The sequence below is a fragment of the Macrobrachium nipponense genome, chromosome 11 (assembly GCF_015104395.2).
Source record: "Macrobrachium nipponense isolate FS-2020 chromosome 11, ASM1510439v2, whole genome shotgun sequence".
Lineage (NCBI taxonomy): Eukaryota > Metazoa > Arthropoda > Malacostraca > Decapoda > Palaemonidae > Macrobrachium > Macrobrachium nipponense.
The window spans coordinates 6,339,807-6,607,306 of record NC_061087.1 but is presented as its reverse complement, the minus strand read 5'-3'; the positions used below and the strand labels follow the sequence as shown (position 1 = coordinate 6,607,306).

General features: G+C 38.5%; 4 protein-coding genes, 1 long non-coding RNA gene and 1 pseudogene across 15 annotated transcripts in view; 2 read left to right on the top strand and 4 right to left on the bottom strand.

Annotated features, from left to right (window-relative positions):
• Positions 1 to 76,658, bottom strand: part of LOC135218363 (zinc finger protein 37 homolog) — a 105,812-nt gene extending 29,154 nt beyond the window's left edge. The window contains exons 1-6 of one of the 7 annotated variants that reach the window (XM_064254655.1): positions 76,372 to 76,658; positions 64,653 to 65,190; positions 64,213 to 64,401; positions 55,181 to 55,358; positions 47,548 to 47,609; positions 1 to 2,046 (exon numbers count right to left, since the gene is read on the bottom strand). The exon at positions 1 to 2,046 is cut by the window's left edge and continues 1,249 nt beyond it. In XM_064254655.1, coding sequence (XP_064110725.1) covers positions 1 to 2,046; positions 47,548 to 47,609; positions 55,181 to 55,358; positions 64,213 to 64,401; positions 64,653 to 65,171 — 2,994 coding nt within the window. In that variant the 5' untranslated portion in view covers positions 65,172 to 65,190; positions 76,372 to 76,658. Of the gene's footprint in view, positions 2,047 to 8,469; positions 10,531 to 25,584; positions 28,428 to 28,489; positions 30,495 to 47,547; positions 47,610 to 55,180; positions 55,359 to 64,212; positions 64,402 to 64,652; positions 65,191 to 76,371 lie in introns of those variants that run through there. The other 6 variants (XM_064255115.1, XM_064254883.1, XM_064255043.1 and 3 more) reach the window with 6 other exon arrangements.
• Positions 76,659 to 92,783: 16,125 nt separating this feature from the next.
• On the top strand, positions 92,784 to 107,562 carry LOC135218288 (glutathione peroxidase-like; annotated as a pseudogene). The gene is made up of 5 exons (XR_010315283.1): positions 92,784 to 92,923; positions 99,333 to 99,510; positions 104,461 to 104,586; positions 106,274 to 106,417; positions 106,844 to 107,562. The product of XR_010315283.1 is annotated as a glutathione peroxidase-like (transcript).
• A 26,592-nt stretch (positions 107,563 to 134,154) lies between these two features.
• LOC135212662 (trichohyalin-like) lies at positions 134,155 to 138,970 on the bottom strand. The gene is made up of 3 exons (XM_064246341.1): positions 138,494 to 138,970; positions 137,857 to 138,292; positions 134,155 to 137,513 (listed from the first exon to the last, which is right to left on the bottom strand). Exons 1-3 carry the CDS (start codon positions 138,968 to 138,970, stop codon positions 136,114 to 136,116), a joined length of 2,313 nt encoding a protein of 770 aa, XP_064102411.1. The 3' UTR covers positions 134,155 to 136,113.
• A 5,996-nt stretch (positions 138,971 to 144,966) lies between these two features.
• LOC135218218 (polyglutamylase complex subunit TTLL1-like) lies at positions 144,967 to 162,604 on the bottom strand. Its single transcript, XM_064254410.1, has 9 exons — positions 162,426 to 162,604; positions 156,974 to 157,039; positions 154,077 to 154,201; positions 153,320 to 153,454; positions 150,084 to 150,237; positions 149,408 to 149,558; positions 148,769 to 148,999; positions 146,596 to 146,705; positions 144,967 to 146,237 (listed from the first exon to the last, which is right to left on the bottom strand). Exons 1-9 carry the CDS (start codon positions 162,536 to 162,538, stop codon positions 146,096 to 146,098), a joined length of 1,227 nt encoding a protein of 408 aa, XP_064110480.1. The 5' UTR covers positions 162,539 to 162,604; the 3' UTR covers positions 144,967 to 146,095.
• Positions 148,282 to 257,822, top strand: LOC135217963 (intraflagellar transport protein 140 homolog). 4 transcript variants are annotated; one of them, XM_064254298.1, is made up of 27 exons: positions 162,995 to 163,200; positions 182,459 to 182,506; positions 191,620 to 191,773; positions 194,402 to 194,629; positions 197,160 to 197,302; positions 199,912 to 200,054; positions 200,355 to 200,530; positions 201,782 to 201,974; positions 211,748 to 211,893; positions 214,277 to 214,375; positions 215,374 to 215,563; positions 215,752 to 215,971; positions 216,678 to 216,962; positions 219,558 to 219,723; positions 223,876 to 224,025; positions 228,881 to 229,035; positions 229,831 to 230,008; positions 241,037 to 241,202; positions 241,366 to 241,486; positions 245,526 to 245,690; positions 247,667 to 247,794; positions 247,960 to 248,258; positions 248,476 to 248,661; positions 249,048 to 249,266; positions 252,364 to 252,521; positions 256,602 to 256,785; positions 256,915 to 257,822. In XM_064254298.1, the coding sequence occupies exons 3-27, from the start codon at positions 191,627 to 191,629 to the stop codon at positions 257,134 to 257,136; spliced, it is 4,467 nt and encodes a 1,488-aa protein (XP_064110368.1). In that variant the 5' UTR covers positions 162,995 to 163,200; positions 182,459 to 182,506; positions 191,620 to 191,626; the 3' UTR covers positions 257,137 to 257,822. The 4 variants fall into 4 exon arrangements, with proteins under 4 accessions (XP_064110180.1, XP_064110368.1, XP_064110305.1 ...); XM_064254110.1 differs by lacking the exons at positions 162,995 to 163,200; positions 182,459 to 182,506 and adding an exon at positions 148,282 to 148,426; XM_064254235.1 differs by lacking the exon at positions 182,459 to 182,506.
• A 3,152-nt stretch (positions 257,823 to 260,974) lies between these two features.
• The window catches only part of LOC135217913 (uncharacterized), a 28,604-nt gene continuing 22,078 nt past the window's right edge, over positions 260,975 to 267,500 (bottom strand). Inside the window, exon 3 of the long non-coding RNA XR_010315239.1 lies at positions 260,975 to 261,079. This is a non-coding gene — a long non-coding RNA (uncharacterized LOC135217913). The remainder of the gene's footprint in view (positions 261,080 to 267,500) is intronic.

The window sequence follows — 267,500 nt, the reverse complement described above, 5'->3', positions numbered from 1 at the left end:
CAAAAGAGACTTTGATAACTCCAATTCTGCATTGCTTGATGATGGGTTACTGCTGCTTAATATTGTACATTCTTTTCCTTCCTCAACCTTCACCAAGTTAGGAACCTTCTGACGTTGCGGTTTGCGATAAACATAAGTATAAGGAAGTCTATGAATGCTTTCCATGTGTGACTTAAGGACAGATGGGCGAAGAAAGCCCTGACCACATTCTTTACACTTAAAGGGTCTTTCCCCTCGATGCCACTTGATATGGTAAGTTAATGCAGACTTGTTTTTGTAACTATTCCCACAAATGTCACAGAACAATCGTTTGTGAAGGTGTTCCCGGTCATAATGGATTCTTAACAATGACTTACTAACAAAACCTTTATCACACACTGAACAAATGTGCTGTGTTTTTGCTTCAAGACTGTGACGCAATTTATAATGACCAAGAAGGCTGGATTTCAAGAAAAACACTTCATCACACTTTCTACAAGGATACTGCACAGCTCGAGTATGTAAATTCATGTGACTGCTTAAATTCAGGTAGTATTTTTGACACACTGAACACTTATACTTAGTGTTTTGACGAATACCATGTTTATTCATTTTATGCTTTCTTAGCAATAATTTGTTTTCTAAAACAGTGTCACACAGATCACATTTAAATTCATCTTTGTCTTCTAACAATGATGCGTGTGATGTACGACAGTGATAAATATATTTGCTATACGATCCTACTTGAATATTACAATATTCACAATCAATGGATTTAATGTCAACATGACTTTTTTGGATGTGCTGATCAACATGTTCGCGATGTCTAAATTTTAATTTACATATAGGGCACCAACATTTACCATTTTCATGTCCATCAATATGCAGTTCCAATGCACGAGCTCCTTTAAAACACAAACTACAAATTTCACATTTTTGTGCATATTTTTCTGGATGCTGAGCATGATTGTGTCGTGATAAAGCTGCAGCACACGAGAAATCCAGATCACAAGCATCACAACTGAATGGTTTTCTTTTACTGCGCCTTTTCCGCCCTCTGTAATATTTTTTACTACATGCATCACTGTTTTTAACCGGTACTGGTTCCTCAGCATCTTGGTGTTCTGCTAAATGTTCATCTGCTTCCTCAGGGGGCATGATTTCTGTACAGTACTGACACACATGAGCTTCAGTTGTGTCTTTCACTGCTTTATGTGGCGACTTTCTATGATCTCTATAAACTCTAAACTGATTGGTAGTAAATTCACAGAACTCACATTTAAGCAGAAAATCACCAGGATGATGTGATTCCATGTGTGTAAGAAATGGGTACTTGGCTCCAAAATGAATGCTACAAATTTTACATGCATAAGAACCCAGGAAGTGTTCTACAATATGATGTTCCAAGTCATGATGATCACTAAATCGTTCATCACAGAGTCTGCATGCATGAGGCAAGGTATCCCAGTGTTTAAGTCTGGTGTGCTTAATTAAGTCTTTTAAAGAAGCATACAAAACACCACAAATTGTACAGTTACTTGTTTTTCTGGGACGTCCCCTTTTGATTGGAGGCTGTGCTGTTGGAGTCTCAGCAATGCCTTTTTCTTTTAAAAGCAATGCATACAGTTTTAGGCAGTTATTAACATGGTCTTTCACGTGGAGAACGTAGTCATTTCTACGCTGAAAAATTAAAGAACAGTACTTGCACAAGAGATCCAAAGACTGTGATTTCCACACATCAGTAGCATCCACTTCTCCTATCTCTTCCATGTCACTGTTACAGTTTCTGACATGGTGAATGAATGTTATGATAGAATTTACCTCATGTTGACACTGATAACACTTCAGGTTACAAATATGATTAACGAAGTCTTTACCATTCAAGAATGTTTTATTACAAACGCATGTAATGATGATTTGGCCCCAATCGTTTTGACAAGATGTGAAGTATCTGCAAAGTTCAGGTACACTGCCTAATAATTTATGGATATCCTCCGAGGTTGCTTCTGGGTCCTCCCTTTTATGAAGCCACTTGAAATCAAGATCCACAAGTTCCAGCTCTCTTTCCTGAGAAAATATGAGAGCACTGAGCAACTTAAGTAGTGTAATGCACCTCCTTAGTTTTAAGAGTAATTTTTTGTACATGCAACACATTGCATTGCATAATCCACATACCTAGATTATTTAAACATTATATCGAGGGAGACAGAAAATGCATATTTTGTTCTTGTGGATACTTTATAAGCAGGTAGAAAGATTTTAAAATTCAGTTTGTAATATAGTTATTTATCTTTAAGATAAGGCAGTCCCGGGTCAATGATGGGGGTTTTGTTCCTGGCCGACGTCGCTAACCAAAAATCTGCGATAACAGCACTAATAACCTGCTTAATGGTACTGTTAACTGGATATCGACGATGCTGTTAAGTGGAGATTGGTACTGCTAACCAGAGATCTATGCCTAAAATTCAGTTAACAGCGTCACTGGACAAGCCCCGTAAAACCGGAGAGCCATTAACCAGGGGCTGCCTGTACTTCCTTATTAACAAATTAAATCCACTTTTAATAAATTATCAACACAGTAATTACTTTTACATATCACTTCTTTTTCCTCTGTCTTAAATATAACTTATTAATTCACTACACAATCATTGTCTGTACGTACAAGATAATAATTCACCATAATGTTGAATTTATCCTACTTTGAGATATGTATAAATTCAAATTCATTTGTTATTTCTCTGATATATAATATGGAATTATATTCTCTTCAGCCCTCATCATCCTCAGTCAGTGCTGTAAATTTAAACAGATAATCTCATGACCACTGAAATTACTCATTTTCATTTGAAGCTACTACATTGTAGTACATACAGGTGTATCATTATTAGTACTTGTGCTATCGATAAGCATTTATGTAATGCAAACATCAGTTTAGCATATCATAAAAAATTAGATATTTGGATCATTAAGCATTTTACAGGGTACATATACGTATATACATTTAAATAAAACACAAGAAAACAAAATGTAAGTAGATGCTATGTTATGTAAGGATGGAAAAATTATTTGATTTCTTAATGTATTGGTTTAGTATGTACGAACACTATAAACTGGCATTAAACAGTGATGGTCATTTGTTTCATGTTGAGCAGAGAGAGAGGAGATGAAGAGAGATAGAGAGAAGAGGAGAGAGAGAGAGAGAGAGAGAGAGAGAGAGAGAGAGAGAGAGAATCAATGTAGTACAGGCAGTCCCTGGTTTACAACGGTTTCGGCTTACGATGTTCCTATGTTACGACGCTTTTCAATTATATTCATCAGAAATTATTTTCAAGTTTATGACACGTTCCAGGGTTATGACGCTTACGACGCCGATCTGCCTAAAGAAATATGACTCCGAAAAGGCAAGAAAAGTGCAATAAAAATGCAGTTTACATAGTTTTTAATACACCCAAAGCATTAAAAGTAAGGTTTTCTTAGGATGTTCTGGCTTACAACGATTTTTGGCTTACGCGTCTCAAGAATGCAACCCCCATTGTAAACCGGGGACTGCCTTACTTTATAATGGATTTCCCTCATTGACTCTATAGCAATGTCAAAACAAATTTGATTTTAGATAAGCACAATCATTAACCAAGTTAAGCTTCAACAGGGAAACATGACAAATTTTAAATCAATTTGTATTTTTCATAGCTAACAAACCTGAGGTCTTAACTATAGGATATTTTTCCAAGCACCAGCTGGTAACCGGTTAAAACAATCTGAGATTGTAAAGCAAGGAATCTGTAAGATCTGGCAACGCCTGCACGTAAGAGGCGAAAGCTGGTCAGAGACCACACATTCAACGGTCAACCTCGTGACGCTCAGTCTATTTCTAACCGCCTTGGGGAGTTGATGCTTACGCTTTGCTCTCCTTCCAAGCCAGTTTTTCTACATTTGGTAATGTTTGAGTAAATAACATTTATTCAATCTAATTTGTTTTTAACTCTCTTATATACATAGGTACTCCATATATTTGGTTTATTCAAAAGGATAATACCTTGGCTCTTAGAAATCTTACAACTTCTTTTAAGAAGGATATATGGTCTGGAAACTTAACGGTGCAAGGACTAAGTTTGGGGTGTGGATGAAACTGTTCTTACTGAACACCAATACTATCATATCGCATCAAATCACTGAAAACACTGATAGTATTTATATGTACCTGCATCCAGCCAGAAGGTGAAAAGAGTTTCATGCATTATGACAGCTCATCAGGGTTTAGTTAAAAGTGCTAAGAAGTAACAACAGTCACAGGACTTCATGGAAAGATAGACAATTGCCAAATACCTTAATTTGAATTTTGTCCGCTTTATATAAACCCTGGCTGATATTTACTGCGTTAGTCTATGTAATTACACTAGATTCTTTTAAATTTGGTTTTACACAACATAATTTACTTGGATTTTATTCAATTAATACCATGATTACTGTTAGTCATACAATATTAATTGGATAAAACCTAAAGAAATCGTGTTTTGTAAAGATGTGGGAAACAATATTTACACAATAGAATCTTCTGTTTAAAAAAAAAGACTGTGATAACTTATTAAACATAATAGCTTGGGTTTATATAAAATGAATGAAATTGTAATGAAGGGTATTTTTAAACAAGTAGGTTATAGTATTTGGTACTGGCATTCTGTGGTAAAAATTATTTTAGTTACACTAAGATTTATAACATTTGTATTTTGTTCCAGAAGGAGGAAAATGGCAATACCCTTATGACAAAGCACCACACCAATCGTATAGTCTCTCTTCTTACACTTAATTGATTACCCATGATAAAAGTGAGCATTGTGGTGGATGGAAATGTATGCAATCAGTTATATACAGTCTGAACAGTGCATCATAATCCTAGTTTTTGCTATCACGTACAGTACATATACAGTGGTCCCCCCGTATTCGCGGGGATGCGTACCAGACCCCCCCGTGAATAGTTAGAATCCGCAAATGTTTGGAACCACTATAAAAATGCTAAAAACAGCCTATTTTGTTAGTTAAAACTCAAGAAAAACCACTAAAAATGTTCACACTTGGTTTTTTTAATAGTTTTATCACAAAAACTGCATTTTATGGTGAAATTGATAAAAAAACCAGGAATTTGAGGATATTTCTCAAAGAAAAATACCGCGAATGCGTAAATTTTCCGCGAATAATGCAGGGAAACGTTCCCGAGAGAAATCCGCGAATGTGTGAGTCCGCGAATCCAGAGAACGCGAATACGGGGGTCCACTGTACTCGTATTTTTCAGTCATCATTTAAGACAGTTATTGAGATTTTATGGTGATAAAGGTGAAGTACTCATGAACATCCTTAACCCACAACTTGGTCTTAAGTCCAGGTTTGACCATTTCATTGTAACTTTAATGGCTTCACCCATTCCCTTGAAGGATGAACCCCTCACCATTTTCTTTAAAGTCCACTTTTCGTTCATCCTTTAACTCATAACTTACATAATTTGCAAGTCTATTTATTAAATATAAAAAAATCTATACTGTATCAAATACTAAAGTAATTTCAGAATTAAAATCTTTACTGGAATATGCCTACCATTATATAATGAAATGCAATAAACTGAATCCAGGGTAAAGTCAATTTGAAAAGAAAATCATAAACATGATTTTCTCATTAAGAATATACTATTTTAAACTTAGAATTCATCACCATCATCACTAGTTTTCATTAGGTTTTCTCATCATGAGCTTAGGTTTATAACAATTTTTCTCATTTCTCTTTATTTTGTCACTTTCTGCTTGAATTTTCATCAGGTCCAGGTCTTCACATAAGCCCTTTTTACAATATCTGGACATCTCCACTCATCATAATATCATTTACCTAACTGCAGTGCATCATTGCTAATTACTTCTTTCTTCTTTGTCATTTATCCAAACCACCAAATTCTTGACATCCTAAAATCACACCTTCCAAAAATTACATCTTTGTCACTTTCTCATTTGTGATATAATCTTCTAGGGATAATCATAATGAACTTTTGTAAACTTTTTCCTTTAAGAGGTTAGACATGAAATAAGTTCTCACCACTCTCCTTCATTCTGTGTTCATCCAGCCTGAAGTCTCATCAGATTTAGGTCTTTTCCTATATGTATATCACATAATTTGGTAGGCCTACTTACAGGTCTTTACCTACGGGTTTTTCCAATTGTTCATCTTTCTCATCGCAAGTCCAAATTGTCTCACTATTTGAGATCTCAAAGTGTCTAGTTTTCAGCCTATGAGCATACCTCTCCATTGCTTCCTTATTTGTAAAATAACCCATTTTCCTTGTTTGTATCCATGATTCTGCCGCAAATTGTAGTAAAGGCCCTATGTGCCAATCATGATCTTTGCTCTCTCTACTGTGGAACATTTTTATTCACCAGTAGTCTATGCTCTCTCTCTACATTTCAGCCATGCTGCAGCTACTCCTTTTCTTACTGCCCTCTCAACTCCTGCTTTTCAGTCCAAATTGTTCCCAAAGTAAAAAAAAAAAATGCTATATACTTCTGTCAAAACATAATCTCCATTTCTTCTCTTCTCCATATGCTAATCTAATGCATTTCGGGAACAAAACATTTAATTCTGTGTATATTTTGTAATCCTAGGCACTTGTGACATAATCTGTTACATTCAGTACACAGTGGTCAGGTTGTCCCTACACCTCTCTCATAACACCCGCAAGGTCAATTTCCTGACTACTTTTTCCTTTGCTTCCTCTCTAGTTACCATAATTTTTGTGATTACATTTACTTTGTCATATCCTCTCTACAGTGGACCTCCCATATTCACGTTCTCCAGATTCACAGACTCACACATTGGCGGATTTCTCTCGGGAACATTTCCCCACATTATTCATGGAAAATTCGCTGTATTTTTCCAAGAAATATCCAGATATTCCTGGTTTTTTTAAATCAATTTCTTCCTTGTTTTTTTATCAATTTCATCATAAAATGAACTTTTTGTGATAAAAACTATTAAAAAAAACAAAGTATAAAAATTTGTAGTAGGTTTTTCTTGAGTTTTACCTAACAAAATAGGCTGTTTTCAGTGCTTTTATAGGGGTTCCAACTATTTGCGGATTCTAACTGTTTGTGTGTGTGTGTGTGTGTGGGGGGGGGGGGGGGGGGGGGGGGGGGGGGGGGGGGTGTCTGATATGCATCCCCCGCAAATACGGGGGGACCACTGTACAGGCAGTCCACGGGTTATGATGGGGGTTCCGTTCTTGAGACGCGTTGTAAGCCGAAAATTGTCGTAAGCCGGAACATCATCAAAAACCCTAAGATAACCTTACTTTTAATGCTTGGGTTGCATTGAAAACTATGTAAACTGCATTCTTATTGCATTTTACATAAAAAAAACCTTCAAATATTGATTATTTTGCATTTTTGGTGTCACATTTCATCTGCCAGATCAGCATTGTAGGCGTCATAACCCTGGAACATGCGTCGTAACCCTGGAAATAATTTCTGATGAATATAATTCAAAAGCGCCTTAACCTCGGAACGTCGTAAGCCGAACCCGTTGTGACCCAGGGACTGCCTGTAATCCACTTTTCCACCGGTTAACAAATTTCCAGGTCATCTGCATATAACATCTTTACAGCCCTCCTCTTCTGTATTTTTTGTAGCTTCCTTCATTAGGGTGGTAAATATCAAAGGGCTCAGCACTGATCCTCGATGGTCACAACTTTTTATCTAAAATTTGTCAGATACACCTATTACAATCTTCCCTTTAAATTTAGCGTTGATACAGTAATAGCACTAGCTCAATGAGTATTTCTAGTACATACTCTATGTCTTTCTGATACCCCAATAATTTGTCTTGGCACTCTTTTGAATAAATATATATTTTTTCTGCATACTCTCGGTATGTTGTTACAACTATAAAACTCTAACACTTTCTTAGAAAGTACTCATGTTTTTCATGTGTTTAGAAGCACATGGATTTTTTGTTTTTTACTATATGGACACTTATTTATCCCTTACATTATATGTACATATTAGTAATTGAAACTACTGAGAGCAAAAATATCAAATTGGCTAGAGCCTGAAAAATATTTTAATGGATTGTACATTTCAGTTCACACAGTTAGAAATCAAGGTTTCTTAAAATTAAAGAGTACTACCAAGAAAGAGGGAGGTAGTTGCCTACTGTAATGGCACAACAAGACTTTACGAGCTTTAAATTCTTTTTTAAGGAAATCACTTCACTTATTATTGCATTAAAATAGATACAAATCAACGTTACAGCAGCCTTTCCAGTCCACTGATAATTTTTCATTAAGAGATTACAGCTGTGCTGATAGTTTGTGAACTAATTTTTAAAAAATTAGTATTATGTATGATGAAAAATTATGAAATTTGATTTTACAATTATATTGCTTTAAATAAGGAAGGATTAAAATAATAAAGTTGTTGATTCAATACAATTTCTTATTATTAAATATTTTCTGTTGTCAGGTTTGTTATAAGTAAGTAAAAATAAAAGTAAATAGAGTTGGGTTGCACTTTGGAGAAGCTCTTCTCCACATGTGGTCATTTATTTCTCATTTTAAAGGTTATTGACAGAACAGTATTAAACTTTAAAAAAAAAATTTCTCATTACAATGACATTTCGCATGTGTAATAATTACAACACTACTAACAGGTGACACTTGTGTTCTTTGTTTAGGAATAAAAATTAAGTACTACCTTGAATAACTGATAAAATATGTCTTAGTGGTCTAGTTCAATTAATTTTCTATAATAATCAATGTCCCCATCCACAATAAGCCATTAGAAATAGCCCCAAGAATTTATGTATTTTGTAAAAAATTCCTATCAAAAACCTTCACTCCATCAGCTCTACATATATAACTTGCATATCCCCAGTAGTTTGTTCACTATTTACATCTTGTGATACTGCATGCACAACCTCCAATGATTCATCTCCTTCAAGAACATGCACTATTTCCTCATCCTCCTTAGACTCGTTTATCAGTTTACTCACTTCCCGTGGTTTGTCACTAACAGTCTGCAGCGTCTGACTCAAGGACGAAATTGGTAAATCGTCAAACTTTACTGTAGTATCAAGACTTTCGTGAGCTGCAGTTCTCTGATACCGACGAGTGAAGTTGTGCACACCATGAGCACGTGCCATATGTGTAGTTAACTCTGAAGGGCGGCTGAAGGCAGCCCCACAAGAGTTACAGGCATGTGGTCTCTCCCCAGTGTGTGAACGTCTGTGATAAGTTAAATCTCCAGCCTTAAAGTAAGCACGGTTACAAAATTCACATTTAAATTTCCTCTCATTCTGATGAGCAGCAACATGACGTTGTAATTCATCACGCGTGATGTATGCCTTACTACAAATCTGACATATGAACCTGGCATACTGACTTCGCATGTGATGACGTTTAATGTGAGCATTGAGATTTACAGACTTGAAAAACACCTGACCACAAAATGTACACAACATTTTACGTTCTTTTGTATGCTTTTCATTTATATGAGAAGAGAGTACATATTTACTCATAGTTTTATTGCAATAAGAGCAACTTACCATTTCCGTATGGTGTGCTAATTTGTGTTGAGTCAACTCACGTCCAGAGTAAAACTTTTCTCCACATTTTGCACAACGCACGTTGCGTTCCAAACCAAGTTTATCGGGATGATGTACAATTACATGAGTAAACAATGCATTGATAGATTTTGCAGCAAGAGCACAGTACTGACACTGAAATACAGTAGCATTAGCATGAACTGTATCACAATGACTTCTAAGATGGTTAAATTTTGCAAATTGCTGACTACATAATGGACACTGGATAACACCTGTACTGTGAGTTTCTGTATGGTCCAGTAATGCTCCAGTTGAATGGAACTTTAAATAACACACTTCACAAGGGAAAGATGGACGTTCACCATGAACATAGAGCATGTGGCGTTTTAAGGCTGCCGGGTTCTTCAGCTTTTTCTTGCAACAAGTACAAAAATTACTCTCTTCATCAACTTCTATGCTTGATGATTCTGTATTTTCCAATTGATTATTCAGTGAAACAGCTGCCTCTTTTTCATGAGTTTTCATGTGGCAGCAATAATCCTGTATATTTTCAAATTCACTTCTGCAAACTACACAAATTAACGAAGCAGATGTTCCCGGATGTCTTTCTTGAACATGTTGCATGAATTCTGCAAAGGCAGAGAAAGTACATGGAGGAGAACATTCTGGACATAAAAAGCAAAGTCCATGAACTCTGAGAACATGGTTACCAAGTTGACGGAAGGTACGAAAACGTTGATCACATAAAGCACAAGGGCGTATTAGTGTCTCTGGATGGTAATCTGACATATGACGTTCCACGTCAGAAAAGGGAATGATTCCACACAGTTCACAAGGTTTATAACTTGCTGGTCGATGATGGCGAAGACGTGGCTTTGGTGGAAATATAGAAACAGCGCCTGAAGCTATGCCAGCATCATTAAGATCTTCTCCAACTGGATTATTTGCTGCCGTGCCAATGACGACCACACCACCCTGTAACATACACACTTCCTCACTGCTATGATATTCCATCTATGGCAATCCTTATCAAACATTTCTTAATCTTCTCACACATGCAAACCAAGATTTTCTAACTGTATTTTGTTTAAAATGCTCAATATCTGAGCTAAAACGCATTCACAAAAAGATCAAACCTCTTTTAATCAAACTGAGCATTACAGTTCACTACATAATTGATAATGCACTGGTAAAATGTGAGATTTGCAGTTATAAAACAAATGATTTAAAACTACTGAATTTTTATAAAGCAAACACTTTCAGTTATGATGTACATTACTTTCTATAAATGCATAAAAAATAATATTACTGTAGAGTTGTACCCTTGTAGCATTTCAAATCATATTTAACTACAGTAGAATTCAGTTTTGATGATGAAAGCAACTGATAATGATCCCACCATAAAATTGCTACCAGTTATCCACACTACTACAAATGCTATAGCAATTTGTTTTCCAGAAATACCCCAAACAATTGATCAATTACTTGTATAAAACACTAAGACCATTTGAGCACAACTACACATGATTAGGTTTTGTTGTAACACTTAGGATATAAAAATCTGAGAAATATAAAGCTAAGAAAACCTTTGCCCATTTCCAAATTATAAAAACAAAGCCTCTCAGCTAATCAAATTCTTTTGAGTCTGGCTTTCTGATAAGCATCAAAATTTGGCAAATATTAAATTCAATTGCACAGCTTATACTTTTAGCATTCAAGATATGCTACACACAATAATAATTCCATACAAGGCGTAAGCTATCCTTGACATTTATTATTGAATTTAAGATATTTATTCGCAACATTAATCCCGTCTAAAAAAAAGCCAGACTATTAAGAAAACCATTATAATGATAGCAAACCTGATAAGAAAGTTATTTTTATAAGCTGAGATCACTGTAACTTTCTGCTCTTATCTACCTATGAGATGTTATATACTGCAATACTCATACATATATGTTACAGGCAGACGGCAAAAATGACATTTTTATAATAAAATAAAAGTTTTATATACATACTTACCAAGTAGTACATAATTACATAGCTATTAGTTTCTACTTATCATGGCAGCTCAAAAATTTGAAATTTGTGGTAGCATTCTTTTGTTATGATGTAGGTAACTAGCCCACCCACTTTTGGGGAAGAATAGGTACAACACTGCTGAAGAGCTCAATTTGTTTGTGGCCTATGTCCATGAGAGGGGAGGAGGGAGGGCTCCGATCACATAATTGCTTGGTAAGTATATACTATAAAAAACTTGATTTTATTATAAACTGTCATTTCTATATAAGCAACTTATCAAGTAATTACATAGCTGAATCTCACATTGACAGGAGGTGGTATACATGGACATATAGTACTACTCAAAAATACTCAGTGATGGTGAGAGAGCTACAGCAGGTAGATAATTCCTTTGGTTAGTGCTCGTTCTCAACCTGTAGTGGTGTGGCAGTATAACTGTGGGTTGCGTCTACTTCAGTGAGAGTTTTGCAATGGAGTACTCCAATGGCTGCCAAAGTTTAACAATCTAAAACAAATGCCCTTGCCCTGGGCACAGTACCACAAAATTGACCAGATCATTTTTACCTACACCCACACAAAAATAACCATTACCAATCCATACCCCAAGCTTCCCAAAAACTCGTCTACCTGTATCAAGGTGAGGAGATGGCGAAATAGAAGGAGTACCTCCTATCCTTCATTGCCCCAACATCATACCAGCCACAGAGAACAGACCTAATGTACTGCATTTTTCATACACTCCACGTCACATACTGTGAAATGAACACTAATCTGCACCTACAATAGGTGGATTGAAGGATTGTGGAGGGAGAAAGATTACGATTAAAAGCCAACAAAGTGGCAAATACCCTTATTTCATGGGCTTTTACTTTAAAAATGGGGAAGACATCCTCTTGAATTCCAGATTCCGACTCAGATATTACATCCCTCAAAAAGAAGGCCAAAGTACTTTTGGACAATGGACGTGAGGAGTTCTTGACCAAGCACCAGAGGTTTTGATAGGGGCCTCTATCCTCTAGTCCTCTCAATATAGTGCTTCAACGCTCTTACTGGATAAAGAGCTCTCTGCTGGTCCAAGGATATCAACTAGGTTCTTGACAGTGAATGAACTGGGCCAGGGATTGGATGGGGTTTTGTTCTTCACCAAGAATCCTAAAGTGAGTGAGCAAGCTGCATCTCCTTGTGAAAAGGCTACTTTTGATCAAGGGCTTGAAGTTCACTAATCCGCTTGGCTGTGGCCAAGACAACTAAGAAGAGGGTCTTTCTCATCAAATCCCTTAGAGAAGAGGAGTCTACTGGCTCGAATGGAGGGCCCAAAAACCATTTGAGCACAACGTCCAAGTCCCAGACGACCAAAGAAGACTTCTTTTGCTTCGAAGTATCCAAGGACTTTATCAGGTCGCTAGTGTCTTCATTTACAGGCAGGTCTAATCCTCTATGTTTAAAAACTTAATTTAACATGGCCCTGTAACCTTTGATGGTGGTTGTAGCTAATCCCCAAGATGACCTCAAAAAGTAAAAAGTCTGCAATTTGGGCTAGAGAAGTTTAAGTAGCTGAGATGTCATACCTTAGACACCAGCTGTGAAAGACTGCCCAATTTGCTTGGTAGACCCAAGTGAAAGACTGACGCCTAAACTTCACAATTACCTCTGCAGCTCTTCTTGAAAAACCCTTCGTTCTGACAATATCTCTGACAGTCTGAAGACTGTCATAGCAAGAGCAGATAATCCTAGGTGGAAACAATGAAATATGACTGTTTAAGAAGACTTAGCTTCAGAGGTAGTAATCTTGGGAAGTCTGCCAATAGCCTGAGAAGGTCCGGAAACCATTCCTTTTGTGGCAAAATGGGGCAATGAGAGTCATCGGCATGTTGCTGTGGGATACAAATTTATTCAAGACTTCCCTCACCATACTGAATGGCAGGAAGGTGTACTTATCTTAAGTTCCACCAGTCCTGGAGCATGGCATCAGTTGCCCATGCCAGCAGGTCCAGGGTGGCCAACAATGCAGTGGGAGGCAATGGTTCCTCGATGTTGCAAACAGGTCTATCAACAGCTTTCTCCACCTTTTCCACAGGTCGGCGCACACCTGCGGATTCAGTGTCCATTCTGTAGTAGAACCTGTTTGCAGCGACTTAGCTCATCCGCAAGGACATTTAACTTGCCCTGAATGAAGCAGGTGATGATCCTGGTGCAATTGCCGTGCCCATAAGAGAAGATCCAGCTATCAAGCTCATTGGCACGGATACTAAGGGAGGCTTCTTCCTGAACGGGATGGAGTAGCCCTCTTTGAGGACTTTCAACCCACAGCTCCACATTCCTGGCTTCCCATTTGCCCCAGAAATGGAGAAGCCTGGCTCCCCCAGGGGCACACAGGACAGGATCCTCACTTGTGAAGGGCAGGTGGTCGTACTGACAGAAAATTCATGTGCGGACGGGGTTGGAAACGTGCTCTGCCACCTTGAAAGGCTGTTCTAGCAGTGGGGAGACTGTCCTAGCAATAAGGGTGGCCTTTTGCACATGACTCGACTCCTTGACGTTTTGCAGACTGTGCTAGCAGGTCTTGGGTAGACTTCTTTGTAGTTCGGCTGTCACTCATTCCACTGTAGTGTGAGGAAACAAACTACCAAGGTCCAAGAGAGCAAAAAGGAGGGATAATCTTTGGGAGGGGGTGACCCCTTTTGTGGTAAAGGAACACCGCAGCTCCCTCTTCTTGAGCACCCCTATTGAGAAAAGAGTAGCCCACTCTTGGGATCCATCCCTAATCACCTTATCCGTGAAAGCAAGTACTCCCAGCCAATCAGCTGAAAAATTCTTCTGAAGGGTGGCAGTCTTCGATCTTCTTGGCCAAAGTTACCATGGTCCAGTCCAGGAAACTAATGACCAAGAAGGCCTTGAATATCTCCCATACAAAATGGTCTAGCACTGAAGATGTGAACAAAATCCTGGTAGAGATGAATGCTGATCAACGTGCAGGGTCAGTGAGACTAGAGATGCCCTCTTCAGAAGAGGCAGAAACTCCCAAGGAAGGAGCTTCCCCAGTGGCATACATGTACCTTCATCATTATCATGCGAGGGGAGTTGCAAAACAGCCTTGCTCAGATCCCTCTTCTTTGCTAACCAACCATCGATACTGGCCATGGCTTTCCTCGAGGAGAAAGAAAGTAACATCTTGGGCAGCCTTGAAGACTCTGTGGGCTGTCTCATCATCAAGGCTGAACCCGGAAACATCAAGGTCACTGGAGAGAAAAAGGTTGGGAAGCAGAGAAGAAAATATTTCAGGAGAACTGCATAATTCGAAGTAGGCTGTTCGTGCTCTAAGTCTTCATCATCCAATGAAATAGAAGTAGTAGCAAGGTCTGGAGGGTCCTGTGTCACCAAAAAAGGTTTTTGAAGGAGACTTAAAATGCTATCAAAATGATGTTCGATCAGTTTCAGAGAAGGATCTGGAACAAAAGTAACCAAATCTGCCAAGCCAGACTGAAGAGGCAAAATCTGGCGCTCAGCCTGTGGCGCCAAACAGACAGAAGAACGTATAGACACAGGAGGATGTGTGGATACAGGTAAAACCTCAGAAACAGGTGTGAACACTCAGACAACGGGTGCTATGGACACCGAATGTTTAGACATTAGGCGCTCATACACTGGGTGCTCGGTGAAAACTGGGCACACAGACATTGGGCGTGAGGACACTGGGCACTTGGACACTGGGCGCGTGGACACTGCGTGCTCAGACAGTCTTTTAAAAGAAGACTGCTTCGGAAAAACATACTGTCGGTCAGCCACCAAAGGCTCATGAGGAACACTACTAGGACTCTCCCAGAAACTGCAAGAGGGGACCAGACTGCCCTCTCGTTCTTTAGCTCGCTTTCAGGGAAGCGGCAAATCACACTCAATCAAAGAACCATGCCTTTGCTGCGGCCTGGATCTATACAAAAAACACCAACTACGCCCTTGTCCACATTGGAGACAGAGTCACTGGATGACAATGTATGCACATCCATATGGACACCTTTCCAGCGGCTGTCCACAGAGTCCTGGGATTTACAAACAACAGGCTTGGTTGAGGGAGCAACTAACCTTGGGCAAACCCCACCGATTCCCTTTGGATTACCAGTTTGCCTCCTCCCAGGTGAATATGGGGAGTTTGGCAGGGACTTTTGTCTACTAGGAGCATCGGTGGAATGAGTAGTCGCCTCCTCCACTGACACTGCACTTGCACAAGCACCACTCATTTTGTCCATCACATAGGCACCAATTTGGGCAGCAGTATTCACTAAAAGATCAAGGTCTACTCTGGTTTCAAGGCCGGTGATGGCATTGGGTTTGGAAGAATGGAAGCCAGGTTATGGAGTAACTGGAAAAGTCATAGGGCTGGTAATGGGGAAAAAGGCAGTCACAGGTGTAGAAGGAACAGGTAAATTAACGACATCCAATTTTGGAGAAGAAACATGATTGGTAGAAGCCCTAGCCTCAGCTCTAGCAGCCGCCTTTCTCTGACTGTTATGCTGATGTTTGTCCAAGTGTGCATAGAAAAATTTCCATTTCCCCTGATCCCAAACTTTACATTCATCATAATAAGATTAAAAGTGCATATCTCCCCTCCACAAGAACAACAAATAATGTAGGGGGTCATATTTATTAGAAGTAAGTCTGGTGTTGCAGCCTTTGCTGAATACCGGATACAAGACAAATTAGAACCTTACATAATAATGTCACAATCAGTAAAGTCTTAATCACTAGCTATGCTAATTGTAATTAGCATGCTACTAAATAGTACAAGGAATACTTCACCAAAGGCGGCAAAAATCACAACCATCCGGTGACAGAAAATCAGAGCTGCCCAAACAACCAATGTTTAATCAATGACTGACAGAAATGAATTGAGCTCTTCAGCTCTGTTATGACTATTCTTCCCAAAAAGTGGGTTGGGTTAGCTACCGACACCAAAACAAAAGAACACTACCATGAACTTCAGATTTTTTAGCTGACATGATGTGTAGAAACTTATAGCTATGTAATTACTTGGTAAGTTACTTACATAAAACCAGGCATTTCATGAACTGCATGAAATTTCAGACAGCTACCAAAATGCACTTGGGGACATTTGATCCCTCAGGGGCTAGTACTAAACATGGCAAAATACATATGACCCCCGGGGCTAGTACGTAATAAACATGGGGAAACAGTATAGTTGAGTTACTGTTTCACTGTGTAGTACTAGCCCCTGGGGGAGATCAAATGTCCCTAAATGCACTTTGCTATCTGCATGAAATCTCAAGGAGTTTGCAAAATGCCTGGTTTCACTATGTGCCTGTAACATAGGTATATATTCTATGGGGCTGGCTGATTTAGGAAGGAAAATCTTTATTTATTGCAATAAAGTTTGCCAAGAGTAAAGGACATCAAATACTAACCTTGGCCTATTAAATCAGTGTTGCAACCCTCACTTTCATTTTTCCTCTTTTGAAAAATATTAAATAAAAGGCCTCCTCCTAAATCTTGGTAAAGATCACTGCATAGTTGGAAAATGATTAAATTTCCTTTCTTGCCGCAAAAATACCAGAACTTGAGGCATTCAAATTTAAATTGACAAGGCTCAAATTTATCAGCCTGGATTAGGCATACTCTTCATGAATTCTGAATAAAATGGGTAGAAAAAAAAAATGAATCAGCAACTGGTGGTTATAGATTATATTTTGAAGCAAGGGTTTCATAAGTTATAACAGATTCATTTGTCAATATTATTATGCCCGACTGACTTTGGACTGATGTATCAGTCCACTATGACCAAGGTCTGAAGCTTGGCAAGTGAGATAGTGAGTTACTGCTTTGGTGCTATCTTCTAGCAATGGTGAGGGAAAAGATGCCATTGGTCAATAGTGATGATACAGTTTCAAACAAGTTCCATATTTGAAATTAACTGCACCAAACAATATACAGTATTGTACTGCACTGACCTTATTAGAATCAAACACTAATTAGAATCAAACACTCCAATTTGTAGCTGATGCAAAATCCCTATTACTACTGTACTATGAAATTCGCAAATTTTGATTTAATACTCCATATCCTATATGCATAGTTAAATGTAAATCTAGAGAAGTGCATGGAAATTTTTTTTTCATTGCTTCCTTTGCCTTTTATTAGCCTGCTCCATATATGTTAGCTACCATTTCTTTTTTTTTTAAAGAGCCTTCCTTGTGTATGTGTATAAACAGAGGTTATGTCTTCAATTATAAAAAGAATGATACCCTTTGCAATGAAATAAAACCAAGACCAAAAAGGAAAAGTTGCAGCCCCCCCAAAAATGGTAAAAATCTGTAACTCAAGTGAGATGTTGACATTGTATAACTGCTTTTAGTTAGGCTATCTGAACTGGAATGCAGATTTCATCCTTAATTTGTAACAAGACATCACATTTATATTCCAGATTACTCTTTAGCTTTGTAATACATATTTGATTAAAGCACATCAACTCTTTAAAATAAAAGGAAGGTCATGGGTTTCTGGAAACAAAAGTATATATAATATTGTATGTTAACCATTCTAGAGATAAGATGTTAATGGAAATAAAATAATTTCACATAAAAAAGTAATAAAAAAATCTTAGGTAAAGACTTTTTTTATTATAAGCCATATACAAATAACAAACACCAAATAAGTATTAATACTGTACGTACATATATGGCCATATAGCAGTTTCCATTTATGTTAAAATTCAACACATAAATTCAAAATTTTTCATTTAAATTATTATCCAGTCTGATTAAAACATGTGATAAAATCATACTAAAATGGAGCTCTGTATTTGCAGGGGATGCATTCCAGACCCCACCCCCACGAATAGCTAAAATCTGTGAATACTTAAGAGCCCCCTTTAAAAATGCTTTCACCTGGCTATTTTATTAGTTCAAACTCAAAAAATACCCACTGAAAATGCTTCTACCTGGTTTTTTTTATTAGCTTCTACCTGGTTTTTTTATTATTAGTGGATATTTCTCAGAGAAAAATACAGCAAATGCGTGAATTTCCCACAAATAATAGGTAGATATGGTCCATAGAGAAATCCGCAAATTCATGAGTCTGCAAATGTCGAAAACGCGAATCCGGGGGTCCACTGTATTGGGAAAATTTTTGCTAGCAATCCATTATTTCAGTTAAAACACCTATACAGGGCTTACATCAAAATGAAATGTACTGTATACGGTAATTTGCCCAACTAATATATTAAAGTAATTATTACTATATTACTGTATCATCAGCTAATATAACTAGTCCTAACCATAAGTTGTTTGTTCTTTGCTTGGGAAAAATTTAAAACATGTGGAAAACCTATATTAAAAAATTTGCAGCTGAACTAGGGAATATAAAGCTCCAACATATCAAGGACCTTCCCCTTCAATTCTTGAATTCTTTTCATAATGTTAATAGTGTACACTAAACTCAAAAAAATTTGTAGACTTAGCTAGGATACAAGTTTACTTTTAACTCAGGACAAAGCATGCTGCAGCTATCTGCTAACTTAAATTAAAAACAAATGCCTAACAAGTAGGCCTATGCCTGTGACCTGAGATAGGTTATCTAACCCAATTTGTGAATCAGCCAATTTGGAACATAAGTAGATTAAACTCCATGACTGGGAGAGATTGGAAACATGAGGGGTGGTAATAAAAACTACCCTATGACAGCAAATCAAGAGGAAAAATACATATTATTTTGAATTTGGTATTTGTTCTGACAGGAATATGAACTTATGCTTTCGCAGATGGAGCCTCACCATTAGTTGGGAGGCTGATCTATCCAGAGTGGAAGGTGGGTGTGCCTTTCCAATGCTGCTCTACCAGTACTTCCAAAGCTAGCCATAGTGCACAGGCAACCCGAGAAAAAACAAACTGTGGTCAACCCCAACTGTGCTCACCACACCTTGGAAGGTGGGATGATGGACAATCCTATTGGCGAAACCTACTCTTGGGGGTTCAGTGTCATTACATCACCTACTGGGCTGCTACTACCGGGCCCAGGTGAATGAGTCCAAGGATTTGTGGGGCAAGTTCCATATGTTGAAAGATGTGAAGGTTGACTGCCTTTTCCACAGTCCTGCCTTTTTGACCTCCTAGATAGAATGGTTCTTCTTTTATGCCACTGAGACGGCCTATACCCCTTATGTCACAGGCTTCATCTCTTGGTAGGGGAAGATCGTTGTCTACCTTGTATGGCCTGACTGTGACTCTCCTCGGCCAGGAGATGGTGATCTTGGAGATCTCCCTTTCACTCCCAGTACTACTTACGAAGACCTCCTACAGACAGGTTTGTGAGGAGCTGTACGCTCTGACTGGGCATAAAACCACCTTGTTCTTATCTCTCCTATGAAGACTTTTAATGAAGGGACAGAGAAAAGTTTGAAATTCAGGTCTGACACAGGGATTTTGGGTCTTGGCCACGAAGTCCAGGATGTATTCCAGAGGTGGAGGACCACCGCACAGCATGAGCTCTCCCACTCTTTTGGCTGATGCGAGGGAGGAGGAATATTGTTTTTAATGTCTGATCCTTAACCAACACTTTCTGGAGAGGTCTGAATGGAGATGTCTTCAGGAAGATGAGAACCTTGATCACATCCCACTCCGGAGACTGAACTCCCTAGGCCTAGGGGGTATCTCTTCTTTTAGTGCTGGATGATGGCAGACAATACCCAGGCACTCAAAAGGGCTATCCCCTTGGCCTGTAGTCATGGGAAAGAGCCTTCTCCATTCACAGATATGCCAGGAAGTCTGCTACCTCCCTCTCAGTGGTCTTCTATGAATTGTAGTCCCTCTCACAGCACTAATTGTAGCAGAATGTCCATTTACCTTGGCACACTCCACCAAATGAGGGCAATTATGCTCCTGAAACAGAGGGTCAGGGGCTTCACGAAGTTTTCTTGGTGCATCTACTAGGAGGTGGAGTAGGTCTGTGTACCACTCCACCTGTGGCCACTTCGTTACCAGCAATGTCATCTTGAGTCCCTAGGAGACTAAGAACCTGTTGATGACCTTCCTTAGCTGACTGACTGGCAGGAAGGCATACATATCCATGTCCCATGAATGTTGGAAGGCATCTTCCATGGTTGGGGACTGAGGAACAGTCCAGGTTGAGCTTGGTGTTTCTTACTGTGGCAAATAAGTTGATCGTTGGTCCTTGCCACAGTTCCAACAAGGAGTCAGCCACTCCTTGGTGTAGGGACCACTTGGCTTCCACTATCTGATCTGCCCTGCTTAGCTAGTTGGCAATGATACCTTTCTTGCAGAGGTTGTACATGGCAGTTAGGTCCAAACTCTGAGACTTTGATCATTCGTATATCTCCACTGCCAGGTTGTTTCAAATCCTGGGTGATATGCCCTCTGGTGCCCTCTTGCTTTAATATGTAGGCAACCAACATGGTGTTGACGCTCATGGTGACCACTAACTTCTCCACTACTTTCTCCTGGAGTGTTGGAGCACCAGCCATTTTGCTGGCTAATGTCCAATGCCTTGTTCTATGGTCTGCTTTGGCTATGATGCCAGAACATGAGCCAGGGGGGGAAGGCTGACACTAGAGGAGGCAGGTCTGTGCCGTAAGGGGATTCTACTTGCTTGCTCATTGAGGAAGGTGTGCTTGTTTCAGGGACAAGGCTTGTGAGAACAGGGAGCCCTGCAAGTCTTCCCTTTTGATGTCTATTGCCTGATGAATTAAGTCCACAGGGAAGCAGAAGGGTGAGTTGAGGAGTGGGCTGCTCGGAGGCTCAGCCAACTCTCCAGACATATGCTCTTCTGTGTGACTGACAAAGAGGCTTCTCTTCTCTTGAGGATAATGGTGGCCCAAAGGTGACAACTTGTCTTACAGTGTATGAGAGGGCTCTCCCTGAAAGTCCTAGGAACTTCATGACCACAGACTGCTTCCCCAGAGGGACAACTCTTTTTCAGCCAGCTTCTTGACATCTGTCCAACCAGGAGATAATGTATTGCAAGGCTGTTGCTAACATCAGTTCAAAATCCCCATCTTGATGCTGCTGAGACAGGTGCTCTGCTATTTGAAGCACTGTAGCGGGGAGTTGACTGCTAGCCTGCATATGTTTGGAATGGTGAAGGAATCCTTAGGAACATGGTACTTACCCTGCCTTGAGAACAGAGGGGTGTTGCTAGTGAGCTCTCCATTCCTGCCACTATAGAGTCCACCTTCCACATGACTAAACTGATCAAGGGAGACCAAGGGAACCACACTGCCTGGTGCATCACTGCTTCCTGTTCCCAAAAGAAAGCTGGCTCAGGTCCCCCAGTTCTGCTGAAGGTGGTTTGGCTAGGCCTATGAGCTATCTGACCAGCTTGACGAATTTGACGAATCCTTTCTCCTCCTCAGGGATTTCCAAATAAGGGATCATAGGCACCACCTCCATCATGGAAGTCCCTTACTGCCTCCACTCTCACATCCCTTCCACAGGAGGTAACCGAGCAGCTGGAAGAAGAGGGTTGGGTACTGTGCTGCTGAACCCTCTAGCAGGATATGCTGTGGAATGGACTGGTCCCACCTGTTGGTGCTCTGTCCTTATGAACAAATGGCACACACTTAGAAGAGCGCCAACCAGAATGGGGAGACCCCCTTGTACTTATTTTCATTGGACACACTACAGTACATCTGCTTGATCTGCTCTGGGACCAAGTAACTTTGCTGGTGGAATAACTAATATAGTTCCCTCTTCTCTGATGCTAAGGGGACCAGCCAACACTGCTTGCCCGTAATCTGCTCTGCCTCCTTGAGTTGTATCGCCTCACTGTCGTGCTGCTGCCATGGGAAGAGGCACTCCTACCGCAGTTCCTTGATTATGATCTGTCTCCAACATAGCAATGAAATTAGATAGGATGTCAACAAAACAAACTACAAAAACACAGTTGCAACTTAAGGGGAATGACAACTAACCCTACTGATGGAAGGCAGTCAAGACTTCTTCAACCCCTGGTACCCGGGGGGCAGGGGAGGACCAGCAGCTTCTGCCCTCAACCTCTTCTTGGACAAGGGTTAATCCATGTTATCAGCTTACTTAAAAAAAGATGGCAGACACAATGTTTGGGATGGGCCTTTGTCCTTGGTCTCCAGGTGATGGAAAAAGAAATTGGAGCCCTCTGAAAATCATCTCATGCTGCCTGTGAACGGTTGAGCTGCCTTTAACCCAGATCCTCCATCTTAGGGCCTTTCTCTAACAAAGGAGCTGAAGGAAGGACTGATGGAGCTGCTGGGGGAGACCTAGGAGAAGGCGGTAACACAGGCGGGCTGGGTGAGGGGCTAAGTTGGTTCTCTCAATGAAGTGCCCTTCTTCCAATGCCTTTTCTCATAGAAACCATTAGGGGGAATGCCAACCAACACACTCCATGACTATGGCCTCTCTCATGCACTCGTCCCAAAGACAAAATACACTGTACAGATCTACTGCTATCTGAGACAGAAATTTCGGCAGGGCTTGACTTTGCCCACAAAACGGTAGAATTTGGGTTTTGTATCAAACTGTAGCCATAGGAAACGCACACGACAAGCACAGAAATGCCTCCCTTCCACATTAAAAAACCAATGCCACATGCACAACACTAAGGCACAGGGCTACTAGAGGAGAAAACAATATCATGAGGGCAAGATGTTGTAGTGAAAGCGAAGAAAGGGGACTAATATGCACCACACACAAAATCCAACAAAATGGGAGAGGTAACCTAGCTCAGGTCACAAGTGACTTATAGGTCTACAAATTAGGCATTTGTTTTAAATTTAAGCCACAAACAGTTGCAATGTACTTTCCACTGGGTACTCCATCAGTGAAAGCATAGGTTTGTAATCCTGTCTGAACAAAATTCAACTTACTTCACACATAGTCATGAAATATACTTCAATCTCTTTGCAACTTTCCATATTTTTTATATTCAATCATCACCATCACATATAACAATGTGTGAAGCAAAGTGCCTTTGTGAAATTCTATCACACATTTTTTCTGTGCTTTACCTTTTACAGATCTCTAGCCTCCCATCTTACAATTCTCATCTAAGTAAGTCTGGATCTTCCAACTCTTCTGGTGCCCACCAGAGCCCAGCTGACATGATCACATACCATTCTTCCAGTGGATTTGTGAAGGACTAGACCAAGTTAACTCCATGTTCCCTTCATCTTTACCTCCATCTGCATAAGGAACTTCATAAATTCTCCTCATGGTATCATTTCTCACTCTGTTCTCCTATCTGATGCTAAATTTCCTTCTCAAAGCTTTATTCTCAAATAAAAAAAATGTAGATAGTTTCTATGTCATACTGAACTAAGATTCATGTCCATATAGCAATACAGATCATACTAGACCAGACATGGGCCTAAGAGTCATGTCCATGTATTTGTTTGTATGGTGTTTTTACGTTGCATGGAACCAGCGGTTATTCAGCGATGGGACCAATGGCTTCACATGAATTCCAAATCACGTCGAGAGTGAACTTCTATCACCAGAAATACACATCTCTAACCCCTCAATGGAATGCCCTGAGGGGTTAGAGATGTGTATTTCTGGTGGTATAAGTTCACTCTCGACGTGGTTCGGAAGTCACATAAAGCCATTGGCCCCGTTGCTGAATAACCACTGGTTCCATGCAACATGAAAACACCATACAAACAAACAAATACATGGACATGACTCTTAGGCCCATGTCTGGTCTAGTACAATCTGTATTGCTATATGGACATGGATCCTAGTTCAGTATGACATAGAAGCAATACCATTATAGTATGTACAAATTTTGTAAGTGACCTCAGGCTGCATGATATATAGTTCCCCTCGGGTGTAAGTTACTGGCGAGGTATAGTGAACTGAATCTGAAACAATTGTGAATATGAGGATGAGATATAATAAAAGAACGATGGAGATGGCTTGGACATAGCCTTCACATCAGGTCAGGGAGACCCAGACCAGAACTATGAGATGGGAGGCTAAAGATGTATGGACATTGGGTGAAGTGAAAGCACAGGAATGACAGAAGTAGTGGAATTCATGGAATTCCACTGAGGCTCTTTGTGTCACACAGCACTGGAACTGAGATGATGCAGATCGTTTAGTACGTACAAGGTGAAATAAAACTAGTAGGTAATAGTACACTTAAGAGATGAAGGCAAAAGGAGTAAAGGAGAAATATTCAGTGCCTTAAAATTTTTGTATGCCTTCACAACATTCACGACTGGTGCTTTAGTTCATGATATATATGTACAGTCCACGAGGAAAGAAGGCACAAATTTTTTGAGCCCCGTATGTTCACAAAAATTGTTTCAACCTCAGAAATGCATTATTGAAGCAGTTAAGTTAGGGCACTATTGTAATGGTATCTGCTAACTCTTACACACCCAGTAAAACATCATTATCCTCCAATACTCCATGGTCAGTGCAGGTAATACGTTCATGCAACTGTGTTATGCTGCCAAGTGACACCTGTTTTCAGGTTCCTGGTCCTCTCAGTTATCTTCTTAGGCCTTCCTGTCTTCAGCTCAGGGGCAGGAAAATGAGTCTCCCTTTCCTCCTTGAAAGAGTGGATGAAGCAATAAACTAACCATGACAAATGCCAGTGATAGGCACTATTTCACTAACTTTTATACCAGCTTTGTGCAGATTTATCACTGCTGATACGTCCTCATGCGATATAGTATGCTGTGATATATTAAAAAAAATGAAAAAAACGCCACCAAAAATGATGAAAACAGGTGCCATACAGTATCATAACACACTTGCAAGAACTTATCACCTGCTGACCTAAAAGTACTGGAGGTCAATGATGCATGTTACTGGGTGCATAAGAGTTAGCAGATACCATTACAGTAGTGCCCCAACTTTTAACTGCTTTAATAACACATTTCTGGGGTTGAAACAATTTTCATGAAAATAAAAGGCATAAAAAATGTGAGCCTTGTTTTTCCTTGTGGATTGTATAAAATGTCCTGAGTAGGATCAAATTAAACAGCATTCCTCTAAGGAAATCTTAGTGACCATTGTTTTATTGAGGAAGTTCCATACACAATGATTTTTGTATATTTATATTACACCTCTTACTCCCACTGTATATTTTCCATGAAACTCCAAAAATTATATAAAAATATTACAGATGCACAATATTAATACTGCAAAGGACCAGGCTGGTCACATTTTTGTAATCTTTTTCAAATTATGTTTTCCATACTGTATTAGCAATTTGGAAACACACCAAATGAACATTTCATACAAGTTTTCAGTTTATACTGTTTCTCATAATGAAAACCAAAAATTTAACCTGTAAAACACAGTATTAACACAACTAAAAACTACCAATAAAACATTTATGTGACGAAAATATTGATTGCAATAGACATTAAATCCCATCTCAACAATAGTTAACACGCTTGAATATCACATCAGTAAATTATAAGGCTCAAAAGGAAATCATTCACTTTATAATTTCAGTATATAATTTTCATGCTTATTACTTTTATCATTTTCATGTCAATGAGGTATGTAATGCTCAAGTGTAATCTCTCATCCAGATTTTAGGAATTAACCCTCTAAACCACGAAGCTCAGTACGATTCTGTGACCATTAAAAATTATGGACATGCTCCTGTTTTGTAAAGCCTTAATACATTTATGAAATCTCTTTAATCACAATATTGAGGTGTACATTTTATATCCTTGAGTAACTCTTGATATAGGAAAAATCTAATTCAAGTAAATAAAGTATAAATAAAAAAATAACTTAGTACAGTACTTAAAACATGTACCCAGACTTTACCACAGGTTATTCATAATCTACACAATCTTTCCAAGAAGACAAAACATGAGATTCTTGGCCTTCTTTAACAACTAATTCTGTCATACCTTGTGCTCCATCCCATTCACTTGACAAAACCATATGCTGTTCCTCACCAGACTCAGGTACAATGATATGGGCACTCTCCCATTCTTCAGTAACAACTACCTGTGGCCCTTCATTCTCACCTGCCATAATAAGTTCCCATTCATCTGAAATCATAACTCTTTCTCGGTCAGAAGACTGTGAATAACCTTCTCCTTCCTCTGATTTCAATACTTCAGATGAGAAGCTGGCACTAGAATGAGGAATTTTGGTCTTGGTAGTATTTCCACTGGGCATTTCAGTGTCTGTTGCATCTACTGTGTGAACCAGTGGATTAGGAAGATCCTCATAAGATACAACATGAACAATGTTGTCACCCTCTCTCCCAGATACACTAACAACTGTTTCCTCAAGACCGACTGACAAAGCTGCAGAATTCAGGCCATCAGAAATCACTCCCTTTGGTAACAAGTTTCGTGAACTGTCATTAGATCTTGTACTTCCTGGAGCTAAAATGTACAGTGAGGGAGTGTCTTTCTCAACAACTGTTTGCATAATACCATGCTCTTTGGTGTATTCCCTTATACTAGTCACTCCATGGACACGCTTCACATGGGCACTCCAACCAACATAGTTCTTGAACCTAGCTTCACAAAGTTGACATACATACATGGTATTGGAATGTTTCTGCATATGATACCTCAGTGTAGATGTGGATAAATAAGACTCACCACAAACCTCACATCTATATGGCCTTTCACCTGTGTGAGTTTTCATATGATAATCCAGTTCTGACTTCTTGAAAAAACTACGATTACACTGTTTACAAACCTTGTCTCTTCCATATCCAAATTCTTCATGTATTCTCCTTATATGGTCTTGTAATGTATATTTTGACACAAATGTCTTATCACAAGCACTGCACTTGAAAGTCCCTCCTGAATGACTTTTGATGTGAGTAGCCAGTGAATACTTGTTGCCCAATACCTTACCACATATGTCACATTCATGGGGCTTAGCATGTTTTTCCCTTTCATGTGCTTTAGAGTGACGAACCAAATTCCCCCGAATGAGGAATTTCATTCCACATTCTGAACAACTGTACCTTGCCTTCTGAGCCTCAATGGATTCAGGATGTTCTTTACGTCTATGACATATCAAATGAATTCTTTCGCTAAATTCTTTTTGACAATATTCACACACCTTGCAAACTTTAATATTATGCACCTTCTCTTCATGGATACTTAGTTGCTGTAAAGATGCAAATTTGAAATTACAGTTTTCACATTCATATTCCCCATACTGATGGGTTAAAATGTGGTCTTGCAAAAGGTGAAGTGATTTATAACTGCTGGGACAATGAGGGCAGTACAGTCTCTTGCTTCTGTGCATCTTTTCATGAGCAATATACAGAGAAGTCTTCTTGAATTTCTTCCTACAGAGTTGGCAAACAAGATTACCTCGGATACCCCAACCCAAACCATCAATTTCCACCTCCCCTCTATGAAACTTCACTACGTGTGTTATGAATTTAGCTCTATGAAAATATATTTTTCCACAAGGACAGTTGTGTTTCTCTTCACTTTTACTGGAATGCTCCAGCTGATTATGATTTAACAATTCAACTGCAGTTGCAAATTGAACACTGCACTCTGTGCATCCATGTGCACCACACTTATGGGACTCACAATGCTTTTCAAAACTTGTAGAATTTATAAATTTAGCACAACAAATTTCACACTCATGCAGCCACTCTGAATGCTGTTCTTGTAAGTGTTTGCATAGTGAAAGTCTTACAAATGAATGTGAACAAAATGGACAAGGATACTGTTGATGTTCATGTGACTCCATGTGACCTATCAGCTGTAAAACAGGCACTTCCTCTTCACAGTAAACACAACTCCTTGTTTTTACTGCTCCAGGTCGGCTAAGACGACTTTCACCAGACAAGTCTTTCTTAGTATCATCCACTTCAGCTAATTGGTCGTCTTCGAGTGTCTGCAATGGAGACAGTTCCATGTAAACTCAGAAGTTAATCCTTGAATGAACACTGTAATATATAAGAAAGCTGAAAACCATCCATTAACATCCTTGACATAAAGTGATTCAACAATAAATTCTGATAATCTCTTATATTTTCTTTATTATATATATACTGAACTTTTATACATCAGAATCCATATTTCTTTAAGAACCAAAGTCCTCTATTTTGATGATGCTCAGTATTTCACCACTATGACTCATTTTAACTTCATTCATTTGAACCTGACTGATATCAACTTGACTCATTTCTATCTGAGACAAGTCAACCTGGTTGATTTCAACCTGATTAATATCTACTTGGCTCATTTCCACTTGATTTATATCTGCTTGATTCACCTCATATACACATGCTATATTGTCATCCACAAGACCAGGAACATCTGTTACATCACAATTAGGACCTTGGAAAACCATCATTTCTACACCATCAGGAATAATAACTTGTAAAGGTGGCTCCAGTTCCTCTTTGACACTATATAAGGTTATGTGTTCAGAGCTGGTACCTGCCTTTAGTTTTGTCGTCTTTTCCGTTATGCTTCCATCATGGAGTTCTTTAGCCTTTTCCTTTCCATAACGAGCACACAATTCCATGAAGTTTCCTGGATTCACTACCTTGTGAACTCTCCGTAAATGATTTTTAGTATCAACATCACGACGAAACATCTGAGCACAAACAGGGCACTCTGAATCCCTTGTGGTTTTGTGAGTTGCTCGATGATAACGCATCCGAGATAAAGTGTAAAATGCATCGCCGCACACATCACATTTATAATTGCGTTCATTTGTGTGAGTTTTGTGGTGCAGAGTTAATTCCCATTCCTGCAAGTAAACTTTTCCACACAAGTCACATTTGTACTGGAAATCACTTCGGTCACTGTGCACCCTTTTGACATGCATTTGCATTAAATGTTTGGCAAAAAATTCTTTACTACAAAAAGGGCAAATAAATGTCTGTTCTTTGGAGTGAATCATATTTATGTGCAACTCCAAAGATGCTTTAGATGCTCTTTTTCCTCCACAATAGGTACATTGATACTCACGATTGTGCACAAGCATATGACGCTTAAGCGAGGCTTTACTTGGATATTTTTCATTACAAACTTCACATACTTCGTTACAGTCCATTAGATCCCTATGAACCATCTCTTTATGAGTTTTGAGTGAATTGGGACTACTAAAAGATTTCTTGCACACTCCACACATCAAGACTTTTTTCTGACCATGAACAAAGTACATGTGATCCACCAAATGGGACTCGTTTGCAAATTTCACACCACATTTAAGGCATTTAAATGTCCCTTCTATATGAGTTTTCAAATGATTTTCAAGAAATGTATCTTTGGAAAACCGTCTCCAGCAAACTTGACATTCAAAGGGAAATAAATGAAGATGTTCCCTGTACTTATGACTTTGGTATGAAACTATGTTTGGACAAACCTTACTACATTCCCTACATACAACACTATTTTTAGGTACCTCTTGTAAAGGAACTTTTGCTCTCCTCATGCCTCGTTTATGTTTCTGCACAAAGTGATTGTGTAGCTGAACTTCATCAACAAACACAGCATTACATCGAACGCAGGTGTTTGCATTATCTGGGTGGGCTTTCTTCAAGTGTTTAATTAAAAGTGCAGTCAGTGGGAATCCAACATTGCATATTTTACAAACGTGATTTATAGGATTATGATTAATCATATGAGAATCAAGGTCATGTCTCTTATCAAACACTAAAGGGCAATGAGGACATCTCATCCCATTCAAAGGCCCATGAGCTTCTGTGCAGTGAATCCTGTAGAGAGGTTCATTATTAAAGAGTTCGCCACAATCGGCGCAACTCAAAGGCTCATCCAAATAAACCTGAGCTTTGCTGTGCTTTATCCGTAACCTGCGTTTAACACGAGTGACATGAAATCCACTTTTAGATGATTCAGACTTTTCAAATTCATTAGTTTCACTGGTTAAAAAACCTCTGCCATCTCCCCTTCCCTCTAGCCCATCAATCTTATAGAGTGCAGTCTCCTCCTGGAAGAAGAAGAAACTGCACTTAGTCTTTACATTTATGACTAACGTTCTTCTAAAGTGCTTCATATCTACACTTAAAATAAATATAAGCGAGTTACTACAAGAATACTATTTCCAAACCTTGAGGACATAACATGATGGGTGAAAAGGAAGAAGTCCAAGAGGTTGAAAGACTGCCATAAACTCTCTTAATATATAATATGATATCATTATGAAATCAGAAAATCCTTGCACAACCATTCTAAATATTACATATTATTCTTATTATCATCATTATTGTTTAAAATGAGCCAATATTTTTATAAAACAAGCCTAAATGGCTACTTGAAAAGCAAGCTTTCACAGAGTATAATGCTCATACATGATGATGATGATTTATTATTATTATTATTATTATTATTATTAAAAGAAAAAAAAGAGCCCATAAAAACACCAAAATATAGAGAGAAAAATACTATATTTCAGAGACTGCTGTCTGAATGAGAAAACTTACAGACAAGGTGGTATTTATACCAAGAGATCCATCCAAAGCTAAGCCAATTTAGGTCACTCCCGCTGATAATCTTCCTTTAATCTTCTTAAGCGTTGGTTGAATGAAAATCTTGTCGATGACATCTGAATCCCATGCTCCTTTTGAGATGTTCATTACCGGCCTCTATTTAATCAAGGCCGATTCCATCATTTTACTCTTGTACCGGTAGTTGCTGCTATAGATTATACATGACAAATTCCAGTTTATTCTATGGTTATGTTCATTTATATGGTTGAAAATAGCTGAGTTCTGTTGTCCATACCTAACTGGCTATTTATGTTGTATTAATCTCTGGGGAAGTGATTTTCCTGTAAATCCGATGTAAGATTGGTCACAGTCCAGACATGGGATTTTGTAAACGCCTGTGTCCTTGGGGGATGTCTATTGTTGGACATTAATCAGGAATTTGGCTAACAAATGACATCCCCCAAGGACACAGGCATTTATGAAATCCCATGCCTGGACTGTGACCACTCTTACATCGGATTTACAGGAAAATCCCTTCCCCAGAGATTAATACAACATTAACGGTCAGTTAGGTATGGACAACAGAACAGCTATTTTCAACCATATAAATGAAAATAACCATAGAATAAACTGGAATTTGTCACGTATAATTTATAGCAGCAGCTGCCGGTACAAGAGTCAAATGATGGAATCAGCCTTAATTAAACAGAGGCAGGTAATGAACATCTCAAAAGGAGCATGGGATTCAGATGTCATCGACAAGATTTTCATTCAACCAACGCTTAAGAAGATTAAAGGAAGATTATCAGCGGGAGTGAACTAAATTGACTTACCTGCGGATGGACCTCTTGGTTTAAATACCACCTTTTCTGTAACTTTTCTCATTCATCTACCTGAAGAGGGAGATAGCAGTCTCTGAAATATAGAATTTTTCTCTCTATATTTTGGTTTTTTATGGGCTCCTTTTATTAGATGGAATTCTGTTGTAACAGAGCATTTTTACCAGTCTATATAATATATATATATAGTATATATATATATATATTCTATATATAGATATATATATATAATATATAGTTATATATAATATATATATATATATATTATTACATGATGGAACAAAAACGTTTTTTGCTGCATTAAGAAAGAAAAAATTATGGAGAGAGCAAATGAATAACAACAGTTTAATAAAAAAAGAAAAATAATTTACACATACATAAACTGCATAAGTTAAAAATCTGGATAAACGTATTTTAAATTAGTATTATAGCCTCTTGTAAAGTTAAAAGCATTATCATGAGTATAATAGTACCAAAATATTTCAGTTTAACCATGAAAGAATACTTTTACTCAGTATTGTGATAACATGGCAAATCAACAGATGGTGGGAGGTGTTGATGCATTTCCAATAATCAGCATGCATTAATCCTTGAGTACAGATAACAATAGTACAAATAGAAGTGCTGCACTGAACTGGTTTATGAAAGACAGTCTAATAGAAAACCTTTTAAGAGATGGTCTGAATCATAATCATCTATCTATGGATAAAGGAAACCACTACTTTAAAGGCGGCCATAAACGTACGCGACTGGCATGGGGTTTGTCCTGTCGGGATTAGCGCGCGCTCCAGTCCGCTTGGGTATTGCCCATACACGCAGAGGACTTGCTCTACGCATATTTTGAGAGGGCAGAGTTAATATGCAGTGCCCGTGTTCCTTTCAGTCCTGTAGTGTCCTGACATAGCGAGTGTTTTTAAATCGTGTCACCAAGTAAAAGGAAGATAAGTGCAATAATGATAATAGCACGCCTGCAAGACGAATACAAGCATGAAATATGCAAGAAAAATCGTAAAGTATGGGTGAAACCATGGCTAATAGAGGTTTTACCATATAACTTAAATGAAAGAATTAAAGGAAAATAACCTGGAAGATGATAGAAATTATTTAAGAACGACTGATGATGACTGGGGTGTTCCTAATTTTGATTGCTGCTTCAGGTACAGTAATCGGGTAATGGAATCCATCATATAGTTTAGGAGGACCTCTGAATATACAATATGCTTTTCAGTTTTTTCATTTTATTTAACCTACCCAAAGGTTTACCTGCATTTCAGAATAAATGTCTCTCTCTCTCTCTCTCTCTCTCTCTCTCTCTCTCTCTCTCTCTCTCTCTCTCTCTCTCTCTCTCTCTCTCTCTCTCTCAAAAGGTGATATGGAATGTATCATTCTTAAACATACTTTACTTCGTATAACAGGAATCTAAGTTGACTCTGGAGATGAATGAATTTGAATATCGATGAAAGGTGTGGTATGGATCTGTATGGACAGATTTCCTCTCAAATGTTTTACTAGTGAAATTCACAGTCATTTAAGAATGTTAATGTTATCGCCACATTTATCCTTTAAAATATTTTATGTTTAAGAATGTTAATGTTTTTATCGCCACGTTTATCCTTTAAAATGTTTTACAAATTAATTGTAAAACTAATTTATATTAGTCAAAAGATACCATGAAAGGATGGCAATTTTGGCTTTCACAAAAGCTGTTTGCATCTTTATCTATTTTTTTACATAATTCCAGTAATTGCTCATAAGCTGCTTGCCTTTTTACTTAATTGGAATAATCCGGACTTCGTATTTTCCACAAGCACGTTAGTGCTCTGTACAGGTGCAAACAAATCACGAATGAAATCATGAGATAAATACTTGACTGACTGCGACATCCTTTCACAACAGCAGTACTGCCCCGACTCCCACGAGGAAATAGAGTATTGTACATGTTGAAACTTTGCCTCAGTCCTTCCCAATATCCGTAGCGCGAGTCGCGACGCGCCAGTCAGTTCAACATGCTGAAAGGACGACGGGACAGGACTGGCATCAATAGCCCCCATACACGATAAAGACTGACCAGTTCATGCCAGTCGCTATGAACAGTACGTATTCAGTCTAGATGAAGTTTGTATCTAGGAAAACACAAGATGAAATATGGCAATCAGATTTACCAAGTACCAGAAGTAGTAGTTGGTTCTAATGAGAAGGTTGTATAAAGAAAGAAATTAACTTAATTTATACATCAACATAGCAAAATACCTACTACTAGTAGTAATTTTCTTGCATTTAGTGAAACTGGAACTGGTGGATATTTTATCTTTTTCCAAACAATGCCACTTATATTTTTGACAATATGCATACTGGCAAGCTTCCATAGGAAACTATCATTAGTGACTGCAAGAATAGCATGTTATGTGCTGTTTGCTTTGCCAAGCATCAACAACCACATTTCATTGAAATGCCACATTCTCATACTACCCAGTACCAAGAATAGTATTTCATTCTTTTCTTATTAAAGGTTTTGTTTGCAAATATAGCTTGCTTTTCTTTTAAGTTTTCTTTGTTTTTTACTAGAAGTGTTCTGTTCAGCAAAAGCCTGTTCTGTGAGCTACTGGCCATTTTTTTTTTTCCCATATTATATTCCCTCATATTGTGAACACAGTAATAATAATGGAGATGAACATGGAACTAAACGGTACATAAACTGCACTCTCATAATGAGTTTCCAAACTTTGATCTTTAAAAAGGAAACATTCTAATTATAGTTATAAAAAGTAAATACAGTGCTCCCCCACTTTTACACGAGAACAGGTTCCAGAACCTGTTGTGCAAATGCAAAAATCCCCTCTAAAATTGCTTAAACCTGGCTTAGAACTGCCAAATACCCAGTGCCCCTTAAACTTAAATGCTTATAACTATCTATTTTAACATTTCACTGCTTAACTTGATAGTTAAAACAAAATATGCCTTAAATTATCATACTTAAATAATTTAATATAATTTCAAATAAAAATACACCCCAAAGTAACCTTACATTACAGTGCTCTCCTACTACTGTTACTAAGTAGGCTATAAAAACCCCTAAAACACCTATGACTGCCTAGTTTAACAGTTCATTGCCAAGCTTGACAAAAATATAACTCAAAATATCCCAGGACACCCTAATATCATTTCAAAGTCATGTTCCAAAATTATGTGCCAGCCAATAACTGTTATCTCAAGTATTGCCACCACTGAGATGCACGTTTTCTTTAGCCTGTGTAAGTTCATCGTTGGACAAGTGGTTTTCGCTCTCGACTGCCAATCCAGTGGTCCGAAGTTCGAATCCCGGCTAGGCCAACACGGAATCAGAGGAATTTATTTGTGGTGATAGAAATTAATTTCTCGAATAAGTGTGGTTTGATCCCACAATAAGCTGTAGGTCCCTTTGCTAGGTGACCAATTGGTTCCTAGCCACGTAAAAATATCTAATCCTTCGGGCCAGCCCTAGGAGAGCTGTTAATCAGCTCAGTGGTCTGGTAAAACTAAGATAAACTTAACTTTTAGCCCGTGTAACTTTGCGCATTGTTCTGTGCCTACATTTTATGTACTATATTGATATTTTCCGGTGTAGTGAGATGATTTTGAAATATTCACTGTGCAGATACGTGTTTTAAGATTGTACTAACAGGCAGTCCCCAGTTATCGCGGACTTGGTTAATGGTGATAAGGTTTTATGGTGCTATAACACCCCAAGTTCCCGTTATCGGCGCGGAACTCTGTGCCATAAGGTGTCGATAATAGTTATGGCACCATAACATACCTAACAGAAGTGCCATTAACCAGATATCAGTGCCATAAACGCCAAGTTTTGGTTAATGGCAATTTTGTTTATCAGCACCCTGGCAATAACCAGGAACTGCCTGTAATATATAGAGCACATCTAAAATATGTCGGTAGTTGAGAACGTAGGGACATGTACGTATCTCCAAACATAAGCTAGGTTTGTTATGTCATGTTAGTATTTTCGTGATTATGCAGTACTTTCAAGATTACATACAAATAAGAAAAAAAAATTATTTACCACAGTAAGTTCTTGATTTACATCGTATTATGCTATTCATTCACGAAATACATAGTTTCTCTCTCTCCCTCCCCTTTCTCCTTCTCTTCCCCCCCCTCTCACTCGTCTCTCCTCTCTCTCTCTCTCTCTCTCTTCTCATCATAAAATAAACAAAACCAGCAAGTTCAAACAGATCATGGAAGATGGTTGCTATATTTTTTGCTTTGTGTGATTTATTGCACTGTATCTCATTACAAGTTTAGTTGACTATGATTATCACACATGTTATAACAGTACATAAGAGAATATTTTATCATTTTATCTCTGTTGATGTTTCTCTGATCACAGTAAAATAAATATTTAAAATCTGAATTTCATATACATGGCAATTGTTAAAATTCTCATCCCAGCCATAGTGTCCTTCAATTCTCCTCCCCAGGTAGTCACTGTGCTTCAATTTTGCTTCAGTTCTCTCTCTCTCTCAAACAGTATATACAGACAGTCCCCGGTTATCGGCGGGGAGTCAGTTCTCGGTGGGGTGCTGTAAGTGAAAACTGCCCTTAACTAGTTATGGCGCCATAACTCTATTATTGGCCTCAATAACCAAAACTCAGCGTGATATGGCGCCTTAAAATGATGTTGTTATGATACAATAAAGTTTTATGCATACTTACCTGGCAGGTATATATATAGCTTATCCTCTTGACGCACTGGCAGAATTTCAAAACTCGCGGCAACCGCTAGTACACTGGTAGTTCAGGTGATGGCCACCCCGTTCCCGTGGCGCTGGTACTTAGAACTATTCCCGTTTTCCTCAGATTTTCTCTGAACCCTGTCTCCTGAGGGGAGGAGGGTGGGAATTTAATTATATATACCTGCCAGGTAAGTATGCATAAAACTTTATTGTATCATAACAACATCATTTTTATGCATGACACTTACCTGGCAGGTATATATATAGCTGATTGACACATTTGGTGGTGGGTCATAGACAGCAACATCGTCATAATTCAAAAATTAACTAATTTTTAAATTACTATTAGGTTCCTTACCTGCTAAGGTAGCTGACTTCGTAGGTCCTGCCTCTTAGCCTGCTAAACCTTAGTAGCTCTCAACTAGGATGTGACCTGTTTGTTGAGAAAGCTAACAACAAGGGTCTGACAACTGGACATGACCAATCTGCTGACAGAGAACCCTAGCCCTCATTTACCACGGGCATTCATGCTAGGAAAGTTAGTCACCTGAACCACACACACATACTATAATAAACACTACACCAAAAAAAAACTGAGCAGGTATTAACCTTCTCAGACAACCATAAAAAACACTATCACCTAATTAAAATCAAAACCTAGCATGTTATTAGGTTATGGGGTGGAAACTCCTTTGCCCAGTACTGTACCTGAGGATACGTACGGGCCTAACGTTTGACAATTATCAAAAGTTGTCTTCACGTCTCTAAGGTAATGAGAGGCAAACACCGAGTTTGTCCTCCAAAATGTCGAATCTATAATGTCCTTGAGGGCTAAATTTTTTCTGAATGCTAAGGACGTAGCTACCGCTCTCACCTCATGAGCTTTAACCTTAATCAAGCCGAAGCATTCTTCCTGACAAAGTAAATGAGCTTCCTTAATGACCTCTCTTACAAAGAAAGCCATCGCATTCTTAGACATAGGTCTAGTAGGATCTTTAACAGAACACCACAGAGAACATGAAGTCCCCCTAATGCTTCTTGTTCTTTCTACGTAAAACCGTAAAGATCTTACTGGGCAAAGAACCCTTTCTTGTTCTTGACCTACTAGATCAGCCAGTCCTTCAATCTCAAATGATCTTGGCCACGGATGCGAAGGATTCTCATTCTTGGCTAAGAACTCCTGTTGAAAAGAACAAACTGCTTTGTTGTGCTTCCAACCTACTTGCTTGTCAATAGCTTGCAGCTCACTAATCCTTTTAGCTGTAGCTAAGGCTACTAAGAAAATAGTCTTCTTCGTTAGTTCTCGCAAAGAAGCACTGTCCATAGGTTCAAACCTATCCGTTTCCAAGAACTTGAGAACGACATCCAAATTCCAAGAAGGAGTTCTGCAATGTTGATCCTTCTTTGTATTAAAAGATCTGAGAAGATCTCTAAGATCTGCGTCGTTGGACAGATCTAAACCTCTGTGCCTAAACACTGCAGACAACATACATTTATAACCTTTAATTGTCTGATTAGCCAAACCCAGTTCCTTCTTCAGATACAGAAGGAAATCTGCAATTTGTGTCACAGAGGTACTGGATGAAGAAATCTTCCGATTCTTACACCATTTGCGGAAGTTCTCCCACTTCGACTGGTACACTTTGATAGTTGAGGGCCTTCGTGCTCTTGCAACTGCCTTCGCTGCTTCTCTAGAAAACCCCCTCGCTCTGACAAGTCTTTCGATAGTCTGAACGCAGTCAGACCCAGAGCGAGGGTGTTCTTGTGAAACCTGTCGAAGTGGGGTTGTTTGAGAAGATCTACTCTCGTGGGTAGACTTCTCGGAGAATCCACTGTCCATTCCAGTACCTCTGTGAACCACGTTTGGGCCGGCCAGTATGGGGCTATCAGAGTCAGCCTTGTTCCTTGACTTTCTCTGAATTTCTTCATTACCCTTCCTAAAATCTTGAACGGGGGAAATGCGTACGCGTCTAGACCCGTCCAATCTAGTAGGAAGGCATCTACTGCGACTGCAAGAGGGTCCGGGATTGGAGAACAATAGTTCGGTAACCTCTTCGTCGCTGCGGTAGCAAAAAGATCCACTACTGGTGTGCCCCAGAGCTTCCACAGTCTCTGGCATACTTGAAGATGCAACATCCACTCCGTGGAAAGCACTTGTCCGTCCCTGCTCAACAGGTCCGCTCTGACGTTCTTCTCTCCTTGAATGAACCTGGTGAGCAGGGTGACGTTTTCTCTCTCCGACCACAGAAGAATCTCCTTCGCCAAGTTGCAAAGGGAAAACGAGTGGGTTCCTCCTTGTTTCCGTATATATGCCAGAGCTGTGGTATTGTCCGCGTTGATCTGCACCACTTTGCCGCTGATCCACGGTCTGAACGCTTTCAGAGCCAAGAAGATCGCCATCAGTTCCTTCCTGTTTATGTGCCAAGCTTTCTCTTCTTCGTTCCAAAGGTCTGACTCCTCCCGAGGGCCCAGCGTCGCTCCCCAGCCTGCGTCTGACGCGTCGGAAAATAATATCCAGTCTGGGTTCCTCTGCTGGAGTGACGTACCCTCTGCTAACCTCCCCGGAACTAGCCACCACTTTAATTCCTCCTTTATCTTTGAAGGAATTGAAAACCGGAAGGAATCTGGTTGCGATCTTCTTGGCCAGACTTCGTTCAGAAAGAACTGTAAGGGCCTCATGTGAAGTCTCCCTAGGGAAATGAACCGCTCTAACGAAGAGAGTGTCCCCAGCAGGCTCATCCACTCTCTCGCCGAGCATTGGTCTTTCAATAGGAATTCTTGCACTTTCCGAAGGCACATGGTCTGCCTTTCGGGTGACGGAAAAGCCCGAAAAGTCACTGAGGATATCAGAATCCCCAAATAAACTAGCTCCTGAGAGGGGATCAACCGTGACTTTTTCAGGTTTACCATCAGACCCAGCTGCTGAGTTAAATCCAATGTGATGTTCGTGTCCTCCAGACATTGCTGTTTTGATTGTGCTCTTATGAGCCAATCGTCGAGGTAGAGAGAGACTCTGACTCCTAACAAATGAAGCCACTTCGCCACGTTCGACATCATTCTTGTAAAAATTTGAGGAGCCGTGCACAGACCGAAGCAAAGGGCTTTGAATTGATAAATCTTGTCCTGGATCACGAATCTCAAATATTTCCTGGACCTTGGATGAATCGGAATATGGAAATACGCATCCTAAAGGTCCAGCGTTACCATCCAGTCCCTTGGTCGTACCGCTGCCAGTACTGAATCGTTCGTCTCCATCGTAAACTTGGTCTTTTCTACGAACAAGTTTAGCTGACTTACGTCCAGTACTGGCCTCCAACCTCCTGATGACTTCGGTACTAGAAAAAGACGGTTGTAAAACCCTGGGGATTCGTGATCCAAAACCGGTTCTATGGCTCCCTTTTCTAACATGCAGACCACTTGATGCCAAAGAGCCTCTCTCTTCTCTAAATCGAGTAATGAGCCCCTAGGGCTCTCGGAGCTGTAGCGAGAGGTGGTTTCTTTAGGAAGGGGATCTTGTATCCTTCCTTCGCTACCCTTACAGACCAAGGATCCGCTCCTTTGCTTTGCCAGACTTCCCAGAAGTCTAAAAGTCTGGCCCCAACACATGTCTGGAGGACTTCTGACTCATTGCTTGGTTGAGGTTTTCGAACCTCTTTTGGCTGGAACTCTTTTCCCTCTAAAGGCTGGTCGGGAAAAAGTCCTACCCCGAAAGGGCTGCTGTGATGTTCTTGTATCCTTCGGAGTCTTCTTCATTACGTTAGAGGGCAAATACTTCCTTACAGAAGACGTCAGTAGATCCTGAGTAGCCTTCTGAGTGAGGGAGAGCGAGATGTCCTTAATGATATCCTGAGGAAAGAGCTGTCCTGAAAGAGGAGAGAACATCAACTCCGACTTTTGCGCGTTCGAGACTCCTTTCGCCGCGAACGACCACAAAAGATGCCTTTTCTTCAAAACGCCTGCTGTAAAAAGTGAAGCCAGTTCATTAGCTCCATCCCTCAAGGCTTTATCCATACATGACATGATACTTCTCGGTAACTCGGATTCTGAAGAATCTTCCATCTCTAAAGTCCGAGCCAGAGCCCCCAACGACCAGTCAAGAAAATTAAAAACCTCAAAAGTCCGATAGATACCTTTGAGTAAATGGTCGAACTCTGATGAAGTCCACCACACTTTGGCTGAATGTAAAGCATGCCTACGGGAGCTGTCCACTATGTTGGAAAAGTCTCCCTGGGAGGAGGCAGGAACTCCCAGGCCAAGACTTTCCCCCGTAGCGTACCAAACACCAGACTTAGAAGCCAACTTGGCCGGAGGAAACGCAAAAGAAGTCTTCCCCGACTCTCTCTTCTCCTTCAACCACTCATTAACACGTTGAAGAGCTTTCTTGGCTGAAATCGACAAAGTCATTTTCAAAAAAGACGATTTCTTGGTTGTCTTCGTCTTCGAAAATTGAGACAACGGAGATGGAGGGCCTGAAGGTTGAAAATCTCCTTCAAACAAGGAAAGGAGGCACTCTGTAAGTCTCTTGTAGTCCGAGGAAGGAGCTTCTACATTCTTGTCCTCTTCCACACTCTCAACAAATTCTTCCTCCTGCGAAGAAATATCTTGAAAACCAAAGATCTTGATGACTCTCCAAAGCGGGATCCTTATGCAGAGCCTGCTTAGAGAGGGAATGCGGAGCTGTCTCCTTGTAAAACTCCTCTCTTCCTTGTCGAGAAAAAGTTCCCACATGCTGCCGCCTGCGTCCTGCGTCCTCCTGAACGTATGAGTCCACCATGCGTCCATCACTCTTCCTCTTGCGTCCTGCGTCCTGCACTGCTGAAGCTTCGTCCTTCTTAAGGGACGCACTGCGTCCTGGCTTGCGCTGCACGTCCTGCGTCCTCTTGGTGGACTTAACCGGGAGATACGAGTCCTTACGTCTAACCGAAGGTTGTTCGGGCTTCTCCCATGATTTGACAATCACTGCTAACCTCTCCTGCATGTCCCGCAGAACTTCCTTCGTCTCCGCTTCCTTACGAGACTCCTGATGAGGAGGAGATCGAGGACGCACTGGGCTAACACGGAGAGGCGAGAGATCCTGAGGTCTACGTAGTGGAGTTCCTCTAATAGGAGAAACCCCTCTCACAGCACCGCTAGTTACTTCCAAAGGACGAGAAATCCTCTTCCTTTTGATAGGGATAGCTTCTTCATCCTCCGATGAAAACATCTCAGGGCTACTCCAACCTTCTTGATCAACAGCCCTTTCATCCTGTGATGAGGACGGAAAGTATGACCTCTTGAGAGGCCGCGATACTTCCGCAAAATGCCTACTCCTTCCTGAAGCCGAACTATCCAATGAATAACGGCACTTCCCAGTATCGCCTTTTCCATGGCGTACTGCTGCAGCCTGGGACGCAACAGGACTGCCTGAAGGGACGACTGATCGAAAGTAAACCCCTCTCGCCTCCCTTCGACTGTCGACATGCCTTCTCCCTTGGGTCTGGGAGCTTGACAGAGGTCTAGGTCTAGGAGCACGAGAGGGACGATCAGGCGCCCCCTCCACAACACTGTCACTAAACACTTCCACTTTGTCCATTAAGCGTTTAATTTTATCTCCCATGGACGCAAGGGCAGCGAACACTTTCACAATTTGTGGATTAGTAGTATCCTCAGATACAGCAACGGGCGCAGGAGAAACCTGAGGGGAAGGTGCTAAATCTACATGTGAATGAGCTGGAGAAGATACATGCAAAGATTCATTCATAGGTTTACTCGAAGACCCCGATCTCTCACTCCTAGAGACAGATCTTCTCACCCGATCTTTTTCTAATCTCTCAACATACTTCATAAGAGCCTTCCACTCTTTCTCATTCAGACACTGACATTCATTGCACCTATTGTCCCACGTACATACAAACTCCCAACACTTCTTACAAATAGTATGTGGATCTACCGAGGATTTCGGCAGTCTCACCTTACACCCATCTTTCACACAAACTCTAAACATACTTCCTGAATCAGACATACTAAATCAAAATCCAAACCAATTGCGATTGCCAAGCTAACTTCGTGAATACGATACCAATATCCAAAAAGTCAGTCAACGAGCAGGAAATTCTATCAGAGAACCAACAACGATGTTGCCGGTTCGGCTGGCAGAGAAAATCTGAGGAAAACGGGAATAGTTCCAAGTACCAGCGCCACGGGAACGGGGTGGCCATCACCTGAACTACCAGTGTACTAGCGGTTGCCGCGAGTTTTGAAATTCTGCCAGTGCGTCAAGAGGATAAGCTATGTATATACCTGCCAGGTAAGTGTCATGCATAAAATTGTAGATTTTATGGTGCTAGACAAGCACCATAAAACTGGATCGCCATTACCCGAGTCCACCGATAACCAGGGACTGCCTGACATACATATTATCTGCATATGACCTCTGAATGAAGTGTATACATATAATTAAAATAGTAAATAGATTAATTCCTGTATGAACAGGTTATAGAAGATAAATTAACAGATTACTCATATAGATGTATGAAAATACCAGTCATACTTATATGACTGGTATTTTCATACATCTCAAGCAACTGTGACTTTAAAGGGAAAATTAGTAGCTAACAGAAGTACAAGTAGTTTGTTAAAAGGATTTACCAATAAATTCTTACAATAGCAAGAATATTGTAATCAAACCTATTTGTATCATGTTCACGAGGTAACAATGTTGTGGTACTTTAAGAAACAGTTAATGTGAAAATACGGGCTGTATTTTAAGGTTTGAAGATGAAAAAGGTTTTTTTCTTATATATAGAAATATTATCAGTACTGTATGGATTTTAATCTTTATTTTGTTTAAAAAAATTTTAGGTACATCTGGGCGGTTTGTTTATGCTATGGTTTTACAGTGTAACTGTTATTCCATACATGTTTCTAATGTCTTCTATTGTGCTGTATACTTTTTCCATTTCGATGGAATCAAAAAATAAGATGCTGCAAAACAAATACAGCCCTGCCAGAATCTTACAATAATGCTCCAGCCGTAGCCTCCACTTGCATGCAATGAGAATACATCTGACAAAACACTGCTGGGGAGTTTATACCATATACGATATGTTCCTATACTCTGTTTTTCTCCATCTGTCCATCCGCCTGTGGTGTTTTTGTATGGTAACACTGCGTCCCGGGCTTTAAATAGTTACGCTATGTGTAAGTTTTAAGTAAATAAAAGGATATCTGGGTGTACATTTGCAAATGAAAAGTGTTTTAATAATTTACTGTATGCGAATTACACTATTAATATTCAAAATAGGATATTATTTAAAGCCCGGGCCGCAGTGTTACCATGCGCGAACACCACAGGCGGATGGACAGATGGAAAAAAAACGAGTAGTGTAGGTAATCTGTTCAAGATTTACAGTTCCTTGGTATATGAAAAAAATGGAATGCAAAACTACTGTACGTAATATTATACATCCAGTACCCACCAAAGCCACAGTGCTTCAATAAACCGAGTCATTCAAATGTTCTCAGCACAACCAACAAAATAGACATCAACATGTGAAAACATTGCAATTTTATTATGAATATTATTTTTCTCCAAAAATTTGCTAGCCAAAAATGGGGAGCATTTTCAAGGAGGAAAATATGATATATAAAATTTCCTTGCATGAGGATATCAAAGTGCAATTTGTACACTATATTGTTCCCATCAGCACATTACGATATCACCTAACCCATGTTAAATGACAGTAGCAGCACCAAATTATAATAATCTTTTTACTTCAGAAGAAAACATTTCTAAACACCAAACTTTTAAAACAGTTTTCAACAAACAAGTTCACACTCTTTCAGTACTGTATGATTATAAAAGGAGCAGTTTTAGCTGTAAAACTGCTAAATTTATTATGAGTGTTATTGAAAATGGAATTTTTATAATAAAATGAAATTTTATTGCATACTTACCGAACAATTATACAGCTGTTGGGATCCTGCAGCTGTATAATTATTCGTTAAGACACTGCAATAAAACAGAAATTTCCTACAGTACATAACCCATACTCATCCATGTAAACCCAAATGAAACAACAATCTATTTTCTTGATGAAATGCATATACGTACAGTATCATGAAGCTATAATGCTGTCTTATTAATCATTACACCAAATTAAGCTAAAAGAGCATTTAATCTAGCCTAATGACTACTGTGTAGGCACATTTATTGAACATCACCCTTGGACTAATAATTGCCCTTTTCCTTCTTTTATCAGAATATTAAATGATAAATTTTCTCAAATTTTACTGCCTATAAATACACAAAACAGACACCAAAATGTAAGCTCATACAGTATACCAAGAATTTTCCATGAGGCATTATATTTTCTCTTGTACTTAATTTAGAAATGAAATGTCAAGTAGTGAAGTAATGAAAAGGCACCTTCATGAAGGTCTACCCATGAATATGAAAATAACATTCTGCAAAAAACTGCCAACTTCATAGATATTCTTCCCAGGTTAATCACGAGAAGAAAAATGTTAAAATATGTAGTATAAACAGATTTACAGAACTTGAAACACTGAATATAAGAGCATTCTTTCTTATTAATAATCTATGTTGCACTTCCTTGACAACCTCTGACAAGTAACTCTTTCTCTTTGCACACTCATTACAATTCACCTCACTCATTTAACGGAAATACAAGGATTATATTATATAAATAGTACCTCCTTACATGTCTTAAAAAATGTTAGGTACATCTATACATAATATACTGTATTCAGAAATACACATCAATTTACCACTGCCAAATTCAAAGTAGTACATAAAAAAACACCCACCCAATATTAAAATGCTTCAACATGTACCGTATATGAAAGTATACATAACTTACAAAACAAAGGGGGCTTCCAGGCTTCCAACCTCTGTTAGATGAAATACTTAAAATAAGTCCTTGCAACCAAAGCATTTGTTTCATCAAATCAGCCTCAACTAAATAAACTATGGGCACAAATTGAAGTTGAATGACAAATGAATGTTTTATACTATATCTTTCCTCCCAAATATTATACTTGCTCTATATAAATCTGATCTATCTGGTGCTGGAAATAACACTACTACTACAACTCACTGCCTGGTAATAGACAGAACTGCAAATTTGTATTTTTCATAGCTAACAAACCTGAGGGGTTACTTGCTAGTACAGTGATGATAAAGTATAAAGGCAGGGGGGATAAAATATAAAGAACTGGGGGGTCTATCTTCTGTCCATAGCAGCTGCTTCAGTTTTCCCTTCATCCTATTAGCAAAGATGTGCCAACAGCATGTGTGTCAGCTAACTACCTCATTAACATCTGGTCTGTCACATAGTTCATGTACCCCCAGTGTTTGCTCTGACAAATTAAATCATAACAATGACTTTAAAGCTACATACATAGTAAAAAGTTTTAGTTCCTTAAATTTTTTATGGGTAATATCTGTTCTAAACTAAATTAGGGAGATCATAAGTATATGTTTGGAGATATGAAAACTTAATGCTTTAGTATAAAATGAGTTTAAATTTAAAAGCTGATCTGCAAAATAATCAAAACAACTATGTAACTAACCTATACTACTACATACTTCCAATAGGTAAGTTACATAGTTGTTTTGATTATTTTGCAGATCAGCTTTTGAATTTAAACTAAACTCATTTTATGCTAAAGCATTAAGTTTTCATATCTCCAAACATATACTCATGATCTCCCTAATTTAGTTTAGAACAGATATTACCCATAAAAAATTTAAGGAACTAAAACTTTTCACTATGTATGTAACTTTAAAGTCATTGTTATGATTGAATTTGTCAGAGCAAACACTGAGGGTTACATGAACTATGTGACAGACCAGATGTTAATGAGGTAGTTAGCCAACATACATGCTGTTGGCACATCTTTGCTAATAGGATGAATGGAAAACCGAAGCAGCTGCTATGGACAGGACTATACTACTACATACTTCCAAAGTTTCTCATTGGTCGAGTGGTTTTCGTGCTCGGCCGCCAATCCGGTGGTCCGAAGTTCGAAACCCAGCTCGGCCAACGCGGAATCAGAGGAATTTATTTGTGGTGATAGAAATTCATTTCTCGATATAGTGTGGCTCGGATCCCACAATAAGCTGTAGGTCCTGTTGCTAGGTGACCAATTGGCTCCTAGCCACGTAAATATATCTAATCCTTCGGGCCAGCCCTAGGAGAGCTGTTAATCGGCTCAGTGGTCTGGTAAAACTAAGATATACTTAACTTAACATACTTCCAAACTACTTGACTTCTGCTACTCTTAGTTTCAATTTAATGTATTGAAAGTACACTGCCACAAGTGTTTTGTTCTTTTTCCATCCTTCTGAATAATTTTATTTGTGCACAATGTAATCCTCTGCATCTCTGATAGAACGAGTAAAACTGATATTAAGGAAATTTTCGCCCTAAAAATAAAAGTGCAAGACAAGGCTGCAGAGCATTTTAGTAAATATACATAGTACATTTAAATGATTGATATTCATTTGAGCACTTGAATTTCTTGTGAATCACCACTGGCCTAAATGTCTACTTATAAAAAAAATTTTCTTAGGCCTAAAGTCTCCCCATTCCATTAATGGAAGTTTAGTCTACACATGAAAATATATGCAGGGAAAGTAAAACACCCAGACAAGAGAAAACTGCTACAAAATTACACAAAAACATTGAATCCCATAAAGACAGAAGCCAATAAAACACACACTATCATATTAGTTTTTTGCCCCTCTTAACTAGTAACAATGAGGATCACTCTATTGTTCCATAATATTGGGCATAATAATCTCTTATCTACACAAAAGTAGCAACATTCACTAACTTTTTAACCTTTCCCAACTTAAGGCATAAAATCTCTAAAGCTTGGGATAAAATATACTGTATTAAAATGTGTGAATAGTTTTAAATAAAATGAATGTATATCATCTAACAGTAACTTGGAAGCCTTAAAACATAAAATTTCAACCTTACCTTTGTCTTCGATGCATCTTTTCGAGGACGTCCTCTCTTTCTCTTTGGTGGTCCACTAGGGTCTGCAATTTGATATAACCTATTTACTTGCCAGCCCATAAACCCCTGATATTTTGACAATTCATCAACAGGTATCCAAAAAATCTTTGATTGCTCAACAGGAAAAACCTAGATAAGACTGTTATTAAGGAGAAACTACTAGCAAAGATTAATATCAGAGAACAGATAATTCAAGATACAAAAACTACTGTAAAGGTATTTTCCAGATCTTTTCAGTTTCAAAGCCAATTACTGGAATTAACTTATAATCCAATCAATTTAACTAATAATGTACAACAAAAGTACTAACATTATGTTACTGCCATGAGCAATTTTAACTATTTAATGAAATTCTTAATGTAATATAAATGATTACAATAATACCATTCTGTAGAGAGTACAAATCAAATAACTATGTGGAGATCTGGTACAACAAAGATTAGGATTCAAGGCTGGAGTGCATTGGGAATGTCATATTATAAACATTAAGCCATTAAAAGTTAACTTCAAACTAATGAATAACCATAATTCTTCTAGTTCCACAAAACACTGGTTGCCAACACTCCAAGAATAAGGTCAGTTATGACTAGCCTTATTCTTTGTCATAAGGAAGTTAAGGATCACAGTAAAACGAAAGCAGAAAAACAAAGTGAAACTGCCTTACTAACTCTCTATGAAGAATATGGGTACGACAGGCTCTCTTTTCGACATAATTTCCTTTAATGGATTAGTTCAGAAGTACAAGTAACAATGAATTTATACGAATAATATAAACTTTCATAATAAAATTTATTAATTGGATACTTTCCTACTGTTAAATTTAGCTATATCTCCCCGCCGATTAGGCGAGTCGGCATTCAAACAAAAAATCGAATGTCTGCCCGGATGACTGTCTAGTTTACCTGTTCTCCATCAGGTGTGTTTTGAATGTTTTAGCTCGTCAGAATTCTCCTTGACAGCCCACTAAGTTGTGGGGAGGCTGGTTGGGTCTACTTTAACAGTAGGTAAGAATCCAAATAAATTTTATTATGAAAATTTATATTATTTGAGATGAACCTTACCTACTGTTAAATTTAACTGATTCCCACATTAAGAGGAGGATGGTGGGTAGTGCAGCTAGACAAAATTCCACTCAGCCATTCGAGCTAAAGGTTTCTTATACGAAACCCAAAACATTCTCACCTGATCTGGAATCCTTGGTGGATTTTACTACCACCAGAAGTTGGATTCCATTCAGGGAGCAAGGCTCTCATACATAAGCAGCAAAGAGCAGCCTTGCGGAGAAAACCGCTTTGATTCAGCTAGCATGACAGGCAAGCGGTATGAGGGACCCCTCTGCCTGGGTCCAAAAGCCCTATCAAATGACAGTCATTTAAAATAAATACCTTTATGGTATAAAGGTACGCTCCTATACAAAATTTGTACCTTCACGCTCCCCAAAATATTAAAACCCGGGATTTAAACAGAAGAACTTAAAGAATTGCTCTTTTTTCGGTTCAGGAAAAGACTACCCACTACTAGTAGCGGATTAAGGGCTTTACTGTTTTCAAACACAATTCTGTATACTTAAGGTAATGATAGGGTAAAAATCGAATTGCACTTCTACTGTGTCACATTAATCCTATTCTGGAGTGACAACCCGACTTAACACTAAATGAAGTTGCAACTGCTGCTCACATTATGAATGTTTACCTTTAATAAAGGTAGAAGATATGGAGCTAGTTCTCATACACTAGCCTATCCAATATGTCACAGAGGACCTTGTGTTCCTTGACGAAGTTTCTAAAAGAAAAAAAAATCACAACACAAAAGGTTAACTTTGCCTCTTCCAGGCTTAACCTTCACAAATACATTCTAGGTTTTCTAAAACCACAAAACAAAAGTTAACTTTGCCTTTGAGTTTAACCCTTGGTGAAGGCATTACAAGTTTCTAAAAATCACAACACAAATGGTTAACTTTGCCTCTTCCACGCTTAACCTTTACAAATACATTCTAGGTTTTCTAAAACTACAAAACAAAAGTTAACTTTGCCTTTGAGTTTAACCCTTGGCAAAGGTGTTACAAGTTTCTAAAAATCACAACACAAAAAGTTAACTTTGCCTCTTCCAGGCTTAACCTTCACAAATACATTCTAGGTTTTCTAAAACCACAAAACAAAAGTTAACTTTGTCTTCAAGCTTAATCATTGGCAAAGACAGCTAGGTTTTCTAAAAGCACAAAACAAAAGGTTGATTTTGCCTCTTCCAGGCTTAACCTTTTACAACAACATCTATGTTTCTTAAAATCACAAAACCAAAGGTTAACTTTGCCTCTTCCAGCATTTACCTTAGACAAAGATGTTCAAGGTTTCTAAAAGGATGATAAAAAAAAGTTCTAGGTTTAACCATTAAATTTAAATGCCTCAACAGGATAGAGAAGTTTCCTCTTCTTCCCCACTAAGGGGTTACATTGGAATTCTTACAGGGCACTGTAAAGTATAGCCTTAACATCACCCTCAGCTCTAAAGCAAAAAGCTAAAATAGCATTCCCTTTACAACAGCTTAAAGAAGGGTGCTGACAATAAATTTACTTATTAACCACTGCTAGTGCTAAATAAACGGTCTTACAGTAAATTCAGATAAAGTTTAGACCCGCATCTAAACTCCAAAGAGACTGATATAGAGATGAAGGGGCTTCAATCTCAACACCTTACAGTGCTGGTCCTCGGCAAGATCTAAAGTACTTGATGCAATACTGAGGAAAAGTACATATGGAACGATAACTTTGGAAGTAGACAGTGAAAAGTCTTATCTCCTCTAAACAGAAAACATTGACGTCTACAAGGATCCAGTGCTGAAAATTCCTCTAGAATGGCACCCTCAGCAATACACAGACCATTGCTTCTGACCACAGGCTATGGTAGTTTTAAATGAAGGACAGATCCTATGATAACTTGAAAATCTTATTATGGGAGGGGACATTCTAACATCTCCAAGCAGTTAAGGAGATGCCTAAGTTAATGGAACTGTATGGAATTGTGGAATGGAATAGGTGATTTTGGCATAAAGCCAAGCACTGGGACCCATGGAGTCATTCAGCGCTCAGTATGGAATTGTGTAGTAGAGTTGATTTCTTCTCAACGGAAGAAAGAGACATCTACCGAGAGCATTGGAAATTTTGAAAATCATTGCCCTGAGGCTACAAGGGCTCTACATTAGACACTGAGCTATTCTTGAACTTGAAATTGCTCAATAGTATTCAGAGTAGATATGAGAGCTCAATAGTATTCAGAGTAGATATGAGAGGTAGGCCTATGAGTCTGAATTAGGCAAAATTTAAGGAAACATCCACTGCTCAACCCTGAGGGCCAACAAAGTAGTAGTAATCATTCGGATGTCCCGGTTCATCTACATACTAAGAAGTCTAAATGAGTGCTCCTTAAATCCACACCAAGTACCAAACTTACGAATGTAAAGGCCCTTGTAGGCCAGTTGTTCTTCCTGAATCCCCAATGGGCTAAAACACTGTCCTTCCACAGAATGAATGATCAAACCAATATGTTGTTTCATTTCACTCAAAGCAGCAAACTTTCCACAAAGACTTTGTTTCTGACCGGGAATAAACCTGTTAAGCATCCTGATGTCTTTCCACTGCCCTGACATCTAAAAAGTTTTGCCAGGTATAAGTGTTGACCATTCTATGAGCATTAAAGTGTAATGACACTAGTTAAACTCTGTGTTGCATGACAGAGGGAAAAGACCAAAACCTGGACTTAGGTTTAAGAATAAAATAGACAATTCTTGGTTACAGAGTCCCTCCTACAGTCCGGGAGCCAAAGTTGGTTCTGGATTACTTAAAAATTTAATTAACTTTATTTGTAAGTCGTAATTCTTACGCTGAAACTGTACATTAATTGAGCATGATTATCTGAAAATATCCCATGAGGGCAGGTTTCCTAATGAGGAAAAGCCCTTACCATATAGGAAGTTTCCTTCAGGCCTAAAATTCTTCAAGCAGCACATGACTATTCATCTTCACCGACAAGCATGCATAATTAAGTATCATTCCACATTACTAGATAAGAATGGGGATATAGAGAATTAACAACATAATGCATAGAAATTGGGCCAGAAGAAGCAACAGGTCCTTGGCCTTTGGAATACTGTTGACAGAGTTGGTCAACTTGAATCACTGATTCAGTAGTAGTGTCTTGCTCCTAAAGTCGACACCATCCATCAATGGGCAACAAGTCCCTGACATAACTTATAAAGGACTGCACACAAACCCAAACAAAGTGGACAGAACAGCAATACCTTTTAGTAAAAACATCTTGAAGGAACTTGCATGACTGTGGATGTATTGGTAAGTGGAATACATTCTGCATGTGTACCACAAGTCTGACTGTTCTTTAGAAAGGCACTAAAACCATGCTAGAAAACCAACAAGAATGTGGGTAGACACTTCCTGTTATTTAGTCTCCAAACGTCCAAGAATATCTCCAATTACCTATGGAGCTTGTCCTAAAAATTACCATTGGACCATCATTCCCTCTATATGAAATCTCCTACTAAAAAAGACTTATGAGAGATTTCTGCTGAAGACAAAGGAAGCTATAAGAGGGAGATTAAACTAGTGAAGGACAACCAAAAAAGAATCACAACTGCCCTTCACCGTCTCCACCAGTAACGTACTAGTCCCAAGTCTCTCCATGCAAGTTAGGAGGTGGCAACTGTCCATATACCAGAACCTGAATCTGCACTTGTCCCCGAAAGGTATATAACAAGACTACCAATAGATAATACCTTATCACCTTAACCCAGCTGCATAATCAGACAGGAAGCGAAAGTGTTCTCACTTCTTCCAAACCATGCGAGTATAAGCATGAGGACATAATCCTCCAGCATCAGAATTTAACGAGTTACTCGTTTTCCTTGCTAAAAAAAACTCCCGCTGGCGACAAAGCCTAAGCTGGCTACACAAACTTGCTGGGTTGGCGTCTCCACTTCCCTAAGCAGTCGCAGAGGCAAGACAACGTAGCTAAAAGGTAATAACTCAAGCTAGACTGAAAATCCATCAGCATGTCTGTCAGTATCAAGTTCATTTCCCCACAGGAAAGAAAAAGAAGCGAACCTCCTACTAAAGACAGTCATAGGACCAATAAGCGTTTGTACAGCAAGAGGCAGCCTTCGGCTCTCCGCAACCTTAAAAGCTACAAGACAACAAGCCAAGGCAGACCCAAAGGGAGATTTGTGCATCCGAGGACGAGAAAAGTTACAAAATGCTCTCTAATTGGAGAACACGTTGGTTCTCTTCTCCAATATTTAGAGGGCGCCGAAATACGCTAAGACAATTAAGACATATTCTTTATGTGGCCTCCTTCCTCAACAAAATGAGGATGAAGCAAGGCGTAGTGTCGCAACAAATGCCGACCAATCCGAAAGACAAAAAGTGACACTTGTTGATAAGAGGTGACAGCAGCTGAGTGTTGTATAGCATCCACCACGAGAGGAAGATGGTTTTAAGCGACTCAGGACTCAGCCAAGTCCGCACGAGTCAACTGAGTTCACACAAGTCAACAACGTCCGCAGTCCACACGAGTCGACTGAGGGAAAGAGAACGAGGCACCTGAAGAGGAAGGCGGTGAGAGAGGAGTTACAACGACTCTCCCGCCTCGTCCGAAAGTGATTGTACATACTTGAAAGTTAGAAATCTCTGAAGCTAGAATCTCTAACTTGGCAAGAACTTTAGAAACTACAGACAGTGTAGACTTGAAAGAGAAACATGAAACGAGGCAGTAGTAAGAGATTTACCGATAGCCGAAGAGGAAGCAAGCAAAGAACGAACACAAGCATTACGAAGAAAAAGGAATATGCTAGCAGACGAGAATTTAGAATAACCCATACATGAGAGAGATAAATAGTCAACTAAGTCGACATATCTAAATGTGTAAAATTCGCTACAGATACATTATCATCTCAATAAAATATCTATACCTATATTATATATTATTAAACCTATGCATGCTAATACCTCAAACTTGGTGTTGAAGACGACAGAATGCGCCTACGGAGCGAGCATTAACACTTACCGAAACGGTCCTTATGCAAACACTTTAACAGTCCTAGGCAATCTCTTTAACGGTCATTTGGCGAACGCTTCAAATGAGATTCAGACCATGAAAAGGGCGAAGTAGATATTGGAGGGCACAGAAACCCATCGTCGTGAGAACAGGACACTACCAACTGTCGCAGGGCAGTCCTAGGCTCGGGCTACGTACAGATGAGGGCACCAACACTTTACTTCTAACAGGGAATGCGAAAAAGAGCGCACATTATGGACGGATTCGGAACGTTCCCGTCACGAACTCAGTTCAACTGGTATTAGAACTAAAAATAGGTTTAATGTTCTAACTTCTCGTTACTCTTGAACCAAATGGGGAGCAGAAGGCGGAGCTACAAAGGAAGTCAATACTAGCCTACTAAAATGCCTAGTCTGAGTAGGGATAGCCTGACAGGTTAAAGTCCTGACCTAACTAATTGACTAATTGCTTTCACAATCTATTAGTTTCCCGTCTTTCCTATATCAGACATATTCAGGCACAAATTTCTCAGAACAATTCCCTACATTCTTCATATCTAGTAGTTCCAAGATCACACTCTGTACCCTTGGAAGTACAAAGGAATGTTGATCAACTTCCAATTTCAACATCCTGGTTACACCAAAAACATTCCTACATAGCCTGATGTAATTGGTTTTGCTTCTGGTGGTAGATATCCTAGGAAAGTGAAATTACAATACCATAAACAGGTGTTAAAAGCCAAACTTCATAGAATACCAACAATCGCTTAGCTGCATTGGTGGTAAGAAGAATTCTGACGAGCTAAAACATTCGAAACAAACCTGGTGGAGAACAGGTAAACTAGACAGTCATCCAGGCAGCCATTCAATTTTTTTTTTTTAATGTCAACTCGCCTAATCGGCAGGAAGACATAGCTAAATTTAACAGTAGGTAAGATTCATCTCAAATAAATGCATTTCTTCACAAAAGTGTCTAATGAATAATTTGTAATTCTAACAACTAGCAGGGAGGAATGAACCTATATTTAGGAAGACAGAAAACTAGACACAATATTCAATAACAGGCATAACTCAAGATGAGTTTAATTGTGCACATGTATCAGCGGATTATGGGACTTCCACTGGATAAGGAATTAACAATGCTATATGCCAACAGGTGCTGCAACACTTATGGGCTTGATTTATCACCTCTTCTTTTTTAAAGTTAAAGTCCTCCTGGACCTCTGCGAGGCTCACAGAGCAGGCGCTGATCTCGTTTCTTTGGATGACAGCCAGTGGTGGATAGGTCCCATTGCCTTAAACACGAGGCCAGTGGGTCGCTAGGCCCACTGTTTAACGCCCCCAGCCAGAGAGCTGGTACCTATTCTCCTACTCACCATCGAGTTTTCAGACCGCTAGGTTGGCAGGCCACCAGGTTTATGCAATGACACCATTCCCAGGCCACCAGCTAGCGGTGGGGCTTGAACCCTGGTCCTCCCGACTGGTTATAATTGATTAAACAGAACACAAAACCACAAAAAGTGGTATATAAATTACCTGCAGTAGATTCTTTTTTGATCCTAGCTCTTTTAACTTCAGGCTCCCACTCTTCATCCAATGAGTCTCTATCTTCACGTCGATCCTGTTCCTCTTCCAAAAGATCATCAACCTGTGGTTGATAGATCTCGTCTCCCTCAATTTCTATACCTTCTTTGTCTTCCTCTTCGGGCTCAATCTGTTGAATAATTTGTTACATAATATTCTGCATTTTAAACAGCACTTTGGGAATGTAAATACATACTCTCAATTTTAAAATCCTTGACCAGAGAATTACACATTTCCATAGTATATACAGGCAGTCCCCGGGTTACGACGGTCTCGGCTTACGACGTATGTTCCAGGGTTACGACACATGTTCCAGGGTTACGATGCCTACAACGCTCATCTGGCAGATGAAATATGACACCAAAAATGCAAAATAATCAATGTTTGAAGGTTTTTTTGATGAAAAATGCCATAAGAATGCAGTTTACATAGTTTTCAATGCACCCAAAGCATTAAAAGTAAGGTTTTCTTAGGATTTTTGACGATGTTCCGCGTTACGAAAATTTTCGGCTTACGACGCGTCTCAAGAACGGAACCCCCGTCGTAACCCGGGGACTGCCAGTAATTATCAAAATTACAGTTTAGCCCTTTAGCTAATAGATTATAAATCTCATTACTCCTAGGTTCCGTTCTTGAGATGCGTTGTAAGCCGAAAATCGTCATCAGCTGGAACATCGTAAAAATCCTAAGAAAACCTTACTTTTAATTATTTGGGTGCATTAAAAACTATGTAAACTGCATTCTTATTGCATTTTTCAAAAAAAAAAACCATCAAATATTGATTATTTTGCATTTTTGGAGTCATATTTCTTCTGCCAGATCAACGTTGTAGGCGTCGTAACTCTGGAACATGCGTCGTAAACCTGAAAATAATGTCTGATAAATATAATTGAAAAGCGTTGTAACCTCTGAACGTCGTAAGCCGGGGACTGCCTGTACATGTAAACTTAATGTTTTCCACTACAATGTCAATGACAGCATTTGGCTGTCAATCATAAATTTTTTCTAAGGCTGTTTACTCCCTCTCCTCACGTGTTGTGTATTTATTTTATTCCAAGTTTTGATACAGTTAATATCATGTAACACACTGTGATTAAGTGCATAGCATATTTAAACAATTACTATCATGAATAATACCTGACTGCCTAAGCTCAAGTAGCTTATGATATGTTTCAGACAGTGTCAGGATTTTGTAAATTTTGGATGTCATCCTAGTATATAAATATCAATATCACTACATCTTTCACCCTATATACAGAAACACATAAACACACACACACAAAGATCTGAATGAAAAGTTTCATTAAATTTTCAATGTGGAGACACCAAAATGCAATTACAATACAGTAGCTACCTGCTCTGTAGATCAGCAAATAATCACTTATAAACTCACATGCACTGCACACTATTTATTTCTTATGATGCCTAAAGGTATTATATTACATTCACAACTATATTCAACAGGTTGCAAGAAGCTCCTAAAATTTAGGTATAGTACTTCAGACATTTTATTCACATGTTCAGTGTTTCCGATCATGAACTCTGTCTATTACAATATTACTGTATGTATATGTTTAGTTATGTCTTTGTAGTGACATGAGGAATCTATTACTTTTCCTACATTTATCGGAATGTTTCTGCCATGCTAGAGATGTACTGATCACAAGAAACTATTTTCCTTTTTATACCTCAAGAAATTACAGCAAGATTTCAAGAAATTACATAGACCTTTTTTCACAATTAGTCAGCAGTTATCAGTTTCATGCCACATGGTGTTGCATGCACTGATGTCAAAGTAACAATAATGGTTGGGGAAATCAAGTTATGCTATTTTGTAAACCAGAGACACAATATAGTTTTGTTACAAATAAATCCCAAAAAATTATGTGGCTACTATCAAGAACATGGAATATACCATCATAACCCTAGGTATGACTTTATTTTAAAATACTGTTCAGTTTTATGTCATTTTACCACAGACTTAAATTCCAAGTTCATTATCAGTTCTCATGGACTGACTGGCAAACTATTATACTGCCTGATGTACTGGAGGTATAAAATGAAATTAAATACCGACACTATCCTTTTAGTTCCCCCAATAGATTCGAGTTTGAAGTCTAATTCCATTCCAATGAATTGGGTAAGGAGTGAAAATTTACCTGAGAGTAGTCTAGTTATGCCAATTCACTGATTGGTTTACTCCATGTGTGCGTGTGTGTGTGTGTTCTTGTCATGTTCTTAGGACTTCTTGATTTTTGTTTAATACTTCTCTTCTTTGCTCTTGTAATGGTTTTTGTGACTGGATTGTATAATTGTATACTGGTACTGTACATGGATAAATTAGTATAACAGGTAAAACTCACTTCTCATTAGTCTGGCATTGGAAATGATATTGTAATGATACAATTAAGTTTGTTCATACTTACCTGGCAGATATATATATAGCTGATAATTTCCGACACCGACAGAATTTAAAACTTACGACACACGTAGTGGGAGTCAGGTGGTTAGTACCCATTCCTGCCGCTGGGAGGCGGGTATCAGGAATCATTCCCATTTTCTATTCATAATTTTTATTTCCACTGTCTCCTGAGGGGAGGTGGGCGGGTAATTAATTATATATATCTGCCAGGTAAGTATGAACAAACTTAATTGTATCATTACAATATCATTTTGTTCATGCAACTTACCTGTCAGATATATATATAGCTGAATCCCACCTTTGGTGGTGGGAGAGACAGAATAGAGGATTTAGGAAACACATATGTGCAGATAATTGATATCTTGGTTCCTTACCTGTTAGCATAGCTGGCTTCGTGATTACTGCCACGTAAGTCTGCTTGTGCTACTAGAGTTGCCAGCAAGGTAGAGACCTATGAAGCTGGTGCACTCCAGATGATCTGTCAACAGGGGCGAGACCACGACGTGACTAGACCATGGACCATACTAATGAGGGCAACGAGACAAAAATACCACCACCTGGCTTAGTTTACCAAAGGTATCCCACTTAACTAAGCTAATGGAAGGGAGACCCGCCCCAGGCGGTCACCCCACAACCATAAACACAAATTAAAAACCCCCCTAATCCCTAAAGGATAGGATGAGTGTTACCTCCTGCCCCCAATGTAGGTCCGAGGGAGAAGCAATTTTCGTATGTCACTTTCACCTCCCGCAGGTAGTGTGAAGCGAACACCGAATTGCTTCTCCAAAATGTGGCATTCAAAATATCTTTGAGCGCCATATTTTTGTGAAAGGCTACCGAAGTAGCAATAGCTCTCACTTCGTGAGCTTTTACTTTCAGAAGCTTTAAATCACCATCACTACACTTATTATGCGCTTCTTGAATCGTATTCCTGATGAAGAACGCCAGTGCGTTTTTCGACATAGGAAGATCAGGTTTCCTCACTGAACACCACAAATTGTCGATGAACCTCTGCAAGCTTTAGTTCTCTGCAGATAGAACTTTAGAGCCCTGACAGGACACAGGAATCTCTCACGTTCGTTTCCAACTATATCTGACAACCCTTTGATTTCAAAGGTCCTCGGCCACGGGTTGGAAGGATTCTCGTCTTTGCTAAGAACATGGGACTTAAAGAACACACCGCACTACTTTCTGAAAAGCCAATCTGCTTGCTAATGGCCTGAATTTCGCTAACCCTCTTCGCCGTCGCCAGAGCGGTTTAGGAAGATCGTTTTCTTCGTCAGATTCCTGATAGAAACTGAATGAAGCGTTCGAAGGTGGCTCGACATCAAATATTTGAGCACCACATCCAAGTTCCACGAGGTACTTTAGGCTGGACTACTTTCCTAGTCTCGAACGATCTAATGAGATCATGAATGTCTTTATTATTAGACAAATCGAGTCCTCTGTGTCTAAAGACTACAGAAAGCACGCTCCTGTAGCCTTTAATAGTTGGAACAGCCAACTTCACTTCCTCTCTCAGATGAAGAAGGAAGTCAGCTATCTGGCTCACAGAGGTTGTGGTGGAGGAAATGCCCTTCTTCCTGCACCAGGATCTGAAGACAGCCCACTTCGATTGGTACATAGCAATTGAGGAGGGCCTCCTTGCGGTGGCAATCGCCTTCGCCACAGGTCTTGAAAAACCCCTCGCTCTGGCCAACTTCTTGATAGTCCTGAACGCAGTCAGACTCAGAGCGGGGAGGTTTTTGTGGTACCTCTCGAAGTGGGGCTGTCTGAGTAGATTCTTTCCTTAAGGGCCAGAGTCCTCGGAAAGTCTACCAGGAAGGACATCACCTCTGTGAACAGTCGGCTGCCGGCCAGAAGGGGGCGATGAGTGTCATCCTCGCTCCTTCCGATGCCGCAAACTTCCTCATCACTTCCCCGAGGATCTTGAGCGGGGGAAAAGGGGAAAAGCGTATATGTCTAGACCCGACCAACTCCAAAGTAGGGCGTCTACTGCGACTGCTCCCGGGTCCAGAACTGGAGAGCAATAGAGTTGAAGTCTTCTCGTCCTGGACGTTGCGAAGACATCCACCTGTGGACAGCCCACAGGTTCCACAGCGACTGGCAAACCTCTTGGTGAAGGGTCCACTCTGTCGGCAACAGCTGTCCTCGACGACTGAGAAGGTCCGCTCGAACATTCTGTACTCCTGACACGAACCTTGTCAGGATCGTGACTTCTTGCGCTTTCGCCCATAAAGGAGTTCCTTTGCGATGGCAAACAGAGAAGGCGAGTGAGTTCCCCCTTGATTTCTTAGGTATGCCAGCGCTGTGGTGTTGTCCGAATTGATCTGAACAACTTTGCCGGATACTTCTTCCTGGAAAAACCTGAGAGCCAGATAAATGGCTGACAGCTCTTTCAGATTGATGTGCCAGGACACCTGTTTTCCCCTCTCCAGGTGCCCGACACTTCTTTCCCTCCTAGTGTTGCTCCCAACCCGTGGACGACGCGTCGGAAAACAACACTAGGTCGGGGTTCCGAAGTTTGAGGGAGAGCCCTTCTGCGAGCTTCCGAGGATCTGACCACCAACTTAGGTGATCCTTCACCTCTCTCGTTAAACACAAGATCGCCTCCAGATCTTGCTTGTTTCTTCCAACTGTTGACTAGGAAGAATTGAAGGGGTCTGAGGTGCAGCCTTCCCAGAGAAACAAACTTCTCCAGTGAGGAAATGGTCCCCAGCAAACTCATCCATTCCCTCACCGAGCATGTTTCCTTCCCCAGAAAGGTCGCCACTTTCTCCAAGCATTGAAGTTGTCGCCCTGGGAACGGAAAAGCCCGAAAAGCCACTGAGTCCATCTGAATCCCCAGATAGACTAAAGATTGAGACGGAGTCAAATGCGACTTTTCGAGGTTTTACCAGAAGCCCCAGGGACTTTGCTAAACGTCATGGTCGTGTGCAGGTCCTCCAGACACCGTTTCCGCGATGAAGCTCTAATAAGCCAGTCGTCTAGGTAGAGATAGATCCGTATTATTCTCCAAATGAAGCAGCCTTGCCACGTTCTTCATTAGAATGGTGAAAACCATCGGCGCTGTGGTCAGACCGAAGCAAAGTGCCCTGAATTGGAATACCTTCCCCTTCAGGACAAATCGCAGGTAGTTTCCTTGATTGGGGATGGATGGGGACGTGAAAATACGCGTCTTGGAGGTCTAGTGAGACCATCCAATCCCCCGGTCTCAAAGCTGACAGCACCGATTGAGTCGTCTCCATCTTGAATTTCTTCTTTATCACGAAGAGATTTAGGCTGCTGACATCGAGGACGGGTCGCCACCCCCCCGAATGTTTCGGCACCAGGAACAGGCGGTTGTAAAACCCTGGCGATTCCAGGTCGAAGACCTGTTCCACCGCTTGCTTCTCGATCATTTGTTCCAGCAGATCGAAAAGCACTTTCTGTTTCTCTCCTCGATAAGAGGGAGACAAATCCTTTGGTGTTGAGGATAGCGGGGGTGACTTCAAGAACGGGATCCTGTACCCTTTCCTCACGACATCCAGCGACCAAGGGTCGGCATCTCTCTCTTCCCAGGCTTTCGCGAACCGAAGAAGCCTGGCTCCTACCGGCGTCTGAAGGACTTCCAAATCACTTCCTACTCTTTGACGGAGCAGGGGTTTTCCCTCTGGAAGAGCCTCTTCCTCGGGAGGCTGCTTTCGAGGAAGGTCCAGCACGAAAGGGCTTCGATTTCTTGGCAAACGAAGCTCCAGAAGATGAAGCAGCTGCTGGCCTTCTAGAAGACTGAGCCAGAAGATCTTGCGTTGCCTTTTCCTGAAGGCTTGAAGCTATGTCCTTAACCATAGCCTGGGGGAAGAGATGGTCTGAGAAAGGAGCGAAAAGCAAGTCCGCCTTTTGCGTTGGAGAGACGGATTTGGCCGTGAAGTTACAAAAGAGCGCTCTCTTCTTGAGAATCCCCGAGCTAAAGTGCGTAGCCAACTCCTCAGAACCATCCCTGACGGCCTTGTCCATACAAGAAAGTACGCTGGACAGCTCCCCCAGACTAATAGTATCAGAACTCCTTGACCTGGCATCTAAAACTCCAAGACACCAGTCGAGAAAGTTGAAGACCTCTAGAGTCCTGAAGAGGCCTTTTAGATGAAAGTCGAACTCATTATGGGTCCAAGTAACTTTTGATGAAGACAGAAGGGCTCTTCTGGAGGCGTCCACGATGCTCCCGAAGTCACCTTGAGCAGAGGCTGGTAGTTTAACGCCTATGTCCTCTCCTGTCTCATACCACATGCCTCCTTTACCGCAGAGTCTGAAGGCGGTAAAGCTAAAGAGGACTTTCCTGACGCTTTCCTCTTCTCCATCCACTCATTGGAAGACTTTCCGGAACGCTTTGCTTCGTGGAGGAAATGCGACTTCTTCATTTTAATGAACCCCGATGCCTTCGTTGCCTTAAAAGAAGAAAATTGCGAAGGAGGAGTACGAGGGGCTTCCGGTTGAAAAGTTTCTCCGAACTCCGACTGTAGAAGACGCATCAAAACTTTATAGTCCGATGAGACAGTAGCTGGTTGCTGTTCTTCCTCTGCTTCTACTAAATCATCGCTAACTCCTTCCTCAGAAACTGGAGAAGTAGGAGGAAACTCTGAAGAAAACTGACGAACAGGAAGGGTTCCTTCATCCACCTGTACTTGCATTGATGAGGAACTGGTGTCTACCAGCGCGCGCTTGGCGTTCCGAATCCACACGTTTGGCGCCGACAGGTGCGCGCTCGACATTCTACTAACACACGCTTGGCGTCCACTGGCGCGCACCGAGCGTCCACCCTAGGTGCACGCTTGGCTTCCACTGGTGCGCGCCGAGCGTCAGTCAGCGAGTGGCTGCCGCTCACTGGTGCACGTTTATCAACAACAGGTGCGCGTTTGGCGGCACCTGAAGCGCGCTCCACTTGCAACAGAAGCGCGCTCAGCATCCACCACTCGCTTGCGAAACATACGAAGACTTGCGAGCGGGAGATATATCATCCTGAGAGCGAGAAGCGAACTTCTCACCTCCTCGAGAGAGCTGCTGGGGAGCAGAACGAACTCTAGAGGGAGACTCGACCGAAGAGAGAGGCGAGCGAGGAGAAAGAGCGGGTCTTGACTTCTTCACAGGAAGCTTCTCATCCTTCCTACGACGCGGAAGAGACTCTCTAGCAGCAAGAGCGTCCTGAAGTTGCTGCTGCAGTGACGGGAATCACCTCTTGTTTGGCGAATCTTCCTGCTCCGGGGAGGGACTGATCCTGAGAGCAGGAGCGGCGAGGGGACGCCTCCTCCCTCCTCCCAGGTACGGCCCTCTTCCCGAGCTCTGGAGCGCTGTATCGCTCGCACGAGCTAACTGAATCCAAGTCCGAAGACTCTCTACGCCTTTTCTGCGGCGGAAAAGCAGCGAACGCACTGTCAGGCGAAGATCGCAAAAGCGGAGAACTATGACGTGAAGCGTCAACATTACGCGCCGTCCTTTTCAGCGGACGGGAAGCACCTTGAGAACTCCACCCTTTACGTGGGGATGAAGCCTCCGATGACGAAAAACACTCCTTGAGGAGACGTGCACGCGCACAGCTCCCGAGGCTAGTCTGGGGGATTTTCTTCCAGTAACTGCCGAAGGCACCGCCAGAATCGGTGGGAGGGGGTTCCTTGTAACCCTCCTTCGGCTTTCGACATGCTCCCTCCCCAGGTCCTGGGAGTCAAGCAGAGGTCCAGGCCTAGAGGCGAAACGAGGCCGATCTGACGCACCCTCCACTACACAAGGGGTATCACTGCACTTTTGCACGTCACTTTTGCTCTCAAGAGCCAACACTTTCGATTCTAGATTACGAATCGACTCCAATATTAATGATAAAGTATTACTCTCTACAGACACTGTTTCAGGGCCCGGAGGCAAAACTACAGGGTTAGGAGCATTAACAGAAGGAGGGTTAACAGGAGAAACATTAATTTCTTGCACGCCTGAAACACTCCTGGAGGAAGACCTCCTTAACCTATCCTTTTCAAGTTTCCTAAGATAGGTATCATACGCCTTCCACTCAGAATCTGTTAATCTTTCGCACTCCTTGCAACGGCTTTCATACACACATTCATGCTCCCTGCAACTCTTACATACCGTATGTGGGTCTACTGAAGCTTTCAGTAGCCTACCTCTACAATCAGTTCTAGAGCAGAACCTAGCGCTAGCTGTACTAGACCCTGACATATTATCCAAGAAAAGTCCAAACCAAAATCAAATCAATCCACTAATAACGTGTGCCTAGCCACCGATCCAATCAATTAATCCAAAAAAGAACCAAAAGGGATACTCAAGTAGCAAAAAGTTTCCAAATCCAGACGGAGGTGCTGTAAACAGATGTTCACAACACCGGCGACAGAAAAATTATGAATAGAAAATGGGAATGATTCCTGATACCCGCCTCCCAGCGGCGGGAATGGGTACTAACCACCTGACTCCCACTACGTGTGTCGTAAGTTTTAAATTCTGTCGGTGTCGGAAATTATCAGCTATATATATATCTGACAGGTAAGTTGCATGAACAAAATATCACAATTATGACACTTACTTTTGGGAAAACGTAGTCTGACTTCTTGGCTGCTGCAGGTTTCTTTCTGCGTGCTCTGCCCCCATAAGCTGCAATGGTTTCCTGATACTTTGTAATAATTTCTTCTTTGGTTTCTTGTATCTCAAACTCAAGTAGGTCTAGCTTATTTAATAACTTAAAACACTTATCACATATTATAGTACTGTGTGTCTGGAAAGAGAAGAAAATTTAAAGTACATATCAGTGTTACAAAACCTACAAAAAAAAAAAAATTTTGTATATCATTGCTAACAGAAAACAATCCAATCATATTCAAAATCAAAACACAATAGATTACTTCATTTAAAGTATTTCAAAACTAGGTAGTGGTGTGGAAATCTCTTAATCTTGGTAATATTCCTCAAAATCAAAGTTTTAAAAGAATCTGCAAAATTCAAACAACAACCAAATCACAAATTTACCTTGCGTGACGTAAGTTTTTGGCCCACAAGATCCCCAAGAAAGATGGATACTTTCCTTTGACTTGTTGTAGTAAAAGACTTAAAAACAGATATGTTGTCTTGTTCTTGTAGTTCTTCATTGCATATCAAACAGTGACAGCCTATATCTTCTTCTATGTCTTCCACATGTTTTTCATCTTTTGTTATTAACTCTATACTTTGCTCAGAAACCTGATCACTATTAATATTTGATATCACAGGTAAATCTACACTTCCAATGTTAGTCTCAGTCACTGTCTGTATAATATTTTTGGCACTAACATTAATAGCATCATCCCCATCAGCAGGGACAACCAAAAGAGAGCTGTCACTCTCTTGCCTGGTATCTTGGGCTTCCACAGATGCCACTAATGCAGAATCAATAGCATTTGTCCCTAAGTCGGTAGGAGCCATGATGTGAATTGTACATGTAATGGCTTGGTGGGTGTCATGAGATGATCCCTCACCCCCACCCTCCATAATCTTGTCATCTGACGACATGATGCCATGAGTGCCATTCCTGAAATAAAAATGCAGTTAATCACATAGTGTTCTCCTTGATAATTAAAACACCTATTGAACTGTACAATACAGTACTTTAAACTACTACTACTATATAAAGCACTTTAAAACCATTACTAATACATACAATGGACCCCTGTATTCACGTGGGATGCGCACCTAATCCCGGCCCCCTGCAAAGTTAAAACCCGCAAATACTTAGAACCCCCTCAAAAACACTTATAACTGCCTATCTTGAAAGTCCAAATACCAAATGTATTACCTTAAATAACATCCTACTTCAAATATACCTTAAATTACTATATATATATATATATATATATATATATATATATATATATATATATATATATATATATATATATATATATATATATATATATATATATATAGAGAGAGAGAGAGAGAGAGAGAGAGAGAGAGAGATATATATATATATATATATATATAGAGAGAGAGAGAGAGAGAGAGAGAGAGAGAGCGGAGAGAGAGAGAGAGAGAGAGAGAGAGAGAGAGAGAGAGAGAGAGAGAGATTTAAGAACAAAATGTGTATATAACAATCAAATAAGCAGTGGAATTTCAGTTGTGAAGGCAATAAGGATAAATTCACCGATTACCAATTTAAATGCATTTCAGTTCAAAACGTGACCCTAGGAATAAGATGTGTTATACTTTCACTAGTTTATGCAACAAAATGTTGTTTTATTGTGCTGATTACAACTACAATCTTGAGTAATATCAATAAATGTTTCTTATAGTATACACACAAATACTGTTCAAATGAGTGCTGGGAAGGACGTGGCCATCATTTGAGTAATGAATTGTTCCTGTCCTAAAGAGACATCCTATATATATTGGATTTAAAAACTGCCTTGAACATATTTTACGAAGACTTCGCATGCTTATTTTAGTTTGTATTGCGGTTTCATATATCTCACTTTGTTAATGAAACTTCAGTCTTTTATATGGTATGCTTAAAGATTTATCTGTATCGTTCTTTCACCAATTAAATATCAAGTGAAAATAGTGGATTTTCTGCAAGTAAACATGTAGCTATCCATTCATTTACCCTACGGTAAATCACCACTGTCCAGCCATTGATCTGACAAAAGGCCACTTTTTTCACTCTATTTTTAATTGGTGAAACAAGAATACAATTCAATATTTAAGCATGCCATTCAAAAGATTGAAGTTTTGTCAACAAAATGAGATACATATATGAAACTGCCATGTGAAATAAAATAAGCATGTGAAGGTTTCATAAAATACCTATGTGCTCAAGGTAGTTTTTAAATCCAATATGGAGTGGTATGGTTGTGAGTACCAGTCGGTTCTACACTCGTGGCCATGTCCTTCCCAGCCTTCCCAGCGCTCATTTGAACAATATTTGCGTATATATGTAACATTTATCGGTATTACTCAAGATTGTCATTGTAATCAGCACAATAAAACATTTTGTTGCTTATACTAATGAAAGTACGAGACGTCTTAGTCCTGGGGTCATGTTTTCAACTGATACATTTTTACCTCGTAATCAGTGGTTTTATCCTTACTGCCATCACAACTGAAACTCCAGTGTTTATTTGTTTGTAATTATACACATTTCGTTCTTAATTCACTCCAAATTCCACTCTAAATACGTGAGTTTGTTTACAGCAAAGCCATGGCAGGAATAATTTTTCAGGCTTGTTGTACATCTGGCAGCCAGAATCCATGTGTGATGGTAATTGCTTCATAGCAAAGAAAGATAAAGGAAAGGAAAATGATATTGTTATGATACAATAAAGTTTCATACATACTTACCTGGCAGATATATACATAGCTATCGACTCCGTCGTCCCTGACAGAAATTCAAATTTCGCGGCACTCGCTACAGGTAGGTCAGGTGATCTACCGCCCTGCTCTGGGTGGCAGGACTAGGAACCATTCCCGTTTTCTAATCAGATTCTCTCTTCCACCTGTCTCCTGCGGGGAGGCTGGGTGGGGTCTTCAATTGTATATATCTGCCAGGTAAGTATGTATGAAACTTTATTGTATCATAACAATATCATTTTCATACATTCAACTTACCTGTCAGATATATACATAGCTGATTGACACCCTTTGGTGGAGGGCAAGAGACAGCTAACTTACTGACTAGACAGGTAAACAACATATGTTGTAGGTATTAATAGACCTTGGTTCCTACCTTATTAGGTGGAAGACTTCGTGGCTACTACCCAGGAGTCTGCTTCACCTCAAGAGCCTTAGCGAGATAGTGATCTGCGGCCAAGAGTTCTTGTGGGTCTGTCGATGGGGTCTCATCCACTTACTCGGCAGAGCCTAACTGGCATTTGTCAATGGGTGCTAATCCGCTTATATGACAACATGCCTTCTTTGAGGAGCACACAACCGATCCCGATCACCCGATCCTAACCCGTGTTAGTCCTAAGATTGCCAAGAGTCATCCCCAAACTCTTAGCAAACAACCAAAAACTCGATAATCACACATACAAAATTCCAAAAAAAAATGTGTACCCCTCTAAAAGTCAGTTGTCACTCGATTTCCTAATGAAGAGAAGTGAAGGCCGCCAGTGCGGCATCTGACACTCCCATGCACAGGAAATACAAGAACACATCCGACAAGAGGGTTACGTACACATATTTAAGGATCGGTGCTCTCTCCTTTACCCAGAACCGTCTGTGCTGACACAAACGGACCTAGAGAAAAACATTTCTCATACGTAACTCGCACATCTTTTAAGTAATGAGATGCAAATACTGAGTGCATCTCCAATAGGTTGCATCCAAAATATTTTTAAGTGACATATTCCTTTGGAATGCAATAGACGTCGCGATTGCCCTTACCTCATGAGCTCTTACTCTTAATAGATTAAAAGAGTCATCTGGGCAGTTCTTATGAGCCTCGGTAACGACACTTCTAACAAAGAAGGCCAAAGCATTTTTAGACATAGGTCTCTTGGGGTCCTTCACCGAGCACCATAGACCATGTTGTGAACCTCCCAACTGCTTCTTTCTGTCCAGATAGAATTTCAGTGCTCTAACTGGACAAAGTGATCTTTCTATTTCTCTGCCCACTAGGCTAGTAAGTCCTTTTACCTCGAAGCTCCTGGGCCAGGGATTCGAAGGGTTTTCATTTTTGGCAAGAAAAAGAGTCTGGAATGAACAAATCGCAGAATCTTCTTTGAAGCCAACTCGTGACTCAAGGGCGTGCAACTCACTGACCCTTTTAGCCGTAGCAAGAGATAGCAGAAATATACACTTTCTAGTGATATCCCGGAATGAAGCCGTATGAGGTGGTTCGAACTTCTCGGAGGACAGAAATTTCAGGACCACATCCAAGTTCCAGCTTGGAACCCTAGGTTCTACTGACTTCAATGTTTCAAAGGAGCGAATGAGATCGTGCAAATCTTTATCATTCGTCAAATCTAATCCCCTGTTTCTGAAGACTGCTGAAAGCATACTTCTGTACCCCTTAATAGTTGGTACAGAGAGATGCGACTTTTCCCTCAGGAAAAGAAGGAAATCCGCAATTTCGGTTACAGAGGTATTGGAAGAGGACAGCTTCTTCGACCTGCACCAGTTTCTGAAAACTTCCCACTTCGATTGGTACACTCGCCTAGTAGATGATCTGCGGGCTCTAGCAATTGTGCTTGCCGCCTTGCGAGAAAACCCTTTCGCTCTGACAAGTCTTTCGATAGTCGAAAGGCAGTCAGAGCAAGAGCGGGTAGATTTTGATGGTACCTCTCGAAGTGGGGTTGTTTGAGCAGATCTATCCTGTTTGGAAGAGATCTGGGGAAGTCCACAGTCCACTCCATTACCTCCATGAACCAAATTCGGGATGGCCAATATGGGGCTATCAGAGTCATTTTGGTTCCCTTCGAGGCCACAAACTTTCTGACTACTTCCCCCAGTATCTTGAATGGGGGAAAAGCATACACATCTAGCCCTGACCAGTCTAGGAGAAGGGCGTCTATTGCATAAGCCCAGGGATCTTCTACTAGGGCGCAAAATGTATCTATCCCTTTGGAGAGAAACGTGGCGAATAGATCTACCTGCGGTTTCCCCCAAAGATACCAAAGGCTCTGACAGACTTCCGAGTGGAGGGTCCATTCTGTAGGAAGGACCTGGAACCTCCTGCTCAGTCTGTCCGCTCTCCCCTTGGACAAATCTTGTTAGGAGAACCATCCTTTGATTCTCCCAAATCAGCAGATCTCTTGCTAGTTCGTATAGGGCGAGAGAGTGAGTTCCTCCTTGTTTTTTGACATAAGCCAGAGCGGTTGTATTGTCGGAGTTTATCTGTATCACTTTGTCTCTGACTATGTGCTCAAAGCTCTTTAGCGCAAAGTGAATTGCAAATTGCTCCTTGCAATTTATGTGCCATGACACCTGCTCTTCCGACCAGGTGCCTGACACTTCTTTGGATCCTAAGGTCGCACCCTAACCTGTCTCAGACGCGTCTGAGAACAATGTCAGGTTTGGGTTTCGTACTTCCAAGGATACTCCTTTGTTTTCTTCTAAGGGGGTCAACCACCACCTTAATTGATCTTTTATTTCCGATGAGATTGGAAACGTGTTCGAGAGCTGTCCTGTCTTCCAACTCCAACTGCTTCTCAGGAAGAACTGAAGTGGACGGAGATGTAGTCTTCCTAGAGGAAAGAACTGTTCGAGCGAGGAAAGGGTCCCCAGAAGGCTCAACCATTCCCTCGCTGAAGTACGCTCTTTCTCTAAGAAGTTCAATACTGTGGAACAGCCTTTCCTTATTCTCTCTTGAGAAGGAAATACTCGAAAACCCCAAGAATCCATCTGAATCCCCAGATAGACTACGTTCTGGCTGGGGACCATCTGAGATTTCTCAAGGTTCACGATTAATCCTAATACCTTCGTCAATTCCAGGATTGTTGACAGATCCTCCAAACACTGCTTTCGAGACCTGGCCCTGATGAGCCAGTCGTCCAGGTATAGGGAGACGTTTATCCCTTTCATGTGTAGGTGTTTTGACACATTTTTCATCAAGTCTGTAAAGACTTGGGGAGCCGTAGATAGGCCGAAACACAGGGCCCTGAACTGATAGATCCTTCCCTCGAACATGAAACGAAGGTACTTCCTCGACGAATGGTGAATCGGGACGTGGAAATATGCGTCTTGAAGATCTAGGGACGCCATCCAATCTCCTTGACGGAGTGCTGCAGGTACTGAGGCAGACGTTTCCATGCTGAACTTCTGTTGTTCTACGAATTTGTTCAGCGAACTTACATCCAGTACTGGTCTCCATCCCCCCCAGGCTTTCGCTACGAGAAACAAGCGATTGTAAAACCCCGGGGAGCTGTGATCCAGTACCAGTTCTATTGCTCTTTTGTCCCACATCTGTTCCACCATTTGACAGAGTATCCATCAGAACAGGGTCCCTGTATCTGGCGGACAGTTCCCTTGGTGATGTTGTCAAGGGGGGCCTGTCCTTGAATGGGATATAATAACCCTTCCTGATTATTGACATCGACCAAGGATCGGATCCTATGTCTTCCCATGCTCCCGCAAAGAACTGTAACCTGGCTCCTACAGGTGTCTGGAGGAAAGATTTCTCATTTTCCCTTCTTAAAGGGACGGAAGGAAGATCTTCCCCTTCTCTCCGTTGTCTTCCTTCTGGCGATGGATCTAGCCTGAGGGCCTCCTCGAAAGGGCTGCTGTTGCTGAGCTGGCCTAGTGGCTTTCTTTTCCTCACTGGCCACTGGTCTATTCTTCCTTGAGGATTGTCTTAGAAGATCTTGAGTGGCCTTCTCAGTTAGTGAATGAGCAATGTCTCCCACCAACTGAGAAGGAAATAAATGTTCTGAGAGAGGCGCAAACAATAAAGCGGATCTCTGCGAAGGAGAGACGGCCTTAGTGAGAAAAGCACTATGAACCGCCCTCTTCTTTAGTATTCCCGCACCAAAGAGGGAGCATACTTCCGCCAATCCATCTTGAACAGCCTTATCAATGCATGTAAGGATGCTATGTAAGGTTTCGGGGTTTAGTTGTTCCTTTTCATGGGACTTCTTAGCAATAACCCCAAGGGACCAATCCAGGAAGTTAAATACTTCTAAAGTGTGGAAAAGTCCCTTGAGGAGATGGTCCATTTCCGAAAGACCCCATGTTGCTTTAGCCAAATTTAAGGCGTGTCCTCCTCGAGGAGTCTACGAGACTCGACGAACGTCTGACTCAGCTGACACGGCAGAGACAATCCCATATTCTCTCCTGTTTCGTACCATATGCCTCTCCTACCCGTTAGTTTAGCGGGAGGCATGCAAAAGACTGTCCTTCCTAACTCCTTCTTAGTCTTGATCCAGGAGTCAAGAGATTGTAGGGACCTTTTCATAGATATGGCCGGCTTCATTTTCAGGAAAGATGATGACTTGTGCGCTTTCGTGCTTGAAAAAAGAGAGCGCGGAGAAGGAGGAGCGGCTGGAGTCAAGGCATCTCCATATTCTTCTAAGAGAAGAGAAGAAAGAACTTTATAATTTGAAAGTCCTTCTTTGTTAGTGATTTCGTCCTCCGAGACGTCTTCTAAATTAATAGGCTCGGAAGGAGAAGGCTCCCTTCTCTCATCTGTCTCCTCCCTTGATCTCTTCCTTTCCGAAGAAGAAGCACTTCTATTAGGAGAGGGACTAAGAGTAACTCTCTCTCTACGTCTATCATTAGGCGAGTCATGCATAACCGTTTTACGCCTGGAAGACTCCTGTCGGATATCAAGCTCTTCATGAGGAGAATGCGCCTGGCGTTTAGCAGGGGTATCTCGCTGAGAATACTCCTGGCGCCTGGTAGGAGTATCGTGTTTGGAATACGCCTGGCAGGCGCAACACGCTTCGAATACTCCTGGCGTCTGGTAGGCGCATCGCACTCCGAATACTCCTGGCGCCTGGTAGGAGTATTAAGTTCAGAATACTCCTGGCGTCTGGTAGGCGCATCGCGCTCCGAATACTCCTGGCGCCTAGTAGGAGTATTAAGTTCAGAGTATTGATGCCGGTTACGAAAGGGACCGGATGCGGAAGACGCCATATTGGATTTAATAACTGCCTTGAAAACATATTTACAAAAAACTCAGATGATTATTTTAGTTCATATGGTGCTTTCATATATCAAATTATGTTGATGAAACTTCAATCTTTTGAATGGTATGCTTGAAGATGTAATTGTATCATTGTTTCACCAATTAAATATCGAGTGAATAAGGGTGATCTGCCTGAGTAAGGTTAAGGCAGACTGAAGGCAGTTGTTTCCCCTATAGCAAAAAATTTTGCTTTATTGCGCAGATTACAACTGCAATATTAAGTAAAAGAAATTAATGTTACATAGATACGCAAATAATTGTTCAAATGAGCGCTTTGAAGGCTGGGAAGGACATGTCCACAAAACAATACCATGCCATATTGGATTGAAAAATTGCCTTGAAAACCTATTTTACAAAGACCTCAATGCTTATTTTAGCTCGTATGGCAGTTTCATATATCTCATTTTGTTGATGAAACTTCAATCTTTTGAATGGTATGCTTAAATATTGAACTGTATTATTGTTTCACTGATTAAATATAGAGTGAATAAGTGGCTCATTAGGGGAAACAACTTCCTTGAATCCATCCCATCGTACTCAGGTGGATCAGCTTTAGTCACTCGATATTTAATTAGTGAAACAAGAATACAACTACAACTTTAAGCATACCATTCAAAAGATTGAAGTTTCGTCAACATAATGTGATATATGAAAGCGCCATACAAACTAAAATAGGCATGTGAAGTCTTCATAAAATATGTTTTCAAGGCAGTTTTGAAATCCAATATGGCGGTACCCGCATGAGGTGCAGTTTGTAAGCGCAACGGAGCCACCATCTTTCCCAGCACTCATTTGAACAATGTTAGCGTATATATGTAACGTTTATTGATCTTACTCATGATTGCAGTTGTAATCACCACAATAAACCAACATTTTGTTGCCTATATTAGTGAAAGTATGAAACTTGTCATTCCCGGGGTCATGGTTTGAACTGAAATTTATTTTTACCTTGTAATCAGTGGTTTTATCCTTACTGCCATCACAATTGAAACTCCACAGTGCTTATTTGATTGTAATTATACATGTTTTGGTCTTAATTCACTCCACATTGCACTTGAACTATGTTGCGGTTCCTGGTTCCTAAGCACTCACTCCACAAACACAGTTGCAGGCAGCACACAACTAGGGTAAATCACCACGGCAGGCCAACCCTCATCACGGTGGATGGGTCTTATTCACTCGATATTTAATTGGTGAAACATGAATACAATTGCAACTCTAAGCATACCATTTAAAAGACTGAAGTTTCGTCAACATAATGTGATATATGAAAGCCCCACACCAACTAAAATAAGCATGTGAGCTCTTCGTAAAATATGTTTTCAAGGCAGTTTTGAAATCCAATATGGCGGCTACGTTTTTCATGGAAGGTTCTGATCAGTGATGGCCATCATCTTTCCCCAGCCTTCCCAGCACTCATTTGAACAATGTTAGCGTATATATGTAACGTTTATTGATCTTACTCAAGATTGCAGTTCTAATCACCACAATAAAACAACATTTTGTTGCCTATATTAGTGAAAATATGAAACTTGTTATTCCCGGGGTTATGGTTTGAACTGAATTCATTCTTACCTTGTAATCGGTGGTTTTTATCCTTACTGCCATCACAACTGAAACTCCACAGTGCTTATTTGATTGTTATTATACACATTTTGGTCTCAGTTCACTCCACATTGCACTTTAAACCCGTTGCTGTTCCTGGTTTCTAAGCGCGCGCGCCATAAACACAGTTATGAACAGCAGACGACGACAGACGACGAAACTGCAAAGTTTTATTCCCTAAACTGTTTACTTTACTCGTTATTTAGTTTAAATTTACTTTGTTATTTAAAAATTTTGATTTAATTCATGTATATTATCCCTTTTTTGCAACCAAATTACCCCGAAAAATTACAGATATTTCTAAAGTAGATACAATCAAATGTTTCTAACGTTTTCGTACATCTGGCTGCCGCCAAAACCATAGAGGAACGAATACGGAAAAGTGCATAGAGGAACGACTACGGAAAAGAAAAATGAATTATACATGTTTTTTTTTTTTGCTTTTTTGTTTTTGCTAGCACTTTTCATTGATTTCAGTCTATATTAGTATTTTGAATTTCTTTAATAATCGTATGCCAGAAATAAATGTAACCTTTAATGTTTGCATGCTTTAATGTTTGCATGCTAAGAATGGCAAAATCATCGTTGCCACATTAGTGGAGGCTTCACACATACGCCGTTCCATTATTATAAACTGTTTCCATGAATTCTAGTTGTCATAGTAATGCAATAATGATAAAATTGCTTTAATATTTATGTATATATACTTCCAATACATAGCCTAATTTCACCAATTTCAACGTTTTGTGTGTAGTCTTATACCCAGTTTGGAGGGTCAACACATACCGAATGGCAACAGAGAGAGAGAGAGAGAGAGAGAGGAGACGAGAGAGAGAGAGAGAGAGAGAGAGAGAAGGAGGAGAAGGAACGAAGAAGAAAAGGGATGGCGGTGGAGGGGGGGGGGGGGGAGAGGGTAGGTGGAGCTTTATACGCATGTTCGTATCCATTTCTGCATAATGGAGTTTTTGTCTCTTGGTACAAGGACAAGTGTCGTTATTCTTTACGATTAGTGATTCACGATACCCTTATAAATTACGGCACTGGGTGTAATGCACTATAGCAAAATCTCGTTCTGATACGAGTGTTCGTTACAGAAATAGGTATTGCCCAAAAACGTGCTTGCACTGTCTCTGAAACCCATAGTAGACATGCTGCTTAGTTATCAATCAAGTTTTTATAACCAAGTATTTTTTACAAGCTAGCTATTGAATAAATTTGTATTTTTCTCAGTCAAAACATATGCCCCTCAATGCTAACTTTCCTCTTAACGACTTTCTGGTCATTGCAAATTCGGCCCCATAATTTCTTATGGTGAGAAAACAGAGGCCCAGCGACCGAAAACGATTGCGTCACACTACGGCGGTAATCCAGCAGTAAAACATCTTCATATATCCAAAAAGTAAATAATAAAAGATATATATGCGCATTACGATTATAACAATTACATGAATAGCTGATAACAATCTGTATGAATAACTGGTAAACTGTTCTGCAAGACAGTTGAGTATAGCAATTATTTACAATAGGTACGAAAGTCAAGATGTCGTGACGTCATAATACAGAACTTAAAAGAACGTTCTAATTCAGAAAAATAATTACTTAAATTTGAGTCAGAGTCGAGTTACTTTTTCAATAACGAATATTTTCAAATTAATCATCATAAATATGTAAAATATTGATGTTTTACTACTTATTTAAAAATTAGCTAAGAGCACGCTTCTCGTCATCTTCTACCAAAACAGCTGTTTACTCCTGGCTTGTTTGTTGGTGAGAAATCGTGTTTCGATTGTTGTGATGAAAGTGCTCCAGCGTCTGTGGGTACAAGTGGTGTGCGGATTTATCACAGGAAATGGAAAGTTTGTTGACACAAGCGACTCCGTAAACATCGAGATGGCGTCAATCTTCGAAACATTTTTACTAGTTGTAGCCTAAGTAAAAATTTCTAAAGCGTTTTGGTGAGATTTCCACTGCCGTGGACGCCATTTTCAGTACCCTCTGTTTAAATCTTAAAATTTGGCCTTAATTTCTAACTTTGGAGAAAATACTTACTTCAAAAGGAGAGTAGAGGTCTTTAGCTCCGTTTCTCACCAACAACAAGTTGCGACTGATGCCCATCTCCGGTGTCAGGACGCTTTATAATGTACTTTTTCGGAGGGTGGCAAGCGTTGATTGTAGGTGGCCTGTTTGGCCTGCTGTGATGTTTTACCCTATATAGAATTACCAAAAAGAGACTCTGCAAAGCACTCCTTGTTAGCCTAATGTAGGCGTAAGAGATGACTTTAAGCAATGAAACATTTGTACAGTGGCTAATCTATTGAAGAACCTGTGACATTTAGTAGCCTGGAATAGTTCAGCCTAGCCTGCAATTAGGTAGGTTGCCTATTGCAACTGGCAGGTTTGCCTAGTCTGAGACATCATTAGCTAGGTACCCCTTTCCCCTGCTAAAGGATTAGTAGTATTGTATGCTAGTTAAAATAAAGTACTCACGTTAAATTGTAATGGAAAAGTTCAATCTGCCGTTTTGCAATTCAATAAAGTAGGTGAAGAGAGCATTGGCGTTCCCATTGGCCATCGGGCAAGATGAAGATGCCCACGTCCTCTGCAACCTCATCTACGACAATAACAACAATGGCAGACCATTCGATTCTGAGTCTGTGTTTACACTCTTTATTAATTTTTTCGTTTTACAATCTGAATTTTTCCTCGGTGAGAACGAATAAATATATATTTAGAAACTGGTTTACCCACTTCATACTTTTAAACACTCTTCGTACATAGTATATATTTTATTCATTCATGTATGTAGCCAAGCGTCTACTATTGCCAAGGAATGCCAACAGTAAAGGCAATAAAGTAAGGTATCCTTTCACTAATTTATTGTCGTTACTGGAAATATTTTCTAAAAATTAAATTTAAATAATAGTTTTATATATTAATCAAGTATATTTAACTCGTTTTATCGGGTTCTTCCTGAAACATAAGCCCTTTATAGTTGGCGTTATGTTGGCAATGATGTGTGATGCAAAATGGCGACTATCAATTGTTTTATACTAGACCGCGAATTTGAAAACTTTATTGTTTTCAAATTTCACAGTACAGCTACTTTATTTGTAATACTGGTGTGTGACGAAGTTTCTACAGTCACGGCGGGAGGCTATTAATGGAGCTTATCACTAGAGCAATATTGACTCAATGGGCATGTTTTCGAGGGAGTAACTGTTCATCACTGCTGTCCAGCATTGATCGCTTGCCACGGATGATTTTTCAGTCTGTTCTAGTTCTAGTAATCTTGTCTGATTTACTGGTGTCTAGTGGAAGGTCTTGCGCTCCTCGTATATCATTTCCTTAGTTTTTATTACGGTCTTTGCCATCGCAAGAGGTGAAAATTTGTTATATGCAATTCACTTCCTAGTTGATTTTTCATCCATTGCAGCTAGAAAGTACCATAGTTATATAAACAGATATGAATGAATGCTTGTTTACAGGATGTATATCACTCTTTTGCATTTGGCCAAAGTTTTTGTTTTTTCTTTCTTTCGTTCTTTCTTTCTTTTGTTGTAAGCACTCTCTATCCACACTTACTCCAGTCTTAATCCAATGGCTAAGTTTCGTCAGGATATAGATATTGGATTCAAAAGCTTATACTTAATTGGCAGTACTTCTTACTTGCATAATTTATGTGCAGGGTATATAGCTGCTTTGGGAGCCTAGAGAGAGAGAGAGAGAGGGAGAAATCACCTTAAATGCAAGCAGCTTGACAACCCTCCTCCAAATAATGCAGCAGATAAACTCATTTTTTTTTTCACTAAATTACTAGTTAATGATACAAGCATGAAATTTGGTACATATCTTCTCCATGGGCCACTTTAAAAATTACAGGGTTCCCACTAAAAATTCCAAAACGCCTGCCGTTTTTCAAGATGGCCACTATTCAAGGTCTTAATATGGGACTCATGTGCCTCTAGTCATGTTTTTGTGGATTTATTTTTTGATACACATGTGAGGTGTGGACAAAGAGGCAGGTAGAAGTGTACTGATCTTTATTACAGGTAAGGGAAATTCAAATATACAGCATGCGGGCGGAAATGTGGTATCCGACACGCGAGAGAGTAAAAGTGGGTCGGCGAGAGCCGGTTTGTGTTTTTTGCGAGACATATAACATAGAATATAAAAGTACATACAATATGATCTCATAAGATATATACATTGGCGGAAAGCCGGGCCAGGGCGGTCCACAACTCCGACAGGAAAACGGGTCCGCGGTCCGTCGTGATCTCATCTGGCACTCCGAATCGACTGATCTAGCTGGCGAGAAGGGCTTCGGCGCACGCTTTGGTGGTTGCCTCCGACATCGGTGTCGCCTCAGGCCATCTGGTGGAGCGATCGATTATCGTCAGGAGGTATCTGGCGCCTTCAGACGGGGGCAGGGGACCCACGACGTCTAAGTGAATGTGGCCGAATCTTCGTTTCGGCTGCGGGAATTCCCCCACGCCCGATTCTGTGTGCCGACTTACTTTACTTGTTTGGCAAGGAACACAGGTCCTGGCCCACTCGAGGGAGTCCTTCCGAATTCCGTGCCAGACAAACTTCTCTGTCTGGAGACACTCGTTGTCCAACCCGAGGGGTGCGAGAGTCCATGTATGACGTCGAATACGGCTCTCCTTCGGGAGGCTGGAATTAGTGGGCGCAGGCGACCCGTGCTGATGTCGCAGAGGAGCGTCGTGCCCGCGGGTCCGAAGGGCACGTCCTCCCACTTGAGGGCAGTGATAGCGGTGCGATATGCGGCAGTCTCCGGGTCGGCGGCCTGTTCTCGGGCGAGGTCTTCATAATCGATCCCGAGGTGCACGGCGTTGATCTCGAGAGGGCGTCCGCCATGGGGTTCTTCTCGCCGGGAACGTAATGGATGGTGCAGCCGAACTCAGCGATGGCTGCCAGGTGCCTCTGTTGTCGTGCTGACCAGGCGTCGCGTGCACCAAGGGGCGGTGGTCTGTCCTGATAGTGAAGGGGGCGCCCTCGAGGAGGTAGCGGAAGTGGTGCACTGCTGTATCTCGTCTCGGCAGGTGACAGTTTTTTACTGTAGAAGGCGAGTGGCTGGGACCCGCCCTGGACCATCTGCTCGAGGACAGCCCCGCAGGCGACGTTGCTGGCGTCAGTGGTGAGGCGTAAGGGCGCAGTAGGGTCCTGGTGGCACAAGGTTGCGGCTCTGGCGAGGGCCATCTTCATGTCGTGGAAGGCCTGCGCTTGTTCTGCTTCCCACGTCAGGTTTTTTTGGTTTCCCCTTCAGGACCTGTGTTAGAGAGGACATGGTGCGGGCGACGTCGGGGATGAACCGGCGGTAGTAGTTTACCATCCCGATGAATTCTTGTAGGGACTTGACCATAGATGGGGTCGGAAACTTCTGCACCGTGTCCACCTTCGAGGCCATGGGGCGCACGCCTGCTGCGGAGATCTCGTGTCCGAGGAAGTCCACCCTCTCGGCGCCGAAGGTGCACTTGTCGAATCGAATGACCAGCCCGTTTTCCTGCAGGCGTTTCAGAACTGCTCGGACATGGTGTAGGTGCTTCTCTGGGGACCTGGAAAAAATTAAAATATCGTTGACATAGCAGATGCAGAACGGCAGGTCCCCCAGGATGCTGTCCATCAGGCGCTGGAAGGTGGCCCCTGCATTTCTCAGGCCGAAGGTGGAGTAATGGAAGACATAGGAGCCGAAGGGCGTGATGATGGCGGTCTTGGGGACATCCTCGGGGTGCATGGGAACCTGAAAATAAGATTTTAAAAGGTCCATTTTCGTGAAGATTTTCGCTCCATGGAGGGCCCCGGTCAAATCCTGCATGTTTGGCAAGGGGTAGTGATTGGGGATCGTAGCGAGGTTGAGTCTCCTGTAGTCTCTGCAGGGCCTCCAGGTGCCGTCAGGCTTCTGTACCATGTGTAGGGGCGAAGCCCAAGGGCTTGACGCTTTCTGGCAGATACCCATTCGTTCCATTTCCGAGAACGCCCTTTTTGCATCTGGAGGGAGTCTTCGGAACTTTGCGTGTGTCGGGGGTCCCGTGGTAGTGATGTGGTGGAATATTCTGTGCTTGGGCGGCGTCCCCGCCACCTGACGAAGTTCCGGTTTGAAAACTTTGGGGAATTCCTGCAGGAGGTTGCTGTACTTGTGGGGGGCGATGGTACAAACTGTGGGGGCGCCTGGGCCCGCTGCAAGCAGTAGGGAACGGCATGTCCCCGTGTCGAGGAGGCGTTTGCGACCCACGTCAACCAGGAGGCTGTTATGCGCCAGGAAATCCGCCCCCAGTAGTGGAATCCTGATGTCTGCGATGGTGAAATTCCAGACATAGTTGCGCCCCAAGATGGATATCTCGAGGGACTTCGTGCCTTAGGAATGGATGGGGGTCCCGTTTGCGGCGACGCGGCTGCGGTCTTTTCCTGACGGCGGGAATATCGAGTGCATCACCCCTGTGTCCACCAGCTTCCTCCAGCTGGAGATTGCGTTGCGGACGTAAAACCCTACGGGGTGTGGCTCCAACGAGGACGCTGCCACGGGCGACTTTGGTTTTGTCTGCAGTCACCGTTTTTTGGCTGCTGGAAGGTGCAGGGGCTTTCGCATCTCCTGGAGTGTCTTCCGAACCTCCGGTGGTGGCACCAGGAGTTTTCGGCCCGCTGCGTGTGGGAGGACTTCCTCTGGGTCACGGCACCGATCTCTTGCGTTGGGTCGTCTTCTTTTTCTTCTCCCTTCTCTGCGGCTAGGCACACGGAGGATCAGGGAGCGGCGAGCCTTGCAGCCTTGCTTGACAGCGTCAGCTTTTTAGCTTTCTCCAATAGTTCGTCGTCGCGGAGGGTGTATGCATCCGTTAGCTGTCCTCGGATGTCTGGCTCGAGTTGCCGCAGGAAAATTTCGCAGCTCAGGCAGATTTCCTTTTTCTTCCCATCGGGACCTTCTTCGGGCAGGCGGAGGAGGCCCATCACCGTGTCCCAGGCATCCTGTGGGTCGGCGCCTCGAATCGGGTTTGTAACTAGGTCAAGGGCGCGGGCGGCTTTCTCAGCGATGGGCGTGGAGTAGGCTGTCACGAGTCTTGTTTTTAATTCGTCGAGCGTGACAAGTTCGGTCTGTGTTCAACCGGTCAGCCAGGGAGTTATTCGGTCGAATACCTCTGCTGGGAGGACTGCCATGACGAGGTCAGCCTGCAGTACCTTGTCCGTGAGTCCCGCGACCCGGAATTGCCCTTCAGCTCGGATGAACCAGGCAGTTGGGTTCGTTGTTGTGAAGAGGGGCAATTTGACAGCTTGAGCGGCAGCTGTGTGCGAGACTGTCGTCGAGGCAGGGGAGGCGTCCATTGTCCTTTCTTACAAAACGGTCGATAGGGGTCATAAATGGCGGGCCAAACTGTTTGAGGAACGCCTGAACACACCTTGGGAAGGTATGCCGTATTTAGTCCGTTAGAGGCGTTGGTTTTCCACGGTAGGAGCTTTCAGAGATCTAAACTGAGGCGCCGCGTGAGTCCGCTAAAGATCTCTGAAGTTGAGCGGCGGTAGTTAGTCCCTTAATGGCTGAGCCAAAACCGCTTGGGTCACCGTCCAAACCAGGAGGTCACCAGTTGTGAGGTGTGGACAAAGAGGCAGGTAGAAGTGTACTGATCATTATTACAGGTAAGGGAATTTCAAATATACAGCATGAAAGGTGGTATCCGACCCGCGAGAGAGTAAAAGTGGGTCGGCGAGAGCCGATTTGTGTTTCTTGCGAGACATATAACATAGAATATAAAAGTACATAAAATATGATCTTATAAGATATATACATTGGCGGAAAGCCCGCTGAACGCTCTCGAGGAGGGAAGTAAGAACAACACGATTGTAGAATTATATAGAGAAAATTGCGATAAGGCGTTGTCCTTACACACATTTTAAGCAGTTACCAAGCAAAAGTAAATTGTATTTCTGTTCAAGATTTCACATAGCATATATAATGAAAGATGGCAGCAAAAAAAAAAAAACGTAAATAATCGTGTTTCAGGATTCAATAGGCATGGAACAATGTCTTCCTGTTCAATATAATAGTTTGAAAGTCCATATATAATTTAGGTGGTGGTTTAAGTTTAAAAGAGTGAATGTCAGGGCACACTGGTGACTTCACTGCTGTGGAACTCAGAATGAGGTTCAGTGTCAGCTGATCTTGCTTTACTTACACTGCACTTAGCATTGCTTTACTGTAGTTTAATGCCCCAAGTGCTGTCTATTAGCCCCATATCAATTAGCAGGTAGAAAGTATATATATAGTTGGTAGATCTGAATTGACAAGAGGTGCCAGTGCGGGAGAGCCGAGCCAAGGGTAAATGAGGCGTATGTGACTTTTTCACGTACTAACCTGAATGGTGTAAAGATCACATGGGACTAAATGACGCTAGAGGATGTTTGGGCTAGGTGTAGGGTGACTGAAGTTGTATCCCATGCATCAATGTTCATATCAGATAGTCAAGCGCTCATTATGGCAAGTGTACATTCAATCACAGGCAAAAGGAGGACTGACTGGAGCAAATGTTGTCTTTGCCAGGAAGACGAGGAAAATGTAGGTCTAACTTCACCCTTGGCCTCTGTACATCATACCCCTGGACATGATGGGTACTTAATGATTTCAACCAATGTGCCATTGTTCCAGGAGACTGGTGAAATGCTGCTTAACTTGACCCAGCAAGGCTGGATGAAGGCAGTAGTATAGAGGCAACACTGCAACAATGGCAAAATACCACAGGAGCTGTAGGTTCATGTTTAATAAAGCAAAACTTGATCATGCAAGAAAGTGCAGATCCACAGTTGAAGGCAGTGAGCCACAGGTAAAGCCTGATAAAGCAGACATTTTTTGTGAAAATGTGGCACCTGTATCAGATCTTCGACAAGTAAAAAGACTACAAGAGTGTGCTCACACACTTAATGATGGTAAATTGTTGGCAAAACTAGGTGCAGGTGATGCAATTGCACGAGAGTTGAAATACCATTTTGTATGTCTCACTGGCCTTTACAATAAGGGAGAAGTCCCATCACAGAAATCTTGAGAAAGAACAATGTAACAGTGATGAACCAAATATATATCCACTGATTCTATTAGAGCTTGTTAATTATATAACTGAAACCAGCTTGAGTTCGGATGGTCTTGCCATATTTCTTCTTGCAGATGTATCCTCACTATACCAGCAGCGCCTGGAACAATTGGCCATTGCCTCACCCACTGTAAATACAACAGGATTAAAGGACAAATTGGTAGAAGAAATCCCCGAATTAGAAGCACACAAGAAAGGAGGAAGCGTGCTACTTTAGCCCTATCTCGGGCATCTGACTACCTAGATACACTTGTCATTTCTAAAACAGCAAAGATGCTGAGGAAGCATATTCTGGGTCATCAGTCCAGGTTTGATGGCACCTTTTGGGGAGGGAAACATCAATGATGCCATACCTCAAAGTCTGCTCCAGTTCACTAGTATGGTCGAAGATGGAGCAGACATACAGTCATAGCTAAGATTTGGCTCATCAAAGCCAGACCTGCTATTGCTCAGCTCCTGCAATACAACTGCTTCTCAGAACAAAAGGAAAGAGCAAGTGTACATTGACACTCAAAAGATAGGGAATCTCCTTTTCCAGTGTTCATGGGGATGGCTATCTGTGCCAAAACCAGGAAGAGAAACCTAGTAAAGTTCTTCATGATCATGGCATGAGCATTTCCTATGACAGGGTGCTGGAGATATCAGCCCGACTGGGAGATGCCACTGTCACACAGTATGTGATAATAGCCCAATAGAAATGCTAGAAACAGGTTCTCTGTCTTCATAATTATAGACATAGATAAAAATTTAATGTCTCTGTCTTTCTTAGTTGCAGAGTTTCCAAGCAAAATGTTTCATGGTGGCCATTTTGTATGCCATTTTTATCACAATGGTAATTAAAGTAGTAGGAACTCTGGTGATATCTTCAATTAACTCTTCTACTCAGGAAGACATTATCTGAATAATGATTAACCCTTAAACGCCGACTGGACGTATTTTACGTCGACATTTTTTGTCTCTCGGGTGCCGACTGGACGTATTTTACGTCGACATACAAAAGTTTTTTAAAAATTCGCGGAAAAATACTTTTAGGCCTACCAGCCAAAAACTCTTGAATCACGCGCCTTGGGGGATGCTGGGAGTTCACGGATCAAGGTGTTGTTTTGTTTACAATCGTTACGCAGGCGCGCAAGCGCGAATTTCTTTCTTGCCGCACTAAAAAGTATCTGTGACACATCTCGGAAATTATTTCGTCACTTTGACATAATTTTTGTACCATTTTAAATTAGCCGTTACATGAAGTATTATATATGAAAATGTGCGCATTTTTATGAAAAATACAACAAAAAAATACTCATGATTGTAGCTTTTATCAGTTTTGAGATATTTTCATATAAATAACGATAAGTGCCAAAATTTCAACCTTTGGTCAACTTTGACTCTATCGAAATGGTCGAAAAACGCAATTGTAAGCTAAAACTCTAATATTTTAGTAATATTCAATCATTTAACTTAATTTTGCAACTAATTGGAAGTCTCTAGCACAATATTTCGATTTATGGTGAATTTATGAAAAAACTTTTTCCTTACGTCCGCGCGGTAACTCTTCCGAAAAAATCATACATGCGATTGTGGTAATGTTTGCACCATTTTAAATTAGCCGTTACATAAAGTTTTATATATGAAAATGTGCGCAATTTCATGCACAATACAACTAAAAACAACCCATGGTTGTAGCTTTTATCAATTTTGAAATATTTTCATATTAAAAATGATAAGTGACAAATTTTCAACCTTCGGTCAACTTTGACTCTACCGAAATGGTCGAAAAACGCAATTGTAAGCTAAACCGCTTATATTCTAGTAATATTCAAGCATTTACCTTCAGTTTGCAACAAATTGGAAGTCTCTAGCACACTATTTCGATTTATGGTGAATTTATGAAAAAATAACATTTTCTTTACGTCCGCGCGGTAACTCTTCCGAAAAAATCATACGTGCGATTGTGGTAATGTTTGCACCATTTTAAATTAGCCGTTACATAAAGTTTTATATATGAAAATGTGCGCAATTTAATGTAGAATTCAATAAAAAATAATTGAAGGTTGTAGCTTTTCTCATTTTTGAAATATTTGCATATAAATCACGATAAATAGAAAAAAAACCACGTTCAGTCAAATTTGACTCTACCGAAATGGTCGAAAAACGCAATTGTAAGCTAAAACTCTTACAGTCTAGTAATATTCAGTCATTTATCTTCATCTTGAAACAAATTCGAAGTCTCTAGCACAATATTTAGATTTATGGTGAATTTTAAAAAAAAATCTTTCCTTCTCTCAGCACGCGGATTCTCAGCCACAAATCTCCGAAATGCGTACGTTCCATTCTCGGAATATTTGCTCCGTTTTCATATTAGGCATTTCATAGAGTTTTATATATGAAAATGTGCGCAATTTCATGTAGAATAAAACGAAAAATATTTGAAGGTTGTAGCTTTTCTTATTTCCGAAATAATTGCATATAAAAAAATATATATATAAAAATTCGACATTCGGTCAACTTTACCTAGTCAGATATGGTCGAAAACTGCATTTGTAAGCTAATATTCTTACAGTATAGTAATATTCAATCATTTGTCTTCATTTTGAAAGAAATTGGAACTCTCTAGGACAATATTTAGATTTATGGTGAATTTTTGAAAAAAATATCTGTTTACGTCCGTGCGTTACGAATTCATGCATTATTTTGTGATAATATTTTCTCTGTGTTGCTTTTATCGTTTTACAATGTGTTATATACCAAAATGATCGCAATTTAGTGTACATTACAACGAAAAAGAAGTAACTCGTTACCTTTAACCGTTTTGCGCACAGCGCGATTTGAATACAATTATATATGAAATTTCGTTTTTGCGCTATCATATATCGCATTATTTATATATGATAATGATATTTTTTTCATTTCTGATGGTTGCATACTAAACTTCAGCCAATGACAAAAAAAGGAGCCAAAAATGAACTCTTAATCTTGAAAACTAAGCGCGCTGTGAATTTTTGAAAAAAATATTTTTTCCGCTTCGGCGCTCACTCTGAAACACCTCCGGCACACGGGAGACATTTTTTTTTTTTTACCGCTTCGGCGTTTAAGGGTTAATGAAATCGAAATAACTAGCGGCCATCTTGAGAAGTGGCGGCCATATTGAAATTTTGCGTTGACACCCAGATTTTTCTAAAGAGCCGGTCAAAATGAGCACTTGCGCCAAATTTCATGCTTGTATCACAAACTGAAGTATTTTTCTACATTTGCTGTACTAAAGTTGACAAAAAAAAAAAAAAAAAATGTGAATTTCTTGTTGGTGTTCAAAGTGGGCGTTTAATGCATCTAAAGATTCATAATCTGGTCACTTTGCCCAAGGTCTAAAAAGCAGTACTATCCTATAGACCTTGATCTTACGATGTCTGACTCAAATGTGACCCAGATTCTTCCCATTAACGCCTAGATGACTTACTAGAATATGAGAAGAAATTTCACACGGTTTCGTTTATCGTTTCATCGTGATAACTGTTCAATATTAAGAACAAAAGTCCTGAAAGTTGATAGAATTAGTATGTATGGTGTAAAAGGCTTCACAGCATGAAAACAGTTATTCATTTATTTCATACACGTTTTTAACAACTATCAGCATTATAAGTGGCATACTTTGCTTTATTCGTTACGCAGGTGATGACATTAGGATATGTAACGACAAAGGGCTACTGGTTCAGGGTCTATATGATATAGTGACCAGGTTATGAATCTTTAAACGCATTAAAAGCCCAGTTAAGGGAATTGACGTTCGCAAGTTAATAGAGAAATATAGAGGTTTTGCGGCGTTAAAACCGTTCTGTGACTCGATTCCCTACACCTGGTCCACATTTAGCACGATTTTAGACTGAAACCTTACGTGGAGACGGTGTTAGTCGCGGCTTAAAAAAAAATCTTTTCAACACCAACTGCCCCACAAGCGAAATGGGTAGGAGATAAAAACCTATGAGCTGCTATATGAGCAAGAGCCCGTGCTGGCATAAGGCCAGCTTAATCTCCAACAACAACAGGAGATAAAAGAATGTTTGTCTTCCTGTTCTCTATCCTTTTAGCCCAGGGAGGTGAAATCACTTGCATAAAGTCAGGTAAGCGGGTCCTTGGTCAGAATCATCTTCTTGGAATTCAAAGGAAGCTTTCTCTCCTTGTACCAGACGAGGAACCCTTCTTAATATATGACAGATTTTAGCTTTAATCGCAATGTTTTTGCATTGTGTTGTAATTCTTGCTTTTATCAGAAATGCTAAGAATCATTGTTATTGAGTAGAATTTCACGAATCCATGGTGCTTTGAGGTAATTATTATTATTATTATTATTATTATTATTATTATTATTATTATTATTATTATTATTATTATTTTTTAATGATCGATATCGTAGCAGATATGGAGGAAAAACGTTAGGATGAATTATTGTGAAAATCCATACAATAACATCTGTAGATCTGAAGTTTATTGCACGTGGAGTGTATCCATCTACTGGATTCTGATGGAAACCTTTAAAAAGAGTTTTCATCTATATTCTAATTTACACAAGCTGGCAGATTATAAATTGTAAACCTGACGTTAGTTTGTCTGGAAAGGACTGTGGCAGCCAGGTTAATTTGGTCACGTGACCCAGTCCCATTTTATTCAAATTTATATGTATGATTCATAACTGAGTCAAAGCGCATCACACACACACATAAATATACGTATATTTATATATGATATACATATATAAATATATATAAATACATAAAGGGCAAATGACAATTGTTAATTTTTTCAAGGTATGATGTGGCGGCCATGTTGAAATGGACGTCTGCCTTGAAGCCCAGAGTCACTGGTTTACCATTATCATGTTTTAAAGCTGCCAGCTTTTAGTTATAAAGTAAATCTGAAGTATAAGTGAGTTATGAATACAAACAAATGTTTTTAGATACCTGGAAAAGCATCAGCGGAGCAGTACACCGCTCAAGGCCGCCAAATAAGTGACGGGTGTTTGTTCCTTTTAACGTACTTTTCCTTTTTGTTTGTTCGCTTCCTCAAAGGTTCTCGCAAATCATCGTCTCCATCTTTTCCACTGCGTAAATGGTTCTTGAATAAAGTTTACTTTCACTTGTTTCTTCATTTTGAAAATTCGGTGAAAGGCGAAGTATATAATACAGTATTTTAAAATTTTGTTTCGTCAGAACGTTCCAGCATTTCTGTAGTTTATTTTGCTTCCAAATTTTTTATGCTTGACTGTTTTATGATCCTTGAAAAATAGAAAATGGTGTGTCATATGATTAATAATAATAATAATAATAATAATAATAATAATAATAATAAATTTTCATTAAAATGGAAATGTGCCATTGTACTTTTTTCCGTCATGAAATAATGAAAAAGTTCATTGTTTACAGGTGAATAAACATGCATGTCAAGGTGCATGCTTGGTGTTGTATTTGTGTACACACACACACACACACACACACACACACACACACACACACATATATATATATATATATATATATATATATATATATAAATATAATATTATATTATGGCTAATGTTGTGGAAGTTGTACAGCACAGGGCGTTCATCCACGATACATCAGTTGATGTACTGATGAGCAGTTATTGTTGTGCTTTGTTTATGGACCCACCCTGTTAAGGGAAACTGTTCAATGTAATATATATATATATATATATATATATATATATATATATATATATATATATATATATATATATATATATATATATATATATATATATATATATATATATATATATATATATATATGTAGTTATGTTTGTGAGATGATGTCATGTCTCGCGACAAAACTGAAATGGTATCAAAATATGCATGTAACTAATTTTATTAATTTGGAATTTATATGGTGCGAAGTTTTGGTGCATAAATTGACCATAAATGTATAGCAGCCATGGTGAAAAGGTCATAGGGATAGCAGCTTTATCTGAACACACAGGCAGAGAACTAGTAAGTAACTCATACTGGCATGCATAAGGTGTTCTTCAGAGAAGTAGATGCAAACAGACGGGTTAATGAAGAAATTAATCTTAGGGTACAAGATGCAAGTGGAGTGTTGCTGTCTGAAGAGAACTCACCTCTGGATCGATGTAACGAATATTTGGATGATTTGTTTCATGTGGAAGATAGATGAGAGGCAGAGCTGAATAATGCAAGGGTGGGAGGTGTTAGTTTAAGCCTCAGAATTCTTGGGAAAGTAATGGAAGGTGACACAAGAAGAGCAATTATGTAAAAGTTTCCACGATGGAAGCAAAGCTTTTGATAGAATATGTAACTGGGCAAGTGACTGGTTTGGTGCAAAAGTGAATCTCAGACAAAGGTGGATTATGCCTTTAGGGCTGCTTAATATCTTACTTCGTAATTGAGGGATTGATGAAAGAAGCTAAACAAGGAAATTAAATATGTTCTAGCTAAGGGCTAGCCAAATGAGTTGTGAAGGTAGTGTGGAATTATTGTTTGGAGATGACAGAGAGTTGATGAAAGACAGAGAAGCTGCAAAAATTAATGAAAGTGTTTGAAAGTACCAACTAGAGGAAGAAGTTGAGAAGTGATGTCATGAGAGAAAACAGAAACCAGGAAGATGGAGGATGAATATTAGTAAGAGTGGTGGAAGAACAGAAGTGATGCATACAGGAATTTGAGTAAATGTATCGGTTAATGACAAGGTAACTCACAGGAGTAAGGGAAGCAAGGGAGGTAGCGAGTTGTATGCAAAAGATTTGGGGTGAGTCTTAGCAATCAATACAGGAATTGGAATTATAAAGTGACATTTCAACCAAATCCGTTTCACTGAAGTGAAGTGCCAGTGTTAATGCAAATGAAAAGGTTGAAGCCATTGAAGTAAAGGTGTAAGAAGGATTAAAAGAATGAGAAATGTTTAGAGCAGAAGTGGTGAAAGGGTTAACATAGGTGAATTGATGGAACTGTACTTTTGAGATGGAATGGTCATGTTGGGAGAATGGAAGATGTTGAGTTGGCAAAAAGAGTGTATAATTAAGTTGTGTCTGAAGGGAGGAGGAGGAGAGGCTTAGAAGCTGGTGGTAATAGTGTGTAAAAGAGGTGCATATTTGAAAGATAGGTCCTAACATCCAGGAATCACCTGAGGTTGTAAGATTTTTCACTACCTTATAAGTTAATTTTCATATGTGGCATTGACTGTAATTCTTGTTCACTTAAGTAGTCAACATTATTGTAAAGTCGCTCCATCTAGTAAAAGAGGTAACAATATTAAAAAAGAAATAATTGATTTAGGAGTCCAGGATTTAAAACAGCATAGATAAACTCTCACTGGTTATCAGGCCAGTGTTGGTAAATATTCCCTGTATACCCTTAAGTCAACCTGCACTAGGAAGGGTGTAGTCAAGCTTGTGTAAGAAGGTCCTGATATGGGTGGAGTAAAGATCCATTGAGTTTACTCTGTGGACGTTGGGTAGACTTTAGGATAGAGTGAAAAAACAAAGATGTGAAAGGGTATTCAATAGTTGTTCATGGTTTTTTGTTTGCCCGCTATTTTTATTTATTTATTCATTTTTTTCATTTTCCTTTTGCATCCAACAGTACAACACTTGGTTGTCAGGTGCTTCAAAATGTCTCATGAAAATGGAGAAATTTCTGAGCTCTCTTTATCTTTCCTTCGATCCAGAACGTTATTTCAACTCTCCCATGGGAGAATAGGACCATCTGAATTTGTCATGAGGCGTTTGTCATAAAGTTGGGTTTTACTGGTTGGTTATTATAGTATAAGGAGAGAAATTCTTTATTCAAATTACTGGCAATGCCTCCGAATGGACGTCAGGACAATTGACATATTAATGCACTGTAATAATAACATTGTAGTTAGTATAGTGCAAATCTCTAAAAATCAGTAGGAAGTGGGTACACTACGCTTCAGTATGTTAATATTATTATTAATGGTTGCAGGTCCACAATTACATAGCAACGGCATTACCTATTCTTTGTTTTTTCCATTTGTCCACCCGCCTGTGGTGTTTGCGTATAGTAACACTGCGTCCAGGCTTTGGATAGTTGCATTCAGCTTACATTAACAATTATAATAATATCCTATTTCGAATATTCACGGTGTAATTCGCATACAGTAAATTACTAAAACACTTTTCAGTTACAAATGTACACCCAGATATCCTTTTATTTACCTAAAACTTACACATAGCGTAACTATTCAAAGCCCGGGACGCAGTGTTACCATGCGCAAACACCACAGGCGGATGGACAGATGGAAAAAAACAGAGTATAGTTGGATTGTTGAACGCTTCCCTCATTTGCGTTCTTCGTTGTGAATTGTCCTGCTCAGAAGTTCTCTTTGGCGAATTTTTAAAGTCCTATTGTTCACTTGACTGAGGATGAAGTTCCTAGCACAAGGTTCGGAAGCTAATGATATTTATTAAAGTCCATCGACCCTCAATTGCTATATTATTGTGGACCTGCAACCATTATCATAATTTTCGACACGGAAAACTGTGTTTATTATTATTATTATTATTATTATTATTATTATTATATTATTATTATTATTATTATATTTTCCTTTAGTGGTAGAGAATGTACTTTATTTTTTTCATGGAAATGTGAAACTAACCTACTTTCGTTTTGGGTCACCAGTGGAACATTTGAATACCCTACAATCTATTGATATCATAGAATTCATCGATAATTTGTTGCTATAGGGCGCACAATGGAGGGGATACGATAAAAAAAAAAGAATTGGGGTTTTCCCACTATTTCACCATAGGCATTTCCTGTTGGGGACCAGAGTTGCAGTCTACTGCTATAATAAGAGGAAGCGTAAAAATGCCTGGGGACAGGTACCTACACGAGAACTCCAGAGGGTCTAGCTACGCTCTGTTTGACGCACTTTCAATACAACCTAAGCAGACTTTAAAATAATGCTGAAAGGAGTTCAATTTAAACTTCAAAATCATGCCTGCTTATGATCCAACACTACGTTTTTTACTTTTTCCAGCAAATCCGATGTAACCAGTATCCTTGCTCACGTAGTATAATGATATATTATTGTAGGTTATTCCCACGCTTTTGCTGCCATCAAACTCCAATTTAACGCTTTTTGCTTGGTTTACGATATCCTGTGGACATGCAAAAAAGTCATCCAGTATGTCGTGTGCGTAATTTTTTTCCTAATATTTATACGACGTGGCGAGCGCTGCTCGCTGAATAATATCCAATGGCAACTGTCTGGGTACCAGATGTATAATGATTGATATGCACGTTGGAAACAACGCAGTTCCGTATATGAATTTCTCTCATTTTTAAAATTAAAAACTTACTTGTACTCAAATTTCATTTCACGTAAACGTCATTACCCTATCGCTTTACTCTGATACATGCTTTTGGATTATATGTTTTAATGACTGGAATGAAATATGGATATATCGACGTCAGCAATGTACAAATTGAGAGACTTTTGTCTTGAATGTGTATCATTTAGATTCGGGTGCCTCAATGCAGTCTCTTGAGATATTTTGTAATCTACTAATTCGGAGTTAGCATACACTAGTTCCACGACATAATCGAGGCGGTTCTGTTTCATATATACGTACGCCCATTTTATTTAAATAGTATCGTAATAGAACATCAAACAACCTGTTAAGTAAACAATTTAAACAGAAAATTTACCTTTTTTGTGAAATTTCATGCTTCAATTTTGAAACGAAAAGCTCTGTTTCCTGAATTGCGTAACTCAGCAGAAGTGAAACAAAGAAAACAACAATATCCCCAGAATGTGTACGATACCTGACTTTGCTTGCGCAACCGGCGGCCCTTCTAAAAGACAACCCGCCGCTCCACACCAATAACAGCATCCCGCATCAAGAATCCTATTCAGTGTACGTCTGACGTACGTGGAGTTTGGATTGTCCTCGAACCCCAACAGGTGAGCTCTCTTGACTTTTGACAGTTGTTAGATACTCCGTTATTTAAGTATGCATGTAGTGTTACCTCTATGTAGAATGTCTAGTAATATATTCTGGATTCTTGTGTGTAGGCTATAAATACTTACCTGCTTTTTAGTCGACTGTTACAGTGGAGAAAAAGTCCATGCTACACATAATATATCTTTTCAAACATTCATGTTCATGTGTTTTAAAATAAGATAGACTGCCAGGTAAGCAAAATGGAAACATCAGTAAATATTAAGACCCATAAATAAAAACAAATCTACAAAATATGTAGACTCACATATGCACATTCACACAGACTTCCACTTAGTCGTATTTCAGTAATACAACTCCTATGCACATGGACCCAGAAAACAGATGAAAATGTTTAACTGAGCCTTCGAAAGAACTACCTTCTTCCTTTTTCTGTTCAGTTAGGATGTAAAAGAAAAGGCAAATAAAATGTTTGTGGGTGTCAATAACTATTACAGATAGGTAAAATATTTATGGTTATTATGTTACTACCCCATGTTTGTATAATAACTCAACCTCAGTGACTTGATTACAATAATCTCTCTCTCTCTCTCTCTCTCTCTCTCCTCTCTCTCTCTCTCTCTCTCTCTCTCTCAGAGGAGAATGTGTCATGTGTTTCATGAACAGAAAGATGATTGAAAGAAAGTAAGATTTTAATATACATGCTTGAGAAAGCCATGTAATGAATTTTAGAGAATTATTTTTCCTTTGGTTAGTTTTTGTTTGTTTCCTTGTTTATTAAAATCTCTGTTACAGACAAACTCGTAAATATTCATCCGAAATCGGGATTAAATAGTAGTCATGACCCTTTCTTTAGATTGGTCTGAATATTGAAGCTTTACAACGCATTTTATATATGAGTTAAGTTTCTCAGAAGCATTTGAATTAGGTAGCACATTGAATTTCATTATTTTTAAAACCAACTTCGAATAATTAACAATTTTAACCAGCCCTAGAAGAGCCGTTGTTAGGCTCAGAGGTCTGGATAAACTAATCTTTTATAATGACAATCAAGAGTGTCGTGTTTTTCTTAGATAGTTTGTGTAGCCTTCCAAACGTAAAAAAAGGCTTTGTCATTACATAGCCTCCGGGTAAGAATTCACTTTCATGCTTCCTCATTTATAGCTTCTTCAAGACAGACTTAAAATGAAAGTGCGCACTTTCCCTTTGCCTGATTATATATATATATATATATATATATATATATATATATATATATATATATATATATATATATATATACAGAGTAAGGTTCTAGCTCTTGTTCAATTAAAAAAAAATATCGCCTAAAACCCTCCGTAAATGGTTATCAATGAAGACGATGCTGTGAATGAAAAAGATGTAGTACTATGTATGAGTCGCAAGAACTCCCTTTAGTTTCTAATCAGATTGGCTGTCACAACTCTCTCTTTTTTTTCTTTCGCTCGTACCGGGAAGTTCCGTTACTTAAACAAGTCACAGCAAAACAAGTTTTCTGGGATTTTATAAGTCCAATACACACCGGAATTTGATATCGTCCATAATTTTTGTTTTATTTTATAAGTCCAAGGCACACAGGAATTTGTTATCATCTACATTTAAGAAAAAAAATGATAAGTCCGAGACGCACAGGAATTTGATATCCACAATTTTTTATTTTATTTTATAAGTCGAAGACGCACAGGAATTTGAGATTGTCCACAATGTTTTTTTATTTTATAAGTGCAAGACGCATCGGAATTTGATGTCGTCCACAATATTTTTTTTTTATTTTATGTCCAAGACGCACCGGAATTTTATATCGTCCACAATTTTATTTTATTTTATTTTATAAGTCCAAGACGCACCGGAATTTGATATCGTCCATAATTTATTTTTTTTTACTTTAAAAGTCCAAGGCACATCGGAATTTGTTATCGTCTACATTTTTATTTTATTTTATAAGCCCAAGAGGCACAGGAATTTGATATCGTCCACGTTTTTTCTATTTTATAAGTGCAAGACGCACCGGAATTTGATATCGTCCACTATTTGTTATTCTTATTTTATAAGTCCAAGACCCACCGATATTTGATACCGTCCACAATTTTTCAGTATATTTCTTTCTCAAAGGCAAATTTTTTTTTATTCTTCGTCTCTACGTTTATTTACATTCCTCGGTTTTTCTTCTTTTTTTTTCTGCAGAAAGGTCGGATCTTTCCTAGATTGTGACCCCCAGGGGTTTTAACCCGGAATGTGTCCACCTTTGCAGCGTATTTGGTACCCGCCCCTTGGGGATGATCGTAAAATCATAAACAAAAGACTGTAAATATCGTGAAAAGATAATGACCTCTAAGAAACATTAGTCCTATATAACGACCCCCGAAAACCAAGATCTAAAAAAGGTCTTTTGTTTTTATAGTTACTCGAAAGTTCTTTTCCATTATCTTCAATCAGACCTGCGGTATATAAGGGCAAGAGTTCCCTGTTCCGTCGGTCTGTGTAATGAGCAACAGCCTTTTCACTCGAGGACAGATTAGCAAAATTCATACCACTGATGTATGTAATAAAATGTTCGAACTCTTCTCTCCTGCCCTGGTGGCAAACCATGCACTATACGTACATGTGCACTCGAACATTTGCGTTTTATATAAGAGCAGTTATACGCAGTTCGTTGTTCATAAAGCATGTATGATTGAACTGAGTTCCGTCATTGTAAGTCATCGATTCCGAGAAAATATTAAACATTGAAAAAATACTTACTCCTGAGGAATTTACCCATTTGAAGGATAAAAATTCTGTAGAAGTCAAGGAAATCGCACATCTTGAAAGCCGAACTTGTATTTCTAAAACTGGAAGCACTGAAACAGCAATGGAACACGGCAATGATTATGTTCAATTTGCAGCGGCTGCTTCTGCCTTATTCTCTTCATTACGATTAGATGCATTTGAGACTTTATTACAGACTGATAAAGGCTGAGTTAATAGTTGAATTTAATACAGAGTTGTTTCTGAATATATATGTATAATATATATATATATATGTGTGTGTGTGTGTGTGAGAGAGAGTTTATACAACTCAAAGAGCTATGGAAAGAATTAGAGACAGAAAAAGAGCAACATGGATACAAACTAAAGTAGAGGCTATTCTATAGCAACAAATAAGAAAAAGAAATGGGCGTGAGCAGGACATATAATGAGATTGTCAGATAATAGATGGACGAAAAGAACAACAGAATGGGTCTCTTGAGATTGCAAACGAAGCCGGGGAAGGAAGAGAAGACAATGGATTGACGAGCTAAGAAAATTTGCGGGTACAGAATAGCATAGAAAGGCCATTAATTAACAGAAGGGAGTGGAAGGACACGTCTGAGGCCTTTGTTCTGCAGTTGACTAGAAACGGCTGATGATATATATATATATATATATATATATATATATATATATACATATATATATATATACTACTATATATACATATATATAGATATATATATATATATATATATATATATACATATATATATATATATATATATATATATATATATATATATATATATATATATATATATATATATATATATATCATCAGCCGTTTCTAGTCAACTGCAGAACAAAGGCCTCAGACGTGTCCTTCCACTTCCTTCTGTTAATTAATGGCCTTTCTATGCTATTCTGTACCCGCAAATTTTCTTAGCTCGTCAATCCATTGTCTTCTCTTCCTTCCCCGGCTTCGTTTGCAATCTCAAGAGACCCATTCTGTTGTTCTTTTCGTCCATCTATTATCTGACAATCATTATATGTCCTGCTCACGCCCATTTCTTTTTCTTATTTGTTGCTATAGAATAGCCTCTACTTTAGTTTGTATCCATGTTGCTCTTTTTCTGTCTCTAATTCTTTCCATAGCTCTTCGAGTTGTATGAACTCTCTCTCACACACACACACACACACACACACACACACACACATATATATATATATATATATATATATATATATATATATACATATATATATATATATATATATTATACATATATATTCAGAAACAACTCTCTATTAAATTCAACTATTAACTCAGCCTTTATCAGTCTGTAATAAAGTCTCAAATGCATCTAACCGTAATGAAGAGAATATATATATATATATATATATATATATATATATATATATATATATATATATATATATATATATACATATCTTCTTAGGCACGAAGATATAGTAATTCAGTTGTATTCCACATAGGAAAATGAAAAAGGTATGTCTCAGAAAATGCCCAACAGTTTCGTCTTCCTATGGACCTCTTCTTGGAGCGTTTATTAATAAACGCTCCAAGAAGAGGTCCATTGGAGGAAGATTCTGTTGGGCATCTTCTGAAAACATACCTTTTTCATTTTCCTATGTGGAATACAACTGAATATATATATATATATATATATATATATATATATATATATATCCTATATATATATATATATATATATAGAGGGCGTTCCAAGCCCTCGAAGCGATGGATGAGTCAGGAGGACCTTACCACATTCGTCACAAGAGGACAGAGAGTGTGGTCAGTCTTACAAAACCTCTTATTAAACGAACACATGTCTATATATGCTTTGTGAGCTTACACACATATAGTTTTTAGGGGTTTAAATATAATAAAAATAATGCTTGAAACGCGAGAGAGATAAATGTATGGCTTGTACGTTTTATATGTTTGCGATATACCTAAATACTCAGGTAAATGTGCATTTGTATGAATTTCCGCTCCGTGAAGATCAAATATACACACACAGTGCAAAGAGAAGAATGCCACATCCTACACTTCAAGGGTCATGACCTCAGAAAACAGGATTGTTACGTATACGTTCGCAGCCGTAACCTGATAAGGAGGAACGTACCTCCTGTATAGGAAGGGTATGGTTGCTTTCAACGAACCAAATGAAACCGCAGAACAAATCTCGACTATTTTCCTAAAGGCTCACACCCTCTTGTTTGGCCTTGGGACCCCAAAGAAGTCGTGAGATAGTTTCGTAACCCCAACGAAAAGAAAGGACGCCCGATGAGGTCATTACTAAATGCGTTGGCGTTGAATTGACTATTTGCGTTCTTGCGCTTGGCTTCAGTTTTTACTCTTCTAGTAAGCTAGGCTCGTTCTTGATTCACACACACACGTATAACACACACACACACACACACACGCACACACACACACACACACACACACACATATATATATATATATATATTAATATATATATAGATATAGATATAGATAGATGATAGATAGATCGATATACACGAGAGCATTATTACATTTGTTATACCTACTCGTACACGCGTACAATTCTGTTGTTACTATTGGTAATCTCTCTCTCTCTCTCTCTCTCTCTCTCTCTCTCTCTCTCTCACACACACACACACACACACACACACACACACAGCCAAAACACATATACCCCTACTTTGATGTGTTATCTTTGGTGAAATACACACCGTTACCCTAGGGCCTAGATACTATTAATGTGGAGTTGTCAGCTTCTGTAATTGTAAATCTAGTTGGACAATTATCTCAAAATAATTTTGTTTTTAAGGAGGTGCCAGAAGTATTTTTGTAATTTAATGACATACCGGTTTGTTAGACGTGATATGGAGTATGTTGAAGAAGATATTTGTCACGTTATAATGGTTAACCGGTTTATCTTGCAAAACCAGCCAGTTGTCATAAAGCAGGTCTGATGAGGCCCTCTCCAGTAAAAGAAGAAAAAGAAGAAAAAAAAATAATCGGGATTTAACCTGATCAAGTTCAAGAGAACCTGTTACCTTATAGCAGGTTACGTGGCATAGCCGGCGATCTGTAGTGTGATTAAAAGAAATCGGCATGAATAAAAGAAAAAAACTGTTTCCCTTCAGATGGGTAAAGCTTAGAACAAGTTGCTTGGGAAAAATGTTTTGCTTAGTTTTATTAGTTTTAGATTATCTATCATTTTACTGGTATTATATAGGAAACAAAATTCCATTCCTGCTTGTTTGTGTGTGTAATCCATATGGTAATGCACTCGTTGTTATGTCGTCTTGACAGAACAGCCCTCTCTCTCTCTCTCTCTCTCTCTCTCTCGTCTCTCTCTCTTCTCTCTCTCTCTCTCTCTCTCTCTCTCTATATATATATAATAATATAATAATATATAATATATATATATATATATATATAATATATATATATATATATATATATATATATATATATATATATATATATATATATATATTCATATCGGTCTAGGGTTAGCTAGCTGTTCCTTGTACGTACCACTCCCACTCATATCTTTGCTTCTTGTATTAATGTTGCGGGAGCGGGATTTTCTTATACTGCCAAAACTGAAGTCATTCCTACGTATTCTTCCTTTCCAGGATGTTGTGGGCGGGGCTGGTATCCCTGGCGGCCATCGGCGTGGGCGTCCGTGCCCAGGACCGCGTCGCATCTCGGGCGTGCTTCCACCATCCCTCCAACGGAGGTACCATTTATGACTTCGAAGAGTCGGACCTCTTCGAGAGTCGCAACATTTCCCTCTCTGAATACAAGGGGAAGGTAAGTCCAATATATCTCAAGTCAGCGTTATGATTATTACTAGTCTTATTTCTGTGTTATCTGTAGTTTGATAGTTGCTTTTTGTATTACGTATATATGTCTTTTTCACGGTCTGAGAATAATAATAATAATAATAATAATTAATTATATTATTATTATTATTATTATTATTATTATTATTATTATTATTATTATGTGCAGAACTGGTGTGCGAAATACTGTTCAGGCAATGAATGCACTTCTGTCAATTGTAATTACCGTAAGGTAAATTGCATTTTTGCGTGATCAAATGAATTTATTTATTTACGTTCGTCTAAACGTATATAAGCGTTTTATTAGAAACGAAAGAAGTATCTGGCAATAAAATGAAAAGACAGCTTTCTTTAAAAAAAAAAAAATACCGGTAATTATTGTTAAAACATTTTGATTTCGCGCCATTTATCCTAAAGCGCGCAAAGAAGATTTCTCTGGTGAATGTTAAATCTTGTCACACGCTTGACCGGCAACTTGGAACTTTACAGTATAGAGTTTTGTTATTATGTCGTAATGGTGTCGTTATTGGAGGTCCAAAAACTGACTGTAAAACGCAGGAATTTCTTGCGGTTACGCAAAGTATTACAAAACTATTGCAAGAACTTACAGTCAAGTTTCTCATCGTTCAGCATATGCTTTTGTCTGTTGCCAGACGGGTATTTTAAACTAACAATCCACTGAAAATATTACTCTTAATGTTTACCATTAGTTTAACTTTTCCTTTTATGTTTATTGATTATTCAACTAATTGAATTACTCTTATTTCTTGATTATTTTGTCATATTCAGATTATTATCATACGAGTTATTATCATGCTCGTTTGAGTTTAACGAAACTACACAGTCACTTTGAAAGATTCAAGTGGCTTCAAAACGAATTGTTCCTCAATATGTGAAAGGTAGAGAAGTTGGACAGCCAAATAGGAAAAGACCAAAAAGATTGGATGAAAGTTGGCGGGAGAAAGCAGTGAAGTTGGCGGCGTCAATGGGGCGCTGCGAAAACCAACTCTGCTGTAATACATTTCCAGTTAGTGGTAACCCCCAGGCGGAGCGCCTTATTAGGAGACTATACGCTTCGCCTATCGATACCTATTAACGTTGAATTTCACGCTTATTCCCTGCATTTTGTCCGGTGGTTACACAATGTAGCTGGAACAACAATAGCCTTGTCACTCTGATTATGGATGAACGAATTGAATTTGCGTTCTGTAAATCTTGAATAGTAGTACTACCACGCAACTCGGGAATGCGGTTTAAACAGCATATGTAATTTGTCTATATAACTCCTGAGTTTGACTCTCTCTCTCTCTCTCTCTCTCTCTCTCTCTCTCTCTCTCTCTCTCTCTATCATGTCAAAGGTGGTCGAAGGAGGTTAACCTTAGAAAGTTGAAAGCCTGGGGCTATGAAAAGTTGCGATAGACCGCTAGGAATCACAGCGCAGCACTTTCACCACTCTCTCTCTCTCTCTCTCTCTCTCTCTCTCTCTCTCTCTCTCTCTCTCTCTCTCTCTTATTCAAGAGCGTAAATAATTAAGTAAATTCAGTTAAAGATTATTATTAACCAAAAGTAATAGTCTTTATGTCTCGACCAACTGCTAGCGTACAATGACGAAAAATAAAGATAAGTGTAGGTTGGTTTATAGACGTATATAGACATCAACAAATTTTAAGTCCAATTTAAGACATCAGCTGATGCATCGCGCCATTTTCTTTTCAATCGTTTCTCTAATACCTAAAAAGATGACATTAACGAATTTGCATCGTGAGGCACCGTCTCAGATGCTAGAATGTTTTACTCAGTTATGTAAGGATGGGTACCATAATAAAACCCCGCTGACATAAACCTCATTATCACGATGAAAAATTACTACGGTCAAATGAAGTCGTAGTAGTAAAACCAGTAAAAAGTAATGACACTGCAAAAGAAACGGCGCATCAAGAAGTGCTTCAGGTGAGACGCGGTGATGGCGTCTTCCATGACGCAACAGAGCAACTCGGGAACCAGAGACCTTCAAAAACGGCCCTACAACATCTCTTGATTTTCAACATTATTGTAAAAACTTTGAAATAAGCGCTCGGGTGCGCTGGTATTTTGATATTGTCCCCCTTTTTTTTTTCTTGAGAGCCTAGCGTAATATGTACTGGATGTAATTTATATTTAATTCTGTTTATAATCGTAAACTATAGGTAAATTCGGAAATTGGGTGTTTTTTGTCGTAAAAGGGTTGGTCTTATGTCCGGTTTTTTCCTATTACAGGGATATGGTCAGCCGGGGTTGGGCACATACAAATGTTACACTACTATGACAACCACTTTCCACACAAAGTCGAGAGTTAGTTTTTTTCACGCAAAGTCAAGAGAGTTGGTTGTACAACCAACGTACATGGTGTTGTGTGCCAAATAGAAACCGGTTATTTAGAAAGACAGTCGACAGACCCTTTGCTTTAGGGCGTTAGAAACCTTGCTCTAAGGCGTCAGTGTTTCCATTCCAACTGCATACAACAAATATGACGTCAGAATTTACATAAAAGGAGCCTCCTGACCAGAGCGTGTGGGGGAGCTTGTAAGAACCAGAATGTGGCTGGGATTAAGCCAGGCCCTTTTGCACCCTTGGCGAAATTCGTTGTCTTCCTGAGCGCGATGTGCTTAAGGCCGCTTGGTTCAAGGACGCCAATTGATCTGCGAGTCAATTGTATTGAAGGATTTTTTATTGCTTATCTTGAGTATTTTTTCTTGTTTATCTTAGTTCGATCTTCAGCGAACGAGTAGGTTCTTAGTACGATCTTCAATGAATGAGCAGGTTGTTAGTACGATCTTCAATGGATGAATAGAAATGCGCACTGAATTGTAACCAGAGTGATTAATATTTAAAGAAAGCCCCAGAGATATCAAACCTTCAAGCACTTTGGACTAGGAACAAACTCATTTTTTTTCCTACGAGAAACCTAATGATTGAACTAATGTATTGTTGCCATGTATGGTATCCCATCCCACTTACCAACCAGCCGCTCCTAGGATGCCTTTCTTACCTAATATGGAGAGTTATGTAGGGGCCATGTAGCCATCTTTATGGCTCAGTTCCTACTTTCAGATAATTTTGTAAGTTGCACTCGCTGTGCATATATATATACACACACACAAACTTCTCAAAGATGCCCGAGATATAAAGACGAAGCCGGTCAGGATTTATACCCTGTGTTTACTTTTTTCTGCAGTATATTAACATTTATAACAGGGTATCATCTTGGTTTGTAGAATATAAGGTGGAAATTTACTAGAGATCATTCTAAGTATTCATAGTTTTATAAAGTAAAATACCTACATGCAACGAATTGACATGATCTTATGAATACCCACACAGCTTGTTTTTTTCATGTAATGGTCAGATCAGGAATGGCCTTGTTGTGTTATTAAAATAATGAATAAATTCATACAAGATCACAAAGATTACACAGCTCTCATTCTGTCCACTTAACAGGGCAAAATTTAATTAACTGAGCATCTTACGCCTAGCCTTGAACATACCCAGTGTGATGCATGAATTAAGCAAGTTAAATCTAGAATGGCTCTCTCTCTCTCTCTCTCTCTCTCTCTCTCTCTCTCTCTCTCTCTCTCTCTCTCTCTCTCATGCAAACATCAAAGGGGAGATATTGAAGGGGTTTACGTATATCCTAGGAAGTAATTTAAATAGGTTCAATAGGCATAAAAGCTTCACCTTTACAACTACAAGCATCTCTGTAGAAAGTAACATCAGTTTTAAGGCTTATTAAATACTTTATTCGCATGCTTTGGTCACCAACTGATCGCGAAACTTTTCTTAGGCCTTTGATCAGCTAGGACAATGTTTTTGTGACTGCATTTGTAAATTCAATAAATAGATTAATAAAGTTCTGCGCTCCCGATAAAAGCGGTCAGCATTTGGATAATTTTACTGTTTTAACTGAAATTTTTGAAGTCATTCTTGAATATCACAATGAGATTCTCTCTCTTTTATTTTGCATCAGATTTTCTTTATCTTGATATATCATATTTTGATTATAATTCTTAAATCTCTCTCTCTCTCTCTCTCTCTCTCTCTCTCTCTCTCTCTCTCTCTCTCTCTCTCTCTCATCGCTGTGAATGCGTGAAGGTCACATAGCCTCGACTAACTGTATGAAAGGACAAGCAAAATATCAAACGACCACGGGGTTTTTGCAGTATAGGCAAGACTAAACCAACTTCACTTGACTTGCTCCATATGAAAACTAATTGTTCATTGTGCGTCTAGCCTTGAACATACCCAGGGCGAGGTTTATAATACCGCAGCTTTTAAAAACTGTTCTTAGTTTCTATGTAATTTAATCTTACAAATATGATGAGCAATGAATGTTGCTTCCTCTCTCTCTCTCTCTCTCTCTCTCTCTCTTAATCAGAATGAGCCGTTTGTATTAGATATACTTATCTTCTAGTCTGACAGCGTTGTGAGACACACATGTGGTTTATGCAGTCTCAACAAACACACTATGCGAACTTCTATGCCAGTTTAACGCGTTTTTTGTAGTTTTTTTACCATTTTTTTCGCGCATGTCTTTTCCTGTTTTTTTTTTTCTGTCTGATAAGATGTTTTCGTACTGCATAATAAATATTAATAACAAAAACATCCGGTAGTGTTGTGTAACGGACTCCAATTTTTGATATGGATGGTGAAACTGATTAAGTGACAGGAAATGAATGCCCAGAAGACAGGATATGAATGCTCAGAAAAGGCGGTGTTCGTACACTGTGTATCTATTTATACGCAAACGTACAGCAGCTAGGAATATAAAAGTGTATTTGTGTACGTGTGTAATATACACCCATACATACACACACACACACATATATAGATGGATATATTACTAACTTAACTTCTAAGTATGTTTTTCTCCACATTTTGACAGGTTATCCTCATCGTGAATGTGGCAACCTACTGAGGTTACACTGCTCAGTACCTCGATATGAATGTGCTTCATGAGTCTTACGACAACTTCGAGGTGTTGGGCTTCCCTTGCAACCAGTTCGGCAAGGTGAGTTTTCGCAGTGAATTTTGGGACTATGGTGCTTTCATGTTTGTTTTCAGCCCACTTATTAAAATTGATAGAGTTTTGTAGTACACTATACTTTGTTAATAGAGCATTTTGTTCATGATTTTATCCATACATACATATATACACAAAATTGTGTGCATATATATATATATATATATATATATATATGCACACACACACACACACACACACACACATATATATATATATATATATATATATATATATATATATATATATATAATTGTGTATACACAGCTGTTTTTTATTCCATTTGCAGTAGTAGATGACATCATTAGATGGCAATACTAAGAAAATCAATACCTTTATTACTCTCTCTCTCTCTCTCTCTCTCTCTCTCTCTCTCTCTCTCTCATATATATATATATATATTTATCGTATACATAGATTGTTGAGCTATTCATAAATACTTTTCTTGACTTATTCATGACTTAATTTTGATTGTATTTCACATCAACACTTTTGCATTGTTAACATAGAATGCGCTTATTTTAATCAGAAGATGATTTAATTAGATTTTTCTCGATACTTTAATGGAGATGACGTCTAATGCTGGTAACCCAAACTATCCTAATTATGGCGCAGATATGACTAGACAGACTCCTGTGTCACAAGAATAGACAATTATCGTTTGCGTTGAAGATCTCATAACTTTCATGTGTTCTCTCATTTTCTTTTAATTGATACAAATGACGATGTCATGTTGCAGTTTAATTATGGCTGGGTTCCTAGTTACTATGAGCGCTGTGTTTGAATGACGCAGTTATCTCTCAAAGAAGCTGTCATTAAGAGCGAGATTCGGGGAGTCACTGTTACCATGAGGCTGTTTATAGTCCAGGAGGTCGTGTTTACAGAACGGCCTTTCATGCGGTTATTTATAGCCAAGGGTTACAGGACTTGATACTGTAACTCTTGTGTCGTGGCGCTGAGGTCGGTTGGGCTCACGGCTAGACCGTGGCTGGGCTATACGCCATGTTTTGGTTATGCGCATCTTGGATGTATCTCGACACTAAACAGACTTGCTTTTGTTTTTTCTTTCATAGTAACTCAGACTTTGAAGGAGACGCGTGAACGTTCCAATTTCATCATAAAGCATAAGCAATTCACGGTAATTATTGCACTTCTCAGAAACTGAAGTAAGGACGATCGAATGTTTTAGGGTCATCTGAACAAAGGTCTAGTGAGTAACATACTCTCTAGAGTCTAGACCTTGATCTGAGCAGCGCAGTTAGTCGGTGTATCCCACTACGGCAACATAAGTATGTCATGTGCCAAAAATTTTACAATAAAAAAAACAAAAACAAAAGTATGTTGTTCTTAAGTTCTTAAATATTTTAGTAAACAACGCAAGACACAAAGATAAATATCCTTTTGTGAAATATGTTTTCAGATTAGAAAAGCCTGCGAGGTGGTTTGTTTTGCTTCAAGCTACCCTTTTTCTGCGATGTATTCTAATTCGTCCATTTCTATTTTAACTTCTAGACTTTCTCTCCTCTCATCCTGTGCTAGATTTTTTACCCCAAGGTTAAATAACCCAAGCTAGACACAAGGCCATTTAAATCTAACAGCAACAGCCTTCCAAGATATTTTGATGTTAGTGAGTTGTTTACCCATGCAAATTATCTCTGGCGTTTTCCCTTAACAGCAAGAGCCAGCTGCAAATGCAACGGAACTGCAGAACGGGATCACATACGTTCGCCCAGGGAATGGCTTCAAGCCTAACTTCACTCTCTTCAAGAAAATAGAGGTTAATGGCGAGAAGGAACACCCTCTATACACTTACTTGAAGGTAGGTTTGTCGCTATTGTCACTTGTTTCTTTCTCTCGGGGTTGAAATGACACGTTGAATGTCGTGTGTTTCTGAGATGAATGGAACTGTCTTAGTTTTCTATAGGAATATGTACGAATTGACTTTGATTAAAAGATGGGAAGAGGTTTATCGTGACTCTGAACGACAGTAATATGGTGAGGATTAACTTTGTAGGTATCGAATAATTTTTTCAATGTTCATATCTTATTTCTTTTTAATCCTTTGGGGGCATTTTGATGTCGATCATTGGTAGATAGCAATTCTCAAAACGCTAACAATACATTGCTGCTTTTTAATTAATATACTTTCTAGCACTTCAAAAGCAGCAGGAATATTTCAAGACTCAAAAAACAATTAACCTAAAATCTCAACGAAATAATGACGAATTTCCTTCCGTTTTCCTAGGCCTACTGTCCCAGTACCCGCATCGCTTTCGCTGATCCAAACGCCCTCTACTACAAGCCCCTGAAGACCAACGACGTCCGTTGGAACTGGGAGAAATTCCTCATCTCAAAATCTGGAAAGCCCTTCATGCGATACGACCCCGGCACCAAGCCCGATGAGATCAGGAACGACATTATGTTCCTCCTCCAGCAAGATGCATAAGCCCGCAGAACTGCAATCCTCGGCGTCTTTTCGTACGACGCCCAAAACTTTCTCAAGGAACATCTAAAGAAAATTAAATATAAGAATAACTGTCTTGAGAAATTGTAATGTTTAATTGATGTTATACTCAAGTTTAACATCCAAGTCAGCGGTAGCATTTCCATAACCTTTAGTCATTGCTACTCCAGATAGTTCTTATAGACATTAGAACTCTCACACCATCCTCTAGTTAGAGTCTTTACACTTTAACGTTCTGGAATATTTTTCCATAGTATTTCCAGTTTCCGTGGCAATATTAGGCCAGTCCAGTGCTCCAGCTGCATGGCGCATATGAAGACCTCGCTAGAAACCCTAAAGGTGGGCATGGTTGGAAGAGGAAGTGGAGCTGTGATGGTCTTCTAAGCACATTCAGCCAGATCGGCTCCCTTCTGATGTCATGTGAGCGTTGTGCTGTACTGGCCACCTTGTTGCCATGGCAACTGGGAATCGATTTTACTCAATAAAACTTCCAAGTGGAACAGTGGTTTTGTGTAGTACCTTTCTTTTAAGCGGTCGACCTTTGTCAATGTGCCGTAGGAAAACTGCTGCGTGTTTCTTTTCATCATATTTCAAATGTATTTGTAAATTAATTCAGTTTTCTTCTTCTAGTAAAGAATTTTGTTTTTACTTTTTTTTTATATAATCACACATCTAAAGTGTTTGTGGGAAGCCGAAAATAGATAGAAAGATAGTTAACTAGATATTTATCTGGATAAAAAGATAGTTTCGAGCTATTTTTGGCAGTTTGGTGGTGAGTTGTCAAGTCTTCTAAAATAGATAGAAAGATAGTTACCTACATAGATAGTTTCGAGGTATTTTTGGCAGTTTGGTATTTTTCGGCATTTTGGATTGGTAGGATGCACACTAAAACAGATAAATTCAAAGGTAGGACACACGTTAAAATGGCACCCAATTTTTATTCCGCACCTGTACTGCATTCGAAACACATTCTTGTCATTGGATGTCGTAGGTATAAGCAAGGAGCTTGCTTCTCCATAAGAACATTGTGGACATAATGTCAATTCTTTGAAAAACATTCATGACCGATGGTCGTCTTCTCCTTCTACTTCTTCTCAGAATAATCCGTAGTCGGGGTCGCTGTTGTTTCAGTGAGCCTCTTCCAGAGGATTCTAACACTCACTGAACTGAACCAAACAAAAACTTCTTTCAGTTTTCTTCCGAGAATTGAAAAAGAACCCCACAAATTTACTGCGTAAAACGTGCTTACTTATAAATATCTACATTTTATTTTACTCAACACTCGAGTACTTTCAGGCCCTATCTGTAGCCCTTTCTCAAGAGATGTGTGGGTTGTCAGCCAGGGTCAAGGCCCAGCAGTCTTTAAAACTCACTTAATTGTTTATTTCTCAAGTTGTTTTGGTATAAGTTTTACGAACTGATGCCCTTCCTAACTCCAACCGTCTCTGTTTACCCTTGTTCGGAAAGAGAAAAAGCATAATAATTGCCAACAACAGCAACGCCAAACTGTAAACAATAAACTAGGGAACGAGTCTAGTCTCAAGGCAAATTTCTCCCGCACACATTCGCCTTTTTATATATAAAATAATTCCGCGAAGTTTCATGGACGAAATGATTTATAATCATCTGAGTTTTCCATGACCCCAAATATCTCTGTCACTTTTTATTCAGAGGTAAAATCAAACGGAATCCTTCAGTAGCCAGGGTTCTCGTTGAAAGCATAATCAACTAAACCCCACTGAAAGTTAATCTGGCAAGTCATTACCATTTGGTTCCTATTAGCAAGGAAGGAGTGGTTATGTCTGCCGCAATCACTTGGGTGTCGAGGCTGACAGACAACAGGGCAGCCCACAATGGCCAAAGATAGGTACGATTTAGAATGGATTAAATTTTTGGTATGTGTGGCAAACAGACTGGGGTAACGACTTTGGCCCACAGTTTTGTTTGCCCAGGGTTGATAAAGAACATGTGCCCCGTGTATGCAAGAATTGGTTTTCTTGTAATTAAAAGGTAATTATGACTATACTCGGTTTTTTCCATCTGTCCTCCCGCCTGTGGTGCTCGTGCATGGTAACACTGCGTCCCGGGCTTTAGATAGTTACGCTATGTGTAAGTTTTAGGTAAATAAAAGGATATCTGGGTGTATATTTTCAACTGAAAAATATTTTAATAATTTACTGTATGCGAATTACACCGTTAATATTCGATTAAACCACTTTTCAGTTGCAAATGTACATCTAGATATCCTTTTATTAACTAAAACTTACACATAGCGTAACTATTTAAAGCCCGGGACACAGAGTTACCATGCGCGAGCACCACAGGCGGGTGGACAGATTAAAAAAAAACGAGTATAGTGTACAAGCTGGATAGTTAGGTCTCATGGTGCATACAAAACAAGAGGTGATTAAGCAAGTGTCTGAATTCTCAGTTATTCCCATAGTTAGATCTATATAACTCGTTTTCAAGACATCGTAAATTTGAAGATTTTTTTTATAAAGATCATGTGCAAATTACGAAGGATCTTTATATATTTAGGTCAGCGTTACTTCCAGTAGAGCATTGAATTTTAGTAAGGAAAACGCTGGGATAAATATAAGTAATCAGGATTATTCATTTGTAATTTCCTTGATCAGTTATCAAATATTACAGAAGCCGAGAAAAGGATTAGTTCTGATTGAAGATTTTTTAGACGTGTCTCTCTTTCAGTACTTATGCATTAGGATGGATTCTTAAACTATGTCCGGTTATATTAGGCTTAGGAGGAGGATACAAATTAACAATTTATAAATTAACTTAAAGCGTTGGTAGATCTAGGAAATAACTCCGCGTCGGGCATTTCATTGAAAATTAGTTTCCTGTAGTATTTGTTTCGGGGGTGGTCGACTGTAATTAACCCCCAGGGGCTAGTACTAAACACGGCGAAATACGTTTGCCCCCCTAATCCCCAAGGTCTAAAGTCCCTAGTGGCTGTCGTACTCGCGGGAACGTTCCTTGCAGCCCTTACGGAGTTATTGCCTAGAATTACCAAAGCGTATGCAATAGCTATATTTATTTTGTTGTCTGTGAGTGCTGTCTTCTATACCAATTCGGGACATCGAAAGGTAAAGTCATTGGAAATTAAATGTCGTGGAGTTCTAATTAGTTAATCAAGAAAAAAATGTATTTGAATGAATCTTCTTGCTTCGAGTCATATTTTAATAGACTCGGTATAATGTTGCCAGAGGAGGATAGTTATTTGATAGGATGATGTAATCTTGTACCATTACGGGCCCTTAGCTAGATGGCTTGTCTTTGAAAATTGTTGACATTATACCAAAAGAATATTGATGAAATAGTGCCGTTGTTGGCTTGTTAAGCATAATTTACTATAATAGGACACCTGTAAAGAGGCATTACGGGAGTTGATGATTACCGTGAAAGCCCACAAATCTTCTTTTTCTTCTTCTTCTTAGATCAGTCCCTAGTCAGGGTCACTGCTTTTAACGAATCTTTCACATGTTTTTAACACTCATTGAGCGGTTCATTTCATAAATTGTTTTGACGGATGTTTTAGGAAAGGATGTCCTTCCTGACTCACACCTTCTTTATTTATCCGAATACAGGAAAGATAGTAAGCATAATCCTTGCTGAGAATAACATTGCGAAATTAAAAACGAGAAACTTGGATAGATTCCATTCCTCGAGGCAAATTTCTCCTGCTCACATTCGCATTCTTATATAATACATAACTAAGCGGGCCTTAACGAACCAAATTCTTCAAAAATCACCTGAGTTTCCCCCGCCCCCAAATTCCTCTCCGTCATATTTTATTGTATTTTATTATTAAAATATTAAATCCACGTTCACTGAAATTGGCAAAAAAAAAAAAAAAAAAAAAAAAAAAACAAAAAAAAAAAAAAAAAAAAAAAAAAAAAAAAAACTTCAAGCGCAAGAAGCCTAATCTTTTAGCTGTATCACCCTGACAACCAAATACGTAGTCTAATACCAGTTATTCGACTATTAAAGTAAGGACTGAAGATAAATTGTATCCTGTTGAAAGTTTCGGCTGAAGGACACACCGAGGTTAAATGGCACTGCAGCTGCCTCAAGTCCTTCTTGGTCTTGTAGAATTGGTAATATTCCTTGGTAGACTACTGCGACACTGTCTTGTGAGGAAGTTTAAATTGCAGCTCCACTACCTTGCAGAAGACGGTGTAAGAAGGGCCTACCCTTTAAAACAAACAGTTGTGGACGCGTAGCACGGACATGAGAAGAATCATAATCTTTCCCAGTAGAAGCTACCTTGAAACCATGCTTTAGATGGTCATGTGTTATCTTGCACCCGAAGCGGTCGGTTCTGTCTCAAGCGAACAGGAAACTACCGGACTCCGTTAAATCTGGTCCAAGCACGCTCCGAAGACTCGAGAGCAATGGCCGTTGACTTAAGGTGCGTCCACACAGTCGAACAATGTCCGACGGACAAACATTGTTACCGTATCGTAGGCGAAGCAGGATGACGTCATAAGCGTTGAAACGATGGAAGTAGATCTGGCAACAAACAGTGGTACCAGATGAGGTTGTATACCACGATTTTACTCTGCTCACAAGGCAAAGACCGGCAGACAATTGTTGATTGGTAACAATGTGTGTCCGTCGGACATTGTTCAACCGTGTGGACGCACCTATAGAAGGGGAAAAAATCAAGCATTTGATTATCCTTAGGTGACCAAGTAGCATGAACGCCATAAGCAGTCATGATCAGTGGAGCAGTTCATAATATTGGCTCAATACATCGCAGTCTCATCCAGGCATGAAATACGAGGTGAGCATAGTTCTGTACGAGATGCTTTTGCAAAGGAAGTCACATCTCATCTGTTCCAAGTACTGGAGGGCTGAATTTTTAAATGGGATCTGGAAAGTATTCGCAGGGAAATCCTGTCGACAATGTCTCGAGCTGCAAATCCTCGGAATTCAGTTCTCTGTTGCCCACTGCCTTTTATTATTATTATTCCCATGGTCGTTTTAAACTGTTCACTACAGGTTAGGAACCTTTTTCTCTCAAGTGTCTTTTATTACTTACAAGTATTTTTAAGTGTTTTACAAATGTACTCTTTAATGCTGTGTGATTATATTTAAGTGTGTCTAATATTTATTTTATTGCTGTGTGAATTTTTAACAACTTTTTGCCTTTCGGATTTTATTGTGAAACTGGCAGGCAGTGGTGGTGATTGGGTATCGTGAAAAGTTGGACCAAACCTATTTATGTATGTATGCATGTATGTATGTATTGTAGATAGATAAGCAGATAGGCAGGCATGCAGCGAGTGAGTGAGCGTTCAAGGAGAATTCTAAGATCCTGAATCGCCGACAGCTATGTATAATTCATCTAAGGAAATCCGTTATGGACATGATTCATGTCTACATCAAGGGGGAGTTTAGTTCCATTAGAACTCGTGTCTCATTGCCTGAGTCAATAACAAAGAATTCCAGTGGATTATTTAGATGTTTTCGATGAATCACACAGAATTTTACACTTTAATTCTGTATTTAAACCAATATGTTTTTATATACTAGTTAAATAAAAATACGTACATACTGAACATCCAGGTAATCATTTTCAAAGCATGATTAAGTGGTTGTTGCCATTCCACGTTGAAATCCCACGTTGGGTGTCGTTTACCATTTGTCAATAGTTTATTCTAACTTTTTTTAAAATATTTATTTAGTTTAGTCTAACTTTATTTTAATATTTATGCTCCTGTCAGTCAGCATGAAGCCAAACATGAAATCTCCAAATGAACACATTTTAGAGTTCTTGTTCTTCATGTTGACACCACAAAAACTATAATTATCTGCCAAATGTAATTTCCTAAATCAGAATCTCTCTCTCTCTCTCTCTCAGTGACTCTCTCAACTCTCTCTCTCCTCTCTCTATCTCTCTCTCTCATCTCTCTCTCTCTCTCTCTCTCTCTCTCTCTCTCTCTCTCTCTCTCTCTCTCTCACTCACTTTCAAGGATGCAGGTGTTCTCTTTCTAGAGATCGTGACATTGCGAATAAAATATCTTTACATTTCGGAATGCAACGTCTGTAAAAGCGAAGAACGAATTCTTGGAAATGAATGAATAGTCGTTTCCCAGACCTTGAAGGGCATCAGGTGAAGATACAGGAGAGAAAATCTCAAAGGTTCAGTTCTGCCTCTTTTATTCCAAAAGGTTCTCCCCCACAACGCTCAGGTACCTGCAGTTACGCCGCCGGCTGACCTTGGGTAAAGGCGAATTGAAAAATAAATGTTGCTTATTTTTAAATCTGATGGCAGGAGTCACGGGCTGTTGTGTTCGTGTGGTTTGATAGCAGCCATATGGCTGCCTTAAACTCGGCGGCAAAAATATTATTTCCCTGCTTGAGCAACACAACATATACCTTCCGCATGCGGAAGGTATATGTATAATTCAGAGGCTTATTCGAATCCTTTACAGTTCCTAGGCAAACGAAGAATAACTCAACATAAGGCAATATTTTCTGAGTTTTTTTTTTTTTTTTTTTTTTTTTTTTTTTTTTTTTTTTTGAGATAACAAACGCTCGCAGGCAGGGAAATATTTACATTCGTATGGCTGCCAATACATATAGCCATTGCTTCATTGCTTCTCATATAATTTCAACTTGTTCAAGTTTCCGAATGCTAGCGTGACTCCAAGTTCCGCATGTCCTCTTCGGCATTATAACTCCAGAAATGACGTAAGCAAGAAATTCCGTGATGGTTTAAATTCAGTCGTTCATTGTTATAAAGTTTCAACAAAAAAGTGCAGGACGCAGAAGACTCAACACTATCAGGACCTTTTGAGAAGACAACGCTATCAGGACCAGAAACCATGGAATTTGATTATAAACATCATTATGTAAGACTAAATTTGTTAATGCAAGATTTTATGCACATCATCAACAATGGAGTTCAGCCATAATTATATTTCTGAAATTTTAAATGCAAAATTGAAATAACAATTCATCATGAATACAGTTGTTATTCTTGTTCCCATAATGACCTGGAACCCGTGGAATCTGAATGTAAACATCGTGTGCATGAACGAATCGGGTTATTGAGACAAGCTTTTACGCACTTTATCTCAATGAAGTTTTAGCATAATTCTTTTACTGAAATTTTACATGCAAAATCAAAACAAAAATCCATTATAAATCACTCTGATTTCCTTGAGACCAATTATTTGAAATATAGCGGTATGCACACGTATTATTTTTCCTTTGGTCATCATGAAGAGTAGTAGCTCAGGTCCGGTCAGAATCAGTGCCAGATGTTGACTGGCCCCGCCATGAGGTATCCAAGTCACATTCATCATCAGCTCAACTCGTGGAAGAAACCTTCCCTGTTTTAAAGCTACAAATTCGCTAAAACCATCTAAATTTTTTTTCACCACTTACACGAGGATAATGGCAAGATACAATCAACTTCAGAGTTGTTTTATTGGTCTTAAAACCTATTTCAGTATGCATATGCTTTATAACACAAAATATTTCAGCTTCGGTGTATGACGGAGTTACGCTGAAAATGAATTAGCTTTTCACTTAAGGAAGTCACGCGTTTTACTTGCACCCTGCACTTTAGGCCAGAGGTCAAGAAATAATGGACGGTTTCCTAATTCCGAAAAACGTGCACCGTCAGCTTTGTTTTTGTCTGATCCTTCCTCGGAATTTTCAGGAAATGAGCAGAATTGTCAGAAATATTATGGGAAAGACGGATTTGATATTCAAGCTGTTGATTGGCAAGTCTTCTTAAAATATTGTCATTGTTTGTAACTCAACCATGTCCAGTTTGTAGGATTGTTAATATTCATGGACATGGTCAATGATTGTGTCACGCATAGTTACCATGTAGAATAATTGAAGGTAGTCCTTAAAAAAACATTTTGGTTGTGAAAGAAAAACAGTCGAGTTTGAAAATAATTGCGCCAGGGCTTTCAGTGCTTGTTTGGATTTGTCGCGGGCAAAATTATTAATTCCTTTTGTCAAAAATAGTAATTTTTGTCACTCTGGGTATAGCAATTTCAATTTGTTTTGATCTTGCTGCTTTGACCTCATCCAAATGAGGATGAGAAAACGTATCAAGTTAGTAATGTTCTTCGTCTAACCGCTTTGTACCAGTTTCAGTTTCGCTCTGCTCACTGTGGCTGGCATTAAACCCTGATTAAACCAACGTTACTTCCGTAGTAACAGGATACTGGGTTCCTTCTGTGTCTGCTGCAAATAACCAAAAGGGTGGAATTTGATTCATGAAGGAATTTTTCCCTTAAAAACGTTATTGTTTGGTGTAAACCTCCAAAGTAGTTTTGAGTGGCTCGTTCCCAAGGAGGAATTAAGAGTAAGAGTTATCCGGGAGAACTTGATGATAGCGAAGGTTTTATGGTTTCCTGGTTCTTCTTTACTCTTTCTCGACAAGAGTAGGTGCAAATCGCTGCGATCTGGAGAAAGTTCTCCTTCATCAGTTACCCTGGTCACGCACATAAACCTCCAATGCCTGTCTTGCGTATTGTGCAACGTCTTTTTTTTTTCATTAACTCCAACACTATGTTATTGCTAATTTTTTTAACCTTAAGGATAAACAAATACTCTGTGGTGTCAACAGGGTTTCTACACGACTCACGTGACCTGTCTTCATTTCTGTTTCTATAGCTGTCGAATCTTGTTTTCATAACAATGAGAGTCTTGCTGTTTCCATGTACAACTATCAGCTTCGTCATCTCTGCTTTTAATTTTTTTTTTATCCTATTTTCATTTCGATTTCAATATTTTTTCCAAAGTTCTGTCCCCTTCTAAATGTTTTGCATTCTATGATTTACTGCCTCGTCTACTTTCATTTCATAGTATATATATATATATATATATATATATATATATATATATATATATATATATATATATATATATATTTATATTTCTCCAAGATTCTTCCAGCACCCCTCGTATAGTTTCCCCAAATTTATATCTTCCGTTATCTCTGCGATTAATCTTGAAATATCTGACGTTGCCATATTATAAAATCATCACCTTTTGTATATACAGGTATTTGATTCTCCTTTGATCAGTTCCTAATATATCGCAGCAACACATACAAACATCCCTCTGATTATCTTGTACTTTATGCTTCCTAATTTTTGCATTTCTTTTTGGTTGAATGCCCTAAGGTTTAATATTTAGAAATATTGTGAATAATACTACTGCGTCATATGTTTTTAGTCATGATAGTAAAAACCAAGGCTCATTTTCGGAAAACATTTCCATTTTTATAATTTACTGTAACACATACTCCACTTTTATTTATTTATTTATTTTTACACACTGCTTATGCTTAAGCTGTGATCTTTTCCGGGTACAATTCCCAGAGTGCTTATGCTCCTTTGCTGCCTCAGTACTTCCTATTTCATTATCTTTTTTTTTTATTTCCTGTTGCTAATATTGTTGACATCTGTGAATGGGTGCCAATAGTAAATTATTTTTTTTATACTATCGGTCTATGATAATTGTTTTTAGCTGCCTCTGCTCTATTTTTACTACTGGGGAATATTAGAGCTATCCACATATATGAAGGCATTTATTCCAATATTCCCTGTCATGTTTTCTCTGTTTATTGTATTTACTTCTTCGGTTACAATTGTGTATGATTTTGGTCCAGAGATTTAGCCAAACTTATAATGTAAGTATGATGCTTGAACTGCTGAGCGATTTTAAGTGGCAATTTCGTATGAAAAATATCTTGAAATTGAAGTTGAAAAGTTATCTTTTGAGAACTCTTGGATCCAATGAGGCAAGAAAATACTGGCCGCTTTCGTTTGATGTGATTGCTGTTTGTCATTCCCAGGATATTGGACTTAACATTCTGCATCCTGTCTATGTAAAAGATGAATCCTTTCCTGTAATGTTATAATGCAAAGCCTCTTTGTCGCTGTATTTTACCACCAGTAACGCTTCAACAGGGAATAAGTGTCACCGACCTTGAGTGCCATGTTGCCATGTGGTACGATGAGGTCGTTTTCATATAGCCACAGCTTGTGCGGTGCAATTTATTTTTTCCGAGGAATTGAGTTACTGCGATGATGCATATCCATGCAGTTTGTTTGCATTTCAGGAGCATTGCCTTCTCATATGAATTAATTCATAATCATCTCAACAGGACAGTAGTCAATGGAATTAAGCTGTGGGTAGTTACCCTGATGAATTTCGGCAGCGCTAAAACATTCTGTAACGGATGCATTTATTGAGGGCAGTGTGAACTTTGAAGAAGTCTCTTACGGCGTCTCATAGTTTCCAATAACAGCTGCAGATCTCTAGCTTTTGCTGATCAGCTTCGTTATGCCTCGTTATTCTTGCAATTGAAGTGATCTGCAGCTGCTAACAAGAAGACTTGAATTGCACTGACCTGCATTTTGTGAATTTAGGACTCGACATTCTTCGCGCTTCATGTTTCAAAATCAACATAAATGCGTTTAAAGCTTCTTCGTTGTATTTATTTTAACCAACAAATACGTCACGTAGCCGAAAGATGATGCTTCTCGTAGGTTGACCAATAAAGCACATGACTTTTCAATAACCTGCCAGTTACATTTTCAGGACTATGAAGTCTCTATTCTTCAATCTTAATTTAAGTCTCATTTTACTTAGTTCTACGTCAAATACAATAACATTTCCACCAGCCCTTGGCAATGTGAATTTTCGGTTACCAAAAACTTCATACACATTACTTTTAGCTACAGAATGCGCTTGTAACACTACTTGTTTCATGCAAATAAGACAATCACCGTTTTTTCCTCTTCTTTGTGGCTGCACAACCTGCTCTAAAATATTTGTCTTGCTGGTTGCATTAACATTCGGCTGTCTCCTAAATCAAATGAATCGAAATGAATGTCTTCTCTTCTGCACCTCAGCCGTTTTTATTTATTTATTTGTTATTATTTCTTTATATGCCCACCCAGTCTTTTGTTATTTTGCACACTACAAAGAGAAGTGAGAATGGTACCATTTGGATTCTACAAAATCCTCACAAGAGTGAAAGTGTGATTGTCAGAGGCCTCAGGATACAAGACCCTTCACTGAGTGCTCCTCTGCATTAGAACACCTAATATTTATATCTCAGACTGCAGTTTTCAGATTATACTGCTTATAACTACGGCCGTAGAAGATATATATATATATATATATATATATATATATATATATATATATATTTTATATATATGTATATATATATATATATATATAGTATATATATATGTATATATATATATATATATATATATATATATATATATATATATATATATATATATATACATATATATATATATATATATATATATATATATATAGTATTTATATATATATATATATATATATATATATATATATATATATATATATATATATATATATATATATATATATATATTATATGCATTAAGCTACAATGTCCTTTAATATCCAATTCGCACTACCTCGGAATTAATATATTTTCATATATATTAACCGAAGGGGAATTTTTTAGTTGATAATAATTTCGTCCTCTCGTGGGTTTTATATAATATATATATATATATATATATATATATATATATATATATATATATATATATATATATATATATATATATATATATATATATATCGTATATAATGTATGTATGTATGTTTGTATATAATATATATATATATATGTATATATGTATAATATGTGTGTATGTATGTATGTATGTATGTGTGTGTGTCCACGGGCTTGTTTAATTGGAAACGAGGCTCTCGGCTTCATACACGAAAAGTCTCGAGGAACGCCTTGACTTGAGTAACTTTTAATATATGCAGCGGGTTAGATTGCAGTGCAGCATGTTTTCAATGCCACTCTCAAGGCTGCCGGGAAGATAACAACGCAGTTACTGTTCGCTAACAATGGGGCTGTTGGGAAGGTGACGCGTAGTTAAGACGGGGCTTTGTGTGGGTGGCTTTCCGTTGAGGAGAACAATGTGGGGTTGGGGGATGGGGTGGGGGTTGAAGGAAGGACGTTGAGGGAATCCCAGGTCATTAAATAGCTCGAAGAAAAAAATAGGAGTTCCGGAGGTGAGCGTAACCCGTGATTTTCTGTGTAAGTACAGGGTGTCCATAAAGCCATAAAGTCCCAGTACCCTTACAAGTATTTATTGCTCAGAATGGTACTGGGACTTTATGGACACCCTGTATTATTAGCTTTTGTTGGTATTTTCAGCATCCATGCAATTTTCGCCAATTTTATTTCCATCGCTGTTGTAGAAAAATATAAAAGCTTAATCCGCCATTTACTTCAGCGAATTCTTTTACGTTTGATTCTTTTTTTCAGATTTGCACTGCGGTTATCATCAATGTCATCACTTTTTTTTGTGATGTTTATCATTATAATTCTTCCTCCATCCGCGAAAAGAACTTTGTTGTCTTCTGTGGAGGTTATGATTTTTTTTTTTAGTTTTTTACTTTTATCTGTATTGCTCTTAACTTCAAATACATATTTATAACGTTGATTGCACTTTTGCAACGCCTCTGTGCTTCTATTTATAAAACTCCATTAACAAAAAATTTATTGTTTACCACTAAGTAGAAGAACCTTAATCTATATGACGCTAACCAATACACAAAGGGTAAATAAATGACAAAATTGGCTGAAATATTTATGACCGCAATAAAAAAATCTCCGTCCATCTATATAGCAAATCAGGGATTTAATAAGTTCGTTGTTGTAATGTAGATATTGATAGCTACTGCACCGTATTTCAAGCGACACATCATATCTTGTTACTTTTAACGAAACCAAAGTCATTTGATCGATTCTCAAGACTTTCTGTAGTGGAAAATGGTTCGTATCCATTAATTCACTTTATGGCAACTTGACAGAGAGCGAGTAAATAAAAGACCATTTCAAACTATTTCGAAGGCGCATCCTTCACAGACCTTCGTCCAGAATTAAACATAACACTTCTCATTACTTACCTTTTATACCTATTGTAAATTACCAGTTATGTCTGTTAAGAAATTTGCCAAGTAAACTGACTTTAATTATAGTGTAATAACTAATTTGACCCTGCACTATAAGCAATAGATAACTATGATGTGTTTATAAACTCAAAAAGGAGAAGGTTAAGTAGGAGGGTGATACCCATACCTCCTTAAAATCAGGAGTGCTGAAGCTTATAACAAATACACTTTAGTGAATAAGCGCAAGCTGAAATGTGTCACAAATTGATAACAGTTGTTTCGACAGCTGTAACTTGCACAGATTTCCTATGACCATTCTGAAAACCTCAGTAAATCTGAAGCACATAACCCTTGTTCAGTCATGGAGAGCTCTTACGGTGCTGCTTTGGCTTTTTAAAAATCCACGCGTCCCCGAGGTGCTAGTACTAAACATGGTATGGTAAATGTCAAGCAGACGGCCGCACTAAGATATATCGTTTATTAATATAATTTGTCGACCACACAATATAGAAATGTGTGTATATAATACTTTAATCTCCGAGGGGCTAGTACTAAACACGGCGTCCCAAGGAGCTTGCGCCATGTTTAGTATTAGCCACGGTCTAGGTACCGTGGTACTAGCAACTCGGGAGTAGGTGATGCGTAGATAACAAGTCAAAGTAAACTGTCACGGAATAAGAAATATTCAGTAACCGATAAATGCACACGATACAAACTAAAAGCAATGGATAACTACGAAATAGCAGACTGAACAGGAGGTAGTTTACGAAACTTGAGATTGACCCATTTGTCCAACAACAATTGGTTGGTTTTTATGGCCAGGGGAATTCCCCCAAACGTAATGGACATTTCGTCACTATAACATTACAGCCATTATGAATTATACATATAATGGGGATAAACGTATCCTTGTGTGGAGGCATACAGCGTCATTGTTAACCAATATATACCTCATATTCATATGAAACTCTACCTCGTGAATATAGATCGCAAGTGAAAAACAAATCGCTTACGTTAATGGTTACAAACCGGCATTTTATCAGTAGGAAATAAGAGACAATCAAAGTTTGTTTCTTTGTTTTGATCAGGTTCGTGGATAGACTGAAAAAGTGTTCTGATTGAGAGAATAATGTTTTGAAAATAATCGAGCAACCAGTCATTAAAGTCTCAGCATGTATGGAAGACAGAAAGGTGACATTCATAACTCCGTTTATCAGTCGATAGATCGAACTAGTAATGATAGTTTTTGGAAGGTATGATCGTTAGACATGTACAGGAAACATTAGAATTTAGAGTTAATTGGTATATTACTGATAAGAATGAAGCTCGTGTTTAAGAAAACCCAATAAAATTACTCTACAAAATTTGTTTCATTATTATCACATTAGTACATTAGCTGTATAATAATTTTTTTTATGAAGAAATCAAATAAAAGTCTTTTGAGAAATCATCATATAACAGGAATGAACTTTATCCATCACAGACTATTGACTCCGTTGATCTATAGCCAGTCTTTCCGTGTTTATTATGTATGTAATTATTCTTGCTTTTGGCGATTTTTTTCTGTACTCTTTCAATAAGATTTTTATCGTGTACGATGAATGTATTGTCCTCTCGTTATGAAGAGGCGTGAGGGTGTTCTTTGTGTATACCCTTTTTTGGGGCGTCTATTAGGATCCTGCCGCGAAAATTAGCACCAGGTAGCCAAGGTGATTTTTTTTTCATACCGTTGCTAATGGATGTTCGCGAGTTGCAATTCCAGGAGCATGAGCAAACAATTACCCAATACTTTTTACTCGCTAAATAACTTTTGCGAGTAAAAGGTATTATTTAACTATTTGCCTTTCCAATTATTTTAATGCCTTACCATTGCACACTTATTGCGTACCGTAGAAACTATAGCGCTCTAGGATTAGACCCTTCGCACAATCTGGCTACAGGATATAAAACGTAAACAGAAAATCCTCGAGTGATTCCCCTTGAAGCAGGTTAGAGAATTTTAGTGTCCTCTAATCGTACTCATTGTTTTGATGTACGCAGCATTGTTTCTTTAAAGCATTGTTAATAGAGGGTAAACATTGCAACCACCGATAGAAATGTGCCTCGCTGTCCAACTTCTCGGTACCAGCGTTGCTTTATTCCCCACACCGTTGGACTGTGGAACTTCCAGCCTCCCTGAGGAAGTTGTGTAACTGGAACTTCAGAAGTTCTATTTAAGATTCAGTGCATTACTTTAGTAGACTCACATCACATACGACGCTCCTGATTGCCTATGTGAACTCTCTCTCGAGAGTTCACATAGGCAGGATGTATGTTCCACCTCTCCTGAGGGATACGTCTTTCAAAAGTATCCCTCAGGAGAGCTGGAACATACATCCTTACCTATGTGAACTCTCGAGAGACTGGTTTATCAACAGCCAATGAGGCGCGTCGTAAGGGACTGGCTTAGACATCAGCTGAATGCACGGTTGATGTGAATCTACTATACCCTAAAATGCATTACTACCCTCATCTTCTAATATTTTACTGACATTTGCATCGATTTATTTATTTATTGGTTAATTCATTTGTTCTTTTTTTAGTAACTTTCTGTACCTCTCTGTTTCCTGTAACCTTCTGTTACTTCTTTTAAATGAACAAATTCTTTGGAAGCTTGAATGTCAAGACAGTGGCCTCTGTGGGTTGTTCCATATGTAGAGGGTTCATCTTCTAAATAATAATAATAAAAATGATAATAATAATAAAAAAACAAAGAGTTGTTATATAAACTCTTTCTTATACAAGCCACCCATCCCAAGCCCTACAGAGAACTTAGCTTGCTCTATCAACACCATTGGTGGGTAAAATTCGAGTGTTCTTTTGTGCCAAGTTCTCTTCACGTTTCATCGTCTTCTTCTTCTTCATAGGGGGGTTTTTTGGGGGGGGGGGGGGTGGTGGGGGGGCTTGGTGGGAGGGGAAAGGATCAGATCAGAAAAGAATCCTCGACGAATCTTGGCAGGTGCAAGTGGAGGGAAAAATCAATCATTTTCGATTTGGCATAATTTTTTTTTTTTTATCTTGCAGAAAGGGACAGGCCTCCTGAAGAAGATAGTTCGTTAGTTTTGATGATTTGTAGCGGGTGTGACCTGAATTTTATTTCATTACAGTGAGGTGAAACTCGTGTTTTTCCCAGGTAACTGAGTCCTTTGCTGATCTGAACTATAATTTGGCAATAAAGCATCAGAATGGTTTACTAATTGTATAATATCATGTCAGCATATACGTTATATATATATATATATATCTATATATATATATATATTAATATATATATAGATATATATATATCTATATATATGATATATATATATATATATATATATATATATCTATATATAGATATATATAATAGATATGTATATATATATATAGATATATAGATATCTATATATATATATATATATATATATATATATATATATATATATATATATATATATATATATATCTATATATATATATATATAATAGATATGTAGAATATATAGCTATATATATATATAAGTATTATATATATATATATATATATATATCTATCATATATGACATCTAATATATATATATATATATACACATTCATATATACACATTCATACATATACTAAATAATTAGAATTAGTGATCACAATACCCTGCCCTCATTCACAGATTAAGAACACAGGAATCATCCAACCACCACCACTCCAAAACCAGCACCCAGGCAACCCCCCCCCCCCCAAGACGTGCTATCATATCAAAGCTATTGAAAAAAAAAAAAGTTTAATTTGAGGAGGGTTTTAACCCAAGTGGCCTGTCCACCAACCCACTGAGAAAATGAACAATCATCTCAAGTGATCTAGGGGTCACGTGAGTTGAATTTTGGGAGCTTGCCAGAGCCTGTCAGGATCACTGAAGGATATGGGCTGTAGGGATTGTAGGATTCTCATCTTAAATCATTGCAGGAGACGTCTGAGGGGAAGTAATATTTCATGGTTTCTCCGGTAAAATTTCATAAGGTGCCAATAAGACTCCAGCCAGCCATTTTTGCATAAAAAACCATTAGTTTCTTCGGAAAAATTCTATAAGTTGCCAATGAGACTCCAGCCATTTTTCCATAAAAAAATCATTAATTTCTTCGGTAAAATGTTTATAAGTTGCCAATGAGACTCCAGCCAGCCATTTTTGCATAAAAAAAAACATTACTTTCTTCGAAAATTTCTTATAAGTTGCCAGACTCCAGCCAGCTATTTTTGCATGAAAAACCATTTAAGGTTTTTCATGCAAAAATGTCTAGGAAATGATAGGGCGCTAAAAGAACCGAAAAAATACCAACAAAACGTAACCTAGGGGCGTTTAGTGGTTACAGTTTTGCCGTTTTACTCTGGAAGAGGGCGGGGCCCAGTATTATCTAACCTTATAAGTCATTTGATTTTTTTTTATATTTATAATTTGCGCAATGGGTTTATGGGTTTCAAAATAACCAAAAGGAAAAGCTCTTTTCAAAAATGCAGGTTACAATTTCATATCGTGTATTGGCAGCTTAGAAAATAATAGTTTCTTTCTTTGGTCTTATTCTCAAATTTCGCCGAGCGGTTTTAGTCTGACTAACTCATGACGCGTAGTATAACAAACATTCATTATTTTTTAATACATCCGTTTAGTTATCTATCCATTTAAAGAGGCATTTTTTCTATTACCCGATTATCTCCATAGAAAATATCCTATATCCTGATTCAATCACGTTTCGTATACTACAATGTTATTAGTTTATGTATCTGTGTAAATATTTAGACATTCAAACATGCAAATTTTATTATTAATGTTTTTCGCTTAACTTTGACTGACTGAATATATAAAAAACATTATATACCAGTAAAAATATTAATTCGTCTAAATACATTTCTTTCATTATTTATGTATCTTTCCACAATCATTGATTATCTAAAGAGAGTTTAGATTATGTATCAGTTTAAGTATTTAGCTTTTTACACATATTCTTATTGCTAATGTGATTTTCCCTAACCTTTTTCCATCTAAATAGAATAAAAATGATACGAGAATGATAGTCTGTGTAAAAATAATTAAAATGTATGACTATTACTATAATCTCGAGATAGCAGCGCCAGAGTAATAAATGGTAGGTTAAAAAAAACTTCATTAGATATTGAGCATGAAGGTAATATGACATTCTGCAAGTTTTGCGCTGAAAAAAAAGATACGAATTTTTCAACCTACTTTCTGTTATTATTTTCATATCATTATATTATTCAGAAGATGAACCTTATAGATTTATAAAACAAGCCTACAGGGGTCAATGACTTAGAATTGAAGCTTCCAAAGTTCTTTTGAAAGAAGTGACAGAATATAATATTTTCTGCTCATCCCATATCGGCATCGGAGCGTGTGTATAATGGCTAGTGTCTAAACTTGACAAAATAGCTACATCACGCTACAGAATTTGGACTAAGGAGAATTTGAAGTTTAGCCTTAAATAAAATAACAACTACTGAGTTAGAGGGCTGAAATTTGGTTTGTTTGATGATTGGAGGGTGAATGATCAACATGCCAATTTGCAGCCTTCTCGCCTCAATAATTTCTACGATCTGAGGACAGACAGAAAAAGTGCGGGCGGACAGGCTAGAGGCTAGAGGCCTTTGATAGAAGGCAGTTGAGGAGAAGGTGCACCAGGCAACCGATCCTTCATGTAGGACTAAGTATAGGAAAACAGAAGTTAGTACTATATATAATATATCTAAGATATATATATATTTTATATTTATATATATATATTAGAAATATATCTATATATCTATATATATTAGATATAGAGATATAAGTATTCTATATATATAATGATATATGATATAGATATCTATATATATATAGATATATAGATATATATAGATATATAGTATATTATATATATACCTATATATAGGCTATATATTCTATATATATAGATTTATATTTATATAGATATCTATCTAGATATATATATATATAGATATATAGATTATCTATATATCTATAGATATATAGATATATCTATATATATATAGATATATATATAGATTTTATATATATATATCTCATATATAAATCTATATATCGATATATAAAAAAAATAAGATATATATATATATATCTATCTATATATATATAGATATGATATATATATTAGGATATATATATATATTATATATATATATCTTATATATATATGTATCATATATATATACATATATATATATATATATATATGGATTTCAATGAGGTTAAGGACAAAATGATCAATAAATAGCTTCAGGAACAACAGCTAATTCAAGGTCTTGTACACAAAAGCTGGAATTAATTCAAGAAGATATTCTTTCCTTTGTTGGCATTCCAGAAAGGAAAGAAATTGCCGCGCTAGAAATTGCCTGTGTGATCTCTTTTATTTACATAATTGTACTCATCTGTTTCACTTGACTGTAAATGAACTAGTTTCGGTTCCTGAAATCGAGTGAAGTTGTGCTTTTGTACCGAGACTTCCTGAACAGTATAGATCTGCTTTATTATTATTATCATTATTATTATTATTGTTGAGAAATTCAAAGTCTCGTGAAGAACAATTTGTTAAAAAATCCACAATTATATATTGAAATATATTTCTATGTAAAAAACAAAGACTTCTGACACCTGAACAGTGTTCCTCATCAATGTCGACGTTAAAATGTGAAGTGAGAAGGCAAGGTAGTTTCCTCCTGAATAGCTTAAAAAAAAAGTGGGCGGGGCGAGAAAATAATCGCTCATCATGGAAGTGCTGGTTCGAGTGTTAAGTAATTCCAAACTCAATAGGCAGTTGCGCCAATTCCTTGATCTCCGAACCTTCGAAGTTGCTCCTGCTTGCACTGCATAGGTGACATAGTCGGAAACATCCACAGGGACGTCGGCTGTCTGGAGAGAGAGAGAGAGAGAGAGAGAGAGAGGGGGGGGGGGGGGGGGGGGGGGGGGGGGGGGGGGGGGGGGGGGGAAGCAGAGCATCAGGGTTCACATGGTCAACGTCAGTTTTGAAATTAAAATCTTTCAAGTACAGTTTGGCAATGACACTGTTGATAAAAGGGTCTTCATTTGTAAACGACTTGTTATCCTCAAAAGATATTCCCATGTTTATAACAGCGCCTTCAACTAATCTTCTCACTTGAGAATAGTTGCTTTAAAAAAGAATTCGTGCACCATCCCAATTAATTCTGCGGTCTAAATTAAAACTATGGGCCACCAAAGTGCTGCCCTTTGCGTGAAGATCATAGGCCCTTCTGTGTTCCCTTAATCTTACCTCTAATCTCAAAAGTAGGTGATTATATAAGTAAATACTAAAAGGATATAGAAATTGTTTATACCTACAAAAACACTTTGGCAAAAGCTTTTACAAAGAACAATAATAGTACCAAGAGAAATAACGGTGTTTACAAGGTTCCATGTCATGTTTGCAATGGTTGTTACTACGGGGAAAGTGGTAGGGGATTAGAGGTAAGATTAAGGGAACACAGAAGGGCCTATGAACTTCATGCACAGTTTTAATTTAGACCACAGAATCAATTGGAATGGTGTACGAATTATTTGTAAAAGCGACGATTCTCGCGTGAGAAGATTAGTTGAAGGCGCTGCTATAAACATGGGAATATCGTTTGAAGATAACAAGTCATTTACAAATGAAGAACCCTTTTATCAACAGTGTCATTGCCAAAAAATACTTAAAAAGACTTTCAAAACCGACGTTGACCATGTGAACCCTGATGCTCTGCCGTCCACTTTCTCTCTCTCTCTCCAGACAGCCGACGTCCCCGTGGATGTTTCCGACTATAGCACCTATGCAGTGCAAGCAGGAGCAACTTCGCAGGTTCGGTGATCAAGGAGGTTGGCGCAACTGCCTGTTGAGTTTGAAATTACTGAACACTCGAAGCAGCACTTCGATGATGGGTTGTTAACTTCTCGCCCCGCCCACCTTTTTAGATGCTCTTCAGGAGGAAACTACCCTGTCCATTCACACTTCAACATTTACACTGATGAGGTTGAAAGTCGTTGTTTTTTACAAACAAATATATCTAAATATATAATTGTGGATTTTTAACAATAATGCTTATTGTAGGCCATTAAGCTTTGGTAAGCTTAGTGGACTATTGCAGGCTCATAAAGCTTAGATGAGCTTTGTAGCCTTTTTAGGTATATAAGTAAATTCAAGTTTGGAGGTTTATTGTAGGTCCATAAGCTTAGATAGGCTTAGTAGCCATTTTATGCCTATAAGCTTTGTTCAGCTTATGAGAGACTTTCATCGTCTTGGAAAATATCTCAGAAATACCTCCTCGAAGTATATCTCATTTGGAATGGTCTTTGTGAGGTAGTCATCAACCAGAAGAGCTACTAAACTTAATAAAGCTTCTTTGCATACAACGGCTACTAATCTGACCTAAGTTTATGGACCTACAATAGGCCACTAACTTTAAATTACTCTATATGCCTACAAATGCTACTAAGCTTAAGTGAGCTCATGGGCCTACAAAATGGGCCACTAAGTTGATATAAGCTCGTTTTCTATTATTTATACGTCACCCTCTCCGCACACTCGCCCCCCCCCCCCCCCCCCCCGCCCCCAACCAACCCAACCACCCTATGCATTATATTTGTGTGGAACGGAGGATACATTTTCCTCTAGTCGTGACTCGGGAGGATCTTCCCAGGGGGAACTGCTGCTGCCTCACTTGGGGAAGTCCTAGCGGGGGGAGGGGGGGGGGGGGAGGGGGGGGACACTCCCTAGGGAAAGAGGACCGCTTTGAGAAACCCTGGTCCTGAATTCTTGCCACAGAATGACCAGAAGGAAGACATCTGTAAGAATAGAGCTAGATATCCGACTATTTGCCCACTTTGACAGAGATCTTCTATTAGAAGAGTCTACATCAAGGGACAGAGCATACTTGACTTTCTGCAGAGCCGGTCTTCTAGATTATTCCAACAGAATAACCAGAAGGAAGACATCTGCAAGAATAGATCTAGATATCCAACTATTTGCCCGCTTTGACAGAGATCTTTTATGAGAAAAGTCTACATCAAGGGACATAGCATACTTGACTTTAATCAGAGCCGGTCTTCTAGATTATTCTAACAGAATAACCAGAAGGAAGAAATCTGCAAGAATAGATCTAGATATCCGACTATTTGCCCGCTTTGACAGAGATCTCTATTAGAAGAGTCTACATCAAGGGACATAGCATACTTGACTTTCTGCAGAGCCGGTCCTTCTAGATTATTCCAACAGAATAACCAGAAGGAAGACTCTGCAAGAATATATCTGATTCCGACTATTTGCCCGCTTTGACAGAGAGCTTCTATTAGAAGAGTCTACATCAAGGACATAGCATACTTGACTTCTGCAGACCGTCTTCTAGATTATCCAACAGATAACCAAAGGAGACATCTGCAGAATATATCTAGATATCCGACTATTTGCCCGATTTTTGACAGAGATCTTGACCTATTAGAAGAGTCGACATCAAGGGACCATAAGCATACTTGACTTTCTGCAGAGCCGGTCTTCTAGATTATATCAACAGAATAACCAGCAAGAAGACATCTGTAAGAATAGATCTTGATATCCAACTATTTGCCCGCTTTGACAAAGGTCTTCTATTAGAAGTCTTCATCAAAGGAGAGAGCATACTTGACTTTCTGCAGAGCCGGTCTTCTAGATTATTCCAACAGAATAACCAGAAGGAAGATATCTGCATGAATAGAATCTAGATATCCGAATTATTTGCCCGCTTTGACAGAGATCTTCTATTTAAGAGTCTTATCAAGGACTTAGCATACTTGACTTTCTGCAGAGCCGGTCTTCTAGATTATTCCAACAGAATAACCAGAACGAAGATATCTGCAAGAATAGATCTTGATATCCGACTATTTGCCCGCTTTGACAAAGGTCTTCTATTAGAAGTCTTCATCAAGGGACATAGCATACTTGACTTTCTGCAGAGCCGGTATTCTAGATTATTCCAACAGAATCATCTTCAGGTATCCCTCTGGTATCCCTCTGGTGGCCTTCTGGCGTCCCTCTGGTGGCCTTCCGGGGACATTCTGGTGGCCCTGTGGTCCTCCAAACAGCTGTTTGCACTCAAACTGAGAGCTGGTCCTCCTTCCTCCAAACAGCTGTTGGTTCTCTCAAGGGACATAGCATACTTAACCTTCTGCTGAGCCGGTTTTCTAGATTATTCCAACAGAATAACCAGAAGGAAGTTATCTGCAAGAATAGATCTAGATATCCGACTCTTTGCCCGCTTTGACAGAGATCTTCTATTAGAAGCGTTTTCATCAAGGGACATAGCATACTAGATTTTCGGCAGAGCCGGTCTTCTAGATTTTTCCAACAGAATAACCAGAAGGAAGACATCTGCAAGAATTGATCTAGATATCCGACTATTTGCCCGCTTTGACAGAGATCTTCTATTAGAAGTCTGCATCAAGGGACACAGCATACTTAACTTTCTGCAGAGCCGGTCTTCTAGATTATTCCAACAGAATAACCAGAAGGAAGATATCTGCAAGAATAGATCTAGATATCCGACTATTTGCCCGCTTTGACAGAGATCTTCTATTAGAAGAGTCTACATCAAGGGACAGAGTATACTTGACTTTCTGCAGAGCCAGTCTTCTAGATTATTCCAACAGAATAAGCAGAAGGAAGACATCTGCAAGAATGGATATAGATATCCGACTATTTGCCCGCTTTGACAGAGATCTTCTATTAGAAGTCTGCATCAAGGGACACAGCATACTTAACTTTCTGCAGAGCCGGTCTTCTAGATTATTCCAACAGAATAACCAGAAGGAAGATATCTGGAAGAATAGATCTAGATATCCAACTGTTTGCCCGCTTTGACAGAGATCTTCTATTAGAAAGAAGAGTCTACATCAAGGGACATAGCATACTTGACTTTCTGCAGAGCCGGTCTTCTAGATTATTCCAACAGAATAACCAGAAGGAAGACATCTGCATGAATAGATCTAGATATCCGACTATTTGCCCGCTTTGACAGAGATCTTCTATTAGAAGAGTCTACATCAAGGGACAGAGTATACTTGACTTTCTGCAGAGCCAGTCTTCTAGATTATTCCAACAGAATAAGCAGAAGGAAGACATCTGCAAGAATGGATGTAGATATCCGACTATTTGCCCGCTTTGACAGAGATCTTCTATTAGAAGAGTCTACATCAAGGGACATAGCATACTTGACTTTCTGCAGAGCCGGTCTTCTAGATTATTCCAACAGAATAACCAGAAGGAAGACATCTGCAAGAATAGATCTAGATATCCGACTATTTGCCCGCTTTGACAGAGATCTTCTGTTAGAAGAGTCTACATCAAGGGACATAGCATACTTGACTTTCTGCAGAGCCGGTCTTCTAGATTATTCCAACAGAATAACCAGAAGGAAGACATCTGCAAGAATAGATCTAGATATCCGACTATTTGCCCGCTTTGACAGAGATCTTCTATTAGAAGTCTTCATCAAGGGACATAGCATACTTGACTTTCTGCAGAGCCGGTCTTCTAGATTATTCCAACAGAATCATCTTCTGGTATCCCTCTGGTATCCCTCTGGTGGCCTTCTGGCGTCCCTCTGGTGGCCTTTCAGGGTCATTCTGGTGGCCCTGTGGTCCTCCAAACAGCTGTTTGCACTCAAACTGAGAGCTGGTCCTCCTTCCTCCAAACAGCTGTTGGTTCTCTCAAGGGACATAGCATACTTAACCTTCTGCTGAGCCGGTTTTCTAGATTATTCCAACAGAATAACCAGAAGGAAGTTATCTGCAAGAATAGATCTAGATATCCGACTCTTTGCCCGCTTTGACAGAGATCTTCTATTAGAAGCGTTTTCATCAAGGGACATAGCATACTTGATTTTCGGCAGCGCCGGTCTTCTAGATTTTTCCAACAGAATAACCAGAAGGAAGACATCTGCAAGAATTGATCTAGATATCCGACTATTTGCCCGCTTTGACAGAGATCTTCTATTAGAAGTCTGCATCAAGGGACACAGCATACTTAACTTTCTGCAGAGCCGGTCTTCTAGATTATTCCAACAGAATAACCAGAAAGAAGACATCTGCAAGAATAGATCTAGATATCCGACTATTTGCCCGCTTTGACAGAGATCTTCTATTAGAAGAGTCTACATCAAGGGACATAGCATACTTGACTTTCTGCAGAGCCGGTCTTCTAGATTATTCCAACAGAATAACCAGAAGGAAGACATCTGCAAGAATAGATCTAGATATCCGACTATTTGCCCGCTTTGATAGAGATCTTCTATTAGAAGGGTCTACATCAAGGGACAGAACATACTTGACTTTCTGCAAAGCCGGTCTTCTAGATTATTCCAACAGAATATCCAGAAGGAAGATATCTGCAAGAATAGAACTAGATATCCGACTATTTGCCCGCTTTGACAGAGATCTTCTATTATAAGAGTCTACATCAAGGGACATAGCATACTTGACTTTCTGCAGAGCCGGTCTTCTAGATCATTCCAACAGAATAACCAGAAGGAAGACATCTCAAGAATAGATCTAATATCCGACTATTTTCCCCGCTTTGACAGATCTTCTATTATAAGAAGTCCTCACAGGGACCATAGCATACCTTGCTTTTTCCTGCAGACCGTCTTCTGATTATTCCAACGAATAACCAGAAGAAGACATCTGCAAGAATAGATCTAGATAAATCCGACTATGCCCGCTTTGACAGAGATCTTCTATTAGAAGAGTCTACATCAAGGGACATAGCATACTTGACTTTCTGCAGAGCCGGTCTTCTAGATTATTCCAACAGAATAACCAGAAAGAAGACATCTGTAAGAATAGATCTAGATATCCGACTATTTGTCCACTTTGACAAAGGTCTTCTATTAGAAGTCTTCATCAAGGGACATAGCATACTTGACTTTCTGCAGAGCCGGTTTTCTAGATTATTCCAACAGAATCATCTTCTGGTATCCCTCTGGTATCCCTCTGGTGGCCTTCTGGCGTCCCTCTGGTGGCCTTCCGGGGTTATTCTGGTGGCCCTGTGGCCCTCCAAACAGCTGTTGGCTCTCAAACTGAGGGCTGGTCCGCCTTCTTCCAAACAGCTGTTGGCTCTCAAACTGAGAGCTGGTCCTCCTTCCTCCAAACAGCTGTTGGCTCTCAAACTGAGAGCTGGTCCTCCTTCCTCCAAACAGCTGTTGGCTCTCAGACTGAGAGCTGGTCCTCCTACCTCCAAAGAGCTGTCGGCTCTCAAACTGAGAGCTGGTCCTCCTTCCTCCAAACAGCTGTTGGCTCTCAAACTGAGAGCTGGTCCTCCTTCCTCCAAAGAGCTGCTGGCTCTCAAACTGAGACCTGGTCCTCCTTCCTCCAAACAGCTGTTGGCTCTCAATCTGAGAGCTGGTCCTCCTTCCTCCAAAGAGCTGCTGGCTCTCATCCTGAGAGTTGGTCGTCCTGTTCCCTATATACCTTAGGAAGAACTGACACTCAAGGGGAATGTTGCAGTCGAGTGTCTGGGGGGAGACACTTACTGGCTAGGGGACTCGGTGTCGGGGGGGGGGGGGGGGGGAGGGTGGACACTTATAGTGCCTGGGGGGAGGCATATGCCTATTATAATTCCCCTCAAGTGGAAGTTATTCCCAAGGTTTCGGGAACTCGATATTGAGCGAAATTTGTAGCTCAATAATGTGTGTGTGTGAATTGTGAGTCACATACACAAGTTACTTTTACTTGTGCAATATATATTAATCAGCCAATACAGTATAACAGCGAATTCCATATATCTTGGGGAGAACTAACACTTAGGGCAATTATAATTATCATCAAGTGCCTGGGGGAAGACACTTTCAAATCATAATTCTCCTTGGGTGAAAGTTTTTCCCAAGGTTTAAGGAACTCGACAGCACACCATATTTGTGGCTTAATATTTCGCAGATCCTATACTCGGCATCTGCAGATAAAGTCACTCACACAAATGAACACAAACACAAATGGGTGGGGATATCACTATCCACCTTTTCTATTTTTCCTTAATCACAACAAATTTTTACACTAATTCACTTAACACTAAATATATTTTTTTCATTTTTCAGTTTTATACATTTTTGGGGATTTTGTGTTTTATATTTTTTTTGGTTGGGATATCACTATCCACCTTTTCTGTTTTTTTCCATAATCACATTACTAAAAACAAAATGATTTTCCTTACAAAACTTAACACTAAAGAACTTAATACTAATTATTTTTTTTATTTTTGTTTTATACTTTTTTTATTTTGGTTTTTATATATTTTTTTTGGTGGGGATATCTCTATCCACTTTTTCTGTTTTTTCTATAATCACAGCACTAAAAAAAACAATTTCCTTAACAAACCTTAACACTAATGAACTTAACACTATTTTTTTCAGTTTTATAATTTTTTTGGATTTTATGTTTTATATTTTTTTTGGTGGGGACATCACTATCCACCTTTTCTATTTTTTCTATATTCACAACATACACACAAAATTTAGCACTATTCCTGTTTCTTACACCAGGGCCAATACGAAGCTCTTCATCAAATCCAACTTTCTTTCTTCCTTCATCTCAAAAGAAATCTCCCAAAGTTGCTCCTCTTCTGGTCCTACCTGGAGCTCCCTGTCCTTTCTTTCTTTTGGTCTGGACGATTTCCTGGACCTCGTAAAAGAAATCGACGACGTCATTCTCATTTCCTCTAACGGTGCAGTCGTTGGAGGTTTCGTCCTTCTTGGGGCCTTGGAAGACGACTTTGTGCTCGTTAACCAGCCTCTTGATGTTCTGTCCTCCTCGGCCGATGACCATGGCTCGTTCCTCGCTGTCTAGGACGATTCCGTAGAGGCGATCTCCTATCCTGGTTAACCCTGGGAGGATTTCCTCCTGAGGGAAATTCCTTCCTCCTTGCTGGCCTGTGTTGCACTTTCCTTTGGGCACAGGGGGCTTCATGGCTTCTCTTATGTCTAGACAGGCGTCCTCGACATAGTTCAACTGGCCTTGTATGGTGATGAAGCCGTCTGTTTTCTTGTGGACAATAATCCTGACATTGTTGATCTTCTCAATTCTCCTCAGGTTATCTCCTTTTGGGCCGACCAGAAGTCCCTTGTTTTGGGCGTCCACTTCCAAACGGTACTGGCCTGCCCCAATTCTGCTTAGTCCTTCAGTTGTGATGTCACAACTTCTTACGCTGAGTTCTTCGAGGAGGAGACGAAGGTGGTCATAGGCCTTTTTAACTTCTTTCAGATCTCCTCCTAAATAGCCAATTTCCCTTCTGTCTTCTTCTTCCGGCAGAATCAGGTTCACTTTGAAGAGGCTCTTGACTTCCTTAGTTCCTTGTCCGTTGAGGGCGAGAAGGAGACGTCTGCCCTCAAGTCCTAAGTCGAACTGGTACCAATCTAAGCCCACAAGTTTCAGGTCATTTTCCGTTGAAAAGTTCAAAATGTCGTCAATCATTTTCGATATGACTCTTCCAGCCTCCTGGGCTTGCTTGAGAGGGCCAAAGATACTGATGTAATGACGCTCATCATCTTCGTCTGGGAGGTAGATGGCCACGTCATGTTCCCTTACAAGTTTTCGAAGGGTTACCTCGCGTGGTCCCAATACGGCCTCCCTGAATTTTTGATCAACTGTCATCACAAAATCTTCTTTTCCCACCGCAAACAAGCCTTTCGAAACTTGAGTCAGGTCGCTGATGTCGAAAACTTTATCCACTCGGAATTTGATTTCCTTGTAGACCTTTTCAACATTTTTCTTCGGTCCTGTGAGCTGGACCACCTTCGAACCATCGTTGCGGACGTTCATGACGACCCCGTGGTCTTTCCTGGCCAACTTGGCAAATTTTCCTCCTTTGCCAATGATTTGTCCTAAGTTCAGGTCTTTCTCACACTGGAAGGAGAAGTTTTTTCCTCCACAGTGTATGAGAGGTCCGCATCTAGTGGGTCTTGTTTTCCCGTTATTTGCAGGCCGTGTTGGTTTAGGGTTGTCTATAGGGCCAGTTATTTTTTTACTGAGTTTGCAACGGGGGCAGTACTTTTCTGTTCAGGAAGAATCTTTGCCATGTTAGCATTCGACATCTTTTCTGGTTCTTCCTGAATCTTTTCCTCCGTTCCTTGTGATCCACACTCCTTTTCTTCTGGAGGAATTTCTTCATTTTCTTCCTGCTGGATATTTCGTTCGTCCTCTTCTTTCAGGGTGAGATCATGTTCTTCTCCTTTTTCCTCTAGAGGAACCTCTAGAGAACCTCTTTCCTCTTCCTTGTTTAGAGTCGGGGCTTGGTCCTCTTCTTGTTCCTCTTGATGATGTGGTTCCTCTTCTTCTTGATGATCTTGTTCCTCTTGATGATCTGGTTCCTCCTCCTTTGCTACAGGAACTCTTTCCTCTTGAGTCTCTTCTTTTCCTTCATTAGGAAGACGGTTTACAAGCCTTGGCACAGATTTACGCAAACGTCTTCTAACGGCTCCCTGGCCATTGTCTTCGGGAACCTCTCGAAGCGATATGCCAACAATGATCTTGTGCCTTTCCTCTTCAAATTCACAATCTTCTTCCTCCTCTAAACTTTCTAAATCACTTTCGAAATCCAAACTTTCGTCTTCGTCTTCGTGCTCGTCTTCCTCTTCCAGCCATTCTTCCATGACGGGGAAAGTTCTGCGCTGCACGATGAAGAAAGTCGGGTTTTTCTCCTTCTTCTCAGGCTGGCGACCCCTCTTGAGGATTTCAGCGAAATTTAATCCCTGTTCAGGCTCTTGTTCCGATTCCTCAGGAGGGGGAGCAAGTACTTCCTTATCGAGGTCTTCTTCATCTTCAACATCGTGTCCTTCCCTCTCGTATTCGTCAAGGATTTCTTGAACGTGTAGGAAGGCCATTTCGACGCGGTTTTCAGCGCCCTCCAAATGACCAACTTCCTTCTTGTCGTCTTCGGGAAGGACGAGGCGGACGTTGTAGAATCTAATGAATTCCTGGACCTCTCCTGATATTTTGCGCAGAATGCGCTTTTCCTTCGTCGACAGCGGGAATTCATACAGGTCTCCGCTGATTAATTTAACTTCTTTCTTTTCCTTCGTGGTTACGTCTTCCAATTCCTCTTGGGGCTCCTCAAGGGGGACCTCGTCGACTGTGTCTTCTTGGCAAAATTCAGGTTCCTCATCCTTTGAAGTGGTTTGGATTGAAAGTTCTAGGTCAGAAATTTCCAAAACGTCTTCGTTCACCTCCTTCTCCTCCATTTCTTCGACCTGTTCTCTTTCGTCCTCTTCTTTCTTTTCGGTCATGTCCTGTTCTTCCTCTTCTCTCGTGTCCGTATCCTCTTCTTCGACGTTTTGACTTGAAACTTCTTGGTCAGGAATTTCCAAAATCTTCTTCTTTATCATCCATTTCCTCGACCGTCTTTCTCCTCGTCTTTCTTTCGGTCATGTCCTGTTCTTCTTCTTTCTCCGTGTCCGTATCCTCTTCTTCGACGACTTCGAAATTCTGGTCAGGAATTTCCAAAACTCTTCTTTCATCCTCCATTTCCTCACCTGTTCTCTTTGTCCTCGTCTTCTTTTCGTCATGTCCTGTTCTTCTTCTTTCTCTCGCCGTATCCTCTTCTTCGACGTTTTGACTTGAACTTCTTGGTCAGGAATTTCCAAAATCTCTTCTTTCATCTCCTCCATTTCCTCGACTGTTCTCTTTCGTCCTCGTCTTTCTTTTCGGTCATGTCCTCTTCTTCTCTCTCGTGTCCGTATCCTCTCTTCGACGTTTTTGACTTGAAACTTCTTGGTCAGGAATTTCCAAAATCTCTTCTTTCATCTCCTCCATTTCCTCGACCTGTTCTCTTTCGTCCTCGTCTTTCTTTTCGGTCATGTCCTGTTCTTCTTCTTCTCTCGTGTCCGTATCCTCATTCTTCGAACGTTTTGACTTGAAATCTTGGTCAGGAATTTCCAAAATCTCTTCTTTCATCTCCTCCATTTCCTCCGACCTGTTCTCTTTCGTCTCGTCTTTCTTTTCGTCATGTCCTGTTCTTCTTCTTCTCTCGTGTCCGTATCCTCTTCTTCGACGTTTTGACTTGAAACTTCTTGGTTCGGTCAGGAATTTCCAAAAATCTCTTCGTTTCATCTCCTCCATTTCCTCGACCTGTTCTCTTTCGTCCTCGTCTTTCTTTTCGGTCATGTCTGTTCTTCTTCTTCTCTCGTGTCCGTATCCCTTTCTTCGGACCGTTTTGCTTGAAAAACTTCTTGGTGGAATTTCCATCTCTTTCTACCTCTCATTTCCTGACCTGTCTCTTTTGTCCTCGCTTTCTTTTCGGTATCCTGTTCTTCTTCTTCTCTCGTGTTCCGTATCCTCTTCTTCGAGTTTTGACTTGAAAATTCTTGGTAGGAATTTCCAAAATCTCTTCTTTCATACTCCCTCCATTTCCTCGACCTGTTCTCTTTCGTCCTCGTCTTTCTTTTCGGTCATGTCCTGTTCTTCTTCTTCTCTCGTGTCCGTATCCTCTTCTTCGACGTTTTGACTTGAAACTTCTTGGTCAGGAATTTCCAAAATCTCTTCTTTCATCTCCTCCATTTCCTCGACCTGTTCTCTTTCGTCCTCGTCTTTCTTTTCGGTCATGTCCTGTTCTTCTTCTTCTCTCGTGTCCGTATCCTCTTCTTCGACGTTTTGACTTGAAACTTCTTGGTCAGGAATTTCCAAATCCTCTTCCTTCATCTTCCTTCCCTTTCCTTTTCGGACCTGTTCTCTGGTTCGTTCTTCGTTCTTCTGGTGAGGGTCATGTTCCTGTTCTTCTTTCTTCTCTTTTCGTGGCCGTATTCCCTCTTCTTCGACGTTTTGACTTGAAAACTTATTGGTCGGAATTTCCAAATCTCTTCTTTCATCTCCTTCCATTTCCCCGCCCTGTTCTCTTTCGGTCCTCGTCTTTCTTTTCGGTCATGTCCTGTTGTTCTTCTTCTCTCGTGTCCGTATCCTCGCTTCACGTTTTGCTTGAAAACCTTCTTGTCAGGAATTTTCCAAAACTTCTTCTTTATCTCTCCTCCATTTTTTCATCCGGTTTTCTTCCATCCTCTTCTTCCTCTTGAGTAATTTCATCTTCTTCAACGTTATTTATCCAGTTCTCTTGAATTTTTCCAACAACTTTCTTCGCCTCTTTGAAGCAAAGAGTCATAATGGCGGCGGTTGTAAGAAACAGGAATATTTTGGGCCAAAAAACAAATTCGTCTACACTTCGGAGAAACTCCTCAGCCGCTGCTATTCCCTGGTCACCTCGGAGGGCGTTGCTCACCAGGGCTCGCAAGGGTCCATCGCAGGCGGTCAGAGTCGGCTCCTCGTATCCAATAAGATTAGAAAGTCCAACAAAGTTCAGAATAAGATGCAGAATGCGGTGCACTCTGTGTTCTCTCCTGAACTCCATCAGATTTTCTCGAGCGACATCACACCAATGGAACTCCGTCTCAAGAGACGTCCTCCAGGTGATGCCACCCGCCAATATGATCCTAATAAGCAGCATGAAAGCAGTGATAAAAGCTCCTGATGCGTTGATAACACACTGGAAAATCATTTTTACTAATGATACAGATACAGACACCTTTCACTATGGTTTGATTTTGTTTATGCCTCCTGGTCTTTCTTGGGGAATCCCCAACCGGATCGTCTCCAAGGATTGGCTTCTCCGAAATCTGAGAACTCAGATCCCTGGAGACTTTGCATTGGGGGCTCATTTGCGTCCTTCAGCACGAAGGATTCGGAGCTGCTTCGTAGCTTCAGTCGGAGAGGCGAAAGTCCGAATTCGAGGACTGTATGACGTCACTCAAGATGCTACGTACTTCGGAGAACTCGGAATTCTCATTTGTTATTCCTCGAAGACATGTTTTTAATGATTGAATTTTACTTTTAAAACTGAAGCATAAAAATACCTCGCTTTTCTTAATGTTTCTCTTTTTTCCTCAAGCCTTGATGAAATAATTTTGATTATATCATCTTTTACAGTATTTAGTTTACTAATCTTTATCCTTTTCTATACCTTCTTATTTTAAAGTAACATCAATGTATTTTTTTTGTATTTATGCACATATCTCTCTAATTGATTATAGTTCTTCACTTTCATTTCAATGAAGCAACTCCTCTCAAAATAAAGGAATTCGCAATGAAGAAATTACTTTTTATTGAACTGAATCTGCTGACTGTATTTATCGTAGTCTACAGCTTCTCAGTTTCAAAGTAATATAATTTTCATAAGGGTTATTAGATGGAGTCATTTGGGACCATTGTCTGGTTCCTTCGTGTTCAGCTATATAAAGAATCTTATACATTTAATCTTTTCTTTAGGAATGAATTAGTTTATAGTTCTTGAAGTGAGCGTATGTATTCAGCTGTGAATGTATGGTCAAGGAATTCAATTTATACAAGAAAATATTCATGCATATAGTTCTGGAAGTGCTTGTATGTATGTATGTAAGTAAATGAATCCAATTTATGCATGAAAAACTCATGCATATAGTTCTTGAAGTGCTTGTATGTATGTATATATGCATTCATGTATGAATGTATGTACAATGAATTCAATTTATGCACGAAATATTCATGCATGTATGTATGTATGTATTCATGTATGAATGGGTGTACAATGAATCCAATTTATGTATGAAAATATTGATACTTATAGTTCTTGAAGTATGTATGTATGTATGTATTCATGTATGCATGTATGTATGTACAATAATTCTAATTTATGCTCGAAAATATTATACACATTTCTTGTAGTGTGTGTATGACTTAATGTATTTCAATCTATTTATAAAAATATTCAAGCATACATTGTTGAGGTGCGCAAATGTATTCATGTATGGATGAATGTATGTGTGTATGTATGTATGTATGTACAATGAATTTAATTTATGCATAAAAATATTCATGCATATATCTCTTGAAGTTTGTGTCTGTATCTATGTATGTAGCCTACAATGAATACATTTAATTCATCAAAATATTCATTCCTCTTTAATTTATCAGTTGAAGAACGAAAGTAGCAGTGATCATTATCCTTCATTTCCCTAAAAACATCCCTATTTATGGGAAAAATGCTGATTATAAGATACCAACAAGTCATGAATAAACAAATTGACAAAGTCATTAATCATATTGTCTTCATGTTTCTTATACGTTTAAGTTATCCGTACGTCTGTCTTCTTGTGCTTTGTATCTTTTTTCATTAAAGATAACTTGTGCTTTGTATCTTCCTTAATTAAAGATACTTTGACGAAAAATGGCTTCAAGTCTGCATCTGCACCTTCAGAAAAGGAGGAAATCTATTACTTAACTCTATGGAACTTTTTTCATATTCTTTTATGTTTATGTTATTTGTACTTGATGTTTTATTTTTATTTTTATGTCATGTATACTTGCAAGAACAAAAGAGATTACTGTCTACTTTGTATATTTCATATTATGTCTCTTTTAGGACAAATTTGTATTAATAGTTGTATATTTTATCAATAAAATAACTAACTATCGAAACTGTCCCTCTTTGCAATAGTCTCAACAGAGAGAGAGAGAGAGAGAGAGAGAGAGAGAGAGAGAGAGAGAGAGAGAGGAGAGGGATGGGGGGGGGGGGTGATACCTTAAAAAGAAATAGTTATATGTCTTGCAATTTAATACACGGTCAATATAGAAATCAATAAATAAAAGTAAACTCAGGGAAATATTATGGAATCATCAGAAGGGAAAATAAATATAGAAATCAATAAATAAAAGTAAACTTAATGAAATATTATAGATTCATCAAAAGGAAAAATAAATATAGAAAACAATAAATAAAAGTAAACTCGGGGAAATGTTATGGATTCATCAGAAGGGAAAATAAATATAGAAATCAATAAATAAAAGTAAATTCAGGGAAATATTATAGATTCATCAAAAGGGAAAATAAATATAGAAATCAATAAGTAAAAGTAAACTTAACGAGTTCTATTCGTCTTCTTGTTTTCATGTTACCCACGTGAACGAAGACACGAAACCACAGCAAAACGAAGTCATTCAAAACAATATTACCGAGTGTCGATGACAAACTCCCCACGGATACAAGTATAATATAAACGTTATTCAATGTAGTCGTTTTTAGTTTTCTGAAAAGAAAGCTACTGTACCGGCTTTGTCTGTCCGCCCTCAAGTCTTAAAAACTACCGAGGGTAGAGGGCTGCAAATTGGTATGTTGATCATCCGCCCTTCAATCATCAAACAAACGAAATTGCAGCCCTCTAGCCTCAGTAGTTGTTATTTTATTTAAGGATAAGGTTAGCCATAATCGTACGTCTGGCAACGATATAGGCCAGGCTACCACCGGGCCGAGGTTAAAGTTTCATGCGCCACGGCTCATACAGCATTCTTCCAAGACCACCGAAAGACAGATCTATTTTCGTTGGCTTTGGTTATTATACGATGTACAGAAGACTCGATTGGGCCAGAGAATCTTCGGCGCATTCTTGGCTTTTTTTTATTATTATTAGAATGAGTACCGTCAAATCATAACTTCTTCAGGGTTATATTCATAAACACATGTTCAAGTCAATGAGGAATACTGAGTTTCGTGGACTGAATCTTAATTCGGTTTGATCCAGCAGCTCCATTTTGTTCTGTGGTCTTGTAAATTGTTTAGTTCTTTTATCTCTCTCTCTCTCTCTCTCTCTCTCTCTCTCTCTCTCTCTGCCGCTACTGGAGGTAAAATTCATACGAAAAACGAACTGAAAACTGACATTTATATTCGCTATTCCTGCTAGTACTTGAGGATCGATCAAATTTACTAAGGTTTCGAGCAACGTGACTATTCTAACACTAAAAACTTACGATTTGAGCAGAAAATGGAGGTTGCTAATCTAGAGTCAAACTGCAGCAAATTTGAAAGCACCTTTAGAGAAGGACGATATCGTTTGGGAAGATATTTGGTTTAGCAGCGTCAGGTGTAATAAAAAAAACTTCAATTTTTTCGAGATCCTGTTATTGTACACTTTGGTTTGCTTGTTTTGGTACACGGAACATTGGTTTGCCTCAACACAGCGAGTAGATTCTAAGCTAAGCTTCGTTGCTATTTCCTGTCTTGTGTTTACAGCACGCACACTCAAGTACTGAGATTTAGATTCGATACTTATATTAATGCAGTGTCACTGTACTGCTATTTAGATCTAATGAACCTCCGAGCATTGCAACTATTGTAATATGATAAAAGATATAAAATGGAAAAGTAAATCCACAATAATATGTCTGATCTTGTTATTTAAAATACAAAGCAGAAAGCTTTCGAAGACCTGCACGGTCCTCCTTGTCAATCTGAATACAATTATTAATAATTGTATTCAGATTGACAAGGAGGACCGTGCAGGTCTTCGAAAGCTTTCTGCTTTGTATTTTAAATAACAAGATCAGACATATTATTGTGGATTTACTTTTCCATTTTATATCTTTTATCATATTACAATAGTTGCAATGCTCGGAGGTTCATTGTATGTGTATGTGTATCAAACACTACATGGGAGAATGAAACACGGTTGTAGATCCTGGCTGGTGTCTGTCTGCTTTCTTGCTAACTAAGCCATCTTCAGAGGACTGATACAACGTGGTAGAATTTCATAATATAGTCCATGATAGCGGGACAGTACATATGAACATACCGTCGGCTGAAAGGCTACACATTCATAATATGCAGTATATGGTAGCAGGACAATATTACGAACATACCAGCGATTGGAAAACAAACCTTGACACCTGGCAGGTGTTTGTAGGCGGGGTCCTCCTACCCTAGTTAGTGACAGTTAGAATGATAAACAAAAACGCCTGCGACCCCTATTTCCCTTTCGCATGTCATTCAAGAAACTTCCTTTTGATTAAACTCCTTCCATATTTGTTTTGCGATTAATGGAATAATAAACTTGATACAATAATCGCAAAAGAAATATGCCGAGAGTTTCATTTTAAGGAAGGTACTTTAAAAGACAGGGAAAGAGGAAACTGGGGACCTCAAGGTATATAGAATAGATTAAGTAAGATTTGATCTGCCACCGCTGAGGGTAGGACCGTGGCCACGGTAGGACCCCGCCTAAAAACACCTGTCAGGTGCTAATGCTTGTTTCCCAACCGTTGGTAAGTTCGTATGTACAGTCCCGCTACCATTTGCCTGATGAATTTCTACCACTTTATATCAGTTGTTGGAGAAGGCTTATTTAACAATAATGTCAATAGCGGTCAGAATCTACAACCGTGCTTCAGTTTTTCCGTGATGTTTTTGATATCGAAAATCAAACGTAACCGTGATTATAAACACACATTGATATATAATTAATTATATATATATATAATATATATCTATATATATATATATGTATATATATATATATATATATATATATATATATGAATAATTATCACATCACCGTGATTCATATAAATCATTCGAGCGAATTAGATATTAAAGGACATTTGTAGCTCGAATGATATATATATATATATATATATATATATATATATATATATATATATATATATATCATTCGAGCTACAAATGTCCTTTAATATCTAATTCGCTCTACCTCGGAATTTATTGACATTTTTTCATATATGTAAACAGAAAGGGAATTTTTAGTTGATAATGATTTCGTCCCCTCATGGGATCAAACCCATGAGGGGACGAAATTATTTATCAACTAGAAATTCCCCTTCGGTTTACATATATGAAAAAATGTCAATCCCGAGGTAGAGCGAATTAGATATTAAAGGACATTTGTAGCTCGATGATATATATATATATATATATATATATATATATATATATATATATATATATATATATATGTATATATATATATAATGTGTGTGTGTGTGTGTGTGTGTGTATGTGTGTCTGAGTAAAAGCAAGATATTTCGGAGGAAAACTACATCCTCTGAGCCTAGAAATATTTTGACCTACGAATTTTATGACCGGCTTGCTACTTCTTGACTATCTTTCGAGAAAGACTAGTTTTCATGAGACTTGCAAAAATGGAAGTAAAATAGGCTGTTTTTTTTTAATTTAACTAGTTTGACGAGAGATTGAATCGGGATTTCAGTGTAACTAATTAATTATCTAGACTTCGAAGCTGCAAGACCAAAACTAATGCTATACGGCTATATTAGGGACTGTACCTGGAAGCTCTAAGGAAAATAAAAATGATTTCGATGTCTATATTAATGATAAATTAATGAGATAACTTGCTTGTTAATGCGTGACTATTGTTAATTGAAACTATTTCGGTGCTATTATAAAAAAAATAACTAATTAACTTCTTTGTTAATAAGTGACTATTTTTTCTGGTGTCAAATGGGGAAAAGCTGTTGGTTAAAAAGTATGAAGTTTGTTTTTCATTTGGATTAGGTTTTTTCTATGCTTGGATTTCTTTTTGGATCCTAAAAGTTCTTTGTGATATCTGTCTCTTACGGTTATTACGTACACGTTATAATTTCTTAAGATGTGTTACGAAAACTCTTCATGAATTTGCCACGTCGCCGTCTTTTATTCATTTATATTTCTATCTTTCGAGATTCAAGTTATAACTTTCCCTGTTTTTTGCTTTGTGGAATTTTCCCTTCCTCTGCTGACTGAACACTAGCTATGGTCAGTATGCGAGTGGGTGACCCCTAAAACGACCAAAATCCATCGGTAATGAAACCATTAGTGAAAATTATAACGGACCCTAAGAGTCTGATTGGAGCAGCACTGGGCCACAATGAGGCCTGATACGCCAAGAGAGTAAATGAGTGAGTGAGTGAGTGAGTCTCTTGGGAACAAAAACTTCACTTTCTGTACCTATCATTATACCCGGATGTCCCGGGAGAGTTCTGGTTCGGCTCCTCGCCGAACTCTAGCTCCATCTGCGACCTGGGAACCTGTCGGGGCGACTTGGGATCTTTTTTCGACGAACTGGATGACTGCGGGTTTTCTGGTGCCTTCAGAAGTGTGGACGTGGGGCGCGCACACTTCTTGGCCCCCTGCTATTTCCATCGGGGCGCCGAATGCCTGTCGGAGTGGCGGCCCTTCTGGGAGGACGAGTCGCTGTTCTGGTACAGCTCTTCATCGATCAGTAGTTCGAAGTCGCCGTGTTTTTCGGGGCTTGGTATCTTGTTCCAGTGCACGCTGGGGAGTAAATAAAAAGTCCATTAGTTAACTATTGGGAAAGGTACTTAACGTTCTAAGCGATATGATAACTGATCGATAGCCTAAACTGATATAACAGTGCTTGGTACACAATAGCTAATGATGCCTCTAGTCTAGACGCATGCATGGTGCTATGACAGCTACGATTACCACTACTAATACTCCCATTATTATCATCATCATCATAATATTTTTTCGTCATCATTGATGATCAACTAAGTACATCAAGAGGCTAAACTTGGCCATCAGCAGTTTAACTAGAATAAGTTTGATAGCCTTAGAAACAATTGAAATATTCCAAGCCACTGTAAACAACCAGAGCTCTCCGAAACCTTACTTTGGTACGCCATCTGGAGGTAAAACTATATTAATGATGTCGTCCACTAATTTATACTTCAGAATCCTGTCATTGGCAGTCGTTGATGTCAAAGATGGTGAGGCATTGACCTGTTGGCAAAAAATAAGGAACACTGAAATGAAAAGAAAAGCTCTTTCCCAAAAAGAGCTAGATACATAATGAACTTACATAATATGGATCCAATTTTTCACCCACCAATGAAATTGCCACCACCATGGATTTTAAATCGAGTAAAGATATGTACCTCCCTGTCTTACCTACTCAAAAGGCAAATGACAAGTACAGAAATGTACCGCCAACATGCTTTGGAGCACATTAGAAGAAAAGGCGACAAATTTATGGTATATACAGACGGCTCCAAAAATAATGTTGGAGTAGGAGCATCTGCATATTCGAAAAATATGTTAATAAAAAAAAACCTACCTTTAATATCATCAGTATTTACTGCTGAAGTCACAGCCATACAGATGGCTCTAGATATGATATCTGAGGCAAAAGCAAGTGTGTCTGTTATTTTCAGTGACTCACGTTGCGCTATAGATGCAATAAGACAGTATAAACCAGGAAACCAAATAGTACAGGAAATTCAAATAAAAATTCATCAACTCCTCCAATCAGGAATATCAATGGAAATATGTTGGATCCCAGCACACGTGGGAATAAAAGGAAATGAAAATGCAGACTCGGCTGCCAAATTAGCCTGCACTATCCCTCCAACAATTTCACATGCCCCAGTGTCAGACTGGGTAAAATCTGTTAAAACATTGATTTACCAGGATTGGAAAGGAGAATGGGCCTCGGTGCCAACAACAAATAAACTTAAAAACATAAAAACTGAAGTATATGCATGGAGGACATCCTCACAGGAGGAAAGATCAAAAGAGGTGATCCTAGCAAGGCTCCGTATAGGACACACAAGATTCTCACATGGTCACTTGATGTCAACACCACATGCTGACCCAGTGAAATGTAACAGATGTCAAACACCCATAACAGTACAGCATTTGCTTGTTGAGTGCCCAAATTGGACCCAGCAAAGATCTATTTATCTACGGAATTCTGAAATGAAAAGTATTCTTGCTGAAAGCAGGGATTTTTCAATTAATAACATCATAAATTTTTTAAATAAGACAGGTTTCTCAAATAAAGCTAATTTCTTCTTCTTCTTCTTCTTCTTCTTCTTCTTCTTCTTCTTCTTCTTCTTCTTCTTCTTCTCAGGATTGATCCCTGAGAACCAGCCCGAGAAGAGTCTACTTGAGACTCAGAGGTCTGGAAAAACTAACCCCTATTAATAATAATAACAATGCACTTCAAAAGCACATAACTGTTAAAAGAGATTTGAGGTGAGGAATAGAATCGTCACCTGCTGACGATTGATTCCCTTGGCTTTAGTAGAAATAATGTCTCTTTTTCTTTTTGATTAAAATACACATCGATTTGGCTGGAGACCCTTGACGGCAAGAAGTGATGATTTTGTCGAAAAAACCCATAGTCTTCATAACGCCAGCTGAGAGAGAGAGAGAGAGAGAGAGAGAGAGAGAGAGAGAGAGAGAGGATGATTTTGTGAACCTTAGGCTGGCAAGCCACTCAGAGGCATTTTCGGCCACTCAGTGTTTAAGACAGTTGGAAAGAGGGAGTTGAAGGTGACCATGGTGAAGTAGATAGACAGCAAGATACGAAGATCGAGAAAATAAACGAGATAAGTACGTGGATCTAAAGATGGAACTGGGAGAAAACCCCGCAGTTGCACTAAGAAGTAATATTTAGAGAGGATGGACCATAAGGTCGCAGAAAGGAAGCGGGAGCGGAGGTAAAGTAGGTAAAGTAAAAGGTTAAAAAGTTACTTAAGGTTCTTCACAGCGTGCCCTCGACCCCTAGCTGCAACCCCTTTTGTTCCATTTACTGTACCTCCTTTCATATTCTCTTTCTTCCCTCTTACTCTCCACCCTCTTCTAACACTTGATTCGATGTTTTCCTACTGTTACACCTTTCAAAGCTTTTAATTTCCGTTTCCGCGCTGAATGACCTCGTAGGTCCTAGTGCTTGGCCTTTGGCCTAAATTCTACTATATCGATTCAGTTCAATTCAACCTTCTTTCTTGATAGAGATCCATTAAGTCATGCATTGATGATTTCAAACCCGGTTTGATTACCTCGATCATCCAGGGCTTGAGCTGGTCGTCAATGATGATATCATATCCGTAGCACTCGAAGCAGTGTCTGTCGGAGGCCATGATTGGGGCAACGGCCCTTAGGGAATGAACCACCAACCAGGTCACGTCTGAGAAGAGTTTGTCCGTCCTGGCTTTTCCTCTTGTGCTCTCGAGGTACAGACGAAGTGTTCTGACCGGCCATTTTCCTCCGTGTACGCTGTTGTACTCCTCCTGCACGTTGTAGGGGAAGCAACAATTATTGGAAAGTATAGTTCGTTGTTATGATGCTTAGTACGAAGAGAAAAGTTACTCTATTTATGTATATACATAGCAAATTGAAGCATATTGAGCTATAAAAAATATAAGTATATTTTTGTTGATTCTGTACATAAATTACATATATTTTATATGTATTGTACTGTAAAATGAAATTTAAAACGTATTTTTTTAATGGAAAAAAATTACTTCAAGTAACTTAATGCTGTTTAAAATGTCCTAAGGTCCTACACTTTGGTGAAAACATATACAAACCGGTAAACTAAATAGCAGTTACACTAGACGTAAAATTGTGACTGAAGACATTCATCATAAAATAATAGTATTAGTCTCATTAAAAACATGGTATAGAGCGATACAAACTCCGTGCTTTTGAATGGAGACGTTGGTAAGATGGACAAACATGTTGTCGAGTTCCTGTCCTGAAGTGTCGTAACGCACAGTGCAGAATCGGCAGAAACCCAGCTTAAACATGTAGGCTTTTAAAGGCCTGTAAGAAGTTACTAACACATACCTACGGATGCAATGCATTAAATTCCGTCAGTTTATGTACATGATTCTCGGAACCGAAGTAACCTGCCAAGGTATTTTGACTGATGTAAAAATTTATATAACTTTTGGTTACAGTAATCGTGAACAGTCCATAATTTCAACAAAGAAAACCAGACCACGAATTTTTAGTCGTACCTAGAAATGAATATGTCAACAATGGATCAATTGCATTGGCAAGCTATCTGACGTGGTGGTCACCTAACGTGAATATTTTTTTGCCATTAATGCAAATCGTGAACATCAGAAAGTTACTTATGAACATGAGAAATCCATTCAATGACAGAGAGGAGAGAGAGAGAGAGAGAGAGAGAGAGAGAGAGAGAGAGAGAGAGAGAGAGAGAGCGAGCTTAGTAAAAAGAAGAAACTCGCTAGAATTGTAACATAATATTTCAGAAACTTGACATCTCTATCGGTCTTGTAATTGAAAATCGAATGCATTACTCATACGAATATTAAGAGTGAACTAACCCAGCCTGACCTAACTCACATTCTCAGGTCGAATTTCTTCCCTCCGATGAGCAGAGGATTTTCGATATAACGAGAGATGACGTAAGTATCCTTGACCAACGCTGGGTTGAAGGAGCTTTTTGTGTCACGTGACCACTTCTTGATTTGTGCCAATTTGTTCACCAAGAAGATCCCTGAAAATGAAACGAAAATGTGAGATCGTTTTGTTCATCAACATAAATATCTACATATTATGCTTTGGCGGAATGTTAAGCATTCGTCCTTTACATAAAAATGCCTTGTCAATATCATTATCCAAAATGAACACACACATTCCTATGGAAAGGCATAGGACCCTGATGCGTTGCAAAGCAATTATCCAAAGAAGACAAGGCCTAGATGTGAAAATAATAGAAAATATTTATTAAAAACTCCTGAACTGGTCATTCGTTTGTGAATATGCATGTCACACTGTTACAACTGACTTCGTTAAAAAAAAGAAGAAGAAGGATTAGTATGTATCTTCCTTGTGGTAATTCCCCAGTCTTTTTCCCGTCCTCCTCGTGCTTGTTTCTGTCAGGTACGAACGAGGTTAGTATATTGAAATGCTGTAATCAAAGAAGGAGAGGCTTCATAAGCCTGATAATATAATCACAAGAGTCTCGTATTAGAGATATGAGGATGGTACCGCCAAGCGTTGGCTGCTTGTTGTTCCTGTAAGTTATTATTATTATTATTATTATTATTATTATTATTATTATTATTATTAAAATAAACCAAAAGACTATGATGAACTAACATAATGGCAAGCTTCCACGGAACAGAATTCACAATCTTGGAAAAGAAGTAAAAACATTCAAAATGAAAGAGGGCACACACACACACACACACACACACACACACACACACACACACACACATATATATATATATATATATATATATATATATATATATATATATATATATATATCATGCATGTGTAAGTAAATGTGTGTGCGTATGTTTGTGGGTGAAGGCGTATACTAGTTGTATACCAGTATGAGCATTTGTATATATAAACAATAAACTGAATAGCTGCAGTGAATTAATAAATATCTAATTTGTGAAATACATATATATAAAGAATAAGAATGAGTTTTGTACTCTGAAGCAAGTAGACTCAATCCCAAGACCTCTGTGAAGGTCATAGACCCGAGGCTATGACGCAGGCCAGGGTTTGAGAACATTGCTTATAAAGTTGTCACACTGTAATGTGCCGGGCAAAACCCGACAACCACTAATAGAATCGTATAATATGCAGTACTGGCTGTAGAACATCAGAACTGGCTATTTCGCCATTGCATAGTGTCAAATTTTCAGTATTACTTGTTACATTTCAGAGAAAAGCCACGTGGCAAAAACCATTTTTTCTTAGAGGCAAAAGTTGATTTTCCAGTCACGTTTAATCCTTCTAGATGTATTCGTAAGTTAATTAGAGAGGAAAAGACTTTCTCCCTTATCAATAGCTGTCCAACTTTTTGCATCACCAATTTAATCGTCTGACCTGACCACATTCGATTTTCAATTACAAGACCGACAAAGATGTCAAGTTTCTGAAATAATATGTTACGGTTCTAGCTAGTTTTTTTTTTTTTTTTTTTTTTTTTTTTACTTAGCGCTCTCTCTCTCTCTCTTCTCTCTCTCTCTCTCTCTCTCTCTCTCTCTCTCGTGAGCAACCTATGTAGTTTTACCTTTGAGAAAACATGTTACTTTTAGTTAACAGAGAGGAATATGGGTAGTCCTGTAGCTCCTGTTAAATCTTTTGGTAGTGACGTCAGCTGAAGAGAAAGTGCGACAGCAGCGCGTCTTGGTGTAGTCATACATATTCCAGTTAGAAAAAGGAGAGCTTTGGTGACAGAGAAAGTATATGATGCTTGAATTAACATATTCCTCCAGGCTCAGTGGGGTAGCTTAAACTGGAGGTTAAGAGAAAGAGAGAGTTTTGCTCTTAGTTCAGGCCCGTACCCACAGTTTTTTTTTTTTTTTTTATTGGGGGGTGGGGGGTTCATTCTTCCAAAAACTGGACCTTTTCTTCTATAGATGTCATTGCATATATAGGTATATACGAGATGAAATACTTGAAATTGTTATTTCAGTCATATAAGAAGAAAAATTGGGTGTGCGGTCTATGCCCTTCTACCCGATTAGATGTTATGCAAAGTACTGACTTTGGTTAACAGAATTTTACTTATAATGGCGAAAGTTTGCACTGAAATTCAAAAATATTTCTTCAGTTTTATTGATTGATTCATTTATTATGTCAACAATGACATGCATATTACTTTATTTGTTATGTTGTGACTTAACGAAAAACAATAATTACCTATTACTTTGTAAGTACAGTTCAATGAAAAGGATAGTCACAGAAAATATGGACCTCCAGAAATTTGGGGGGGTCCCGTCCCCTCCGCTCCCCGGTGCAGGCCTGCAGTTGTAGGAAGCGATGGGGAAAGTGTTTGTAGTGAGAAATAGGGAGACGCTCATTTGTGAGTGAATTTTATTGCAGTAAGTTCTTTCTTGTCCAAGGTCGGTATCGAAGGCGGGATGGTAGGGGGGTATGGTGGGGGGGGGGGGTAGAGAAGAATGTCGGCTATCGCGTTTGTTTTTGCAAAGATGTGTTAACTAGTATTGCTAGAGTGAGATGTGGGTCAGCGTATATCTTTGCTTTAGAGAGCAAGAGAGAGTTTGTGGACGGAACTGTGGGTAACCTACTTAGGAAGTTACCCACACTTTGCTCACACTGTTGACAAACTCTGTGGGTTATTCTTATCATCTCCTATTTTATTGAGGCACCTAAATCTCAACCTGTGGATGATGACTTTTAGTTTCCTGAAAGTTTCTCGGGAGATGGAGTGTGGCTAGAGGTTCAAATTCGAGGTTTAGTTGCTTTCAGATTTTACTTGGCAGTATTCAGTTTAGAGGGATTTTTCCTCCTCTGTTTTGGTAAGCATTGACTAGGTATCGAATAAATATAATAAGATTCACACTGGTAGTTTTGGAGGCTGGAACTGAACCTTTGAGGTCAGTGTGTGCAGCAGTGTTTGTGGTGGTCAGTCAACTATAGTTAGTAGCAGTCAGGATAGGAGAAAGAGAGAGAGAAGAGAGGGGAAAACATATAAAGGAAATGAGCAGCCATTTGTGCTTAAAATTGTTTAAAACTAGAAGTTGATTATTACCAACCAGTAATGGAACTGTCACTGGGTATTGTCAGGTAATTTCTATGCATGTTCTCACCTACTCCCTGAGACCGACTGGCAGGTTTTAAGATCCACGTAGTGTTTGGGTTCCTTCGAAATTCCTCGACGAAAAGATTGTAATCTGCTGGCAGCATAAAAGTCGTGGGGAGAAAGTCCAGGTGAATATATCGACCTAGAAAATAAACGTGGAAAGAATTGATTTTTCTATCTGAAAGGTTAATGTGAGTGGAAGAGGTGCACAAATCAAAACCAAGTTGGTAACTAATGAGTGGCTACAGGTGAAAAGATATTAGACGACTTCGGGAGTATGGAAGCAGGCATCTGTTAGGCTGAGTCCACACTACAGCAAAATATGTCATAAGTATACGTCCCCAAGTTATCACACACACATCGCAGACAGGTTGAATATTGAATACAAGTCAATAACTTATTCGTAGTCCTAGCAAGTGCCTCCTACGATAATCCAACATTTGCCAAGGGGGCATTTCTCCACGTCGGGTCAGTGAATTGTTTTCAGCCTGCGTCTGATATATGCGATAAGTTGCAGATGTGTGCTGATGACGTATTTTGCTGTAATATGGACGCGTCCATAGGCAGCTGATATGCAAGACTATCGAGAACTGAATTGCTCTTATTGGTCACGTTAGCAAATAAAGAATATGAAAACAATAAAAATTTAGATGATACGAAAATGACCAAGCGTTGTTTTGGCTCTTTCGCTTTGATGGGATAAAGGGACCTTTGCAAATTGATAAAAATGGTTAACGATCTGACAACAACGTCAGCAGACGCACCTGTCTGATCTCTGGCAGCCAATGGCGAACCTTCTCTCTCAAGCTCCCTCCGGTATCTTTTGACATTCTTCACCATCAGATCCTTACGAGTCAGTTCGTAGTGCGTTGGGAAATGGTTAATCATCCTTGAAGAGAAAAAAGTATACCGAATAAATGCTGGTGTGCCGTAGACAGTTTTATTACAGGGACGTCAACTCCGTTCATTCATATATAAATATTTATCTTATGTAAATGTGTATGATAATTACAACATTTCAGATACTAATGCGGGTGTTTGGATCTTCTTCACTACATAGAAAGAACTGTGGCAGTTTTCGCACTTAATCTGTGACATTTTAGTCGTGAATCTTTTCGTTAACCGACCAGAACACAGCATTGCATGTTGCCTCTCGTGTGAGGGCGTCGAATGTCAGTTTTCTACCTGTTCCCTATTACTCGTTCCTTTCTTTGAGTGGATCCTCGTTTAGGATCTAATTCAAAAAGGTAATATATATATATATATATATATATATATATATATATACATATATTATATGTTGTAATAAGTATAATAGTATAGATATATACTATATATTATATATATAATATATAGACATATATAGATATATATATATATATATATATATATATATACTAATTATATATATATATATATATATATGATTTGTACATGCTCATGTACGCTTATGACCATCAAACGTTACTTACAAATATACTTTATACATAGATCCACAAAGTGATAGAAGATTGCATAGTATGCAAGGGAGAGGAAACTGTTTTGGATGCTTTTAAAGCGCCATCAGATAACCTAGTGGGTTTTGCAAGCTAACACTCTACTACAGATAGGAGGATATTATTGATAAAGTTTTTGGTGGTACACGAATTTAATTATTGAATATCCTTTACTACAGATAGGAGAATATTGATGATAAAGTTTTTAGTGGTACATGTATTTAATTATTGAATATCCTTCACCGAAACAAAGTATGTTAAAGATTAAAAGCAAGGCGCCATTTGGTAGTATTTAATTCTGCACGTAGGGAGTGAGAGCAGTTAGACGGGACAATTAACTTCAATCTGTGGGTCCACACGTGCGATGGGGCGTTGTCTGGTCCTCCAGTTAGTCACTAACATCCAGGGCTACTCGTCCTCCGTGAGGGCGAGGGCGAAGGCCATAAGGGATATTGGTTGCTGAATCACCGAAGCTTGAGTTGCTTAGTTATTGTTTAATGCTTATCTAAATGTTCAGTTCCTTACTGACTAGAATGGCGTTGCACTTCTAGTGATGATAATAAACTAAGTACATTATGCCGACTTTCGTGTTTACCCTTAGCCTGATTATCATATTTTAATACTTATTAGTCATGTCCTTCTTTGTAACCTTATTTCGAATAAAAGCGATAAAAAACATTATTCCTAGCCTTACTGTCATTTGTGGTAACACTGGTAATAATACTGATTTCCAGGAATGGGTAAATTTTAATTCTTACTTTTTAAACCAGTCTATATCAGAAGAACTATATGCTACAAAAGTTTCTAAGAGACAAGAATCATTATGCATAAGTTACTAATAACTTTAAGAAATTTAAAGGTGTGAGAATATCAACATAAAATAGTACTTATACATAAATCAAACAGACATAATTATGTACGTAAACATACAGGCATTACTCATACACATAAGTACATTATATATATATATATATATATATATATATATATATATATATATATATATATATATATATATATATATATAATAATATATACAAGTGGCTGTTCAAGAGACAAGGAAAACAATTAAGTGGAAAGACACAAAGACTGATGGAAGCCCCAAGCAACTACAAGGGGAATAATACGATACTATGGTGAGACGCGACTTAAGTGGTATTCCAGGTAAGGTATGTCTTAATGAGGAAAGGTTCCAAAAGAAGGCTAAACGGAATGATTGTTCCTTTGTTTAAGGATAAAGCCTTGTAGAGGAGTTTGTAAGAATTACTCAAGCATAATTTTAACTAATAAGCTAGCGTAGTTGTGTAATGAAATTTTAAGTGAAAAATAACACATTCAAAGTCTTTACGAAAAATTATAGCCATCTCTCGTATACACACATTTATATGTATATATACTATATATATATATATATATATATATATATATATATATATATATATATTATATATACATACATATATATATATGTATATGTGTTTGTTTGTTTGTTTATAAGGGATGTCTATTTCTTTTCCTAAGGGCTATAACACGACGAACTAAAAATATTCGTATTTTGGTATTCCCTCTTTTGTGCTAAATTGAAATAATTCAGTATGCTTATGGAAGCTGTCGAGTTTCTTAAAAGGACATCATCGAATCTTCTACGTACTATGCCCTCATAATATGTATTATGTAGTTTATTGGGTTGTACTATAAGACCTAGCGGCGCTGAATTTCCCACTAGGCTTATGTATATAGCAAAGCGGACTGTGAATCATCCCGTGACCAGACACAGAGAAACGACCGGAAGCCATTTAAATCGCCCCTACAGTCATGTTGAATAATCCTGCAGCAGTGCGTACAAAATCAACCTACTCTTACCAGCCATTGCAAGTGCAGGCGAGATTGGCATTATTCTGCATTACTTGATATTATAACAAATGTCCATCTATGAAATGGGTGTTGACTTCATGTTCAGTTGAAAAAGAACAGAACCATAAGCTGACCAATTGGTTATTGCGCATATGTAGGTATATTCATAAATGCAATATAAATATACATATGAGAGGGAGAGGGGAGGAGAGAGACGGGGGGGAGGGGAGAAGAGAGAGAGAGAGAGAGAGAGAGAGAGAGAGAGAGAGAGAGAGAGAGAGAGAGAATAGTATGGTTCCATCTTTACTTACTGATTGTCATTCATACGATAACCACTGTCCACGCTGAAAAGAGATCTACACGTTTGTGCTCCAGCCCTGAAAAGATAAAAAATTATTCTTTACCTAATTACGCTTCAGTTAGTGATCTAATTATTGGTATTTATTTAGCTAAAAAAAAGAAAAACTTCATACGTAGGAATAGGTCACTGGCGTCTTGTAGTATCCGTGTCTTTACGTAAAATGAAGTAAATAAAGAGTGAAGTGAAGGAGGAAAATAGGCCCATGGTCATGGTTCAAATGATGAAGTAATCTGACGGGAAAATGGCGGTGTATTATACCTAAACAAGCGAGAGGAAATTGGTAATTTGGCTGAATTGTCAAGGGTCAGCTCCGAGTAACCTACATCTGCGTGCATGAGCTCTGTGGGCTGGACATCTGTACATTCCCGGCAATTCCGTACTTTTTTTTTCATTCTCTTTGGAAACGCAAAGTCACAGTGACTGCTTCTTTTATACCCTCAGTTGATCAAGCGGCCTCTTTCTTATTTTCTGGACGACTTTAGTGTCCGGATATGAGTCACAATAAACGGGAGACTATTTTTTTTCCAAGGTAAACCACATTCCTGATCAAATTCGTCTTGTGTTTGTTTTTGGTATCACTTTTTCTTCATAGCAACAATGACCTTGCGTGTGGGAAAGTTGCTGAACTGATTTAAGGAGGCAGGAATACATGTGGCCTCTGGATAATAGGCTGATGTTTCTTATGTAAGTCAAATTGAGCTTTTGTATTTGGCCTCTAACCCGTTTCGGGGAACATGCTAATAACAAAGGGACGGCTTTCTCAGTTCCATAAAATTTCAGTAGAGTACTTGATACAGTTGTGTAAATCTTGAGTTACTTATCACCAATTGTGTTCTAGTTCGAAGGGAAAGGTCTAACCATCCATGTGAGGGTTTGTTTACCAATTTTACTCAACAGCAACACTTTTCGCTTATTCGGGGAGTAAGCCTACAAACTACTTTGTTGTTGTTGGGGGGGAGGTTGTTAGGAAAGGTCTATGGAAGAGCTTAAAAAGGTCTGAAAAAGATGTTTTGCTGAGTTAAAGATACAGGAGTTTTAGGTTATGATATTTATTCTCTATTTATTAGAATGAAAATGTAAAAAATAAAATAATGTGCATGTTAAACAGTACTGAAAAAATGATTTCTAACAAATTACGTATAGCATATTTTTCTTAATTTTCGTTGGTGAAACAGGGCTCTTTTTTACCATAGATTTTAGCACATTTTAATTTACGTTAAAAGTTAGGAATAAAATTTTTACAACTTTTGCGTGAGGGTAAAATCTTGCACGTGTCCCGAGTAAGCGGGAGGCTGGATCACACCTAGTTTTTATACATATTTTGTGACCACTGCATAGCGTATCACCTTTTCATATGTAACTATGAGAGTGTATTCTAACTACTATAAACCCAGTTACCGTTTTGTTAATTCTCAAACTGGTTTCAACTATACTCTGTTTTTTTTTTTTTTATCTGTCCATCAGCCTGTGGTGGTCGCGCATGGTAACACTGCGTCCAGGGCTTTAAATAGTTACAATATGTGTAAGTTTTAGGTAAATAAAAGGATATCTGGGTGTACATTTGCAACTGAAAAGTGCTTAAATAATTTAAATAATTATTTAAAGTTCGGGAAGCAGTGTTACCATGCGCAAACACCACAGACGGATGGACAGATGGAAAAAAAACAGAGTATAGTCCTTCGTACTAGTCACTGTAAACTGCACGAAGCCATCACAGCTGCGCTGACGCGTTGCTTGAGAACGCTTTAACAAAAGCTAACTATATTCACGGTGTGGTTTTACTTCTTTCGTATTACAAACATTTATCGACGAGTTGTGATCCCTAATGGATGTCCTAGTGTGCATGCTGATAGTGCTTATTTTTAATAATTAATTAACTTTTTTCCACTATCAATCCCCTTCCCGAGCAAAGACCAGCCAAAGATCACTGTCACCTTTATCCTTCAGTTGCGACATCGTGGATGAACCATAAATACAGAAATCTCCAACAGTCCCAGTTACTTCATATACACCGCACCATTCTTGGTTATTTTCAGTACATTTTTCATTCCATTTGCCCAGTACTTTCTATGTATTTTTATCGTCCTTTCACCGAATTTTAGTTATGTGCGCCTATCGATCTCCATTCTCTCCTCATAACAAGCCATCTACAAACATTTAAATGAAACCATCTTTTCTCCTACGCTACCTTTTACTAACTGGTGCATCATCATTTGCTTGCCAGTATAGTTTAAATTCATGAGCTTTGAGATCCTGTACATCTGTAGTGCTATTCATGGAAGTGTCGATCGTTGATAACGGTCATTGATAACATTGTTATAATATAAAGTTGTATTGTTGCTGTAATCTTACTAAGTTTGAGTCTCGTTCAAATTTTGACCTTGCATAACTTTCGCAGTTTCGAAGAAAATTCTGGAAAAACCTCTAACGAGAATCTTTGTAATTAGTTATTAATGTGATTTGAGTTGAATTTTAGGCCAGACAGGTCGAGATATCTTTACCCATTCAAGAGTTGTTTTATTATCATTATTAGATCCAGTGTGGAATTTTTACTCCCATGATCATCAGTATTCTTCGTGTTACTGAACAGCAGCTGGAAGAGTTGGCCTAAGCCATGGATAAACGAAAGTTCAAGTATGTCTATTAAATAGTCTTCCGGACACTCCCGTTCGATTTCATCGTAGCGATGCGATCGGAGTGGGCGGGGTTCAGTGGCGAATCTAGAAATCTTGTACACATACGTGTTAGCTAATTATAAATATCATTCCGCTTTTCGAGGATATTTTTTATGTTTTTTGCTTAATCGGGGAGTAAGCCTACAGCATTGTTGTTGTTGTTATTGTTGCTGTTGTTCTTGTTGGGGGTTAGGTAAGGTCTATTTAAGAGCCTAAAAAGTTCTGAAAAGATGTTTCGCATTGAGTTAAAGATACATAAATTTTAGGATAGGACATTTATGATTTATTTATTAGAATGAAAATGTAAAATATAAATATATAAAATATAGCGTATTTATTTTAATTTTCGTTCGTGAAACAAGACTCTATTTGACTGTAGATTTTAGCACGTTTTAGTTGTTAACACTTATGTGTGAGGGGAAAATCTTGTACGCGGCCCAAGGAAGCTGGAGGTCGGATCGCACTTTGTTTATTTTACTTTAAAATTTTTTATATATATAATTCTAGTCTTTCGTATACTGTAGTACCTGTAATATGCACGTGCCCACACAACAAGTGTCATTGCATTTAGAAATATGTAATGAGGAATGCATAGTAATGGAGCAAAGATGCAACAGAGATGCTGTGAAACTGATTTCTGAGCGCGCGACACAATGGCTGTTCAATAAGTTGCCCCTAAGAACAAAGAAAATGCAAAAACCTTGATGGTATTTGAGGAAACAGTAGGAAATCTATTCAACACTAGTTTGACGGAAAAGAGGAAAGATGTTCAAGAACATTCTAACAAATAATTGACAAACAAAACGGGACCATCCTGATGGGCCGAATGAGAGCCGATAGAATGGCCCTTCACTAAAAACAAACACGAGATAATGATGATGGTGACACTTTACAAGAGTATATACTGTTGAGATATCCGAATTCTGAACAACAGCTGGCCACAAACTGACCTTTTAATGTAAACGAACAGGAATGTGTTTATTCCATTACCTATGATCAACATGCCAATACCTGTCACTCATTCACGATAACAGTTGGTATACAAAAAAAGATGAAAGTCAAAATACTCAAAATAGTTATAAAGATGGTTGATAGCCGAAACTTACTTTATAGTCATTGCCGTTGACGTTATATCAGAATTTAAAACCATAATCCCTTCATTTTTAATTTACGTCGATGCAGAATGTCAAGGTTAATGGCAGAGAAATATATGATTTTGGTCTACTTCATTTTGAAGTTACGCTGCAGCCCAGAAGAACAATTTATTTCTCAATCTTAATGTTTTATGTTCCTAATCACACACACACGCATATCTATATATATATATATATATAGATATATATATATATATATATATATATATATATATATATATATATATGAATAACTTGATCACGAAGTATATAAAACGTGATGCTATGTATAAATAAAGGTTTTTTGCCATGGAGGAAAAATGAAAGGCGAGAGAGCCAAGAACTTTCGGTCTAGTACGACCCTATTCTTAGGCACAACTGATCATACAAAGCAAAAACATAGTAAAAGTAGGCTTAATATCCAAACTGACACTGCAAGATTAGCAATAAAGTCGATTTCACTCTACAGAAACGAGGAAACGCCTGAGGGCAAGATTAGCGATTTTTAGGCAGCCACACCTTGGAGGAGCACACGTGGTTAACAGATGATTCATCCAAAAAACAATATATTTTTAAAAAACAAGGAGGCATATCCGACTTATTACCATGCAATTTACAAAATTGTTCCATAAAATGAGTGAAAAGACGAAAATAGGATAGGAATATAGCAAAAGAGAGAGAGAGAGAGAGAGAGAGAGAGAGAGAGAGAGAGAGAGAGAGAGAGAGAGAGAGAGAGAGAGAGATAATAACTATAAACATGTGGGACTAATTAATTAGTAGTTCATTTATTTTAAGGTCCTTCATAAACATTTTACAAATATATGGGTCCAAATGGTACAATCCCAGACTAAGATTTAGATTGTTTTTATTAGTGATCTGTATAATTGCTGATTCCAGTAAATTTCTTGAGACATAATCATTAGACCTAGCAATTACAGAGGTATCACCCAAATTTATACAATTAGATTTTTCGCTCAGATGGATAAACAGTGCATTTGAAGTCTGGGCTGTTCTAACTGAATACATATGCTGCTTAATATGTACACATACATTTTTACTTGACTGACCGACGTAAAAAGATGGGCAATCCTTACAAGGAATTTTGTAAATGGTGTTGTTATTTGTTACGGGACTATTCTTAATTAGCATATCTTTAATGGTATTGTTATAAGAGAACACTACATTAACATTAAATGATTTAAATATTGATTTTATGGTTTCAAATCCACGAAAATAAGGCAAGCTAAGTACATTTTTAGGGGTTTCTTTTTCATTACTAGCAACACTATAAAACTTTTTGTGAGTCTTTTGATAACATAAATCAATTATGAGGTGGGTAGCAGAGATAATTTCCTATCTTTTTTATGTATTCTATTTCTTGGTCAAGATATATGCGTGTGTTTGTGTATACACGTGTGTGTATGATTTAAACATTAAGCTATAGAAATAAATTGTTCTACCGGGCTGCAGTGTGTGTGTGTGTGTGTGTATGAACGCCAGTACTTAAATATTAAATAAATGTATTAAATATTTATACAGTACAACTAATCAAGTCACGAACATAAAATTTTGTGTTACCGATGGCATCTCTTACCAGTAAAAGTTCCATTCATCGTCGGGGTTTACTTGTATCCAGCCTCTTTTTTCGAAATTGTTCGCTAAAACGGATTTTTCCATATCCGAGCAGTAAGCTATCCTCGCTGTCATGGTTATTGTCGTTGATAATTTTGTAATTAATGAAAAGTGTGAGACTGTAAATATCCATTCCCAAAACTCGTGTGGGATTGCTTACTGCGTTTCCATGGCAACAATTGGTAGCGGCATCTGATAGATATTAAATATTAAAGCTAGAAGTCTTTCGTATTTTTTCTAAACTAATGAGGAAATAGTTTTCAAATATATGGTTTGATTTACGTTAAAATAATTATTTACTATATTTCTATATCAAATAATCCATGAAATATTAAGTTTTAAGAATTGACGGAATGATCCTCTTATTAGTATTTTTGTCAGAACAGAAATTTTTCTTCAATTTTGCATTTAATAAAGTATAAAAAAAATTATAAGGTTAGATATTCAAGGCGATTTATCATTATGACAATAAATAATTAAAAGAGTAAATGTATTTATTTTGACAAACATTCCTATGAATCAAAACAAAACTTTGAAGTGACAGCTGTTCCTTCTCCGCGGAATCGTAGTAGTTAAATTAAGACGGTTTTTATAGCAAATTACCTACGCTGTTTATTCAGGTGCAGAGATGGTCAATAATGTATTATAGTTCTAATGAGGATGTGAAGGCGACCTATCTAAAATGAAATATTGTACAAAAAGGACTTTTTAAGCTACGGGTAGCGGCTTCAACAAAAGTAAGTTTTGTTCGGTATCTAAGCTACTACTAGTACTATAGGTATACCTAGGTAGTTTATACAGTAGCCTTGGCTATTTTTATTCTCGTATCTAGAATCACCACAACTATAACATAGCTTAGCCATAGTTTTAGTAATACTGTAATAATACCAGTTCAATTCCAAGCTTAGCCTAATTGATGAACAGGATTTCCGATTGGTTATCGTTGAACCTCAAAATTTCAAGCTAGGATGCAGTGCCTTACCTGTCACCCCCAAACAATTATGTTTGTATTTCAGTAATTTATTTGCACTATTATCTGTTTGTTTACTATTTTGTTAATTTATTTTTTAACCTTTTTTGTAGATTTTAATAACCGGTCACATTCTGTAGTAATTTCTTATTTTCCCTTCTGTTGCTTCTTTTAAATGAACACCATAATATTCATTGGAAGCTTGAATTTCAGGTCAATGGCAGTGGATAGGGTTTATCTTCTGAAGAATAATAATTTCCATGCATTTCAGCTGTAGGGTAGAATATCACGGCAGGCCAACCCTCATCACGGTGGACGGGTCTTATTCACTCTATATTTAATTGGTGAAACAAGAATACAATTGCAACTCTAAGCATACCATTTAAAAGACTGAAGTTTCGTCAACATAATGTGATATATGAAAGCCCCATATGAACTAAAATAAGCATGTGAGCTCTTCGTAAAATATGTTTTCAAGGCAGTTTTGAAATCCTATATGGCGGCTACGTTTTGCATGGACGGTTCTCATCAGTGACGGCCACCATCTTTCCCCAGTCTTCCCAGCACTCATTTGAACAATGTTAGCGTATATATGTAACGTTTATTGATCTTACTCAAGATTGCAGTTGTAATCAGCACAATAAAACAACATTTTGTTGCCTATATTAGTGAAAGTATGAAACTTGTTATTCCCGGGTTATGGTTTGTACTGAAGTTTCATTCTTACCTTGGTAATCGGCGGTTGGTATTTTTATCCTTACTGCCATCACAACTGAAACTCCACAGTGCTTATTTGATTGTTATTATACACATTTTGGTCTCAGTTCACTCCACATTGCACTTTAAACCCGTTGCTGTTCCTGGTTTCTAAGCGCGCGCGCCATAAACACAATTACGAACAGCAGACGACGACAGACGACGAAACTGCAAAGTTTTATTCCCTAAACTGTTTACTTTACTCGTTATTTAGTTTAAATTTACTTTGTTATTTAAAAATTTTGATTTAATTCATGTATATTATCCCTTTTTTTGCAACCAATTACCCCGAAAAAATTACAGATATTTCTAAAGTAGTATAAAAATCAAATGTTTCTAACGTTTTCGTACATCTGGCTGCCGAAAACCATAGAGGAACGAATACGGAAAAGTGCATAGAGGAACGACTACGTTTTTTTTTTTTTTGCATTTTTGTTTTTGCTAGCACTTTTCATTGATTTCAGTCTTTATTAGTATTTTGAATTTCTTTAATAATCGTATGCCAGAAATAAATGTAACCTTTAATGTTTGCATGCTAAGAATGGCAAAATCATCGTTGCCACATTAGTGGAGGCTTCACACATACGCCGTTCCATTATTATAAACTGTTTCCATGAATTCTAGTTGTCATAGTAATGCAATAATGATAAAATTGCTTTAATAATTATGTATACAGGCGGTCCCCGGGTTACGACGGGTCCGGCTTACGACGTTCCGAGGTTACGACGCTTTTTCTTAAATATTAATTGAAAAATCCGCCCTGGGTTACGACGCTTGTTCCGAGGTTACGACGCTGACGCTTCCGACGCTCCGAGTTTACAACGCTTTTAAAAAACACAAACTATGATAAGAATCCTTTATAGTTTAGCACAGTTTCTCTCTCTCTCTCTCTCTCTCTCTCTCTCTCTCTCTCTCTCTCTCTCTCTCTCTCTCTGTATTTTCTGATGAAAATAATCACTAATTAGTGTATTTTGATGTTTATTTTCATGACTAAATACATTTCATAAAATATAAAATTAATCAGACTGCGATCATGAAGCCAACAAATACATATGTATTTTTTAGAATTCTTCTTCTGTTTTAATATTACATTACAATGTTTCATTATAGCTGTCAGTAAACTCGGTATCTCCATAAAAATAATAATTCTCTCTCTCTCTCTCTCTCTCTCTCTCTCTCTCTCTCTCTCTCTCTCTCTCTCTCTCTCTACTACAAAGATGTATGTTTTTTTGTATGATAAAGAAATGATTTACTATTTTCAAATATTAATATTAATTTATACAGCAATAATATCAATTCAATAAAGAAAATACCATAGTGAATTAGTAAGATTTTAGCTTATATTTAAAAAATTATGGAAGAATGAAGGAAATCCCAGTCTTCTCTGTAACCTTTTCCTCAGATGCAGGTACTAAAACTCAGATATATCAAGTTCTGTGACAGCCCGAGGGGGAAGAGTTGGGGGAAGAGTTGGGGAAAGAGTTGGGGGAAGAGCTGCAGTGTTGCAATGACGTGTCCTGAAATTTTCTCTCGAAATCTCTCTCTCTCTCTCTCTCTCTCTCTCTCTCTCTCTCTCTCTCTCTCTCTCTCTCTCTCTCTCTCATTTACTGAGACTCGAGATTTTTTATGTACTTGTACTATTTGTTTTTAATACTTTCAAATAAAAATAATAATAATAATAATAATAATAATAATAATAATAACTGTAATTACAAAATTCATATGTGATAGTATTTTAAAGAAATACAATACGTACTAATCTATCCATGTCACTTTTAATTAAGGTTAACTCTCTCTCTCTCTCTCTCTCTCTCTCTCTCTCTCTCTCTCCTCTCTCTCTCTCCGTCTCTCCTCTCTACTCTACTCTCTCTCTCTCTCTCTCTCTTTTGCCACACAAGATAATAATGTGTCATTGTGGTAACTCAATCCCTCTCTTTCGCTGGAAGCTTATAAGTATTTTTTGAGAGAACAGAGAGAGATAAACACACTCTCTCTCTCTCTCTCTCTCTCTTTTACCGAGATGAAAGAATTTTTATGGTACTAGTATGTAAAATGTTTATTGATAATTTCAGTTATTTAATAATAATAATATAATAATAATAATAATAACAATAAAACTTTAATTACAAAATTCATAATGGTCGTATTTTAAAGAGATGAAAATGACCTTTCCATTTCACTTGTAAGGATAATTCCTCTTTCTTACTGAGATGAGAGAATTTTTATGGTAGATGCATGTGTTTATTATATTTTCAAATAATAATAATAATAATATAATGAATAATAATAATAATAATAGAAGTAGTAATAATACGATAACTAATTTCAAAGAAAATTCTTCCCTTTGTCTTTTTCTGTATCAATTTCCCTAACTCAACTCGAGTGACACTCGGAGCTTAATGCCATACAATAGGTCAACGAATTTAATGGTTTTATGTAATTCTCTCTCTCTCTCTCTCTCTCTCTCTCTCTCTCTCAAATCTCTCTCTCTCTCTCTCTCTCTCTCTCTCTCTCGCTCTCTCTCTCTCTCTACTGAGATGAGATCATTTTCATGGACATGTATGTAATAAGTTTATCATTAATATTTTCCAATAATAATACTTATTAACTGTAAGTACAAAATTCATATCTGAGTATTTTAAATACAATAATAATTCCATTCTCTCTTTTAAATACTGTGAGGACAACTCTCTTCTCTCTCCTCTCTCTTCTCTCTCATAATCTCTCTCTCTCTCTCATCTCTCTCTCTCTCTATCTCTCTCTATCTCTCTACCACAAGATACTTGTCATACATTTGGTGTTTCTATTTCTTCCTTTTATCTCTCTCGCTCTCAGCAAAAGAATTGATAGACAGACAAACATAATTACACAGTCCTCTCTTTCTCTCTTCTCTGGAGAAATATATGTGTTTATGGGAGGGGGAAAAAGTTGCCTACAGACTCATTTCAATCTATTGAAACCGTAAGGAGTTATTTTTTTTTTTTTCTCTCTCTCTCTCTCTCTTGTATTTTAATGAAAATATACAGTAATTTGTGAATACACAGTGTTGCACATGAAAAAAGTAAATTAGTGATAATTTAGAGATAAGCCCTAAGAAAAATTGCAAATTAGTAGTGAAATTTTCCCTGTGGACATGTTTTCAAGAACGTCGTTCCGGCTTACGACGATTTTCGGGTTACGACGCGTCTTAAGAACGGAACCCCCGTCGTAACCCGGGGACCGCCTGTATATACTTCCAATACATAGCCTAATTTCACCAATTTCAACGTTTTGTGTGTAGTCTTATACCCAGTTTGGAGGGTCAACACATACCGAATGGCAACAGAGAGAGAGAGAGAGAGAAAGGAAGGCGGAGGAACGAAGAAGAAAAGGGATGGCGGTGGAGGGGGGGGGGGGGTGGGGAGAGGGTAGGTGGAGCTTTATAACGCGAGTTCGTTATCCATTTTGCTGCATAATGGAGTTTTTGTCTCTTGGTACAAGGACAAGTGTCGTTATTCTTTACGATTAGTGATTCACGATACCCTTATAAATTACGGCACTGTGTAATGCACTATAGCAAAATCTCGTTCTGTTACGAGTGTTCGTTACAGAAATAGGTATTGCCCAAAAACGTGCTTGCACTGTCTCTGAAACCCATAGTAGACATGCTGCTAGTTGTCATCAGCTTGCTTAGTCAACAAGTTTTTATAACCAAGTATTTTTTACAAGCTAGCTATTGAATAAATTTGTATTTTTCTCAGTCAAAACATATGCCCCTCAATGCTAACTTTCCTCTTTTAACGACTTTCTGGTCATTGCAAATTCGGCCCATATATTTCTTATGGTGCGAAAACAGACAGAGGCCCAGGGACCGAAAACGATTGCGTCACACTACGGCGATAATCCAGCAGTAAAACACACTTCATATATCCAAAAGTAAATAATAAAGATATATATGCGCATTACGATTATAACAATTACATGTATAGCTGATAACAATCTGCATGAATAACTGGTAAACTGTTCTGCAATGACAGTTGAGTATAGCAATTATTTACAATAGGTACGAAAGTCAAGATGTCGTGACGTCATAATACAGAACTTAAAAGAACGTTCTAATTCAGAAAAATAATTACTTAAATTTGAGTCAGAGTCGAGTTACTTTTTCAATAACGAATATTTTCAAATTAATCATCATAAATTTGTAAAATATTGATGTTTTACTACTTATTCTTTAAAAATTAGCTAAGAGCACGCTTTCTCGTCATCTTCTCCACCAAAAACAGCTGTTTACTCCTGGCTTGTTTGTTGGTGAGAATCGTGTTTTTGTACATGAACTTTCCTGTCAGACATATACTTAGCTTACCGTCTCTGACTTTCAACACAGAATTCAAAACTCGCGGCTAACGCGACAGGTAGGTCAGGTGATCTACCTTACCCGCCGCTGGGAGGCGGGTGTAAGAACCATCATACCTTTCTTGCCAGATTTTTTCTGTCGTCGGTGTCGACCACACCTGTTGTCGGTACCTCTTGACAGTTGGATTCTTTTCTCGTTTTCGCCCTGGATTGTTTCTACGGACTTTTGGTGAAGTACCCGATCTTTTGGCCTGGCTTTCGCGATTTGTGGACAGTTATTGGACTTTTCTTTGGATTTTTCTTGGATTCATGATGTCTGATGTTGATACTAAGAAAACTGCTATGTTTAGAGTTTGTTGTATGACTGATTGTAAGGTGAGGCTACCGAAAGCTTCGGTAGACCCTCACACGGTATGTTTGAAGTGTAGAGGGAATGAATGCACCTTTAATAACCCTTGTAATGAATGTGAAAAGCTGAATGAGGATGAATGGAAGTCTTTGTCTTCCTACTTGAGGAAGCTTGAAAAGGATAAGTTAGGAAAGCTTCTTCCAGGAGCAGTAGTAGATCTCGTATTAGCGAGTTGGATGTAGATAATCCTATTTTAGAAGTAGCTCCTTTGTCAGTTTCAGCTCCTGCTCCCTGCACCGAAGCCGAAGATACGCCTTCGGAAGTGGCCTCAATGAAAGCCACCATTCGCAGTATGGAGATAGGAAAATCAAGCAACTAGAAGGTAAGAGTGATTCCAATAGTGATTTGTGCAGTGAACCCAGTGCAGTGGAGGGTGCGTCTGATCGGCGCCCCTAATGCTTCCAGGCCTAGACCTCTTCCAGACTCCCAGTCCCAGTGGAGGCAGGAAAGTCGAAAGCCGCAGGAAGGTTTAGGGAGGCATCCCCAACGGTCAGGCGTCCCCTCGGTAGTTCCTGTTGATCGTTCCCAGGCTACCTTGGATCACTCCCAAGAGAGAAATTTTGCGCCAGTGCTTCTCGTCGTCGCCTTCGCCTTCTCCTAAAAGAGGATGGAGCTCTTCGGAAGCCTCGCGCCCTTCGAAGAGAGCCTGGAATGCTCCCTGCGCCCGCCCTTCCAGCCCTGAAGTTTTTTTCGGAAGAGCCTGAGGTGGAAGCGAAGAAGCGTAAGAGATCTCAGGAGTATCGTTTCACCGAGCCGAGATCGAGCCTCTTCTCCTGTTCACGAGTTTGTGAGTTCTCCTGCAAGGGTGTTGGCTAACCTTCAGGCGCAGATTTCGGCTCTGGCTGGCTCTCTTTTAACGGGTCTTCTCGGCGCAGGAAGGAACGTTTTCGATTCCTGTAAAGAAGTCCAAGCTTCCCCTCATCCTGACTCTCGCATATAGAGGCGCGCTCAAACTGTTTCTTTTTTTTTTGTTCGGATTCTTTTTTTTCTCGCAGGAGGCTCTCTGCTTCGGACAAGATCAAATCTGCGTATAAGCGACATTCGCCTGACAGACAAGTTTCTCCTTCAGACAAGGAGCAAACTGCGCGTAGGAGATCCTCCCCCTACAGACGCTCTTTCTCGAGACAGGATCGCTCCCCTTGACGGGCGGCCAAGAGCCTAGTAGGCACTACTCACCTCGAGCAGCTCCTCGTCTCGCCTCCACTCTCCGGCTGACAAGCGCCCTAAATCGGACAGGCGCTTTTCGCTGGACAGGCGTCAAGAGCTTGTTAGGCGCGTTTCGCCTGGCAGGCGCTCTTCTCCTGACTTTTACTCGCCTCGAGTCAGGCGCCGAGGAGCCATAGCAGGCGCTTTCCCCTGCCCCTAGGTAGGTTTCGCCTCACAACCTAGATAGGCGCTCTCGCCAGAGATTCTCTCGCCTCGGTTCAGGCGCCAAGAGCCTGGTAGGAGCTTTTCGTATGACAGGCGCAGTTCGCCTGGTAGCCGCTCTCCTTTGGATAGGCGCCAAGAGCCTGATAGAATTTCTTCTTCAAACAGGCGCGTCTGCACCTGACTGCCGCCTGACTCCTATTAGGCTTCAGGATCTGGGAAACGCACTCCTCCAGACAAGAAGGATGTTGCAAGTAGACACTTGCCTGAAGCATTGTCTCCAAGACGTTTACGTCTATCTGCCTCTAGAGACTCCTTTAAGAATAGTCGCGCCTCTAAGGATCAGGAAGGCTCTTCGGCTCAGGAGGAACAGGACCTCTCAGAAGAAGAAGGAACAAAAGACGCCTCAGTTTCCTCCTATAAGAAACTTACAGAGTTACTCCTGCAAGAGTTTGGAGATATCCTTTCTCCTGTGGCTCCCCTTCTCCTCTTTCGTTATTCTCCACTTCGAAGACGTCGAAGGTTCGTCTTGTGTTAGGATGAAACCTACTGTTTCCATGAAGAAGGCGCTGAGAGGTTTTGGAGAATGGCTCCTTTCGAAGGAAGAGAAAGGGAAGACGGTTTTTTCTTTCCCTCCGTCTAAACTGACCGGCAGATTGGGATTCTGGTACGAATCGGGAGAACTTTAGGCCTCGCTCTCCCTTCGTCTGCGGACTCGGATTCTCTTCATTAGTGGATGCTGCTCGTCGTTCCGCCCTCTTGTCCGCCAAGACTACGTGGGGGAATAACGAACTTGACCACTTACTGAAGGGAATGTTCCGAGTCCTGGAAGTTTTCAACTTCCTTGATTGGTCTTTAGGTGTGCTGGCTAATAAGACCAAGACTCCAGATGCTCTGTCTCCTGAAGATCTTAACTGTGTACTCACTTGCATGGATAAAGCAGTGAGAGACGGATCGAGTGAAGTCTCCTCACTGTTTGGAGCTGGAGTGCTTAAGAAACGGTCGGTCTACTGTTTCGTTTCTCACGAAGGCAGTGTCTCATGCACAAAGGGCATCGCTCTTGTATGCTCAACTCTCTCCTCTTCTGTTCCCCAAGAAAATTATCCAAGATGTCTCGAGTGCCCTTTCAGCTAAGGCTACTCAGGATATGTTTACCCAGGCGGCCAGGAAACCTCGCTCTGTCTTCCAACCCAAGACCAAGAAAGAGACTCCTCTGAGACAGGAGCCCTTTCGGGAAGGAGGGACCCGCTGTCAGAGGTTCTGCAACCAGAGGGACTAGACCTTTTAAGAGAGGTAAAACCTTCTCGAAGTCAGTCAGAGGGAAGAAATAGCGGTCAAGGACTCCAGACATCAGTGGGTGCCAGACTACTGAAATTTGCCGACGTCTGGGCCCACAAAAAAGGGCGGACAATTGGTCCCTATCGATTGTCAGAAAAGGATACCTCATTCCCTTCTCGTCAAGACCACCATTGACGACAACTCCGAGGGAGTTGGTAGCCAAGTACAAGGACCCCATCATGAATCAAGCCCTTTCTCTAGCAGTAGATCTCATGCTAGAGAAGGAGGCTATAGAACTAGTGAAAGATCCCCGCTCTGCGGGCTTTTACAACAGACTGTTCCTAGTCGGAAGGAACTCAGGAGGATGGAGACCGGTGTTGGATGTAAGCGCCCTGAACGTCTTTGTGGAAAAGAGAAGTTTCGCCATGGAAGACAACTTCCTCAGTGTTAGCGGCTCTTCGTCCAGGGGACTGGATGGTGTCTCTAGACCTTCAGGACGCTTACTTTCATGTGCCGATCCATCTTCTTCACGGAAGTATCTACGATTCATGATGGGAGGAAACATCTTCCAATTCAAGGCCTTGTGCTTCGGCCTATCAACTGCACCCAAGTTTTTCACGGGGTTAATGAAGAACGTGGCGCAGTGGCTACATTTGGAGGGAGTGAGGGTGTCGCTTTATCTCGACGACTGGCTAATCAGAGCAGAGTCTCAAGAAAGATGTCTGGAGGACCTTCAAAAGACCCTTACATTGGCAAGTTCGCTGGGACTTCTTGGTGAACTTCCAGAAGTCTCAATTAATCCCCAGTCAAGAGAGGATCTATCTGGGGATTAGGATAGCTTCTCTGGCTTTTCGGGCTTTTCCGTCGCCAGAGAGGATAAGCTCGTTGATACGAGAAAATAACGACCTTCCTAGAGAAAGATGCATGCACAGCGAGGGAGTGGATGAGTCTGCTGGGGACACTCTCCTCGCTGGAGCAATTCGTTTCTCTAGGAAGGTTGCATTCTATCAGGCCTCTACAGTTCTTCCTATACCAGAACTGGAGGGCGTCTCTCCCCTAGATCTGGAGTTCTCCTTCAAGATCTCAAGAGGAATCAAGAGAGACCTTCGGTGGTGGAACGACCCACTTCGATTTGTGGAAGGAATGTCTCTCTACATGCCGAACCCCAGCCATGTGTTGTTTTCGACGCTTCGGAGGCAGGTTGGGGAGCGACACTCGGGACAAGAGAAGTGTCAGGCACCTGGAAGGGGGATCAGGTGTCCTGGCACATCAACAAGAAAGAGTTGATGGCAGTCTGGATGGCTTTGAAAGCCTTCGAACCCCACGTCCGGAATGCAGTAGTGCAGGTCAATTTCGGACAACACAACAGCCTTGGCGTACATCAAGAAACAGGGGGGGACGCACTCCTTCTCCCTGTACGAAACAGCAAGGGATCTTCTGCTGTGGTCTCAAACGAGGAAAATCAGTCTTCTCACCAGATTCGTACAGGGAGAAAGGAACGTCAGGGCCGATCTCCTGAGCAGGAAGAATCAACTCCTGCCTTCCGAGTGGACCCTCCACTCAGAAGTATGCCAAGACCTGTGGAGAAGATGGGGCAGACCTCACATCGATCTCTTTGCAACAGCAAAGAACGCAAGAATCGAACTTTATTGCTCCCCGATCTCAGACCCAGGAGCAATTTCAGTGGATGCGTTTCTCCTAGATTGGACAGGGTTAGACGTCTACGCCTTTCCCCTTCAAAGTACTAGGACAAACCCTCAAGAAATTTGCTATCTCGGAGAGGACAAGAATGACGCTAGTAGCTCCGTTCTGGCCCGCCCAAGATTGGTTCACAGAGGTACTGGAATGGTTGGTGGACTTTCCAAGAGCACTGCCACAAAGACAAGATTTGCTCAAACAACCCCTCTTCGACAGGTATCACAGAAACCTCCCCGCTCTCAATCTGACTGGCTTTCGACTGTCAAAAGTCTTGTCAGAGCGAAGGGGTTTTGCGACAAAAGCTGCTAAGGCTATTGCCTCAGCTAGAAGACCTTCGACCCTTAAAGTCTACCAGTCGAAGTGGGACGTCTTTCGCCGTTGGTGCAGGAACAAGAAGTTTTCCTCTTCCAGTACCTCTGTGACTTTCAGATAGCAGATTCCTAGTTTTCCTCAGAGAAAATGCGGTTTGGCAGTATCTACTATCAAAAGATACCGTAGCATGCTGGCTGCGGTGTTCAGACATAGGAATTTAGATCTTTCGAATGACAAAGATCTTCATGATCTATTAAGATCTTTTGAATCTTCCAAGAAAACTTCGAACGAAGTTCCAAGTTGGAATCTGGATGTGGTTCTTTGCTTCCTGAGGTCCGCTAGGTTTGAACCACCACATTTAGCCTCCAATTCGCAAAGATCTCACGAGGAAAGCTCTCTTTCCCTCATGGCTTCTTTAGCATCTGCTAAAATGGGTTAGTGAGATTCATGCCCTAGAAGGAAGGGTAGGTTTCAAAGGAGATTCCGTAGTTTGTTCCTTCCTTCCTTCGTTTTTCGAGCAAAAAATGAGAACCCCTCAAATCCTTGGCCAAGGAGCTTTGAGGTTCGTGGTTTGCTGCCCTAGTAGGGGAAGAACCTGAAAGAACTCTTTGCCCTGTTAGGAGTTTAAAATACTACCTTCAGAAGAAGAAAACCCTTAAGGGCATTGAGGACAGACTATGGTGCTCTGTAAAGGACCCCAGCAGACCATTGTCGAAAAATGCGCTGTCTTTCTTCATTAGAAGTGTTGTGAAAAAGAAGCACATAGATCTTGTGATGAAGAACATTTCAAGCTCTTGAAAGTCAAGGCTCATGAAAGTGAGAGCAATAGCAACTTCCTTGGCCTTAAGAAGGCCCGTACGTATCGGCGGATTCGGTGCTGGGGCAGGGAGCTGGAACATATCCTTAGTAGTTTTTCCCCTTGTTTTTTTTTTGGTAATTGAGTTCATATGGTTGTATGAAAAATGATGCAGGTAGGCATCTTTTTTTTCGTTTCGTAATGCTAATAACATTAGTTTTGGTTAGGTGATGGGATTTGTTTGAAAGCTCCCTGCGTTGGTAGTGGACGGGTTCTGTCATAGAAGAGGGCGAACCCCCATTGACATGATCCGAATTGGATTCTACTAAGTAAGCGGATATCAAGTCCCATTAGTAGACCCAAAGAGTCTTTTCAGCTGTAGGTCACGCCCTCGCTGTAGCTCTTATGGCTATGCAGACTAATAGACAGTATCTATGAAGTCTTCAGCCTAAACAGGTAAGAACCAAGGTTATGTTTATCCTACAACAGGTGTTGTTTACCTTTTCCTTTGCTTATTTTCTGTCTTGTACCCTCCACCAAGGGTGTCAATCAGCTAAGTATATGTCTGACAGGAAAGTTCATGTACAAAAATGATATTGTTATTTTACAATAAAGTTTTGTACATACTTACCTGGCAGACATATACGATTGATGGCCACCCAGCCTCCCCTCAGGAGACAGGTATAAGAGAGAAAAAATCTGGCAAGAAAGGTATGATGGTTCTTACACCCGCCTCCCAGCGGCGTAAGGTAGATCACCTGACCTACCTGTCGCGTTAGCGCGAGTTTTGAATTCTGTCGTGACGTCAGAGACGTAAGCTAAGTATATGTCTGCCAGGTAAGTATGTACAAAACTTTATTGTAAAATAACAATATCATTTCGATTGTTGTGATAAAAGTGCTCCAGCGTCTGTGGGTACAAGTGGTGTGCGGATTTATCACAGGAAATGGAAAGTTTGTTGACACAAGCGACTCCGTAAACATCGAGATGGCGTCAATCTTCGAAACATTTTTAGTTGTAAGTAAAAATTTCTAAAGCGTTTTGGTGAGATTTCCACTGCCGTGGGCGCCATTTTCAGTACCCTCTGTTTAAATCTTAAAATTTGGCCTTAATTTCTAACTTTGGAGAAAATACTTACTTCGAAAGGAGAGTAGAGGTCTTTAGCTCCGTTTTTCACCAACAAGAAGTCGCGACTGATGCCCATCTCCGGTGTCAGGACGCGTTATAATGTACTTTTTCGGAGGGTGGCCTGCTTGGCCTGCTGTGATATTTTACCCTAACTATTATTGTGGGCACAATAACCTGATGGTTATCACCACCCAGCAGTTAGCCTATGATAAAATACCAAATAGGCTAGCTGGCTTCTGGGGGAAACAACCGACTGGAGTAGCTGATCCAGTTTTGACCGCGTGTGGATCCACCCTCCGAAAAAGCTGAAAAAGTACTTTAACATGTCCTGACACCGGAGATGGGCACCAGTCATGAGTCGTCGGGGGTGAGAGCAACAGCCTGAGACCTCTACTATCCTTTCGAAGTAAATATTTTCTTCAAAGTTAGAAATTAAGGTCATATTTTAAGATTAAATGTAGAAGATTGATGCCATCTCGATGTTTGTGGAGTCACTTGTGTCAATAAGCTTTCCATTCCATGTGCTAAATCCGCACACCACTTGTACCCATAGACGCTGGGGCACTTTTCCTCACAACATTCGTTAACAATGACACCAACTGCCTGGCAGATCCAAGGAAACTATGATTTTTTGGTAGAAAGAAGAAGAAGCGTGCACTAGTTAATTATTTAATTAAATAGCTAAACAGCAGTATAAGGTCATGAATTGCATAAATTTTTTACATATTCATGATTATCAATTTGAAAATATTTGTTGTTGAACAAGTAACAAGATTCCTGACTCAAATATTAACAGTTTTGCTGTGAACAGTACCTACGGCTTTGTTCGTACTCTTCTATTGTTTATCAGTGTTGCCAATTGGTATGTGTTTACCCTCCAAACTGGGTATAAGGCTTACACAGAACCAGGGAAAACAAAACATGGGAAATTAGCGTATCTATTTGTATATATACATATTACAGCAATATTATCATTATTGCATTACTGTGACAACTAGAATTCATGGAAACAGTTTGTAAATGCATCGGCGTATGTGTGAAGCTCCACTAAATTGGCAGCGATGAAATTTTGCTGTTGTCTGCTCATATCTACTTTAGAAATATCTGTAATTTTTTGGGATTAATTTGGCTGCAAAAAATGGATAATAGACATGAATTGAAATAAACATTTTGAAGTAACAAAGTAAAGTTAAACTAAATAATGAGTAAGGTAAACAATTAAGGGAATAAAGATATGTACCTCATAAATAGTGTAGTCGTGTGCTGCCCGCAACCTTGTTTGTGGAGTGAGTGCTTAGGAACCAGGAACAGCAATGTACTTCAAGTGGAATTTGGAGTGAATTAAGACCAAAATGTGTATAATTACAATCAAATAAGCACTGTGGCATTTCTATTGTGATGGCAGTAAGGATAAAACCACCGATTACAAGGTAAAAATTAATTTCAGTTCAAACCATGACCCCGGGAATAAGAAGTTTTATACTTTCACTAAAATAGGCAACAAAATGTTATTTTATTGAGCTGGTTACAGCTGCAATCTTTAGTAAGATCAATAAACGTTACATATATATGCTAATATTTTCAACATATATATATGCTAATATTGTTCAAATGAGCGCTGGGAAGGACGTGAAATCCATGCCAGTTATGAATGGCACCTCAGTCGGTGGACGCCATATTAGATTTAAAAACTGCCTTGAAAACATATTTTACGAAGACTTCACATGTTTATTTTAGTTCATATGGCGCTTTCATGTATCACATTATGTTTATGAAACTTCAGTCTTTTGAATGGTATGCTTAAAGATGTAATTGTACGTATTCTTGTTTCACCAATTAAATATCGAGTGAATAAGTCCAATCCACCCGATGATGATGGATCCAAGGCGGTGTATCCCCCTACCATAGCGCGACCACCTTCCTGAAATTTTGAAGTTATGGCCTTGATTTGTGACTTTGGAGAAAAAACTACTTTGAGAGGAAAGCAGAGGTCTTGAGGTGTTGCTTTAATGGAAGCTGGCTATTGACTAATGGGAATATTATTCTGTTTAGTTTTTATGTTTTTTGTTTGTGTTTCTGTTACCATCTTATGTTTATGTTTTGCCTTCTTCCCCAAGGGGCTGGTACTAAACACAGTTCCCTACCTGTGTAGGGTTTGTTTGGGGCCTTAACCCGATTTAAACTTCTCCATCAAATCTTACTTCAGTGTTATGGCGCTGTCACGCTAGCAATATTTCTGTCAACTTTTTCTGAGTTTGTCATTGACTTTCCAAAAAAGTCAACGTCATTTTATGCTCTGATTGCCAGACATACATTCTTCTTTGTACTGTGGTTGTCGTTGTCAAAACGTGTACCTAAACAAACTGCCTCAGCTGTGACTTCAAAGAGTGTTAAAACAGGTATGCCTTTTAACAGAAACCCATTTGTAATAGTGGGTCATGCTGTTAAGGGTTTAATGATGTTACATGGAATGAAAAAATAAAAAATAAGTCAAGATAACATAATGAGAGTAGATTAGGCTATAAAACAATCTGATAGTTGAGGTATAACATGCTTACCTGTATATGAAGATCAGCAAGATTAGGAGAGTTTTCCCCAAGTCACATGGTGATTTCTTCATAATTTTTCCTTTTGAGACCTTTTTTTCATAAAACTTGTGGTCTCAAGCATTGTCTCTTCCTCAAATATTTGACCAAAAACCTTTCTGATAACCTTGTCCACTCTGCAAGCTCTCCATCTTTCTTATGATGACGTGAAATGTGCCCTCTCCAAGATGCAAACAAACAATGAAGTCAACGGTAGCATTGGGTTGAATTTGATCACTATTGTTTTTAAAAATAACTGATGACAATACCAGAAAGTCATTGTCAAAACATGAAAAGTCGATGTCAAATTCAAAAGTCAACGGAAAATTCGCGTGTGTGAGTGCACCATTATTTGAATGATCTCTACAGGCCCACAAACTTACTTACCATCATGTACCTATAATGGCATTTGAAGAATCCTATCACATGTAAAGTCCTCTTGAACACTCCTCATACAAGAAATTCTATTATTTGCATTCCTTGAACATTTTAAGATTGTCCACCAGTGGGCACTTGTTAGCAACTTTTATTTTAAACATCCATAAGACAGGGATAAAGATATCAAAAGGCTGTTCATAAGTCAGTTATTCATACGCAAACAAAACTTTGGTCTTAACAATAGGATAATTTCTAGCGCCTAGCTGGATCCAGTTAAAGAACAGATGAAAGTAAAGTATCTTGTGATATCTGGTAACGCATGAGTAGATCGGGTGAAGGGTGGTCAAGAGAGGCTACAGGGCGGCCCTGAGTTTGGTGTTACGCCTTAAAGGTATCGACATCTCCTCTTCATGGGAACTTTCCTTGCTAGTTAAGGGGTTTGAGCAGTCAAGTTCTCCTAGAGAGCTCAAGCCTCTGACGTGGGATGTTTCCTTGGTTCTCAAGAGCTTCACTAAGAGTCCATATAAGCGTCACTCATCCGACAGGAACTTGTCGGTCAAGACAGTTTTCCTTCTGGTCTTGGCATCTTCCAAGAGGGTAGGAGAGCTCCACGGCCTGAGCTATGAGGTGAAGTACACCAGGGGTTGGGGGTCGGTGTCCTTCAAATTTGTCCTGGAATTTGTGGCCAAGACCCAAAATCCCTCTGTGCACGACGACAGGTTCACTTCGTTTTCCATTCCATCACTGAATGACCTTGTGGGTGGTGATGCTCAAGAGCTTTTGTTGTGCCTGTCCGGGCCCTGTGTTGCTATCTTGAAAGGACTCAGCACCTTAGACCAGGCTGCCGAAGACTTTTTGTTAGCACAGGCTGTACAAAGAAAGAGGTGTCTAAGAATACTATCTCTTTTTGGGTATGGGAAGCCATCAGACAGGCATACTTGACTCTTGATGATTCCACCACCACCTCTGTGCAGGCTAGAGCGCATGACGTTAGGGATATTGGTCCCTCTCTGGCTTTCAAAAAGAACTTGGCTGTACATAGAGTGCTGAGTGCTGGTACGTACTTGGTTACGCCAGTCCACGTTCACCTCTTTCTATCTTAATGATGTTGCCTACAGATCTGCGGACATGTTTTCCTTCGGTCCTGTGGTGGCTGCCCGACAGGTTTTGTAAATCATAGTTGCCCTTAACAGGGCACTTTTGTATCTTACCTAAGATGATTGTGTGGATGAGAGAATGAGTGAGTTGGCTGGTCTCCTCCTTTCTCTCGTACCTTTCTTTCTTCCTTCGGGTGGGTTAAGGGATAGACATGTCATTTCATGGATTGGTCTGATACAGGTGAGTAAGGTAGTCATACTGATAGTGTGGTCACTTAATATACAAATATCAAACCCTCTATTCGGTAGCTTATGCTCCACTCCTTGGCAAGGAGGAGTTGGGAGTAGTACAAACCCTGGTGTATTGGTTTGCTATTGGACAGTCAAAGTTTCTCTTAGGTTCTCCATACAATGGTTCTCCCATATATCATTGTACGTCACTCAGGGTCTGAGTGGTTAGATATCAATTTATCTAGCTTCTCAACGGGCTTCAGTCCCTCTCCAGAAGTCATTTCTTCTGGAAGCTGGACTGGCGGGTAGGCCCCCAGCCAGTTTAGGATGTCTTGTACCTCCCTCCAAGTATGAGTCTATCCTATTGTTAAGGCAGAAGGTTTGTTCGGGTATGAACAAATGAAAAATTTTCTAAGACAATTTGTATTTTTCATAGCTACAAACCTGAGGTCTTAACATTATACTGCCTGCCTCTAGCCGCCCCTTTGTGTGTTAAGACATCCTGAATTGGGAAAGACTGACGCAGTGGCTTAGGTGAGTGGCCCTTGACCATGCATTGCCAGATATCACAAGATTCCTTGCTTTCATCTGTTTTTTAACCAGATCCAGCTAGGCACTAGAAATCATCCTATTGTTAAGACCTCAGGTTGTAGCTATGAAAAATACAAATTATCTTAGAAAATTTGTCATTTTTCAAATTTACATTTTGTATTTACTTCCAACTTGCTCCATTCTAGACACACACAAATTATATAGAATTTTCAGCTACTGTCATTTATTTCCATAGAAGCATTGCAACTTCTTAATTCACTTGGGGTTCATTATCTTACCTTCTCTCATGAAGTTGATATACTTATATATTTTTAATAATTTATTTCATGTTATGTCAATACATTTACCACAGACAGTATCATAATGTTATTTTTGCATTTTTTCTAAAAGTGACTATATCTCGGTTAGTAATAGCAGGTCAGAACATGATCCATCATGGATGTCTTATGCACTTTGTCGTAATATAACTTTGGCACCATTATCATGCATAGTCTTTCAAATTTGAGGATCACATTTTAGGATGAGGTGGCTGTCACACCTGCAGTGGGGTTCTAGAATAATCGGCTTATTTTCTCTTGTACATTAGGGATAGAATGCTTGTCAAACAATATATGAATCATATAATCTTTCTCTGTATAAATATTAGATTATAATTTTTGTCTTCTGATATCTTTACAACTCAGGTTGCTCAGTAGCAAATTTATGTTTTTGGATTGGGGTTTGGGAAAGAGAAATTGAACTAAATATACTGTACAGGAATGATGAAAGATACTAAAAAAGCAAGCAGAAATTACTATGGCTCTTGAGTAGCTATATGTTGTTAATCAGTAAAAGAAATATGCAAAACAAAGTTAAAATGTGATGATGGGAGGCACAGTGGTGCATAGTCAAAATCAGTTACATACCATGATAGCTTTGGGGATATTTCTTGTAGGGAGACATATGCATACTGGAATACAGGATTTTAGGGCAGGTTGACTGACTACTCCCCCCTCCCCCCCATAGAATCTCCACTAAAAGCTGTTACCCATTTACAGCTGGGTTGATTAAATGTAAGGCCAGTTGGAATTGAATCATAGACCTTACAATTGACAGCTCCACTGTAAATTAGACAGTGTATTATACAATTTAATCCAGAGCAAATAAAGAGCCTTCATCATCCCTCTGCTATGTATTGGTACTGTACCAATAATTCCTTTACAAAAAACTACATGCTCCTCAAACTAAAGTATCACTTTTTAATTAACCAGTTTGTTAGTTCATGCTGCAATCCAGGCCACTGTCGGCCATATCTGGAAGTATTTACACAAAGTTTCTTATGTTTAAGAAAATCATGCAAGAAGCATAGCTGTCAGTTTGTATGAATCCCTTTTAATACCTTGGAAAACCAAAGCAATACCTCATTATCCCCTACCTCCACCAACTCCTCTAACCCACCCCAAGAGTTGGGGATGAGTTCATACAAGGTTAAAGAGAGCTCACAGAGTTGTTAAGAATATAAATGGATGTAGAAAAATAGCAAAGCTACCACTATATCAAAAAGTAAATTTCTTGTGAATAATTTGCCACTGGAGATGCAATAAGGAAAAAAATACCAAAATCACTATCATTCAACAATTAAAAATATTTAAATTGGTGTTGGCAAACAATATTTTAAGTCATTGTTGGCAAAAATTTAAATTTAGTTTTTCAAATTATTACCAGACTGTTTGAGGCAGCCTAATTCTAGTCTGTCATGTATAAACTACTAATAGTTTAGGCATCTTATTAACCTCTGTTGATAAAATGTATAGTACTTTAAACTAGCCCTGTTGACTTAATATGACAGCCTCTGCCCAAGGTAGTACTGTGCATTTAATTTATTACACAAGTTTAGATTATACCCTATTTTACCTTTGATGGAAAGTATGTTTGAGACAGACCGTAGAAGTTCAGCTTCTTATAGACACCAAAATGTTGGTCATTTAGAACTGAGGCTAGCCTTGATTATTAATGTATATATAGTAATACCTCAATCTTACATGATTCAAGTTCCGCAAATTCATAATAACGTAAAATTTTCATTGGAACGTAACTAATTATCATATGCGATTTTTTCACAGACACGAATATTTGCAAATCCTCAAGAAACACCGCAGAACCCGGCAAAAGTATTTATGTTTTATTTTTTATGTAGAAATTTAAGTTTTGTACATGCAACTTCCCCGGCAGATATATACTTAGCTTATGTCTCTGACGTCCGACAGAAATTCGAATTTCGCGGCACATGCTGCAGGTAGGTCAGGTGATCTACCCCCCTGCCGCTGGGTGGCAGGAATAGGAACCATTCCCGTTCTAGAACCAGATTTTCTCTGTCGCGGTAGTGTCAACATATGTTGTTGCTACCTCCTGACTTGATTTTCGTTTTTCATCGCCATCAATCTTCTGGGCTGTCTTTTGCAGGGAAGTACTGGGTCTTTGGTTCGGCATACGCTTTTATTAACTTTTTAATGAATTTGGCTTCGAAAATTTCGAAGAATATATGACGTGTAACTACCGAAATTTTCGGTAGACACTCACATAGTTTGCAAGAAAGGGAAATATTAATATTTATTCATTAATACGTGTAATAAGTGTTAGAATTGATTGAGGAAATATACTGACTTCTACTTTAGGGAGGCAGTAAAGCATGTAACTAGATACGTTTCTTTTAAAGTTTTTTGGAAAACTCGTACTAATGAGCAATTAGAGTATTAACAGTACTAGTAGTGTTGCATCCTCATCACCTTCTTACTTCGCAGAAACTTCAAATTCATAATTGCAATTTGAAGACAAGGATTGTGGCTCAAAATGCGAGCTATTAAAAGGTAAGAAGTGATTACTAGTGTTCCCCATTGCAGTGGAGGGTGCGTCTGATCGGCTCTGTCTCGCTCTCAGGCCTAGACCTCTTTCAAGCTCCCAAGCCCAGGGGAGAAGGAATGTCGAAAGCCGTAAGGAGGTTTCAGAGAATCCCCACTGGTCAGGCGTCCCCTCGGCAGGTTCTGTAGAGCGTCCCAGACTGCCAAGGATAGCCATTGAAAAGGCATCCTTAAAAAAGTGCGTCTCTTCATCTTACATCCGAAAAGACGAAGAATGTATATGTTTTGATGATCTAGCGCGTTCTCTGAAAACTAAGAGAACACTGAGCAAGAGCCAGCCAGGAACTTAGGAAGCGCCTTCCAGCAAGCTAGCGTGAGCCACGTTCCAACAGCCAGCAGCGAGCCGCGTTCCAGAAAACAGACTAGCGCGAGCCGCGTTCCTACAACCAAACGCGAGCCGCGTTCTAGCAACTGAGCGCGAGCCGCGTTCTAGAAAATTTTTCTTGGCGCAAGGCGCCTTCAAAGAGACGAAGCGCCAGCCTGGCGCAAATTGCGCCAGAAAAACAGACGGCTAGACTCAAGGAGCCTTATAGTACAGTGGCAATCAGAACGATCCTTCCATTGAACGTTTCCGGGCAAGAGGCTCTTTCTAAAAGGGGTCTAGTAGGCGCTCGGAACTATCAGGGCGCACGGGACCTTCCACGCAGGCGGAACGTTCCAGGAGCGAGTCTCCTTTCTAGCGTGCGGAACATTCCAGGCGCGCGGAACTATCCAGGCGCTAGGCGCAAGGAGCCAGGCGCAAGAATATTCCAAATCTTCTTATGAGAGAGAGGTCAGTCGTGAGGCTCCTCTTTGAGTTTTTAACTTGAGCAACTTTCCCCTGGCAAAGGTGCAAGATGTCGCACAGGCGGCCGTCGCGTTTGTCAGAAGGATTCTGATACTAAGAGAAGCCATTTTTTTTTCATTATTCAGAAGACTCTGTGTTTGGCAGTTCCTCTTAATGCGGACTCTCTCCTTCATTCATGCTCTTCCCTCGTTATGAAGAGGCAAGAGCTTTGGGAGTTTTTCTTATAAGAATCTCATCGACGTTTGGGTATGATGGCGGATAGGAAATATCTACTTCCTTCCGTAAACCCTACAGATGAACAGGAATTCTGTCTCTTCCGCGATTTATGAGGAAATCACGAAGATTTAAAGAGTTCCTGGATTAACTTCCTTCCTTAAGGAGATATATATACTCTTTCTATCGTTCTATTAACGAAAAGAACGAAGACAGTAAAAATTTTTCCTTTCTCTATCTGCCTCGGCAGGGAAAGAAGGTAGTAGAGTATCTGCTGTATGAGAATACGATACGGCAAATCACACATACCGTTTAGTTACTTTTTCTTTCGCAGAGCAAACTCCAATTACGCCAGTATCCTTCCAGGAATTTCCTAGGGAAGGGACTAGGAGACGCTTAAAGGTGGGATTGTTAAGACAACACCTACTTAGCTTCTAGATTTATCGAAATCTTGTTGCTTAAATATGCATTAATAAGAACTTCCTGAAGTTCAATAATAATTTTATAAGATTCCTTTATTTAATGGAGTAGCTGGCAACTCTTGAAGAGTAAGGCCAGACGGCTAACGGAGACTGCTATCGCGCCTTAGAGACCAACGCAGTAACATGTAGGTGCGGTCATGAGTAGTTGGTTACATGTCTCTCTCCTGCGGGATGGAATAACTAACCGTGTCTCTCCCCTACAATCGCGGTTTTAGCCTCGGATTGAGGGGATAGTTAAGCAAACATAAATAAAATATTGTCTGCCTTTTGCTAAGAAGCTTTCAATAAGAAAGATATTACAACATTTCAATGCTGTTTACCGTAGGTAACATTATTAAAGGATTCTAACGCAGCGGAACTCTATATTATATGATGCTCTCATGCTTACGAAAGCATGGCTTATTAGAGTACATGCTTAGTGAGAAGATGAATGTAGTAGAAGAGAATTCACTTTAAGACTACGGTATGGTCAAGTCTTATGCACATACCGAGGTTAACTACAGAATTCCTAGTATCCTTACAAAGGTTTCCTAGATTAATGCTGTTTACCACAATGTGACAGTATTATAAAGGATTCTAATACGGCAGAGCACGATATAATATAATTCTCTCATCCTTTCGAGAAACGCACACAACCTTTTTAGAATCGGATATTGCTCAAGAGAAGATGGGTGAGTCGGATGGGAAACATTCTCTTAGTGGCAGAAGTTGTTTCCCTGAATGGACTATACTACGTATATAAAAGTTTTTTCCTACTAAGAACGGAATTAACACGTGAAGGATGTCGGGTACCATAAAGGCACAGATGTTCTGGCACATAAACCTTAAAAGAAAAAACTAGAAGGAAGCGCCAGCCTGGCGCAGAGCGTCAGAAGCGCCAGCCTGGCGCAAATTGCGCCAGAAGCGCCAGCCTGGCGCAATGCGCCAGAAGCGCCAGCCTGGCGCAATGCGCCAGAAGCACCATCCAAGATATTTTCTCGTTTTTAGCGAGTTATTAACCTAAGAGTCCAGTAGTGGTTGGTTTGGTGTTTGCTTCTCACCTCGGTGGTCGCGGGTTCGATTCTCGGCCATTCCATTGAGGAGTGAGAGATGTGGATTTCTGGTGATAGAAGTTCACTCTCGACGTGGTTCGGAAGTCACGTAAAAACACCATACAAACAAACAAACAAACCAGTAGCCTCTCGGAGGCTCGGTAACGGCAAGATTCGTTCCTGATTTCATTACCCATTTAATCAGAAAGGGGTCGCTTACAAGGAATGATGAAATGATTTATTTTAATCACTTAGGCCAATTCCACGACTCTCTCATATCGCAAAGAGCATCGAGAATCTCTTTTTTCGCCCCTGTTCGCGTTAACAAAAGAGAACCTAATTGGGAACAGACACGGAACGTAACGATCCTTAAGAGGTTCGATGCAAGATTTTGCATGTCCGTGAGAACATTCTCGATCGAAGATAATAACTGTTAACGTATGTCTAACATTTATTGAAAAGAGTTTTGAGAACCTGCGGAAATCTTCTTCATAGATCTCTTCGCAAGGTAGAAGACGAACAGGCTTCCTATAGACTGCTTCCTTTTCCTCGAACCAAGAGAGGTAGCAATATACGACATCTTTAATTTAAAGAAGGGGAAGGGGAACAAAACTTTAGTCTTTTTTCCCCTAGTTATAAATTCTCAACAGATATTAAGATAAATGGGCGTCAAAGGAAGAGAGGATGAATGCCTCATTTTGGCCTTAGAGAGGTTGGATTCACAGAAGTCACGTTCTTCTCACAGCATGTTTCGTAAGGCTTTTCCAAGAGTATCTGGATATTCTATCAGAATCTATTATAAATAGACCTGAAAAACCTCTCCACTCTGAGTCTGTCCGCGTGCAGACTGACCTGAAGTGGACATGAATGAGAGGATTTTTCAAGGTAAATGACAATAGTCATGGCTAAGACATAGAATTGCTGCAGATCGTGCTAGATGGAATGAGGAAACTGTCCTTTTCCGATACCTCTGTGAACCACATAGCGAGGTTCTTTCTTCACTTTCAGAGGAAGAATCACCTAGGATATATCTGCTATCAAAGAACGCAGTAAAAGGCTATACTCTGTCTCTACAAGGGGAATTAGAGATAACAGAAGATTAAGATCTTCGGGATCTTGTACGATACCGCAATACGACAAGAGTAGGATATCATGTACTTCGAATGGGATCTTTTTGTGGCCACAGATTCCGTGTTCCGACAAAATGGAACTGCTCCTCATCAAACTTCTTTGAGAAAGTTTATGAAGGAATTCTTTGTTTCTCTTAACCCTAAACGACCAAGAAGACAAGTGAATTTTTTGTGCATTGGAATCTTGCATCAGATTCAATGGAGGACTCGGCAATGGTTCTTTGCCAGCATAGTATGTCTGGCAAAAGAACTAAAACCCTCTATTCCTGACGCAAAGCTTTCAGATAGAAGTTTCGTTGCCCAGGCAGGGTACTTACTTTTTCATCTACAGAAGAAGAGATGGTTTAAACGTTTGCCTACAGAGTCTTCGGGGTGCGATGAGGGCTCGAAATGCTTCCCAGAAGGTATTCAGAAGGATACAATAAGAGCTAGAATAAATCAGGGTCCGCCCAATTTCAGCTCGGAGTCTCCTTCGACTTCCAGACTCCTTCCCTTCCTTCGGGCAAGGATAGGGAAGATTCTGCAACGAGGAACCTCATCAACATGTAAGAAGAGATCTCGTTAGCAAAGGAAGTATTCACGAAGGATCCTCCTCGGAGGAAGACTCTTCTCTCTTGTATTGTTAGATATCCTGTCGTCTACTGGATGTAGCTGACTACAATCACCTCCCCTTGCCAGGGGCCAAAAGCTCAAAGGGGAAGAATTTCTTCCACCCTTCTCCAGTCTCCTGATAGACTATGTGGTTGTTCAGGACTCTCGGACAATGTAGCGCCAGCCAGGCGCCAAATGCCAATACAGGCGAAAAACGCCAGAGGCGGACAGTTCCAAGGAACTCTGTCATGGTCGGATACTGAGAAGGAGTGGGCCTCCAACCTGGCGCAAATGCGCCAGAGGCGAACAAATCGGACAGATATAAGAGTGTCCGATGTGGACATCGCCAGACAGCCTAGAGACTCTTCCAAGCTCGAAGCTCCAGCAAGTGTGGAGGAGCCAAGCCAGGCGCGAGGCGCCAGCCAGGCTCTAGGAGCCAGCCAGGCGCCATCCAGGTGCCAGGCTCCTTCAAGGCTAGGCTCCAGTCAGGATTGAGGATCCATCCAGGCGCAAGGCTCCTTCCAGTAAAGAGAAACCTAAAGCTCTGTCATGTAAGAGGGCTAGTCCCCATTGATATGATACAGGTAAGGCTCTGCCATGTAAGTGGGTCAGCCCCCATTGGCACGATCCGAGAAGGCTCTGTCGTGTAAGCGGGCTAGCCCCCATTGACATGATCCAGAAGGGTTTGTCAGTCATAGGTCCCTACCTCGCTGAAACTCTTGAGGCATGCAGACTCATAGACAGTAATCATGAAGTCTTCTGCCAAGCTCCAGGCGCAAGGCGCCAGCCAGACGCAAGGCTCCAGCCAGGCGCGAGGCGCTAGCCAGGAGGGAGGAGCCAATCAGGCGCCAGCCAGGCGTGAGGCGCCATCCAGGCGCGAGGCGCCATCCAGGCGCGAGGCTCCAGCCAGGCTCTAGGCGCCATTCAGGCGCAAGGCTCCAGCCAGGCGCGAGGCGCTAAGCGCCTGCCAGGCACGAAGCGCTAGCCAGGCTCCAGGCTTCACCCAGAAGAGATCTATATCAAAGAATGCCCTGGCCTTCTTTGAGACAATGTGATCTCCTAAGCACTTGACAAGTGCATTGATGATTCCTTCAAACAGCTGAGAATTAAAAGCGCATGAAGTGCGAGCTTTTCCAAATTCTTGTTCTTTCCTTAACAATATGTCATAAGGACATATTAGCTGTCACATACGGGAGATGCAACTCTGTGTTGACTTCCCATATCCGAAGGATGTCAAGATAACCTACGAGAGATCCTTCTCTCTTGGTTGATACGTGTCTGCGGATACATTGCTGGGATAGGGAGCCGATACTGATCCTTAACTAGTGAGTTAAATTTTATTTAACGTCGTGTTTTTTCTTTGGGTTGTTTGAAAGGAGTTTGGGGATAACTCTTATCAACTTAAGCACTAACCCTCATGTTAGGATCAGGTGATCGGGATCGGTGTTGTGCTCCTTAATTATGCCACTAGGCATAGGCATATTGTCATGTAAGAGGCTCTGTCGAGTAAATGGATAAGACCCCATCGACAGACCCACAAGAACTCTTAGCCATAGGTCACATCCTCGCTGAGGCTCTTGAGGCGAAGCAGATTCCTGGGCATTAGCCATGGAATCTTCCGCCTGAACAAGTAGGAACCAAGGTTTTATTTATTTATTACCTACAACGTATGTTGTTTACCTGTCTATTCAGTAAATAGTTGTCTCTTACCCACCACCAAGGGTGTCAATCAGCTAAGTATATATCTGCCGGGGAAGTTGCATGTACAAAAATGATATTGTTAGAATACAATAAAGTTTTGTACATACTTACCCGGCAGATATATACTTAGCTTATGTCTCTGACGTCCGACAGAAATTCGAATTTCGCGGCACACGCTGCAGGTAGGTCAGGTGATCTACCCCCCTGCCGCTGGGTGGCAGGAATAGGAACCATTCCCGTTCTAGAACCAGATTTTCTCTTCCACCTGTCTCCTGAGGGGAGGCTGGGTGGGCCATTCATCGTATATATCTGCCGGGTAAGTATGTACAAAACTTTATTGTATTCTAACAATATCATTTTTAAAGCTTTTATGTGGAAAATCTGTATTAAAACTGTATTCATTTTATTTTTGTTCATACTTATGTTAATGATACAAAGGTAATTACAGCACCTACAGTTAGTGTATTTTTACAAGATGTGATACCCATTCACAAAGTTACTGCACTTTTCAAAAATTATATCCCTTCAGAAACTTTGATTAATTTCTGAAGTGCTAGTATTACAATTAATATAAGTTTTCATGCTTTTAAGTGTAAAATTGGTATGGAAATTTTGTTTATATTTATATTTTTAAATATGATACAAAGGCAGTACATAATTCGCAAAGTGTTTGTCACTAGGACCTCACATAATCATGAGATAAGATTGTTCAGTGGGGCTGGGTTAATAAAATGAATTCATTAATGTACTAGTAAAACATGTCAAAGACATAACTAAGAGTTGTCATTCTGTGAAAATTACCTCAGAGAAATGTGCATAAAGTACATGTGTGTACGTGCATATTTCTCTCTCTCTCTCTCTACCTCTTGTTCGTAGTTAGCCCTCACTACTTGATTTTAAATTGATTGAATTTTACCTTTACCCTCTGCGAAGATTATGCACTACATTCATAGTACATATTTTCTTTTTTTTTTTACAGAATTGTGTATACCTTCATTATAAACTGTGATGTATGAAGTTTACCTAGTAACGCAAAGAAAACTTCTTTTACTTTGTTAGGGAAAAAGAAAATGTCATCCCATGAGTTAGGGGTACGTAACGTTAGTATACGTACGAAACTTTATACGTACGTATATAATAGTTACTGTAACTATATTTTAACATGATCCATTTATTTCTTTTTAAAGGGTAATGTATTAAATAAACGTTTAAATGGAATTACAGTAATATTAATTTCAAGTAAAATTTAGGTTAATACTTTGGGAGCAGGATTAGGGTCATATTTAGTGTTTAAACTCTAGGGTTTCTGGAACCTAACCTTGCATAAGTTTGAAGTATTACTGGATGCGAATATACATTGAAACTATTATGCATCCTAAAATAGTGTGGGATGTGTCATGATGTAAGTTAGCTAAGGATACAATGTCATGGTTGGACTAAAACTCACTGGAGGTAAGTTACCTAAATAGCTTAAAGATTTTCTACTTATTGAATTCAAGTTCTTTGCAGCTTTTATTTGGGAAAAGGTTCTGTATGGCCCTCTTAGAATTTGAAATATTTTTAATTTGCAAATCAATGTCATTTAGAAAATGGTGCCTTATGAAACTATTCTACTGCACAAGAGTATGAAGACAAGATGTTGACAGGCTAATGATGCATTTATAAATCTTACATTGAAGCATGAGAATGTACGTATATCAAAGTCATCTACAGTATTAGTATCTTTTCAAAGTGCTATGTATATTTATGTACAGTTCATGTTTTATATAGGCTAATTAAATTTATGAAAATGATGTTTTAGTTGTATTTGTGGTTACAGTTGTCATGTATAACTGTGCAATTTATTACTGGTGCAAGTTAAACAACATTTCTTCTCCTTTTGAAATGTTTACTTGAAAAAAATCCTGTTTATATTATGAACCAATATGAGTTTCCCCAATTATTATTCCTTTCAGATTATTTTATGTAGCTCATAATGCTTTTAAAAATTCTTTGTTTTTATTAAGCACAGTGCATCCAGTGTTCTAAACTGTAAATGTTCAGTGCTTTTATTTATCCCCTGATGTCTGTCTTCTCTTATTCTCTTGCTTCAGTTTTCTATATGTACGCGGTTACATTTCTTGGCAGGCATGTAGAGACCTACACAAAGATGCAGTGGTAATTAAAATGAAGATAAATCACTCACTGTGAGTAGTAGTTATCTGGGTTAGGCTCCTTCTCAATTCAAATGAAACTTTTGTATTGCTACTTATTTTGCATTAGAATTTTTATGATGATGTTCATGTTTGTTTGCCCTGGATCAGCCTAATGTAATCTTTCTAGTGCACTCAAGCAGTTTAATCACTAAAAGTAACTTCATTGTTTGAGCTCAGCATTGTCATTGCCTTCTTATCTTGTGAAGAATCCTAATTTACTGTTTTCTTTGTTTCAGGAAAAAGATGTCCTTATATTTTGACTGTATTGTTGAAAGCCCCCTCACCAATGCTATCAACACACAGATTGCTTGGCATGCCCAAGCAACATGCTTGGCTGTTGCATCATACAGTGAGGACAAGGGAGGAGCTATTAATGTGTATACAGGAGAGGTAAGATTGTCTTGAATTCCAAGCATATTTGCTTTTTGTAATGGGTGTTTATACTGTTTTTGTGCTGTCATTTTATTACTGTTAATCTTCATTTTTTAGCACTGTAACAAGCCACATTATTTCACATGAACTTCAAAGTGCATGGTCATATCTGCTGTTATTCATTGTTATTTGTCAGTTTTTACAGCAGAGCAGACAGCCAATGAGAAAGCTCTAGAGGAAGTATATCGTATGAGGGGTCATAATTTTACAATCTATTCTGACTCTCTTATTTGTGTTTCAGCGGTAAAGGTTTTATATTTTTCAAATCCAATTATAATCAAAATTCTCATGAATGGCTGTTTTGTCTTGCCAGCAAGTCCCAAAAATTCAGTGTTGTTGGGTTCCAGCTTATGTTGTATTTGAGGAAATGAAGCAGCAGACAGGGAAGCAAAGCAAACAGTCCTATCAAATATCATTAATTACCGTAAGGTGCCTCACAGTGACATGAAAATGGTAACTTGTTTTCATTTTAGAAGACAATGGCAAGGGAGATAGAGCCTACAAAATTCTAAAAACATTCAATGCAAATATAGATACATCCATCTGTAGAACATTGGTTTTCAGTTTATCAATTGTATAGATGCTATGAAACTAGACTTTCCCAACTCAGAATTGATAATTCTTTTTTAACTCTTAGTTTTATCCTATCAAGAGACAATCCTCTAGTGTGTGCTCACAGCTGGGCCAGCCTGATAGTGGAACATGTGCTGTTGGGTTGTCAGTTTTATTGTTGTATACATTGAAGATGTCATTTGAATGCAAAGGTATAACTGAAATTTTAGGTGATAACTGTGATGTATTAAGCTTAATGACATTTTAAAAGGACATAGGTAAACCATAGCTGTGCATATATGATTGTTACCATGTGTACAAAAATGTATTTGTTAAAGTGTATTAATCTGTGTACAGTAAATGTATTTGTTGAAATGCAATAATCTAGGTTGTATGTAGCCTATGTGTCATTGTGTACCTAATTGTTTGTTTTTAGGGGGCAAATTTCTTCCTTAACCTAATTTTAGTGCTGAATGACCATATAGGTCCCAGTATATTCCAATCCAATCCAATCCATATCTGTAAGTAGACCATAAGACCGAAGTAATCACTAGTTCGCACTTACTGTGGTTATTGATTATAAGATGAACTTGTGGTATAAAGCTGTTCTACACTACTTGCAAACTTGTTCAATAAATTTTATGACATGCCCATTAACAGTGAAGCTAGGACTAGATTTATTTTATTCTTATGATTTGCAAGACAGTGTTATAATCTTAAATGGTTAATTTTTATATGATTTTTATATGATGATTGCTCAGTGAATACATGTTTTACTGGGTTGTTGCTATAAGCACTTATTATTTTTGCAACCAGATTCTTTAGTTGATGATTGAAAATGATTATGTACAGTATTGGTGTTTAAAAGCCTGAGTGAGTTTGTTTTTTGTTATAGTACAGAATTCCTATTACTGTGGACAACTTGCTTTTGTGTTGCCAAAGACATTTCTTATATCACTGTGAAGCAGTGGCAGTGGATTCAATAGGAGCACAGCATCATCATTATCAGACTTAAAATCATGGCATCCTCACCACTGACTTATTTTTCAATCTAGAGATATAAATATGTCATTCCTTTACAGATGACTATGAAACAAACAGTCCTTCAATATACTCCGGGAAATTTTGGAGCAAACAGTCTTACAATTTTTTTATGTAAAATGCAATGAGAATGCAGTTTACATAGTTTTAAATGCACCCAAAGCATTTAAATTAAGGTTTTCTTAGGATTTTTGATGATGTTCCGGCTTACGATGATTTTCGGCTTACAAAGCGTCTCAAGAACGGAACCCCCATCGTAATTCGGGGACTGCCTGTACTGTAATTATACTTTGTAGCTTCACTCTGTGCAGTCAAGGTGCTTTTTGATTAGTTTATTGTATGGTACATTATAGTTTGGGTTCATAATTTGAAAAGCTGGATTAAAAGTATTTTATAGCTGATGTATTTACTTGAATTAATACATTGTAGATCTGCTTCTATGGTTAGAGTAAGTGTTATTATGGATAGTGTATTTGTAAGTTAACAAACTGTATTTGCATAATTCGTGAATACTTAAACCACTCTAAAAATGCTTAAACTGCCTATTTTGATAGTTAAAACAAACAAAAAATCTTCTAAAAATGCTGATACCCGAGTTTTTTAATAGCTTTATCACAAAAAGGGCATTTTGTAATGAAAATGGTATGAAAATACAGTAATTTGTGAATATTTCTCAGTGAAAAATACCGTGAATAGGCAAATTTTCTGCGAACAATGGGTATATAAGGTCCTTAGAAAAATCCGCAAAGAGGCGATTCCGCAAATCATGAGTCCGCGAATAGTGGGAGTTAACATTACATTTATGAAGACATATCTATACTCTTACCATGATGATTAGTATTATTTTTATGTTGTGTAACCAGACCGTATTTCTAATGTGAGAATACTAATTTGATATACTGATTTTCATGATACTTTAGTTATGTAATATTCAAAGGTATTTTTGAGGAAGTTTACCATTAATAACACCTCATTGTTCCTTTTTTGCTACAGGGTAAGCTTTGTGATGAAGTTGATATTCCTCCGCATCCAACTGCCCAGGTAACATCAATTGTCTGGCACCCAAACAAACGCATAATGGCAGTTGGATGGGAGTCTGGGGAGCTGTTTATCTGGAATGACCATGATAAGGAGTTGCATGAGATCCAGAGTCTGCACCGAGCACCAATTTCTGTTCTTTCGTTCAGTTCTGGAGGAACAAGATTGGTTTCAGGAGATGCTGTAAGTAAAATGCAATTCAGTACATTAGAGAAAGGTGCAAGAGAAAACTGATGAAGTTAGTCTAGTCAGATTTTAATTGGTTTAATTTTTTTAAGGGCTCTGTTTTATACTGATTATGTCAGGAGATCAGAGAATTTAGTTTTACCCGTGATTTCCTTTCTGCTGTAGTTTTGCTAATTATGTACTATATTGACTTTGTAAAAAGTTGACAATAGTACCTAAACTTCATGTTGTTTGTTTCTTAACAAACCCATTATGTATACATAAATGGTAACTACATTTATGGTCAGTGAGTGTCCCTAGACCATGAAGTAAATCATTAATAGTGTAACATGTGTGCCAAAATGGGCCTTATGTATGTATTAGTTTTTTGCTTTTCTTTTTGTGTGTTGTGGTCACAAAGGCAATTGGAGTAGGACAACTGATTACCAATAACAGCCTACTGAATGAGAAATTGCATCTATGGTTCATGGATCCATCAGAGGGGTTATTTTGGCATCTTAGGGCCTCCAGGATGTGTGCTTCCACATTCCAGTGTTCCTAGTTGTGAGGAATATTCTTTGCTTCATTTGAGTTAATTAGGTACTTCAGTTCAGAGTAATGTATTTCAGACTGGCAACCACTCTGTAAGTCTTCATCTGAGTCATGGCATGGGATGTGCTGCAGGCATTTCTAAAGGGTGTTGGCATTGGTCGTTCGATGCCTAGCTGAACCCAATCCTACTTCCTTTCTTCATTCTTGCTGTCCATCCCCTCTCATCTCCCTCTTTTAACATTGTTGAGTACTGAATGGCTGAAGGGACCTAGGTGCTTGACTTGACAGCCTAAATTTCATAAATGAGCAATGTTTGGCTTTGGAGATAACCAGACAACTGATTACTAATAGCATCAGCAGAACACCTAAAACAACATCTAGACCCTTTAAGATTGCAGGTACTTAGTACTTCACTTAAACTAGAAGTCATACTTGATACCACCAATAACTATGCTTTGGTCATTGACCTAGAAGTAACTTCAGTTCCTCAGACAGAAGACTGGATCATGAGATTGACATCCTTGACCCAACATTTCCAGTTCAACCCAGATCCAGTGGCTAAAGTGCTGTTAATGAGGTTATGGTTGACATAGTAATGTTTTCCAGGCAGTTAACCATTCATGTCCATTGATGATGTTTTGGAGGATCTTCATTGGTGGAAGGTTCTTAGACATCTTTTAGTAGGAGTTAGATGGTCCCAAGGGGATAGTGATGTTCACAGAAATATTAAATCAGGGTTGGGGAGGATACTTACTGGGCCATCAAGCAATAAAAAATTTTATTGTATATAGTTTAACTTTGAGCTAATGACTAGGCCTCCTAGTATTCTCTCACCGCTTAATAGGAATGGTCATAGCTGTGGTAACCATTAAATTGATGATGGTGGCTTATTTGCAAAATTCGGGTTGTACAAAATGCTATGTTGAGATAGTGGTAAGGTTTGTTCCAGGAAGGCACAGTGTGGTAGCAGACATTTGGCTAGGGGTAAGAGGGTGCCAAGGTTTGTTCCAGGAAGGCACAATGTGGTAGCAGACCTCTTGGCTGAGGGTAAGCAGGTCTTGCAGTTAGGATGGTTGCTGCACCTGGAAATCTGCAAGGTTTTTTGGTGTAATTGGGTATGCCATGGGTGGATCTCTTTGCAACAGTCTCGGTTGCCCGGCACAATTGGAGTGAGTGCTGATACAGCAGTCATGGGTTGTTTGAGAAATTGTAAGAGAAGTGGTTGTGTACACAGTGTGGCGAGGCATGGAGAAATTGCCTGTTGAGACAAGATTCTGCTGAGAAATATGTTGAAGTTGAAAGACGATGTAAAAACAGGGTTTGTACCTCAATAAATGTTCAGCTGTGATGAGATAGGTTTGTTCTTGAACAGAATGCCAAATAGAACCTACTGTATATCATTTAAGAGGAGAAGTCACTTTTGCATTTTTAAGAAAACTAGTATTATTTATTTTACTGTACTTCCATTCATATTCTGTTTTTTTCCATCTCCTGTTACACCTTTCAGAATTTTTTACTATCAGTTTCTGTTTCAACTGAATGACCTCATAGGTCCCAGCGCTTGGCCTTTAGTATAAATTCTTATTCTGTTCTGTAGGCGGTACTTTTGCTCTGCTGCTGCAACTTTTACTACTACTGTTTGTGAGACAAAAGACAGAAGTGTTTGTTGGAGGGTGGGCCATTTGCAGACTTGGAATGTAGATATATATATGAAGTTATAAGGAAAATTTAGTTATTTTTCATGAAAAAATATTTACAGTTTAATTATATCTATTATCGTATTTAGATTTAAAATTGCCTTTCATTAGTTTTTTCTCAAATGAAAATTACTGGATTATGGTTAGTTGTTTTTTTTATTAATGCTTCATTACATATTATATGAGTTGTCTTTAATTTCTTATTTTTCAATGAATTTTAAAGGAGAGTTTCCTTTTTGGTAGATAAAATGTCAAATTTGAGTCAACTCAATCTTAGTCACACCTTGTTGTTTTTCCAGTCAGGTTCAATGGTTGGCTGGCGAGTGGATAATGCAGGTCATCTTCAGACTGTATTTACACATGAGCTTAAAGATCCACTTTCACAAATTGTCTTCAGAGTTAACCCCAATAACGATAAAAACCAACCCACTTTAGATATCAGGTAAGGATCATTCATGTCGAACACTTCTTGAATAGTTTTTGCATTAATTCTCTCGCTGTTTTGGTACAATGTTCCTGTTTTTATTAAATTAAGAGGTGTAAAGTTGAAAATCAAAGAAATTATGGACACTGGACTATTAGTAGATATACAGTAGAGACCCGGACCTCGATGTTAATTCGTTCCAGAAGAAGGGACGAGATGCGATTTTGTCAAGATCTGAATGAATTTTTCCCATAAGAAATAACTGAAAATGGATAAATCTGTTCTTGACCACCAGTTATTAAAACATTACCCATAAATAGACATAAATTACAATTTAATAAGTTCAGTGTTAAATAACATACCATTCCACGTACGTACTTTTTCATTATTAAATATATGCTGTAGTAAATTAACTGCCGTACGTATGCCCAATTCGGCCATAATACGATGGTTGACTGAGCGCCATAGGCTAGGCTAGGTAAGTAGTATGTACTGTAAGGGGTGGGCATAATTATTATTGCTAATAATAAAACATTGAAAATCAAATCTAATTCTTACAGGAAATTAATAAAATATTAAAAATAAGCCAAATTTGTCTGTTATTATAAACTTTAGAAAAATTCCCAAAGTTGAGTTGCTAGCTAGTGGCCGTGAGCAGCCGTAAATAGACATAAACAAACCATCATATAGTCTGCTGGAATACTGTATACAAAATAACTTTTGAAATATCTTTCAGTACGTGTTATGCTATTAAATTTTTCTCATAAAATATCCTTGTAAAATAGGGGCACTTTTCATAGGCACTTTGTGCTTTATAATGTGACGTCATTATCATCGAAGTAATACCAATTGGAAGTAGATCCTCATAAATGTATTCCTTTAAAATTGGATAGAATCCCGATATTAAGGATAGCTGGGAGCTATCGATATCTCAAAATCCTTTACGTAATTTGATTATAAAATACTACCATGAAAATATTGCCCCTTAGTAAACAACAAGGCTCAAAGTCCAGCACGACTGGGAACTACAAATTGTGAGCATCGTAACTTTCGTAAGTCAAGCATGTCTGGGAATTATGAATAATGAGCAGACTGCAAAATGTTTTGACAGGCAACAGCACTGTCTGAAACTGGCAGAAAACATACATGTATCACTTTTTTTAATATACTACGTTTATAGATAAAGTAGCTGCAATTCTTAAATCCAGCTTTCTTTCGTAAATTAAGTTCCATTCGGCATCTAAAGACAGTGATCATGTTGGTGAAATGAAATCAGCTGATATTTTAAGAACGTAAACAAAACCAGAATGCAAATGGCAGGTCACTCTGTTCGTATTATAATTCGATATGGTAATAATACATGCAATATGATTAGATACAGTAAAACAAGGGTTTTATTAAAATGATCATTATTCTCAATACACAAATATCATCGACTTTTGCTAATGGATATGTGTCAGTGTAAACAACCTAACCCAGGCAACAGTCTCTCTCTCTCTCTCTCTCTCATTCCCAGTTTTTTAAATTACGGATGAAGTGATTGTAAACCTGTAGTACAGACATAAGCAACCAAAGAGAGAAACAGCCGATTGCCGACATCATTTGCTGTCACTATGAAAAAATAAAAACGAGCAAGCGAAATTGATATTCAAAATTAGCGAAATCACACTTAACACTTGTACAATCAAGTATTGTGCCACTTTTAAACCTAATTTTGTTAATTTACAAGAAAGTATCTAAATTATGTTTATTTACAGGAAAGTATCTAAATTACGTATCTTCTATCAGCCAAGTGTACTAATGGCAATGAAGATATCGATAGCTCAATCAGCTGAGATTTTGGGAATGGAAACAATATCGAATGCAAATGGCATACGATGACAATGCTTATATTCTGTCAAATACGTTTAACTTTTTCAAATTATAATTTTCTCCAGAAAATATTTATGTTTAGGCTTATAGACCTTTTCAGTTTTTAGAATTAGTACATATAGAAATCCTACTCCGGTAACAAAGTGAGAACTCTCTTATCCTAATGTCTAATTATGGTAATTATCCATGGTAATTGCTGTAATTAGTTGTTTTGTTTACAGTATCAAAAGTTGTATCACTAGTGATTTACTTGAATAACCTACAGTATTTACCATTATTAGGTTACTAATGTTTTGTTTACAGTGTCGATAGTTTGTTGATAATTGTGACTGTAGCCAACTATTGATACAACTATCGACACTTCAAGGGTTAGCCTATCATTAAAAATCTCACAGGATTTTAAGATTGTCATAGAATGCCCCTTACATTATAATTTTCAATAATCTTAAGATCAATGTTCTTACCGTTTTCCTCCAAATGAGCATGGGAACAAAACCTATTAGCAGCGACTGACCGAATCACTTTTGTTTACAAAAATCAGATGATTCCTAGGGTTGGTTTCCGTTGAAATCCGATTATTTCAAGTTCTAATACTGTCGAGGTCCAGGTCTCTACACTATTTGATATCAGAAATATTTTTCTGTCAATTGTTGATATTGTTCACCTAATCTAAATAGTATAGGCAGTATTGCTTATTGCAACCTTTATTGTAATATTGAATGAGTTGTTTTAATTGCTTCTCTTGGATATTTCAGTGGTCTTGCTCGTGCTGCTGTTAGTGGAGATGAAAGAGCTTTAGATATATTTAGTTCATGGAGGCCAAGGACAGGGCACAGACGTCTTGGAGAAGCTTCCAGTGGTTCTGACATTTTAACTTTTTTTCTTGGTTCATCATCTGGTAAGTACATATAAGAAAGTAAGAATTAATTCTTAAGAATTTTTCATTCCTTTGGTAAATGCCCATTGTCAATGATATTTGGTGCTTTTCAGCCAGTTGCTAGGTTAAATACAGTACAGTGCAGTAGCAAGAAATAGTTATGGTATTGTTTATAACTACCGAATAGTATATCCATCAACAAATTTGTAAAGAATTGTTGAAATTATAGAAAATCTTAATAACAAATTTCACTGTATAACTTCTAAAGAATCTTTATGTAATTGTGTTTTATCTATATAGTATACTATTTAATTTTGACAGGTATCCTTTATCATGTAAGTGACTCGGGAAACTGTGTCGAGGTGCTTCAAGCAGATGGAGGCATTAAAAAATTGTTGCATCATGATGCTAGAAATTTATTAGTTGTCATAACAGAGGGGATGGTTTTGGGACAGTTCTCTGTAGCCCCAGATGGAGCTGTCACAGAAATCAACAAGGTAAATATGCTTTCAGGTTTTATTTTCCTTAAAATTAGTGATTTGCGTGATTGTCGTATAGTACAGTGAGTCTGGTTAAGCGTGAAAATGAGATTTTTAATTAAAATAATTTGACCATCTTTGTTCCAAAGTTTGTGTTGTTTTGTGTCATTAAAGAGTTGGTCTTATTAGTTTAAAGCAAAGTAACCTTGCTTTTGCCCAACAAGCTGCTGATTTTTAGACTTTTTGCTAATGATGTAGTTCATCATGAAATAAAGTACCATCTCTCTCTCTCTCTCTCTCTCTCTCTCTCTCTCGCTCATCACTCTGCTTCTCTCTCTCCTTCTCTCCTCTCTCGCTATCTCTTCTCTCTCTCTCTCTCTATTGGTGGATACTGTAGGGGTCTGACTTGCTGTATGTCTTGCACAGCTCATATAGAACGCACTAAAAGTCCTTAACAATTTCCCATTGGTTTAGCTACATTTTATTCTGCATGGGACTTACATCAGCTTTCTTTGGTTTCTTCACGCAACCAATTTACTTCAGTTTCATTTTCAGTTTATTTTCAGTTCTCAGTTCTGTTGGAGTTAGGCCATGTGACTCAGTGTTCTATTGAAACTGCAAAATGACATAATGTAGTAATCTCAGTAATAAGGCTTTAGAATTCTTAAGTAGAACCTTTTGTAATTGTTTAGAAATTGGAGTAAACAATGTTTTGTTCATCATTTAGGGCAAATTATGAGATAAAAATGGTTTTGACGTGAATTCGGCAATTAATAATCATTACCACTAATAGAAGTATCCATTCTTCACCTTCCATGTGTCTTAGTGTGTTTATAATCTGTTTTGAATTTAGAAATGTGACAAGCAGTAACTGGAATTCCAAATGTAAATTTTAAGTTCTCATAGTTCTCAGAAAGCTTTGAGCATTAGTATACATATCGCTTTCAGTAATCTTGGTTTAATTACGTACAGTACTTTCCATTAGGAACCCCTTACTGTACCTCTGTTCATATTCTCTTTTTTTCCATCTGTCTTTCCACCCTCTCCTAAAAATTGTTTCATAGAACAACTGCTTTGAGGTTTTCCTCCTGTTACACCTTTCAAACCATTCTACTGTAAATTTTCCTTTCAGGCTGAATGACCTCATAGGTCCCAGCGCTTGGCCTTCGGCCTAAGTTCTGTACGTATTCTGTCCCTTTTCAGTATTTGTATGATAATTTTCTGAAGTAATTATGTTTTTAATCTTCCCTCTTTCTCCCTTTACTTCAGGTAAAGCTTAGTGGCCGTACAAATGACATTCAGATGTCTTGGGCTGGATCTGGGTTACTTGCAGTATCCACTGGAGATAACTCCGTACGCTTGTGGAATTTGGATTCGGGTGACAATTATGTCATATCCTTACATGGACCAAGTTATCGTGATCAAGAATACATCATGTGCTTAACTTACTCGGAAAATAAAAGTAAGTCAGAGAAGGGATATTACAAACAGAAGTTGGGTGTTAAGAAATGAAAGATGACAAAAATGATGTAATCTTTGCTGTTAAATATTTTGTGTGACCTACTTGTAAAAACTAGAACAAATTACATCTCGAGCTTTTACATTCTCTTGATTTTTTTATTTATAAAATTTTCTTTTAAGTTTAGGATTTTTTACCTGCATTAACCCTTTAACGCCGATTGGACGTATTAAACGTCGATATAAATTGTCTGTTGGGTGCCGATTGTGTGCAATTTCATGTAGAATACAACAAAAAACAATTCATGGTTGTAGCTTTTATCAGTTTTGAAATATTTTCATATAAATAACGTTAAGTGCCAAAATTTCAACCTTCGGTCAACTTTGACTCTACCGAAATGGTAAAAAAATGCAATTGTAAGCTAAAACTCTTATACTCTAGTAATATTCAATCATTTACTTTCATTTTGCAACAAATTGGAAGTCTCTAGCACAATATTTCGATTTATGGTGAATTTATGAAAAAACTTTTTCCTTACGTCCGCACGGTAACTCTTCCAAAAAAATCATAAATTTTTTCGTTCGATTGTCGTAATGTTGCATCATTTTAAATTAGCCGTTACATAAAGTTTTATATATGGAAATGTGCACAATTTCATGTAGAATACAACTAAAAACAACCCATGGTTGTAGTAGCTTTTATCAGTTTTGAAATATTTTCATATAAATAACGAAAAGTGCCAAAATATCAACTTTCGGTCAACTTTGACTCGACCGAAATGGTAAAAAAACACAATTGTAAGCTAAAACTCTTACATTCTAGTAATATTCAATTATTTACCTTTATTTTGCAACAAATTGGAAGTCTCTAACACAATATTTCTATTTAAGGTGAATTTATGAAAAAAAAAATTTTTTCCTTACGTCCGCGCGGTAACTCTTCCGGAAAAAATCAGAAATTTTTTCGTCCGATTGTCGTAATGTTTGCACCATTTTAAATTAGCTGTTACATAAAGTTTTATATATGAAAATGTGCACAATTTCATGTAGAATCCAACAATAAATAACCCATGGTTGTAGCTTTTATCAGTTTTGAAATATTTTCATATAAAAACGATGTGCCAAAATTTCAACCTTCGGTCAACTTTGATTCGACCGAAATGGTCGAAAAACACAATTGTAAGCTAAAAATATTACCTTCTAGTAATATTTAATCATTTACCTTTATTTTGCAACAAATTGGAAGTCCCTAGCACAATAAACTTTTTCCTTACATCCGCGCGTCCGAAAAAATCATAAATTTTTTCGTCCGATTGTCGTAATGTTTGCACCATTTTAAATTAGCCGTTACATAAAGTTTCAAACATCTAACTCACCTGGTAGTTACATATATAGCTTACGTCCCTGACGTCACGGCAGAATTTCAAAACTCGCGGCAATCGCCGATTGGGTAGTCAGGTGCACCACCTGTGCACCCTCTACCCAGTTACGTAGAACCGTTCCAACTATTCCTCAGATCTTCCCTGCTGCCGCATCGGTGACATCGTTGGAACTTCACTCGCTTAGCCCGTGTTTTTTGCAGTTATTTGGTGAAGTACACTTTGGCTTTGGCTTTCGCTTGATTTGGATTCTTGATTTGGACTTTTCTTGACTTTTGTTTGGATATTGTTGGTTTGACCCTTGCTTGTTTTGATCTCTCGTTTGAAAATTCCCAACATGACTGACTCTACATCGAGTGTGAGAATGTGTGTGAGAGGTTGTAAGACTCGGCTTGCTAAAGCCTCGATAGACCCTCATTCTATTTGTAGTAAATGTAGAGGTAAAATTTGTGAGTTGGGTGATAGGTGTAATGAATGTGTGGACTTGCCTGAGACTGAATGGATTGAGTATTACCGCTATGTGCGGAAATTAGAGAAGGATAGGATAAGGAGAGCGAAGAGTACGTACTATGTCTCGCTCCTCCAAAGATAGTCAAGGAATAGACAGTTCTCTATCCCTCAATGAACCTATTGATCCTCCTTCTGTAGTAGCAGTACCAGATCCAGCTACGGAAACAGGTAAGAGTCCAACATTAAAGGACATGATGACGGCCATTCAAGCCCTTGGTCAACGGGTAGAATCCCTTGCAGAAGATAGGGATAGATTGTGGTCTAATGTGAGAGATCTTAAAGTGGCTAGTGATACGAAAAGTGCAAGTGCAGTGGAGGGTGCGGCCGCTCGGATCTGTCGTGCTCCTAGTCCTAGACCTCTTCCAAGCTCACCAACCCCTGTGAGAAGGAAAGTCGACAGACGAAGGGAGGCGAGAGGTTTTAGCTCCCGAGCGGTCGTCCCATTGAGCGTACCTGTAGACGATCCCCAGGACGCTCACCCTCGCCATTGGAAAGGCGAGGTTAAAGTGTTAAAGTGTCGTCTTTGGTAGAAGGAAAGGAAGTATCGGACGATTGAATGCCTTCGGTGCATGCTCCAGCTCCTCCTGCGGATTGGCATTCGTCTTCAGGACGTTTGTCTCAAGCCGAACAGGATGAAGAGAGAGATATTGATGTTGCAGCTTCCCCAGTCTGTCCCCAGCAGCAAGAAGCTCCGCAGTTTTCCTTACTGCAAGATTTGCAGCAGAAGCTCTCCTCATTAATGCAGTCTTATCAGCCTGCTACAAGCAAAGACAGCAAACGTCAAAAGCTTGGACGAAAAGCTGGACGCCAGGACGTAGAGCGTCAAGCAACACCTAGACGACAGACGTCAACATTCTGGACACCAGGACGCTGAGCGTCAAGAGCCTGGACGCCAGGATGCCATGTGTCGAGATTCTGGACGCCAGGACGCCAAGCGTCAAGATTCTGGACGCCAGGACGCCAGGTGTCAAGATTCTGGACGCTGAGCGTCAAGAGGCTGGACGCCAGGACACCAGGCGTCAAGAGGCTGGACGCCAAGACGCCAGGCGTCAAGAAACTGAAAGCCAGGACGCCGATCGTCAAGATTCTCGACGACAGAGCACCAAGAGTCAAGAAGCAGGACGCCAGGCGTCAAGAGGCTGGACGCCAAGATGCCGAACGTCAAGTATTTGAACAGCAGGACGCCAAATGTCAAGAAGTTCGACACCAGGAAGCCGAGCGTCAGGATTCTTGACGCCAGGACACCAGGCGTCAAGAACATTCTTTGGAAGCACCGACGAAGGCATGACATCGCTCGTCGGTTATGGGTCGATCGGAAGAAGGGAATGATGACTTCACCCCTTCTCCTTTTGGTCCGATGGAAGACTTTTCCGACAAAGAGAATCAAAGAGATCTACAGCCTTCGTCAGACTTGAAAAGACTTATGAAAGTTTTCACAGAACTTTTTCCGGAAAACTTTGTTCCAGCTGCCCCTCGTTCCCCACCTTCAGAGTTCACTCTAGGGAAAGCAACTAAGAAGTCCGACTTCACAAAGATGGTGTTATCACGCTCTTCGAAGAGAGCGTTGAAAATTATGAAGGAATGGATGGACACGAAGAGAGACCAAGGAAAGACAGCTTTCTCATTTCCTCCGGCCAGATTAGCGTCCAGATCTAGCATCTGGTATGATACTGGAGAAGCTCTCGGTCTGGGAGTTCCCGCTTCTTCCCATGGGGACTTCTCAAGTCTTGTGGACGCCTCTCGTCAGACGGCCATGGGTAAGACGAAGGTTTTTTGGTCTTCCTCTGAAATGGACCACCTCCTCAAAGGGATCTTTAGAGCCTTCGAGGTGTTTAATTTCTTAGACTGGACTCTGGGATCTTTGGGGAAGAAATTAGAAACTTTCAAGTCTGCTGATATGGAAGAACTTGTTCACCTGATGTCTTGCATTGACAAAACTCTTCGAGACGGGTCGAACGAGCTAGCGGCTCTTTTCTTGGCGGGAATCCTGAAGAAAAGGGCCCAAATGTGTTCTTTCCTTTCGAATGGGGTCACACCCATTCAGAAAGCGGAACTGCTGTTTGCTCCCCTTTCCACTCATCCTTTCCCTCAAGAATTAGTGAAGGAAGTCTCCTCTGCCTTAACCCAAAAGGCTACGCAAGATCTTATGACAAAGGCAGCAAGGAAAGTCTTACCATCAAGTTTTGGAGCTCAGAAACTCAAGGAAGCTACACCTCTGTCTCGAGTTTCTCGGCCCTTTTGAGGTAGATCCCTCAGTAGAGGGAACACAAGACCGGTGGCAAGAAATTCCAAGAAAAGAGGCTTCAGACAAGGGCGAAACAAAGTCTGACAGCAATCCTCTTCAGACAGCAGTAGGAGCCAGACTTTCCAACTTCTGGCAAGCATGGGAGGAAAGAGGAGCAGATCTTTGGTCAATTCAGCTTCTCGAGGAGGGATACAAGATCCCTTTCTTGAAAAAACCCCCCTTAGCAGAAAAACCAATTGATCTGTCAGCCAGATACAGAGAGGAAACCAAGGCCCAAGCAATACAGCAAGAAGTTTCTATGTTGCTTCAGAAGGGAGCAATAGAAAGAGTTCGGAATCTGGAGTCTCCAGGGTTTTACAACCGCTTATTCCTGGTTCCCAAGAGTTCTGGGGGATGGAGACCAATACTGGACGTGAGTGCCCTGAACGTTTTCATGAAGAAAACGAAGTTCACGATGGAGACAACGAGATCAGTTCTAGCCGCAGTCAGACAAGACGACTGGATGGTTTCGTTGGATCTTCAGGATGCATACTTTCACGTCCCTATCCACCCGAACTCCAAGAAGTACCTAAGGTTCGTTTACAAGGCAGAAACGTACCAATTTCGAGCTCTTTGCTTCGGCCTATATACCGCTCCTCAAATATTCACGAGGCTGATAAGCAACGTAGCAGGAATGCTACACAAGAAACGTATCAGGGCCTCGCTGTGTCTGGACGACTGGCTCCTCAGAGCCCACTCCTACACCTGCTGTCTGGAGAATCTTCAGAAGACTATTCGGTTATCAGAAGACCTAGGCCTTCTGATAAACCGTCAAAAATCTCAACTGATCCCATCCCAAGAAATCTTGTACCTGGGTATGAGGATTCAGAGTCGGGTTTTTCGGGCTTTTCCGTCCGCATTGAGAACGAAACAAGCCTTGGAAAAGCTGCAAAACTTCCTAAGGAAACAGACGTGCTCCGCAAGGGAATGGATGAGTCTGCTGGTTACCCTTTCCTCGCTAGAGCAGTTTGTCTCCTTAGGAAGACTGAACCTTTGCCCACTTCAGTTCCACCTCAATCAACATTGGGACAAGAGGAAGACACTAGAGACAAAGTGTATTCGAAACTCCCGTTTCGGACTCCATGAAACACTGTCTACAGTGGTGGAACGACCCCATCAAGCTCCAGGAAGGCCTTTCCCTAAAGCAGAGGAACCCAGACCTTATGTTGTTTTCCGACGCCTCGGACTCGGGATGGGGTGCAACACTGGGAAAGTTGGAGGTCTCGGGCTCCTGGAACAGAGAACAGGAGAGGTTCCATATCAATCAAAAAGAACTGACTGCAGTTTTCTGGCTCTCAAGGAGTTCAAAAGCGCAGTACAGAACAAAGTTGTGCAGGTCAACTCCGACAACACGACGGCGTTGGCCTACATCAACAAACAAGGTGGAACCCACTCCGAGTCCCTCTACAAGACGTCAAGAGAGCTTCTTCTCTGGACGAAAGAGAAAAGCGTGACGCTAGTAACACACTTCATTCAGGGGGAAAAGAATGTAAGGGCAGACATCCTGAGCAGGAAATGTCAAGTCTTGGCGACAGAATGGACTCTCCATCAGGAAGTCTGCAAGAACCTGTGGTGAACCTGGGGTCGCCCATGCATAGACCTCTTCGCCATAGCACAAACGAAGAGGATGGAGACTTATTGTTCTCCAGTCCCAGATCCCGAGGCAACCCACATAGATGCGTTCCTCATGAATTGGGCCCATCTAGACGTGTACGCTTTCCCTCCATTCAAAGTAGTACACAAAGTGTTGCAAAAGTTCGTGTCTCACGAAGGCACCAGGATGACTCTAGTGGTATACCGTTCTGGCCGACAAGAGAATGGTTCACAGAGGTACTGGAATGGGTGGTGGACACCCCCAGAAGCCTCCCGTTAAAAGTAGATCTACTCAAACAGCCCCACTTGGAAAGGTATCACCAAAACCTCCAAGCTCTTCAACTAACTGCCTTCAGACTATCGAAAAACTCACAAGAGCTAGAGGATTTTCGAAGGAGGCAGCTAGAGCCATCGCAAGAACAAGGAGGTCTTCCACCATTAAGGTATACCAGTCCAAGTGGGAGACATTTAGAGGATGGTGCAGGGACAACTCCGTTTCCTCTTCCAGTACCTCTGTGACTCAGATAGCAGATTTTCCGCTATACCTTAAGAAGAGGCGTAACTTTTCGGCTTCTACCATTAAGGGTTACAGAAGTATGTTAGCAGCTGTCTTCAGGCATAGGAACCTGAACCTGTCTGATAATAAGGATCTACAAGACCTTCTCAGATCCTTCGAGACAACTAAGGAGAAACTACAATCCTCGCCAGCTTGGAATTTGGATGTAGTTCTGAAGTTTCTCTTGAGTGATAGGTTCGAGCCTTTACAGGAAACATCATTTAAGGACCTCACCATGAAAACTCTCTTCTTGATTAGTCTAGCGACAGCGAAAAGAGTCAGTGAAATCCATGCCTTCAGCAAAGCTGTAGGTTTTAGACAGGGCAAGGCTATCTGCTCTCTACAGCTAGGATTTCTAGCGAAGAACGAACGCCCTTCTAAGCCCTGGCCCAAATCGTTCAAGATTCCAAACCTGTCGGATCTCACAGGTGAGGAAGCAGAGAGAGTTCTTTGTCCGGTAAGGGCCCTGAGGCATTACCTGGAAAGAACGAAGCAATTACGTGGCAATTCAGAGGGGCTTTTGTGTTCTGTCAAAAAGCCCTCTCTGCAAATGTCAAAGAATGCGTTATCCTTTTTTATAAGGCAATTAATTAGGGAAGCGCATTCAGCATGTAATGATGCGGATCTCAAGCTACTAAAAGTTAAGACTCATGAGGTTAGGGCCGTAGCAACCTCTGTAGCTTTTAAACAAAATAGATCCCTTCAGAATATCCTGGATGCAACCTTCTGGAGAAGCAAGTCAGTGTTTGCGTCGCACTACCTTACACAAGTGCAGACTCTGTATGAAGACTGCTACACGCTGGGTCCGTTAGTAGCAGCTCATTCAGTAGTGGGAGAAGGGACTACCCCTTGAAATCCCATAAACCAATACTCTTTTTCTTACCTTGGAACTATTGAAATTTTATGGTTGTTTGTGGAGACTGGAATCATTGATCCTTAGTCAGGTGGTCAACTTGTTCCTTGGTAGCGCCCGGAACAAGGGTATAGGGAGTCTAGTCACATAGAGGTTTGACCGGTTGACAGTTTCCAAGAGGTCTTCAGCCCCCTGGGTGGATCGCTGGATCTCATAAGGAAAGCAGACATAATGAGGCAGGATATCATTGAAGTCGGCTTCCTTAACAGGTACGAACCTGTAAGTTGGTTTTTAATTAACACTTATGTCAATTCCAACGATGATAGCTGTCTCTGACCCTCCACCAAAGGTGTCAATCAGCTATATATATAACTACCAGGTGAGTTAGATGTTTGAAAATGTTATTTTCATGATAAAATAAATTTTTGAACATACTCATCTGGTAGTTATATATAATTTAATTCCCACCCTCCTCCCCTCTAGAGACTATGAGCATGGAAGATCTGAGGAATAGTTGGAACGGTTCTACTTACCTGGGTAGAGGGCGCACAGGTGGTGCACCTGACTACCCAATCGGCGATTGCCACGAGTTTTGAAATTCTGCCGTGACGTCAGGGACGTAAGCTATTTATATAACTACCAGGTGAGTATGTTCAAAAATTTATTTTATCATGAAAATAACATTTTTATATATGAAAATGTGTGCAATTTCATGTAGAATACAACAAAAACAACCTATGGTTGTAGCTTTTATCAGATTTGAAATATTTTCGTATAAATAACGATAAATAGAAAAAATTCGTCCTTCGGTCGACTTTAACTTGACCGAAATGGTTGAAAACTGCAATTGTAAGCTACAACACTTACAGTCTAGTAATATTTAATCAATTACCTTCATTTTGCAACAAACAGAAAGTCTCTAGCACAATATTTCGATTTTTGGTGAATTTTTGAAAACTGCTTTTTTTTACGTCCGCGCGTTACGAATTCATGCATCATTTTGTGATAATATTTTCTCTGTGTTGCCTTGATCGTTTTACAATGTGTTATATACCAAAATGATCACAATTTAGTGTACAACACAACGAAAAAAAATTAACTCGTTAGCTTTAACCGTTTTGCGCACAGTGCGATTGTATACAATTATGTATGAAATTTTTTTTCTGCACTGTCATATATCCCAATATTTATATATGGTAATGATATTTTTTTTCATTTCTGATGGTTGCATACTAAACTTCATGCAATGACAAAAAAAAGAGCCAAAAATGAACTGTTAATCTTGAAAACTAAGCGTGCTGTGATTTTTTGCAAAAAATAATTTTTTCCGCTTCGGCGCTCACTCGCGAACGCCGCCGGCATATGGGAGACGATTTTTAAAATACCGCTTAGGCGTTTGAGGGTTAAAAGAATTTACAGTGAAAAGAAGCAACAAAAAGTCATGGTTGATTAATCATGTTCAAATGTAAGCATATAAAGTAGCATAATCTATTACCCATTATTTGAATTACTGTTCCATATAAACTTATCCAATATTTTGTGATGTAAGGTTTCTGAGATTTTAGTAGCTGTAATATTAGTAAATGGAGTGGACAGTAATACCTGTAGTAGTGAAATGTACAGAGTTTTATATTTCAATCTTAAACCCGAATATTTAAGTAAATTCTCGGTATTGTACAATGTCCCCTTCAGAGACCATTAATTCATACTTGTTATTAACAAACTTGGTTGGTGGTGGTTTACCACATTACATTTGAATGGCTTTAAGATTGTGCCTTTATATGATATTGCCATGTTGTATGACCAGTATTTCTGAAATAAGCATCATTACAGAACTGTGACCACAATATTGAGATTGAGCCTTTATAGGATATTACCATGTTGCATGACCAGTATTTCTGAAATAAGCATCATTACAGAACTGTGACCACAATATTGTAGACAAATGTTGTATACATATAGCAATGACTGAAAAATTTGTCAGGCTAACTGGAACTTGTCATCTTGAAATTTTCATGCGCTTTTTTAAAAATACTGCATTAAGTTACAACTATTGAGTCATAAAATTATACCAAAATCAGTATCATAATATGAAAACTAACTTTACAGTACAAACTGACTAAAGAGAAATACCTCAAAGCACATATGTGTCTGTGAGTGGTAGGTCCAGTGGTGTTACATCAAAACAACTAATGTATAAGGACATGCCTAACATTTTCTATAATAGTAGTTATTAACATTTTATATAAATAATTTTAATTTTACAGAATTTTTTCTACTGTATATTAACAGGATAAACTTGTTTATATTGATTAACTTTTAAGCTACATACTAGTATTTTATTACAGTACAATAATTGCTGTATATAGTTACAGTATTGAGTTACTGCTGTGATGTGTACAGCAGTTACTCTGGTTTGGATGATCTCGTCTTCCTGGTTAAGTAAAATTGTTTCCTTATTCAGGAACTTTTAGTGCATAGAAAAGAATTTTTGTGTTTAATTTCAGATTTTGTCTTGTAGTGAGTATTTTTTTCTAATTGTGTTGAAGCTGATGCAAGTAGCACACAAAAAGTTATTGCTAACGTCTTGTTTACTCAACAGGAATTCTGTGTGCAGGTACGACTCTGGGCAGCATAGCTATGTGGAAGTATGAAGAGCATAAGTTGGGTGAAGATGAATATACAAAAGATCCTGAGAAGGACTGGGTACTGCAAAATCCTGCTGTTATTTCAGGTGCTGTTAAACAGGTATGTATGATATTGCTGCCTATTTCTATTGGGTGTCCATTACATTACATTTCTCCTTTTGCAAAGTATATGTATGTGACCTTGGTGGGCAAGAATTTTGGGTTGTCATATAGCTTTAGACAGTAAGCTATGGGAATGGTGAATATGGCTTTTACTCATATGTGATTTTTACTCAAGTTTTATTTTCAGTTGCTGATCTTGAAGATTATTGTAGCAAACTAATTTATGTAAGACATTTAATTTTTTCAGTACAGTATTGCATTTTATTTTTTTATATGAAATTTGATTTTGCACACAGGATTTGTAGGAAGTTAAAAGAAATTTGAAAAGTGTTAATATTACAGAATTAAATTAAACTTAATGATCATTAACATTAGTAACATTAGCTCTCATGCATTTCTGAAAAAATAGTTAGTTAATCTTTAATTTCATTATGGTATTACAGTACTATTTTTATAAGTTAGGCAGCAGCTGTAATTTGAAAAGCAAAATTCTCCAAAGCCACGGGCCCCAGTATGGAAAAGTAAAATAAATAACAAAGAACAAATAAGATAACAAATTATGAAGGGAGATTCTTCAGCCTGGTGTGTTCAAAAACTCATTTGCATCAAGTTTGAGTTTCTGAAGATTAAGTGATTCATCTGTAAAATTAGGAAGTTACTCTACAATTTTGTCGCAGCTGTACTATGAGTTCGAGAACATTTTATGGTACTGAGCCTCACATAAGAGAAGGCAAGACTGTTTGAATTAAATAGAGTACATACTTGGTACTATGCTGTGGGTGGTATAGTCTGAGAAGATGTGAATGCAAACAATGGTCAAAATTAAGAAAAGTTTTGTATAGCATGGACCAGTTGAACAATGGAGCTAGGGGTAATTATTTTTACCAAGATGATAGATAAGAAATATGATAAAGCTCCAAGTATTTATGTAACAAAGATTCGAGTGAGTTAGATACCAATGGGAACAATATTCAAGACAGGGCAAAATAAAGATACAAGAATTTGTGTAACAAAGATTCAAGGGAGTTAGAGACCAATGGGAACAGTATTCCAGACGTGGGCAAAGTAATAGAATAATTATTTTCATAGGATAAGCTGGTCTTCCAAAATCTTAAAGATTCAGTAATTTTATTTTTTTGCACTGGACAAAAGATAGAGTAGCTGTTTCTCAAAAGTGAATATGTGATCAGAGTATAAAATATCTTGGAAAAGGGAGGGGATGATCCAGTGTCTTAGATGTACAAAGTCATATTTTTAAGTGTTGTTATGTTTTTAACTCAGTCCCTTATAAGTTGCTGAAAGCCCTAATTTCGGTTAAATACCTGATTCAGCAACCAAAGGCCTGTACTCAGGAGATGGAATTGATTCACATACATTAGCCTTACCTGCCGTACATAAGTTGTAAACTTGTTGCCCTGAAGGACACCAGAGACTACATTCACATACGTATGTAGTCACTGTATGTTATAAACAAGTATGTGTACTGTACTTTTTGCAGTCTGTAAATTAAAAAATCCACGAACTCCAGTATGTCTAGGCTCTTTTGAAGTTCCACTGCAATGTGAGGAACAGATGATACTTCCAGCATAAGCATTGAGACGTAAATAATGGGAGCAATAGAAACTGGGTCATAATCACAGGGATAGAGCTACCAAAACATAATGGAGTAAATGTTAAAAATTCACCAATAAGAGGAAAAGGAACCTCTTCTAGTATTACTGTAAATATATTACTTATGGCACGTTTAAATTTTTTGCATAATTAACTTATTATAAGGGGAAATAAAGTTCTGTAGTAGTGAGTTTTAAACCATTTTACAAAAAGCTCAACCTTTCATATTTCATATATAACAGGTGAGATGTATACTATAGTTTATGTTGGTTTTAATAATCCAAGTTAAATATATAAGTTAAGTATATCTTAGTTTAATCAGACCACTAAGCTGATTGACAGCTTTCATAGGGCTAGCCCGAAGGATTCAATTTTTTTATGTGGCTAGGAACCAATTGGTTACTTAGTAATGGAGCCTACAGCTTATTGTGGGATCTGAACCACATTATATTGAGAAATTAATTTCTAATCACCAGAAACAAATTCCTCTGACTCCACGTTGGCCGAGCTGGGAATTGAACTCTGTACTACCGAATTGGTAGGAATTGAAGTACTATCTGTACAGTACTGTATATACCTCAATGGCCGCGAGTTCGATTCTTGGGTATTCCATTGAGTTGTTTATTCCCGGTGATAGAAGTTCACTCTCGACGTGGTTCAGAAGTCACATAAAGCCGTTGGTCCAGTTGCTGAATAACCACTGGTTCCATGCAATGTAAAAACACCATAAAAAAAAAATACTGTATATAATTTTCCACTTTCTTTCACAGGTTGCTTGGGGTTCAGCACAAAACCTGCTGGGTGTCAATACAGTTCGGGATGTGTACATATTAAATGAGCAGCATATGGTTGCAAGTTATAGAGATCAGGTTGGTGTTATAGTGTCTCACTCTATTACAGTTGCATGCAAGAGAAATATCTAATGTATGAAGGATTACTTTAATTTTATCCAATATAAACAAATTTGTTCTTAATTGTTTTTGACTGAAAATAGATTCTGCAATTGGCTGTTTTCTATTGAATACTCTTGTTTGATAAATATTTTAAATATTAAGTTAATAGTGAGCCTTTTCTCTCAGAAATGGAATGTAATTGTTGCGTGACTGACTCATTAAGGAAATATGCAGGGCTGTAAAGTTACCAGTACTAAATAAAATGTCCTGTGTAATGTGTTGCTGTTTTTCAAAATGTAGATGCATTAGCATCGTTGTAATCATGAAGAATTATGAGTAAAAATGTCTTAGATGAAAATTTTAGGGATTTAAACACTTAAACACTATTTCATGACTTATCTAGCATTACTATTGTATAATCAGCTATCAGCTGTTGAACATAACTGAATGTTAGTTAGTAAGATTATCATTTGCACAAGTTTTACCATAATTTTTGCCTGAGAATTGATTCACTGAAAAGATTATTACTCGGCTTTGTGTAAAAACAATGGTAGATATTTTTCAGATACATATTCTAAAGTTCATCATCATATTTTTATATACTGATACATATATATTGTTTTTTTTATTTAAAACTGTCAAAAATATTAAAATAAGAACCAGTTTTTAAAAATATTTGAATAATTTAACAGAATAAAAGAATTAAATTGTATAATTAGAAAACAAATTGCAAACTGTTTTGCACATAAAGAAATTTGTATAGAAAATTAAAACTGCTTTCCAAATTTATGTGTACTGTATACTACAGGTAAGATGGAGAAGTTGAAAAGAAAACTTGAAAAGGCATATGTACTTTTCTAGTGGTATTTACACATTTTGATGACTTGTAACTAATAAATAAGTACGTGTGTCCTTATTATGTTAGACAATTAGAAATTCTTTGTTCTAATGAATTTCTGTTCCCCTCTTTTCAGGTGTCTGTTGTACAAGTATCCCCAACACAGCTGTCAGTGGATGTGTTTTCAGGAGGTAGCCATTTAGAATTACGCTCTGAAATCCAGGTGCGGGGTGTTAATAACACTGTTGATCATCTGCTTATATGGAACTTAAAAAAGATGGTTATATATGAAATTACTTCTGATGCTACACACTTGAGAGTCATTGGTAAGTGTCTTTTTTTTTTTTTTTTTTTTTTTTTTTTTTTTTTTTTTTTTTTTGAAACATAAGAGCTGTAAAATATTTTTCTGACACACACACACACACACTTGATTTAATGTCAGTCATTACTGTGTGAGATATTTTTATTTGTATGTTGGAATCAAGTAAAAATAAAACTCCTTCATATTTTGCAGGGTCCTTTGCGTGTGAATCTGAGAGCGCAATTCTACATGAAGGCAGTGTTTTTGCTATTGAAGGTAATAATATCCAGGTTCGATCTTTACAAGGAACTGTGAAACAAACCCTGAGTTTTTCAGAAGGTGATGGTCAGCCAATTGGGTTAGATGTGTGTGGTAACTTTCTTGTTACTGCAACTATAACAGGAATGATAAGACTCTGGGATTTGTCTAGGAGGTAAGAATTCTAATTAGATAACTTAAAGCATTATACGTATATGGTTGCATGTTGGGAAAAGAATTCTGATATTTTAAGTTTGTGCATGATTTAGGAAAGATTTGAACTCTTGATTTACCCTCTTGTTTCTGGTATGTAGAGAAAATCCCTTTATGAATCATAGAAAATGGGCTTAAATATTTGTACAGGATAGAGAGCTCACCTTCGATGTAAGTCAGGGTGGTGGATGTCAGTGCAGAATAAGATGCTGGTAATTTAGATTACATCTAGGTATTTGAATTGGCTGTTAATGGGTTGGAATCTAATTGCAGTAAGAAAAACGGTGGTGACATTGTTTTAAAAGGTCCCCCATTTTTTTCTTTTTTTTTATGAAATTTACAATGTAAAATTCAAAGTACAAGGTTTCTTAGCACAAATGGAGCTTGATTACTGGTAAATATTTTAATTAATACAAGTTTAACTGTGGATTTTTGAATGGTAGCAAATTCACCCTGTAAGAAAATAAACTCAAAATGGCATAAACATTTCACCTGTGACTTTCATGGGCAAGTCAGTTTAGTAACTAAATTAAATGCAACAATGAAGCAATTAAAATGCCATTTAGTAAAACACACTTTATTGACAATCTGTGCAGATGGTAATATTACCGGTACTTATGATGATCATCAATTTAGAAAACTACTAAGGTTACTATTTCTTCTCACAGGGAAGCAAAACCACACACTCAAGGTAAACAAATGAGTGACGCCATCAAAGACTTTGGCGAGATCATTACTGCCCGCTGTAACTGTAATGGCACAAGGGTTTCTGTAGCTGTTGCTCAGACTTCCCTGCTTCCTGACCCAAAACTCTATATTTGGGATATAGAACATGACAACATAACATACTTCAATTTTGCATCTGGTCATGCCGAAGATGATGATGTTGACACATCAGCCCCTCCTAATTCTGCTGAAAGCGCAAGTTCCAAAGATATAGGACTTCAAGACAGGTAATTTGATTAAGATGAAAAATTATTATGATCATGTATTATGCTTATGTACTATGACATCTATGATCTTACAATATTGTTAACTTCACTTGCATATGAAATCTCTAGAGCTATTGCTTTAAAGATAATCCAGATTTTTTCTTAAGACAGACTTCAAATATTTTATAGTGCCCTTATATAGTTAGCCATTAAGATTAATAAAGTTCTACCCAAGTAATGTGATGTGCTAACAGTATTGTGAGAATGTTAAAAATTGCAAAATGTATATGGATATCCACAATACAGAAGTAAAGGTTAATTTTCATTGGTTTCTTCATTAAATGTTGGTCTTTTCAGGCATAAGAAATAAGCATGAGAAGTAAGCTTAAACAGTAAGCTTAAGAAATAAATTATTAGAGTATTACATTACAAAAACAGCGGTTGTGAACTTAAAAGGGGCATCTTATACGTGATGGTGATTTTAAAATAACAGTTAGCCATAATTAAGGCCACCTGAATATAGTCAATAAAAAATGATTAAGAATTAATTTCTTATATCACAACTTTGCACCATATCAGATTTACCTTAATTTTTTATGCATTGGTGTAAGACTGGCAGTGCAGTATCTTGATTACCTAGTGAAGGTGGTGATAGTAGCAGAACTGAATAAATCCCCTTGGGGGGCCAGGTTGCAGAGCTGTGGAGTGCCTTGTGTCTGACATATGGAAAGACTGGTGAATCTCTGATATTTAGGACATATCGATATTAATGGGTTTATATGTATATTTAGAAAAACTGTAAAAGCATACATAGTATGTTTTAGATCTATTAACTATATTTTTAAACTGCCTTACATAAACTAGTGTGCAACTATAATGTACATTTTTCTTTGTACTTCAGTAACATTTGTTGAGACACAAAAGTGAATAGTGCTTTATTTATACAAGTTAATCAGAATTGGTTTGTTATACACAGTAAAAGAAATCAGTTTAGTAATTTCCCTAATAACCAGAATGTTTGAAAAAAATAATCTCATTTTCTTTCAAGCTTTGAACTTTATGGAGGTACAATATTATTCAAAGGCTGATAAATTTATTGATTTTTATACAAGAAATCGACTGGTCATAATAAACAGAATGTCATCAATATTTCTCAGGGAGACTAGGTCTCGTGAACATAGCCATGGAATTAATTCACTTCCAAAGTATTCCATGTTCAAGTTACTTAAAATGGAAGATAATGAGGAACCCATTCCTATTCCATTTTATGATTAAAATCTGGTTTTCAAAAGAAGGGTTATTAACACACACACACACAAAGGGCTATTAACACACACACACACACACACAGGTTCTACAAATTTATTGATTTTCATATCTGTCTGTTATAATAATGCATTTGTTGTTTAAAAGTAGAAATTTGCATTGGGAATGGGCTCTCCATTATCTCCAATGCTGAATGACTTACAATAATATTTGAGAGTAAATTACTTAATTTTTATATGGACTTGACTTTGTTTTTGGGTTAGACGTGCTGATGAAAATTTGTATAGTGGCGAGTTAATTTTCTGCTTGAATTAAAAAACATTTTATAAGTCCGAGTATATTGTATTTTAGATTTTATAACCGAGTGGGAAGAAATTGACATAATAACTCTTGTAGGTGTTTAGATTTTTATAAATCACAAGAATTAGTAGTTTAGTTTTACTGTGCATAAGAAGTTCACTCAAGTCAACTTGTAATATATGATAGTAAGATCTTAAAGAATCTGTTGTCCCTGTTTATTATAGGAAGAGATGTGTGAAATTGTAGGAGTGTCCTAACTGGTTTATTACCATACCAAAGTTTTGTACTCAAAAAGTTTGTATGTAGTTACCAATGTTAAGGAAGTAAGAGGGGAAAAATATGTTGTGGTTTCGAACGTGTATGAGAGATCTAGATAATGTAAGAGAATAATCTGTGTTCAACTAGGTATTGAGGTTTTTTTTTATAGATATAATTGAACTATATTAGGAACAAGTTCTTTAAAGATACAACAATTGAGGCAGAATAAACGTTGCTTTAGGAGATGAAAAATATATGTAGGAGTGACTGGGATGGCTATAGATAAGATTATTGAAACATACTGTAAGGTTGCTTGATAAGAAAAATTAAAATTTTTTACTATTTCACAGAGAAAAATAGAGAAATAAGCTGAAGGGTAGAAAAGCAATACGTGTTGGTTTATGATTCTTTATTGGCGTTGTTGAGAGTTTTAATCTTTGTGGTGGGTGTATTAAGCTTTGCCTGTTATGAGATACCTCTTATTGAAATCATTGCATAATGTTGATCAAATGTTTGTAAATGATAATCTATATTTTCTTCTTATTTTTGTTGTCTTAATTCTATGATTGACAACTGTTCTTTTCAATGCAATATTCTTATCTTTTGTTTTAATGCTTATTTGGCTTTTGATCTTCATAAAGGTTTATTTCAACAACTCAAGTATTGTACTGCCTGAAAGCTTGTTAAATTCAGTACAGTACTCAAATTTGTGTACAGTAGATTTGATATTAAATTTCTTAAGTATAGCAAAGGTTTCCTTGTAATTTATCTCTTTGCACTTTTGAATTTCAGAGCCAAAAAAGAAATGGCCAGGGAAATCAGTGGAAGATTTGTCATGTCACACATGTGGGATCTTGAGGACCCCCGTTTGTTGGTTTGTGAAGCCAAAGCGATACAGAGTAAGAAAAAGAAAACTGATCATTATATGGCATCCAATAACAATAAGGAAGAGGAGCGGGTTAGTACAGTTTTGTCATTTTAAAGCAATAAATAATAAAAATTGACATACAAAATTTTCATTTTTGGTCATATTGTTTCAACTTAAAATATTATATGACATTGGTTTTTAAGTCAGATTTTCTCCTATGGGGTTTGATGTGAGATGAGTTATCTCCACTTTTCTCTGTCTTATGCTCTTTTTGCCTGCAGTCCCATCTGGTTAGGTTTTCACTTTTGTTTCTTTTCCTTGATTTTCTGAGACACCTTATTGGGCTTTGTCCTGGGATTTCCATATCTGCTACTTGTTTAACAATCAGTTACTCATCCCTGCTCATAACATTTCCAAATCTTCTGTATTTTTCAGCTGCTAAATAATTTACATTTCCATATCTTCCTCGTCTGTAATATGATCATCCCACCATAGCCCAATCAATAACATTATTTTGTAATCATACATATCTGAAATCCTTTCATTTTACTCTGTGAGTGCCATCTCTTGTACATAGATTATAGGTCTTAAGTATCCATCATAAATTTTCAGTCTGTCTACAAACTGGATTCTTGAATGCAGTTTTTCCATTGTTTTTTTTTCCACACACCGTACACTATTATTATGCTTCCATTGTTTTAACTCATTCCTCTATTCCATTCTTCCATCTTTCAAACATCTTTTCAATCTCTTTCACTGATTCTGCAGTAAAATCAGATCACATGCAAATCCACTTTATTTATAAACATTTAGAGATACCAGTTAACGGGATCACAAATTAAAATTGTGGTCAGAGTGCTCCCCTGTGCAACCCGTAAGTTCAAATTTTGTTCTGTGCCCCAATTCTCTAAAATACAGCAGTACTGTATGTATAGTGAATTGTGTTTGGCGTGAAGAGTACAGTAACCAACTTCCAAACAATTCAGCTTATGAACGGCCATCTGGAACGTAAATCGTTCGTAAATAGAGTGGCGTCTGTATTACATATTGAAATATGGATATGCTTTACATGTAATATTTCTGCTGTAGTTAAATCTACAGGGTGGTCCAAAAGTCTTGTTACTCCTACCAAAAAGTACCAACAATAGAGGTACGTACAAGTACGTATTGCAATAATACAAAATACATATCCCGGATTCAGTTTATTCACTGTAGGAACAAAAGAACAAAATAGAAACACTGAAACAATAGAAGAACAAGTAATATAGTAATAGAGTAGATGTAGAGGATTCAGTTTATTTGCTTTCAGCCATCTGAAATAAAAAATTAAACAATATTAGGACAAAAAATCGTGAAAATTAAAATAATATTTAGGGGTAACAAGAATAAACTGAATCCAGGATGTGTATTTTGTATTATTGCAATACTTGTACATACAGTAGACCCTTGACTCACGAACGCATTGACCCACGTACAACTCGATCCCCGACCAAAATTATAGGTAAAATTTCACCCTTGACTTACGAACTAACTTTGAGATACGAACAAAAAAAAATGCGGAAAATAAAAATTCTGTTTGGGTCATGAACTAATTTTGAGACATGAACATTTGAAAAATGCTGGAAATTTCTGGAAAATAACAATTCACTTTGTTTCACAAACTAATTTTTAGACACAAACATTTGAAAAATGCGCGAAATCGCCCAGCACACGTGAGAGCGTTTGAGTTGCCATGGGACCAGCCATCCTCCAGCCGCCCACGCACGGCGTCACCCACGCATCGCTCTTTGTCTCATCTCATTGTGTACAAGACGTTCGTCAATTCGCTTAGCATTTTTTGCGCTAAAACTTGTGATTTTCTTCATAATGGGCCCTAAGAAAGTGAAGAGTGGTGGTGAAAGTAAGAAAGTGAAGAGTGATGGTGAGAAGAGGGTGCAGAGGAAGATAACCATTGAAATAAAGAAAGAAATTATAGAAAAGTTTGAACGTGGTGTTCGCGTGACCGATATCGCAAGTGAGTACAAGATGGCCAAGTCGACAATTTCGACAATTTTGAAAAACAAGGATGCCATTAAAGAAGCAAATGTTGCGAAGGGAGTGACAGTACTAACCAAGATGAGATCGCAAACCCTCGAAGAGGCAGAAAAAATAATTTTGAAGTGGGTACATGAGAAACAGATGGCAGGTGATAGTGTAAACGAGCCGATCATCTGCGAGAAAGCTCGGCAAGTGTATCAGAGTTTGCTGAAGGAAACTCCTTCTACTAGTGCCACGCCAGATGATTTTAAGGCTAGTAAAGGGTGGTTTGATAACTTCAAGAAGAGAACTGGAATTCACTCTGTAATTAGGCATGGTGAGGCTGCTAGCGCAGACAAGGCTGCTGCTGAGGCATTCGTGACTGAGTTTGCCGAGTTCGTGGAGGCCGAAGGATACGTCGCTCAACAGATTTTCAATTGTGATGAAACGGGCCTCTTCTGGAAGAAGATGCCCAACAGGACATTTATCACCCAAGAAGAGAAGGCGCTCCCAGGCCACAAGCCAATGAAGGATAGGCTTACGTTTTTGTTATGCTCAAACGCAAGTGGCGACTTGAAACTAAAGCCGCTACTTGTCTACCATTCAAATAACCCGCGTGCCTTTAAGCAGCACAACGTAAATAAGGCCAGACTGCCTGTAAGTGGAGGGCCAATACAAAAGCATGGTGACACGGAACTTGTTTTATGGAGTGGATTGATGAAGTGTTTGCGCCGACCGTGAGTCAGTACCTAACAGAGAACAAGCTACCCCTGCGGTGCCTTCTGATCATGGATAATGCCCCGGCACACCCTTCGTACTTGGCTGACTGCAGTGAACATGACTTCATTCAGTTCAAGTTCCTTCCACCCAACACGACCTCTGTTCTCCAGCCCATGGACCAACAAGTCATTAGCAATTTTAAGAAATTATATACGAAGGCGCTCTTCTCCAGATGCTTCCGTGTAACTGAAGAGAGAAAATTAACCTTAAAAGAATTTTGGAAGAAGCACTTTAATGTTTTTCACTGCATAACCCTCATTGATAACGCATGGACTGAAGTTACGTACCGCACATTAAATTCTGCGTGGCGGAAACTTTGGCCCCAGTGCGTAACTGTCCGTGACTTTGAGGGCTTCGATGCAGAGATTGTGCAAGAAATTGTGTCCATGGGCAACAGTATGGGTCTACAAGTCAACGACGAAGATGTTGAAGGAATTGGTCGCTGAACATTCAGAAGATTTGACTGCGGACGAACTCGTTCAACTCCACAAAGAGCAGCAGGAGCAACTTGCTCGGGAGCAATCAACTGACGAAGAGGAGGCTGGGGAGGAAGTTACAGATGTCAGCAGTGATGTGATAAAAGCCGCATTGGAAAAGTGGAATGATGTCCAGTGCTTCCTTGAATTGTATCATCCGGACAAAATTGTTACGAACAGGATCGTGAATATGCTCAATGAAAATTTAATGAGCCATTTCAGAAAAGTTATGCAAGGAAGGAAAAGGCAACAGACATTGGATAAGTTTGTGATTAAACGTTCACCAAAAAAACCTAGAAGAGTTGAATCTCCGGAACGAGATCTCCCCGACCTGGATGGGGGAGGGTCTCCTTCCGCACAATAACCTCCTCCCCACCCACCACCCTCCTCTTCTCTTGTCCGTCAAGCCAGAAGTCTCGCCAGTCATAGTAAGTGTTCACTTTACAAACGTTTTTATAGTGTTAGTTTACCATTTTAAATTATATTATTAGATATATTAAGGTTTTTTACACTGACTTTTACATTATATGTGTAAAATAAGGCAAAATACGTATACATAATATATATTGGTTCGTAGGGGTCGAGAACCAATTAATATTATTCCCATTAAACCTTATGGGGAAATTAGCTCCGAGTCACGAACAATTTCGAACACGACCAAGGTCTAGGAACGGATTGTGTTCGTGAGTCAAGGGTCTACTGTACCTCTATTGCTGGTACTTTTTGGTAGGGGTAACAAGACTTTTGGACCACCCTGTACATAGTAAAAAATGTTATTTCACTGCTGTTAGAAAATGTCACAAACATATATTCTGTATTCAATAAAACAATAAGCTGTGTTTATGTAGAATTATCTGTCATTTAAATAGTTTCACAGTTATACTTGATTGTGGGTTGTCTTTACAATGATACTCATATGGTTTAACTGATATATTATAATTAATGGTTGTTCTTTTGTGTATTTTTTCAGCCTGCTGTGATGTTAGTGTCTTTATTTGTAAGTGCTGATCATGGAACAATCGTTCAAGATGTTTTTCCACTTACTCCTACCTACTCGCGCCTCCTTGGGGTACAAGTTCCTTTCTTTTATCTGCTTAATGCTCATGATGCTGAGTCAAAGGTTAGTTTTAATTATGTTTGTGTAACTGTATAAAAAGCCAATTGCTTTTACTGGTTTTCGTTAGACGATTAACACTCAAGTGCTATTAGCCAAAATTACAGCAGTTTTGGTGAGTGACCTCTTTCTAAACCACACTGCCTTATTCATTCTTGACTGTTGTCAGGTTTGGTTGGTCACTTCTATGCTAGGTCATTGGCTCTTGGACTCCTAACAACTTACCAAAGCTGAAAGAGCAAACTCTTTCCACATTGATCAGAAGTGGAAGTACTACTAGGTATGATGGAAATAAGTCCAAATACAATCAGACATATGTCGCAGTTCTTCAGCCTGTTGAAGAAAATGATCATTGGCATCTGGTAGAAATTAAGCCTTTGGAATTGATCATGCCCTTGAATTTGGATATCACCAGTGTTTTAATGTTAAACAGTTTGCTGAACCACCCAACGTAGACGAACATATAGTGCAGTTACCAGCTTCATTAACACAGAATATCTTGCATAAAGGATAACCCAGACTGACAAATCAGATAAATTCCATTGCACTAAAACAATAATTATGAAGAATTTCAAATGAAAGTAACAAAGATCTGTAGTACCTAGTACAGTGATCCCTCGTTTATTGCGGTTAATGGGGACCAGAACCCCCCGCGATAGGTGAAAATCCACGAAGTATGATTGGCCCCCTAGGAATTTCCGTATATATGTGCGTGGGTACCAGAATGTTTAAAATATGTATATTTATACTTTATATATATATTTTACTTAAATCTATTTAATTATGAAACCTTAATATTATACATTCATTCTCTCTCTCTCTCTCTCTCTCTCTCTCTCTCTCTCTCTCTCTCATACGATACGTACTATGGTGTTCTGCACTCACCAATGACAGTAGTATCTTGAGACTTGACTCCAGTAATGACGACAACGACGATGACAATGACAATGATGACAATGACAACAACGACGATGACAGACCTGTGCAGTTCGATGAATGTGATGATGAATGATGATGATGGTGTTACTGCACAGGTATAATGAGGCCTTTAAATCAGTCCGGGAAGCACTTCATCGTCAGATATCGGCGCTGGATCATCAACATTTGCTTCAGAGAGAGGCGAAGAGGCTGGTGGTGGCAGAGAAGAGGCTCCCACTCCACTCATAGAGGCTTCAGGTTCACTCGGAGGCTTTTCTGCTGGAAGCGCTGATGGTGTAGCTGGGGTTTTTACCTTGGAGAACATGGTGATGGGTAGTTGGTGTCGTTTTTTCTTTTGCTGCAAAATGCCCTTGTACAAGGACATAACCCCGTCAACATGATTGCTAAACTCGACAGCTTGAACCATATTATTGTCGATGTCTTGTGCAAATCGTTGCATTGCTTTTGCCATGTTGCAAAATTGTTGCAGGTTCTCCAGGGTAAGGCCACGCTCTTCAGTTTCTTCCTTTTGCTCTTCTTTGCTTCTTCTTCACTTGCAGACTTCGCCATCTCAAGGAGGTCTTCATCTGTCAGTGGGTCTGAGTGGGCCTCGATTCATGTCGACGAATCCTTCATCCCTGATGATGCGAGCCAGCCTCACCGCCTTCTTCACCGCCTAGTGATGAACTTCGTCAGGAGTGAAGCCTGCATAGTCATACACCACGTTAGGCCATAATTTCTTCCAGCAAGAATTTATGGTCACAGTTTTCATGTCCTTCAATGCTTGCTTGATATTAGTCAGGCATGACGCAATGTCGTAGTTACGTCAGTACTTTTTTAAGGTGAAGCCTTCGTCGTCGTCGTCAACTGCCGCGATGAGGCCCTCCTTCGTGGAACGAGTGTAGAGTGCCTTAAAGGCATGAATGACACCTTGATCCATCGGCTGAATTAGAGATGTGGTGTTAGGGGGCAGAAACTCGATCTGAACCCCATCATATTGCAGGTCTGTTGCATGGCCTCCTGCACAGTCCATCAAGAGAAGGACCTTAAAAGGGAGGCCCTTCTGAGCCAGATACAGCTTCACCTGGGGAATGAAGCAATGGAGGAACCATTCGAGCGTCAGGGCTTTCGTTATCCAGGCTTTAGAGTTATGCATCCAATACACGGGGAGCAGGGCCATATTTTTGTTTTTTAAGGCCCATGGATTTTTGGCCCCATGAATAAGGCCTGGCTTAAGCATAAAGCCTGCAGCATTGCCACACATGATGAGAGTGACACGGTCCTTGTGGGCCTTGAAGCCTGGCCTCTTCACTTCATCCTTGAAGAGGAATGTACGAGAAGGCATCCTCTTCAAAAGAGGCCTGTCTCGTCCATGTTAAAAACTTGCTCAGGGAGGTAGCGCCATCACTGATGAGTTAGGAAACTCATCCTCCACGTAACGACGAGCAGCATCAGTGTTGGCAGAGGCAGCCTCACCATACAAAGGCACGCTTTTGAGGCCGTATCTCTTAAAATTTATCAAACTAGCCTTTGCTGGCTGTAAAGCCTCGTCCTCGAGGAGGCGAATCACTCGCGACAGAGTTAGTACTGGCTTGAGGTTCATCAGGATCATCTTCAGCGGCTTCTTCAGCATCTCCTTTGTCGTCGCCATCGGGCAAGGTTTGATCATAGAGAGATTTGGCCTTTGTCCTGATCATATTAGTGTCCAAACTCACGTTTTTTTCCTGCAATCAGCAACCCACAAGGCTAATGCAGCTTCCATTTTCACAACTCTCTTATTACGCAGAGTTACCACACATCTCGCTTCTTTATTGAAGCTTATTGCAGCAGTTTTGTGGATTTTAGCTTCGTCTTTCTTAAAGTAGCGCACTGTCGACTCATTCACTCCATAATGGCGTGCCACCATGGCATAACTTCTGCCCTGTTTTAACATATATAAAAGTTTGACCTTTTCACTGATGGTCATCATCTTCCTCTTCCTCTTGGGCTCACTAGAGAAATTTTTCGCAGGGGCACGGCACTTAGGAGGCATTGTGAGGGCTTAACGAAAAGTTAATTTCGAACACAACACTAAGATACGCGAGACACAGTTGACAGTGTGAACGAGAGTGGCGAGATACAACAAGGGAAGAAGCTGGGAGAGGATGCAATGATGCGCAGCCAATCAGCTCACGGGATACATCCACTTGTGCTCTCATTCGTCGATCTTGCGCTGGGAACCAATCACGTGCCTTGTCTGATTGCCTGTGGGTATGTACAAAGCCTCTGAGAGAGCTTCTCTCTGTTTTGCATCCTGGGAAATGGTTTCTCTCACACATCATGATGAAACAACACTGCTTTCTGCAATATGGCTGCTGATATGGTGGTATTTTTGAATTTTTATTTTTCAATGAATATTGTTGAAAAATCAGCGATGCACCGAGGCTGCGAAACTTGAACCACGAAGTGGCGAGGGATTACTGTACACTCAAATATTTAAGACATCCCAGCTGATATTTAAGACATCCCACAGCTGGGAGTGGCATAAGCTAAATTAATTTAGACCATCTGTGTGTGGACCCCCGTATTCGCGTTCTCTGGATTCGCTGATTCACACATTCGTGGGTTTCTCTCGGGAACGTTTCCCCACATTATTTGCGGAAAATTTGCATATTCGCGATATTTTCCTATGAGAAATATCCACAAATTCCTGGGTTTTTTTTATCAATTTCATCATAAAATGCACTTTTTGTGATAAAACTCTTAAAAAAACCAAGTATAAAAATTTTTAGTGGGTTTTTCTTGAGTTTTAACTAACAAAATAGGCTGTTTTCAGCGTTTTTATAGGGGTTTCCAACTATTTGCGGGTTCTAACTATTCACGGGGGGGTCAGATACGCATCCCCCACGAATACAGGGGGACCACTGTACAAGATTTGCAAAATGCATCTCTTGTGAAAAGATAACTTAGCAGAATGAATGTCCTCAAAATAGTATAGCTGATATGGAGAAAGTCTTATAACTTGAGGGTGTGTTACTAGATACAATATGTGCTGATTTAAATTTTTGTGCATTGCCAGGGAAAGGCAAACTGAATTTACCATTTAGGCTATCTGCCCAAGTTTAAGGTAGAGGTATTATTGTAATTATTTGGCATTCTAGCTATTGATCACCTGTTGTGTATGAAGTGATTTGTGCTTTTGACATACTGCTGTTTTGAGTAAGGAGTTTTGTATATGTTGTGAAGGTAAATGGCGTATCACAATTATATAATAATTCAGTCATGAAAAAGTTTTAGTAATATTCAAAAACTAGCACTGAATACCCTTTGCAGGATAAAGTTTTAGTAATATTCAAAAACTAGCACTGAATACCCTTTGCAGGATAAAGTTTTAGTAATATTAAAAAACTAGCACTGAATACCCTTTGCAGGATAAAGTTTTAGTAATATTCAAAAACTAGCACTGAATACCCTTTGCAGGATAAAGTTTTAGTAATATTCAAAAACTAGTACTGAATACCCTTTGCAGGATAAAGTTTTAGTAATATTCAAAAACTAGCACTGAATACCCTTTGCAGTAACCCTTTGTTTGTTTTGTGCTTTTTAGTTTCAATCTTATTTTTATTGTCCCACTTGGTTGCCCAACACCAGATTTTTTTGTTTATTTTTTCATATGATTTGAGAACAGGCAACTTTATCACTCTAGAAATAGACATCTTACCTTCTGTACAGGAATTATTTTGATTGACAAATTCTGATTTTGTTAATGGCAAAGGGGTTAACAATTTTATCACAATAATTGAAAATCATTTAGAGGAGTACATTTAGAAAGTTATACTGACCTTTATTAGTTTGGCAGCTATTCTAATGATTAATGAATGAATAACCACAAATTTTAAGATTAATGATGAATGAAGTGCTATATGTTAAGCTTTAATGAAATTTTATTTTATATTTTATTTAGAATGAGAAGAGTGCTGTGACTCAAAAAGTCATGAGAGATTTTGTTGGCCTGGAAAACTGTGATAAAACAACGAAGGATGCAATGTTGAATTTTTCGTTTTACTTGTCAATTGGAAATATGGATGATGCATTCAAAGCAATTAAAGCCATCAAGAGGTAAGTGCTTACATATTTTTGATACACATCTTTTTTACTGTTTTGTTAACATTCCAGTAAAGATACTGCATGTAGATAAGGCTGATGATTTAGTATAAGGTAATGTGCATATCTGGAGAATAATTCAAGTTTGTTCTAAGATTTGTTGAGTAAATTTCCATTTCAATGTATGTGGGTTTAGCTCTTACATAATTACTTTTCAAAGTAGGCTGTCTTGTGTCATTAACTTGTTGCCACATGGTCATTGATGATTCTGTTGTGAAATCCCAGATAAACCTTGATGTAACTCTCTCTCTCTCTCTCTCTCTCTCTCTCTCTCTCTCTCTCTCTCTCTCTCTCGTCTCTCTCTCTCTCTTCTCTCTCTCTCTCGCTCTCTCTCTCTCTCTCTCTCTCTCTCTCTCTCTCTCTCTCTCTCTCTCATAGGATTCAGAATTTTTCTTGGTGTGCTGATTAAAATGTTTTACCCTAAGGCTACTATGCTTCATTATTTTCACTCCACAAATTAACTTCTGGTTATTTGTACTTTTCTTTTGGTAAACTAATGTTCTCAGTGCATGCTCTGTAACCTGATTTATACATTGGTTTTGGGCTATTTAATATGAAAATTAACTAGGTGTTTTGGCAATATTTTGGTTGCTATATGAGAGGGAGGCTTGACTAGTATTCCCCTGTTTTTGGTAATTCTGCATCCTTACTGTACTGGTTTCTTTAATTACGGTAACTGTACTTATGTTTCCTACATTAAGTTCACTTCTAATCGATGGAATACTAACACCATCTTCGATTATTCATCAGTGAGACTGTTTGGGAAAACATGGCCAAGATGTGCGTCAAAACAAAACGATTAGATGTAGCCGCCCTTTGCCTTGGTAACATGAGTCATGCAAGAGGTGCTAGAGCACTTCGTCATGCAATGAAGGAGCCGCAATTAGATGCTAGAGTAGCTATGCTTGCTCTTCAGCTTGGGATGCATGTAAGTTCAGATGCTGAATGGCTTGTTAAATTTTTCATGTAATTAAAATCTATTAGCTTTACGATGGTTAGTGTGTTTTGTTGTTTTTTACAATTGCTATTTTAATTTTTTACTTGTTGAATAGGAGAAATTGAAGTTAGAACTGTATTTCAGATTTTAAGTGTATATGCATTACATATTTGCTTTTTGAGAAGTGTTTTGTATCCTATTCCTTCTTATTCATATAATGTATAGTTGACAGTGTTTGTGTATGTGTTTTGATTTGGTGTGTATTACTCTTGTCATTTAGTTTATGTTTACTTATAATTACCGTAATCATCTGGTATGATAAACAGTAGTTGATAGCAGTGAAAATATTTATTCTTTATCGTATAACTTTAAGTCTAATATTTATATTTATTCTTTATCATATAACTTTAAGTCTGATGTTTATTTTTTGTAATAACCTCAAGTCCATCTTTGTGTGGGGTTATCTGCATATCATTTTGCTATTCTTGTTGTAAGGTATAACTCTCTCTCTCTTGTCAACAAAGTCCACTCACACCTCAAATTCCTTTTTATTATAAAGGATTAGTTTATTCAGACCTCTGAGCCTAACAACAGCTCTTCCCGGGCTGGTTTTCAGGAATTTATCCTGAAAAAAAAAAAATAAGACCTTATTTAGGAAACCGGTTTTGCTTAGGAACATGATGGTCCTATTAAATACAAAATCTTTGCCTTCAGCAAGTATGCCGTTTAATGTGTTTTACAAATATAAGTTTCTTTGATGGTTCCAAATTGGACAATCGACTAATAAGTGTTGGACAGTTATTGGTGTCTGGCATGTACTACATTTCATTGGGTCTGGATGTGGATTAGACATCAAATGACCATGTGAAAATCTAGTATGGCCTATAGTACGTAGTCTTGTTAGTAACACTTCTTTCGCTCTTTCTTTTTGAGATGATGACATCCTTGAATTAACTTCGCTTTTTATATTTCTCAGTTTGTTTGTAGTTGGCACTGATGTCCAATCTGTTTGCCAGTCTTGATATATTAGAGGCTTAATTGAGATTATCCAGTCTGATACTGGGGCATGTGTCATTGTTGATGGAATAGTGCAAGCTAATTTGGCAGCTGTATCAGATGCTTTTTCGTTTCCTTCAATTCCCACATGTGTTGGAATCCATCATATTTTTATTAATAGTCCTGATTGAATAAGTTGGTGTATTTTTATTTGGATTTCTTGCAAAAGGTGATTTGTCGACTTGTACTTGTTTATAGCATCAATAGGCGACTTTCGTGAGTCAGCGGGAAATTATTGATGGAAAATTGTCCTCTTCTCAGATATTATGATTCCGAGTGCTATTCATATGGCTGTGAGGTTCAGCAGTTGTAGTACAAATGAATTTGGGGGAAGACTTATTTTAACTACAATTTTATCTTTTGGCAAATTGATGAAGTCTGTCCCACTCCAGTGTTTGTTTTTTTTTATTGCCATCTGTATAAGATCAATAAGTTGATCTCGCTTTTCTTTTTCTGATGTGGCTCCATGGGCTGTTTAGGTGGTACACCTCTGTGTTTGGCCATATTTTCTTTATTTTTAGAAGATATGCATTAGAGCAGTAGGCCATATTTTTAGCTCTTTTTCAAAGGTCCAGGGTGGTGAGGAATTCCATTGCTGGATGGAAAATTGGTTTAATATTATGTGAATTTATTAAATATTTGGTTCTTTGTGGGAAAGAGCTAGCACTGTGGTTTTCTAATCTTTGATTATGATTCAGAAAGCGGGTAGCAGCGGGAGATGTTCCTGCTTGAAAGGAAAGGCCCCTATGCATCGTTATCAAGTTGCAGTGATGTTTTAGGGGTAATATACCTGCTTCTACTAGCAGGGAGTTTATAGGGGATGATCGAAATGCTCCCGTGCGCAAATGTATTCCTTCATTATGTAGTGCATCTAGTGTTGTTAGTGTAGCTTCTGAGGCAGATGAATATATTGGGCAACAATATTCTATTATAGATAGTACTGTTGCTTTGTATGACATAAGCATGGTGTTGCATCCAGTTCCCCATTTGGTATGTGATAGATTTTTCAATATGGCTAGGGCTTTTATGCCTTTTGCTTTAATATGTTTGAGGTGTGCTTTCCAGTTCAGGTGCTGATCAAACACCATTCCTAGGTATTTAACATTTATGCAGAATTTAATTTCGGTATTATGAAAATAAAGCTTAATTATTTGTTGTTTTAACCATCCTTTATCTTTATAGAAAATTATTGCATTTATTTTATCTTTTGAAAATTGGAATCCTGAATTTGCCCAATTGGTAATATTTGAGATGGCTGTATTGAGGATTCTTTGTGCATGTCTTAGAGTGCTACTTGTATAATATATGGCAAAGTCATCAATATACAAGCTGTTTTGTTCATGAAACTTACCTGACAGATATATATATAGCTGTATTCTCCGAAGTCCGACAGAATTTCAAAATTCGCGGCACACGCAGTGGGCGGCCAGGTGGTGGTACCCATTCCCGCCGCTGGGAGGCGGATATCAGGAACTATTCCCATTTTCTATTCATATTTTTTCTGTCGCCGGTCGGTAAACAACTGTTTACAGACCTCCGCCTAGGATTTTGAAACTTCATTAGCCGCTTAAGTATCCTAATTATTCTTACGATTATTGACTTGGATTTGTGGCTAGGCATACGCTATCGTAAATTTTTTCATTGCATTTGATGTCTGAGGCTAGTTAGCCTAGTTTCAGATTTTGTTGTCTGCATGGGGGATGGTGAAGCTACCGGAACTTTCGGTAGACACTCGCTTAGTGTATATGGCTGTTTACTTGTTTTCTTTGCATAAGTTCAATGTAATTAGTGTAATGTGTGACTGATTACGGAAGAAGTAGATTCATGTACGCATTTTAGAGCGTGTTAGAATCAGGAGTTTTCCTCCACAGTAAACCAGAAGTTAGAAATAATGAACCTTCTAACCTCCTGTAGATTTTATTTTGCCTAACCCTGTGGTATGGCTTACGGGCCTAGAAGAAGTGTCTGCTAGAGGATTACATCAAGTTATCCTTTAGACTAAAGTGCTCGCTCTCCAATCAGTGTTGTGAAGTGTAGTGCCCCTTGTGTTATGGAGGGGGCGTCAGATCGGCCCCATAATGCCTCTAGGCCTGGACCTCTGTCGGACTCCCAGGACTCAGGGAGAGGGCATGTCGAAGCCGCAAGAGGGTTACGGGGGCTCCCCACCGATCTGGCGTCCCTTCGGCAGAACCTGTTGACGCTTCCCAGGCTGCTAAAGATCGTGCACGCGCACGAATCTTGAAGGATTGCTTCTCGTCCTCCGAGGCGTCCTCCCCGCGCAAGGGTTGGAGCTCTCGGAAGGACTCGCGCCCTCTAAGAAGCTTTAGAGAAGAGGACGCTTCACGTCCTCTCTCTCGTTAGGAGGGAACGTCAGATCGGCCCCATAAACGCCTCTAGGCCTAGACCTCTGTCCTGGACATCCCCAGTAACCAGGGAAGAGGTGGGCGATGTCCCAAAAGCCGAAGGAGGGTTACGGGTTTGGGTTTTTTCATGCTGATCTGGCTTCCTTTCGGCAGGTCCTGTTGTCGCTTCCCAGGCTGCCGAAGATCGAGCACGTGCACGAAGCTTCAAGGGTTGTTTCTCGGCCTCCGAGCATCCTCCCCACACAGGGGTTGGGGCTCTCGGAAGGACTCGCACCCCCTAAAGAAGCTTTAGAGAAGAGGACGCTTCACGTCCTCTCTCTCGTCACGAGAGGATGAGGAGGGTTAAAGAAAGAGACCACATTTACCCTTTTAGAAGAATGCACTGGCTCTTTTCTAAGGGACATTTAAGGAGGCTCATTCATCTTGCCAGAAGAGTGATTTGAGCCTCCTGCGAGTGCAATCGCTCATGGTATATATCATTTATACATTATTAAGGAGGCTCATTCATCTTTCCAGAAGAGTGATTTGAGCCTCCTGCGAGTGACCGCTCATGTATAGATCATTTATACATTATTAAGGAGGCTCATTCATCTTGCCAGAAGAGTGATTTGAGCCCCCTGAGAGTGAACGCTCATGTATACATCATTTATACATTATTAAGAGGCTCATTCATCTTGCCAGAAGAGTGATTTGAGCCTCCTGCGAGTGAACGCTCATGTATATTTTGAACGCTCATGTATATATCACTTGTACATTATTAAGGAGGTTCATTCATCTCTTGCCAGAAGTAGTGATTTGAGCCTCCTTGCGAGTTAACGCTCATGAAGTTAGAGCTGTTTCAACCTCGCTAGCATTCCAAAAGAATTGGTAATCAAGGACATTCTTGATTCCACCTTTTGGAGGAGCAACTCAGTATTCGTCTCCTCTCCTCATGGCGCTCCGTATATGTTCTGTAACGTTCGCTTTACTTCGAAAAGCAAGCTGATAAGTTTGACGGCCGGCAAGCTGCTTTGCACAGTCAAACAACTTATGTCTCTGGTCGGCATAAGAAGGGCAATTTAGACGTGAGGAAGCTTTTGGAGGTGCTCGACGTCCTATAAGTAGAGACATTCTCCAGGACGCTTCGGCAAGCACCTTGCGGAAGAACGAAAGCCATACGTCTTCCTTTAGTGTTCACACTCTCAGGAGCAGCGTGCGGCTCTCCCAAGGAGACTCGCATGAGGACGTCCCTTAAAAATATTCAACGTCATACGCAAAACGCGGTCGTCATAACATTGAGATGTTGGCAAGGTCGCTCGCCAGGACGCCTCTTGGCGGGCCTTGCATGCATCAAGGCGCTCAACGAGTTTCCTCTCTGAAACGTCGTTCAGAAGACTTGGTGTTCTCTGCTCAGACACGCTCGTAGCTAAGCAGGACGTTTTTTGAGGACGCTCGGCAGGACGCTTTTGAGGACGCTCAGCAAGGACGACGCTTTCCAGGACGCTTTTTTGAGGACGCTTTTGTGCACATTCGCCAGGACGCTTCGGTGGAAGCTCGGCAGGACGCTTTGCGAGACAAAAGACTTGTAGAAGGCGTTTTATTTGCTGTTCAGGACGTTTCTTAGGACGCTTGACGCTTTATAAACGCTCGTCAAGAGGAGGTTTTTTCAGGACTCTCCACAGGACATTCCTTTACAGAAATTTTTAAAAAGGATTCGGAGTTAGCGGAGAGACATACCCGAATTTTTTCTTCGATCCCTCTTTTTTCCTCTTCATCGATTTCTCTGAGAATCGGGAAGATTATATACTCGGATTCCTGGGTGACTTTCCGTCATGTTAAAGGGTTTTCCCCTCATTAGCAAAGTGCTAATAGTTTTGTCTAGTAAGACGTTTTCCCCATTGTCAAGATACTAAACGTTTTGTCATTTAAGTGGGGGACCCCTCATAAATGGGGTAGTTCTCATTGACATAGATTTTAACGTTTTTATCGTTTAAGCGGATAAACTCATTAACAAATTTCGAAGAGCTCTCATTCATTTTCAGAGGCTCATCCGGGGAGTAAGAAAAAAAGACTTGTAGACTAGATCCAGGAAGTCTTATGTCCAATATCATAAGAACTTTGAACGGTCCTTTTCGATCCTCAGTTCTCTCTTGATGATCTCTATTCGAATATTACTCCCTTTTCTTGGCAAAGAGTCAAGGAGTTCTTTTAAAAAGTCTCATTCATTAGAACGTGGACAGTCGTTTTCCTTTCTTTCTCTCTTCCTCGTCGAGGAAAGATGTAGTAGAGAATTCGATGTTCAAATTACTACAATACTTACGTAGTTTATCTTTGCGTCATTTTGCTAATGCATGGGTCAAGGCATATACGCATATAGTATTTACCTCTGCGGATAGAAGCCGAAAGAACTGTTGTTCTAATGTATTTATTTGATACTCCCTTCAACCTTCCAAGAGTTTTCGGAGTAAGAATAAACTATTCAGGTATTGTTACGACAACACCAACTCAGATTCTGTATTTAGCGAATTTTGTTTCGTTTAAATATGCCTGCTTGAGAGTTTCCTTTGCTCGATAATTTCATACCTATCCCTTCGTAAAGGAGTAGCTGGCAACTCAGGCAGATAGTGCGAGACGATGAACAAGGCTGCTGTTACTGTGATGTGATCTACGCAGTACCGGCTAGCTCGGTGTCATGCGCGTTTGGTTGCGTCTCTCTGCAAATACAATCATGGATTTTTAGCCTCGGGTTGAGGAAATTTCTAGTAATCATGAATGAACATGCCTTCCGTTACTTAGAAAATTTCAACAAGATATCTCTTATACTTGTTCGGTGCGGGTTTACCGCACGGTAACAGATCTCTGTACGAATCTACCGCGGCATAGCACTATAATAATGCTCTCCTGCTTAGCAAAAGTGCAGCCTTATTTAGGGAAGGAAGCAGGCTGAGTGAGGGAATGGATGAGTTTGCTGGGGACCATTTCCTCGCTGGAGAAGCTTGTTTTCCTGAATAAACAGCAATTCAGACCTCTACAATTTTTCCTCACGAAGAAATTGGAATAACATCAAAGATCTTGTAATAATTCTAATTTTCTCTCAACGGCTTGAGGATCACCTCGGGTGATAGCGAGAGGGTGCCAGACATCGAACAGAGGAACAGATGTTCTGGCACATTGTCTGAAAGAATTGGAAGCCAATTGGTCGCTCTCCAGTTCCTCGAAGGGTGAGTTTTGATCGAGTGGCCCAAATCATCTCGGATAATTTCTCAGCTCTTTCATAGCTCAAGAACAGAGAATTGGTTATGGGCTTGGGCACGGAACGTAACGGTCCTCAAGAGGTTCGTTAAACTAGTGCACGTCCGTGCGGGTGTTCTCGATCGAAGGCAACAACTACTGACGTCTGAGTAATCCTCACTTAGAAGTATTTCGAAAGTGAGGAGAGACTGAGGGCGTCCTTTCGTTAAGTTTTTCGTAATTTTGAAGACGAAGGAGCTTCCTCTTTAGTTGTTCCCTTATTCATGATCCTAGAGGATTAGCTTTAGTCGCCACATGTTGGCCTCTAAGAGGTTGGAGTTCACAGAGGTCAGGTAATTCAGAGAATGTCCAAAGACCCTTCCCGAGAGAATCGGTGTAATCTAACTTCGTCACTTAGTGAAGTATCTAATATCCTCTCCTCTCTGAGTCTGAAGGCGTTCAGACTATCGAGAAGCGATAAGATCTTCTAGATTAATGGCAGTCTCTGGCCAAGGCAAAGCAGTGCTGCTATTTTCAGTGTTCAATCGGAGCGGGCCGTTTCTGGATAGTGAAGGGAAATGACTGTTTCCTCAACTCGACCTCTGTGAATTTCTTTATGGTTCTATCTTTCCGTATGAAGTACGAGATAAGATAGAAGTCCTAACTATTGTAGAATATGCAAATATGTTGTTGACGGCCTCTAGGCTCAGAGATTCGGTTCTGTCAAACAACAAAGCTTCACGATCTTTGAGGTCTGGGGAGATCTTGAAATTCTCTGGATCGCAGGTTCCGGCATGGAACTTAGACGTAGTCTGAGTTTCTGATGCCAAAAGCATTTCGAACCTATCCTTTCTGCGAACTTAATACACGTGACCAGAAAGGCTAACATTCTAACCGCTCTAGCCACGGCAAAGAGGGTTAGTGAGCTTTTAGCTATCATCAGATTTTGGTTTTAGCTTTAAAGGACATAATGCGGTCTGTCCTCTAAGCCTTCCGTTCTTGATAAGAACGAAAACCTGTCTAACCCTTGACCCGGAGGTTTGGAGACCAAGGGTATGGCACAAATTATTGGCAAAGGCATTAGAGAGTCCTGTGCCCTGTCGGGTCTCTCAAGTTTTATCTTAATAAAACTATAGTAAGTCGAGGTCAACGGACAATCTGCGGTGTTCCGTAAAAGACCAGACTGGTTCATGTCCAAGAACACCCTGGCATTATAGTCAAGGAGTTCTTTTAAGAAGTCTCATTCATTATGTTTGCATAAAGATTTGAGATTTTTTCTTAATATGAATGCTCAAGAGGTGAGGGCGCGGCCTCGGAAGCATTTTAACAGAGCATGACACTCAGTACATCCTGAGTGCACGCTTTAGCGAAGCAACTCTGTGTTCGCTTCACACTCCCGACGGATGTGAAGACGACATTTTGAGATCTGTAAGTCGCTAGGACCATACATATCCGTATATATATTATTGGGGGCAGCAAGCAACACGAATCCTATCCTATAGAAAAGGGATAGGTGTGCTTTTAAACTTTGAAGGGTTGGTCGCTTGAGGCGCGTTCCTTTTCTTTAGCCTAGAAGTTATGGAACTAACTTTAATAGGTTAGGTCAGGTGGTGGTTTTAGCTTCGTTGCCCTCAGAAGTATGGTCATATGGTCTAGTCACATTGTGGTCACGCCCCTGTTGACAGATCATCTAGAGCGCACCAGCATTACAGGTCTCTACCTCGCTGGCAACTCTAGTAACGCAGAAGCAGACTTTAGTGACAGTAATCACGAAGTCGGCTATGCTAACAGGTGAGGAACCAAGATGTATATCATCAACTTAATTTAGTTTCCCAAAAATCCTATTCTGTCTCTTCCCACCATCCGAAGGTGGGATTCAGCTATATATATATCTGTCAGGTAAGTTTCATGAACAAAATGTTATTGTTATAATACAATTAAGTTTGTTCATACTTACCTGGCAGATATATATAATTAAAGTGCCACCCACCTCCCCTCAGGAGACAGTGGCACTGATAAAATATGAATAGAAAATGGGAATAGTTCCTGATATCCGCCTCGCAGCGGCGGGAATGGGTACCACCACCTGGCCGCCCACTGCGTGTGCCGCGAATTTTGAAATTCTGTCGGACTTCGGAGAATACAGCTATATATATATCTGCCAGGTAAGTATGAACAAACTTAATTGTATTATAACAATAACATTTTTAACTCCTTTTGGTAAATTTATTGTAATATCATTGATTGCTAAAGCAAATAGAGTACAGCTTAAGACACTGCCTTGGGGGATTTCTTCTTCCAGTTCATAAACATGTGAATAAGAATTTTCTATTCAAATTTGGAAAGTTCTATCTGATAGAAAATTTGTAGTAAAAATTGGTAAGTGGCCTCTTATACCTTCAGAGTGAAGTTTTTGCATGATATTGTGTCTCCATGTTGTGTCATATGCTTTTTCTATGTAAAAAAAATATTGCCACTGTTAATTTTTTCTGATCAGAGTTCTTTTGATATGATCTTCTAGATAAGTTAGTAGTTCAAGGGTTGATCGACCAGCTGTTGATCCTGATTGCGTTGGTGTTAGAATTGAATTTTTAGTTATGACATATTTTAGTTGTGAATTAACCATTTTTTCTAGTATTTTACATAGACAGCTTGTCAAAGAGATAGGTCTATAATTGGATGGATTACTTGAATCTTTCCCAGGTTTGTTTATTGGTATAATGATAGCATGTTTCCATTTATTCAGGATGTGTTATAGAATTTAAGTAAATATGATTTGGCAATGGGGTCTAGTCTTTGTATCCTTTCAAATGATATTTTATCATGCCTGGGGCTGATGGATGACATGAATCTAGAGCATTGTTTAATTCATCCATATTAAATGCATAGTAATATTCGAGATCTTCAATAGTTTCAAAATTGAGTATAATATTTTTCCCCTGTGTTCTTATATTTTGAAAATGTTCATTTAGATTGTAGTAGGCACTTATGTTTTCAAAGTGTTTCCCTATTATATTCGAGCTTTCATGTGGGTCATGATATAGTTTCCCATTTAGGTTTATTGAACTTCTTGGGCATCAAATTCCTAGTCAGCTCAACTCTGGAAGTCTTGAACTCTTTAATTCTCCCTTAAAAATACTGAAGCACTGCTCTGAAACAGTTGTAAGCATCCCTTTGGAGCTCTTGTAGTCCCATCCTCATTTCTCAAAGACCTGGCAAAAGGTACGAGGTTTTGTCTTTTGGATGACTGGCTATTGCCTTATTGAGATGGAAATCTGATGTCTTTTGATGCATATCACTTGGAATTGTCATTTTGTTATGTGAAGTTGTGGGAAACAATGTGGATCATCTTTTTCCTAAAGCCCCTGAGGACTCAGAAGTGTTGTATCCATATTAACAATGGAATCAGTGTACGTATAGGGCATGCAGGTATTTGAGTGTTCTGGAGTTTCTGTAGGATTTATCAGACTTGCCTTTATGGTCAAATAATTGAGGAGGTAGAGGCCAATCATTGACTTGAGTCTCTTCAATTTTCTAATCCCACAAGACCCCTCAGGATGGTAGAAGTGCCATCGTTTCCCTTGTAAGAGAGGCATGATCATTTTTTCAATTCATCGGAAAGGGTGAGATTATGGCATATAACATATTGAACCTTCTATTAGAATATAGTGTTCTTAACAAAAAAGAGTGTTTCACATCATAGCAAAGACTATTTCATTGATAAAAAGGCACATGAACTAAGCCTTTTTTTATTTCTGGGCTTGTCAGGACTGTATTGGAAATACAGTATATTGCCTTTTTAATCAATTCTTGAAGGTGATATCTATCCAGTTTATTAATGAATTTATACTTCAATTTTGGGCGAATGGTTTGTCCCTAACTCCTCTTACAAGAAGTGTAGCTTACAGGTTCTTTTGAGACCTCGAGGATAAGGCCTTTGTTGGCAGTGAGACTTCTAGTTTCTTAGCTATGCAGATTACGGATCATTCATTTGTTTCTTCTTTTTCACAAAGAGGGCCATTTGGAATAAATAGTACTAGTAGTGTTTGATTTCTGTCTGAATAGTCGAGTCCCAGATCTTGGTTTTTGCTGTATCTTTATTTTCTTGATTGAACAGACTGTACTTTGAAGCTTTTGGGTAGTTAGCAATTAATGCAACTACTCATTGGGCTAAAAGTTTTTGAGCATGCAGAGGCAGTGGGGTTTCTCCATACGGGTAGTTTAAATTTACTAATGGTCTGTGGAGCAGAGTGAGGGGAGGGAATTCCTATTATGGAAGTGTGGCTTGTATTTTTGAAAATATTTTTTAAGCCTTGCATGTTATGGTCATTATATGTTGTTATCAGTGTTACACTGAGCCAACAGACTAAAGTTGACTAATCAAACACAGGAGGAAGCTGAACGCTTGTATCGATCCTGTGGAAGATATGATCTTGTGAATCGTATGTATCAGGATGGAGGATCTTGGTCTAAAGCTCTTGAAAGTGCTGAGAATCATGACAGAATTCACCTACGTTCTACTCATTATAATTATGCAAAACACTTGGAGAGTAAAGGCAAGAATGGAAACCTGTTATTTCTTATAGTAAACAATAAGCAAGATATTAAAAGCTCTAGTAATGTTATATCTTGTAACAAAGCATTAAGTTGTAAATAAAATATTACTTTTGCATTAATATACAGATCTTTTGTTATTGTGTTTTTGTTTTACCCACACAGGAGATTTCAGTGGAGCTATCAGTCACTATGAAAAGTCAGACACCCACAGATTTGAAGTTCCTAGAATGCTTTTTGATGAACTACCAACCCTGGAAGATTATATCATGCATACAAAAGACAGGTAGATAATTTTTAGTGATATATATCATTATCAAAGTAAAGGAGTATTCCTTTGATATAAGTAACAGCTGAAGTATCATCCTAGTTTGGTGTAATTATGTAGAATAAAGAAGAATACAAAAAGCAGTAGGCAAGTAAATTGTCAGTTTTTTGCTTTTGAATGGTTCATTTAGGTTTACTATTATCAGGTGAAGCCACAGGAAAATCTTGAAAGGAAACAGCAGAGTGCCAAGTACTTTCGTGTAATTAACACATTTTTGGGGTGCAAAGTAATACAAAGTATAAAACAATTGAGCAAGAAAGCTCTTAAAAAAGTAAAGCAAAAATGTGAAAAGTGTATCATTAGGCCATTACAAAAGAAACAGTGTTTATCTAAGGTACTCGGCTACTTAAAACGCAAAAGAGGGAAAGGAATTACCTAATGAGAGCATCATATATTCAGAAATAAAATTGTAACATGATGCTGTGATTAGGCAGTTCTTTCCCACTATTGCCTTGTATGTATTTAAGTAGATGAGTAATTTGAATGAACATTGTTTCTGTTTGTTATGGCCTAACAATAAATTTTCAATTTTTTTGCTTTATTTTTGTAAGAGCTTTCTTGCTCACTTGTTTCATACTTCATCACTTTGTGGCCTGAAGATGTGTTAATTACACAAAACCACTTTGCTCTGTCGTTTCCTTTCAAGATTTTCCTTAGGCTTCAGCTGATAAGCAAATAGCATGCAAATTTTTGTGATTTTACAGTATTAGATTTAATGTGTATTCGCGTTCTCTGGATTTGCAGACTCACGCATTCGCCGATTTCTCTTGGGAACATTTCCCCCTATTATTTGCGGAAAATTTGCCTATTCGCAGTATTTTTGTATGAGAAATATCCAGAAATTCCTGGTTTGTTTTTTGTCAATTTCATCATAAAATGCACTTTTTGTGATAAAACTATTAAAAAAACAGTGTGCTTGTTCGATGTGTTATCCTTATCACTAAAGGTCGGGGATGAAGGAAACATCGAAATAATAAAAGTAAGTTCTTAATGTCAAATGAAGTACACAAAATCACAGAGGTGCAAAATGATGTGCAAGCAAGGAAAACAGAGCGGTGCTGTACTGGCAAAACATGACTGCCAGACGGGCGAGATTCAGTCGTTACATATTGTATATGATGAATGAGAATGACATACAATAAACATATAGGGAGGTATATCAGTGAACACGAAATATAAAGAATACATTACATATTCATAAAGTTCATATATTGCATTGAATGTTTCTTTCATTTACCTACACCAAGTATAAAATTTTTTAGTGAGTTTTCTTGAGTTTTAACTAACAAAATAGGCTGTTTTCAGCATTTTTATAGGGGTACCAACTATTTGCAGATTCTAATTTTTTGCAGAAGGGTCTGGTACACATCCCCGCAAATACAGGGGACCACTGTACATGACAGTGAATCTTGCATATTACACTGCAGACGGTACTACAGTTCCTTTGTTGTATCTTTTTGGTCCCAGCTGCATTGCTTTCTTCCTTTTAATTTTTATCTGTTTGCATTATGAATTCTCTTTTGACCTAGTTGTGTCCACCTAGAATTTCACCCTGCTCCATTACCCATCGGTCAAGAATGTAGCTTTCAGGTAGGTCCCTTCAAGTCTTTTGGTGTTGATGGCTATAATGATTAAATATGAAGCCTTCCTGTAAAGTTATATGAGAAACTTTGAGACTACTAAGCTCTCAAAGTGTCTCTTCACTTACTGGAAGGTGACATATTTGATCACTGTAGTCACTGGCACCAAAGGAGACCCAAAAGAGAAGAACTGATTTAGATAGTGGAAGTTTGACATAGCACTAGACTACTGATGCTCGCAGCTTCTTGAAGCCCTACATATTCAGGAAAAAAAGCCTATTATGGATACATACAGTGAATAACATCAAATTTCTCCCAACTATTCATGTGGGATTTGTGTATCTGCATTTGTAGTTAACTTTTTCATGTACATTTGTAATAAATACTATGGTCAGTATCAGCAGATCTGTCATCGGAATGTTGTCTTCATTAAAAATCAGTCATGGTAACACTGTTGATGATGTCAGCTGCTGATTGGCATAATTCCATCTTATTCGAATGTAAACAAGTAAACTTTGAATTCCTACCAAAGCACTGTTTTAAATGGAAGAGACAGGATTAGTATACCTAAATTAAAAGTGTAAATATATCTTTAATGATAGATATGTCCTTTTGAGTTGCTACAGATATACCTGGGTTGTAATGATATAAAAACTAAGTACTTATGCACCAGTAGGAAATACTAGTAACATATATGAACAACCATAGAAGGATGAGGGCCAGAGGAAATAATCTAACCTGACTTTCAAATTCAGAGCTTCAGTGGAAATTGAACTATACCATAGCTTTTATCATAATGTGGCAGTCTGCACTTAGCTGTGTCTGACACACATATTTTATTTATGTCTTTTTGTTCATAAATTTTCCTTTAATTGATAAAAGACATTATGTTATGAATAAAATTGTAAAAAATTCACAACTGGCTCGGTCAGACCTCATAAAATTCTTTTCTAGTTAGAATTTTGCATACATGTTATAGTATTCTTTCTTTCGTGCTGATCTCAGTAGTACTGACTTTTCATTTACAGTATTGCTTGTTGTATGATTTTAAGTAGAAATCGCATCATGAGACGGGTTAGACTTGTAGTGCACTGGGAGTGGAGGGAAATCTCTGGCGGGTGAAAATGAGAGAACTGGCTATTAAGAAAGCAAGCTGTAATTCATGGAAACTGAGAGTTTATCTGTGTACAAAATAGTGCAAAAATATTTATTTAAAATGAAAAATTATGCATGATCAATGTGCTTATCCAGTACAAGCCTTATGGAGCTTAGTATTCAAAATACTTTCCCAGTGATGCTGAAAGAAGTATGTAAATACCGTCAGAGACTTCTGACATGTCCAATTTAGCAGTTCTCTGGTATTATAGCAATATTTTACTAGAAATAGTGCTAAAGAGGACACATTTCACTGGGCGACACGGCTTCCTCGCCCAGAAATAGATTTTTCCTACGTCAAAATCCCTTTACTAATCCAGAAAACTTTATAAACATTATTGGGCTCTGACTTCAAGGTTTGGTGTGTTTGTTCACAATGATAGATATTATGAGTGGGCAAAGCTGTTGTGGAACAAAATCAGCATAGACCTACATACAAGAATGCGCTTCCCTTCTGTTACTAAATACAACCAAAGCTAAATATTAACCATTAAAAAGTATTTGTTAATCCAAATAAAGGAAATTAAACAAGTTTATATTTTATTGGAGGCACATTTTTCTGCATTTTGACAATTTTACCTCAGACTAGGTAACAATAATGAAGGATAGATAATAAGTGATAAGGAAAAGCCCAATCTCTACAAATATTACACACTTTTCAGTAAGCATTAACTTAAGAAAGGTCAGGGTATATTATTTAATAATAAAATTTTTATATTAAAAATATGTACTGTATTTCATCAGTAATCAACAGTTTGAAAAAAGTGTAGGCCTAGTCCTATAATATGATATTTTAAGGTAATGGAATCGCTGTTATGTCTCTCTCTCCCTCTCCATTCATTTCTCTCTCTCTCTCTCTCTCTCTCTCTCTCTCTCTCTCTCTCTCTCTCTCGCTCTCTCCTCTCTCTCGCTCTCTCGTCTCTCTCTCTCTCTCTCCTCTCTCTCTCTCTCTCTCTCTCTCTGGATTTGATTGTTTCTCCTCCTTTTCTCTCTCCTGTCTCTCTCATAAGCATGCATTTGTTATTCTTTCTTGCGTACTTCCTCTACCATTTTTCTGTGATCCTCTGTTGCAAGCAGTACATCTCAAGCTGTTGCTATGACCAAAAGTTAATGAGTTGAAATAGTAATGACCTACAAAAACTTTTTTTAGAAAAGGTAAGGAATTAGTTTTATCATTTGTGTACATATGTGTAATGTTGGCTATGTATGCTGTCTATGCCTGTTACCTAATATTATTACATTTTTTTTTTTTATCAAAACAGGGCTCTGAGGCGATGGTGGGCACAATATCTAGAGTCTACTGGAGAAATGGAGACTGCATTGCAATTTTATGAAGCAGCACATGATCACTTGTCGCTTGTACGTGTTTACTGTTACTGCAATAATCTTCAAAAAGCTGCAGACATTGCAAATGATACTCAAGACAGGTATGTTCTTGTAACTAGAAAATTTGTTGAAAGTAATTGGAAGAAAGTAATGTAATCCATTAAGTAGTGGGACTTGCCATGTCAGTCAAGGAACTTAGAGGGAATACTAATATATAGGATTTTTTTTTAACAATATGTACACAAGATCAGTTTACCAAATAAACAAATGAAAAATTTTGTTTAACATCTTTCTTTACTATACTCTGTTTTTTTTCATCTGTCCATCCGCCTATGGTGTTTGTGTATGGTAACACTGCGTCCCGGTAAATAATTACGCTGGGTGTGAGTGTTAGGTTAAATAAAAGGATATCTGAGTGTACATTTGCAACTGAAAAGTGTTTTAATAATTTACTATATGCGAATTACACTGTTAATATTCGAAATAGGATATTATTATAATTGTTGAATGTGAGCTGAATGTAACTATCCAAAGCCCAGGACGCAGTGTTACCATGCAAAAACACCACAGGCGGATGGACAGATGGAAAAAAACAGAGTATAGTCAGTCAATAACCAGTACAAAGTGTAATATTTATAACATGATGTGTTTTCTGTTCATAGAAGAAAGTGTAAGATTGATAATATGTGACACATGTTTCTTATAAAGTGAAGGCCACATAATATTCATAAAGTCAGTTGATCTTTGAATTTCTCATGCACATATTACCTGTGGTAATGCAAAGCCCAATGGACATCTTGCAGATGTACGTATGATGGGTCGTGTGGCAGTATAGCATGCAACTTCTATTTAACACAGTACTAGTCTACTCATACCATGAACAAATGAAAGCAAAATTTTAATAATTTTGCAATTGCATTTGTTCTCCTAAGTTAAATACATTACTGTATGTATATTACACTTATAAGTTCAGTGGTTCCTGAGCCTGTATTAATAAATATTGTATGTATAAGTAAAAAATTAGGAAAAAGTAAAATTGATCCTATGTTGTAGACTCACGCTTCTAATTAAAACAATTACTGCAGGTAAATTTAGCTAATTTGAAGTAGTGTATGTTTGCTGTAAAATTATGATAATTTTTTTCTATTCTGTGGCTGACTTGAAAGCTTTAGAAAGCGGTTTGTTTTAGTTTTGCATTTTGCAAAAAGAAAAAAAAAATTTGGTATTCTTTTATTTTCTCTTAGTAGTTCTGGATAGAAAGGTTTACATTTTTTTTTTTCATTTTTCCTAACTTCAACTTATCAATTTGACCTCAGTGAATAAAGAAATATATGGGCAAGGAAGTTTCCATAGTGAAGCTTAATTCTTTCATATTTTGCATTACATTTTGTTGTGCAGTAGCTAGGTTAGATAGCATTAAACTGTATATCAGTGAAAACAATTTTTATAATACACTCATAAATTTTATTTCTAGCAAATATTTGTTCATAGAAAAGTATAAAATTTGTACTGGGCATTAACATCAACTAAAATTTTTTATTTTTTATGGTACTTTTATTATTTTTACTTTTTAACATACTGACCTTTTAACATAAAGCTGTTCATCCCTTAATGTGTATTCTGACATAAGAACTAACTGATTATACATCAAAAACAAATGTATGGATACTCGTAGAGTTTTATTTAGTAAGATAAGTGGCTAATATTATAGGAGTTTTCTGCATGTCATTTATAATCAAAGTGACTTATGCTTTAGCTCTACTTGGAGTCTTGCCTTATTAGGGAAATATGTACTATAAAATAATGTATGTTTAATCCCACCTCCTTGCAGGTAGTTGTACTCTCTAAACATATTTGGTCCTTAATAGTTTGCTTAACGTTTGGAAGTTAAAGTATGCAGTGTAGTATATTTAGTCGTTATCGGTCTTTTACTACGTTCTTTGTATAATGCTTAATTACTATTTTTATTTTGGGCCATTAATAGCAAGGTAGCACTAGAAGTGTGTATAGATCATCATCAACCTCCACAATATGGACTGCAGTGCACTTATTAAAAATATATATCTCTGTTTTACAGGGCTGCTTGCTATCACTTAGCGCGTCAGTATGAGAATGTTGCTCAGGTGAAAGAAGCTATTCATTACTTCACACGAGCACATGCGTATGGCAATGCTATTAGAATATGCAAAGAAAATAATTATGAAGGTATTGTAATATATTGTGTTTTAGACATTTATAATTCATATTTTATACTTGCATTATGAATAAGCATCCTGATTTTATTGGCAATTTGTATATTTTATTTCAGATAAAGTTATATCAGCATTTAATAAATATGAACATAAATATATATTTTTTAATACATTGCAGATCAGCTAATGAATTTAGCTTTAGTAGCTGGACCTCAAGAACAGATTGATGCTGCTCGGTACTTTGCATCTGCTGATCGTCCACAACTTGCCAAAGCTGTTTTGTTGTATCATAAAGCTGGTCTTTTGTCCAAAGCTGTTGATTTAGCCTTTAAATCAGGACAAGTTAGTGCAGTAGGGCAAATTGCAGCAGAACTGGATGAGTCGGCAGATCCAGCGCTCATCCAACGTTGTGCTCAGTATTTCATATCAAATGGACAGTTCGACAGAGCAGTCTCATTGCTGATCACAGGAAAGCAGGTGAAAGATTTCTTGCATGTTTGGAAGATAACTATACACATTAGTTACCTATTTGTGGTTTCAAGAAGTATGTAAACTGTTAGAATAGAAAAAAAATGAGAAAAGTTTTTTATATATGTATACATATATATATTTAAAGCATAGTTCTGTGTTACTTTGTGTAATATTTACTGTAACTACAGTAAGAAGATGATAAATTACTATATGTTTTTTGTAGTATTCAGAGGCTTTGGACTTGTGTGTAGCGCACAATGTGTGGGTGACAGAGGAGTTGGCAGAAAGGTTTACTCTACCCAAGGAAGAAGATGCTAGGAACCAGATTCTTGAAAAAGTTGCAGAATGTGCTTATGCCCAAGAAAATTATAAACTTGCTACCAAGAAGTTCACACAAGCTGGTAATAAGGTTAGTAAAATTCCAGCCTCCAAATTAATTTGTTTAACTTTCATTATGGTGTAATTATATTTATTAGTTAAAGTATAAGAAATATATTCAGGAAATAAATAATTCTAAGATTAAATTTGTAGAAGGAAAACTGAGCTCCATTGTTTTACCACTTAATTTGAATCTAATTTTTTGCTTTATGGTTACGTGTCTTGCTTTTTCAACTTGCCCCTCTGAAAAGACAGCTTATTCAGGCTAGCTCTGAGCTCAGAAATTTTACATAATGGAATGTCATTTTATCAGTATTATTAATAGGAGCAATATAGTAAATTTTATGTTGTTGAAATGATTTTAAAGAATATGTCAGGAAAAATTCATTTTTTACTTCGTTAAATCTCATTCCTTAGGTGAAAGCAATGAAATGCCTGCTTAAGTCTGGTGACACAGAGCGCATTGTGTACTTTGCAAATGTGTGTCGCCAAAGGGAGATTTACATTATGGCTGCCAATTATCTACAAAGTCTCGACTGGCGCAAAGAGGGTGATATTATGAGAAATATAATTCAATTTTACTCTAGAGCTAAAGCAACATCTCTTCTGGCAGGATTTTATGATTCCTGTGCACAGGTGAGTTTGAAATTGTTTTATAGAAAAGGTCTTGAAGATTTTGATCACTTATGTTAATTAGATAATACATGACTCAATGTCTTATTTGAAAATAGCAAAGGTAAATATAGGCTAATGTTATGTCATTTAATGTACATGCACAGTACCCATTATGTACACTTAAATAGTTTTGCATTATGTACAGATTTTGAAAAACCTTCTGGGGAGTCTTGTAATACTCTTAGTAGTTCAGCAGTATTTCTGACTCATAAAACACTAGGACTCATTAATTTTCAATGATTAGTCTTTTTTAACATTACAGTGAAGCCCTCTTATCTTGTACATAATTTTAAACTTAGAATTTGGAAGAAATTAAAAGGAAAAATAAAGGTTAGAAAAATATAATTAAGAAATTTCATGCAATTAGTGCATTAATTTTATAATGGTTGGATTTTCAGGGTTCATGCTTGGTGGTTTTGGTTTTGTCAGATTTACTAGGTAATTGCTTCAGTAACTGTTGATACTTCAAACATACTGTTTTGTATATTGTTTAAGTGTAATAATTCATAAAACATTGCATTATGCATGAGAGAGAGAGAGAGATACTTTAACCATACTATTTTGTATATTGTTTAAGTGTAATAATTCATAAAACATTGCATTATGCATGAGAGAGAGAGAGAGAGAGAGAGAGAGAGAGAGAGAGAGAGAGAGAGAGAGAGAGAGAGAGAGAGAGAGAGAGATACTTTAACCATACTGTTTTGTATATTGTTTAAATGTAATAATATAAAACATGCACATGCATGATGCAGAGAGAGAGAGAGAGAGAGAGAGAGAGAGAGAGAGAGAGAGAGAGAGAGAGAGAGAGAGAGAGAGATAATCTGCAACAGGTCTGTTTGTCATGCATTCATGTTGGCTAGAAGTTTGTGGCAGTATGGTCATTTTCTAGATGTTTTCATGTATTTACAAAGACAGTAAATAGGAATTCTGCATTTAGTGATCAATTTCCTGAACAGTTTTTGTTTCTCGAGTATGTAGGTATTTTAATTTTATAAATTGTTTCCTAGGTATAAACTATGTTTTCCTCGCATCCTCTCTTAATTGGTAATTATAGCAGATATGCCTGGGAACCTCTACCTAGAAGTCACATAGATATTGTTATTACTGTTCTAGTGTCTGTTAGTCCAACATTGTATACTGGCCTTGAAGTCATTGTTGAAAAGTAGGATGTTTATATCTATGTAATAGTTTTATTCTGCATGAATTTTACCTCTCAGAATCCATTTCAATAAAAAATTTTTTGGTAGGATAATGTTTATTCATTGCAGGCGTGGGTCTTAGAGTATGGGCTTATTGCAGGTTTCCCTGGAAATTTAAAACAGTTCCACCATTAAAGTATTGGTATACATCAGGCAAACATTCAGTGTGTTCAGTATGTTCAGTGAATGGTAGAGTATAAAAAAATCAGGTAACATTTTTTTTCTCAATCTGTCCATTACTGTTAAAAATGTGAAAATACTAAAGCTCAAGCATATAGCTTAAGAGGCTGCACAGCAAGTAGTAAAGACCAGGTTTTCAGTGCTACGCTCCTCCTGTGTCATCACAGAAGAGTTTTGAGGCCTTTCATTCTTTATAGGTTTTGTTAGATTAATTTTTGCATAGAAATGGGTGGTCTACCTTGTCTATAGCTACCAATATTGCAATCTTCCAGGAGTTATACTGGATATATTGCAAAGAATAATTTATAGGTTACAACATATCAAGAAGCTTCCTGCACATTTAAATTGTTTAATTTTTGTGTAAGTGCTTTATTTTCCTTGCCTATAGTATTTCATTATTTTGGATGACATTTTATAGAATGACATTTTATATATCCTGTATAGCAAAACATCCCTCCCCCCAAAAGGGATTAGTTGGGTTGAGCTGAATATAGAATTTAGGCCAAAGGCCAAGCACTGAGACCTATGAGGTCATTCAGCGCTGAAATGGAAATTAACAGTAAAAGGTTTGAAAGGTATAACAGGAGGAAAACTTTGCAGTTGCACTATGAATCAAGTGTTAGGAGAGGGTGGAGAGTAAGTTGCAGAAGGAGAATATGAAAGGAGGTACAGTAAAAGGAATGAAAGTGGTTGCAGCTAGGGACCAAAGGCACACTGACAGCAAAGAACCTTAAGTAATACCTACAGTGCACCGCGTGAGGTCCACTGACGGCACTCCCCCCTTACAGGGATAAGGGGTTAGTACCTGTCAATGCATCTCCCCTGGTAACCGACTCTACTCGCAGCTACATCCACTTGTTAAGCTTTTACTGTAATACCTCCATTTCAGCTTTTTTTCTTCAGTTTCTTGCTGTTTTACTAATTAATGCAACTGAGGTTTTTCCTGCTCTTGCTGTTTTACTAATTAATGCAACAGTGGGGTTTTTCCTGGTTCCACATTTAGATGTTCTCACTGAAAAATTTCTTTATTTTCTTTCTTCTACTTAATTGCCTTTTTTTTCTGAATCTCTCTGTCTTGTTGTCCAATGCCCTCTTTTCATTTGTCTTAAGCACTGAATGGCTGAAAGTGCCTCAGTGCTTGGCATGACAACCTAAATGTCTTAATAGCTGTTTATTGACAAAGGAATACTATGCTTTGACTATATAAAATAGTTATTTGTAGCTATCCAAACAGATATAGTTTCTTTATATATTGTTCATCTTTATGTACTTGTTTCTTTATATACTATCTAAAAAGAGCAAGGAGGGTTAAGCATCGTACTAAGTGCTCTTTAATTCAATTTCCCCTAATGGGGATGGGCCATCAGCGCACCTCACGTGGTGCACTATAGGCATTACTGAAGGGTCTTTGCAGCATTCCTTTGATCCCTAGGTGCAACTTTGCTTATTACTTGTACTGCACCCCAATTCATAATCTCTTTCTTCTGATTTTCCACCCTCTCTTCATAGTGCAACTGCGAGGTTTAACTGTCAAGTTTCCCTCATAGGTCCCAGTGCTTGGCCTTTGGTCTAAATTTTATATTGTATTCATTCTATTCTTAAATGACAAAGGTGTGAACCTAGAATTAAAGTTCTCCAATGCAAAGCTGTAAAATAATACTAAATCCTTTATATTTCAGGTTGAAATTGACGAGTACCAAAATTATGAAAAAGCAGCAGGAGCTCTCAATGAAGCATTTAAATGCTTACAAGGTGCAAATGACAATGATTCAGCAAAGAAGTTGTCATCTGTCCAATACAAACTTGACAAAGTCAACCACTTTCTGGATATTAAAAGGTAATTTTTGGTTATTATTATATTTAATAATTGTCATCTTTATAGAGAGAGGTGTAGAACATGGATGAAGACAATCTTTTTTGGTTAAGAAATTTTCTCTTGCAGTGTCACTTAAATATTGGTAAATAATGTAATTTTGCATGCTTCTGGCTTGTATAGCACACTAAATTATGTTGGCTACTTGCCAACAAGAATAGAAATTCAATAAGAGAGAAACCCCGTTGATGACACCAATCACAGTAGACTGCCCATTTGCTTTGATACACAGCTGCAGATGATCTGCAAGAAAAAAAATCTTTCAAGAGATACTTAATATACTCCAACCATGAAAAGTTACGGACCCTACCAACTAGTGGAACCTCAATATGTGCAGTTGGCAAAGAGGGTTGTGCCACGGAGGAATCGGGAGAATTGTTATAGTTTTGAGAGATCAAGAGTGTGGACGATGATGGTCTTGCATTGGGCCGCTGGGACAACAAGGATGGGCACAACCTTGTGAGCCAGAGTGCTGCTCGCTATTTTTCCTGGGAGAACATGAACTTGAAGAATTTTTTCAAATGAGGAAGATCTCTGTCTTGAAAAAGTTGCTTTTCAGTCGACTTCTTAACTTGAGCATAAGATCCTTCCTACGGATATCTACAATCAATTCGTGAGTCATGCAACGAGAATGCTGTGGATCTAACGAGAAGGCCATAGATCTGGTTCTTAAAGCAGGAGATACACAGACTTGTCTATATTTGATGGTACGGCCATGTGAAGATGAAGGAACCTTAATAACACAGATGGCTTGGATGGCCATGCATCAGGGGAAGGAGTAGAAAAGTGATATAGTCCGAAGACTGCCTGCGAAATTTCTTCCTAGGAGAGTCTATGAAGTCCTCCTTCCTCCAATGTCTTGATGAGGAATGGTAAAATGGAAGATGATGATGAGGTTGAAGAAGTCGCTGAGGATGTAGGCAGCAATCTGCGACGTCCCTTGGATGTCTAAAGCTTAACACAGCTGGCTGTACTTGTTGAAAAACACACCTTCCACTTTGTCAAAGAGAGGCTGGATGAGAAGCTGGAGGGAGCAGCCGCAGCCGTAGGAGACTTATGGAAGACGTCAATAGACCCTGCCTTGAAGGAGATGGCATCAAGATGGGTGCTGGGATCCTGATTTGTTGGAGGTGATATAACTGAGACGATAACAGAAACAGCCTTAGGGAGAGTCGTAAATTTTGATGTCACTGAAACAGATGATTTAGAAGCTGTCATGGCGGAAATGGCTGTGGTATGAGATGACATGCAGAGAGACAAAAGGCTGGTGGGTGTGAGTGCCGCAAGGTATTTCTCCCAGAAAACATGAACTTGAAAGAATGAGGAAGGTCTCTCTGTACTGAGAAAGCGCTTTACAATCGACTTATGAACTAGAGCATTAAGATCCTTCTTCAAGGCTTGCTGGACAGTAGAGATTCCTGTTCCACGTAATGAGAAGGCCATGGATCTTTCTAAAGCAGGAGAGAACACAGATGTGAAGTACACTGAGCATCCGGTGAAGATGAAGAGCAAGTCTGAAAGACCGTCTGCAAAACTTCTTCCTAGGGGAGACTAGAAACTTTTCTTCCTCCATCCTACAGGAATGGGCAAAATGGAAGAGGCAGGAGTAGACAAGGTTGAGGAAGGAGATCTGTGACATCCTCTTGGATATAGTTAGTTTAACATAGCTGTACTTATTGAAAAACACTCCTTCAGCATCAAAGAGAGACTGGACAAGAGTTGGAGATAGCAGACGATACAGACGTAGGAGACTCGAGGGAGAAAGTCAATGGACCCCAGATGGGAGTGTTGGAGGGAGCAGATGTAGGAGAGACTGGGAAGGACGTCAATGGACCCTACCTGGAGACGGTACGATGATAAGTGTTGGGAGAACATTGACAGATAGGGTGATGTCGTGGAGATTGTAGCATTGGTGAGAGGTGTTGCAAGTAGATATGATGTCACAAAATAAAGATCTAGGAACTGTCATGGCAGAAGTTGCTGTGACACAAGATGACATGCAGCGAGAATAAAGCTTTGCCAGGGGTTGGTAACCCTGGTAGGCTTAGTGATGTCTTAACACTCTTACTTCTTCATGTGTGAAATAATTATACTAAAGGGAGCTGCCTCCCCCCTCGCTGCAGTCTTGAATGGTTTATTGTAGATATTGGCTCTCTGATGTGAGTAGCCTTGGAAGCTTGGTTGGCATTGCTGTCTGATAAGCATCCGGGAAAGATGAAGAGCAGTGGTCTGAAAGGCTGGCAACAAAACTTCATAGGCGAGACTAGAATTTTTTCATCCTCCTCCTGACAGGAATGGGTGACTTGTCTGCAAAACTACTTCCTAGGAAAGACTAGAATTTTTCCATCCTCTGACTGACAGGAATGGGCGACTGTCTGGAAAGCTTTTTCCTAGGTGAGACTAGAAATTTTTCCTCCTTCATCTGACAGGAATGGGCAAAATGGAAGAGGCAGGAGAAGACAAGGTTGAGGAAGGAGATCTGTGATGTCTTCTTGGCTATCAGAAGTTCAACATGGCTATACTTCTTGAAAAACACTCCTCCAATGTCAAGAGAGACTGGACGAGAGAGTTGTAGGGAGCAGATGTAGGAGACTGTAGGCAGGACATCAAACGAACCCTACCTGGAGTCGGCACGAAGATAGGTGCTGGGAGAGTGTTGACAGATGGGCTGATGTCACAGAGACTGTAGCATTGGGGGAGAGCTGTTGCAAGTAGAGATGATATCACCCAAACAGAAGATCTAGAAACTGTCATGGCAGAACTTGTTGTAGTACAAGACGACATGCAGAGAGACTATAGGCCAGAAAGGGTTGGTACCCCTGGTAGGCTTAGCGATGACCAACACACACATCTTCTGTACATGTGATATCCAAGTCTAGGGCCAGGCTTACACACCACAGGTCTGCTGCGCACACCTCTTTGGGAATGCAAATTTCAATGGAATCTTGCCTGATATAGCCAACCTGAAAAAAAAAAATATTTTTTTTTTTTTTTGACAATACCAGTCAATGTTATATAGTCTCCCCTAGCATACTTTGTATAAGGTGGGTCTTGGGAGTGTGAGGACGATGCCAAATGTACTTTCCTCAATGTGCAAATGAGACTATCGAAGACTCCCTTTCAGTTCCTTAAAAAAAGGATTTATTTAAGAAATATCTCTCTATAAATTAATTTCTTAATATACATTTAGACAGAATATGAAAATATTAATCAAGATATGACGGTGGTTTCCTCGCTTTCAGCCACATCTCCATTTACCCTAAGGTGATGGTGGGGAAGAAACTATTTTAGTTTCGGGTCAGTAGCCTTGGATTAACCCATTCCATTAAAAGGACCTCTACATAGCACAACGCAAAGAACAATGGATATTTCCCTAAAATGAAGCATCAGCCCTCAAATAAAGGAAGTTTAGTACGTACATACTTTTTGGACTCAAAGGAAAATAACCCATAAGAGCTTTACAATTAAAAAGTAAAAAAAAAACTGATATTATTTAAAAAACATTTTTTCAAACTTGAACCTCGACAGTATGTATAATCCAAGAAAAAACACAGCTGGTGATAGGTAACATTTAAATTTAATTTGTGCTCACGTACCTTATGATCATGAACTTTCTAAAAGAATTTAGAAAGTTAGCTCTAAACACTGTTGTTTACAATTTAATCTCATACATTGTAAACAACAGTTTATGCTCCCATACCTTTGTTTATGATCATAATGTTTCCAAAAGAAAAGTTAGCTCTAAACTTGGTTGTTTACAAGAGCAACAAATCCGTTGTTTACAAGAGCAACAATGCCAGGAAATATCAATGAGGAGTATAACAGGTCAAGGTCTTAGGAAGGAAGAAAAGCTTATCCATAATTCACATGTCACCTACAGTAAACGGAGGAGTGTTAACACTGTAAAGCGATTGGGGCCCTCTTTTTGACTAAGTATGCTAGGGAGACACTAGTATCTCCGTTTTTTTTTTTATTTATAGACTGCTAAATATTAAGCAGAGATGCTTCATAGAAAAAGCATTCTATGATATTGCAATATTTCAGGATGTTTGCTACTGATGGAGAAGGAGCACTTCATGAACTCCAGGGTCTCTTGGCTGATCCAAGCATTGAAAGTGCTGTGCGACAAGGGGACATTTATGCTGTGATTGTGGAGTACTATGCAGCCAACAACAATTTCAAATCTGCAATTAGTGCTCTGCAAGAAATGAAGACCAGGTTACCTAAGGTATGTAAACTAAAAAGAATTAATTGGAATTAATAAATTAATAAAAATACATCCTTCACATTAATCAATTGGAATTAATTTAATATTTACTAAGTACCAAGTCAGTAAGTTTATCAAAATATTTTTCAGATTAATCCAAGTTATTATGTGGACCCCCAAACGCTACAAAATATTGCCAGGAATACAGGAATGGACTTCACTTCTGGTGAAAATGGTGAGGTTGATGATGGGGGTAGTGAGGATGAAGGCAATGCAAGTGAAGAAGAAGTTGTTGAGGAGGATGATGATGATGATGATGATAGGCCACAGAGGAATCAGTTTGTCCTTAATGGTTCAGCAAAATTTTTCTAAAATCAGTTAGAAGTCAAAGACTTACCACAGCACATCTAAATAGGTTTTGTTTTTTGTAATATTTTTTTCATGAACTTAAGACCTTCAAATGTTATTCAGTTGCAACAGACCATGCAGCAAACATATCCAGCACTCTTAAGAGACAATATTGCCTGTTAATTTACATAGTTGTACTGTAGTTTGTTATATAGCCCATATCATAAAACCCATATTTCATTTAATATCAACTGCTTTCATTATGAGAAATATACAGTGGAACCTTGGTTTTCGTATGTAATCCGTTCCAAAATATCTCATAGTGTATCAACTACTTTCGTTACAAGAAATACACAGTGACCCTTGGTTTTCGTACATAAGCCATTCCAAAATGTCTCTAAGTTGAAACATACGAAATCTGAAACAATAATTCCCATAAGGAATATAATATAAATCCAATGAATGCATTCCAGACCCCCAAAAATATATTTTTTAAAATTTTATAGAGAATAAACACTATTTTCCAATGAAAGATAAACATTTAACATCACTTACTGTTATGGAAGACTTGTTAGCATATGGAAGATGGAGAGGAAGGGAGAGGGAGAAGAGGTTATTGTTTGGGAGGGGAATCCCCCTCTGGAAGGACTTCAGGTATGAAGGACCTATCTGGGGTTACTTCCCCTCTTAGTTTTTCACTGGCACTATGACCAGCTTGAGAGTCACTGGACCCCTGTTGCACAAAAAAACTGTCCAGAGACATTTGTTTCTGAAGTCTCTTTAATTGCCTAAAGTGAAACAAGGCATTGTCATTCAACATGTTGGAGACTTGGATTACATCATCGTTGTTGGGATAATTCTCCACAAAATGTTTTACATCACTTGGGATAATTCTCCACAAAATGTTTTACATCACTTCACTTTGCAGTTATGTCCTAATCACTGGAGTAGGCACATTATGTATGCCTGTTCGATTTTTAAATTTTTGAAACCAGCTTTTACTGGCCTTAAATTCTTATTGAGATCGCCATGTATCATCCTTTCCTTTTCACAAATTATTACCTCTGACATACAAACTCCCACTGATTTTCGTTGATCCAAACCAATAAAATAGTCAATTTGTTGTGATCTATGTTTTATTCAATTCGTTGTGATCTATGTTTTATTAATGATGTTACGCCTTTTGCAACATCAGCTGTCTTGATTTCTTTTTTCTTCGCTTGGATGGAGCTGATTGTTGCTATGGACTTGCAGTACATCCTAGCAAAGATCAGCCACACACATGCCACTTTCATACTTTGCTACAAGTTGTTTCTTAAATTCTAGACACTCTCACCTTCTTTACAAAAGGCCTGGCACTTGGAATTTTATTTGGCTCCATAAAGGCTTATTTAGCAGTTGCACTAGAATAAAAAAACTCAAAATAAAAAAAAAACTGACACAAGGGCAGAATGGTCATGAGAAAACATGGTATAGGTCTAGTCACAAGGTGGACCATGAAAGGAGCATTTCTGGGTGTATGAATTCTGATGAAATTTATGAAACCACAAGTCAAAATTTCGTTGGAAAAAGTCAACGAAAAAGAATTGTACGAAAACCAAGGCATATGAAATCTGAGGTTTGACTGTACATAACTAAATTTGGTTCTCTTAATAATGCCATACAATTCTATTTATAGTTGTGTTATGTTGTGGTTCTTCACATATCTAAAATGTACATGGTTTTTTTCACAAATTTTATGATTTACATAATTTTATAAGCAAGTTATTATCCTGAAATGCAGATTTACATAATTTTATAAGCAAGTTATCCTGACAATGCAGCTTACAATTAATTATGAGCAATATAATACATACCTTCATCTAAAACAATATACCCTATACTGTTTAAATTCTTGACTTTCACAAATTAGTTCTTAAAATGGTTCATATGTGATTTAATTTAAAAACATTGATTGCCTTGCTGACATAATTTTTGTACATTTACATTTATGTACGTATTGGGAAGAATTTTTAAAGAGAGCATACTAAGAAAAAATACCCATCTGATTCCAGCCAGCCTAAGATGATTAAGTTTACTTTATGATAATACCCAGAACATAAATGCTTTAGTATCATAACCCTGGGAAGACTAATCACTAATTCACTAACAAAGACAGTGATATCAAAAGTACACTGAGAGGAGGAAAACATCAAACTCGTTTTACCATGAACAAAACAAATGCCCGGAGAATCAGATAGCTGAAAATTCACATAAATCCGAGGGCAAAAGCCAGTATATCAAATATATTCCTTGTATATAGAGGAAGAAGCGTTTGGATTACAACCACCTTGTTCCTATTATTGTCAGGAAATATCGAGGTAATTTTGTGGTCACTTTTCTCAATTTTAAAGTTATTTTATGCAAGTGCCTAAATATGGAGCAGAAAACTGCTTTGCCATAAATGCCTGGACTATTTAAATGCTTAAAAATTCATAATGTTTTTAACTTTTTGAGTCTTACTATGATGATTATGTTGAGTTAAAGAGGACAAAGATGGGTAACTGAAGTTGATAAAATTAGTCTTGATCTTTATAAAGACCTGTTAACATGCCAGTCTGTTGAACTTGCTTTAGAAACACAAGACAAACTATTCTTGGATTACTTTCATCATTTTGAGTGGAAAAGAAAAAAAGGAAGAGAAAGCCTTTATGTTGGAGAAGGCCCATCAATATACCTGATACCTTTGATTAGGTATTTAACAGGAGACTATCATGCAAAGATAGCTTCCTTACAGATCTTGATATTTTGAAAGTTCACTATGCATTCAGCAAAACATTTGTCATTAAGATCACTTTAAGTCTGAAAATTTATGGTAACTCCCTGACAACACAACACTTACCTAACTTGAATGTTCATGTGATCCATCCATACCATTGTGAACAATGTACTAGGCACGATCTTTGAGCAATGTGCCTGTTGCATGCTTTTCCTAAATTAAAGTTTAAAATTTTAACCCACTTTTAGAGTCCTATGAATTTCACCCATTAAACGTACTGGCTGTAGATCATTACTGTAGCTGAAACACAAATGATTCTAATAGAGATGCTTTTCATCTTTGCTGTTGGTCAACAGGTACGAAGACTGCTGATTTGTCAGGTATCCATGGCAGAAGTCAACACCAGATTTGGTATTTTTTCTATTCTCAACACTGAATTTTTAAACAACTAAATATTTTTATGCAATATGATTCTCAATGTTTCCATTGCTATTTTAGTTTACATGAAATAACTACACAGTATCATAGCCTATATTGGCAAGTAGTTACAGATTTCGACTACCACGCTAAAAACAATGCAACAGACAACATAAAAACAGTGCAACAGACAACAGTATCACAGGGACAATGTCCCTTGTCATTAGATAATTATCATCTAGTTGCTTTGACTGCATCTTTTATGTTTACAAATGCATTCATCTATACAAGATGCCAATGCAGAAATTCATCAGCTTGTTGCTCAACACAAAAGCATATAAAAAATTTTCAACTGTTATTTGAATTATTACACACACTTAAAGAACCAGATAAAGGATGGAATCCTGATTGATGGATATTTTTCAAAGATAAACTGAATCTTCCATATATCTAACGGTTTTGCATAATTATATACCTATTCCATATAGTTTATTACTGATATCCACAACGTAAATTTCAGATTTTGGGAGCAGTTGTTTCCCCAAAAATACATTTACAATAACCAAAGAATTTTTCAGTTTATGTTTTCAAAGTATTCTCTCTAGTCATAGTAATCAAAGCATTCACAAAACTAACATTTGTTACTGGAATGGTGAGAACATGAGAATTTTTTGCAACTTACCTTTCATAGCAGGCCATTTCTCTCAGCTAAGAAATCCACAAAGTTTGACTGTCATAAAGTTAGGTTTGCCAGGCATGATTGTAGTATAGTACCACTTTGCCTTGGGTGTTCTGAAAATTAAAAACAAATATGCACCATAAGGAATGTGGTGTGCAAAATTCATTGGGTAAAAAGTAATTTTGTATTAAAATTATACAATGTAATTTTCTCAGATTTTCTTATTAAGTAATTTTCCAAGGGCTATCTTTTTAAAGGTAAAATTACACTAGTACCTTATAAAAGGTACAATCAAAGACCATAAGGTAATTAATGAATTATTAACAGGACTTAAAGACCTTTATCTCTGTTGTACATCTATAAAGGTACTGACATAAGTACTGTGTTTACTCATGTGGTATTTACTCAGCAGAATATGAGATACTGTCAGTAATTAATTCGTAATACCAGATTTAGCTATTAACATTAAAGAATACTGTAGGCCAAATTTGACAATAGCACCATTGTACAAATTCTGTTAATGGTGTGTAGCAAAGTTTTTTCCCCAAGCTAGTCTCCTAAGGAGTTGCGAAAGAAAACTGTCCATTCTTTATAGGTCATCCTAAATGGTTTTTTTTTTATGAGTTTTGTGGTTAGCAATCAAGTAAAATTTCACCAAGTAAACTAAGTTCATATAATTGAAGTAGTCTAAATATAGTAAATAAATTTTTAAAACTTTAGCTTTAAATATAAAATTATTTAATGCTCAAAAACTTTGGCAATAATTCTTAATTTTGGCCAACAAATAATGCATGCATTATCACATTACCAAGGCTATTACCATGTTGAAAATTTCTCAAATGGTAGTTGTTAGGGTGGCAGATTTACACACGTCCCAAACTTAAGAATAAAATATTAATTGTTCTGTTGATATGCCCTATACCCTTCCCTTGCAGGCAAATTCTTCAAGTTAATGTACTATATTACAGGACTTTTGTTTTTAAGATTTTATTTTGCAAAATCTAATTCTGCAATGAGGATTTGCCTGATTAAATTTTTTTTTCACTGCATTCATCAAATATCTATCTAGGTAGAATACAAGTAACTTTATTTGGCACAGATTTTTTTGGCCTGTTTTTGGCCAAGAAAAACGAGCAAGTATGAGGTCACTTAGTATATATAATAACTGTTGCTTCGTATGATAGGCATATTATACTTGAGTTTTCTACTGCATTGTATTGTTTTGCTTTTAATAATGGTGCAATGAAAGCATTAGCAAATTATATAAAATTTTTAAGAAATACGTACATGAAATTTATGGTTTTCTGTTTTGACAACGTAAAAATGAGTCAATTATTAAAATATGTATTACTTAAAATGAATCTTCAAATCATGTTTGATATATGGAGATTTTACAACTGGATATTATATAATAATATACCAGTAGCAACTTGTTTTCTAGGATCCATATTAAAAAAGCAAGGGTCAACTTTGAAAGAGTATGTAAGGTGAGTTGTAACGTGCAACTTTTAAGTTCTGAGGACATTTTTCCTCTAGTATTTTTACCATATTACTAAGCTTCCAGCTAATGACTCGGCAAGCTTCTAAAGTATCAATTTTTATGCCAACATGTTATAGTGATTGTTGAAAAACTATCTGGCAGCTGTGCGAGTACGTATTTGTTAGTCATGTAAAAATAGATGCATATGATTTAGATCCAAGGTTCAGTGTGCTGCTGCCTTTTTGAGAGTTATACTCTGAAATTGGAAAGATTCACTACATAGTGTAATCTTAGTATGTATATTGTTAAGGCTTCTAGAAGCTTTGCAAACATGTAGTAATGTTCAACAACTCAAGCTAATGATGATTGAACACCATTGGAACTACTTACAGTGATAGGTTTCAAAATATATTCTATTTTCTAGTCAAAATATATGAGACTTATGGAATGCTTAAAATATGAAACATGTAGTGCTTCATCTTTACAAAATAATGCCATAATCCTTTTTATATATCTAGTCATATAAATATATATACAAAATATATATTTGCTAATAATGAGAGTTATATAGTTTATAAATATTAATCTTGACAAGTACAGGAAATATAGGAATAATGGTATGCTTAATGGAAGCATATTGTATCAGAGTAACCAAATGTTATTATATACATAATGCTTGTAAAAGTACAATTATATTTTTACTATACAATGTACTTTACATACAGTATACATATATCCCAACTGTGCTAAGTTATGAAGTAAGTGAAGTGCAATTATCCCACAAGTTATACATCTTATGATAGAATTATAATTAAATCTTAATTTAGTTTAGCTGCATATTTTTAATTTTTTACTATAGTTAAATCTGTTCCAGTTTCCATAACAAATGTTTTTGCTGTAAATCAATCTGGTTCTAAATTTTATATAAGAAATTTCGTGTCATTGTTTCAAGTGTTTTATCCGTCCAGATAAAATTTGTAACAGTTATTTAATAAATATTTTTCAAAACTTATGTTTTTTACTACTACCAGGTATTATTTTAAGTCCAAAATATTGAATTCAGTGTGAAAGAGGGAGTAATATACATATTTAACAATTAAGGAAAATTCACAGATTCAAAAATGATTTTTAGATACTGAAAAACAGGAGAGATAAGTTGCCTTTTTTTTCATTTCTAGCATACTGTCATCAACTGTTGCGGTTAATGAAATATAATCGTAAAATTCTCTTTAAAATGTAAGGTATCGGGCATGGTAAATAACAAATATGAGTTACATACTGAACTGTATTCTAGTATAGTTAAAAAAAACTCAAGTCAAAGCCACAATCAGAAAGACTTTCAAGCCCACTCTATGATGAATATATATTGAAATTGAAATAATAATAAAATACCTTATTTCACACAGAATCTTAAGTATCCAACCACACAGGAAACTACAGAAGATTAATGAAAATAAATGAAGGTATTGGCAAGAGTAGAAGAAATTTTCTCAGGCCAGTATATACCATACAAAAAAATGTCAAGTGTGGGTTTAATATGCCAATTATTAATTACCAATGGGTAAGCTTTGTAAAAACTTGTGAAAACAGACTGATCAAAGAAATTGATATTACCAGTATAAAATAATTACATAATGCCTATGCTTAGAGATTTACTTTGGCTATACAGAAAATCTTGTGTGGGAAAACAAAATTAGTAGTTACTAAGTGATGAGAAAATACAAGGGAATATACATTACAAAAACTTAGCAGGAACTACCTATATTGTTACAGTGCTAACATGACACTGCCTGGAAATACCTGAAAAGCAACAAATTACTATAGCAACTTGTAAACAAGGATTTACATTCATAACTCAAGGCCAATGCATATGTGGTTTAGACTTCATGTATGTACTTGGAGGTTCAATGCCTGTGCATTCTTTACACCAGATACATTTGTTTTTGCTTCCATAGTGTATAAAATAATGGAAACAAAATTTTAGACAAAATGTCACGTCACAAGTAGGTGTTATCAAAATTTATTTTTTACCTCTATCAAAGTTTGAAGCAAAAGTCACCTTTAAAGTGGTTTCATACTTCATATTTCAAGCTACGTAAAATGTTTAGCAAGAGGTTTCTAGTCTGAAGATTTTAGTACCCGAGTACCCTTAGGATCCTTTGAAACTAGGATGATGAGCACCTTGCAGTGCTGTTAAGTCATCACAGTACTCTAACATTCAGGTGTCTTAGTATTCATTAAGTAAAGTGTTCTCATTTTAACGCTTGGCCCTTCCAATCCATCCCTTTGCTGTAGAATATCACACAAATTAAGTACTACCTACAAAGGATCAGAATAAAGGCATATGGGAGATACTGTACAAAGATGCCTTAGCATCAACAGTGGAATTTGGAGTGGTGGTTAAAATGCTTAAAGGTGGAAGAAATTGGTGGATTTGAGAAGACTGAAATAAACTTAGGCAAAACAAAGCTTGGTGTGACCAGAGAAAAGGCAAAGAAAAATTAAAGTTAGGAGAGAAGGTGTGGGATTGAATTCTGTCCTGTGTACAGAATGAATTGGTGGTGGCAAGAGAGATGCTGAAGATGGCTAAATGTACAAAAACTTAGGATTTTTAATGCAAAATATGTATCAGAAGAGCAAATTGGTAAGAGGAGGAAGTGGAGAACCATGTTTTGGTAATTAGGCATGTCTTATAAAACTAAACAACTTAGGTGCACACTTGACTGTGAAGCAAGGATTGAAAGGATTTAAAGAAAAATATTTACAGCTTAGATGAAATGGAAATATAGTTAGACTATTGGAAAAAAAAAATATCCAGTTAGCAGAGACAACAAAGATGCATGATTGTTACACAAGGCCTATCCATATGATGCAGTAGAAACGTGGACACTGATAAAGCAAAAGAAATTTTGAAAGAAGTAATTATTGAATTATTAAGATTCATGGTCCGGGTAATGTGGAGAAATTGTGCTATGAAGTGACAGAAATTTGTCAGGTGTTCCATGATTGGAAAGTAATACTCAGACCCCAAAGATAATGTTGGAGAGTGAGGTGTTTTTGACTCGAAATTAAGACCGAGATCCCTAAGTTTGAGACGGTTGGATAAAAGCATGTGGTAGAAGTTGCTGGACTTATAAGACCTGTGGGGAGGCACAGAAAATCATGAAATAGAGAAATGATGAAAACTTAGACCTAATATGAGTTCAGGGTGAGTGTTGAAAATGGACTGAACTTACTTGCTTTTCTTTCTGTAGGAAACTTCCAAATCAAGTAGGACACTCACTAAGAAAACTTGTGTTCGAATTGCATGTAGCACTACATCTTGAGCAAGTGATTTGTTGGCAGTGACCATCATATCTTTTTGACAAAAAGGGGGAGAGGTCTTTATAATAGTAGTCAAAGGAGCCTCTAAGGACAATCTCTTAATGTAGAAGATTTCTACATATAGACTAAAATACATGTAATGCCATTGTATCCATTTTAATAGTGTCTAAGGATATGGGCAGCTATTCAAGTAACCTTACAAAGCACTGCACAACACTTCAATTTATAAGAGCTTCACAAAATTTATAGGATCTCAAGACGACTGGGCTATTGTGAAGTGGGACAACTTAAGTTTTCATTTATCCTTGGTATTGAAGATAAGATAGGAAGCCAACAACGAACTTTAAAAGCACATCATATTCAATGCCTGTCTTTATTTTCAACATGAAAGCTTTTCCTTTGTTAGACAGTTCCTTGAGGGTTGCAAAAAAGCACAAAAAAGTATTATTAAGATTTCACTGAGGAAACAGATAATGTCTCAGACCATTCTGTTAAGCAGGAATATTGGTGAAGCCATTCAATCGCTTTCAAGTACAGTTGTAGTAAGGGCTAATGCTTCACTTATACAACAACAATGGATGATTCTACCAGATTTGATTATTTGCTCCAAACCTATAAAGGACACACCCTTCCTAAGAAAGTATGCTAATATTTTGGATAAAGTTTGTTCTGTTCGAGAAATGCAGAATCAACCAACTTCTCTCAATCTTTATCCCATTATCAACTAACTTTGAATTTGCTTTTACATTAACAGTTGAATTAACTTTGTACAATGATGAGTTTAAAAATGCATCTTGCATCAGCAGACTAATGCAATAGAATGATTAGGTAGATGCACAAACCTTTCTATATATTTCCTTCAGCATCCCTTGTAAAATAATGAACTTTTCAAGTCAGTACCCAAGCAACCATTCTCCATCCACGTTAAAGACTACGGGAGCAAGTCAAATGGCTGCTGATGGCTTAACAGTAGACCTACGCGACCCACTAACTCCCATTATGTTTCTCACGGTAACTATATAAGGTAAATCTATCATACACTGAACAGAACTTGAACTAGGGACCAGCATTACTGTTAAGTTACTAGCGATATTTAGAACTGGAATTATTACTATGAAGGGAGTAATTTCTGGTCAATTTTCTGCGACGAATCGCATCGCCTGAAAAAGTCACCAAGGTTAGACGAGCATATGAAATTATTTGTTAGTTTACATAACTCTGGCATCAAATAAGCGATGCCACTGATAAATTGTTCCTCTTGAATTATGCTTGAAGAGCTTTGTTCCATTGATGCATACATCTATGGGTTACAAAGTTTGGGCGAATGTACGTATATATTGTTCTCTGAGAGAGAGAGAGAGAGAGAGAGAGAGAGAGAGAGAGAGAGAGAGAGAGAGAGAGAGAGAATTGTTGTCCTGCAACTATCAATTGCATTTCACAGTATATACTGTATTTATTTAATTCTATCTATCTATCTATCTATCTATCTATCTATCTATATATATATATATATATCTATATATCTGTATATATATATATATATATATTATATATATATATATATATATATATATATGTATATATATACATATATATATATATATATATATATATATATATATATATATATATATATATATATATATATATATATATATATATACACACATATATATATATATATATATCTATTATATATATACATACATACATATATATATATATATATA

Excerpts from the sequence above, each read along its gene's own strand:
- LOC135217963 (XM_064254110.1), top strand. The coding sequence starts at position 148,389 with ATGGACCATAAGGTCGCAGAAAGGAAGCGGGAGCGGAG. Across the intron at positions 200,531-201,781 it reads CTGTCACAGAAATCAACAAG|GTAAAGCTTAGTGGCCGTAC; the intron begins GTAAATATGCTT and ends CCTTTACTTCAG. Across the intron at positions 201,975-211,747 it reads AACTTACTCGGAAAATAAAA|GAATTCTGTGTGCAGGTACG; the intron begins GTAAGTCAGAGA and ends TTTACTCAACAG.
- LOC135218218 (XM_064254410.1), bottom strand. The coding sequence starts at position 162,538 with ATGACAGCGAGGATAGCTTACTGCTCGGATATGGAAAAATCCGTTTTA. Across the intron at positions 150,238-153,319 it reads CAGTCGGTCTCAGGGAGTAG|GGATCTTCTTGGTGAACAAA; the intron begins GTGAGAACATGC and ends TTTCATTTTCAG. Across the intron at positions 146,706-148,768 it reads TCAAGCCCTGGATGATCGAG|GTCAATGCCTCACCATCTTT; the intron begins GTAATCAAACCG and ends TTTTGCCAACAG.
- LOC135212662 (XM_064246341.1), bottom strand. The coding sequence starts at position 138,970 with ATGGAAGGAGATGAAAGAAGAGATTTGGAAATTCCGACCAATAAGTTT. Across the intron at positions 138,293-138,493 it reads AGGTCGAGGAAATGGAGGGA|GGATACGGACACGAGAGAAG; the intron begins GTATGAAAGAAG and ends GTCCGAAGAAAG. Across the intron at positions 137,514-137,856 it reads TCCTGACCAAGAAGTTTCAA|AAAGACGAGGAGAAAGACGG; the intron begins GTCAAAAACGTC and ends CATGACCGAAAG.